This window comes from Aquarana catesbeiana, linkage group LG06, assembly GCF_042186555.1.
Source record: "Aquarana catesbeiana isolate 2022-GZ linkage group LG06, ASM4218655v1, whole genome shotgun sequence".
Taxonomy (NCBI): Eukaryota; Metazoa; Chordata; class Amphibia; order Anura; family Ranidae; genus Aquarana; species Aquarana catesbeiana.
The window spans coordinates 349,075,089-349,363,446 of record NC_133329.1 but is presented as its reverse complement, the minus strand read 5'-3'; the positions used below and the strand labels follow the sequence as shown (position 1 = coordinate 349,363,446).

General features: G+C 40.7%; 1 protein-coding gene across 4 annotated transcripts; it reads right to left on the bottom strand.

Moving 5' to 3' along the window:
* Positions 1–58,666: 58,666 nt before the first annotated feature.
* LOC141147040 (sodium channel protein type 2 subunit alpha-like) lies at positions 58,667–287,813 on the bottom strand. Of its 4 annotated transcripts, none has more exons than XM_073634018.1 (27): positions 287,429–287,813; positions 236,294–236,608; positions 210,710–210,827; positions 190,953–191,043; positions 190,736–190,864; positions 186,511–186,602; positions 185,034–185,297; positions 180,605–180,668; positions 178,455–178,596; positions 176,993–177,199; positions 163,766–164,053; positions 162,056–162,433; positions 156,288–156,420; positions 147,463–147,701; positions 135,008–135,181; positions 130,681–131,040; positions 128,731–129,219; positions 110,854–110,977; positions 107,132–107,286; positions 101,464–101,637; positions 90,992–91,114; positions 81,977–82,261; positions 78,649–78,702; positions 72,473–72,610; positions 67,403–67,507; positions 66,667–66,937; positions 58,667–62,803 (listed from the first exon to the last, which is right to left on the bottom strand). In XM_073634018.1, the coding sequence occupies exons 2-27, from the start codon at positions 236,558–236,560 to the stop codon at positions 61,608–61,610; spliced, it is 6,060 nt and encodes a 2,019-aa protein (XP_073490119.1). In that variant the 5' UTR covers positions 236,561–236,608; positions 287,429–287,813; the 3' UTR covers positions 58,667–61,607. The 4 variants fall into 4 exon arrangements, with proteins under 4 accessions (XP_073490119.1, XP_073490120.1, XP_073490121.1 ...); XM_073634019.1 differs by lacking the exon at positions 186,511–186,602 and adding an exon at positions 186,322–186,413; XM_073634020.1 differs by having other exon boundaries at positions 162,089–162,433; positions 287,429–287,812.
* Positions 287,814–288,358: the final 545 nt, after the last annotated feature.

Below are 288,358 nucleotides of genomic sequence, written 5' to 3'. Positions count from 1 at the left end.
GCTGGAGACATAAACCACATAACAGTTCCAAAGAGGCTCCTGTAGTGATCATTTTGCTGGTTTATGACAGTCACAGTCCTTGTTGTATTTTTAATGTGCTCTATATAGTGACAAATGCAACAGAAGCACTGGGAATACCTAAATGTCGGGAGCACTTAAAGTCCAAGGTGGGTAAGAAGAGATGCTAAATCTATAGCAGGAAGGTAAACATGAAAAAACAATGAATAGAGTGAAAAAAGTGCAGCGCTAGTAATCAAGTATTGAGTATTGACATATCAACATACCGTGATATACAAATATATTGCGATTAGCATATACAAAAACTCTAACACCATCATCTGATTGAGAGTGTCTATAAATAAAGTGCACTGTGCAAATTGTAAATCAACATTGGTAGTATAGTCCCATTGGTGATTAAACATACATTCATTAGTATATATTGAGGGGAAGGAATCAGGAGTGTAGGACTAAAGGAGTCACCACCGTGTGTGCATCCACCACCCAGGGGAGAAGATTAAATATGCTTACGAGAAGGTAGCATCAATCAGGCATGTGATATCAAAGCTCTGGATAGCGAGTGGTGCAGTTCCTCCTCCTTAGCTAAGCCACCTCAGGCAACCTTGGCCCAGCATGTGAGAATATGGATCAGGATGGCAATGTCTCAGATGGTAAAAACAAAACTCCTTCCACCACAGAACTATTTGGTAGATTTATGGTTAACACCATAAAAAACAACAGAAAAACCATATGGTTATGGGTTTAATTAGTATAAAAAGGCTTTACAGAGATTCCAAGATGTATTGCATCAAGTAAAAAATCTCCTCTGTGATCACAAAAGCATAAAATTTAAAAAGGCGCAATGGCATGGAAAGGACTCATCATCCCAACGCGTTTCATCTACAAAGACTTCAACTGGGGTATGAATCTGCATCCATGCACTGCGCAATAACATAACTCAATAATTAATAATGACTAAACAAACCTGTATACAACATAATGACATGTGGCCATATTCAACATGGTATCCGGCGTGTGCTCCAAGCCTCAATGTGGCCACCAATGATGATAGGTGCTAAACCACAGCGAGGCCCGGATAGAGCCAAGCCTCAATGTGACCACCAACAATGATAGGTGCTAAATCATAGCAAGGCTTGGATAAAGCCAAGCTCCAGATATCACTCAACTGCACAGCCACACACAACGCGTGTGTTTCAAGCCTCAATGTGGCCGCCGAAGAGATGATAGCTAAACCACAGCGAGGCCGGATAGAGCCAAGCCTTGATGTGATCACCAACAATGATAGGTGCTAAACCCCAGCGAGGCTTAGATAGAGCCAGACAGATATTCGGCTGGAAAAACACATTCCAAGTTTCACTCTGAACACCACTCTACACAGGCAGATCCTTGGAATGCAAATCGGATTATAATCCGACCTACTTAATGATTATACAGATTAAACCAATAGAATATAAATTAAAATTGAATAGATAAAATTGAACATTTAAATATATTATGTACCAGGTATATAAGCGGAAAATATCAGTATATTATGACAAAAATTAAAATTAAGCGGTATTAATAAAAGCATTAATGTCCCAGTCAACATTCATGCCATATGGCCAATAAGATTTGAGTTCATAAATCCAAAACGTTTCTAGCCATGATACACCTCTAATACTGGGACCCCCCCCTCATGGGGATATATATTTGTCTATAATAAGAAACTGAGTGCCTTTAGGGTGTTTATTATGATGTCGGAGATAATGTTTAGGCACAATGTGATTAGTTATTCCTTTCTTTATATTTGTTTACCTGTGACATTGATAATAACCCTTTACATTGTGAAAAAATATGGGTCTACTGGGAGGTTCAATATCATTGGGAGATATCCTATTCTGTAATGATGGAGCACCACGGTAAGTAACCTTGGCGTTATCCGGAAGGAACTGACCCAAAATCCGGTCAATTTTAAGGACATCCCAATGTTTATTGAGAATGCCCTTAATCTGTTTGTGTTGAATAGAGTACGTAGTAAAGAAAGACCATTTGAATTTGTTAGAAATTCCTTACTGTTGGATGATACTATCTAAATGGTAAGCTTTTTCTATTTTTGAATCAATCATAACTGCGCTATAGCCCTTCTCCACAAATCTCTGTTTAAGAATCTGGGCTTGATGGCAAAAAACAGAAGCATTGGTACAATTACGTTGCAACCTCACCATTTGACTCAGAGGGACAGATTTCAACCATGCATTGTGGTGACAACTGTCTAATGGGATGTATCCATTTCGGTCTGTATGTTTGAAAAAGGTTTTTATTTTCAACTGTTCGTTTATGATTGATATCTCCAAATCTAAGAAATGTATTTTATCTCTACTGGTTTCATAGGATAAGAAATGCCTCTATCGTTGGTATTTAAAAATGACATGAAATCACACAGTGAGTCATGGTCACCATTCCAAAGGAGGAGGATGTCGTCTATATAGCGTGCCCAGAGGACCAATTCTATTCTATCCTGAATCCTCCTCCCACTTGGCCAGAAATAGATTGGCCAAACTAGGGGAAAACTTGGCTCCCATGGCCACTCCTCTTTCTTGTACAAAAAACTTATTATCGAACCAAAAATAGTTATGTTTGGCGGCGAATTCTAAAAGTTCCATGATGAAATCCTGTTGGGCCATGGGTAAACTTTTCAGTCTACTATCACGAACCGCACATATTAGATGAAGCACTTCACCACTTGTGCAACAAAATGTATTGTTTACTTACTCACATGTCACATGTAAAAAACAATATGTTGGACAGACTATACGTCCATTTTCTGTTTGATTAAATGAGCATATAGCAATAATAAAGAAAGGAGTAACTAATCACAGTGTGCCTAAACATTATCTCCGACATCATAATAAATACCCTAAAGGCACTCAGTTTCTTATTATAGCCAAATATATATCCCCATGGAGGAGGGTCCTAGTATTAGAGGTATCACGGTTAGAAATGTTTTGGATTTATGAACTCAAATCTTATTGGCCATATGGCATGAATGTCGACTGGGACATGAATGCTTTTATTAATACCGCTTAATTTTAATTTTTGTCATAATATATTGGTATTTTCCACTTATATGCATTGTACATAATATACTTAAATGTTCAATTTTATCTATTCAATTCTAATTTATATTCTATTGGTTTAATCTTTATAATCATTAACTAGGTTGGATTATAATCTGATTTGCGTTCCAAGGATCTGCCTGTGTGGAGTGGTGTTCAGAGTGAGGCTTGGAATGTGTTTTTCCAGCCGAATATCTATCTGGCTCTATCCAGGCTACTCTGTAGTTTTGCACCTATCATCCTTGGTGGCCACATTGAGGCTTGGAACATACGCCGTATATCAAGTTGTGTGTGACTGTGCAGTTAGGTGACATCTGGAGCTTGGCTATATCCAAGCCTTTCTGTGGTTTAGCACCTATCATTGTTGGTGGTCACATTGAGGCTTGCCTCTATCCGGGCCTCACTGTGGTTTAGCACCTATCATCATTGGTGGCCACATTGAGGCTTGGAACACACGCCGTATACCATGTTGTGTGTGACTGTACAGTTACGTGACATCTGGAGTTTGGCTCTATCCAAGCCTCGCTGTGGTTTAGCACCTATCATTGTCAGTGGTCACATTGAGGCTTGGCTCTATCTGGGCCTCACTGCGGTTTAGCACCTATAATCATTGGTGGTCACATTGAGGTTTGGAACACACGCCAGAGATACCATGTTGAATATGGCTACATGTCATTATGTTGTATAATGGTTTGTTTAATTATTATTGATTATTGAGTGTATATTATTGTGCAGTGCATGGATGTGGACTCATACCCTAGTCAAAGTCTTTGTTGATGAAACACAGCTGGTTTGATGAGTTCTATCTATGCCATTGTGCCTTTTTTAATTTTATGCTTTTGTGATCACAGAAGAGATGTTTTACTTGATGCAATACATCTTGGAATCTATGTAAAGCCTTTTTATTCTAAATAAACCCGTAACCATACTGTTTTTCACTATGTGGAGGCTTTCTGTTGTTTTTTATCAATGCTGTTAACCATAAACCTACTGAACGGTTCTGTGGTGGAAGGAGGTTTTTTTTTACCATCAGGGACATTGCCACCCTGATCCACATTCTCACATGCCGGGTCAAGGTTGCCTGAGGTGGCTCAGCTGAGGAGGAGGAATTGCACCACTCGCTATCCAGAGCTTTGATATCACATGCCTGATTGATGCTACCTTCTGGTAAGCGTATTTAATCTTCTCCTCTCGGTGGTGGATGCACACACAGCGATGACTCCTTTAGTCCTACACTCCTGGATTCCTTCCCATCAATATATGCTAATGAATTAATGTTTTAATCACCAATGGGACTATACTACCAATGTTAATTTACAATTGGCACAGTGCACTTTATTTAGAAACACTATCAATCAGATGATTGTGTTAGAGTTTTTTGTACATGCTAATCACAATTTATTTTGTAGATCACGGTATGTTGATATGTCAATACTCAAGCGCTGCACTGTTTTCACTCTATTCATTTACACAATTTTTGTTAATTTTTGTTTTGCTGGCTGCTATTGTTTATTTATGTGTATAGCGCAGTATTTTTATATTAATTCCTTAAAAAAACAATGGGTTGACAGACATCGGATCCCACCTAAAACTAAGATACTTTTTTTTTGAGTAAGCAGACCTTATCTGTAATGGCCCTTACACACGATCAGAAAACTGTATGAAAAATACCACTTTCAAAGTGATCGTACGATAATCTAAACCGCTAGTACACGGCTTTCAAGAGCCATTCACGACAGTTCATCCGATATTATCCGATGGGACAAGTATGAAACCACTGTGGAAGTCTGTGAGAAAAACCAACACTTTTGGGTGTGTTGATCTCCTGGGTCCCCACAGCTCTTCTTGGTTCCTCCTGCTAACCTCTGGTTCACCACTGTCTCCTGCAAAAGTGTCAATTTCCCAGTGGACTTCAGTCGAGCATTCTGGAACTGAGCAATGGATATTTACACCCTTCTTTTGCAAGGTATTTGCTTTGGCAGATTTAAAATTGTTGACAGCTGTTTCTGATGTGATGAACACATTTTTAAGTGCTATGTTATTCATATTTGTGTTATTGTATTAAATACAAAGATATGTCCATCACTTCTACTTGACTATTTACCTGAATAAAATTCCCTTTCAGGAAATGCTTTATTTATAACGAGTCAGCAAACGCATTGTAATAAGGAGCACTAAATCACAACCATTGTTCAGCACTGCAAAGCAGTAAGCAGTGTACTTAACAGAGTCCATGTACATTTAGAAACAAACTGTACACAGAGACAAGGGTTTAAAAAAAAATAACATGCATTCATTAATTTTTTTTTAAATCAGTTGAAATCTTTGTCATATATATATATATATATATATATATATATATATATATATATATATATCAAATTAAAAGACCATACATCCTCTTTGCAACAGATTACCACACAAGTGATTACCAAAAGAAGGCACCTATGCTACAAGAATGATGTCTGGACTTTAGGTAAAAAACAACTACAGGGAAAACTAAAAGTCCTTAAGTCCTCGAATGGAGACACAGATGGTGTTTATGGTGTTTTGGTAATTATCATATTTTTATCTATAATCTTGTCATTCTGAGTCTGGACGTGGCCATTGCATATGGAGTAAACATACTTTATAGATTTATTACAAGGTAGATAAGGTTGTCATCATAATACATTAAATGCATATACAGAAATGCCAAGCTGATTGGTAATGACTGGGATGTGTGATACATGCTTAAAGGTTACAGATGTAAATACATGGTTATTAAAGACATCTTAAAACTCAATGCGTTTCGTGAGCTACCACTCACTTCTTCAGGAGTGGATGCATTTTTACCATTTTTACTCCTTGTCCTCACCTACTACGTCACTGCAGTATTTTGTCACATTATATCTAGACACATATACATATATTTGTTACAGTAATCACTTTTGATGACAGATACGGATGGACACATTCTTATTCCACATATGCTATGTCTAGCCTGTATGTGCTCCTTCGTAGGTTTCTCCTGGTTTCGCTCCTACAGCTCCCAGGCCAGATGTACCTGGCTGACACCAGATGGAAATGTTGCTATGGTATTCTGGCTCAGCTGATTTGTAAGTATGGGGTCCCTTACAGGGTCCCTTTTGCTCTGTAAGACAATGTTTACCAATTAAAATCATGAATCACATTCTAAAGTTGATGTTCTATTTTATAGATATGTTTTATGCGCATCTACTCCTGAAGAAGTGAGCCGTAGCTCACAAAACGTGTTGGTTTTTAAGGTGCCTTTTATAACCATGTATTTACATCTGTAACCTTTAAGCATGTATCATACATCTCAGTCATTACCAATCGGCTTGGCATTTCTGTACATGCATTCGATGTATTATGATGACAGCCTTATCTACCTTTTACTAAATCTATAAAGTATGTTTACTTTATATGCAATGGCCACATGTGTTCACCTCATTTAAAGTACCAGGGCTTTTTATGTTTTGTTTGTATATCTATTATGGAGGTGTGTCACTGGGGGCAGCACCAGACCACTTATATTAATTTATTTAATTTTCGTAGTGCTGTTTATATAAATTTCTAAGTCCATATTAAAGTTTGAATACTCATTTTTTACATTATCATTTGGGGTCGCATTTAATACCTATTTTTCCTTGGGGTACTTTCTCCCAACTCTTTTGTATATTGTTTTTACATTGCTTGACCCTTGAGTAGGGTATCTGGTAACCCCACAAGTGAGTATACTAGAACTTGTATACATCTTGCAATCCATCACTACACACCCAGAAATAGCTTTTTCTTGGCCTTTTGTTCCCTTTTTGCCTTTTTTTTTCTTGCTTATCCGTAGTAACTATATCTCAGAACATTTTTAGAAGAGTATGAAGGATGAATGTGAGGCAATTATGACCCTACAAAGGTACCATCCCATATAAAACAATTACCGAATGATAACAAAAATGGGGTGGAACCCTTGCAGGGTCTAATAAATACACATACCAAATAGGCTTAAAAAATAACTAATAATAATAATATTTCTCAGAAAAGTGATAGACATTAGACTGCTGTTTGATATCTGCTATTCCTAATGGATCATAAGGGGGTCAATCTGCTTTTCAGGTTAACTTTGAATGCAAGTGATGTTCTTGGAGGACTTCCATTGAGGAAAAATCCTACTGTGGTATAGTCTGGTATTCCCCCAGCAATGTTCTAAGAGCATCTTGGTGCTGCTGATCATGATAACCTACAAGAGTGTATTCTTATGGCCCTTTTAGGGAAAAATACTGTACATTTTTGGAGTTTGAATCGTTTTATCACTTCTGATCCCCATCAATTGTTAGTGATCTTCTTCATAGTTCTGTCCACTCAGGGGTTGTGTAGGCGAACGAGTCCACTTGTAGGAAAATTGTGGTCTGTGTAATAAATCGAGGCCCTGCTCACTTGTTCCATAGCAATAATGCACGCTTTACCGCATTGAACATAAATGCATTAATGCATATTATGTGCATTAATGTGCTACAGTGCCATTCATTTTCATTTCATTTTCAGCCACAAATGTGGGAAATGAACCTTTAATTGCCATTTTAATCTGTGTGTGCCACCTTCTGTGTCTGTACCAAGTCTAAACATTCCAGGGTATGTAAACTTTTTATCAGGGCCATTTGGGTGATTTCTGTTATCATTATGATTTTAAAAAATCCAAAAAAACGATGCGATAATAAATCGCTTCATGTGATTGCTATCCTCAAATAAATGACAGTTTTTTGGCGTGATCAGTCATAGTTTCAATATTAATACCAACATTTCACAATTTTTGCCAGGGTATGCAAACTTTTGAGCATGACTGTATATCCAGGTTTTAGATCAACATATGCTCTAATCCAGACTATGTCTTTTTCAGGGAAGGCCTTCAATATTCAGCAGGACAATGTTAACTGCCTACTGCATCTATGACAAAAGCATGGCTTCGTAGTAGAAGAGCCCATGTACTTAACTGGCCTGCCTTCAGTCCAGACCTTTCACCAATTGAAAAATGAAATGAAAAATACGACAAAAAACAAAATATGACAAAGAAGACCCAGGATTGTTGAGCAGTTAGAGTTCTTTACCAGGCAAGAATGGGACAACATTCCTCTTCTAAAACTGGTCTCCTCAGTTTCTAGACTCTTACAGTGTTGTTTAAAGTAGCGGAGATGCCACACCGTGGTAAACGTTGCCCTGTCTCAACTTTTTTGAGAGGTGTTGCTGCCATCAATTTCAAAATTAAATTTTTTTTTCTTAAAATGATACATTTTCTCAGTTTAAACATGTGATATGTTTTCTAATTTCTATTGTGAATAAAATATAGCTTTATGAGCTTTACATTCTGCTTTTATGTAGATTTTACACAGCGTCCCAACCTTTTTGGAACTGGGGTTTATTATGTTTTATTATTAGTTCATTATGTATAACACAATGTATAGAATGGAGAATTCAGCAGTATGTGTCATAGAGCCCCTTATATTATTGGTCAGCAGGAGGAAAAATTGGCCAATGTCTGTGGTCAATGGAGGGAAAAAAATGGATGAGAGAGGGGTAGAGAAGGAAGCGCCACCTGAGTGTAGTATTAACAAATGATGTTTAATGACACCAGGTAAAAACACACTTACAGGATAAAAACATATAAAAGGCTCATCTGTATAGGTATGTGGTCCTCGGTGTTCCCTCTGATCCTGTGGTGGTGACGCTGCAGAGATGCTGGGCTGCAGAAGGTGGATTACCAGCCGGGAGCTCCTTCTGTGGCCATCAGGAAGAGACTAGGGGCCGGCGTGGAGCGCACGTGGAGCGTGCATGACGTCACAGGTCGTCCGTCTGCTTACGGGTACGGTATCCAGGGGAGGGATCATCCAGGGAGGAGGGCTAGCAGGGAGGTTGAGAGAAGGTTACGCGCTCAGAGCCACTGCTCCTTCAATAGGCCTATTGAAGGAGCAGTGGCTCCGAGCGCGTAGCCTCCACGCCGGCCCCTAGTCTCTTCTTGATGGCCACAGAAGGAGCTCCCGGCTGGTAATCCACCTCCTGCAGCCCAGCATCCCTGCAGCGTCACCACCACAAGATCAGAGGGAACACCGAGGACCACATACCTATACAGATGAGCCTTTTATAAGTTTTTATCCTGTAAGTGTGTTTTTACCTGGTGTCATTAAACATCATTTGTTAATACTACACTCAGGTGGTGCTTCCTTCTCTACCCCTCTCTCACCCATCACAGAGCCAGCTCTCTGAGGACAGCAGCCGCCTAGCCTACCAGCCTACTTTTACCATTACATTATCGGTTACCACTTAACACTTGAACTTCCAGCCTGTTCCCTATGGACTAAGTTGCTCAGCCCTTTATATCTCCTGTCCTGTATATGGATTGTGTGTTTGTGCTTACAGTTACCAATACTCTGGAAAAAAATAGATGTCATAAAAGCAGAAAAGCAAAAAAATGCCTGGCATTGATAGTCAGGGGAGAACAAATGTCTGACGTCAGTGGTCAGGGGGACCACTGACACAGGTGTGTTGGTGAACAGGAGGAAGGAAAATTCCCGGTATCAGTGGTAAGTGGAAGATAAAAATCTTTGACATTGGTAAATAGTGCGAGGAAGAAAATGCTCGGCATTGTTGATCAATCGGGAGAAGAGAATGCCCCAGTGGGGGGGAGAGGAAGCATTGGGGCTCAGTCAGGGAAGAGGAGGGACACTAATGCTCTGTGGGGGAGAAAGAGGGCCACCCCATACTCTATGGGGGGAGAGAGGGCACTGATGCTCTGCGGAGAGAGAGGGTGGCACTGGAGCTTGGTGAGGTTAAGATGCAGGTCATTGGTGTTCAGTGAATGGTTTGTCTGTTGAAGCTCTGTTTGCGACGTTGCTGCCTCCCTCTACCCTCTGCAGAGGTTCACTCCCTCCAATACAGTGTTTCAGCACCCAGCCATCGGGTAGAACACAACCCAGATCCATGGGCCGATAGGACTGTTGGGAGGTATGCGTCAATTATTCAAAAGTATAAAAAGCAAATTCCTGTTCATTTTGATTACTCAGTCATGTGCAACTGGTTTTCACATGATTGGATAATTGCAGTGAAAATTCTTGCAATTTTTTTATATGAAGATTTTGAACTCCTTTAATATTTGCCTCAATATACTTTTGCAGCAGACAACACGGAAGATTGTGCATCCATGCTATGCAACGCTCTCTTTTTACTAATTGTTTTAAGTGTCCATAAAGGCCATATTTTATTCATATGCAAAGGCACATTTTCAGCCTTAGTTTGAAAAATAAATGTAGATATTTGCAACTACTGTTGACTACTAGGTAATCTGTGTTATTTTGGCATGGTTACCTATGACACTTTTTGCCACTTAAGATGATTACCAAAACATCGTCTCTCAAGCAAGAGATATAAACAAAGATTTAAACAAAGAAGAATCTCCATGTTCTGTATGTAATATCAATAATGGAATAAATGAGTTTCTGAACATTTTTTTTTTAATCTAAAAAAGCCACAAGGCATTTGGATGTGGCATGAGGAGTCTGCTAAATTGGCGCATTCCCAGGGGGCAGCTGTAATGCAATATGTTGTCTCGTGTGTAGGTTCATATGACCAATAAAAGGCTGCTAGACTTTCACTGCCTGGCTCTCTCCTTTGGATTTTAGAAAGCATTTTATAGATCACATATGACATTAGTAATCAGGGATGGGCTTGGTTTAAAAACAAAAGAGAAATCACCAGTCATATAATATCAGGCTATTTTTTCTATATCTAATTTATATACATTGAAAATGGAATACACAAGCTACAGAAAATAACGAATTTACCACGTTACAGATGACATTATTATTATTGCAGTAAAAAAAATATATATATACAATATATACTATATAGAGTGTGTGTATGTATGTACAATATGTATATATATATATATATGTATATATATATACATATATATATATATATATATATATATATATATATATATATATATATACAGTATCTCACAAAAGTGAGTACACCACTCTCATTTTTGACAACACTGAAGAAATGACACTTTGCTACAATGTAAATTAGTGAGTGTACAGCTTGTATAACAGTGTAAATTTGCTGTCCTCTCAAAATAAATCAACACACCGCCATTAATGTCTAAACCGCTGGAAACAAAAGTGAGTACACCCCTAAGTGAAAATGTCCAAATTGGGCCCAATTAGCCATTTTCCCTCCCCGGTGTCATGTGACTCGATAGTGTTACAAGGTCTCAGGTGTGAATGGGGAGCAGGTGTGTTAAATTTGGTGTTATCGCTCTCACTCTCTCATACTGGTCACTGGAAGTTCAACATGGCACCTCATGGCAAAGAACTCTCTGAGGATCTGAAAAAAATAATTGTTGCTCTACATAAGGATGGCCTAGGCTATAGGAAGATTGCCAAAACCCTGAAACTGAGCTGCAACGCGGCGATCAAGACCATACAGCGGTTTAACAGGACAGAAGAAGTTGAGTGCACGTGCTCAGCATCATATCCAGAGGTTGTCTTTGGGAAATAGATGTATGAGTGCTGCCGGCATTGCTGCAGTGGTTGAATGGGTGGGGGGTCAGCCTGTCAGTGCTCAGACCATACGTTCATTGAGGGAACCATGAATGCCAACATGTACTGTGACATACTGAAGCAGAGCGTGATAACCTCCCTTCGGAGACTGGGCCGCAGGGCAGTATTCCAACATGATAACGACCCCAAGCAGACCTCCAAGAGAACCGCTGCCTTGCTAAAGAAGCTGAGGGTAAAGGTGATGGGCTGGCCAAGCATGTCTCCAGACCTAAACCCTATTGAGCATCTGTGGGGCATCCTCAAACAGAGGGTAGAGGAGCGCAAGATCTCTAACATTCACAGCTCTGTGATGTCATCATGGAGGAGTGGAAGAGGACTCCAGTGGCAACCTGTGAAGCTCTGGTGAATTCAAGAGGGTTAAAGCAGTGCTGGAAAATAATGGTGGCCACACAAAATATTGACACTTTGGGCCCAATTTGGACATTTTCACTTAGGGGTGTACTCACTTTTGTTGCCAGCGGTTTAGAAATTAATGGCGTGGTGTGTTGAGTTATTTTGAGGGGACAGCAAATTTACACTGCTATACAAGCTGTACACTCACTACTTTACATTGTAGCAAAGTGTAATTTCTTCAGTGTTGCCACATGAAAAGATATAATAAAATATTTACAAAAATGTGAGGCGTGTACTAAATTTGTGAGATACTGTAGGTGTTGATTTACCAAAGGCAAAAAGATTGTGCACTTTGCAAAGTGTAGTTGCACTCTACAAGTGCAGTTTCTCCAGAACTTAGTAAATGAGGTAAGGCTTAGCTTTGCAAAGAATACCCAAACACATGTAAGGAAAAAAAGTGCACAGTCTATTTGCCTTTAGTAAATCAACCTCATAGAGTGAGCTATAGGTGTTAATTTACTAAAGGCAACTAGACTGTTCACTCTGCAAGTGCGGTTGCTCCAGAGCTTAGTAAATGAGCAGAAACTGCTGACTTACATCATCCATTCACGCGCAAGCAAAAATATTTTTTTTAATTTTCCTTGCATGTGACTGGGTACTCTTTGTGTAGTGAAGCTTTACCTCATTTACTAAGCTCTAGTGCAACTGCACTTGCAAAGTGCACACTCTATTTGCCTTTAGTAAATCAACCCCATAGAGCTCCAATGCAGACTACAACTCAGGCACCTATTTTTTCAGTTTCCCTTCACATCTACTTCACGGGAACTATATATCGTGCAGTGATTTTTAGTATGCAGTATTGCATATTGTATCTACTTTTACTCTAATATTCATAAATGCTTTGCCAACACTTTCTAAAGCTGCTTGCTAATGGGAGGGCGTGTCTTTACTACCTAATCAGGCTCAATAAGCAAACCTGTAACTACAGAATCCATTTAGCATCTTTAAAAAGAAACTCACCAAGGAGCAATCTCCTATTGCGAGGGATGCCTGTAAGTTGGCTTTAAGCTCTCAGCAGATTTTGGGGAAAAGCAATGAGATTAGATGATCAGAAGGTGGGATATTTGGGCACCACCGCACACAAAGTACTGTTGCCATAGATACAAAAAGAGACTTGTAGTTTTGGGACAGTTTTATTAAATAATTTAGACTAAGATTCAAAGGCATTTTTTACTAGTATTAAGAGTACCTGTATTGAGAAAATAAAATGCTAAGCTGGTCTAAATGCAGGGAAGAATGCGTCAAAATGTGTCAAATCATACTTTCATTGTTAGAATAATCTTTCTGACAGCTTTGCCTGAATATTCTGAAACTCCAACTTTCAGAATGACAGTGCTCTGGCCAGGTGATGGGCTTCTCAGGTATAAGTGGGTGAGCAAAGTGGGGGGCTTATTCCCACACTTTCCATAGCCCAGAAATTGGGGCATTACATTATTAAAGGGTTAGTTCACCTTAACCAAAAAGCTACCAATGCAGATAAGGGGCATCTGTAGATAACAAAAAACAAATTGTGCAGTTCTGACTGAGACTAGGATCACATCTACTTCATTTGAATGGGCTACCTTGTTCTGCGAAATGCAGGAAAGAAGTCACTGCACTACTTTGGAAATCGTAGCCCACAAGATTTCTCGCATGTAGCCCTCACATAGCCCGCACAAAAATCGTAGCCCGCACTAGTACAGTGTGGTTCCCAGTGTGGGTGCGATTTTGAGTGTGGGCGGTGGGCCATTAGGATTAATGGCACCCGCCCGGGGGTCCAGTGGTGCACTGTGTGGGTGGTTGCAGATGCGGGAATTTGTGTGGGTCCCGCAGCGGCACCACTCGCACAGGTGTGAACCTAGCCTAAAGGTGAATAATGCCCTTGCTATAAGTGTAGGCCATTTACATACAGTTGTGCTAAGTTTATATACCCTGGCAGAATTTATGATTTCTTGGCCATTTTTCAAAGAATATGAATGATAACACAAAAACTTTTCTATCACTCATCTTTAGTGTTTGGCTAAAGCCATTTATTATCAATCCGCTGTGTTTACTCTTTTTAAATCATATTTACAACAGAAACTACCCAATTGACCCTGATCAAAAGTTTACATACCCCAGTTCCTAATACTGTGCATTGCCTCCTTTAACATCAATGACAGCTTGAAGTCTTTTGTGGTATTTGTGGATGAGGCTCTTTATCTTCTCAGATGGTAAAGCTGCCCATTCCTTCTGGCAAAAAGCCTCCAGTTCCCTTTAAATTCTTGGGCTGTCTTGCATGAACTGCACAATTTGAGATCTCCCCAGAGTGGCTCAATGATATTGAGGTCAGGAGACTGAGATGGCCACTCTAGAACCTTCACTTTATCCTGCTGTAGCCAATGACAGGTCGACTTGGCCTTGTATTTTGGATCATTATCATGTTGGAATGTCCAAGTACGTCCCATGCGCAGCTTCCTGGCTGATGAATGCAAATATTCCTCCAGTATTTTTTGATAACATACTTCATTCATCTTGCCAACAATTTTGAAGGAATTCCTGTGCCTTTGTAGCTCACACATCCCCAAAACATCAGCGATCCACCTCCGTACCTTTCATCATAGGCCTTGTTGAGGCCTCTCCAAATGTAGAGTTTATGGTTGTGGCCAAAAAGCTCAATTTAGGTCTCATCACTCCAAATTACTTTGTGACAGAGAAGGTTTGAGGCTTGTCTCTGTGCTGTTTGGCGTATTGTAAGCAGGATACTTTGTGGCATTTGTGTAGTAATGGCTTTCTTCTGGCAACTCGACCATGCAGGCCATCTTTCTTCAAGTGCCTCCTTATTGTGCATCTTGAAACAGGCACACCACATGTTTTCAGAGAGTCTTGTATTTCACCTGAAGTTATTTGTGGGTTTTTCTTTGCATCCCAAACAATTTTCCTGGCAGTTGTGGCTCAAATTTTAGTTGGTCTACTTGACCGTGGTTTGGTTTCAACAGAAACCCTCATTTTCCACTTCTTGATTAGAGTTTGAACACTGCTGATTGGCATTCTCAATTCCTTCGATATCTTTTTATATCCCTTTCCTGTTTTATACAGTTCAACTACCTTTTCCCACAGATCCTTTGACAATTCTTTTGCTTTCCCCATGACTCAGAATCCAGAAACATCAGTGCAGCACTGGATGAAATATTCAAGGTACTGTCAGGAGTCCAGAAACGCATTGAACTTTTATATACACACACTAATTACAAGCAAACAGATCACAGGTGAAGATGATTACCTTTAATAGCCATTCAAACCCCTATGTGTCAACTTGTGTCCATGTTATCAGGCCAAAACCACCAGGGTATGTAAACTTTTGAGGTAGTTTCTGTTGCCATTATTATTTAATTATAATATTATTTATTATTTATTATTTAAAATGAGTAAACACAGTTGATTGATGATAAATGGCTTAAGCCAAACACTAACCATGAGTGAAAGAAATGTTTTCATTGAAAAATGGCCAAGAAATCATAAATTCTGCCAGGGTATGTAAACTTATGAGCACAACTGTAACTCTTTAAGCCTGACTGGAATACACCCAGGACATTGCTAGGACATTGCTAAGTGAAGTCTAGTTGTTATTGCTCACCTCACCTATAAAGTGGTTCTAAAGCCTTAAGGTTTTTCACCTTAATGCATAGAATGCATTAAGGTGAAAAACCTTCTCTGCTGCAGCTGCCCAGACCCCCCCTTTTCTTAATTATACCACGATACCTCATGGTTCCGGATATTCAACCTATGGAACGCAAGCGGCGATTCTAGGTAGCGCTTGCTTCCCCATGTTGTTTGGAGAGTACGAGAGCATGTGAGCTCCCTCTCCTGTTTTTAAACTTTTTATCAATTCGTAAAGTATATTCCTTGGATAATAAAATAATCAAACGGAGTTACGCTATGTGGACTACCCTTATTTCTGTTCCGTGAAATACATCATGAGGATGCCCAATTGGGAACCCCATTAAAACGGGAGCCAGTGGAGTTTTTTCTTCCGTACTTGTGGGTGGATGACCCTGAATCATACCGCTGGGAGCTGGAAAGACACAGGCATGTTGGGATCAACATTTATGCTCACACCCCTGCAGGGGTAGGGCACTCCGGTGAGTGTAATCACATAGGGGAATACTGCTACATCCCTGCATCTTTTTCACCTGTGTCCCATTGTATAACGAGGATTCCAAATATTTCGGATGGAACATTACGTCACCTCTATGGACTTTTTTACTAGATCAACACATCATATACGTGTTTAAATTAATATACAGCAGGCTTATGAAATTATACTATTGCTGTTTTCAAGTGCACACTCATTTTTATTGCACATTTATTTTGCACTGCACATTAATTAATTAATGAATTTTTTACACATATCCATATAACCTTGCACTTGTCACTTTAGACCCTTATTATATAAGATTCATTTACACGAGTATCATCAGTACACGTCACTTTAGTCTTTCTGTGTATGCTTTGTGGGTTCTCCCACTCACATTTTTGGGTACAGTGACTGTGTTCCCACCATATGTATATTGGTTTATAATTTCTTTTGCACAATATTAGCACTTGCCACTTTATATTTATAACAAGAGAATTTATTGTACTGAGATACCTTTATCATTTCTTTTGCACAGGTTGAGCACCTGTCACTTTTGTGTTTGGGTATAGTGATCGAATTCCCATCATACGTACATTGGTTACAGTTTTTTGCACAGAAACAGCATTGGTCACTTTATATTTTTTACAGTTATTGTACTGATACACTTCCAGTACCTGTTTACACAGATATAGCACCTGCCACTTTTACACATATCATTGTATTGATACCCCCCCCCCCCTTTTCCTTACCTGAGCTCATCTGATCCAGCGATATGCACGAGTGCAGCCGCTCCCGCCGCTGTCTCTCTCCTCATTGGTCAGATTGATAGCAGCAGGAGCAATTGGCTCCCATTGCTGTCAATCAAATCTGATGACACAGGAGCGGGGGGCCAAATCCCGCTGTCTATGCCAATAGACGCAGCAGTGGGACTTGGGAGCGAGCACGCACGGGTGCCACCAGGGAAAGCATAAGGCAAGGTCCATAAAGACATGGATGAGCGAGTTTGGGGTGGAAGAACTTGACTGGCCTGCACAGAGTCCTGACCTCAACCCAATAGAACACCTTTGAGATGAATTAAAGTGGAGACTGTGAGCCAGGCCTTCTTGTCCACATCAGTGCCTCACCTCACAAATGTGCTTCTGGAAGAATGGTCAAACATTCCCATAGACACGCTCCTAAACCTTGTGGACAGCCTTCCCAGAAGAGTTGAAGCTGTCATAGCTGCAAAGGGTGGGCCAACTCGATATTAAACCCTACAGACTAATGCCCTGTACACACGATCGGACATTGATCGGACATTCCGACAACAAAAATCCATCGGATTTTTTCAGACGGATTTTGGGCCAGACTTGTCTTACATACACACGGTCGCACAAAGTTCTGAACGCGGTGACGTAAAACACGTACGTCGGGACCATAAACGGGGCAGTAGCCAATAGCTTTCGTCTCTTAATTTATTCTGAGCGTGCGTGGCACTTTGTGCGTCGGATTTATGTACACACAATCGGAATTTAAGCGATCGGATTTTGTTGTCGGAAAATTTTATAGCATGCTCTCAAACTTTGTGTGTCGGAAATTCCGACGGAAAAAGTCAGATGGAGCCCACATATGATCGGAATTTCCGACAACACAATCCGATCGCACTTTTTCCATCAGAAAATCCGACCATGTGTACAGGGCATAAGACTGGGATGCCATTAAAGTTAATTTGCGTGTAAAGGCAGGCATCCCAATACTTTTGGTAATATTGCGTATGTAGACAGGAAGTGGCTGCAAAGATATTAGCAGCACTGAGATACAACAAAGCATGAAAAAGTTGAAAATGTATTATACAAAAAAAAAAAAAGGGAAAAAAGTCAGTGGTTTATGATATACAGTACTTCAACAAAGTAAATGTCATTCAGTTAACATCTAGATTACAACAAAAAAAAAAAAGACAAGGCTTCTTTAAATAAGTGCTTATCGGCATTATACAAAGCACAGCGCTGTCTCCTACAGAATATACAGTGAGCTCTGTGCTGGAGTGCTTTATGAATCATAAATGATGTGCCTTTTACAGCTTCCATCAGACTGCACTGAATAGAGAATGTGGTTTCTCTGCAAGATTTCCTGCCCTTCAGAGAGGCTGTAATATGCCGCAGCTCTCTACAACTGGGCAGCTGCAGAAGAATTTTTTTTTCTAAGGTGGATTTTGTCATTCCTGGACCATATTGTCAAACTATCCACACTGTGCTGTATCAATGTGATTCAGAGTAACACATTAAGCACAAAGCTTAGTTTTTTATTTTTTGCCAATCTAATCTTCCTGTATATTACACCATCCCCCCACTGAAACAATTCAAGTACAGAGACTTGACACAGCAGTCATTACGTATTCATTTTCTGCAGAATAACTGCGTCAGGATATTTCTCTCAGCACTACACTGTGTAACTGAAAAATCACTATTATTTAAAGGTATACTCCGCTTTCAATAAAAATCAATGTAATGTGCAATGTTTTGTTACTAAAACTGGAGAGTGCAAAATCCGGTGCAGCTGTGCATGGAAGCCAATCAGCTTTTATCTTCAGCTTGTTCAATTAAAGTGGTACTAATCCCACAACAGTAAAATCAGCCTATAATATGCGGTAAAGCATGTTTGTTATTTATACACACCGTAGAACCTAAGGGGTTAATCATCTGCATTGTGTAAAAAGGCTGTTTGATCCTTTCTTCTCGGATCCTCCCCTTCTTCCACTGTCCCCAATCTATCTGCTGATAGAACAGAGCCTTGGGGGCAAGCTGCACATATTCAGTTTGGTGTGTATTGCTAGATTATTTTTTTGGGGGGAGGGTGCATGTGATCAGCACAGGGCCAATCAGCACTGTCAAGACACAGGGTCAGGGGTCCTGCAGCCTCATAGGACAATCAGGTGAGAATGAAAACTCCTCCTACAAACTTTAACCAGACACTGATAGAAGTCACAAGACTGCTATATACTGCTGATGAGAAAAGGTATTTAGCAGTTTATATGTACTAAAATAATTGCATTTCCATGTTCTGTGCACTGTGGGACACCAAATATAGTGAATGCAGGGTCCTGGATTTAGTAACACATTAAGCTTTGACAATTAAACCTGGAAGCTGATTGTTTTTGTGCACAGATGCACCAGATTTTGCATTCACCAGTTTTAGTAAATGAACCCTGTAATGTTGCACAAGAAATTTAGTATAGCAATATTATGAAAAGTACCTTTTTAGATTAAATTGATGCCAACAATAACTTTCTTTAGGGCTCAATCACACGGGTGTAACTATTTTATAACATAAACATAAACACAGGGCCTTGGTGGAAGAAACTGACAGCAAGATCCTGCATTTTTATTTGCAACACTTACTTGCATCCAGCGGTAAAGCATACATGGACCCTTTTGTCCAATAACAGTTTTAACCACTTCCGGACCGCCCGCCGTCGTTTTACGTCGCTAATTTGAAGAGGAATACCGTTGTTATGGTAGCAGCTAGCTACCAGTATCCTCTTCAAGAGTGGGCCCGCTTCAAGATAAAAGTGGTCTCTGCGGCGGATTCGCAGCGAGATCACGTTTATCAGCGGCGGGAGGGGGCCCTCCCCTTCCGCCACTCTGGAGCCGTCAGTAACAGCCGAGGTAATCAGATCCTCTCCCTAGCCTGACATGGAGACGAGTGAGGGGAAGATGGCCCCCACCTGTCTTCATATCATTGCAGGGCGGAAGCGACGTCAAAACATCACTTCCGCCCAATGCTCTTAAAGGGACTTTTTTTTTTAATTGCATTTTAGTGAAAATATGAGATCTGAGGTCTTTTTGACCCCAGATCTCATATTTAAGAGGTCCTGTCATGCATTTTCTATTACAAGTAATTATTTTTTAAAAGAACAGTGTAAAAATCAAAAATAAAAGGTAAAATAAATAAGAAAAAATTATTTTTTTTAAACGCGCCTTGTCCTGCCGAGCTCGCGTGCAGAATCGAATGCATACGTGAGCAGCGCCCGCATATGAAAAAACGGTGTTCAAACCACACGTGTGAGATTTCGCCGTGATAGTTAGAGCGAGAGCAATAATTCTAGCCCTAGACTTCCTCCATAGATCAAAACATGCAACCTGTAGAATTTTTTAAACGTCGCCTATGGAGATTTTTAAGGGTAAATGTTTGTCGCCATTCCACGAGCGGATGCAACTTTGAAGCGTGACATGTTGGGTATCAATTTACTCGACGTAACATTATCTTTCACAATATAAAAAAAATGGGCTAACTTTACTGTTGTCTTATTTTTTAATTTAAAAAAGTGAATTTTTTCCCAAAAAAGTGGGCTTGTAAGACCGCTGTGCAAACACGGTGTGACAAAGTGTTGCAACGACCGCCATTTTATTCTCTAGGGTGTTAGAAAAAAATATATATAATGTTTGGGGATTCTAAGTAATTTTCTTGCAAAAAAAACAGTTTTTAACTTGTAAACACCAAATCTCAGAAAGAGGCTCGGTCCTTAGGTGGTTAATAATGGGTAGTCATTGTATTGCTGAGTAAACACTATTGATAGGCCCCTGGTGCCTAGAATCTTTGCTTGCTATGATGCAGATGACTCCTGTGGATTAGCACCGTTCGTTGCTAGGATGCAGGTGGTTCCATTTTCCTATTGTCCAAGGTTGCTAGGACACAGGCAGTTCTTGACCCCTAGCATCTTTGGTTGCTATGATGCAGGTGGCTTCTGCTGCTGTTTTGCTTGCGTCTATCTAGCAAGGTTACTCTGTGGTATAAGCAAGGAAGCTGAGATTTCTGCAGTGTGTAAATGTGCTTTACTATACAAAGATGCTGTACATACAAAAACTATTACAATATTAGGAATACAATACAAGACTGACAGATATCTATAACAAGCAAAATGCCTATCAAATGAACAGCCTATAGTCTATATCAGTACAAATACACTTAAAAGTTACTTATCTTCTGTTACTGTATGTTCGTGATCTCCATTGCCAACAATGCTTCTTGGACACCAGGCAGTGTTCTTGTATCACGAGTGGCGGCTTCTGATCTTCAAAGCATGATGGTGTGTGTGTGTCCCTGTCTCTACTCACCCCTTTTATGTGTCAGGCTGTTTACCATAGTTACCAAACGACAGAAAACATATCTGTTTACTGTAGCTGTAGAAACAATGGACTGTTGCAAACTGTCAATTGAATACAAAAATGGTATCTACATACCATTGTCTAATCACCTGACAGTAATCTAACAGTCATTCTTTCAGTTTGAGAGCTGAAAGAACCTCAGACAAGTCTTGTTTACTGTAGCTATAGAGACAATAGCCTGTTAATTGAACTGTCAATTGAATACAACAATGATATTTACCCCCATTGTATAAAACAGCATTTGTTTGAGAAATCTACTCAAGCCAAAAAACTGACAATATCTCTATGACCAACCACTATTGTGTAATGTTATGTCCCATGTATCCTAAGTCTGATTAATAAAAAAAAAATGATATTGTAACAAACGCAATACATTCCGCCCTAGATTTTTTTTTTTCCCTTTCAGACTCCATACAGAAAATCACTTCATTATTATGAAAAACTCATTTTAAACATTAATTTTCCTTGAATGCAACACAAAGTTCATTAGAAAGTCCATTCTAAAGTTCTTTAGAAACAAGTCCATGCTTGTAATACATCAAAGGCCTTGCTCTCCGCAGCTCTTGCGATCTTCCGTCATTCTTTGCATCATGTAACCACTTTTTTCACTCTTGGTTTCTATGTCATGGGAAGCAGTAACATGGTATCTGTTAAGCCCTGTTCTTTCGGGAATCTTACATAAATACAGAACTCTGCACTCCAGCTGTGGAATCTGTGCCCCAGGCCCTACCATCCTCTCATATGGTGTGCTTTTGGCTACTAATACGGCTACAATCAAATCAAGGCTATTGGCTTAGAATTTAACAACATGACTGCCTGTGTGAGGACCCAATCCCACCCCCTTAGTGTATGTGTGGGTGTAAGTTTGTGTATATGGTCCTTCAATAGCTCGTTGTATCTTTCAATCAAACCAGCTGCCTGTGGATGGTATGGGATGTGGCACAACCAGTACACTCCACTGCTGTATTGTTGATCCAGTGAAGTGTGAGCCGTTATCACTTTGGACTTGTTTGGGACAACCATAAGCAACGACAAGTTTCTGGAGCAGTTGAAGCGTTGCGGCTTGATCTGCACGTTTGCAAGGATGAACAAACATAAGTCCTGAATAGGTGTCCACTGCAGTGCAACAATATCTCAGTCCATTATTTCCCCGGGGCAGGGGACCGATGAAATCGATCTGCCAGATCTCTGCAGGCCTCTCACCCCTCTTATTCGACCTGGTGGAGTACTTTTGCAATGGCCATTGTCGCACTTCTCCACACACTGTACAGTTCCCTATTACAGTCTTTATCATGTCCATGGATATAGGCAATCCTCTCTGCTTTGCCCATTCATATGTTGCTTTCTGCCCCAAATGTCCAGATTGCTTGTGGGTCCAGTTGGCCAAGTTCATCATGACAGGATCAATTGGCACAACTGCCTTCACTTTGGCAATTTCATCTGAAACTCTGTTATAGTTCTCAAAGTCTGGGACTAGGGGCACATGTGCATCAACATGCCCCACTTTTATGGTGCGGGAGTGAGCTTCCTTCCAGATGTAGTCCAGAATTCCTTGCCTCCCCACACCACCTTTCCATGAATCATCCATTCATTGGACTTCCACGTGGGCATCCAAGTTGTCAGTCCTTTAAAAACTGCCCAGCTGTCAGTGTAGATAGTGACATGGGAAGAAGGATCATCCTGAAGAGTCATCACCACAGCTTTCAATTCTGTATACTGACTGGACCCTCCAATTCCGGTCTCCTACAGGACTGTGTCTGTACTTGGGTTGTAAGCTGCTGCTGTCCATTTACGTCCAGACGAGGTGACTATGGCTGAACCATCAGTGAACCACGCTGACTCCTTCATGTCTTCTGACAGAGACTCAAAGGGTGGAGCCTCTTGAATGGGGGATGACTGCAGCACAGGAATTTCTTCTTCTGGCCGGGTGCTGGTAAAAGTGACAAGCCCAGCCAACTGTTTTGAAATGTCTCTAACATCCCCAGCTGCAATACCCCCTCTTTCTTGAAGGTACCACTTCCATTTCATCAGTGTCTGGTTCTGGGCTACAGCTGCCCTAGTGGTCAGTCCATTATCTCTCACCCATCCTGCTATTGGCAATGCAGTATGGATGGTGACTGTGTCCTTTCCTTTAATGGTCTCTACATGTTGAAGTGCTGTGTAGGCCCCAAACAGGTACTTCTCGAGGGGCGTGTATCTCTTCTGTGCCCCTGTCAGTTGTTTGGACCAAAATCCAATGGGTATTGCTCTCAGTCCTTTCTTTTCATTTGGCTGCCGCAGACTCCAAGATATGGTACCATTCTGCTCCACTACATCCAGCTGAAATGGTACTCCTTGTCTCACAGGTCCTAATCCCTGATGCTGCAAAATAGCTTCTTTAGCAGCCAGGAATGCAGTCTGCTGCTCTGAACCCCATGAGAACTCAGTCTTTTTTCTGGTGACATTATATATAGGCCTCAGAATCAGTCCAAGATGTGGGATGAACGATCTCCAGAACCCCACAACTCCAATGAACTTCTGTGCCTCCTTTTTGGTAGTAGGGGGCGACAGCACCTGGATAGTTTGCACAACTGTCTCTGGAATTTTCCTCTGCGGCCCAGTCCACATCACTCCCAGGAATTTCACTTCTGTGGCAGGTCCTTGGACTTTGTCTCTGTTGATAGCCCACCCTCTGTTCTCCAAGTGCTCTATCAGCAGGTGCAGTGCTTCAGTTACATCTTCTTTTGTCCCAGAGATCATGATGTCATCAATGTAGTAAAACACAGTGACTTTCAAATTCAGGGTACTTAAATCTCGGGCAATCAGTCAATGACAAATCGTTGGAGAATGAACATAGTCTTCAGGAAGCATGGTGAAAGTGTACTGGCGGCCGTCCCACACCATAGCAAACTGGTCTTGACACTCTGGGTCTATCAAAATTGAAAAGAAAGCATTAGCCAGGTCTATCACAGCATGATATTCTCCTGCATCTTTAGCAATTTTTTCAACAATTGAGATCATATCTGGTACAGTTGACTTCAATGGAGGTGCCACTTTGTTTAGACCTCTGTAATCCACAGTCATGCTATATGTCCCATCGGGTTTCTTTACTGAGAACACCGGAGACGAGAAAGGACTTACAGCAGGTCTAAGGATCCCTACTCTCAAATATTCTTGAATGGTCTCCCCAATTTCTTTGTGGCCTCCAGGAAGTCTGTACTGCTTGAGACAGACTGGCTTTTCTGGTGGAGGAATGTAGACAGGGGTCCATTTCGCATGACCTCTGACCACAGCCTTCACCGCCCTAACCAGATACGCTTTATCAGGATACCCGAATGTGAATGTACCTCTTTCAGTCTGAATTGACTGACCTTGAAGTACATCCATCCCAAGAGTATTTTCGGGTAACTCTGATACCAAAAGATTTGTCATAAATCCTGATCCCTTGCCAATAGCCAATTTCACCCGTATCTTAACTGCTGGTGTAGTTTGCCCTCCCAAACCTTCTACATAATCACCTAAATCCATTACATGTGTAGGAGAAGATGACCTCCCCCACCATACAGTGACAGGTGCATATGGGCGTCAGTCTCCTGCTGTCACTGCCCTCACGGCTATTACAGGAGACTCACCTTCCCTTCATAAAGGATAAGGAACCTCCCAATACCCTTTTCTGATTCTCTCTAACTCCTCCCCAGGATAAAGGGATTTGGGTTTGTGTTCAATTTTAGTACTTGGTTTGGGGCTAACAGGAGGGGTCTGTTCTGTTTTCTCTAAGTCCAGGCTGATGTTATCTTCACTAGGAGTAGTGTTTCTAACCCTGACAGTTTTCCCTACTAAATGTTTCCACCTCTTCAGAATTTCTGCAGTAGAAATGCCATCTATCTCATCTTTAGGTACTCCTGCCTTTAATAGGTCCACCCACATTTGTTTCCTAGAAATAACTAGCCTGGTTTTCTCTTCACCTCCTGTCATCTTTACCCCATTCCCCTTCTTCTCTGTTCTTTTCTGCTTGTATTCTTCCTGTCTGGCCTTGACCTTATCTACTGCCCTGACAGGTTTTGTTTTAGTCTTCTCTAGCTCCCCCAACTGGCTTAAAAGGGTTGTGGCTTCATGAATCTTGCTGTTTAATCCCAGGCCTCCCAACAAGGACAATAATGGAGCCCTGAGATTAAATGGCGCAGACTTCATCAGCTTAGAGCGCAGAACAGACGTAAAGGGTTCCATATCTGGACCCATCCATTCTGGAAACGTATTTAATCCGGTTATACAACCCATCTCACGTAACCTGGAAATACCCTCTCCTATTGCTCTCCATGAGTAGGTATTTTCCAGGTCAGTAGGACTAGCGTATACTCGGACTATTCCATCTCTCACGAGGTCTAACAGTGAAAAATTCACGCTAAACTCTCTGGCTTTTCGCATTGCCTGACGCAATTGTGGATCATGGGTTAACACTCCCATAGTCACTGTTTCCTTACCTGACAAAACAACACCGTCCATCCCTTCATCCCATAAACGTAGGAGCCAGGTCAATAGGGGCTCCCCAGACCTTTGTTTGTATTTTTTTTGCCAGCTCATGGAGTTCAGTTTGTGTAAACTCCCATACTTCTTCAAATTTAACATCTCTGGGGTTGCAATTAGGGTTGTCCCGATACCACTTTTTTAGGACCGAGTACAAGTACCGATACTTTTTTTCAAGTACTCGCCGATACCGATTACCGATACTTTTTTTTTAATGTCACGTGACAGTGCTTGCTTTTTTTTTTTGATGGGGGGGGGGGGTTGAACGTTGTATGTGTATATCTGCTGTATTCATTTTTCACTTCCTCCTCCCTGGCCATGGCCCATCGCATCATTTCCTGTTTGCAATGCCTTCTGGGAAGGGGCGGCAACTTCCTCTGACACTGCCGTTGCTATGGAAACCTAACCTGAAACCTATTACACTGCTTGTGCTGCACTGAGCATGTGCGAGATCTGCAAGGATGAGATCCAGGAAGAAATACAGTCTGCTTTAGATGCCCACACTTAAGATGGCCACGGCCTGCTGTAAGTTTATAAAATAACAAACTACTGCTATAAAATAACAAAACAGACCTTTACTAGAATACATTAAGCTTGTGTATTATAGGGGTATTTTTATTTAAAAAGTATAATTTTTTTTAACACCACTTTAAGTTTTTATGTTTATATGCGTCCTACATAAATAACGCTAAAATTTAGGGCTTCCCCCCACTCCCCCCTCTTTTTTTTCTTTTTCTTCTTTTTTCCCCCACCTCTGTCCTCTCTCTCCCCCTTCTTCTCACCTCTCACCCACTTTCTATCTTTCTCTTTCACCAAACAATTTAAAAAAGAAAATACAAACCCTTGCATACACCACATATGTCCCTCCTATCATGCCACCCACATATCCTACCTACTGTAAACACCTCCCCTTGATGAGATCTGCCCCATTAAACTCATCCACACTCACCTATATCTCAAGGGCAACTAAATGTGATCTATACCATCTCATCCCATCAAATAAGGCATTAACACTGAATCACATAAGTTAATATTACCAAACATTGCATTTTAGTAAAGGATCACCCACCCCACTTATCTCAGGCTATGCATTGTTAATTGACTCCCCTCTGTAATTTTACTTTGTTTCACCATCTTTGTTCAACAACTCTTTGAACTAGTTGTATGTTATTCTTCCACTTAAATAAATAAAACTTTTATGGAAAAGAAAAAAAGAGATACAAAAAAAAAGTAGGGCTTGTTTGTGCCCCTGAATGCAAAGCAACATTATGGCCCTGGATGTAGCTGTCTGAATGGGTCCATAGACTTATATGCTGCCGCATGCAGATGCTTAAAAAATTGTATGCTATATGCATACATTTTTAATACCCGTGTGAATGAGCCTACTGTCAATAAATAAATAAACAAATGTCTCTTCTTTGCAGTGCCATGTTGAACTTCCAGTGACCAGTATAAGAGAATGAGTTGTTGAAAACACCAAATTTAACACACCTGCTCCCCATTCACACTTGAGACCTTGTAACACTAACGAGTCACATGACACTGGGGAGGGAAAATGGCTAATTGGGCCCAATTTGGACATTTTGACTTAGGGGTGTACTCACTTTTGTTGCCAGTGGTTTAGATATTATTGGCTGTGTGTTGAGTTATTTTGAGGTGACAGCAAATTTACACTGTTATACAAGCTGTACACTCACTACATTTACAATGTAGCAAAGTGTCATTTCTTCAGTGTTGTCACATGAAAAGATATAATAAAATATTTACAAAAATGTGAGGGGTGTACTCACTTTTGTGAAATACTGTATAACGAAAGGCCTTTAACACCAATACCTCCAATTAGGCCCTGTGGCACAGTTCAGTTGCAGGGACCCCTGATGAGTTGACTTGCAAGGCGTAACACAATCCAGCTTGAGAGGACGAACGCTGATGCATCTATGGAGCGGTGGCTTCCTGGGGACGCTTGTACAGACAAATACACTGATGGCAAATCAGGCCTATCTAGCCTATCTCTTGGTCCCTACCCTCACTATAGGCTATCAATGCGACTGGACCGCTACGTATCTAAATGGCCGTCGGAAGCCTAGCCTGTCGCTACCGTTCCCTAGGCCAATACTAGCTAGGAACCCCCCCAGACCAAAAAGGGACACTGTTGCTTTAAATAATGAAGTGATAGATATACACTTCATACACTTCAACACAAACCAGTCACTTGAGGTTATAATCAAATGAGCTTTGCTCTCATACACTTGAGAATAGCCCAAGTATATTGCAGTATGCAAATAGAACGTTTCGGTGAATCAGAGAAGCCTATAACAGATATCTCTGATTTGCATACAGTGCTCACACAGGAGTGACAATAATATAACAAACAGTCAGCTACACGGTGCAGCTGGATGGATAGATGGATGGATACAGCACAAAATCAGCCTGCAGCACCTCCTGGCTTGCACATAATGTGTCTGGCCACTCTCTCTCCCTTAACTTCCTGTAAGACATTCACATATATAGCCTTGAGGGGCTTCCTGACCTTTTAAGCAAGGGCAGGAAATAACCTCTTAACAGGAAGAATCCGTTTGTAATCAAGAACCCTATGGTTATAACCAGGCATGAATGTAAACAACCTCACAAAGAGTACAAAAGAAGACTTCCCTACACACTCCCCCTGGTGAAACCTTTACATCCTGTCAAAGACAACATAACATATATATGTAGCATCCCAACAAAGAAACAATGTTGATCCTCTCTCCATAACAATGGTTTGCTGAGGGAGAAGGCAAGTTCATAAACCATTCCAGGTGAAGCAAAAACTGGTAGCATTTTAACCAAATTAGAAAATACTCCTACCCAAACATGATACAAGTGAGGCTGAGTAATGAATCTGGGATTCCCCAAACTATCATAAGTCAAGATGGGTGGTGGATGCCTAGCTCGTTCTCCTCTTTGTACTTCTCTCTGAGGTAAAGCTGTGTTCCAAGGCCCTGAACTAGGACTGAGTCATGGGAAGTATTGGTACTGGTTGTGGTCAGAACTAGGCCCCTGACTGACACAAATTCTGGAGATTCTGGAGACCCAGGATCCAGCATCTCCCGGGAAGGAGAAAGCGTGTCGGTGCTGGCAACATCAGGGGTCGCATTCCACTCACTCTCACTGAGACCAATCAGCAAGCAGAAGTGATGTGCTGCAACCTCTGGCAACCTATTGCAATCACTGCCTGATCTGCTGCAGTAAACTCTAGTCTAGCTGCTATTTATTGTACATCCCAGAGCAGTTGAAGAGCGAAATTGCATATGGGGGGAAGCCCAAGAAAATGGGCCAATTGGAGCCTTATAAGTGGATCCTGAATGCAGGCTCTGAATATAGTGGCACTACAGCACCAAACATTCTCAGTTCAAATACATTCAAAAGTCATATGTTTATACAAAGATAATTTATAAATAAATAAAATATAAATATATGAATTTTGAATGTATTTGAACATGCTCGGAAGTTTTTCTGGGGGGATGCAAGTAGCTAGTCTTGCCTAGGGTGCAAAATAATCTAGCACTGGCCCTGGGTGGGGGAGTATGATGTAGTCAGTGCTGGTGCAAGGATTTTTGACACCCTAGGCGAATCTTCATTTTGCGCCCCCCTTGGCTCCACCCCTGACTCCACCCCCTTTGGCCTGCCCATGTATACGGTGGGAGTGGCGATCTGACATCACGCAGCACATTTTAACACAGAAAAAAAGAATGCATATCAACATTGATAGGTTACAGCAGTACACAGTGTGAAGAGAAGAGCTCCCAGGACTACAGATCCCAGCATGTAAGACAAAGACAATTCCATAGCTCAACTTACCAACCAGTCTGCTGACCAACCAAATTAGCCTGTCTAACCGTCTGTTAAAAGCAGGGGTTTAGTTAGCACACATTTGCAAACGCATGTGAAAGCTGCAAGGCCTCGTCAAGGCACTCTGTATTACTTGCAGTCCTAACACTAAATTTATAAGTGTCTCCACAGTGGAAGCACATGCATTGAATGGATAGGTGTGGGACAGGTGAGCCTGGAGGCCGCCCTAGCCCCCTTAAAGGGACAGGACACACACTGGACACCCAGCAATAGCAGCAAAGGCGTCCAGTGTGTCCCCGACCCAAATATACAAACGGTAACAAGACACTGGTCACCGCCCATACCCATAACTGGCCTTCACAGTAAGGAGCACATGGAGGGCATATACATGTAAGACAAAGACAATTCCATAGCTCAACTTACCAACCAGTCTGCTGACCAACCAAAACTATGACATTGTCAGCCATGGTCACCCCAAGATGGTGCTGGAAATGAATGGAAGGAAAGTTCCCAGCTGTCATGTACTGTACAGGGAGGGGGAGGCTCACCTTGTCCCATTCCTCAGCAGCCTGGTACAACCCCGCGTCCTCCTGCTCCGCCCTATCCCCCTTTCTCCCGTCTCTGCCAAAACAGACCACCTCCACCTGGAATGGCTAGCACAGCCGTGGAGGCATCCGAGGACTAGCGACGTGTGAGGGGCTCGCCTCTGTCTAATTCCGCACAGCGTTGCCACCTGGTGGTGTAGAAGGAGGGAGACACAGAGGGTGCAGTGATAGTGAGGGAGTTCTATCATAAAACAGTGCAATGACTAAACATACCGTACATTACAATGTGCTAGAAAGCGTTGGGTACTGCCGCTGTGCGAGACATTGCTGTGTCAGGCAGCCCACTTTCACTGAGCCTGCACTCGGTGCGGGTTGCACCACACTACCGCACGGTGCCCCCTATCGATATGTGCTCTAGGCTGGCGCCTACCTTCGCCTATTGGTAGCAACAGCCCTGGATGTAGTGTTGTGGGGGAGGTGCTAGGAGAGGGAGCCTGCAGCTGTCACCTGTGCCCTTTCCCCAAGCATAGTGCCCAGGTCATGTGACCCTCCCCCCCCTTGCCTTGGCCCTGCTTCCAGTCATATGCTCTATTGATTTACTGAACATCCTTACCCTGTCCATAGATCTCCTGCACTGTATGTACAATGGAAATTTGGCGGAACACCGCATGCCACTGTGACACATTTCCACCATATAAGTCAGTCTCTGTTCACATCTGCACGTTCCAGTAATGCACACAGAAATGCACATTTCCATGCAATCCTTGAACATGCAAAAATATGTGCCTCGCGCTTGTAGTGCCATTTATTGTAAATGTTGCCCCAAACGTGAGACGCCAATACAACAAATGTGGTAAAATGAGTGGGATATAAAACAAACTGAAACACGCCATGAGCAATGAAAAACTAGACTCATGCAGGTTGACATGTTAATTGCCACCATCCCTATTATATAGGAAATACAAAATACCTCAAGAATGGGATTTTTAACGAAATTTTGGAAATGGAGATTGTATATATATTCATAAAAAGGTTGAACATTTATTGGTACAATTTAAACATGATAAAAAACATTTTTCCAAGGAAGAAACCCAAGCCAAAAACACACATGTACAAGTATCATAATACAGGTAATATCACAAATGGCATCACCCCATTACACATAAAATACCATCCATGGAGTAAATGAATGATGATGAGTAGTGGGAATATCTAACGCGTTTCGATATATGTATGCAAAATAAAATCTTCTTCAGGGACTGATGCCACTTCTGAAAGTGCAGAGTAAAGTATGAATACAAGTTGAAATCATCATAGATAAATATGGGACATAAAAACATTTTAAATATTTTCAAGATACAAAACTTACAGGATTTGTAAGCACTGGATATTCCCACTACTCATCATCATTCATTTACTCCATGGGTGGTATTTTATGTGTAGTGGGGTGATGCCATTTGTGATTTTATCTGTATTATGATACATGTACATGTGTGTTTTTGTTTTTTCCTTGGGTTTCTTCCTTGGAAAACTGTTTATATCATGTTTAAATTGTACCAATAATTTTTCAATCTTTTTTTGAATATATATACAATCTCCATTTCCATAATTGCCTTAAAAATCCCATTCTTGAGGTATTTCGTATTTCCCATGCCATGAGCTACTTTGCCACGCTTGTCTCGCATAGGGTAGCGCACTGAAATCAATGGGCTGCTCTGTGCTTGTTGGGTAAAAAAAGACAAAATGGGTGTTTGCCATCCAGGTTTATGTCAGAGGTGTGACTGGGGCCTTCATCATTTCACAAACTATGGAATGCTTGGAGACCAGAAATCAGCAATTAGCACATGTGCAAAATGAAAAAAAAAAAAGTCCAACAGTGAAAGGGTTAATATGACCCTCAAAATGACTATCTGAGCGCTCACCCCTCCCCCCTTTAGCAGTGGCAGTTGGTCGGGTCTGCAGACACTACACCCCCTCATAGCCCCATGTGTAATATGCTGCACCCTTTTTTAGTCCCCAGCATCCTCCGCATACCAGCTAAAAGATAAAATAGAACTAAAGACAATTTTTTTTTTTCATTTACAATAAAGTAAGGAAGGGCTATAACCTCTGTCAGGTTTTCTTTGCCATCTGTGTCCCCATTGAGGGGATTTCCTTTCACTTCCTTTCCCATAGCCAAAATAGAAGTGAGAGAAATCCCTCAAAGTGACATAATACCTGGGTGTCACCAGATTTCCCCTTTAATTCCTCTTCTGGTGACAACCCAAAATCTGGAATTTTCTTTCACGTTTGGTGGTAATGGTAAAGATGAAAAACAGAGAGGATGACTCACTCTAAAGGAGGCATAGACAGCGATATAAACCCAACAGGAGTTCTACTCCCTCTCCACTTCAGCCAACACTAACAATAAGAAAATTTTCCTGTATTTATAATTGAACATAAGGGTGAGAAATGGAAAAAAATCATTTGTGTGTGTAAGGGGGGGGGGGGGGGGATGTTACTTGGTTTGACAGTTAAAGGGTTGAAACAAATGAACAATATAGTTTGGTAGTGAAAGGGTTAAATATCATTCACAATAACCGTCACTTCAAGAAAAACCCCTAGAACCATATCCCTATTAGATCTGTATACTGAGCCTACAGGCTGAATTCACAAAGCTCACAAAGAAGGCTCCTTTAAGAAAAATTGTCTGTTATTTTAATAATTTTTCAATAATTGCATTTATAAAGCCAAAAAAAATTACATTTTCCCTGCAAGCTGCCTTTATTTTGCTCAGCAACAGCTGGGGTGCCAGTGTATATGAGGAGGCCACAATGTAGTGCACTGGGAAGATTAAAGATTTTTTGGATACATTCTGGTGTCACTTTGACTTTGGATAGAAGTAACGGGTGCGTAACAATTGGTCTTTGGGTGTTGGGCGCCTTCCCACCGTAACCCTAAGCAAAAATTGGCCTTTCTATAAAAAATTGCAATGATATGCACCTGTCAAGCAGGTGCAGAAAAATTGGTCTTTGGGTGTTAATTGTGCCCATGAAACTTATACCAAAACATTCTTCCAGATGAAATGATTGAACGCTGTCAAAGCTAGGCAGCCTCGAAGTCCTGCAGAGATTCCACATCTAGTGCCTAGCACCACTATTTACTTTTAACCGATGTTTGGTAGATGTTGTTTTATTATACTGCTAAAAATACTTGTTGCTGGCTTCCAGTTATGGAATTTTAGTGGGTCGGCATAACTGCCAGGCAACCAGCGTTTTTATACAAAGGCCAACAACAGTTGTTCCTGTGTCACTGTCATGATGGGTTTATTTATTGTCCCTGGCACTGGAGCTTTGAACTTTTTTCTTTATAATTTGATGTTGTATAAAGAAAAATATATGACATGTAGGTAAAGATGCTAAATCCAATTCCTCTTTCTTTATTGCAGATGAAGGCGAGATTTACTGCTGCCACAGTGAGCAGGATTTAAAGGGATTTTCACATTCAGACTTCAGAAGCGTGTGTCGCCCACATTCAGACTCCACAAGAGTGTGTCGCCCACGTTCAGATTCCAGCAGAGTGTGTCAACCACTTTCAGACTCCAGAAGCGTGTGACGCTCACGTTCAGACTACAGGAAAATGTTTCGCCCACACTCAGACTCCAGAAGAGTGTGTTGCCCACACACAGACTCCAGAAGAGTGTGCCACCCACACTCCGACTCCAGAAGAGTGTGTCACCCACGTTCAGACTCCAGAAGAGTGTGTTGCCCACATTCAGACTCCAGAAGAGTGTGTCGCTCACATTCATACTCCAGAAGAGTGTGTCACCCACATTCAGACTCCAGAAGAGTGCGTCGCCAACACATTCAGACTCCAGAAGAGATTGTCGACCACGTTCAGACTCCAGAAAAGGGTGTCGCCCACGTTCAGACTCCAGAAAAGGGTGTCGCCCACGTTTAGACTCCAGAAGAGTGTGTCGCCCACGTTCAGACTCCAGAAGAGTGTGTCGCCCACGTTCAGACTCCAGAAGAGTGTGTCGCCCACGTTCAGACTCCAGAAGAGTGTGATGCTCACGTTGAGACTCCAGCAGAGTGTGAGGCCCATGTGCAAACTCCAATAGAGTGTGATGTGCACATTGGGACTGTACCAGACATTGAGACTCCACCAAAATGCCAGGGGAACCATGGGATCATCTCCTCCGGTAAAGATGGGGCAAGGTTACAAGAAAGGATAAGCAGATACTGGTGGTAGGGGATTCAACTATTAGAGGGACAGAGAGGGCAATTTGTCACAAAGACTGTGAACTCCGAAAAGTATGTTGTTTACCAGGCGCTCTGGTTCGGGACATTGCAGATCGGATGGAAAGATTGTTGCGTGGGGCTGTGGAGGACCCAGCTGTCTTGGTACATATTGGTACCCATGACAAAGTTAGAGGAAGATGGAGCATCCTACAAAATTATTTCAGGGACTTAGGGGCTATGTTGAAGAAAAGGACCTCCAAGGCAGTATTTTCAGAAATACTGCCTGTACCTCAAGCCACAACAGAAAGGCAGCAGGAGCTTAGGGAGCTTAACAAGTGGCTGAAGAACTGGTGCAGAGAAGAGGAGTTTGGCTTTATGGAGGACTGGTCTGACTTTGCGGTCGGTTACCGGCTCTATAGCAGGGATAGACTGCACTTAAATATAATGGGCCGTTCAGGCTCCAGAAGGGTGGGCCGTTCAGGCTCTAGCACGATGGGCCATTCAGGCTCCAGCACGAAGGGCCATTCAGGCTCCAGAAGGGTGGTCCATTCAGGCTCCAGCATGATGGGCGGTTCAGGCTGCAGAAGGGTGGGCCGTTCAGGCTCCAGTAGGGTGGGCTGTTCAGGCTCCAGCCCTACTGAAACTCACTAATGACCTACTAACGGTTAAAACCAATGGCCACTACTCCATACTCATACTACTGAACCTCTCTGCAGCCTTTGATACTGTTGACCATCCCCTCCTTCTCAAAAACTCCACTTTCTTGCCGTTCAAGACTCTGTTCTCTTCTGGCCTCGGACCACTTCTCTTCTCCATTTACACCTCCTTCCTGGTCTGTTAGTAAACTCTTATGGCTTCCAGTACCACCTCTATGCTGATGACACACAAATCTATATCATTACTACTCACCTCACTCCTCTCGCATTACCAGCTTACTAACTGACATATTAACATGGATGTCACACCACTTCCTCAAACTCATTCTTTCTAAAACTGAGCTCATAATTTTTTCTCTAGCCCATACCCCTCCCCCTGACTTCTCCATCAAGATCAATAATACAGCAAAATCCATTTTCCTAAATACATACATATACTATCCACTACCCTCCTGCCTCCCTCCCTACCCTCCCACTAATCCTCTCTTCTACAATCAGTATGGTATAGTCAGAGGCTTTCTAGATCTTTTCAAATTCAGGTATCGGGCCAACAGTATCCATCCATGCTTTCCATAGTTTCTCAAATCTAATTCCATCACCCTTTCTTATGTAGGCTATTTTCCCCCTTATTATTGTATTAATGACCCTTCTTGCCCACTCTATTACAGAGGGCAGAACAGGTTTTATCAACTTCCTGGTAATCTCTTTCCTAGCCTGATATAAGCATCTAAGAATTGCAATACGTGTAGATGCTCATTTTGTTCCAGATACCCCAATATACACAGTATTGGATCCATCTGTAGACCCAATCCAAATATAACATTTCTTTTTCGCAACACTCCTTTCCAATATCTATACAGTTTGGGACACCTCCAGAGCATATGAATCAAATCCCCTGTTGTAGCTCTACAACTAGGGCAAAATGCATCTGGACTTCTCCCAAACCATGCTCATCTCCAGGACTTCTCCAGAGCCTCTCCCATCCTCTGGAACTCACTTCCCCAATCTGTCCGGTTATCTCCTACTCTGTCCACTGAAAACTCATCTCTTCAAGGAGGCTTAATTTGCCTTCAGCTAACAACTGAATCTTCTACTTTCCTCATCAGTTCATCCCTCACACTTACTACCTTTTGTTACACCAGCCCTTCCTTATTAGATTGTAAGCTTGCAGGGCACTCCTAACCCCCTTGTATTGAATTATATTGTGCTGTACTGTCTGCCTTTATATTGTAAAGCGCTGCGAAAACTGTTGGCGCTATATAAATCCTGTATAATAATAATAAAACACATTAACACAACACTCTAAAGCTGGGTACACATGATCCAAATATTGGCTGGTTCAGCAGAAACCGGCAGACGTTTGGACAGTGTGCAAAGCTGCCATCTGACAGAAGACGGTCTCATGACCGGCTTCTGTCAAACAGATTGCTGGAAAATCAGCATCTAACCAGCAGCTGATCAGCGCTTGCAACCGATGGCTGTGAGTATTGATCACTGTGTTCTTGTGGGGGGGGGGGCAAGGAGGCCAGTCCCCTGCAGTCCCTCTGTTCAGCCCGCTGGCTGTGTGTGTGTACCCAGCTTAAGTCTGCTCACCTCTCAAATTAAGGCTGGGTGCACAGGGGAGATTTTTGCTATGGTGATCATCACTTGTGACTGACCTGTGAGCAATCTCTAGAAATCACTGCATATAGTATGTGGTAGCAATCATTCACACATATTTGAAGCACTGTGCTACTATTTATGATATTGCTACTGTGCTACTACATGCTACATTGTTCCCAATGTGCATCGATCAGAAGTGCACTTCCGTAGGAAGATTACACAAAGTGACACATAGTACAGCTTGGCCAAAAGTTTTGCGAATGACACAAATCTAAATTTTTACAAAGTCTGCTGCCTCAGGTTTTATGATGGCATTTTGCATATACTCCAGAATGTTATGAAGAGTGATCAGATGAATTGCAATTGATTGCAAAGTCCCCCTTTGGCATGAAAATTAACTTAATCCAATAAAAAAAAAACATTTCCACTGCATTTGTGAAGAAGGCTTCAGGGCACCCAAGAAAGTACAGCAAGCACCAGGACTGTCTCCTACAGTTCATTGCGGGATCGGGCACCACCAGTGTAGAGCTTGCTTAGGAATGGCAGCAGGCAGGTGTGAGTACATCTGCACACACACAGTGAGGTGAAGACTTTTGGAGGATGGCCTGGTGTCACGAAAGGAAGCATATAAGCCACTTATCTACAGGTAAAATATCAGGGATGGACTAATATTCTGCAAAAAGTATAGGGATTGGACTGCTTAGAACTGGGGTAAAGTAATTTTCTCTGATAAATCCCCTTGCTGATTGTTTGGGGCATCCTGAAAAAACCTTGTCCAGAGAAGAAAAGGTGAGCGCTACCATCAGTCCTGTGTCATGCCAACAGTAAAGCATCCTGAGAACATTCATGTGTGGGGTTGCTTCTCAGTCAAGGGAGTGGCTCAGAAGCACTCACAATTTTGCCTAAGGACACAGCCATAAATAAAGAATGGTACAAAAACATCCTCCGAGAGCAACTTCTCCCAACCATTCAAGAACAGTTTGGTGACGAACAATGCCTTTTCCAGCATGATGGAGCACCTTGCCAGAATGACAAAGGTGATAACTAAGTGGCTTGGGGAACAAAATATGTACATTTTGGGTCCATGGCCAAGAAACTCCCCAGACCTTAATCCCATTAAGAACTTGTGGTCAGTCCTACAGAGACGGGTGAACAAAAAGAAAAACACAAATTCTGAAAAACTCCAAGCACTGATTATGCAAGAATGGGCTGCCATCAGTCAGGATGTGGCCCAGAAGTTGGTTGACAGCATGCCAGGGCGAATTGCAGAGGTCTTGAAAAAGAAGGCTCAACACTGCAAAATATTGACTCTGCATAAACTTAATGTAATTGTCAATAAAAGTCTTTGACACTTAGGAAATGTCTGTAATTATACTTCAGAATTCAATAGTAACATCTGACAAAAAGATCTAAAAACACTGAAGCAACAGACTTTGTGAAAATTAATATTTGTGTCATTCTTTAAACTTTTGGCCACAGCTGTACAGAGAGGATGGGAAAATGAGTAAAAAAAAAATTGATCCAGTTTTTCTAACAGGGCTTTATAGAACATTATAACATTTCTTTTTATGAGAGTTTAGTTCTACTTTAAAGGAGACCTCCAAGCTTTAAAAATGTTTAAATGGGGATCAGGTAAGTATAATTATATTTAACATACCTCTGCCTTGATCCAGAGTTTAGGATGCATCTGGTCTTAGCGCTCTTCATTATTCCTCAGATTATGCAGGAGTCTTATTGTATTTTGCAGATAACTAGAAGACTGCAGAAAAGTGCACTCAGAGCCTGATTACATGGTGCATTGTAGTAATGCATGCATCACAGTCCACTTTAACTGAGTGTTGAGGAGTAATGTGTTGCTACTGCCATTTCCATTTGAATGGGCTCCAATGTAGGAAAAAATGCTCATGCTCCATCCTTTTTTTTTCCACTGAAATGCACAGTTTCAGTGCAATGTGGTGCCCTGCACTGTGCTGCATAGCAGATGGGTTCTGTAGATGTACTGGGGTGCCAGTCAAAGAAAGTGAATGTTTTTGAAGTAAAATTTTGTCAGAATTTAGATTAAAAAAAAACACAACCTCCTAATGTGATACATGCTCTTTAAAAAACTGTTATGAGGGAAATACAGGATCTGGCATTGCTGATCTCTGGCTGCCTGTCTATCATCCTGATCCTCTGACTTCAGATTTGTCTGAGTCACTGATATGGACCACTGTAGCAGAACCAAACCTGCTTACCCAAATTTAACTTTTTCATTTTTGAGTAAACAACAGTAATGTGAAACATACAATACATCAACACTTGAAAATATAAGATGAACATTATGGATTTTAACTGCAACATTGCTGTCAGTTACTCCATTTTTCTTATGTAATAAATCATTTACTGCTTTTCAATAGGTCAGAGTAGCTAAATGGATTACATTAATGACTAGACGCTTGCCTTAACACTCGTCCCCAGGGAACAACATTCAGGTCAGAGCAAGAGCAATAATGCACTCAATTAAAAGTATCCCTGAATAAGCAATATTCTCCCTTTGTCTTAAACAGGGTGGAGCAGGGATAACATACAGAGGATCTGGAATCTGCGATAAGCTTAGCATTCTGATTTGACCTGCAATTATTTACAAAATCTAGGGCCTAAATTAGATTTTTATTGCACTGTTTATCACTAATCCTGTACTTGGAGTAGAAAAAAGGAAATGTATGATGACAGTATACTAATGTATTACTTAAGCCAGTCATAAATTATTCGAATCTCGATTGGTTCAGCAGGGACCAGCTGAGATTTGAACCATCTATGGGCAGGCTGATTGTACCCAAGTCGATCCATCAACCAACTTGGGTACAACCAGCATGTTAGATTTTTACATGTGATTATTGCCATTGGTTATAGCCGCTAGCAATAATCACTGAGAATTCCCATCGGGGAAGGCTCCTCGTGCCCCCCACCAGGAGACACAATAGCTCCGCAGGAGTTATTCCCCCATCAATACTGACTATGTTTGATGGGGGAATCAAGGTACTTTCTTTCCTGCAACCACAAATCTCATCATCTATGGCCAGCCTATATGTCAGTACCTGCTTTTGGAAAAAAGTGAGTGGCAAACACAAGCAAGAAGAGGTCAATGACTTGGCCTTGCTGGCTTTGGGCCTTAGTGACCTCTTTTTTGCCCTACCCTGAAGATAGGGATACATATACTATACGTTAACTTAAAGAAACACTGTCAGTTTGCCAATGCAGGACAAAAGTCCACCCCCCCAAAACCTTCTTTTATTAACCTTTCAGGTGCTCCCCACTGCTCCTTTCTCCATTGCAGTTAGTGAAACTACCTGGTGCTTTCAATATGTGCGAGCATGTGACCTTGTCCCAAGTCACAGTGCCTGGTCCTGCAGCCAATTAATAAGCCCAAGTAATGTCACATGACCATGGCAATCACGTTACGGCTCCCCCTGGTAGCGAAAACAGATGATTTCAGTGCTGGCTGCAACGGAGGAAGTAGCAGTGAGGGGGCACAGACAAGGTGAGTATATATGGTGATGGGGCCCTTTGGAGAGATGGAGTCACTTTGCTTTTATCCTCTATGGAGGGAAAAGCAGTGGTATATCTTTAATCTCCTTTTCTCTTGAAATATGCAATTTTATTCTTCGTATTCTCTCTTTTTTAAGGAACTTTGTGGAGATAGAATTATGGGCACTGCCATTACAGAAAGGATTTTCAACTTGAAAGCTGCACAACAGTCATCCAGATGCTTTAGTATTTAGTCAAGCAATGACTTGGAACAAGTATGCTGGGCAGGAGTTTGCTGGTGCCACAATTGTCCCAGGTCTATCACAGCTCCCAAATGTCCCTGATTTCTAGGGACTGTCCCTGATTTGGAACAAAGTCCCTCTGTCCCTCTTTTCTCCTTATTTGTCCCTCATTTTGGTCTGATCTATATAGTTGTATATAAAATGCACTATTTATCTTTCTAATAGTGTTTTACAGTGCTAAACTTTTCATCCTAATTCTAAATTTTGGTATTTGTAAATTTCAAAAGCCAGTATAAAGGAATAGTAGTGGTAAAAAGTGGTAGTAGTAGTAAAAAAAAGCACTTGTGGGTATGGCAGGGGGTGTGTCCTATTCCTACTTACTTTTGCTAATAGGTGTGCCTCATTCCTAAAAAGTTTGAGGTATGAATCAGTAGTTGGTAAAGGCAGAATCTGTTTAAGAACCCCCAAAAACCTTCATCTTGGAAAACATGCTAACAATAGCAGCTTTCGGATTTCTGCCCTTGCAGGGTCAAATGAAAGGGAATTTATTACAAGGATCCTTACCTTACTGATGCTTTTACTGTAGAGGCCTTATTTGACCTTTGGACCACATACTAGTTCCACATTAGCCATATTGCACAGAACTAACTTGTAGTTGAGGGGTAGCTTTGTCTCCCTAGGACAGGAAGTGTAATAGGACTACCACAGAATACCTCTCTCTTCCCTCTTCTCTGAAACATAGAGAGGAGGTATTCTGTAGTTTACCAAGAGAAACATGCAAGGATCATAACAATGCTTGAGATTTTAATGCATCAAAGGCACTGTGTTGAATCACTACAGAAAACGATTAGCTCTCTGGATTTCTGGCAGGTATATTTTGCACTTATTCAACAGATTTAACAAAACATTTTCAATGTTATATATTTGTTAGACCACAAGAGAGCAAATAAGAGACGTTCCTTGTTGGGTATTACATTACATGTTACCCTTTTTTTCTAAGTGATAAGTAATAATATCATGGCTTTAAAAAAGCTGGTGCCGAAGAAAAAAACTGTCTCAAGGTGTTGAAGCGGACCTTCACCCTCCTAGTGAATGTTCCTCCACCTCCCCCCTTGGCAGCAGTGATATCGGGTTAATTCTTTTTGTTTACTTACTGTTTTTTCTGGCTTCAAATGCTCGCCCCACCCCCCAACATCCGGAATTCACCTAGGCGAATGATGCAGCGCCCCCGGTGCTTCCTGGGATGCATGACATGCAGTTCCATTCAGTAAGGAGGAGGGGGTGGGCCTAGAAGAGCCGGCAGTTGTCACAGGCAACATGCAGGCGCCGGACCCGTGTAGCGGCTGCAGAAAGGAGCAGTAGCTCAAGGCTGGATCCACTGGCTAGGTGAGTATCCTTAATGTATCACACAGTATCAGGTAAGCAGGCTGAAATTCCTCCTTATGCACCACCTCTGCAGTAGGCTACATACACTTATATATAGCTTGATGTTATTTGTAGTGGATGACTTTCCCTCTCAATCACTGCAGTTGTAAAACAAGAATAAAAATATATATTCTATTTTTGTAGTATTTACGTAAAAGCAATTTTTCATGTAACATTCACATTTTTGCATGCTTACTGTTCCTTATTTTCATATCTGTTTTTATATACAGTCAACATAGGTGTACATTTTCTTTTTAGTGTGGGGGAGGGCAAATGTCAGCCCTCCACCTGTTGTAGAACTAGGTAAGTCCTATCATGTCTCTGGAAGTCATGCTTGTGGCTGTCCGAGTCTTGCAAATAGAGATGGGCTGAACGGCCCCCTGTTCAGTTTGCACCAGAACGCTCAAACATCGCAAAATTTCGGAAACGAACGACAAACCCCACTGAAGTCTCTGGGACCCGAACAGGAAAAAGTTCCCATTTGGAAGGCTTATATGCAAGTTATTGGCCATAAAAAGGGTATGGGGGCCCAGGTACCATTGCAAAAAAAAAACTTTTAAAAAGTATTTTTTTTAAAGAAGCAGTGATTTTAATTATGCTTAAAGTGAAACAATAAAAATAAAAATAAAAAATTCAGTTAAATATAGTGCCTGGGGGGTCCCCTTAGTCTGCCTGTAAAGTGGCACATCTGTACCCTGTATAGAATCTGCTGCAGCAAAACTGACATTTATAAAGAAAAAAAATTACATTTGAATAGATTTTCCCTGCAAGCTTTCTTTGTTTAGTAAACAACGTCTTGGGGAGCCAGTCTGTATAATAAGGCCTAATGTACACAGGACTCTGAGACAACCTCTTCTGAATGATTTTTTTGAGAGCTTGAAACCGGCGTTTAAAAACACCATTTAGCATCGTTTGCATGCCATGTTTAGCAGCGTTTTTAGCCGCGTTCGCGTCTAGGAGCGTTTATTTTAGATAACATCATAAGACCCTCCCAAAGCACAAAAAAAATGTATTATTTAACTATTTCAGCCATTCTGTGAGACGAGAGTGAGTAGCAGCAGCTGAGAGAACAGCAGTATACTTGTATCTGCCTCAGTTTCGGTGCTTTTTCTATGGATCCCATAATGAGCATATGTGAGGAAATGCTCCTGACGTTGCTATTGATGAGGCTGGAAAGACGTCGGAAATTGCGTGCAAGGACCAGAGTTTATTGCTACTGGACTCATCCATTGATTGCGCAGCTCATGTCTGTAGGATATTTTTCCAACATGTATGTACAGCTAGTGGTGTATTGGATTGGATCATGGGCTCATTAGGGGTATATAAATGGTCTATGAAGCATTTCAAGCAATTACAAGTTTTTAAAATATTTTTTTAGTGCTTTTTCATCACTTGCTATCATTTTTAAGTTTTGTAATGTACAAAAAATAGGGCACCTTTAAAAATGCTTCTAAACGAAAATAGGGCTAAATGCCGATACCGCGCTTAGCCACGTTTAGACTCATTTGGCGTCGGAAACGTCAGAAACTTCGGCGTCTGAACTCATTTTTTGCCTTCAAAGAAAAGCCTCTAAAAGCAACTGCCTAAAAATGACATTAAACGAACCTGTGTACATGTACACATAAGATAACATTGGATGAGTTCAGGGGCAGCTGAAAAAAGCATCCAACTGCCTCTGAACGTTTGTTTACCAGCAGCAGTGTACATGAGGCCTAAGGCCACAATTTAGTGCACTCGGAACAAGCTTAGAGATTTTTTGGATAAATTTTGGTGTTTTTTTGGCAGACTTTGGATAAAAATAACAAAGTTTTGGACCACAGTGAGCAAGCCTTATGTGAAGAAGCCAAATTATAGTACATTCAGGCCAGGATTAACAATTTTTTTTGGATAAAGTTTGGTGTCTCTTTTGCAGACTTTGAATAGAAGTAACAGGTGTGGAAAAATTGAACTTTGGGTGTTGTTGGTGCCTTCATCCCGTAACCCTATAGAGGTAGTCTTGATGAAAGCAAGAATTGGCCTTGCTGTAAAAAATTTTAATTTGATGCCCCTGTCAAACTGTTGCAGAAAAATTGGTCTTTGGGTGTTGTTAGTGCCATCACCCTGTAACCTTGTAGAGGTAGTCTTGATGAAAGCAAGAATTGGCCTTGCTGTAAAAAATTTGTATTTGAAAACCCTGTCAAACAGTTGCAGAAAAAATGGTCTTTGGGTGTTGTTAGTGCCATCACCCTGTATCCTTCTAAAGGTAATCTTGATGAAAGCAAGAATTGGCCTGGCTTTAAAAAAATAGAATTTTACACCCCTGTCAAACAGTTGTGGAAAAATTGGTCCTTGGGTGTTGTTAGTGGCATCTCCTTCTCGAGGTAGTATTGATGAAAGCAAGAATTGGCCTTGCTGTAAAAAATGAAAATTTGATGCACCTGTCAAACAGGTGCAGAAACATTGCTCCTTGGGTGTTAATTGTGCCCATGAAACCTATACCAAAATAATACTTCAAGATAAAATCAACATCCACAAAGCTAGGCAGCCTAGACAGTCTTGCAGAGATTTGCAAACCCAATACTACTTAATCAGGACTGATTAATTTTTACAAATGTCAGCCGGTCAACGGAGTATGTGGACAGACGCACTCTTTTATCTGTCACAAAACCTCCAGCAGCACTGAATGCCCATTCAGAAAGCACGCTGGATGCAGGGCAGCCCAGCAGCTCAATTACATACTGTGCAAGTTCTGGCCAGTGGTCTATTCCTATGACCCAGAAACACAGTGGATCGTCAACTGGAAAGCTCTCCATGTCTGTTTTCGCCCCTAGATAATCTCCCACCATATATTGCAGACGCTGATAATAGGATGTTGAAGCTGACACCCCTGGGCGCCGTGGACTAAACAAATATTGAAATACATGACTGAGGCGGCCCCCTTTTCCACCGCTTGTCCTTTGACCAACAGAAGCCTCAAAACTAGCTTTTCCATTAGACTGTAACCTACGAGAGTCTAAAAACATTTTTCATAAACTCCTCTTTAAGGTGTCCTCAAGATATTTCATCTTCTGCTCCTTCTGTGGGGACGGGATGAGTTCCGAGACTTTACCCTTATAATGGTGGTCAAGGAGGGTTGCAAACCAATAATGATCCTTATCCTTGATGCCATGAATTCTCAGGTCCTTTTGCAGGCTTTGAAGAATAAGGGGGTCCGTACACAGCAAGTTTGCAAGTTTGCGGAGGCATGAGAAGCAGAGTCCTCAGGGTCACTGAGGATTACAGTATCTGGAACTGCCTCCTCCCAGCCACGTACTACTCAAGGTTTCTGGGGACTGAAAACCATCTCTTAAGATGTGATGTATGTCTTCTTCTGCTTCACTGCTTCCAAAACTTCCATAAACCTCCTCCTCCCTCTCCTTTTGTGTTCTGTGGCGTCACAAGAATGGTGTCTGCATAAAGCGGGCCTTGAAAAGAAAGTCCTCCTCTTCCTTCCACTGCTCTGCCTCGAGTGCCCTGTCCATAATGCCACTCAGAGTCTGCTCCAGCAGGAACACAACAGGGATTGTGTCACTAATGCACGCATTGTCATTTCTCACCATCCTTGTCGCCTCCACAAATGGTGACAGTACAGTGCATGCATCCTTTATCAGCAACCATTGGGTGGGGTAAAGAAGCCGAGCCGCCCTGAGCCTTTGGTTGTGCCATACTCACACAGGTAGTGGTTGATGGTCCTCTGCTGCATGTGCAGCCCCTGCAGCATTGATAAAGTTGAGTTCCACGTGGTGGGCATGTCACAAATAAGGCAGTTTACGGGTAAGTTGTATAAGAAAAATGGGAAAAGGTCCCCCGAGCGGGGTTTTTAGGCAGCTAGCCATAGATATGAACAAGGCATTAAATAAAATATTAAAGTGCTTTATTGAAGGGTAATGAATGAATGTAACAACATATAAATATAAATTGGGAGCTCCAGTGGGAAAATACCCATACCAAATACATATAATAGCAAACATAGGTTATACACAGCATATGATAAGGCTATTGCATAACAATCCTGACGCGTTTCGACCCATGAATTTTGGGGTCTCTTCAGAGGATGAGTTTGCTACAGAAAAAAGAAAAATTTATAACAGTATGTCCAGCTTATTTAAAAGAATTACAGCATAGGCAAGTTTGTTTAGCAACACTTTGCACATAATTACCACTGAGTTTGGATGTACCCCTCGATCAGAGCCTCCCCACACAGATACATCTGATCATCAATGCTTTGTCAGACCCCATAGAATAATATTTTACTTATATTTAATTTTGATTTATGTGCACACCAGCTCTGGATGCCGTAGACTTAGATACTTGGCAATATCATGCACTTTTTCCTCAAATTCACACATCACACATACACTCTTTTTTGTTTTGTGTTGGTTTTTATTTTATTCATTTATTTATTTATTTTTTGTTTCTCTGCTGTTCAAACACTCACTTGCATCATTTTCATGCACATTCTTTTTTTCACATAGACTTAGATACTTGGCAATATCATGCACTTTTTCCTCAAATTCACACATTACACATACACTCATTTGTTTTTTTTTTTGTTTTTTTTTTTTTTTTTTTCTGTTTTAAACACTCACTCGCATCATTTTCATGCACATTCCTGTTTTCACACATATTTTACATGTCATTATTCACTGTGCACATCCTTCACTTCTCTTCCTATCACTGCCATTGTCAGCATTTAAGGACAAGGTCATCCCTAACATATTCTATATTAGTTATACCAATATAGTCACTTTACTCATTTTATTATCCTTCACATGATCAATTCAAGCTGTAATAGATTATTACAACACTTTCTGACCGCCCAACAGTTAAATCTAACTACTAACCTATATGGGTATATTCAGGAGCTAACGCTCTGACAATTTTCGTAGGTTCCGGCCCCACCCCCCAGTGGTGTGTTGGTGGGGGGGCAATTATACGTGTGACTCCTTGCAAGCCATATCAAGTGGATTCCTGTTCCCCCTTCTTCCTGGGGTGCTGCTACGTGCGGGCACACTGGATGGTCTGGCTGCTGTGTGGGGAGGCTCTGATCGAGGGGTACATCCAAACTCAGTGGTAATTATGTGCAAAGTGTTGCTAAACAAACTTGCCTATGCTGTAATTCTTTTAAATAAGCTGGACATACTGTTATAAATTTTTCTTTTTTCTGTAGCAAACTCATCCTCTGAAGAGACCCCAAAATTCATGGGTCGAAACGCGTCAGGATTGTTATGCAATAGCCTTATCATATGCTGTGTATAACCTATGTTTGCTATTATATGTATTTGGTATGGGTATTTTCCCACTGGAGCTCCCAATTTATATTTATATGTTGTTACATTCATTCATTACCCTTCAATAAAGCACTTTAATATTTTATTTAATGCCTTGTTCATATCTATGGCTAGCTGCCTAAAAACCCCGCTCGGGGGACCTTTTCCCATTTTTCTTGTCCATATTGGGGTGAGCAGCATTGACTCCTTAATGTGTCTTCCCTCTTTGCTACGGGTAAGTTGTATTACCTCTGAATTTCAGCCAAAAAAACACTGACTGTGTATGACCACCTTAAATGGCTACAGACTCTTCTGACCTGCTTTAGAAGATCTTGCAAACCTGGGTACATGTTTAAGAAACACTGCACCGCCAAATTGAGGACATGTGCATGGTACATGTGTCAACTTTCCCTGTCAAATGGCAGACAGAAGGTTATTGCCATTATCATACAACACCATCCCTGGCTCAAGCTTCCATGGCATGAACCACCTCTGGGCCTGCCTCTGTAGAGCTGAAAGAATCCTGTCCCCTAGACAGACCAGTTAAAGCCCTGCTTGGCATCTTTTAGCCTAAGTCCTTGAACGCCTAGAGGGTACTGGTGGTTCATAGGACAATCCAGCAGAGGAGGAGGGGGTGGAGTTTACAGATCTCGCACCATCACCACCAGCTGTATGGAGACGTGGCGGAAAAACAAGCTCCAGCACTGTCCTGCATCCTTCCTATTTGCAGGCAGAGTTGCCCAGTGTGCTATGAACTAAATAAATATATATAACGCCTTGTCAAGCATCTGGTACCCAAATGGCTGATGTTGCCACGTTTGATCTGCTTGTGACACAAATTTCAAATTGCAACAGTGCTATCGGCTGCACATGTGCTAAAAAAGGGCCACACAGCTGAGCTGTGGGAAGTGGACTGGGAGATAACAGCTCCACAATCGGATGGAATAAGGTGGCTGCTCTCCACTATTCCATGATGCCTGCCTCTGGAGGACATCCTGCCTTGTTGGGGTTGTTTCTCCCCCTCACTTTCCTCCTCTGCTCTATCCGGCACCCAAGTTGTGTCAATTACCTCATCATCAGCATCCCCTCCATCCTCATCACCACCAGAGCCAACTTGGCAATATGCTGCGGCTGGGGAAACATGAGTGCCAATTTGTTGTTTACCAGTGTTTACCTCTACCTCAGAATCAACATCTGAATCAAGTAATGTCTGTGCATCCTCAAGCAGCAAGTGGCTGATGCTGTGTTCAAATAATTCAGCTGACTCCTCCATGCATGATGCTGGGGCTATGGCAGGAGTAGTTGTGCACAAGGAGCCAAAATAAGCCTCTCTAGCAGCTACAGTGGACTGCGCACTAATGCCAGCTTGAAGGGTCATAGAGGATGAGGGAGATGAGGATGGATAAGTAAGCCAGTCCATCACCTCCTCTGCATGCTGTGGCTGAAAAGCATGGGCAACATCACTAAACAGAGACAAAGGTGTCCTGCTTGAGGATGGAAGGCATCCACCTTTGCCTGTGGACACAGATGCTCATAGTGGCATGGGAACAACTGCCTCTCTTTGTTGGCCTCCTAGACATGATGGGGGCTTATTAGCCAAAAGTTATAGATACAGGGATATGTATAATTGGATACACTTTTCAATGAAAAGTGGTGCTTGGTGCATAAAATTGAGGACTGACGCTGACAGAAATGTAAAAACTATAAAAAAAGGGGGAACGCCACTTCTCAGTCAGAAAAACTGTGGCTGACAATTAAAAAAAAGGGAGCAGGCAAGGGACCAAAAAATAAAAATAAAAAAACATCAGAAACCCCCCAAAAAAAGGGTATACAGCACTGTACACGGCACTAAATATAATGTAACGCTGTGTTAAACAATGCACTACACTAACAAACTACACCGACACACTATTCTCAAACACTATACTAGCACTGCCACTGAACTAACACTCTACACTCAGTCAAATGTTATTTTAACATCTTTAAGGTCATCACAGAGGACAAGGGGGCACTCTTTACGTCTAGAGGAAAAGCGATTTCATCTCCAAATATGAAAAGGTTTTTTCACAATAAGAACTGTAAAAATGTGGAATAGTCTGCCTTAAGAGCTGGTTCTGGCCAGCTCAGTAGATTGTTTTAAGAAAGACCTGGATTCTTTTCTAAATGCATATAATATAACTGGATACTAATATTTATAGGTAAAGTTGATCCAGGGAATATTCGATTGCCTCTTGGGGGATCAGGAAGGATTTTTTCCCCTGCTGGAGCAAATTGGATCATGCTTTATTATGCCGCGTACACATGATCGGAAATGCTGCCAGAAAAAGACCGATGTAAGCTTTTGGTCGGAAAATGCAACCGCGTGTATGCTCCATCGGACTTTTGCTGGTGGAATGCCAGCCAGCAAAAGATTGAGAGCATGTTCTCTATTTTTTGGTCGGAAAAAGTTCCTATCCGCAAAAAATCACGCATGCTCGGAAACAATTTGACGCATGCTTGGAAGCATTGGACTTCATTTTCTCGGCTCGTCGTAGTGTTGTACGTCACTGCATTCTTGACAGTTGAAAGTTCAGAGAACTTTTGTGTGACCGTGTGTATGCAAGGCAAGCTTGAGCGGAATTCCGTCGGAAAAACCATCCAAGTTTTTTCTGATGGAAATTCCGCTCGTGTGTACGTGGCATTAGGGTTTTTTGCCTTCCTCTGGCTCAACTGTGGGTATAGGATTGTATATATAGGATTGTATATGTGTGTGTATATATATATATATATATATATATATATATATATATATACACATACAGTGTATATAATTTGTTTTTGTTTTTCCTTTTATTGGTTGAACTGGATGGACTTGTGTCTTTTTCAGCCAGACTAACTATGTAACTATGTTATGTAAAGCTGTTAAACACTGCACTACACTAACATACTATTCCCACACACCATACTAACAATAAACACTCTGCACTCAAGATATGTGAACAGTTCACCATAAGTGAACACTGAACACACTAACTGCTAGGAGCAACACAAGCCCTACTCTATCTCCACTCCAACATACTACAAGAGCTGGCTATGGGAAGTTAGCTTTTATACTTGTGGGGTGGGACCAGGGCCATCTTTAATATTGATTGGCCACTGGGAAAACATTTTCTTGGGCCCTCCCCCTTCCATGTAATTTTGCTCTCCACCTGCTCTGAGACATACAATAAATAGCAGCTAGACTCAGTTCACTGAATCAAATCAGGCAGCAATTGAGATTGATCACCAGAGGTTACAGTGTATTATTACCACTCACTGACTGGCTGCTAGAGGTTACAGCACACATTATGGCTCACTGATTATTTGCTAGAGGTTACAGCACACGACTTCTGCTTGTTGATTGATTGCTAGAGATTACGGTACTATTATCAATACTGCTCACTGATTGGTTTCTAGAGGTTACTGGACATCCTTACCACTCATTCATTGGTTGCTAGATGTTACTGCACATCCTTACCAGTCAATGATTGGTTGTAAGAGGTTAGCGCACATCATTACTGCTTACTGATTGGTTGCTAAAGGATAGAGCACATCATCTCCTCACTGCCCGTACCCCATGGACTGGGGAGGTGAGGGGGCCCATCAGTAGACAGAAAACTGCTAGGGATCCTAGGACTCCTAAGAGCAGTGGCAATGATGGGGGAGGGGGGTGTGTGATCAGTGGCAATGCTGGGGGGTTGATGGGATTAGTGGCAGTGGTGGGGGGATGGCATTAGTTAGGAGGCAGTACACTCTGGCAAATTCTGAATCATGTAGAGCAAAGCTGGAAATCTTTGGCAAGTATATAGTGGGGGATTCTACACTGACCACCAATGCGAGGGGGGATTTGCACTGACCACCATGCAACAGGGGATTTTACGCCACCCACCAATATAAATAAGGATTTCTAGACTGACACCAATGTAATAGGAGCATTTACACCAACCACAAGTGTAAGGGGGAATTTACAATGACCTCCATGTAAGGGTGAATTTACACTGACTACCATTGTACTGACCACCAATGCAAGGTGACATGTCTACACTGACCACCAATGTAAAGGGGGATTTACACTGACCACCAGTGTAAGGGCAATTCTGCACTCACCACCAATGTAAAGGGAAATGTGCACTGATCACCAATGTAATGAAGAATGTACAGACAACCAATGTAAGGGGGACCTTCACACTGGCCACTAGTGTGAATGAAAGGATTGTACACCAAGCCCCAATGTAATGAGAAGATTTACACTGACCACCAATGTAACTAAAACATTTAGCCTGCCTTCAAATTTTTTGTGTCAGGAACGCATGCAGAATTGCTTTCCTGACACGACAGAAACATGCTACCCTTTAGCAGATACACAGTAGTGCCATTAATTGTTAATTACACCCTCTTGCATCTGCTTAGATGTGTGTATTCACATCCACCAAAATTCACAGTGCTGTGGCACCATGTTATTTTGAAAAAGGGTTCCATCTCCAATTTGCTAACCTTTGCAGAACAGGCTGAGGTTGGGCTTAATGTCCACAGTTGTAGGCTGGACTTTCAAGCATGCCCCTTCACCTCCCCAGTGGGCAGCATTCAGCAGAAGTGATGGTGATTATGACCTCAGGGGGTATGATATACATATGAATGCCACCTCTACTTACACATCAATGTTGCAGGCTGTGGCTATTTACATATTAATGCCGCCACTATTTACATATCAATGCCGGTTATTTACATGTAAACACAGGGTCTGCAGGTGAGTCACCTGTACATGACAATAGGGCAGAACTGGGCAGCATTAGTAACTGAGACAAGGGAAATTCAACTGGGATAGTTGGCAAGTATGAGGCAGCTGCTTTGGGCCCCACAACAATGATGGGGCCCAGGGCAGCTGCTCCTTTTGCCCTGCCTTAAAGATGGCCCTGGATGGGACTATGAGCACTGAGCTGTGATTGTAGAAAGTAATCATCACTTTATCCAATCAGGGTTCTGACAGTGCTGATTGGCAAAGCCTTGCACCTAACCAGCTGTCAGGTTCATCTAATTAGGGCCCTAGAATGCACTGTGGAGTGTGCAGTGCCTTGTGGGGCGAGAGAAGAGAGCAAGATCCCTGGTGCCGCACGTCCATGGTGGTATTAGAGAGACAACTTCAACCTGGGCTCTCGCCAGGCCGCACCCCAAGCAATTCACTCCACCTCCCGGAGCTTAGTCATGGGAAGCTACCTGCAAATTCAGATGTTCACTGAATGGTCCAACAGACAAAATTCAGGCTGAACTTATGCTTGGCTTGAACTGTATGCCTATCTCTATATATAAACTCTTCATATTTTAGAGAGGGCTGTCAGCATGCTTGCTAAACAACTGCTAGGATAAAATATATGCCGCATACAGAATGTGCTAATCGGACAAACTGAAGAAGAATGGCAAAGCTAGGTCTGAAGTTAACATAAGGTACACTAGCCCTGCAGAAACATATACTTGACTTTTCCCTGTAAAGTTACTAGACACGTATTTGTCCCCATCAGTAGAAACAACATATTTGTACAATACTGTCACTTTATTCTAGGCCAGGTCATAAATAGTAAAACAAGTATTTTGTTCCGAGTAAGGCTTCTTGCACATGGAAGTAAGAAACGCCACAGTTTTTACTGATCTGAATATAGATGTATTGTTGTCTATGGAAAAATGCACACAGCTGTGTAAAGATCAGTTAAACAGCGATGAGTACAGAGCCGTAAAACAAAAATAGAAAATGTTACGATTGAGTGCAGTAATTTATGTGCGTATACAGTACTGTGCAAAAGTTTTAGGCAGGTGTGCAAAAATGCTGTCATTTAAGAATGTTTTCAGAAATAGAAGTTTTAATATATTTTTTTTATCAATTAACAAAATGGAAAGTAAATGAACAGAAGAGAAATCCAAATCAAATCAATATGTGGTGTGACCACTCTTTGTCTTCGAACCAGCATCAATTATTCTAGGTTCACTTGCACACAGTGTTTGAAGGAACTTAGCAAGATGTTCAGCAAGATGTTCCAAATATCTTGGAGAACTAACCACAGATCTTCTGTGGATGTAGGCTGCCTCAAATCCTTCTGTCTCTTCATGTAATCCTAGACAGACTCGATGATGTGCAGATCAGGGCTCTGTGGGGGCCAAACCATCACTTCCAGAACTTCTTTTTCTTCTTTACACTGAAGATAGTTCTTAACAACATTGGCTGTATGTTTGGGGTTGTTGTCCTGCTGCAGAATACATTTGGGGCCAATCATATGCCTCCCTGATGGTATGGAATGATGGATAAGCATCTGCCTGTATTTCTCAGCATTGAGGACACCACTGATCCTGACCAAATCTCCAACTCTATTTGCAGAAATGCAGCCCAAAACTTGCAAGGAACAGCCACCACCATGCTTCACTGTTGCCTGCAGACACTCATTATCGTACCGCTCTCCAGCCCTTTGTGAACAAACGGCCTCCTGTTAGAGCTAATATTTCAAATTTTGACTCATCAGTCCAGAGCACCTGCTGCCATTTTTCTGCACCCCAGTTCCTACATTTTGAGTCGCTTAGCCTTGTTTCCATGTCGGAGAAATTAATTTTGGTCACAATTCTTCCATGAAGACCACTTCTGGCCAGACTTCTCTGGACAGTAGATGGGTGTACCTGGGCCCCACTTGTTTCCGCCAGTTCTGTGCTGATGGCACTGCTGGACATCTTCTGATATTGAAGGGAAGTAAGCATGATGTGTCCCACGACTGCTACATTATGTTTCCTAGGCTGACCACCGCATCTGTGGTCCTCAACGTTTCCCGATCAATGATGTCCTCATTTCTGAGAAATACAGGCAGATACTTGTTCATCATGTAATACCAGGGAGACATGTAATTGGCCTCTAATTTATTGTGCAGCAGGACAATGACCCCAAACATACAGCCAATGTCATTAAGAACTGTCTTCAGCGTAAGGAAGGAGTTCTGGAAGTGTCTGTCTGGGATTGCATGAAGAGACAGAAGGATTTGAGGCAGCCTACATCCACAGAAAATCAGTGGTTAGTTCTCCAAGATGTTTGGAGCAACCTACTTGCTGAGTTCCTTCAAAAACTGTGTGCACGTGTACCTAGAAGACTTGATGCTGGTTTGAAGCCAAAGAGTAGTCACACCAAACATTGATTTGATTTAGATATTTCTTCTGTTTGCTCATTTTGCATTTTGTAAACTGCTAAAAATAAACAATTAAAATATACAGTATGTTTTAGAAAGCATTCTTAATTTACAACATTTCTTCACACCTGCCTAAAAATTTGCACAGTACTGTACATGCGAATATTGCAGCACTGGCAATGAAGAGGAATTTTACACTTGTATATGCCTACATTTACACGCCTTTACACACATTTATGCTTTACAGAACATAATTTCTGCCAACAATCTTAAAAAGTCCTCATTCACACGGCTGTGAACATTTCACTGATGTTATTACACGTGTTTCTAGGAGAAAAGTTTCTGCTTAATGACCAGTAAAATACTTGCCTAAAGATGTGTTTAAATGCATAAAGACACATATGTGTACATAAAGGAGCAGGGAAAGTGGGATTATCACGGTGCAAAAAACAAATTAGAACACAATTACTATAAAATTGTATTTTTATTAGTATAGAAGTCTAAAAAGTATATATAATTAATACATATACATTATAAACAAATAGATCAAACATAATACACTGTACAATTTTAGATATTGACCGACACCAAGGATGTTGAAAGGTGATCGATAGTCAATTCATCCCAATTAGTTTCGCCAATACATTGGCTTCATCAGGGGGGTAAACAAATAATACAAAGAAGTAAAAACACTGAAGAGAAAGACAAAAGGAAATACATTAATGATAAAGCCCAAACATCATAACATAATTCAAGCAAGCAATCATGCTACAAAGGAATCACAATTTTGTCCAACCAAGACCCCCAGCCCCCCATTCCCCACATCAAAGACATACCGTGCCAGACTCCCAGGACACAGAGTAAGCACCACCAAGCAGCCGGGGACAGTAGTCGAACTCAGCCCTGTAATTGGCTACAGGGGGCCCAGAAGGGTGCCTAGAAAAGCTAAAGATTGACATGTTGGTGATTGTACTTAACTAAGATTATTTATTGATTAATCAATAAATAATCTTAGTTAAGTACAATCACCAATATGTCAATCTTTAGCTTTTCTAGGCACCCTTCTGGGCCCCCTGTAGCCAATTACAGGGTTGAGTTCGACTACTGTCCCCGGCTGCTTGGTGGTGCTTACTCTGTGTCCTGGGAGTCTGGCACGGTATGTCTTTGATGTGGGGAGGGGGGGCTGAGGGTCTTGGTTGGACAAAATTGTGATTCCTTTGCAGCATGATTGCTCGCTTGAATTACCATATGTTATGACGTTTGGGCTTTATCATTAATGTATTTCCTTTTGTCTTTCTCTTCAGTGTTTTTACTTCTTTGTATTATTTGTTTACCCCCCTGATGAAGCCAATCAATTGGTGAAACTAATTGGGATGAATTGACTTTCGATCAACTTTCAACATCCTTGGTGTCGGTCAATATTTAAAATTGTACAGTGTATTTTGTTTGATCTATTTGTTTATAATGTATATGTATTAATTATATATACTTTTTAGACTTCTATACTAATAAAAATACAATTTTATAGTAATTGTGTTCTAATTTGTTTTTGGCACCGTGATAATCCCACTTTCCCTGCTCCTTCATATACTATTTCTCAGGGATGACATGCCGTATCTATTAGGACATTCCACCTACCACCCATTAAATATGTGTACATAATTTGTTTTTATGATTCTTTATTTTTCCACTTAATTTACACGCTTATAAACGTATATACATGCGTTTTTGCGCATAAGCAGATTTTCGAATTCTGAGTAAAGCACTGTTACCATGTATTCTTATAAAGCAGGCAGAACATTCTACATTTTTACTGAGCAAATATAGCTGCCCCCAAACAGCTCTGTGTTCTTTTAGAGTTCATGCTGCTTAGTCACAATTTTCTGAGGGTTTATTTTTTTGTTTGTACATGGCCCACCCCAAAAGGACTTTTTATTTTATTTCTTAAACTATAGTGAGTCTTCTCCATTTGGAATCCCCTGCACCCCTTTTTGTTATAATTAATTTGATACATTTTACACAAATATCCTGAGGTGGATAACAGAGGATCACAATGTAAATAAAATGAAGACAGTTTATACAATATGAGGCTTGGTTCTGTCCTTCTAACTTTCCTAGGTATTGACCAACAATGCTATTTTGTTAAATACAGCTCTGTTCCCATGTACATATGATACAGTTTATACACATATTTTTTAAAAACATTAGCATACCAATAAGATTATTACTCTTGTCACCTATACATATATTTTATATAAAATTTCAAACAAACCCAATTGAAGTTTCAAGAATAAATATCTACAGTAAAACCTTGAATTGCGAGCATAATTTGTACCGCAAATGTGCTTGTAATCCAAAGCACTTGTATATCAAAGCAAATTTCCCCATAAGAAATAATGGAAACTCAGATGATTAATTCCACAACCATTTATTCATAAGTCCTTCAGTTTATAGTTCATATAAAAAGATTATAGCAATATGATAGGTTGTGTAACCTTAAAATGTCCATCCACAAATGGCAGCCTCCACAAGGGGATTAGAAGCAAAATCCAGCAGGAGCTACAGAGTTTAAAAGAGAAGAGAGGTGCCTCTAATGTAGCAATCTGGTTACATTTAATAAAGGTACAACATTTAGCAACTCACATGGTTGATGATGATTAAAAGAGGCACATCTAACTATGCAAGCATCGTCACTACCTCCCCGAGTTAGGTAAAACAGTCCACATAGACCGTCCTTCCCTCTCATCACCGTCAGTATGCAATCGTGACCAGGAAGACTACCCTGCAGTAGAGTGATCTGAAAGTGAGGCTTGTACCGCTCGTGGAAGGGAAGACTTTGATGGCAGTGCAGACGACGGTTTATGTGGACAGCTTTACCCCAGATGTCTGCATATTTAGATACGCCTGTTTTAATCATCAACCTTGTGAGTTGCTAAATGTTGTACCTTCATTAACTGTAACCATATTGCTACACTTATGCCCCGTACACACGGTCGGATTTTCCAACGGAAAATGTGTGATAGGACCTTGTTGTCGGAAATTCTGACCGTGTGTAGGCTCCATCACACATTTTCCTTTGGATTTTCCGACACACAAAGTTTGATAGCAGGATATAAAATTTTCCGACAACAAAATCCGTTGTCGGAAATTCCGATCGTGTGTACACAAATCCGACGGACAAAGTGCCACGCATGCTCAGAATAAATAAAGAGATGAAAGCTATTGGCCACTGCCCCGTTTATAGTCCCGACATACGTGTTTTACGTCACCGCGTTTAGAACGATCGGATTTTCCGACAACTTTGTGTGACCTTGTGTATGCAAGACAAGTTTGAGCCAACATCCGTCGGAAAAAATCCTAGGATTTTGTTGTCGGAATATCCGAACAAAGTCCGACCGTGTGTACGGGGCATTAGAGGAGCCTCTCTTCTCTTTTATACCCAGTTGTGACATGACGCTACTTATATCAAGACATCGCTTGTTTATCAAGTTAAAATTTAATACAAAAAATTTAGCTTGTCTTGTAAAAGATTCGCAGACCAAGTTACTCTCAATCAAGGTTTTACTGTATTTCAATTGGTGCGGCATAAAAACTATGATTTTTAAATGTCTTAATGTTATCTTTTTTTTTTAACCGAGACCCATTACCATTCCAAACCCCTCTCTCCTAGGCAGCAGGCTGCAGAAAAGTACCACTAGTACTAGTCTCTCTGCAATATGACCTGGCCTTTGCACACCTACAGTGCTAGAATTGGCAAAGCTCACACATTTTACCGATTGCCATGGTCATAACTCTGACTCAGACCTCGGCAAAGAGACTGCTGCTCACACACAGAGAGCACCAGCACTTCTCTGCAGCATGCTGCCTAGGGGACAGAAGTTGTGACCAGTGTTGGGGCTCTGTTATAAAGAAGATAATAGTAAGACATTTAAACATTATAGTTTTTTTGCCTAAACTGGCCTTTGAAAGTGATTACAGACATGAGTTAATGACCTGTTTATTTCTGAAAGACTTATCACAAGCAGATATACTGTTATTGACCAAGTGTGACAATTAACACATTTTGCAGACATCCCCAGTATCAGTATTGCAGGAATGATGGTGGTTTTAGAGAGAAATTCACCTCACCCATCTGACCACCCCTTCCACTAACATAAGTCATCTATGGGTTTTCTTCCACAGTTGAAAGGTACCCAATGCCATTGCTCAGTCTAACTCAAGCTAATCGAAACTGACCAGGTTAGGTTTACTTTAATTTGCACTCGTATGAAAAATCCACAGACTGAAACCGAAAAACACAGACCCGGAAGACAAATATACAATACAAAATGTAATCTTTATTCTTTTGGCTTGTTTGTAATGTAGTTAGCTGTAACTTTAGGTAATAGCATTTTCCTGCATGCAGTTCACAGTACACTACAAGTCATTATTCCTGGAAAGCAAAAGAGTCTACATTGAATGTCATCGTGTGTCCAAAACAGAACTGAAGGTAACATGGTGTCGTAAGCAAAGTCATGTTCTTTTGGAGAAATGAAGCATGTGGATCCCACACATTGGCTAAACATTCCAGTGCAGCATGAATTAACAATAGTAGAATGAGTAATTCAGTTAGACTATAGAAACAAAAAGTAAACTATACTTAAGTCTAATCTGCGTTTTGCCAGCTTTGGATAAACTGCATTTCCTAGAAGGTTTTAATCAGGATTTTTAAACTGACAGCACATTCCAAAATTTGCAGCTTAAAGAGCACCTGTTAGCTGCACAAAATTGCCATTATTATCCAGCACAAAGTCAATCCATTAAAAATTAGAGGCACAGTGGAGGTAGCCATTTTGAGCTGAGGTAATATTCAAAGGAATGCGATCAATAACGTTTCTATAAGCCCTTCATGTAACTGAGGCTTTAACTGCTTCAGTTATGGTGTTTTATCCAATAATTAACAGTTAGCATTCCAGTGGATATTGCCTCAGCTCTGGATAACCCAGAAAGTGCCTGTGATTTTTCTGGTTTTTGGTGAATACAGAGCAACTTTCTAATGACTTTTACATCATTGTTGCTTAATTTTAAAGACAAACACCTTGGTACTGGGGCTACTTGTTGGTCGGCATTCAGGCCCCACATTCCATTAAGATCTCAAGCCCACAAATTACCATGAGCCAATTATGTACCGATTTTGGCCCATAAATGTCCATGTACAGAGTTAGATGCCTTATCACCGCTGTTAGAGCAGCAGGTTGCCTAAACCATATGCAAATCAACCAAAAATACAACTATATTTAACCTTTCCAGCCATCACTTTATGAAAGAACTTGTTGCTCAAGTATGCGGAGTACCCTGGTGCTAAAAAGGTTAAATCCCTGATGCAGGCATATCTCGCAGTTTCTGCATATTTAACCTGGTGTTTTCTAAAGTACATCTTCAATATAAACATTTTTCTTGTGCGAGCTGTGGTCCCCAATTTCACACATTTACTTTCACATTCAGCATGTGCACCAAAAGAAAACTCCCAAAAATTATAATAAAATAGCAAAATTTACAACTCTCATTTTTTTATTTGCAAAGCTCTCCAATTTAATAGTGCTAAGTGTGGGCGAGTACGAAAAGTGACCACAACATTAACCCCTGAAGTTTAGTTCATTTTTTTCTTCTCTTCTCTTATGTACAAAATGCTGAAAAATAAAGCTAAATGAATATTTACAGTATTTATAGAATCAGTTTGTTAAAAACTCTTGTGTCCTTGAATGCAGTTTGCAACATTTCCAATTTTTTGTCTAGATCAATACAAAACGCTTTTAACAAAAGCAAAAATAACAGAATGCAAAAAAAAAAAAAAAAACACAAAAATAGAAACAAAAATAAGATGGAACACAAAAGAAAAGCTGCAAACTATTGCCTAACCAGTTCGAACTACAGAGCAGCAGCGAAGAGGTTAACAAAGAAATCAGACCTCACTGAACAATTTGTCTTATTTAACCAACGACGTATGGCTTTCCATAATATACTGCTGGACGGTGGGGAAATAAAACATCATAAGCAGCCCAGGCAATATGAACATGCACCTGTGATAGCGTCCAAACTATTTATATTGGTACAGAATATTTTTTTTTCTATTATTTTCCAGAAGCTTGCAAACTACACATAATGTGGTACATATTTGATGCAATAAATACTGTGCCCAAATCATTATTTCCTTGCTCAAACATCCACCACGTAGTAAAGGAGCTATTTACATACTGTAACACAGGCAATTCCATTGGCTTGTACAAAGTAAACCTTGCTGACAAGCTGAAGATGGCCAAACAATAATGCAGGATAAAGCCTAAAAAATGGATTTTGGTCAACCTGTGCAGTCAAATAAATAAATTTCACTCAAACCAAGTTGTAAATGTAATTAATTCCTTCAGGCACCAAAACTTTACCAATTTCTTGCATAAAAATGATCCTATCTTCCCCGTGACATGGGGGTTAAATTGGGGCAAAACAGGCACCTTTCAACTTTATGTGACACTGCATGAACAGTTAAGCACCTCAACAAATAGTGTCACATAATGGTCATTTTTTTTAAGATCTATGTTTTTTTTTTTTTTTTCATTTTTTTCCCCCATGCATGACCTATGAGCCTGGCATGCGTTCATGCAATCACTTTTCTTCATATATGTTATGGAGAAAGATATTGAAGAACACCTGGTTCCCATACCTTTGAAGTCGTTATTATCAGCTCCTTCCCAACATAAAACCCATTTACAAAAATAGTCGCATATAATTGTAGAGAACCTATGAATTCAAAAAAAGGATGAATCCATAAACATAGAACTTGTAAACATATGGCAATTATGGCAGTTGAAATGCAAACAGTGGATACAAGTACTTTACTAAAGTGTTCAACACACAAAAAAAAACAATAGGTTTGTATCCCACAAAATGGTCCCCATTCCGCACAGTCTGAGTAGCCATTTTGACTATCCTCTTCAGCAGTGTCAGCTGGGAAATCAACCCCTTTACTTCCTAAGTGGCCAGCAAAACATCCCTGGGCGATGCATTGCAAGCCTCTATAGCAGTGAAGTGGTTAAAACAGTAACCTCCAGTCAAGGGCATTGAGCGTCTTTGTAGTCCATTCCTGACAGGGGGTCACTGTCGTACAGTAGGCACTGACCATAAGTACATAATTTTAAGAACTGTCAGTTTGGCATAATTCTCTGAAAGGAGTCCTGCTGACATAAATAATGTTCACAGGCTGTAAACATTTTGCCACAAAAGGTTACTTCTTACGCTCCCTGATATCTTTTGCCCTGTCTTCTTTCTCTGTTTTATCTTTTTCATGTTTCTCTTTGTCTGGTTTTGTAACACTGTCATAAGATGGGGGAGACGTTGTCGAGGGTGTTATGTCTACTTTGTCTGTTGTAGAGTTCCCATTGAGTCGATCACTCAGTACGTCCTTTCGTGTTATTAGACTGTCTCCATCTTTGTCTTTAGCATTATGGTACAGAAAGGAAGCACGATTTATGGTTTTCCTTAACATGTAACTTCGAAAGGCGCGCTGGATCACAACAGCAGACAGTTCCTCTTGTTTTCTACGTAATGTAGAAGTGATTGGTTCATAGGAGACCTTTGAAGGGTTGGAAGCCATGAAACGCTCCTCCATTGGTTGACGAAGATTATCCATTTCGTCTCCTTCTCCCAACACTCGCTTTGTAAAAGCAAATAGGATGTCAAGGCAGTGAATTCTGTCACCACTTACCATGGGAAGATCCATTGCAATAAGCTGTACATTGTTTGGTTTTGGCATACGAAGAGGTGGATCTAGAGCATCGGCAAAGTCAGTCAACTTATTGTATTGAATGAACTGTGATGCATCTGAATCAAACTTTTCCCAGACTTCATAGAACATTTCAAAGTCATCCTCTCCAAGAGGTTCTGCACTTTCCTCTGTTGCAACACCAAAGTTCTCTAAAATTACAGCGATATACATGTTTACCACCACTAAAAAGGATATGATGATATAACTTACAAAGAAGAAAATCCCAACAGAGGGGTTACCACAATCCCCTCTTACGGAACTTCCAGGATGTTCTACAGTTGGATCACAGTCTGGGTATTTACTGTTGAGAATAGGTGCTAACAAGCCGTCCCACCCAGCTGATGTTGTAATCATGAATAAACAAATCATACTGTTGCCAAAGGTTTCAAAATTGTACATGTCATCAATGCCACTTTCCTTCTTGACATATGCAAAGTTGGACATTCCAAAGATAGCATAAATGAACATCACAAGGAAAAGTAGCAATCCTATGTTAAACAAAGCAGGAAGTGACATCATCAAAGCAAACAGCAAAGTACGAATGCCTTTTGCTCCTTTGATGAGACGCAGGATACGTCCTATTCTGGCAAGTCTTATTACTCTGAACAAGGTTGGTGATACAAAGTATTTTTCAATCAGATCAGCAAGGAACATACCTATGGGAAAAAGGAGGAAAAGCAAAAATAAGCATACATACAATATATTAAACAAACATATGACTTCAATAAAAATTTGCAGTGTTGGAAGGCTACACTAGAAAGTGTCAGAATTCATTAAAGTAGATCTAATCTAAATCAATTTAAACTTTACCTGTTAGATGAAGGCAGCTTGATGCTGTAGAAATCTGTGCGGGGATGTCCTTTTCCTGCTGCTGAACCTCCAGTGCTGCAGGGGTTAAAGTAGAACTATAGACACAACTTTTTTTTTCATTTCAGAAAGAGTAGGGGAGGGTTATAACCATCTGTGTCCCATTGCAGAGATTTCTCTTCACTTCTTGTCCCATAGCCAAACAGGAAGTGAGAGCAAATCCCTGCAAATTAAGGGAATTCCTTGGGGAACTCCAAGTCACCAGAACAGGTGTCCCTTGTGGAATATTTCCCCTCTATTACTTTTCTGGGGACAACCCAAAATGTGGGATCTTCTCTTACTTTTACTTTCAATGATAATGGTAAACAGGACAAATGGAGAGGGTGAATCTCCCTAGCGGGGACACAGACAGCCATAAAAACCTGACAGGGGCTCTAATCCCTCTTCACTCTATCCAAAACTAAAAAAAGTTTTGCCTTTAGTTATACTTTAATAGCTTCAGGCCACCTGTGAAAGTGCTGTAAAAAAGTTCACGACAAGGACCTGCCCCCTCATTCATTGAGAAATGTTCTTTCATTGCTCTTACCACCTGGAACGTGACCTGTGAATGAAGGAGAGAGTCATTAGACTCTCTCCTATTCACACATCAGGTTGCAGGCAACGAAAGCCACAAAACAATGTTTACCACTGGGGGGACATCTGGAACTTTTTCAAAGCAGCTTCACAGAAAACCGGAAGCTATTAAAACCTGCACCACTGGAGGTTCAGTAGCAGGAAGAGGATGGGGCAACCCTGCAGAGAAGATTCCTCCAGGATCCAGCTGCATTTACGATGTGGGACATCCTTCATTACAGGTAAGTAAGCTCACTAAAGCTATTTTTGTTATTAAACTTCAGCTTTAACACAATAATTTCAAAAGTTGTTTTCAATCACTTTACATCTGCAGTTTGCAACAAAGGAAAACCTGGTGATTCTGTCATGAAGGTGATTCTGTCACTTCCTGTTCTGGGGTGAATACGGTCTCCCATTTGCTCTCCTGTGTTGTCACCCTGTCACAGATACAACTACAAGAGTCTAAAGGTGGTTATTTCAGCACATTGCCTAGAGATGATTCACTATAATCACTACCAGGATGCAGGTTCAGAGCAATGATGTGCAGACAACGCTAAAGTGAGTGCATGTAGACAGAAAGGGACTGAAAAAAAGCTTTTGGAAAGTAGCAGCAGTACTTAGATGCAAAAGAAATGATCAAAAGGGGAAAATAGTATTTTACGACAATACAAAACAATAAATATGGTAATTGTTTACGATACAAAGTGCTTTAGCAAACAATGTGTCATTTAGTCTATTAACTACTATGGGAACTCATTAGTGAATGTCTTTCCCCTGAGGTGTGTGTGAGAATTTAAAGTGGAGGTTCACACAAAAATTGAACCTCTGCTTTTTGGAACCCTCTCCCCCTCCGATGTCACATTTGGCACTTTTCAGGGGGGAGGGGGTGTAAGATACCTGTCTAATACAGGTATTTGCACCCACTTCCGGGCGTAGACTCCCACGGAAGTCTAAGCCACTTCCCGTCCCCCCGAACTGTCCCCACGCTGTCTGCTGGGACACACACACTGATTGCACAGCGTGACTCACGCATGCGGAGCAGGGAACTGGGAAGTAAAGCCGCAAGGCTTCATTTCCTGATTCCCTCACAGAAGATGGCGGCGGCGACACCTGAGAGCCAAGCGACAGTTCGGCCTCGGGTGCCGACATCGCTGGACCCTGGACAGGTAAGTGTCCTTATTTTTAAAAGTCAGCAGCTGCAGTATTTGTAGCTGCTGACATATAATTTTTTTTTTCGCGGGACTCCCTCTTTAAGCCATTGTTGGCTATATCTCAATGGCAAGATTTGCTGACAGCGAAAATCAGACACATCTTTGGAACCTTCCATGACCTTGTGTACAAGTACTGTTATTTTATATTCCTTTAAGCAAAGTGTATCATATGTTGGATGACTCGTGATGTTTGTTTCAATTTACATATAATGATATTTAATAATACATGCAATAATAACTATTAATGCAGGAAATTGATAAAGTTTTCTAGTGTTTTTGTTGTCTACACTTTGGTAACATATCATCATCTTTGCAGAAATTCTTTCAAAACAGTCACTTAATAAATTGGATACGTTAAGGAAACTTACTTCGCTATAGTTATGCTACATTATATGTTCAGTTATACACTCTAAGGCTGGGTTCACACTATGTGTGGCACAGGGCACAGCAGGGAGTCCGGTGAGCCCCCATTCATCGCTTCAGGTCTGAATTAGGTCTGAATTTTTGCCTGAATTCGGACCAGAAATGGAGCCAAAGACACACAAGACCATTCTGCTGTGCGCTCCGCGGCTGCCCCGGAGATGTGTGAACCAGCTCCATTGAGAGTCGGTCACACTCTCCTGTCATGTGCATTGGATGTGGGGAAACCCAGCCTAAGCACCTTTATTTAGAGTTCAGAACTTTCAAAGTTCCCTGAAAAGAACCATGTCTTTTTATTCTGCTGATTACATTTTAAACTGTGAACCCAACCACTAAAATCTCATGTTAGCTTTTGTAATGTTAAAAAAGAAGTATGGGAATTGGGTCTTTTTTTTAGAATCATACTTACCTAGGTGGATGCAGCCTCGGTCTAACAATGAGAACCGAGCGATCAAACACCGGTTCTCACAGCTTCATGAGCAGAGAGCTGGTAACTGTCAGTCACCAGCCCCCCCCCCCATGCTCACTGGAGCGCTGGGCTGTGGAGGGGGCAGGAGCGGCTGGCTCAGGCTCTCAGCGGCTTGCTGAGAGGCTGAGCTGGGTGCCAGTCCAGGCATGTGGACAGATCCTGACCATATGATCGTGATCTTTCCCGAGCCTGGACTGGCTCTGTGACGTCAGCCAACAACGAGCTTTGTACTTCTTCTTTAATGTAAGTTTGCAATATTTTAAAATCTGAAGCTTTAAAATAACACATGGTAACCATGTCATGAAGGTCCTTGTTCAGGCACTGTTATAGGGTGACAATGCTCTGTCCCAGTCTTCCAATTGTACTTCTGCATTGTTACCCTGTTGCATGGGCTTTCAGTGAAGACTACAAATAACTATTTTAACACACATTATGCAGGTATGGTCTACTATTGTCACTATCAAGAAACCTGCCCTGGGAAATGCCATACATTGAACTGTATACTTATTTGAGTGAATGTATATGGACAAGAATTGGCTGCAAAGAGACTGCAGAAAATTTGCAGCACTGAAAATACAGCTAAGAATAGTAAAACATTTAACTTAATTAAAATATGGCAATTGTTTGTGATACAAAATGCTTTAGCAAACTATATATCATTCATTTAGGTTTTACTTGTATTGTTGGAAAACAATGAATTGCAGTTGTCATATTCCTGCCTTAACTAAAAAATATTTTTATATACTTGGTAAAACATATTTTGCATCATCATCTTCAGTCTATATTTTGATAATCTGCATCATATTTCATAATGGCGAAGAAGTAGGAGGCATTGGTCCTTTTTGGTCTGTCCAGAAGAGCTCTTCTGTTAGGTAATTCTTGGAAGAGCTCCAGCACAAGCCTTCCAGAGGGCAACTATCCAAGAGGCCCTCACCATCTCCTCTATCCTCCTTTAACTTCTAGAATTCATGATCTCCCTTCTAGTTATTTATATACCTACCTACTATAGAGAGAATGACAACCACAAAATCAAATATATTCCATCCCATTGTGAAGTAGTAATGTCGTAAGGAAATAAGCTTGAGTACGCATTCTCCGGTGAAGAGCACAATGAAGACTGCATTAACCCAGTACAAGATATTTTCCATTTCTTTGCTCTGGTCGTCTGTCTCTATCATCATTGTTACCATGTTCAAGCAAATTAAAACCATAATGGTGATGTCAAATGGTTGCATGGACACAAAATCAAAGACAGCACCTTGGATTTTATTCTGAAATACACAAAACAAGAAATTACTTTATATCGTAGTTATTTATTTTGTAATTTTAGTTTTAAAAAAAGATGTTGCAAACACTTATTTTCCAATGTGCACCGTGAGTTCACATGCAACCCTTCAGTACTTGTTGTATGTCACTTGTACCTGAACTGTAAAGCGGGCTGTAATGTCATTGATTTCTGCAGTCTCCTATAACGTGCCCTCAACCACACCTGTAGCATGTCCATAATGTCTGACCATCTCCTGTAGTATGTCTCTGACAGTTTATTTTAGCATTACATGTAATATATAATATGTGCATCCCCCTGGTGGTATCATAGGCAAGCCCCCTACACCTTCTAAGCTGAGCACCACTGTTGTAGACTCGTAGACTCTGAGACATTTTATCTATGTGCAGTTCATCTTCTTAATACCACTTGCCTTCTAGTAAGCCTTTCATAAAATGGTAAAATTACTCACATGCGGCCTAGGGACAGGCTTTTGTGGCTTTTTGGAACCTAGTTTTTTCATGGCATTGTAATATTTCTTTTGTTCTTCTGTCATGAAGATATCTTGACCTCCAAATTATAGGAAAAAAACATAAAAATGGTTATGACAAAGCAACCATGTTTATGACAGAATTAAAATGTACTTTATGTAAACCCAAAAGCTCCTGTTTGATATATGCACCCTGTTACCCTAATAGCTTTATGATTTTTTTTTTTTTCTCCAGCTTTATTAATAAATTAACTCTAAACATTCAGGCCTGGTCATTTTCTTTTTCAGAGTGACAATGCTCACACACTGCCATACAATGCAGCAGTCTCACTCTTTATATGCACTCCTGCTGTGCCTGCAAGCTTGTTTAACTTACAGGAGAAGGAGTTTAACTTTAGAATCGGGAGTCATGTTAAAAGTAACCAGCCGCTCACCGCTTCAGCCAGTTCACAGAGATCCACAGAGAAGGCAGTTGTGTAAACACTAACAAAATCAAAGATTATATTTACTTGTAATTTATTTCTTAATTGTGTTTATACCTTGGCTGCATTCATTTTTTTTTTTTTTTGGGTATTGGGTTTACATCTGCTTTAAAGTAAACTTGCTCTTGAAAAAATATAGAAGGAAACTAGTAGCATTCATCTTTACAAGATCCAGATTGGCAGTGGCTAGATCCTGGAAGGCGCCCACGATCCCCTTTCACTTGGTGAAAACGAAGTTGTCATGGATCATGATCAATGAATGCCTTTTGGCAATATTGCTGGATAAGCAAGCCATCTTTGATAAAGTCTGGGAACATTGGATTAAATATTTATCCGAGCCTTATGAGATATCTGTACATTGTAATGCCTAGATAGTCAGGGGTGCACATCCCTCTTTCTCTTATCCTCTTCTCTCTTTCCTTCCCTTTCTTCCCTTTTTTACTGGCTTTTTTTCCTCTCCTTGTTTTCTCTTTGAGCAAGCAGTGAACTACACATTATCTGAAGCATTGTGGGGGCTTAGATTCTAATTACAACTTGGATCCCTTGTTTGGCTTCTTTGCCCTTATTTATCTCATGTCACATAACTTTAATGATATTAGCCACCTGGTCACGTGGTTGTGGTTCACTTCTCTCCCTTCTCAAAGAGCCCAGGGAGCGTCAGGGAACCTAGAATAGGTCAACTCTTTTGTTATTTGTTTTCTGTCTCCTGTTTATTATGTTACAGCTCATAGAGCGAAGCAATATCACAGGTATAGTTGTTTGAATATGTCATTATATTTATACTTCTCATACTTTGATGTATTTTCCGGTATGCTGTAATACCTGTCCAATGTGAAAAATATCTTGTTTCCGAATTTGATATGTAAACTCTCAATAAAAATTATTGGACAAGAAAAAATATAGAAGCTTTTACCCATAGTGTTCAGTGAGCTCTACTGTAGGTGGAGCTGAACTACCGTTTTTGTCTGTAAGAACTACTGGACTGCCTGTAACATTGCTTCGTGTCTGCACTACTAGCTAAAATCATCAGTATTCCGACATCAAAAGAAAAGTATGATTTTTCTTTTTTTTGTATATTCATACTTACCTAGGTGGATACGGCATCAGACCAATGCTGCATCTGTCCCCCAGCGCCTCTGCATTGAGAACCGAGCCACGGAATATCGCCGATGTGTCAGTCAGTATCTCTCCTCTCTGCTCCTCCACACTCATTGGAGCGCTGAGCTGTGGAGGGGCGGAGAGCGGCCGTCTCAGCGGCTCACTGAGACTGCCATCAGTCAAGGCAGCTGGCGGACCCAGACGCTATTGCGCTAATAATAGCGCCTGCAAACCGACCTGAAACAGCCGCTGCTGTCTCTCCAGTGTGAAAGCCCCGAGGGCTTTCACACTAGAGCGGTGCACTAGCAGGACGGGAGAAAAAGTCCTGCTAGCAGCATCTTCGGAGTGGTGAAGGAGCAGAGTATACACCGCTCCTGCCCATTGAAATCAGTGGAACAGCGCGGCTATACCGCCGGCAAAGCGCCTCTGCAGAGGCGATTTGCGGTGGTTTTTAAACCCTTTCTAGGCCACTAGCGGGAGGTAAAACCGCCCCGCTAGCGGCCGAATACCGACGGTAAAGTGCCGCTTACAAAATATGCACTGTCACTATACTGACACTGGCAGGGAAGGGGTTAACATCAGGGGCGATCAAAGGTTAAATGTGTGCCTGACCAGTGCTTTACTACTGTGGGGGAGGTGCTTGTACTAGAAGAAGGCATGGATCAGTGCCCCTGCTTAGCAAAGACATAGGATCCATGTCTTCTGTCTTCTTGTTTACATAGGCAGACCGCCGTTCTGTCAGTGCACCGAAGCATTGGCGGGTGCTGGCGGACATCAAGTCCGCCGTACCTGCCAATCACCTCCTGCTGTGTCTAATCACAGAGGGAGCAGGGCACCGGCAGCGCGCACCCCAGACACGGAAGTGCAGGATCATATACTGGGTACGTGATCCTGCGCAGGAGAGCCGCCTTGCCGCCGTATATATACAGTATACGGTTGGCAAGTGGTTAAGCTTTGGCAATAAAACCTGGAAGCTGATTGGTTTCTATGCAAAAGTGAGCCTGATTTTCTACACTGTCCAGTTTTAGCTGGCAGTGGAGTTGAAGTGAAGTTAAAAAATCCCAATCTACATGTTCCAGGTTAGTGACTCAGAAGCAAGTGAATCTATTGGAGCAGCCAGGACAGCTACATTTTTCATGATGGCTGCATGCATGTTTCTCTCAGTACAGGTATTCTCAGAATACTATGGGACCAGGTAATCTAGAGATCAGCTCCTTTTATAAACAGTAAGGCATGTGGGTGATTTTTGACGCAAGCATCAAAAATTTTACTTTGTAAATGTTACAGAGGATATAAAGTGATGAATATCCTACCCAGCAGGGACTAAAGCTGGATACACACTATACAGCTTTAGTTGTTTCAATTTCCTTTAGATTCACCTTCAACTATGTAGTGGAAGGGCCTGCCTGGTTGCATACAAATTTAAAGTGTTTAGGTTTGACCTCATATTATATGGTTTTGGTAAGGCTACATGCCCACGGACCTTTTTACAGCCACTTTTATGAGAGTTTTTTGCAGCTTAAAAATGCCTCTCCATGTTAACCTATGGCCACATGCCCACCTTGGCCTTTTTGAGCTGTAAATGGCATAGACGTTTTTAAGCTGCAAAAAAAAAAAAAAAACAGGACCAGTGCGTTCTGAGGCTCCAGTGCTAGAGCTGTAAAAATGACAGATGCTGGTAAAAGGTGTTAAACACAATTTAACGAGGCTTAACGCTGTATACACAGCTTTATGCCTCGTCCAGCGTTCCTCTGTCTCTATTCAAAATCAATGGTTCCCTATGGGAGCACATTGATTTGAATAGAAGTTGCACCAGAAGTCGGATCCAGATGATCTGACTTGCGGTGCCATTTCTGTGCTGAAAATCTTGAAGGGGAACCTCGACAAAATTTTGCGTGAGGTTCCCCCAAGATCCATACCAGACCCTTATTCGAGCACATAGCTTGGCAAGTCAGGGGACGAGCGAGCACCTCCCCTCCTGGACAATACCAGGCAATATGCCTTCAACATGGGGGGGTTAGTGCTTTGGGGCAAGGGGGGCCCCTACGCCTCCCACCGCAAAGCACCTTGCCCCCATGTTGATGAGGACAAGGGCCTCTTCCTGACAACCCTTGCCCGGTGGTTGCCGGGGTCTGCGGATGGGGATTTATCGTGATCTGCCCCTACCCATTCACCTAAATAAAAAAAAGTGTCAAATATAAACACACTACACAAGTTCTTCTCCCTCTTCTGGTGACATGTTCTCTCCTCTCCGGTCCTTCTCCCCTCTCCGGTTCGTCTCCTCCTCCGCTATCTTCTTCTCTTTTGCTCGGTCTTCTCCCTCTGTTCTTCTTCCGATGTTGACTCGACGCGATTTCCCGGTGTAATGCTGGTCCGTCGTGTGCAATGACATATTGACATGGGGTGGGGCCACCCGGTGACGTAAGTTAGAGGCCACGCTTCTTGTTATGTCATAACCACATCATGCCCTGGGTGTCATAACCCCATAAGAACCGGAGAGGGGAGAAGGACTGGAGAGGAGAGAACATGTCGCCAGAAGAGGGAGAAGAGCCGGAGCTGCTTTAATAAAATACTTTAAAAACCTGTGTAGTGTGTTTATTTCTGACACTTTTTTATTTAGGTCAATGGGTAGGGGTACGATGTACCCCATACTCATTCACCTAGGGTGGGGGCCATGATCTGGGGGGGCCCTTGTTAAAGGGGGCTTCCAGATCACGATAAGTCCCCGACCGCAGACCCCAACAACCAAGGGTTGTCGGGAAGAGGCCCTTGTCCTCATCAACATGGGGACAAGGGGACAAGGTGCTTTGGGGTGGGGGGGGCGCAGGGGGTCCCCCCTGCCCCGAAGCACTAACCCCCCATGTTGAGGGCATATGGCCTGGTATGGTCCGGGGGGGGGCTCATCCCCCCCTTTCCTGACCTGCTGGGCGGCATGCTCGGATAAGGGTCTGGTATGGATCTTGGGGGGAACCTAACGCAAAATTTTGTCGGGGTTCCCCTTCAAGATTCTCAGAACACAAGTCGCACCGCAATTCGGATCATCTTGATCCGACTTATGGTGCGACTTCTATTCAAATCAATGGGCTCCCATAGGGAACCATTGATTTTGAACAGAGCCAGAGAAACGTATCTGAAAGCTAGCGTGGCTAAACACGCATTGACGCCAATGAAGAATGCAAAAAAAACATGGCATCGGTACTAGCTTTGCAGCTCGTTTTTTAAAACGTCCGTGGGCATGTAGCCCAAATCTAAATAAAAAATAAAAGAAAATGTATATACTGTATCCAGCTTTAGACAACAGTTAATAAGAAAAACAAAACAAAAAACAACAGAGGCCATTAGCTCTATGTTTGGAAAATAAAAACATATAAAATATTTTTATTCTACAATTTAGCAAAAATATCATTTTATATGGATTTTTGACAACAGAAACAATATTTTTTTTTGCATTTAGTAAACATGTAATACTTATCTTCTTTTTCTGCTGATTAAAGTTATCAATGATGACACCAATGAAAAGATTAAGTGTGAAAAAGGATCCAAATATGATGAAAATGACGAAATAAAGGTACATGTATAGATTGTCTTCATATTTTGGTTGCTCGTCTACCTGGAAGTGAATAAAGTCTTATTCAGTAAAAAAATAAAAAATAAAATTGTCAAATACATACATTATATACACAGATCAGCCATAACATTATGACCACCCACCTAATATTGAGTATGGCCCCCTTTTGCTAAAACAGCCCTGACCCATTGAGGCATGGACGCCAAAGTAACATTCACATGAATGGCAGGACCCAAGGTTTCCCAGCAAAATATTGCCCAAAGCATCACACTGCCTCTGCCAACTTGCCTTCGTAGACCACACATGCACCCGGCCATCCACTTGATGTAAAAGAAAATGTAATTTATCAGACCAGGCAATCTTCTTCCATTGTTCCGTAGTCCAGTTCTGATGTTCAAGTGACCATTGTAGGCACAGGTCACTACGGGCTTCAGAACCCCATACACAACAAACTGTGATGCCCATTTATTTTTCTGCTTTCACCACATCAACTTTATGGACAACATGTTCACTTGCTGCCTAATATATCCCACTAATTTTCAGATGCTATTGTAACAAGATATTCTCTTTATCTGTCAGTGGTCATAATGTTAGGGTTGATCAGTAGTTATGTGTTGTCCTCTTGCACGTTTGTACATCTGAATTCATATGAAATGCTTTTTAGTGCACTGTTACATAAATACCAAGGAATGCTGGGAAGTAGACTTGTGAGAAGAATGATTGCTGATGTAACATGTTACATGACAAGCAGACCAGGATTTGTAGTGGAACTGTGCTGTCTAAGCAGTATGGTGTTCTCCGAATGCCAAATCAAATCAACAGCATTGAGCCAATAGATGCTTGCAAGTTTGTACAACTGATTTCCGATGGAAAACTTTTCAGTACTTTGTTGTTACATAAACAATAAGGAATCCAGGGACTAGATTCCCTATAATACAGGCAGATGTGCTGGCAAAAGCATACAAGCTATAACTAGCATTCTAGCTAAGAGATGTGAGCTTTGGAAAGTTAATTTGCACTAAATGTTGCTCTTGAATAAAGCTATTAGTCAAATGGTTTTAACATTGTCTTGCAAACACCTCCTGGAGCTCTTGAAAGACCCCAAAACCTCCAGCTACTGGTAAAGTGAGTCCATAAATTTCCTTCAAATAGTGTTGCTCATACCCTTATTCGCAGTCCTCAAATCCAAAACTCAAACCTAGTCTAGATTACCCCTGGGAGTGATGGGAAGAATAAATTTAATAAAAATGATCCTCCTTCCAAAAATGTTGTACATGGTTTGGCACGCCCCTCTTTACATCTCCCTAAAAACCTTTAACCGCTTCAATACCGAGCCTATTCTGGCACTTCTCTCCTTCAAAAAAATCATCATTTTTTTGCTAGAAAATTACTCAGAACCCCCAAACATTATATAATGTTTTTTTTAGCAGACACCCTAGGGAATAAAATGGAGGTCATTGCAACTTTTTATCTCACACGGTATTTACGCAATAATTTTTCAAATGCCTTTTTTTTGGAAAAAAAATGGTTTCATGAATTAAAAAATAACAAAACAGTAAAGTTAACCCAATTTTTTTGTATAATGTGAAAGATGATGTTACGCCGAGTAAATAGATACCTAACATGTCACGCTTTAAAATTGCGCACAATCATGGAATGGCGCCAAACTTCATTACTTAAAAATCTCCATAGGCGACGCTTAAAAATGTTTTACAGGTTACCAATTTAGAGTTAGAGAGGAGGTCTAGTGCTAGAATTGTTGCACATGCTCTAACGCATGCGGCAATACCTCACATGTGTGGTTTGAGCGGCGTTTACATATGTGGGCAGGCCGTACGTGTGCGTTTGCTTCTGAGTGCGAGCTACCGGGGACAGGGGCATTTTAAATTTATTTATTTACTTATTTATTTGTTTATTTATTATATTTTTAATTTTTACACTTTTTTTAACTTTTTTTTTGTAAACATCCCTTGTAATAGGAATCTATGTGACAGGTCCTCTTTATGGAGAGATGTGGGGTCAATAATAATACCCCACATTTCTCCTCCAGGCTGGAAAGCATGAGATTGGGAAAAAAAAATCTCATTCTGACAGCCGCGATCGCGGCTTTATTTCATAACGTCGCGCCCAGGCCTCCGACGGTCAAAGAGATGACTGGTGACCACCAATAGTCGATTCTTTCTCCGGGCACCCGATGGCATGGGAGATCCCGGAGAAGCACCGGATGGCGGCGGGAGGGGGGGACATCCCCTCCCGACGCCTATAAGAACAATCAAGCAGCGGAACTGCCGCTATGATCATTCTTATCGTGCACAGAATCGCTGGCTTCAAAGAATGATATCTGAATGATGCATCTAGCTGCAGGCATCATTCAGATATCACCCCACAAAGAAGAGGACATCATTTGACTATAGCCGGGTGGAAGCAATCTTAAACTCATTTGTCTGGGGACATAGTAGACATAAATTAGCCTGGCATGTACTAAAAAATCTCACATCTGAGGGAGGATGTGCCCTCCCAGACATACAAGACTACTACTTAGCCTCACAACTTTCACACATGTATTATTTTAACACGACAGAGACACAGCGCTATAGGTCTCTGGTATGTGATAAACCAGGCCACCCACTATTTACCCCTATCCAAGTGATTCTTAGAAAGGGACCAAATAGTAATAGATCCCCTAGATATAATATGGGGATGCTCTCGCACCATCAGAAGGTATGGGATATCGCCCTAAGAAAACAGAACATTATGTGTCTGGCTATTCTGTACTTTGTTATTCTTTCAATATGAACATTGAAATTTAGAAAACAGAACATGACTCAGCTCCACTCTCACACCCCACTATGGCACAATAATCATATGCCAGAACTGGATACTGTCCCAGACCCAGCATTGTGGGCTTCGTATGGTATAATATACCTGTTCCAAGTCGTGTCAGAATCCGGGCCTAAGACCTTTCAAACACTTAAAGAGGAATTCTCGCTTCCGACCCACTTACTGTTTAGATATCTACAATTTAGGTATGCAGTGCGGAGACAGCTCTCAAATCGTGCAGTCACACTAGACACCACCTGTCCTAAATACTATTTTGGGGGCAGACGCTTCCAAACTTATAACCAACATATACTATACGCTTAGAATCCAAAGGGAAAATGCAGTTATTTGGACAGCTAAAATTGCATGGGAAAATGATGTGGGAACCATAGATGATTCTGCCTGGGTAGAAATATTGGAAGGGGTCAAGACCGCATCCCCTAAACTTTCAGATAGACACAACTATATATTGTACATCATGCATACTTAACACCGCTGAAACTAGCTAAGTTTCAAGCCATGCGAAGTCCGCTATGCCCCTTGTGTACACTGGCCCCCGGGTTATTTTATCATCTGATATGGGACTGCCCTAACATACAAACCTACTGGATGCAGATAGTTTGCTTCCTTCATAACAACATGGGCTCCCCAGTGGTCCTAGACCCAAAGCTATGTCTACTGGGCTTATTGCCTGACACTGATGTTGACAAATACCAAGCTATATTTATAAAAAGAGGAAAAAGGAAATGAACAATACCCTTCCATATAGAAAAATGATCTATACCCATAGAGGATGCACACAAAAATACTCTAGAGTGTGGGATAGATGGCTGGAGGATGGCGAAACACGTACCTAACCGACCCACACAAAAGTGTGGAAATAAAACAATGATACTGATATTGTACAGGCAGTTTATTAATCACATGCTATGTAAGATACTGTATACTTATGTTGATTGTACCTATGTTTACTATGTTTACATCTCAATAAACATGAAGAACGAGTATAGCCTCAGATAGATCAATAAATATACAAAACAAAAATCAATGCCATCATCCCGATTGAATAAGCATTCTCTCCTCTCCTCCTCTCTTTCCTTCTCCCTATGCCCTTTCTTCTCTCCCCTCCCCCCCGTTCCCCCCCTACTTTTCCCCTCCCCCCCTCCCCCTTCCTCCCTCATATTTTTCCAGTCCCCCCCTTCCCCTTTTCCATCCTAAGTCCTTCCTCCTCCCCTTTTTCCTTTCTCCCTCCTTCCTTCCCCTGCCTTCCCCTACAATTTTTCCTTTCCTTCCCTCCTCCTTCCTATCCCTCCCCTCCCTCCTTCCTTTCCCTTCCCATTCTTTTCCCTTCCCTAGCTCCTGCTGTTTTTCCCTCCCCTCCCCCTTGTCTCCCCTCCTCTTTCCTCCCTCTTTCCCCCTCCTCTTCTCTTCCCCTCCCCCCTTTCCCTCTCCTCTCCTCCTTTCTCATTTTACTTTCTGTCACTCCTCCAATTTTTCCTTTTCCCATCATTTCACCCGGGTGAGCACTCCCCTACTCCTTTTGTTTATTAGTATTTACATTTTGGTCATTACCTATTTAATCAGAACCTGTCCACAATCCCCCGTGTCCATCGTGGGGGGATCTGTATGGGGTCCCATCTTCTCCACTGAATACGTCTGAGTTGGTGAGCCAGTTTTCTACAGTGTTATTATTTTGTATTGTGCTCTTTATCCCCTTTTGCTGTGTTATTTTTAATCTTGTCTAAACTCAAAATTATTAATTTTAGACCTATCCCTCCTGAAGAAGCGGTTCTAACCGCGAAACCGGTTCTAACCGCGAAACCGGTTGAGGAAACAATTCTATATACCCCTCTGTACAAGAAACTTTACGGTTTTTCCGTCATTGTTTATGTCCGATGTGGTGTATGTAACTGATTTTATTATGTTTCATATATGCACTATTTTGTAACAATGATTTGCAATGTTTGTGATTATTAAAGTTTATATATTTTTTACTTATCCCTCTCCTTACTTTTGTGCCATTAACTAATGCCGAGATAGTCCCAAATTTCATATCATGGGGTATTTGCGCGGTTAGGCAGGTAACAGCACCTGCTTCCACGCCTTCACCTCTTGTTCTTCCACGCTTACATCTCAATAGAGTTGGTTTTTCCCAATTAAAAAAAGAAGGGTTGCTCATCCTGAGACTTTATTTTTTTTTTTTTATATTGCCGAGAGTATGTAGTGGTTTTGTGGTATTGTGGGTGCATCTTTTTTATTTTTAATTTTTTTTTTTGGTACCTATTAACATTATTTTCTGTGCAGTCCAGTGTGCGCTAGGCTTTGTTGTTTAGTATCATGTACATACCAGCTTTGGATATATACAGGATCTGTAAGGACTGACAATGGGATAAAAGGGTAAATTGTGCAATTGCCATGTGAGCGCATTCTGTTTTATATCATGAATTGTGATTGCCTAGATTCCTAAACAGGGTTAAGCCGGGTACACACTCTTGGTTTTGTTGGTTCAACCCCACGGGTTGAACGGAAAAAACCTTCCAGCTCTGGTCATAGCCACTGTACTAACCATGTGAGGTTAGTTCAGCAATCTCTCCTGCTGAGATGTTGTGTTCTGACAGAGGGAACCCCCACCAGAACACACCGATCAGCACTCTCTGCCATTGGCTGTGAGTGCTGATCAGGAGTTTGGCTGGCTTCTGTCAGACAGACCGACATACACACAGGCCGAATGTCAGCTGTTTTTTTTTAACCGGCCGTTGTCTCCCGGCCTGTGTGTAGCCAGCTTTATTCTTTGCAGATTAGACTGATCTACATGCAAACATTTAGCAGCAACAAAGCAATGCATCAATGGTTCTCCTAACTCAATCACCCCTACTTCTTAGCTCGCTTCCAACTCCTTTTTATAGTAGCACAGATCATATGAAGTGGTTTAGTTAAAAAACATGACCCTATAATATGCCTTTACTCTTCATAAACCCATTTAACTTCAAATGCTAAAGGCATACAGGGCATATATTTAAAATGGGCATGGATTTGCTTTGGACTGTAGCAACCTGTGTGACATAAGGATTATAAATAGATCACATGTACTGTTCTTTTTTATTTTTAATGAATCAATAATTCTATAACAGATCTCCTAAGGCTCAACCTATGTAAACTTACCTAGAACAATATAACTATAACTTCTGTATGTTTTAAGTGCATTTTTTACTCAAAGAATATCTAGAGAGTTTTTATATCCCAAATTAAGCAACACCAACCTTTCTAGAATCAACAGCGGCATACATAATGTCCATCCAGCCTTTAAATGTTGCCTGTAAAGTGAAAATAATAGTAGTCATTTTTTAAGTCCGTTATTAGTAAAGAAGTATTCATTATACTAAAACAGCAAAACACAAATAAATTACTACGTTTATTCCTTATATAATAAATACCTTTGCACCTATACTCCTGTGTAAATATATAGCCTTTTTAATTGTCTTTCTGGAAAGATATGATCGCTGCCAAAGTGGTGGACAAAAGTTCAGACTAACCGATTCTCTCTTTTAGTAGAGATCACATGTTCAAATGTCTAGGCTATTAGTCATTTGACTGGCATTGGGTGAAGCTTATAGCATTTTTTTTTAAGTAAAACTTAAAATAGGAAGTTCTGCTCATTCTCCTGCAACCCCAACCCCCCAAAGTTTAACCTCACCATCATTGGAAATTGTTTTTTTTATGGGATACTTATCTCTGAGAGGTACTCCCACTTTTCTCACACCCCCCCCCCCCTTCCTGCCCGCACCTTCTGGGTCTTGCAGTACATCTCGCTGTGGAATGACAGCTGTGAAACAGCAGGAAGTCCCAACCACCCTCCCACGATGAATACCAGCCTGGGCGAAGACAGCACTGGACTCCTGAGTACCTTTATTAAAAAACAGCAACTACAGTATTTGTAGCTGCTAGCTTCTAATTTTTTATAAATGACCAAATTTCTCTTTAACGAAAGGTATTTTCAGCGGTTTTTCTTCACCTCAACAACACTTTTTAGGTGGCTTTAGCTTCTTTAACCCTTTCCCGCCCATCCCTTTGGGTGGACTATTATCGGGTTGGAAAGTTTGTGCAACCATGTGACCACTGTGATTGACTGTCGTGGTGAACATGTGATCAGGCTCCGCCAGTTCCTGCTTATTAGTATAGACTGAAGTTGACTTTAACAGCTTGTTCTGTGTCCTGAGAGTGCACTGTGAATACACAGTCAGCACAGAAACCCCTGCAGCCCATAGACGCATATAGAGAGTCACCGCATATATGTGTTATGTGGGTGGCAAGAAGTTAAAGGTTATGTAAAGGTTCATTTAAAAAACAAAAAAACAAAACAAACATGTCATAGTTACCTCCTCTGTGCAGTTGGTTTTGCACAGAGTGGCCCTGATCCTCCCCTTCTCGAGAGCCTCGTTGGAGAGCCCCTCTCCCTAGGGGCACTCATGCTGCTGCGTCCATTGACACAGACAGCAGGACTCGGCTAGGCCCCTGGCTCCCGTGTCATTGGATTTGATTGACAGCAGCAGGAGCCAATGGCTGCGCTGCTTTCAATCTATCCAAGCAGGACCCAAAACACCGGCTGGAGCTGGTGTGCTTGTCCCCCGTCGCTGTAAAGACCGGGTTCATGTAAGTAAAAGGGGGGCAATGGGGGGCAGCTGCAGCACAGGAGGTTTTACCACCTTATTGCATAGAATGCATTAAGATGAAAAACCTTGAGGGTTTACAACCCCTTTAAGCTAAAAAAGTCTCTGTTAGAATATTGTGTGCCTCAGTTTTCAAGGCCCCTGGGACTTGCTACAGCTTGAATATATGGAAAAAAATATTTTAAAAATGACAAGCTGTAGCAGATATAAATAGATTTGTGTATGTAAATTTTCTTATGATTATTTGCACAGCCATTGGCACACTCTGCCATGTGACAATGCTAGAGCTACTGATAGGGTGTTTAGGCACCCTATCAGTTTGTACATTACATTGTGTGATAGAAGATGGGGACATGCTTAATTTCCACCATTGGGAAGTAGACACACTTCAAGGAGTTCCAGCTGGCACTGAAGGAGTGTATTATGTGATTGACATGAAGACATACATGTTGGATGCATATGTTGTCAGCAGTCTACTAAAGCTTGTAGTTCATTTAACATTTCATTCTCAGTCCTTTGCTTCAGTCTTAGGGACATATCATCCATATCTCACAAACCAATAATACATATTTTCTTGGATATTTTATTAATTTAGATTATAGTTAGTATGTGGATTATATTACATTGATATACCACATCATATTTAAGGATTTTTTTTCTTTATTATAGATGCTGCTGTCTTAATGGTTGATATGGCCGTTATTAAAGAGTTACTAAACCCACAACAGTAAAATCAGTTCATATATGCAGTAAAGCATGCTTGTTATACTCACTGTGGAATCTAAGGGGTTAATCCTCCGCATTATGTAAAAAGGCTGTTTGATCCTATCTTCTCTGATCCTCCCCTTGTTCCACAGCCCCCAACCCATCTCCTGATAGAACAGAGTATTGGGGGCAAGCTGCACATGCTCAGTTTGATGTGTATTGCTAGAAAGTTTTTTTTTTTCTTTGGAGAGTGCATGTGATTAGCACAGGGCCAATCAGCACTCTCCCCCCAGACAGGGGGTGAGGGGTCCTGCAGCCTCATAGGACAATCATGGGAGAATGAAAACTCCTCCCACAAGCTTTAACCAGTGCTCTGCTGGACACTAATAGAAGTCACAAAACTGCTCTAACTGCTAACGAGAAAGAGTATTTAGCCGTTTATATTTACTAAAACTATTGCATTTCCAATTTGTGTGTACTGCGGGAGACAAAATATGCAGGGTCCTGGGTTTAGCAACTCCTTTGCCGCGTACACACGAGCGGCATACTTGGTCCGGCGTACCGGAGTCCATTGGACAATTCGATCATGTGTGGGCTCCAGCGGACTTTTTCTTCTCAAAAGTTTGACGGACTTAGATTTGAAACATGTTTTAAATCTATCCGACGGACTCGAGTCCAGTCGAAAAGTCCGCTCGTCTGTATGCTAGTCCGATGGACAAAAACCGAGGCTAGGACAGCTATTGGCTACTGGCTATGAACGTCCTTGTTTTAGTCCGGTCGTATGTCATCACGTACGAATCCGTTGGACTTTGGTTGATCGTGTGTAGGCAAGTCCGTTCATTCGTAAAGTCCGTCGAAAAGTCCGCCGAGCAAAGTATGCCGTAAAGTCCGGTTGTGTGTACGCGGCATTTAAGTAAGGTGCTGGCAAATGTTTTTGTAGCTAAGAAAATACAAATCATATATAGATGTTTGTAAAGTGCTATAAAATACTCTATATTGCTTGCAAGCAGCAAATATGTTTATTAAACAAATTAACAAATAATACAAAAAAAAATGCTAAACTCATTTTTGTGCATCAAGAACAACTTAAGAGAGATTTACAATTAGTAAAGTGTCACATAAAAACAGATCATAAAAAACACAAAGCCTGTGCAGCATTGGGTGAGTTAAACTGAATTACACAGTAAAATATAACACATTTATATTTATATCTTACCACTTGAAGCAAAGATAGATAACCAAAGCCAACATTATCAAAGTTCACTTTGACGGTTTTCCATCTTGCGCTTTGATTATTGGCTGCTATCAGGGCGTCACACTCTGATTTATTATTGACCACCTCAACATCAAAGTATTCCTCCGATGTGACATTTAGACAGTAGCCATATTTTCCTGCGAACATGTTCACCCCCATAATGCTAAAAATTAGCCAAAATATTAGACAAACCAGCAGCACGTTCATGATGGAAGGTATGGCACCTATGAGGGCATTTACAACCACCTAGTACAAAAATTGAGACGGAGGAAATACATGTTACCAACAGCTTCCACAGTCTTTTGAAAACGTGATAATGAGATGAGCTATGAATGTATATCTAAGATTAAACACATACAAATAAACACTGAAAAGGAGTTTCACAATAATGTAAAAAAATATATAAATCAGAAGAAAGAATACAAAATATAAAAAACGCCTAGATGATTTACATAACTAGAGATTTAACACACATGTTAGAAAAAAAGACAAATTAAAGGGTAATTAAATACATACTGTAAATAAATGTGTTAAATAAACATGCAAACAAACTAAACAAAATAAATGTGACATACATTTTAGATACAAGGGTCATTTGTTAACGCCACACAGTTGGGCAATTTCACTGATCTATTATATGGATGTATGCATTGACAGGAATGTTAAAGGGACTCCCATAGCCAGGTTGTGAAAAAACTTCTTGAATATCGTGCACCTAAATTTCCACCTTGCTGGAAGTTCTCATCTAAGAACAGGGACAAGTCTTTAAAAATATCAACAAAAAATTAGAATATCCAAGAATCTGTTATCTAAATATATACTTGTCCAAGAAACCTCCAATGGGATGGGTAGATCTGTAACTCCCCATTACATGCTAGTTATAGGGCAATTTAGGTTTTTGGCTGCATTGAAACGGACATGACTGCCCCTGTGTATGCAACCTAGTAGCTGAAAAGGCCTGCTATCATCGGAAGCTGCCCAACCTTATACCATAAACCCTTTAATTGAAAGATTTACTTCTCCTATTATATACATACGTAATCATTACACTTTTTTTATAGACTGGTGAGAAAACCCACCTAAAGTGGCTAGAGTAAGAGTGCTAGTTCTACAACTCTCTATTACTGTACATGCTGGCTATAGAGAAGAAATTTAACCTTTCAGCTTTATTAATAGAATTCAATGTTATTTTTAGAGGCCAGAAGTAAGTGTGACCTGTCTTACCCTGTCTCGTCTATTTCCTTACACCACTGTATTTACCGATTTTTCTTTTTCTTTATTATTATTTATTTACCTTTATTACACAGAATTTGGCAGAGGCCGTTTATGCACATAGCATGCATTATATTTTATATAGGGGCTGTCAAGCCCGCTCTGTGGCTGCATTTCCCCCTTGGTCCTTATCTGGAGGCTTCCCGACTCGGTTGAGATTACTCACATCAGACCACCGTCCAATCCTACCTTTGGAGCTAATTCCAACTTATGGGCCGCTCTGTAAGTAGTAAAGATATCACCCTTTCCTTCATCTTTAGGGTAGAATGCATAAGTAGCAGCTATTAAACTTATTAAATATTCAATTACTTTGTAGTTCAACCCATGCATCAAACTCCTGACGATTGGCAACAGGCTGTGAAACACGTTGAGTGTTCATCCGGGGATGCCAAGCCAAGCTTGCTCCAATAACTATAACAAACTATTATGTTCATTGTCTGTATCAATCATGTGAACTATGTATTTATCATTTGTATATAATCGATTTTGTTCTGATTCTCATTTACTGTTTGTCACAAATCATGTCCAGTAATCCATTATTTATTATTAAATGTATTATTATTATATCAACTATGTTGATTTTTTATGATTATATTCTTTATATCATAAATGCTTGATTCTATTGATTAATTATGTTCGCCAGTATTGCTATCATGAATTGCCCCTAGGGGATTGTGACATCCAATGTATTTATATTCTACATATATATTATTATACACATCCACATGCCTCATGTAAAGTCCCAATCCTATCCTCCAATTTTTCTCATCAATGTTATTTTTAGCTTGGTGAAAAAGTTGATTCAAGGGCCAACCACAGGTTGACCAAGGACAAAAAATATTTTTAATAAATGACCCTGTATCAGTTTAATAAATACAGTTCACAAAATAATTAAACAAAACACACAACATAAACAGATGACAGCTGAGAACAAAGAAAGTGTTACGTAATCATGCAGATGTGATTTTTTTTATTGGGAATGAAGAACTCCTAATGCAAGCAATCGCTTCACATGAATCATTCACAAACTGCTGTACTAGTAGCTACTATTGTTGTGCATAAAGCCAGGCACGCAGTAATGATGTATTCACTAAGACTTTTATTCCATTCTCTATATGGAAACATTCTTAACAAATAAAACTCTTTCCATTTAGACAAAATATTTGTTGCATCAATTTCAAACTTCAGTCATAAGCCATAGTATCTGAACTGAATTTGTAAAGTCATTAAAAGGCATATAAATAATTAATTCTAAATTGATGTTGCTGTCCTTAAAATATAGGAATCTGGTCTCATGCTCATATGTAATTTTAATGAGACAACATAAAATTTGGTGAAATGCTATATTGCCAAATAGAAGAGAATATTTATAATATCTAAATGCTATTTTGTATTTTTATAATTAATATTGTTAACTAATTAGATAAACTGTGTTTAATAAGTTAATGCTAAGGTTAATAATATTATATATTTAAAAATATTTCAAATGGACTGTCTACCATGTTGGTGTTAAATACTTACTGTGACATTGCAAGATCTTGTGATATATATTTTATAGAGAGGGAATCATAGAATTCCATGCTTGGATCCTGCTCATAAAACCATCAATCTTAAATTACATAAAATATAACAAAGCCTGAAATGTGTTTAAAATCAGCAGTACATTCAAGTTTTCTCTGTTCCCTTAACATAAATGCAATAAATAAATAAATAAAAACTTAAGATTTCTTTTAAAATACCACATATGCCTCCAGCTATCTGGAGTGCCATTTATCAGCGTTACTTTAGAAAACACACTCGGGCAACCAGTGTGTCTGTGAATGGCTGTGGTCTGAGCTGTCACTGGACAGTTTAGATTACAGTCACAATGTTTAGAGCCCATCAAAGTGGCTTTGTTCCTTGTGATAGCTCTGAACCAATCATAAGTGTAAGCACATTTGAAATATAAACACGAGTGGTGTTTAGAAACATTTGGTCCATTAACAACAGAGGCAGCTCCCCTTCCTCTGTTGTGAATGCACTGAATATTTCCAAGCACGGCGGGGGGGGGGGGGGGGGGGTGTTAGATTGCCACTGGCCTCCAATGATTGTGGGATTGTTTTTTATTCTGGGACCTTAAGGTGTCATTGACCACCAATGATTATTGTTTTTTTTTTTAAGGTTGGGGGGGGGTTTAAAGTGCCACTGACTACCAATGATTCTGGGATCTTATTTCAAAGATAAGAAAATGAAAGGTAGGTTTAAGCAAGCCCAATTTTTGGTATTTTCCTTTGTACACTATAGAATAAAAACCCAGTGGTTATTAAAGTGATACTAGAGGGTTTTTTTTTTTTTTTATTAAAAAAATAACAAACATGTCATACCTATCTCCTCTGTGCAAGGGTTTTGCACAGAGCGGCCCGATCCTCCTCTTCTGGGGTCCCTCAGGGGCGCTCTTGGCTCCAACTCTTCTCGAGTTCCCCCTCGGAAAGCAAAGGGAGCACTCATGCGGGCATGTCCCTGAGTCCTGCTGCTGCGTCCATTGACACAGACAGCATGACTCGGCCCCGTCCCCGTCTCCTGTGTCACTGGATTTGATTGACAGCAGCGGGAGCCAATGGTGGTTCCTGCTGCTATCAATCTATTTAATGAGGACCCGAGACAGCATCTGGAGCTGCTGTGCTTGTTCTCGTCACTGGAAAGACTGGGTACAGGTAGGTAAAAGGGGGGCTCTGGGGGCCTGCAGCAGCACAGAAGGTTTTTCACCTTAATGCATAGATTGCATTAAGGTGAAAAACACTGAGAGTTCTCAGAGACTTCTCTAACCTCTTTAAATACTACCAAAGGAAAGCTCTATCTGTCTCAAAAAATTATAAAAAATAAACTTAGGCAAAGTGTTGCATGATCGAGTAACTGTCAGTCAAATTATGACAGCAATGAAAACTGAAAAAAAAAATAGCTTGGTAATGAAAGGCTAGTACTCAAGTGGTGGTGCATTCTCCAGTAGGCTACATTATATTAAATTCAGTTTACCGCAGTCAAGATTTCTGTAGGACTCGGCAAATCAGTAGAAACCCTTGCATAATTCCTAGTTAAGCTACTTATTATAAACTGAACCACGTTTGTGTGATTGAATGTTACAGTCTATGGAGGAAGTTTTTCAAAATTCCATTGACAGTCTTACAATGTATATCTGGAGGATATTTTACAATATTTAATTTTTTTTTTAATCTAATCTAAATTTAGTCCAGAAACTCATAAAAATATGTTTGCATATGTCCACCAAGATCAATAAAGATGGATAACAAAATAATTGTTAATTTTTTTATATTTAATAGATATATGTATATTTTGAAAGTAACTTAAGTTAAGTAAAAAGAGAAAAGGCTTCCCTGTAAATTATGTTTTTAAATAGTAGATGTTAAAATGAATATGTACTCCACTACAGATAAAAAAATATCATTATTATATATATTGGTTTTAGAATATGTTAATTTTCTTTCTGAAAATTTTTATTTTTTGTGTCAGAAAGTTTTATGTATAGATCATTGATGCTGTTTAGTTGATATTTGCAAGTTTGAAAAATTTGAAAATCAATTGATAATCAACCAGAGGCATCACTGACTCCAATTAATTGTTCCTTTTAAAACCTTAAAGTGGTTGTAAACCCTTACAACACACTTTTTGCTACAGGAAAGCCTATAATAAGGCTTACCTTTAGCTACCCTGGATATCTCCTAAACCTGCACGGTTTAGGAGATATCCCCTGTATTTGCATGTGCTGACATCATTGGCACATGCGCACTGAAGCAAACTGAAGCAATTGCTTCAGTTAGACTGTTCTGTTACTGGCGGTTTCCATGTACATGCGCGGGAGTGACGTCATCGCAGCTCTGGCCAATTACAGAGCCGGAGCCCGTAATACCCGGAAGTAACGATGTCGCGGGCCGGAGCAGTGAACTAGGACTGCTGCGGGGGTTTCGATCTAAGGTAAGTAATACATAATGAGCTAGTATGATATGCATACTAGCTCATTATGCCTTTGTCTTGCAGTTTTTTTTTTTTTTTACTTGCGTTTACAACCACTTTAAGCTGGTCATATACTGTAAGATTTCTCTTGCTCAACCTTGTGGAATGAATGAGAAAAATCTATCAATTTCCCAATTCATGCTAAACAGTGGGGATGAAGGAATCTCCACTGATGGCTACTGTATTCTGACAGCCAGCAGCCAAAGTACCCTAGTGGATGCATCCATTCAAATGCAGCCACTCTCTAGCCAACAATTTTCTACCCACATCCCATGATTTTCATATCAAGGGATGTCAGGCGGGTACAAGTAATTTTTTCTTATTTTCAGTTTATGTATTTTATTAATTTTTTTGTAAATGAAGTGTGGTATTTTTAAGGCTGTTTGATTATCCACATTTATGTAGCACTGAGAAATGACTCAACACTTCACAAAATATACAGAATAATGACTAAAATGTTATTTTTTTTTGTACAGCAGACATTCCTTCACTTTCTTAAACATTTAATGGCACATTGTACAGTAAAACAAAAGCAGAGACACATTCTTTGCAATAAAACAACTGTGTACATTAAAAATATATAGTACTCTAACTGTAATCTTACAAAGTTTAAAAAATATATAAATTAGCATGTATAAAATCAGCGACATTTCTTTATCTGAGGGCATTTTTTATGTTTTTATAACCTAAGTGGTTTATTATTGCATGAAACCATGCAAGAAATTATTTATTTTTATGATATATTCAAATTTACACATGCACATGTTAAAATTTGTAAAATGAGCATTATACTAGTTATATGTAGGACTCAAACTGGTTGAATTGGTTCTATTCACAGGTTTATTTTTATTGGACTTGAAGTTTGAAATGCAATTTTATTCAAGAACAAGCCAGTGAGCATGCATATCTGACAGTTCAACTTTATTTTTCATTTTTAAAGTTGAGTTGTCTTATTTATCCTTAAAATCAAGCAGTGTACCATGCTTACGTGTTTTTTTAACCATTGAATGCATGCATTGAAATATTGTATTTTTGATTAAATCAATGGAGACTCTTGCTGCACATAAAATTTCACCAACAATTACAAAAGTAAAAATGAGAATTAAAACCTTTTCCATTAAATTTCCATTTAGTCTGTGGATTGGTGGTTCATATAATATAGTTTATTTAATTTGAGCAAAATCTATAGCATTTTGTTCCTGAGAATTTTAGCTATAGACTAAGCTCTATGCTGTTATCTGTTTTAAAGCAAAAACTTTAGTTCACGTGCCCTCTCAAAAATTACTGTAAAAATGTAATATTGACTGACACACAAGAAATGTGCAATGTTAGGTATCATAGCATCTGTTCATTGATGTTTAAAGCTAAATGTCCTGTAGTATAGAAAATAGTGATGATGATAACAATAATAATAATAATAATATTAACGATTATCAATATATATAAATTCCTTTTTTAGATTGTAAGCTCTCAAGAGCCCTCCTAACCCTCTTGTCTTGTGGTGTAGTCTTTCTTTGTTTTGTAAAGCACTAAGCAAACTGTACAAATCCTTTTTAATAATGATAACAATTCTGTTAGCTACACTGCTTAGCTATCTTTGTTACATTTACTTTACATAAATATGGAATGAACAGTTTTTGCATTAACTGTTTTCTCTGAAATTATTTATTTAAGGTCTGTTATCATCAAAAATTCTTCATTTTCTCACTTTATATCAACACAATCCAACAACCTACAGAGAATTTTGCCTGTTCACTATTGGCATCCCTTAAAGAATAATTCTAGGCATGGGTACTTTATACATAATTATGTTGGTCCAGCTTGTGCCAATATAACTATGTATATACCATGACTGGTTGATGCCCCTGAAAACTGGAAATCAATGATAGTAGACACATCTACTCCAATGATCTCCACTTGCTTCCAGGCATTGCTAATTTTGATGTCAAATTTCGATTTAGTTTTAGCCATAGTCTTTTGCCTCAAATGCCATTTTAGTTTCAGTCATACTTTAGTCATCTAAATTGTTTTAGTTTTAGTCGTATTTTAGTCGACCAATTTCTAGTACATTTAAATCGACTAAAATCGAATGGGTTTAGTTAAATCGTTATGCATTTTTTAAGCATTTCTATAGAATTGCTAAACTCATGATATACTCCTGGAGTAAAAATCTATAAAATGTTATTATTTCTGGTATTAACGTTTGAACACACATCTGAACAGACACAGATTTAGCCGTTCTCTCATTGGACAAGGTGGAGAGTGTGATTCCACTGTCCCACCTCTCCACCATGTCCATTCATTTTCCCACTCACGTTCCATAGCCTAACATCACCTAACATCTGTTGATGTACTACCAGTTTTTGGGTCCCACACTCTCCTGCAGTTAATGAAGTCCATATTTCAATTAGGACGGTAAAGCTGTGATCATTTCCATCATCCAATCATGTGCAAAGAAAATTCTTCTTTTAATTGCACTACACATGAATAAATATTCAATGTGAATACTCAGCTCGCAACTTCTTATGCAAATCACCACCATGGTCTTTGCAATGTCATTAACTATATGCAAAAGCCACCTGAACGTATCTTTATGTTTTTAAACTTTTCTCTGAACCTATGCTCTTTCCTATTTTGTGTCTTTTAGTCACACAAATAAAATGATCAAAATAATTTAATCCATTGGTAAATGTAACCTTAGTTTTTGTTATTTAAAGCATTCACCTCATACATTAGTTGGGTAATGTACTTGTACATACAATGAAAATGGGTTCCATGCCATCATCATGTTAAATACATTCTTAAAGCACCCTTGTGTGTCAGTCTGCAGATGTGTCCATTAACTTGTATACAAACAGCTCGGTGCATTTAATGGGCAGGTTAATTAAAGCAGATGTGTTTAATTTTTTTAGACAGCGATTCACCACGTATGATATGGCAGCAGATAGTGGTCAGGGAATGCTTATATTTCAGTTTTTATTGCCAATTTCAAATATGTGAACACTGACAGTGCATCCATGCATCAGATGAAAATACATTTATTTTCTAGTAGCCTTAAGTAACAAAAATCAAAGGGTCTATTAAACAGAAAAAAACCAAAATGACCTCTTTTCACTGGGGTTTCCAGTTTGCATTTAGAACAAGTAAATGAAACTGTACGTGTTTGTCACCATTTATGAATATAGCTTAAAAAGGTGTCATGGCATCCATTTGCCAAAAGGCAATTTGGCTATTATTAATAATAGTTGCCCTTAATATTCAAACAATCACATTTCAAAAAAATTAACTTTGGTTGCACCTAGAAGCTACTGTTCATGAAACAATGCAGATCACTACTAGTCCTAATACTATTAGGTGCCAACCATAGTACTGGTAACTCTTGGAATATTGCTAGTGGTATTTACACTAACCTAAATGTATTATAAATGTAACACCACTAAACCTCGCCTAGCTTTACTTTAACTATATAATTTCTGTTGAATAGACTCAAATATTAACAAAAAAAGCTGGTATGTTGTGATAGCATATGGTTTTGCAATGTGTTAAAGCATCCTACCTCATATCTGTTAGTGCTAAACAGTATGTATGAGGTTATTGCAGCATCTCTGCATGGATTTATCATATCGTATGCTTTTTTTCACATGCACGATTCATTTCTATGCATGCATTATCTTAGCGTCTTTTAGGTGGTCTTACCCTCATCCCTTCAAATCGTGACAGGGCCCTCAGAGGTCTCAATGCCCTCAGTGTCCTAAGGGACTTTATGGCCCCTAATTCTGAGTAGCCCAAGGCATTAGCTACTAAGCTAACCAATGACACCTACACAAAGACACAAAAGTAATAATCTCATTGATCTTCCAAATTTTTTACTTAGATATTAAAGAAATGTATGTTTTGTTAAGATACTCCAGGATGTCCAGGTGAACCTAAGAAAAACTGTGAAAAATATTAGAAAGTAATGTTAAACCTGTTGGTAAAGCTGTAAGAAAAATGTTAGTCTTCTTACCCAATTTTTATTAAAGGCCAGCTTGACAAATTGAATGCACCTATTAAAAAAAAGTAGCACTATTTCCCTGTCTGTGTATATTGCTCTTACCCTGATGCCGTCAAATCTTGACAATGCACGTAGAGGTCTCAGTGCTCTTAAGGTCCTTAGAGACTTAATAGCGGCTAGTTGATCATACCCAAGGGCCACCGCCAAAAGAGATATGATAGAAATCTGTTCAGAATTAATGGCATCATTAATCAGGGCCTTAATTCTTATTCTACGGCTTGGCCTTAGAAATCGGGGTGAGGTGATATTGTGTTTTGTAAATAGTAGAGGGTACAATGTAGATCATAATCTACCGGTATATATATATATATATATATATATATATATATATATATATATATATATATATATATATATATAAATATATATATATATATATATATATATATATATATATATATATATATATATATGCATTTGCTTATATCATTTGCTTATATCAAATTTCAATGTAGTGAAAAATAATGCATGTATTTATATTAATGTGCCATTAACTTGAAAAAAGAAACTAAAATTAAGTCATTACATTCTATACAATATTTAGATAATATAATAATAGAGATTAGATTAGATTAGATTAGATAATAAAATAATAGACTAAACTACTTAATGACTTATTATCCATACTAAATTAATCATTTAAAAGGTTTTTATGTAAAAAAAGAATAACTGCTTACTAAATTATCAAGTAAACATATATTAAAATATATTAAATAGTTTATTTTGATTTACAAGTCTAAAACTATTAATATACCATAGATATTTTTCATTTTAATCTAAAAAAGACATGACTCTTATAAAGTGAGGCATGCATTGGAAATATCTCAATAAGAGAAGTGTATGTTGTTTTTACACATTATTCAGAAAAAAAAAATACTGTCATGCCTTTTAAAAAAGGTAATACCTGATAATGAAAATGTATTATTACTAGTGACTACTGGGGAAACTATATTAGTTTTGGTTAGTTTTCCTTACATTTTGATTATATCTATTAATATATTGATATTAATATTTTCAAGATTATAAATTAGTATTTTATATAATTTTCTTTACTTGTTTACAGTCTTTACTTTACAAATAAACATTTATTTCAATGTGCATCCATGATATTTAATTTGCAGAACATACTAGGCTTTCTAATAATGAGGACGATATCACAGATAGTCCACAAGCCAATGAGAAACTCCAATAACACCGGAGTGGAAAGGTGGAAATAACCATCAGAGTTGACACACTGCCACCACCAAGGTAAAGATTGGCCGCTCTCCTCAGACATATGACCCCTGAATGAACAGGAAGGTCTAACAGGCTTGTCCCCCCCAGGGGTAAAAAATGCTCAATGAGGTCCGGTAATGATATCTCCCTTTTTTAGGGAGTGGACATTTTTTGCACTGCACTGATTTATTGCAATGTCATATCTGAGGAGCTGTGAAATCTTTTTCTAGTGTTCAGCTTGCAACTTTTCTTTCAATTTTTTTTTTTTTGTATGCGCTAATTCTTTTCCATTTAAATTTTGAATAATAAGGTCCAGCATTGGCTGCTAACTTGACTGCCTCTTTCTAGCTGATAATCCATATGAGCTAGCATAGGAAAAGGGTGTGTCCCTCCATTTATCTGTGTATGTTTTCTAAAAAAAATTGCAGATGATTCAATGACCCATGCTATTCATAAAAGTAGTAAACCCCTAGCAAAAGAAGTGGAAAGTGTGCTGGAGTACACAACTTGTTAGCTACAAGTGACAAATATGAATTACGGATAAGTGGGAAATAATGGGAAATAAAACTTTAAAAACTTAAAAAAAAAATTGCATTCTGTTTAATAAAGTAATTCTATACATAATACTATACATTCCCTTAAATCACAAAGGCATATGTGTTATTTTCTAAACAAATAAGACAAAGGTTGGCTTATTTTAAAGGGAACATATAGTGTTTCATATACTTTCACGTTATTAATCATGGTCAAAATTACTTTATTTAATGCAGTTAGATAAATATGTATGTGATTAATATTCCCATATATTTACAATTTACATTCAGCAGGTGAAGCTCTGGGTTTCTTTTCATGTGTTTATCAGGCTAAAGCTTAAATTACACATACGCAGCTGAATGAGTTATAAGAGTGACTTATCTATCCCAATAGAATGTTTAAATTATATAGAGAAAGCCTGAAAGTAAACAACTCCTGCTGCATTTGAAAACCCACAATGATCTGTGACGCCAGTGTCAGGGGTGCACCTTGTATTAAATATTTGTTTATAAAATAAAGATTTTATGTAATAGTAGATATAAATCATCTATTTAAAAAAAAATTTCTTCAAAATAATGAAGTACTAAAGTAGCCCCAAAACCACTATAATTTTAGTTCACTATAAGTTTAGTTTATATACATGTTCATATGGACCTAATTGTAATACCCTCTTGGGAAGGGAAAAAATAAAATAAAAATACAAATCAAATGAATGTGTGTTTTCATGTAAATACACTAATTGATTTCTAATGAAAGATTTTTGCTTCACAAATGGAACACAAGGCAGAACAAAAATAATAATGAATAAAATAGATGACATACACAACAATGAAATCACGCTCCAAAGAATCACACCACTCTAACTCCTTTCATTAGAATCATACCGCAAGCAGTGATCGAATGCATTTGTATGAATTAGCCTGGGCAAGCTGATTTATTATTTTGTCTTTTTTTTTCTGATTCAACTAAAATATTTTTTTTTTTCTAAAATTCAAAAACTGTAACTAAATTTTACAAAAGCTTCACTTCGACCAATGCTTGGTACACAGAATGTCATAGGGCAATAATGCAGCTGATTAACATACCCGCTACTGAAAAATTTTAGCACCACTGTTTCCTTTGCAATTGGCACTCAACCTTAAAGTTTCTGATTACCTCCCAGTCTTCTTCATTTGTGCTCTTTAGCCTTGATGAAAAAGTATGTGTTATTATTAGTTTTTGTACTTACCATGTACTGTGGATGTTGCACATGTGGGGAATGCCTGATTTATTTCAGCATTTAAATATTATGAAAATAATAAATAATCATTGTTTCAGTATTTAACAATTGCAGTGGCCATTCAAAAACATAACATATTAATACAATATTAAAGTAATGCAGTTCATTATCATTTCATCAAATATGAAAGACCACAGAACATCATAATTCATCATACTAAAATACCATTATCCATTATGATTACAAATTTCTTAAGTGAATAGATATGTGACCAGTAGTCGTGGTTAGCCAGGGCCAACATAGTTTTAAAGAATGCATATTAAATACAGATTTGTTTATTAACCCATTCATTTGAACATTGAACTTTGATTGGGTTTATTTTGCAGATTACAGAAATCCACAAATGCCACTAAATCTGCTACTTAATTAAGGACACATTGTCTACTTTTTTTAAATTAACATTCATGTTCTTTGTGGACACTTTGGCAAGATTAGTAAAAACATTAAGGGGTTGACTTATAATGCGCAGGAGCTAGTCATGTCCACACACAGGACTGGGACAGCCGCTGTAAACTGAGCAGCACATGCGCAGCTCAGCTTTAATTCCGGAGATCACTGTGATTAGGTAAGTATTTGTATTTTAATGCAGAAGAAACATTGCACGTCTCTTCTGCAATAAAAAGCCTGTTCTCACAGTGAGTTACAGCAGAACTTTATTTCCGCTTTAAAAAAAAGACTAATTTACTTTTTGTGAATTTGAGAAGATGTGTCATTACTGATTTGTTTCTAAAGGTGCACAGAGCAGTTCTCCTGGTTTCACTACCTAGTAAATCACTGACCAAGAACAAGTATGCAGCTAGTGAAGTCAGAAAAGTTTGACCCACCATCCTGTATACCTGTTCCAGGTCTGTGATGACAGACTCAGGGTCTGCATAATCAAAAATAAATTGAAAACGACAATTTCCATGTTCCTTGTCTTACAGGCTCCTTTCTAATGGTGCATTAAAAAAAAAAACCTAAAACCAGTGACGGTTAGAGCTGAATGTAGTTATCAGAGAAGAGAAATGTGCTTAAAACTGTACTGTTTCAGATATGTTTTGGCTTTACTTTTTTATCCCCAAAGGAAAACATTGCGTAAAACATTTTAAAGTGGTTGTAAACACTCATATGTACCCAGTGAAGTGACTAGCATTAGGTGCTACACAGAGTTTAAACAAATCCTCCTACATAAGTTGTAGCTGTGTATCTGCAGGCAATTCTTTTGTAGATCGTTCTGAATGTACATAGAAGTGTGGATTGCTTTTTGGTTCTATCAGTAGGGGTCAGGATTAGAAAAGTGACGGCAGAAAAAAGACAGAGAACTCCATTGAGTTTGCCCATTTTCACACAGCCAACAGCTATGAGCCCTGATTTGAGGAAAAGGACACATCCACGACTGAAAAGCTATTGAAAGCTAATAATACAAGCCCTGATGGGCAAGGAACCTGGTCCAGATGGGCTTATGGCCCTCTATTACAAGAAAGTTTCCAATCTCTTAGCCCTCCCTTTGACATTATATTTCAACGCAATCCAGCAAGCAGGTCCCATAGATTCAGGCTCTAATACAGCTTATATCACCCTACTTCCAAAACCACATAAGGATCCTAGTGATGTAACCAATTATAGACCGATATCACTCATTAATAATGATTTGAAGTTGAATTTGTGCTAACTGCTTGCTATCCCTTGTGGATCACTACATCCATTTGGATCAGGTTGGTTTTCTCCAGCATAGACAGGCAGCTGATACTTTGTGCAGCATTTTGAGATGCCACTCTCTGAAGATTTTCATCTCCAACAAATTCTGAATTGTTTATACTCTCTCCAAAAGTGATGACCTAGCAAATCAAACAGTGTTTGAGAACAAATGTTTACAAGCCACACTGCAACGAGGGTGCATCTCGATGCTGTACAGATTATAGGTTGCCCGTTCTCCAAATTATCCTATTAGTTAGCGTGGGGAAAAGATCTTAATATTAACCCGAAAGAGGTAGATTGGCATACCTGGAATGCATGTATTTATAATGGTGTAATGAATGTAGCATTGGTTGAGGTGGGCTTTAAGGTTTACTCTAGATGGTATTTAGTACCATAACACCTCTCAAAACTGTTTCCATGCTCTTCATCTTTATTCTTTTGGGGTTGTGGACAGATAGGGACACCCCTTCATATCTGGTGGATGTGCCCCAAGCTTAGACGTTTTTGCAGATGTGTCCACTCTTTGATATATTGAATTAAGCAGGTTAGGGACACCTCGGATTGCACTGTTGAACATTTCAGTTGATAACATCCCAAAACATGCACAGACCCTAATTTATTTTATATTTTTAGCGGCCTCAACAGCTTGGAAAAGCCCAGTAGTCAACTTAGCTTTGCTGAAATGCACGTTGACTTGGATCATGCCTAATGAAAAGATTGAGAGCATTTTAAGGGATAAACAGGGACTTTTTGACAAGATAAAGAAGCCTTGGCTTTCTAATTTACAAGTACCGGATGTTTAATAGTGTTTGGATACATGGTCGGTGGGAGGATTTTGGATGGACAAGACTGTCCTCTTCCATCTTTACTTCCTGCCTCTCTTTCTTCTTTTTCTTATTCCTTTCTTCACTTTTTCTTTCTCATTTTCCACGTTTCCTTTTTTTTTCTTCCCAACAATGCTGTATATTGTGTAGCTTAATTAACACACTTATTTGATGGTTGATCACCAGGCATATTGGTTATGCCCTATATGGGGCCTGGTTCCATGACCTGCTGCTCCCACCAGATTACTTTATTCTTCTAGTATGACTCATGTCTATTGCTTTCTCTTTGTATGATGCCTAGGGAAGAGCCCAATTTTTCAAGTCGAATGTAAGTTCGACTCAAACATCGGGTGTTTGCCCGTTCGCCGAATACCGAACATTATAGGGCATTCGCGGGAAATTCGAGTGCCCAAGGAATGCGCCATAATGAAAGGCGGGACCATCAATGCACTGCGAGATCGCAGTGCAATGACGGCTGCTGATTGGCCAAAGCATGCACCTGACCTGCATGCTTTGGCCAATCACAGCTCGCAGGGTGCCTTTGGCCAATCATGGCTCAAGGGGCCAGGGACTCAGGGGAGTCCACGCCCCACACTATGTAAGGCTGCTTACACGACAGCCGTACATAGTTTTATGAATGAGAGCAGCAAAATGTAAAGGAAAAAATGTAATTTAAAACAGACCACATGCCCTCAACATGGGGAGGGCATTTTGGGGTCTCCCCAAAACACCTTGTCCCCATGTTGATGGACCGAGAAAAAAAACAGAAAAACTCAGCTCCTGCAGGCTTTCTGCATTGACAGCTGTTATATAGCCGAGGGTGGGGCCCACCAGTGATGTAAACAGGTGCCCCACCCCCTCTGGAGTTGCGCGACATCAGGCATGTGGCCTGGTATGGTTCAGGAGGGGTTCTCTCTTGTCTGTTGCCCCTTTTCCTGCGGCCTGCCAGCTTGCGCGCTCAGATAAGGGTCTGGTATGGATTTTGGGGGGACCCATACGCCATTTTTTTTCAATTTTGGCTCGGGGTTCCCCTTAAAATCCATACCTGACCTGAAGGGCCTGGCATGGATTGGGGGGGACCCTACACAATTTTTTGTTTAATTTTGGTGCGGGTTCCCCTTAATATTCATACCTGACCTGAAGGGCCTGGTAATGGGCTGGGGCCCATGCCGTTTTTTTCAATGATTTTTATATATATTGCCGGGATCCGACAATTCATTACAGCCGCGAGCAGTTTTAAATGACATTTTTTCCTTCAGAAATATAATTTTGCTGGGATCCGACAAGTCATTACAGCCATGAGCAGTTTTGAATTACATTTTCTTCCTTCAGAAATGTAATTTTGCTGTGGTACTGTTCTAAACATGGGAAAGATGCGCTACTTTACAGGCATACTAGGGACACCTCCCCAGGCATGATATTTAACCTTCTTAGCGGTATTCCCGAGTGTGGCTCGGGGTGAATTTTCCATACCAAGAGAGGTAACCCCGAGCCACACTTGGGGCTGCATCGCAGTATCCAGGGAAAGTTACTTGCCTTGTCCCCAGGATCCTGCGATGTCCCCCTGCTTTGTGCGGCAGCTGTGTCTTCCGCCCGATGCTCTGTATGCCGGGCTCCGTTCCCTGCGAGCTGCCTGATGCACGGGGACGGAGCCCTGCGAAAATTGTGCAAAAAACAGAACACATACAGTACACTGTAATCTTACAGATTACATTACTGTATCAAATTATTTCACCTCCCTTTTGTCCCTAATGCTTTGTCCAGTGCACTGCATACAGTTTTATATTATATATACTGTTCTTTCTGCCTGGAAACTGGAGAATGTCCATAGCAACCAAAAAGTGTCCCTTTACGTCAAAAGCGATTTTAGACCAGCTAAAAAACAGCGATAATAAATTAGAATCACTTGCAGAATTGAGCGATAGTGATTTGTGGGGAAATTCATCATCAGACACTGAAAGTGACGACAGCGACAATTCTGCAACTGAGCACATTTCAGTGTTTTTAAGTTGATTACATTATTGAATACATTTAATTATCATTATATTATTATCTTTCATAATTATTTATAGTTATTTATTATACTATAATTTATGATTTTGTGTTTCCGACTTTATCATATCCAGGATCTCTACTAGACACTTGTTTGGATAGATTTAAGTGAGTTATTCCTAAGAATTACAGGCCTACAATATAAAACGCCAAATTTCCATGCGAAACAACTTTCAGCATAAAAAATCTGACATAATCTTACCGCCCGGGAGGTTACAGGAATATTTCACTTTTATTGTTTCATTTTACGCATTTTTAAAATCACTGCTCCTGAAAAAACTGCAGTTTTTAAAACTTTTTTTGCATTGATACATGTCCCCTGGGGCAGGACCTGGTCTCCAAACACTTTTTATGGCAAAAACTTGCATATAAGACTTTAAAATTATCACTTTTGATTTTTCATGTTCGTGTCCCATAGGCTTTAGTGGTGTTCGCACAAATTTTTTGCCTGTCCACAAGTTCACTGGGGGGTGTTCTGCTCATCCCTAATGATGCCCCTTGCATTACTGCCAGGTTTGGAGTTTTAGGGGATTGTTATACGCTTAATTTTTGTTAATTGGTACTGATCGGACATTCATTTTGTTATGCATACCCATAGCAAATTTGGGTTGCTTTACTCTTCTAGTTTTATCAGTCATATTTTCAAAATGCGATGGATGTATACAATGATATTACAATTTGTTTTGTATCTTGTAAAAAATAATTGAAACAGAAAGGGACATACCCCCTTCACACAGTACGCAAAACAAGACCAGCTGTGGATAACAGTCACGAGCTGAGTGCTGCAGCTCCCTCCCCTGTCACCATTTTAACTCTTGGTGTCGGGAAAAGCTGCTAGAAGTGACTCATGTTCTAGAACTAGGCAGCAGAGAGAAATGACACTCCAGCTTTGGAGACACATACTCAGTATAGAAGGATGTGCTTTTTTCATATTTCATGTCTGAGGTTTACAACCAGTTTAAATTATCTAAATTGTAATGTCTAGAAGACAGTGCCAGTTTAAAATCCCTTATACCTTTCAGACAGTAACTTAAAAACAAAATGTTGCCACCTAACACCCCTGACATAAAGCTAGTTCAAATAATAGACTGAGGTCTTTGGGATACAAATTTACAGTCAAACTAGAAGTTTAATTTTGATAAAAATATGAATATGCTATTAATGTGGCACTAGAAATTGTAAGAAAGAGTGAATATTTAGTCAAACTGATTTTGTTCAAAAGTACACTTAGTTGGCTTGATTTACTAAAGGGAAATAGGCTGTTCACTTTGGAAGGGAATTTCATTTAAGAAGAGAATTTTCCTTTAGCTTAGTGAATGAGATGAAGCTCTGCTGACTTCCACCATCTAATCACGTGCAAGTAAAAATAGTGTTTTTTTCCCCTTGCACATGATTACCTTTTTTTTTTTTTTTTTGCAAAGTGATATTTACCACATTAACTAAGTTAAGGAAAAAATCCCTTGCAAAGTGAACAGCCTATTTCCTTTAGTAAATTAATACTAATACATATTAAAAGAGAAGGATGTTTTTTTTTTCTTGGGGTATTCATACTTACCTAGGTGGAGGCAGCATCTCTCCCCCGCCACCTCTTCACTGAGAACCGAGCCACCGAACATCACCGATGGCTCGGTTCTCTCATATCCCTGAGTGGAGAGATGATGCCTGTCGGTCAGCATCTCTCCTGCCCTGCTCCTCCTTCATTGGAGCGCTGAGCTGTGTAGGGGTGGGGAACGGCTGTCTCAGCCTCTCAGTGGCTCGCTGAGAGGCTGAGACTGCCATCAGTGCAGGCAGCTGGCAGATCCAGACTTCCTAAGTGGGGATGACGTGGTGCCTGGACTGATTCCAGTGACGTTATCGGAGAGCGGACTTCAGAGCGCTCTCTGCTGAAAACAGGTCACAGGTGTGCAAAATGAATTGCACTCCTGAGACCCTTAGGAAAAACCCAGCCTAACAAGCTCAGGCTGGACTTCTCCTTTAATGCTGCATACATCAAATAATATTGTGTGAGTTTCAAGATATGGGATAGTACATTCCACCTTGTAAATTAAATATTGAAGAGCCTACAGATTTTCCCAATTTCTACACTTTATTGGTTATATATATTATTTTTACGGTGAGTGAAAAGCCCACCAAGTTCCTATCACTATATGCACACACCCACACAGGGAAGAATCAGTAAACCTCTATCTATCTATCTATCTATCTATCTATCTATCTATCTATCTATCTATCTATCTATCTATCTATCTATCTATCTATCTATCTATCTATCTAATCTATCTATCTATCTATATCTATATATATATATATATATATATATATATATATATATATATATATATATATATATATATATATATATGTCTGTAGTAATAACACACAGGTGGTTAAGAGTAAGTGAATGTACAGTCTTTACCAGGAGGATCAGCTAGTATTTTTGAACGTTAAATGTTCATTGTTGCTAGCCACCATACATTGAGAATAAATGAATTAAAAGGCAGTTAGGGAAAGAAATACATTCCTAAATACCTACATCGACAATCAGGAAGTCCAGCCAGCACCAGGCATTGGTGAAGTATTTAGCAAATCCATAGGCCACCCATTTCAGAAGCATTTCAAGGATAAAGATGTATGTGAAGACTTTATCGGCATATTCTAGCATGGTTTTAATTGTTTTTCTTTGTTCTATGTAAATGTCTTCAAAAGCCTAAAATTAAAGAAAGTTTAGGGTTTCGAATCAATCATATTAAATATGTTACTGAAATAAAGATGAAAAAAGTTACACTGTACTTATGCAATAATTAAAACACCATAAAAGTGAAAAAAAATGTTACCTAATAGACATGTGCACTGCCGAAAAATTAGTTTTTTCGTTTTTCGGGCCATTCTTTATGATTGCAACTGGTAAATTTGTAAATTCGTAAAATCTAAAATTCGTAAATTCGTAAATTTAAAAAATGCGAAAATCCAAAAATAAGAAAGAATAACTAACTAATAATAACTAACTATTAAATTATAGGTATTGGAATTTTCTTTCATATTTGGCTGTTAGTGAAGTAACAAATACGAATTTATCCGAAGTTACGAATTATCCGAAATAAGGAATGCAGCATCTAAACAAATGGAATGGAACAAATTAATAATAATAAATAATAATAGTATTTTTTTACTATTATTATTGTTATTCAGAATTATTAATTTGTTAATGTTTCATTCGTTTAGATACGGCATTCGTTATTTCGGATAATTCGTAACTTCGGATAAGTTTGTATTCCTTATGTTCACTAACAGCCAAATTTGAAAGGAAATTCCAATACCTATAATTGAATAGTTAGTAATAGTTAAGTTATTAATAGTTAGTTAGTATTTCAGATTTTCGTGTTTTCGGATTTTCAAATTTCCGAATCTTCGAATTTACGAATATTAAAATAAATAAACAATACTTGTTAAACGGGTTTTCGCTAATTCAGATATTTCTGAATTAACGAATTTGTCTAAATTCATTAAAAAACTAATTTGGAACAAAACGAATTGCGCATGTCTATTGCCTAATAAGTTAGTAATAATTGTGTGACTTCACCAGTGAAGATTATGCAGCTTTACTTTAGGAACTATGAGCAAAATCAAAAATTACATTAACACAACAGATTTTAGTTTTTTCATAGTTCTTCCAATAACAAATACTTTTATTAGCTATTGATCCTGCTTGCTGGTAGATCCATTATTTTGCCACTGCCTTTACCAGGGTGACAACATTGTTTCTCCTGCAGTGAAATCCCACTCCAGCATTGTCACCCGATGGACAAGGTAGTCTTAGATGGACATGCAATTTCAAAGGAGGTTTGAAGTACGTGACAAACAAGTAAAAAACTAACTCTAGCTAACACTTTTAAGTAAAAAAAAAAAAAAACACTTTTAAGCTATATATATATATATATATATATATATATATATATATATATTATATATATATATATATATATATATATATATGTATATATATATATATGTATATATATATATGTATATACAGTGGGGACGGAAAGTATTCAGACCCCTTTACAATTTTCACTCTTTGTTATATTGCAGCCATTTGCATCCATTTGCATTTTCACACCTGGATTTGGGGATCCTCTGCCATTCCTCCTTGCAGATCCTTTCCAGTTCTGTCAGGTTGGATGGTAAACGTTGGTGGACAGCCATTTTTAGGTCTCTCCAGAGATTTTCAATTGGGTTTAAGTCAGGGCTCTGGCTGGGCCATTCAAGAACAGTCACAAAGTTGTCATGAAGCCACTCCTTCGTTATTTTAGCTGTGTGCTTAGGGTCATTGTCTTGTTATAAGGTAAACCTTCGGCCCAGTCTGAGGTCCTAAGCACTCTGGAGAAGATTTTCATCCAGGATATCCCTGTACTTGGCCGCATTCATCTTTCCCTCGATTGCAACCAGTCATCCTGTCCCTGCAGCTGAAAAACACCCCTACAGCATGATGCTGCCACCACCATGCTTCACTGTTGGGACAGTATTGGACAGGTGATGAGCAGTGCCTGGTTTTCTCCACACATACAGCTTAGAATTAAGGCCAAAAGGTTCTATCTTGGTCTCATCAGACCAGAGAATCTTATTTCTCACCATCTTGGAGTCCTTCAGGTGTTTTTTTAGCAAACTCCATGCGGGCTTTCATGTGTCTTGCACTGAGGGGAGGCTTCTGTCGGGCCACTCTGCCATAAAGCCCCGATTGGTGGAGGGCTGCAGTGATGGTTGACTTTCTACAACTTTCTCCCATCTCCCGACTGCATCTCTGGAGCTCAGCCACAGTGATCTTTGGGTTCTTCTTTACCTCTCTCACCAAGGCTCTTCTCCCCCGATAGCTCAGTTTGGCCGGACGGCCAGCTCTAGGAAGGGTTCTGGTGGTCCCAAACATCTTCCATTTAAGGATTATGGAGGCCATTGTGCTCTTAGGAACCTTAAGTGCAGCAGAATTTTTTTGTAACCTTGACCAGATCTGTGCCTTGCCACAATTCTGTCTCTTCAGGCAGTTCCTTTGACCTCATGATTCTCATTTGCTCTGACATGCACTGTGAGCTGTAAGGTCTTATATAGACAGGTGTGTGGCTTTCCTAATCAAGTCCAATCAGTATAATCAAACACAGATGGACTCAAATGAAGGTGTAGAACCATCTCAAGGATGATCAGAAGAAATGGACAGCACCTGAGTTAAATATATGAGTGTCACAGCAAAGGGTCTGAATACTTAGGACCATGTGATATTTCAGCTTTTCTTTTTTAATAAATCTGCAAAAATGTCAACAATTCTGTGTTTTTCTGTCAATATGGGGTGCTGTGTGTATATTAATGAGGAAAAAAATGAACTTAAAGTGGAGTTCCACCCACTTTTACAACTCTTCAGCATCCCTCACTAAACTGTGAACTGTAAACAAATTGGATATATTTTTTATTTTTTTTCTCAGCACCTACTGTATATCTGCTGTATTCATTTTTCACTTCCTCCTCCCTGGCCGCGGCCCATCGCATCATCTCCTGTTTGCAATGCCTTCTGGGAAGGGGTGGCAACTTCCTCTGAAACTGCCGTTGCTATGGAAACCTGACCTAAAACCTATTACACTGCTTGTGCTGTACTGAGCATGTGTGAGATCTGCAAGGATGAGATCCAGGAAGAAATACAATCTGGCTTTAGATGCCAACACTTAAGATGGCCACGGCCTGCTGTAAGTTTATAAAATAACAAACTACTGCTATAAACTAACAAAACAGAGATTAGTTTACAGACTAACTTTACTAGAATACATTAAGCTTGTGTATTATAGGGGTATTTTTATTTAAAAAGTATAATTTCGGCTGGAACACCACTTTAAATGATTTTAGCAAATGGCTGCAATATAACAAAAAGTGAAAAATTTAAGGGGGTCTGAATAATTTCCGTCCCCATTGTATATGTAAATAAAATATATTTTCCTATTTACTAGGGCTGTTAACATAAGGAGGACTAGCAGCATGAGATATAAACAATGGAAGCCATGATTTTTGGATTGAGGTAAGTACCTCTGGATATGAGGGGTGGGATATGTTAGGTCAGCTTAAAGGGGCAAACAGGGTAAGTGCGCTTTCTTTGATTTCCAATAGTGAAAGTCTATCTGTAGATTACCCTAGATGCCAGTACATTTATTGGCATTCATCTGAAATTAAAGTGCCACATTATTGTGAATGCTGGAAATTATTGTGGATGCATTGTGGATGCATCTCGTATATCTCTGCGAGCCCTTAGTGGAAGTTCGTTGCATTTGAGAAATCTAGTCTGAACACCAGCCAAGATCATTACAGCAAAATCTTTCCTATCCTGTACAAGTTTGAATTTGTGGAAGAAATGGGAATACCCCAAGCAGAATCTATCTGTGAGTAAAGTGTATGGTTTGGGTGGACTGGCCCAATCTGGCAAATGAGACAATTTCCAACTTTGACAACTCAGGCATTAGGTTAGATGTAGCCCAGTTATTCAACCTTCAAACTAAAAAGAAATCAAGAGTGCATTGGCAGTGTAAAGAAAGATTATAGGATCTTTAATAACACACTGTATGTATAACATAAAAAATGCACTTAGCATTTTCATCTCAACAGTCAGACTATAAAAATAAGACTCTGCTTTTTGTCTGTATACTTGCTACCTTGTTACACCATCCTGCACTTTTATACCCACTACTCTTATAATGCTACCCCCCTCAGAGCCTCATTGTGCTGGCTACCCTACTGGTATATGGTTGCCATGAGCAGACTGAATAAAGTGTTTATGGGTTGCACTGTTAGCTCAAAGGCAGAGGGTGTGGCCCTGGAAACATGTCAGAGAGGATATGCACTGAGGCTCTGACAGGTGTAGCATTGCAAGGTGGAATGAGTATAGCAGGGATATAACAAGGCAGCAAGAGTCTGAATTGAATTGGATGTCTACTGATGAAAATAATGAGCGCATTGCATATGTCACTTGTGAGTATGTTTTTAATGATATATGTATGATTTTTAGCATGCCAATCCACTCTATTTCTTTTTGTTTCTCTTTGCTGATTGGCCCAATCAAGATAGCTGCAAAGTGAAATTGGAGGGGGCTACTTTGAATTACAACTGGATTGGCAGTTGTTAGTATTGGAAAGAAAAAGTATCCTTTGGTGTCTGAGCATTTCTGTAAACCATGTGCTAGTCAACCTTAAAGTGGTGTTCCGGCCAAAATTATACTTTTTAAATAAAAATACCCCTATAATGCACAAGCTTAATGTATTCTAGTAAAGTTAGTCTGTAAACTAAGGTCTGTTTTGTTAGTTTATAGCAGTAGTTTGTTATTTTATAAACTTGCAGCAGGCCGTGGCCATCTTAAGTGTGGGCATCTGAAGCCAGACTGTATTTCTTCCTGGATCTCATCCTTGCAGATCTCGCACATGCTCAGTGCAGCACAAGCAGTGTAATAGGTTTCAGGTAAGGTTTCCATAGCATCGGCAGTGTCAGAGGAAGTTGCCGCCCCCTTCCCAGAAGGCATTGCAAACAGGAAATGATGCGATGGGCCGCGGCCAGGGGGGAGGAAGTGAAAAATGAATACAGCAGATATACAGTAGGTGCTGAGAAAAAAAATAAAAAAATATCCAATTTGTTTACAGTGCACAGTTTAATGAGGGATGCTGAAGAGTTGTAAAAGTGGGTGGAACTCCACTTTAAGGCGGGGTTCACACTAGTGCGAATTGGATGTGGGTTTCTCTGCATCCAATTCGCATGACAGGAGATTATGAGTGGTTCCCAATGGAATCGGTTCACACAACTCTGTGGTGGCTGCAGAGCGAATTGCACAGGAGTCCTGTGCGCTATAGGCCCTGTTTCAGGTCCAGAGTCAGGCAAAAATTAAGACCTGATTAATCCCTGAAACGGAGAACAGGGACGCACCGGACCCCTGCTGTCAGCCGTCTGCAGTGTGAATCCAGCCTTAAACATTCAAAATGTATCCCCTACTCTGTTAAGTTGTGCCTAACTTAATTAGCATTATCTCTTTAAAAGTAGTCATATAGATAATAAGCATTCCCTTTGCTAACCTAAAATGAAGGTTTAACAAATGAGTTTACATTATGTTTTGCAGCTTTGCAAAAGGTTTTACTGATGTTATTTGTACAAGGAAGTAGGTGACATCTTTACAACTGAGAAACACTTACCAAAGCTCCGCTGCTAAGAAGAATCATAAAGATTATGAATGTCTCAAACCAGTTGTGCTCTACTATTCTAAAACATGTTTTTCTTAGGTTCCACCATTGCTTGCCTCTCCCTTCTAGAGTACTGACATCACAAATAGGGAACTTCCTGATACACCCTGTAAATACAATCACAACAGAAATTGTCAACTTTAAAAAATAAAATGAAGTTGGAATTTTTTCGTCATTAGTTATTTTTTCATGATCTTTTGCCTTTACTATGGATACAACCTGGCCCTTTACTAAACTGTTTCAGTGTCATGGGGAACAGCTGCTTGCTATTTGTACTTCACTTCTCACCCATTCTGTCTGGGTTAAGTAAACACTGAAAACAATACATTTCCTCTCCTTCTTTCCTCCTTGTGTTGTCATATGGTTTGTTTCTGAGAAGCCAGTTTTAAAAACCTATAGCCAGGCTCTATAGGGCCATGTATAAAAAAGGGCAGGAGGAGCCATGCAGATGGGAGGAATAATAAAGCAAGGCTCCATCTACATTTAAAGAAAACCTGTTCTTAGAGAAACATAGAGGCGAGTTTCTTGTCTTTCCCAGGGTTCCATACTTCTTGAGTCACTGACACATGCATGTAGTAAGTGAAACCAGAGTAGGTCAGATCTCCTGACCTTCTCACTGACTCTGGGTCAAAGTCATGAAGCAATTATATAAGTGTGTAGGCCAGAAAGCTAACAATTTCAGAAAGATGGATTATCAATAGCAGCCAAAATATATGTTTCCTTTTACAGGTTTTCTTTAAATGCATTGACAGAGCACTGGTATTTGGATATGTGGTTGCTGAAATGTAAATGTTCAAGTAAATATATGGGTTCCCATGGAGCACCTTAAATCCTAGTCCTTAAAGGCCTTGTAAACCCTTGTTTTTTTGTATTAAAATAACAAACATGCCTATACTTACCTGCTCTGTTCAATGGTTTTGCACAGAGCAGCCCTGATCCTCTTCTGGGGTGCCCTGTCGGCACTCCAGGGTTCTCCTCTTCATCGAGTGCCCACATGGAAAGCCACTTTCCCCGGGGGCACCCATGCGGGCTCTCTCCCTGCTCCTGTTGCTGCATCCATCGATACAGACAGCAGTACTCGGCCCTGCTCTCCACTCCTGTGTCACTGGACTTGCTTGACAGCAGCGGGAGCCACTGGCTCCTGCTGTTATCAATTTGTTTAATGAGGAGAGAGACAGCGGCTGGAGCCACTATGCTTGTGCACATCGCTGGAGCGGATCGGGCTCAGGTAAGAAAAAGGGGGGTCTGGGGGGGAGCTGCAGCACAGAAGGTTTTTCACATTATTGCAAGGGTGCTCAACCTGTGGCCCTCCAGCTGTTGTGGAACTACTAGTCCCATGAGGCATTGCAAGGTTGTCAATTAAACAAGTATACAAAAACAGAAAGGAAGGACCAAAAAGGACAAAAACAGAAAGGAATAGCATCCCGCCACCGTGCTGTTGGTGGCTGGGACAAAGGGATCTCCACCAAACACCTTGAACCATCTCCAAAATTCTCCATAACTTTGGGACCACTCACAGCCGCAAAATCTAATGTGATCCAACCATCTTACTGCCTCCGGGTGTGGCTCCATATACCACTCTTCATACAGCCCCTGGATACGGCCAGTCTGGATGATCTGAACCCTGCTACACACCGTAAGTTCCAATTGGAATGAATCAACACACACAAGAACGCATGGGTTTTCAGTGCGGACACCAGTCAAGTGAGGATATCGTGGCTATACGGGACATTGGAGGATTATGAGTCTATCAGCACAAGACGTCTAACGGTGAGCTATCTGTTTACTCCAACACTTAGGAGCTACACAAATTAGAGCTAGTGTCGTTTGATTTCCTTGTGAGACTCTAACTCATCATCTTATAGGCTACGGTTCCCCACAATTACTCGCACTGCTTTGCACACGGTGGGCTGTGAGTTAATACTTTATGAATGATCCCCTTCATGGAACTCTCGTCAAATGACAAGCACAAGGACTATGCAGACAAGTGTTTTGAAAGTAAGCCCATGGATCTGTAGGCTACTATAGCTACATCTGAGTATCTCGGATGATCTCTTTCATACAAGACCAGGGTCCAAGACATATGTTTGCATGTGTGTGTGTGACGAGTGATTGAGTTGTGTGTATTAGGTATGGTGGCCACCAATGTTCCATCTAAGACATCAGTCTTATTTTAATCATGTGTTGGAGGTGGGAATAATCTTTTGTATCAACATTGTTTATAATTTATTTTTTACTTGGGGTTAATCAATAAAGATAATTAACTAGTAACATCGGTCTGTCCTTGTTGAAGAACTGCTTTTGGATTTCTTTTCCGTTTTTTTGATGTCAATTAAACAAGCATGACTCCCAAAGGCAGAAGCATGATGGAGCTTGTAGTTCTGTAACAGCTGGAGGGCCACAGGTTGAGCACCCATGCCTTAATGCATAGATTGCATTAAGTTGAAAAACCTTGAAGCTTTACAACCACTTTAAGCCTCATTAAAGGCATAGTTCACCTTTCCCAAAAAACTGCTTATGCAGATAAGGGCCATCTGTATATAAAAACAAGCTGTGCAGCTTTGACCAATGTTGAATAATGCCCTTGCTTACGTACCATATGAAGTCCACATTGCTAAGGGCAGACTAATGCTACTGTTCACCATTCACCATCACAGGAACAGCTATTTCTCTGATTTAAACGTGCATTTTCTCTCCCATGATGCATTAGCTCTGAGCTCAGTGTTTGAGAGCTCACTCCTGTGTTGGTGAAGGTGAGCAGTAATAGCTGGGCCTTTTCTCAGCAACATCCATAACAACATCCTAGAAGTATCCCAATCCGGCTTCATGAGGTACTGTATATAAAGGGCTTACACCTATAGCAAGGACATTATTGAACTCTGGTCAAAGCTGCACAGTTTGTTTTTATCTACAGACTCCTCTTATTGTATAGACAGTCTTTTGTTAAAGGTCAACTTACCTTTTAGGGTCTCCCCTTTTTTTTAGTCTCTCTCCTTATTAGGCAATAGGGGCTCTGATAAAAGACAGAGAATAATGGTGTAGGGCTTAGTGCTGGGGTGGAATGGAGGAAGTAAATCTTGACTTTGATAAAAGGTGAAGATTGCATGCAGCCTGGGACTAGAATCAAAAGAACTGATTTGAAGACAAACACCAGTACTTACAGGCATCGGGTGCCTGCATCCCAGCACTATTGTTATTCCTGACACTTTTTATGTTACAACTACAAATGGATACAATTTACAGTCAGATTTTTATGTCACCATAATGTCATCCTTTTCTTTTAGGCTTTTGGCATTTACAGGGGCAAGATTTTGAAAAATTAATTTAAAATGGGTTATTAAATGAGAGGATCTCTTAGTAAAAATACATTTTGAAACTGCCATGTGCAAGCTTAGATTTTCCTGCCAGTTTTGTGTTTGATTCAGTTTGTATTTTTTCTTTCAGTGTAACCTCTTTGTGTTTAATGATTTCTTTTTTGTTGTAATTGTGTAAGGCGTACCACAGGGAGAAATATATTAAACTCGCGGAGGGTAATTATTATGGTGCTGAAATACAACTATTGAAACTTTAAATGGCTAATTTAGAGATTAATATTTTTCTGCTGTGAATGAATATATGGAAAACAACAAACGGGAACGTGTAGAGGACAATGTGTCACAGCTTGATAGAAGTACCTTCTGTAAAGCAAGCTTCTGGCTCCATAATTTCCTCCGGCTCCACTAAAGCTGCAGGTTCACCTTCCCCGGCTGGCCTTATGTCAACAGTGCTGCCTTCTGATGAGCTGGAACAGGTCAGTTTCTGCAAGAGAAATGGTTCATCACAGTGGAATACATTATAGACGAGTGAAAATGTATTGCTTAAGTTATGAAAGTACAATATTACTTTTTCACTAGATTATCAAATATTTTTTCTTATTCCAGCTATTCCATCTAACTACATAGTATATATAAAGCCCAAACTTTATAGCTTTGGATTAGCTTTGGATGGAGTGACAAGGTGTTGGAACCCCTGTCAATTTTTATTGCTGTCTTGGTCATTCCTAGAGGGATTCTTTCTTTCTGTATGTCTTAGTGACCACTGGGACAATCAAAATTTTTGCTCTGACACCAGAGTAGGAATAGATGAGAAATCTTCCAATGGGGACACTTGCTGTTATTTGTACATGACAAGAAGTTAAGGGAGATCTCTTGAATGGGAAACAGGTAGCAACCAAAACCTGACAGTTGTTTCAACCATTTACTACTTTATCCAAAATAAAAAAACACTGGTTCAGAGCATATACATATATACATATATATTTATATATATATTTACATTACTTTGTAAGGTTTTAGGCAGGTGTAAAGAAATGCTGTAAAAATTATTTTTTATCAATGAACAAAAAAGTAAAAAGTAAATTTGGTGTGACTACCCATTGGCTTCAAACCAACATCAATTCTTCTAGCTACATACAGTGCTTGTGCACCCAGTTTTTGAAGGACCTCAGCAGGTAGATTGTTCCAAACATCTTGAAGAAATAACCACAGATCTTCTGTGGATGTAGGCTGCCTAAAATCCTTTTGTCTCTTCATATAATCCCAGACAGTCTTGATGTTGAGTTCACCACATCAGTGATGTCAGTGAGAACACCATTGATCCTGACCAAATCTCCAATTCTTTTTGCAGAAATGTAGCCGCAAACTTGCAAGAAACGTCACACAATGCTCCACTGCTGCCTGCAGACATTCATTATGGTACCGTTCTCCAGCCCTTCAGCGAACAAACTGCCTCCTGCTACAGCCAGCTATTTCGTATTTTGACTCATCAGTCCAGAGAACCTGCTGCCATTTTTCTGCACACCATTTCCTATGTTTTCATGCATAGCTGAGTCACTTTGCCTTGTTTCCACGCCAGAGGTATGGCTTTTTGGCCACAAATCTTCCATGAAGACCACTTCTGGCCAGACTTCTCCAGACAGTAGATGGGTGTTCCTGGGTTCTATTGGTTTCCACCAGTTCTGTGCTGATTGTTGAAGTAAGCAAGCATGATGTGTCTTTCATTTGCTGCATTAGGTTTCCTTGATCGATCACGGTCCTCAACATTGCCCAATCAATGGTGTCCTTAATGCTGATAAATACAGGCAGATACTTATCCATTGTACCATACCATCAGGTAGGCATGTGATTGGCCCCAAATATATTCTGCAGCAGGACAACAACTTCAAACTTACAGACAATGTCATTAAGAACTATCTTCAGTGTAAATAAGAACAAGGAGTCCTGGAAGTGATGGTTTGGCCCCCACAGAGCCCTGGTCTCAACATTGTCAAGTCTGTCTGAGATTACAAGAAGAGGACACCTTTGATCCACTGACAGCACTGATGTGGTGAACTCAACATCAAGGCTGTCTGGGTTTATATGAAGAGATAAAATGATTTGAGGCAGCCTACATCCACAGAAGATCTGTGGTTTATTCTCCAAGATGTTTGGAACAACCTACCTGTTGAGTTCCTTCAAAAACTGTGCGCACAAGCACTGTGTGTACCTAGAAGAATTGATGCTGGTTTGAAGCCTAAGGGTGGTCACATCAAATATTAATTTGATTTAGATGTTTCTTCTGTTTGCTCACTTTGCATTTTGTAGATTGATAAAAATAAACAATTAAAATATACATTTTTGAAAGCATTCTTACTTTATAACTGGTCTTGGCTACAATGACTGTTTACATTTTTGTAATAAAAACTTTGCTTGAAATGTAATAACAATATTAATCAGTTCAGAGTCACCTAACTCTGCAAGAATCTAACCTCCTAACATTGCTAGTATCCATCCTGTCCCCCTATAGTATAACAGGTGAACTTTAAAGCATATCAAAACTCAAAACTGTGCTTTCTTATAGAATAAGGAATTGTTCAACACCATTTTTTTCTCCTCTGCTCTGGTAACAGCTCAAAATGTTTAATTCTCTCTCATCTTTAGTATCAATGACAATGACCACTGGGACGAATAGAGAGGGTGAATCTCCTAAGCAGGGACAAAGCAATTAAAATCTGACAGGGGTTCTAATTCCTCCCTACTCTATACAACATTTAAAAAAAATCCTTTAAAATACACTTTAAGCATACAGTTTTATCTGACTAATCTGTGCAACGGATTTTTTTTGCTAAACCACAGTCTAAGCTATTTATCTTTCAGAGTAAAACAATTCAATTAGACAGCATTCTAAGAATAATTGTTTTATTTTTATAACTGCAGACATAAAAACAAAATTGGATTATTGCTAAAGCAGTGCTTGCTATCCTCTGACCCATAATTAGCTTGTAATAGATCTGCATTAACATGTTCAAAAAATGTGCTAATGAAGCTCCAAGGATTTTACACAGACTCAGCTGTAAGGGTAACAAAGTAATCTACTTAAATTTAACCAAACTCTGACACAGACATCACATTTAACTTTAGGCTCAAAAAGATCAGCTAAGTGTACACAGACAATTGAAGAAGGATTTCTTTGCAGAATATGTCTGATTATATGACTACTATTCTGTGTAGAGAGCAAATGACTGCATGAATAGTGAGGCCCTTAGATAACAGGTGGGTTGCAAAACTTATGTCCATCTTCGCAGATGAAAAACAAATAAATGATAACAGCCCAGTACAATAAAACAGCACACTCCATCAATGCTTCATAAGTAGGAATAGGGACATTGCCAAGCTTGTACGAAGTCATAGCATACTGCGCAACAGGGACAATGACAGCAATAAAAATGTGTGTTAAAGCGAAGTTCCACCCAAAAGTGGAACTTCCGCTCATCTGATTCCCCCTCCGGTGCCACAATTGGCACCTTTCAGGGGGAAGGGGGGGTGCAGATACCTGTATTAGACAGGTATCTGCACCCACTTCCGGGAATAGACTCCTGTGGGAGTCACGCCCCCTCCTGCACCCCCCGCTGTCTCCTGGGAAACACACAGGTCCCAGGAGATAGCGGGGACCACTTAGAATGCGCAGCACGACTCGCGCATGCGCAGTAGGGAAACGGAAGTGAAGCCGCAACGCTTCACTTCCTGATTCCCTCACAGAGAATGGCGGCGGCAGCCGCCGAGAGCCGAGCGATTGATCGGCCTCGGCTGCCGGCATCATTGGACTCCAGGACAGGTAAGTGACCATTTATTAAAAATCAGCAGCTGCAGTGTTTGTAGCTGCTGGCTTTTAATATTTTTTTTTCTAGGTGGACACCCTCTTTAAAGAGTCTAATGAGTGATGACCACGCCCCCAGGGACTGTGACGGCATAAGGGGGTGGGGTCACCGCCTATATAAGTCACAGTGGAGCGCCCAAAGTGCATTCCAGCCGGAGAGAGCGTCGTGTCAACATCAGAAGAAGAGAAGAGGGAAGAAGGCAGAAGGCAGCAGACCGGACTCCTCCGCTAGCAAAAGAGAGGCAAAAGAGCAGAAGATAGCGGAGGAGCCCGGCAGAAGACCCAGAGAGCGCGTAGAAGAACCGGAAAGACCCCCGAAGTCAGAAGAAGACCCCCGAAGCCGGAAGAAGACCCCCGAAGCAGGAGGAAGACCCCCGAAGTCGGAAGAAGACCCCCGGAGCTGTCTAATAAATTACTTTAAAAATCTGTGTAGTGTTTTTTTTATTGACACTTTTTCCCTAGGTGAATGGGTAGGGGTACCATGTACCCCATACTCATTCACATAGGGTGGGTGGCCGGGATCTGGGGCCCCCTTATTAAAGGGGTTCCCGGATTCCGATAAGCCCTCCGCCCGCAGACCCTGACAACCAACGGCCAGGGTTGTCGGGAAGAGGCCCTTGTCCTCATCAACATGGGGACAAGGTGCTTTGGGGTGGGGGGGCCGCAGGGCGCTCCCTCCCCCAAAGCACCCACCCCCCCATGTTGAGGGCATGTGGCCTGGTACGGCTCAGGAGGGGGGGGCGCTCGCCCGTCCCCACCCCCTTTCCTGACCGACCGGGCTGCGTGCTCGGATAAGGGTCTGGTATGGATTTTGGGGGGAATCCGAGTCGGATCCCCGTGCTTGTCGCTCATTGGGAAAGGAAAAATCATTTTTCCTTTCCCAATGAGCAGCTCGGCGCTGTTATCCGCAGCTGACACAGTGCACTGCGATTACCTGCGGTTATGTGCGGATAGCTGCGTTAAATCGCTCCTGGACGCAGTCAATTCTATTTTTTCTATCCGCACAGAACCGCATTTATCTAATTCGCAGCTAAACGCAGTGTGTGAATGGGGCCATAGGAAAGCATTGTGTGCTTTTAGCTGCGGATTTACTAATTTTCTACCGCAGCTAAAAGCACACAATGCTTTCCTATGGCCCCATTCACACACTGCGTTTAGCTGCGAATTAGATAAATGCACCATTCTATCCATCCGTGTGAAAGGGGCCTTAAGCTTGTCATACATTGTCATACAATTTTCTTATTTAATTTCCTTTAGATTTAGCTTCAACTATGCAGTGCAAGGGTCTGCCTGATTGCATACAAATTGAAAGTGTTTAGGTTTGACCTCATATTATATGGTTTGGCAATTATGTACAAATCGCACAAGAAAATATAAATAAAAATATAAATTGTACAAGAAAATAATTTAATGTATGGCCAGCCTTACCCTCACAGACCTCTGTATGATGAAAGGTCAGCAAAACAGGAAATCAAAAAAATTGAACAGAGTCCCACTTAGCGGTAAAACCTGACAGGGGTTCTAAACCTTCCCCCTCTTTTCAAAACTATAAAAAAAAAGTTTTGAGTGGACATATACTTTAACTTCCCTGGCGGTATGATTATGTCAGATTTTTGATGCTGAAAGCGGTACACTGTTCTGCATGAAAATTTGGCGTTCTATATTGTAGGCCTGTAATTCTTAGGAATAACTCACTTAAATCTGTCCAAACAAGAGTCTAGTAGACACCCCGGGTATGATAAAGTTTGAAACACAAAATCATAAATTGTAATATAATAAATAACCATGAATAATTATCAAATATAATAATATACTAATAATAAAATGTATTCAATATTGTAATCAACTCAAAAACACAGAAATTTGCTCAGTTGCAGAATTGTCGCTGTCGGCAGTTTCAGTTTCTGATGACGAATTTCACCATGAATCACTATCGCTCAATTGTGCAAGTGATTCTAATGAACTATTACTGTTTTCTAGCTGGTCTAAAACCGCTTTTGACGTAAAAGGGCCATTTTTTAATTGCTATGGACATTTTTCAGTTTCCATGCAGAAAGAACAGTATATATATATTATAAAACTGCATTCAGGGCACTGGACAAAGCACTAGGGCAATGAAATAATTTGATACAGTAATGTAATCTGTAAGATTACAGTGTACTGTAAGTGTTCTGTTTTATGCACTTTTTAAATATCTCGCCGGGCTCCGTCCCTGTGCGTCGCTCAGCTCCCAGGGAAATGGAGCCCGGCATATAGAGCATTGGGCGGAAGACACAGCCGCCGCACACAGCGGGGGGGACATCGCAGGATCCTGGGGACAAGGTAAGTAACCTGTACCAGGATACTGCGAGTGGCTCGGGGTTACCACACTTGGTATGGAAAATTCACCCCGAGCCACACTCGGGAATACCACTAAGAAGGGTAAGCTATTCTGCCTCTGCCTCTAGTGGATGGTCTACTAACCTTAAATTTAGGGTAAACACTGCAATAATAAATTACTGGGGTTAATTTAGTAAAGGAGTAGAGCATGGTAACTTTCAAAGTGAATTTTCACCTAGCTTAGTGAACCAGGGGAAATTGTGCTGACTTCCACCATCCAAACATGTTTAGGTAAAAATCTTGTTTTGTTTTTAATTTTCCTTGCACATGATTGGGTATTCTTCAGAAAGTGAATTTTCACTTTGTTTCACCTTGTTCATTTAGATAAATAAATATGTACCGTATTTACCGGCGTATAACACGCACTTTTTTCCCCTTAAAATCAGGGGAAAATCTCGGGTGCGTGTTATACGCCGATCCCCTGCGATCCCCCGCTGACAGATCTAAAAAATCGCTGACCGCGATTTGAAAATGGCGCCACCGGCGCCGAAATACACAGAGCCGGTCCTCGGCTCTTCTCGGCCACTTTCGGCTTCACTCGACGCCACCCGAACCTAGCCGAGTGTACTCGGCTAGGTTCGGATAGCTCCGGGCGGGACTACGAGTGGAGCCGAAAGTGAACGAGAGCCGCCGAGAAGAGCCGAGGACCGGCTCCGTGTATTTCGGCGCCGACGGCGCCATTTTCAAATCGCGGTCGGCGATTTTGAAGCCCAGGATGGCAGGGGATCACTGGGGAAGGCTGCACTGGGGAAGGCTGCACTGACAAGGCTGCATTAACAAGGCTGCACTGGGGCAAGGCTGCACTGGGGAAGGCTGCACTGACAAGGCTGCATTAACAAGGCTGCACTGGGGAAGGCTGCACTGGGGAAGGCTGCGCTGACAAGGCTGCACTGACAAGGCTGCACTGACAAGGCTGCACGGGGAAGGCTGCACTGGGGAAGGCTGCACTGACAAGGCTGCACGGGGAAGGCTGCACTGACAAGGCTGCACGGGGAAGGCTGCACTGACAAGGCTGCACTGACAAGGCTGCACTGAGAAGGCTGCAATGATGGGCATTTAAATGTAAGTTTTTTTCCCTTCAACTTCTCTCCTAAAAGTTTTTTTTCCTTAAAATTCCCTCCTAAATTGGGGTGCGTGTTATACGCCGGTGCGTGTTATACGCCGATAAATACGGTACTTTGAAAGTCAAAGTGCCACATGCCTTTAGTTTCCAGTCAAGATGTACAAACGTTGTGGTTGATTTACTATAGGAATAGGGATTGTTAACTTTCAAAGTGAATTGTCACATTGCAAGATGAATTTTCGCTTATCTTAGTAAATTATATAAAACAAAGCAAAAATTCACTTTGCAAAAAATACTTGTGTGCAAGGAAAATAAAAAAACAAACAGGATTTTCACTTACATATGATTAATTGATTGAAGTTAGCACAGCTTCACCTTATTCACTAAGTTAACTAAATTTTAATTTAGCAGTGTCAATTTTCACTTAGCGAAGAGAATGAGGTGAAGTTGTGCTGACTCCAATCATCCAATCATTTGGAAAGCAAAAATCTTCTTTTCTTCTTGTATATAATTGGGTATTCTTTGCAAAGTGAATTTTCAATTTTACATAATTTACTGAGAAAATTGAAAAGTAATTCACGAAGAAAAGTAAACATGCTTCTTTACTAAATCAGGATCATTATAATTTACCATGAACAAAAATCACACAGAATTTTAAATTTTTATATCTTTACTGAACAAACAGTTTAAACATTAAAGTAACTGATAGACATGTAAACCTATAGCTTTGAAAAGGTAACTAGAGCCAGTATTCCAGGTGCTGAGTCAGATATCACAACCAATTCAGATGAGGGTTTGATCTACTCCACTGAATTCAAAATTCAACATACCTGGCTAGGGAGAACCTTAAAGATTTCAAATAGCCTCAAAAAAGAGTTGTTAAAGCTCCTTTTCTACACAGTGGGATTGATTTACTAAGACTGGAAAGTGCCAAATCTGGTGCAGCTCTACATAGAAACCAATCAACCTAAAGGCTTTTTGTCAAAGCCTAATTGAACAAGCTGAAGTTAGAAGCTGATTGGTTTCTATGCAGAGCTGCATCAGATTTTGCACTCTCCAGTTTTAGTAAATCAACCCCAGTGCTATGACTGGGAAAAACTACAATACAACGCCAAAACTTGATTCCATCTACGAAGCATGGTGGATGAAGCGCAAATAAATTAAAAAGTGAATCATGAAATTCTGCAGCAGAATTGCCAGGGCATACAGTTGTGCTCAAAGGTTAACATACCATGGCAGAATTGTAAAAAAAAAGAGTAAACACATTTGATTGATAATAAATGGCTTCAGCCAAGCACTAACCATGAGTGAAGGAAATGTTTTTGTGTTATCATTCCTATTCTCTGATAAATGGCCAAGAAATCATAAATTCTGCCAGGGTATGTAAACTTATGAGCACAACTGTATATGCATGGTCTGCAGTGCAAAATAAGTTGGCTCACACATCACGACACAGCATTTCCTGAAACAGTCAACAACAAAGGGTCTCAAAATGAGAAATCAGTCAAATCAATGTTCTAATCTAATTCTTATTGAAATACTTTCAGAATCTGCATTAGTCCATTTAAACAATTATTGCAGGCTAACTTATGCTGATGTCTGATTGGCAACTACACAAAGATTGGTGGTTGAGGTTATTGCCAATAAAGCAAAGGTGAAGTTTTTTTTTATTGGTGACATTGATCATTTAAAATATTTAGTCAAAATATGTACAAAATTCTGTTTTTTCACTTAACCACTTAAGGACCAGCCTCGTTTTGGATTTTAGGTGTTTACATGTTTAAAACAGGTTTTTCTGCTAGAAAATTACTTATAACCCCCAAACATTATATATGGTTTTTCTTCTAACACCCTAGAGAATACAATGGCGGTCATTGCAATACTTTTTTTTGCACCGTATTTGCGCAGCGGTCTTAGAAGCGCACTTTTTTTGGAAAAAATTAACTTTTTTGAATAAAAAAATAAAACAACAGTAAAGTTATCCCAATTATTTTTTATATTGTGAAATATAATGTTACGCCAAGTAAATTGATACCCAACATGTCATGCTTGAAAATTGCGCCCGCTCGTGGAATGGCGTCAAACTTTTACCCTCAAAAATCTCCATAGGCGACGTTTAAAAAATTCTACAGGTTGCATATTTTGCGCTACAGAGGAGGTCTAGGGCTAGAATTATTGCTCTCGCTCTACCGGTCGCTGTGATACCTCACATGTGTGGTTTGACCACCGTTTTCATATGCGGGCACTACTCGCATATGCGTTCGCTTCTGCGCACGAGCTCGTCGGGACAGGGGGTTTTAAAAATTTTTTTTTTTTTTTTTATTATTTATTTTACAATATTTTATTAATTTTTACACTGTTTAAAAAAAAAAATGGTGTCACTTTTATTCCTATTACAAGGAATGTAAACATCCCTTGTAATAGAAAAAAGCATGGCAGGACCTCTTAAATATGAGATCTGGGGTCAAAAAGACCTCAGATCTCATATTTACACTAAAATGCAATAAAAAAAAAAAAAAAGTCATTTAGAAAAATGACATTTGAAAAAATATGCCTTTAAGAGGCGTGGACGGAAGTGACGTTTTGACGTCGCTTCCGCCCAGCAGTGTCATGGAGACGAGTGAGCGCCATCTTGGCCTCACTCGTCTCCAGACACACCAGAGAACAGGACGCGATCGCCTCCGCCGCTACCGACGGCTCCGGTAAGCGGTGGAGGGCACCGGATCGCGGCGGGAGGGGGGGGCCCTCTCCCGCCACCGATAAAAGTGATCTCGCGGCGAATCCGCCGCAGGGACCACTTTTATCTGAAAGCCGGCCGCCGCACGAAAACGGGGATACCGGGGTTATGGCAGCTAGCTGCTGCCATAACAACGATATCCCCGTTCAAACTTAGGACGTACATCGTCGTGCGGCGGTCGGGAAGTGGTTAAAGCGGGGTTCCACCCAAATTTTGAACAATATCTGTATGTATTCTCTTCCTTGCCTAGATGCTGACATGCCGTTTAAAAAAATTTAAATCGCCGTAATTACCTTTTATTTTTCTATTCTTCTTTGCACTTCCTGGTTCTCCCATGGGAGTAGGCGTGTTTCTAGCCTCTCCCGGACTCCCCAGTGTCTCCTGGGAGCTAGTCTCAGGCTTCCCAGGATGCCACTGAGCATGTGCGGGAGCGAGCGGTGAATGCTGGGAGCACAGCATTCACCGCATCCAGGAAATAAATGCTTGTGGGCTTCAAATGCCCACAATGAAGATGGAAACCGCCTGCAGTGAATAATATAAGTTATTCTTTCCGACGAAATCTGACACAGGCGGACATATTACACACAATATGTGAGTATGTAATGCTGAGAAGAAAAGTTTGTGAATGAACTAAAAAAAAAAAAAATGATAGATAGGTGGACCCCCGCTTTAAATGAAAAGAAAAAAATTCAGATCATACTTTGGATGTCATTTATACAGATAGTTTTCTCCTAAAATATTCATAACACCCCCCCCCCCTTCTTTCTCCTAAAAATGTTCATGACAAACCCCCCCCCCCCCCCTTTCTGATCCTTTTTTCTTTATTGCCCTCACTTTCTCTTTTTCTCTCTCCCCTTCTCTCTCTAAAAAACTGACAGCATGTTTGAGGAAGAAACACTGAAAAAGAGTAATGATTTTTGAATGTCAGGGTCATATTTCAGCAGTCCCTGTTTATGCTCATTGGGTTGGGAAGATGAGAACATCACTATTAGCATTCTATATTGTTTTGCATTTAGCCTCAAGCCTAGAGACTCTGAGTATTGATCAAGACCTTAGTGCAGTTGTAGTGTTTCCAGGAAATTGTGTAATGGACATATAGTACACATTGTAATAAATAAATGCATGTTATTAGAATCTAGAAAGTGACCCCTTCCATGTCTAAATCATATAGATGGCCCGAGATGAAAAGAACAGTTGCTGACCATTACTAGATGTGAGCAATGGTCAGATTAACAGATGCTGAAGCATCTTTGCTTCTAATAGGTAGAAGTCACACTATGACCCTCATTTGTGCAACACAAGAATAACAGCAGGATTCTAATTGGCTGCCTAGAACAGCAGACAGGCTCCATTCTTCCATGTTTTTCTAATACGGCCCAATGTATTATGTCGTCATTTCTTAACCAATAATTAGCAGCTGCTATTATTTTGGGTAACTCCTATTATTCTTAGGTGTTACTTCAAATCAGAAATCTGTTCAATGAAGTGATTAGCCTATCTATAATCTTTCAGTAAGATTTATATAAACAGTACTTCTTATCTCTAGTCACCAAAACATCACATTGTTATACCAATAAAAGCTGAAGCTTGGTCCATACATTGATATAGTACCAATAATGGCTGTCTGACATTGCACAAACATGCACATTCACTTATTATGCTATCATAGGATAGTATATTAGCAATCCCTAAGGGTCATTGATATGAAAAAAAAAAAATTCTCATCCGTCAAATGTGGTAAACGTGCCACAAATGTGAGAAACTTCTGAGGAAATTCCGATCATGTGTAGGCTCCATCTGACTTTTACTGTCGGAATTTCCGACACACAAAGTTAGAGAGCAGGATATAAAATTTTCGGTTAAATTCCGATCGTGTGTACACAAATCCGATGCACAAAGTGCCATGCATGCTCAGAATAAATTAAGAGACAAAAGCTATTGGCTACTGCCCGTTTATAGTCCCGACGTACGTGTTTTACGTCACCGCGTTAAGTACGATCGGATTTTCCAACAACTTTGTGTGACCGTGTGTATGCAAGACAAGTTTGGCCCAAAATCCGTCTGAAAAAATCCGACGGATTTTGTGGTCTGAATGTCCGATCAATCTCCGATCGTGTGTACAGGGCATTACATGAAAGCGGAACTTCACTCTCTCAATCAGCATTGAATATTTTTAATTCTTATGCTGCCATCATTAATAAATGGATAGGAAAGTATATCATATGTACTTGTTTTAGACTTTTTTTTATATTTGTTCAATTACTTCCTAGTGTCCAGGCCTAGGCAAATGACCCCAAGAGACATCAGAAGGGGAGGAGGGGTTTTCTCAGTCAAGCACACCCTCCTGCCTACATCCCTGAACTCCGGGCAGATGGATTTAAGGAAGTAAATGCTACACAAATCATCTCCCCTAATTTAAGATGACCGTGGCCAGAAATGCTAAGGGTTTGTTTTTCAAGTGATTTCTCAGCAAAATAAAGCATGACGACGCAACTGGATGGGTGATTTGATTTGAATATTAAAAAGGAATTAAATAGTGTTTTTTTGTTTGTTTGTGGTGTTCACATGCAGTGTAGTTCTGCTTTAATGCAACTTCCATCTCTATAAAAACACTAGTGCTGTTGCCTTTACCTCCAAGCTGCCTTCAGGGGAAGGCGGCATCACCAGTGCCTTTTAGGCAGCTCTTGGTGCTAAAATGTGAAATCTTGCAAGATCTCATTCCCTCTTATATAGAAGCACAATGTTAGAGATCTTATGAGTAACACGAATGAGATTCAGTGCAGACATTATTGGTGGGCTTGCCCCAAAAAGGAGAAAGACGAAACCAGCCTTCAATGCAAACTGGACAGAGTCATAAGATCTCGTAGAACATGAAAACACTGGGGAAGTAGATCATCTAATTTTACTGGTGCTTTAATAGTACAGAAAAGAAATTACAAGTTAGGGTGGGGGCTGAGGTCCACTTTAAAGTGAACATGTGCTTTGCCCACAATAGGCAAAACAACAGGCTTGCTTTAGAAAAATGACCATAATCATTATTTAAAAACACCAAATTTCCGCGCTTAGGAGAAAAGAACTGCAGCCCCCCTAACAAAGAACATCACCTCAGTGAGGTTCAAAGGACAAAGAAAATCTATTTCAGGGGAATTGGCACTGTTCAAAAGTGATACGCGTGATACGAGGCGGGGCATAGGTGGTACGCAATACATCATTTCCGTTCTCTCCGATCTTCCGTTTTTTGCCAGGCCGGCTGTGGAACGCACGCCGTTACCACGCGGATGATATGGAAGTCGGTTACAGTTGGTTAGCGGAGCATTGGAGCTCCTTTGTTTTAATGAATTCAATAAATTCTTTTTACCTATGGATTCACGCTATGAGGCTCATCTTTCATGTATCTATGTGGATGTCTGCCGCTGGGGATTCCTAGAAAGACTTCCGTGGAGAGGGAGAAGATTATGGCACCCACCCGAAGGGCTATCCACCATAAGGGGACACTGCTGCTGGATCTCAGCTAACATGCTTGTTACCCCTGCAGGGGTTAGGTGCTCCGGTGAGTGCGGGCACAAGTGGGAGTTGCGGAGGAAGGCGGGGAACACTGAAGAGTCATTATTATTTTTATTTTTGATCGTATGTATGGATATTATTCACAGACTAAATATTTTTTCAGTGTATAGTCATATACACAGGCACATCTAGTTGGACTTTTTCATCACTATTTTTTATACTACTCAGTGTCAATTTTTTCCAATACATTTTTTTACTTTACTATTTATTCCATTTTTATTATTTACACATTAATTTTTGATATTCACTTGCTTGAAGCATTTTCTTTGGACTAACATGGGGGTACTTTTCATTTATTAAATTAGCCCCTTTAGCTATTTAGCACAACACTTGATATTATTATCTGATGTGGGGATTATCACTGGTATTTATTGTTCATGAATTTTTTATTTTTATATATTTCAGATTTACTTTCTAGCACTTTGCACTTTATTGAGAGTTTTTTAGATTTAATAACACAGAGGGTTCACTTTTTATTTTATTTTTTATTTATTATTTTTTATTTATATATTTTTTATCAATTTTGAACAGCGCCAATTCCCCTGAGATAGATTTTCATAATCATTATTTGCTTTTTCTGGGCTCTCCCACCACCCCAATCCATTCCCCAACTAACCAAGATTTAATGTGATTGTAAAGGAAATAAAAAAATAACAAACATCTCTATACTTACCTGCTCTGTGCAGAGCACCTCCGAACCTACTCTTCTTGGGTCCCCTGCCAGCTCTCCTGGATCCTCCTCTCTGTCCAGCGTCCCCATGGGAAGCCACTTCCCATGGAAACACTCATGCATGCTTGTCTCCGAGCCCACACACAGACTCGCCCCCCCCACTCCCTTGTCACTGGCTTTACTGACAGCACTGGGAGCCAATGGCTCCTGGTGTCCCAGCAAAGCCAGTGAGACCTGGAAGTGAGGGGAGAGAAGAGCTGCAGATGTGCACAGCGCTGGATGTATTGAGGGCTCAGGCAAGCATTGGGGGGGTGAGATATCTTTTGGGGCCTCTGATCTGCTTATCCCTTCTGGGTGTTGCACCTTTCCCTTTCATGCCATTCAGACTCACCTGGACACACAGGCAGTGTCATGTCTCTTGGCGCTAAGGCTCGGTTTCCACTAGTGTGACTTATCATCCGACTTGGGACTACAAAGTCGCATGATAAGTCATACCCCATGATTTCCAATGAGTACCTTTCATATCTGTGCAACTTCAAGTCGCACCAACTTCAAAGTAGTCCCTGCACTACTTTGGCCCGACTTTGATTTCTTGAGGTCCACAGACCTCAAGAATACACAGACAATTGACTCACATCTAAATTGCGGCAAAATTGCCGTAAAAACTTGCAGCAAAATCGCACGACTTTCAGGTCGCAATAGTGGAAACCTAGCCTAAAGGTTTGTGAAAGCTGTGTATAGTATGTGGAGACTGATAAACATTAGACTTGGACGGCCTGTTAGGTACGACTCAGATTGTCAGGGAAATTTAGTATAGAACTGCACCAAGGAGTTAGCAAACAACTATATGAAAAAACAAACAAAAGCAGGGGGAAAAGCTGTTATCCTAATTTGATATAAAATCAAAAGCTATTTAGGAATAAAAGAATGGACATCACTGACCCTTTTGTGCGTCTCAATCAGTGCTCACAAATGCAATATGTGCAATGTAATATTAGCTACCGTAAAACATGAAAAAAAAAATCTATATAAAGTGCCCTGTGCAATCTACACCAAACCAAATCATTGATAAAAAAAATCACAAACTTATACAAAATTCATCAAACACAATATGTGCAAAGTGTGTTAATAAAAAATAATGAAAATTATTATAAAGCTCAAATCCATATACATGAAAGTGCCCTGTGCAATATATAACATGCAAAAAAACAGTGAACATAAATGTAAGAAAATTCATATGTGCCAAATTTCATAATAATAATTTGATCAATAAATTGAAAAGTCCTAAATGCTACCAAAGGTGAAGTGAATTGTTTCAAGTACTTTCTTCAATCTGGAACTTCAGGTGTGTACTCAGAAAACACCCAGTGTAATCCACCATCACAAGTACTAGATGGACTCATCAGAACGGGTTGCTGCTATAAACTATAAACCTCCCTGACAATGGAGAAAGTTTAGATATACCTAGCTTCTACCATAATAATGGATTAGCATATCATTTTGGCTATAATTAGTCTATGTATATACTAATCTTTTGGACATGAGGTTTTCACTCAAGGTCACCTCCACGTTTTTTTATCATATGCTCAGTTTGAATTGCCCAGGAGTGTGGCAGATTGGCTTTAAAAAGCATTAGTCTGACCATGCCCTTATACACAAAAAGGTGCATCACTAAATATAAAGCATGACTGGAAATACTCTAGAAATGATCTAGCAGTTCCCCTGGTCATTTAATTTTCTTCCAAACCAGGATTGTATAACAAGCAAAAATACAGAAATGGAAATAACAGTAACTAGAGATACCAAAAGCCTTTGCAGTTCTAAGCCTCAATATAAAGCAATAGGCAACATTCTAGCATTGCCTATACAACCACAAGAAAATCCACTTTGCACTGATTTACAATCATTACTGCCTTCTTAAGACTTTTTTTCCCTTTTGTTTTTCCATCTCAGTGATGGACTTTATCGACAAAAAGCATTTACACAGTTTTTTTTATTCATTGCATGTAAGGTTAGAAAGCTAGGTTTGTAGATATAGCAGGAAAAGCCAGTTAGGATTTAAAGAAGACACCTTCAAACTTGTTTAGAACATAAGACTCTCTAAAATTGTTGTCCCAATAGTATACTAGCTTAGAATGCATTGCTGCAATTTGGTACCAGTTCTGAAATTACCAAAGTCTATCACAGATTTAAAAACAATATTTTAACAATTTAAAACAAACCTATACTTTGCAAAATAGTAGTCAACATAAAATGTTCAGCAGACACAGCAAGCATCCTGCACTCACCTACTGCCCCAATCTGCTGTCAGAGCACCAGATTTTCCCAACTGATAACTACTATCTATTGCTGACACTGGCCAAACCAGCTGCTGACAAGGCATGTGCTTAGAATCACACTGGAAAAAATAACATTACAGGTCCAGTTCAGTTCTAGTCTATTAACATTGTTGTCAATCAATTCTTAATGGAGGGGGCGGTCTTGGACCCCTGAAATGTGTTGGCTACTTTTGTTCTGTCCTCACTTTTATTGGAATAAACTGGTATCTGGACCTCTTAGCTGCGGTGTGCCCTTGACTTTACGTTTTCGTTATATAGCTGACACTGGGACCTCTAAAGAGCACTAAGAAGTACAAATGTTTCCAATACAAAGATAAAACTGGAAAGAACAGGCACAACAAATGTGTGCATTAAACAAAGTAATCCGTTCTTTAAAAAAAAGATTAAAATGCACTCATAGACTTTTTGGAGGAAAGCATTTTGGAATGCATCAAAGGGCATCAGGCAGCTCTCAGTGGTCAGTGGTGGGACTGCAAATGCAAGCCAGGAACTGTGAGCTGGATCACTGATGATAGAATGGTGGAGGACCAACTGAATGATGGAGAGATGCAGTGGCATCCTCCTGGCTCTTGGGAACACTTTTGACTTGTGAGGTGGTAAGGCTGCTGTGGCAACGTGTTTTGGAGATTTTATTCCCCTTTTCCAATTGTAGTATATAGGCTAGTGGGACTATCTTTATAGAGGTTATTAATAACTGGGACATGGCAGCAGTTAGTAGTTACTTCTGCAAAGACAGTTCAGTCAGCCCATGTACTAGCCTTGGGAAAGGGGAAGAATTCCCCACAATGCTTTCCCACAGCAACCTCACCACCTCACAGCCTGGAAGTTTTGCCAGAAGCCAGCCTCTCGCCAACGTTTGGCAGATGCATCACCATTGTGTCAGCTGTGCTTGAAGGTACAGTTCTTGGCTTGGATTTGCAGCCTCACTACTTGACACCGAGGGCTACTTCATGCCATCCCTATGCTGCAGGCTCTGATATGCACCTTTCTCTTGAAATGTTTGTGAGTGTATTTTACCTGTCTTTTATTACATGGATTACTTTGTGAACAAGATAGTTGCACCCTTTCTTTCTTCTTTGATCTTTGGTCAATTATCAATCAACTATCGATAATAGTTTAGGCTTTTCTGTATCCTCCTAGCAGCAAGTCCTGAAGGACAAGTAATTTTTTTTTAAAATGTTTACAATACATCTGTTGCGTCTATAAACCCATCAGCAGAGCTGGATCATCCACAAGGCAATCTGGGCAGACGCCTGGGACTGGGGATAGTTTATTGGCCAAAATTGTGCATCTGCAAGTCATTTTACAAGTGAGGGTGCACTAGTAGGCAGTAGGTGACTGATGGGGCGGGGGGGGCAAAGCTTCTATATTTCCTAGAGCCCCCTGTTCTCTTTTGATAAGTCTCTGTCCATCAGATGGGTAAAATCTTGTTCAGCCATCAGACTCTTAATGTCCAACAACCATCTGATGCCAACAGCCAACTTCCCTGTGCAGAATGTGCAGAATCTAATTATGATTATTTATGTACTAAAAGACACTCACTGGAATAGTTAAGGATTCTTCAAAACCCTGTAATCACTACATACCAACCAAAATAAAAGTTTGAAAGTCATAAATATAGCTTACCTCTTTGCTTTCTTCAAGGTCAGACTCACTACTAAATTCCTCTGTGTTCAAGTTTTCAAAGTCTGATTCCCCTACAGCTATTGGTACAGTCACTGTGAGGCTTGGGTTATGTATGAATGACATATAGTCACTTTCAATGTCAATATTGTATTTTTCCACACTGCTTCCAATACCACTTGTGGCTGTTGTGCCATTTCCATCCTTCAGGTAGTCAAAATCTTTGCCTATTTCCACTGTGGTGTGGTTGGATATACAGCTGTCTTTTTGGTTCTGCATGTCTTCTAGAGGTTTATTTTCTTCCAGCTCTTTTTTCTTCTTCACAAATGCGTCCTGGATGAACTCCCGTACTTTCCTCTTCACATACGCAATCCCAATGTGCATTCTGGCCACGGCAATTTGTAGATTATTCATTTCATTATCATCATCTGATGCAGAAAGATTGTCTGAGCTAAATGAGCTCAGCAGCAAAGCCAAGAACAGGTTTAACACCTAAGAATGCAATTAAAAGACAAGAGAAAATATGAGTCTACTAGAACATTATTATACACAAACATGAAATGGTCAGTCCACCAAAAACAGATAGGTTAGCTTTTGTTAACTGATCAAGAGTTAAACAACCTGATAGTTTCCTTATGTATCTTCTGAACTTTTTTTATTAGATATCTGCACTAGAGCTCCTGCGTCTGTATACCTACTATGGCGATTATGAGGCATTCTTGCTCTGCACAATTCAACAGGAGGAGATGGAACACACAAAGGGTGGCTGGGAAAAATTCCCAAGTGGGGAGTAGGCATGAGCTTGGGTTCAGTCTGACCTCATGTTTGACCATATCTGGAAGGCAACTGTCAGTGTTTGGCCCATGTGCTGCTAGCGGGGGATTTCCTGCCCTAAAGTTTCACATACACAAAGGGGCAGGAAATTCTTGTGGGATCATTAACCTAATATGGCCACATGGCCATAATAGATCAATTTCATTGGAGATGAACAGGACCAGGAATTATGGCAGAGAGAACTCAACTTGCTGTTGGTATATTGTTAGAAACATATAAAAAGCCAGGGGCTAACTCAGCCCACCAGGCTCTACCTATGACTAAGATATAACTTTAGGTGGGCTAATCCTTTGAATACAATGATGAATATCCCTTTTAGGCCAGGATGAGCACATTTCATTGTCTACATAATCAGACAGGCATCAGCGATTCTGATTACTGTTGTAAATCGTTTCACAAATTCAGTCTGGATCAAGCACTAAATATTGTCTATATAGTATGGTTAGGCTTTACCATACACAATCATGCATTTCTGAATCCAGCAGGGACCCATGGCTCCTTCCTTATTTTGAAACAGTGGTAAATAACCAAAACATGCCAACCCTGTGATCAATAGCCTAAGCCAGATATTTGTTTTTTCCGCCAACCTGCTGCTTAGGACATTGTTTAGTGAAATTTTTTGTGCATTAAAAAAACAGATTCATGGCTGCTTCAGTGCTTGGTCATGCTTGTTTTTTTTTCAGAAATTTAAGCTTGAAATTGCATTAAATGGTTAAGCTCAGAAATGTTTTAACTTCTGTTACTGAAAAAAAATTGTAGAAGACCTGTATAGATTATAGACCCATTTGCACTTTTTTTTTTTTAATAGCAGATATGATTTCCTGCAACAGTTTTGAAAATCTGACCCTGAAAATGCCCTTCATTTTCAGGTTTAAACAAATGGGCCACAAAAATATAGTTAACATCATCTAATAAAGCTGAATCAGAACAACTAATGTGCAGTTGAAATACACATATGTAAACTGTTTCACCTCCAAAAATATTTGGGATTCTGTTTAGCCAATTTTATGATACACAGTACTTCACATGAGGAACCAAGAGTTTTCATTTTTAAACATCCAAACAGAGAATATATATCACTGAGCGGGAACTGTTTTTTATTACATACAAGACACTTACCACTAAATTTCCAATGACCATCACCATCATAAACACCGTTAGGCACATAGATTGTCCAGCCACCTCCATACAGTCCCACATAGTCTCTATCCACTCTCCACACAGTACTCGGAAGACAATCAGGAAGGAATGGAAGAAGTCGTTCATGTGCCAGCGTGGAAGCTCACATGTGTCAGGCGATATTTTACAGACACATTCTTTGTAGCTTTTACCAAAGAGCTGCATGCCGACCACAGCAAAAATAAACACAATAATGGCCAACACCAAGGTCAGGTTTCCCAGAGCTCCCACAGAGTTGCCAATGATCTTGATAAGCATGTTGAGTGTAGGCCATGATTTTGCCAACTTGAAGACTCGGAGCTAAAAAAAATAGGAACATCAGAGATAGGTAAATATTTGTATGTAGCTCCCAACTGTCCCTTTTTAAAACACAATCCTTCTAGTCAGATCTTATCCATAAGCATGCATCACCTGCCCATGGCGTATCATATGTTAGCCAAGAATCAAAAGAGGCACGCACAAACTCAATTACTTCATGTCCTTTTTCTCAGCGAGAACAGGGAAGCAAAGCACCATCACAATCACAACTTTGTGTGAAATAACAGTGCTTCTGAAGGTCTGAAGTGCTTGGGATGTCACTTTGGTAACATATGCCATGCCCATGCTTCCATACTCTCTTCTCATGAGCATCACATCAGGCTGTTAAGGGGTATAATCATGTTTATATGGCCACTCTTAGATATAATGTAGAGATCTCTAAGAATTAGTTTACTATTTAACAAAAATGCTATCACTCTCTGAAACTAAGGCTGGCCATACATTTTTAATTCTCTTGTACAATTTCCCTTTAGATTTACCAAAAACCATATAATATGAGGTCAAAACTAAACAATTTTCAATTGTATCCAATTAGACAGGCCCTTGCACTACATAGTTTAAGGTGAATCTAAAGGAAAATTGTACAAGAAAATGTAAAATGTATGGCCAGCCTAAGACTTTCCCAAGTGTTTACATTTTTTCTGCAAGCTGGTAATTAGGCAGGTTGATCAGAGTATTATGGTTTCTTTGTTAAAAGTTTATTAGCAGAAACATTTGATTGATTATGACATTATATTACACACTGCACAACTGCTGTTTGCGTTTTTATAGTTTTAGAACATTTCATGTTGCTGGAATAAGAGAGGTCAATTTTCCAGGCTATAGTAAATAATAATAATTGCTCTCAGATATTTAATTCATCCTCTATTTCAGTGGTTATCAACCCTGTCCTCAGGGCCCACTAACAGGCCAGTTTTGCAAGATAACTGAAATACATCACAGGTGATATCATTTGCTGCTCAGTGATTGCAGTATTCTAGTCTGTATCTCCCCAAGGTAATACATAAAACCTGGCATGTTAGTCGGCCCTGAGGACAGGGTTGTTGACCACTGCTCTATTTTATCCATGAGAAAAGGGTCAGGGCACTCAACTGCAAAATGATGTTATAAAGCATACCATTTATAAACTAAAAGCATGTCCTTCAATGTAAGTTATTAATCTGGCTGACAGCCATAAATAGAATGAGATGGCTACAATCAATGTGCCTGTATGGCATTCTTATGTGGTCTTTACAAATGAGCAGGGGTGGGTAAATCAATACAGAATTTAGAAGATAAGTGTAACCAAGGAGCACCCTGGCTATTTTAGTAAACAGCTACATACACAGATAAAATCATATAAGGGAGCTGTTTTATCTGCCAGTTTACAGATTTACACATGATCCCCATGACTAAGCTCTGGGAGGCGGAACAAAATACATTGGGACGTGGCCTGGTTGGAGTCCAGGCTGAGGTTGCCACTTTGTTCACCTCCATAGGACCACATGGATGTGCGGCATAAGGGATCACCTCCTTTCCCTCCCTTGAGCCATTGAAGGAGCCAGGATGGGCTCCATACCTCAACAGCACTTAGAAGCAGATGTTGAGGAATTCACACACACACACCCCACATCTACTGAGCCTAAGCGGCACACAAAGATACCATGGGTTACAGATTTACAGTTTAGCCACACCACACAGGCTTGTCTGGCAGGACACGAGAACTGATTTTTCTCTGCTGCTGTTCAGTAACACTTACAGGCCTCCTCTACACCCCAGACCTGTGAATGGACAGTGAAAGGAGAAGCAGCAGAATTATGAGCTTATCGTTATGTTACTCTGTGCACTACTCCTATCAGCATGTTTTTTGCATCCCAGCACTACTGATTGGCTGTCTGTGCTGCTTCTCCCTTCTCCTCCCTAAATTCTGATGTGGACTGCAAGAGGCTGATACCAAGTCAAATTCAGGTACTTGCTCTGCTTGCCTTTAAAAAGATATATTTAAGGATCAATGATCACAGAACTGCATTCATTTTTGTATTATTATATCTGCCTGATGTTCAGCTTTAATAGGCCAGAAGTCACTTCAATGGGTAAACGGCTCAAAATCATAAGGTGTGTGAAGTATCTTCTTAGAGAAACTGGGTAGTGGATGTTGGGATATATAGACACCACTGTAAACTGTAAGAATAATAGAACAACCATGTTGCAATATACAAATAAGCTATCAGCAGCTGAGAGTAAGTTTCTAATTGCCGATGGTGCAGGGATCACTGTTAGATCTGTAAATTTTGTATTTTCTTAAATATTAGTAAATGGTCTTAAAGTAGAACAATCTTTAGAGTGACTCAGTAACTAAAAAAAAAAAAAACTATATGAGAAAAAAACTTTTAATACTCACCTGCACATTGCCTGCACCTCTGATCATCTCTAAACTTGCTCGCTCCCGAGATGAACTAGGGACTGTGGACTATGGGATTTGTAATGTGCATAGCGCAGTGCACATGGTCACAACTAATGTGCAATGCTCATTCCAAAACAATGGAGGTGAGGGGTGGGAGGAGAGAGATTCAGGAGCTCACAGAACACATTACAAGCAGGAAAAGCATTTTGGATAGCCTGAGGGAGGATATAAACCCTGTCAGTTTTTTTTCCACCTGGGTCCCATAGGGAGATATCCTATCACTTTCTGTCCCATAGCAAAAACAGGAAGTGAGAGGAAATCCATCCAAAGTGAGGGAATCGCAGGTTGTCACCAGAGTCACCAAAATAGTGTCCCCATTGGAAGATTTCCTCTCTATTACTGTTTGGGTGTCAACCGAAAATTTGGGATTTTCTTTTACTTTCACCTTCGATGATAGTGGTAAACAGGACAATTAGAGAGCGTGAATCTCCCTAATGGGACACAGACAGCAATAAAAACTGCCAGGTGTTCTAATCCCTCTTCATTATATCCAAAACTGAATAAAAATGTTGCCTGTAGTTACACTTTAAAGAGGTGGTAAAGGCAGAAGGTTTTTTTTATCTTAATGCATTCCATGCATTAAAATGAAAAATCTTATGTGTGCAGCAGCCCCCCTCAGCCCCACTAACACTTTCTTGAGTCCATCTCAATCCAGCGATGTTGCATGAGAGACTCGGCTGTCCGGGACTCTCCCTCCTCATTGACTAAGACAGCAGTGAAGCACCATTGGCTCCCGCTGCTGTCAATCAAAGTCAGTGAGCCAATGAGGCGAGAGCCAAGGCTCTGTGTCTGAATAGACACACAGCAGCGGCTTGACTCGGGTGCCCCCATAGCAAACTGCTTGCTGTGGGGGCACTCAACAGGAGGGAAGGGCCAGGAGCAACGAAAAAGGACCTGGGAAGAGGAGGACCTGGGCTGCTCTGTGCAAAACCACTGAATATAACATGTTTGTTATTTTTAACAAAAAAAAAAAAAAAAACGAGACTTTAGCATCACTTTAAGTAGGGGATGTGTATGGATTATCTTTGGAGAATAACAATATTGTTTAGTGAAAAATGACACTTGATATGCATCAAAAAGGCAGTGGCAGCACTGTCAAATAGCATTACTATCACTTAAAAGAAGACATGGGTTCTTTCTATCAGGCATAGAAAAGAAGCTATATTTATCAATTAGACCAACCTTATTAGTGAGATAAGACAAGAAGGAAGGAGAGCCTGCTTATGTAATTAAAAAAATAAGGCAGCCCCATGTTCATAATTAGTTACAAATTATATAAAATGAATACGAAAAGAGTTTTTAAACTATTACACACTGAATAGATTATTTTACATGATTTTATTTGAAATATGACTATAGGTCCTTTTTAATTTTCACACATAGTATACATACAGGTAACTGATGAAACGTTTTTTTTTTCTATTATTCATAGACTTTACACAAACCATTTTATTATTGAAATGTTTCCTTGTGTTCTCATTACACTTCATTACCATGTATACTCACCAATCTAAAGGACCTCAGTACAGACAATCCTTCCACATCGGACAGACCAAGTTCCATCAAGCTCAGACTGACAATAATACTGTCAAATATATTCCATCCCACTTGGAAATAGTAGTAGGGGTCTAATGCAATGAGTTTGAAGACCATCTCTGCAGTGAAAATACCAGTGAATACCTAAGGAAATGACAATGCACAAAACATGTTAAAGTCCATCTTGTATTCTTGACCATTCAGATGACAACTATGGCCATTCAGAACATGAAAACACCAGAAACTGTAAGGATGTACTGTGTGCTATGTCCATGGGTCAGCTATAACAAGGAAATTCCATGTCTGGGGGTACTAATAAATCCAGCATTGACGTCACAGAATCACATCCTAAATTCCTAAATTATCTCCATAAAAATTTGTAAATCATCACAAAATGTTTAAAAGGGTTCACAAAAGCTTGTGTTTCAAAGGGAAAAAAACAAACATGAGCTGCTGTAGGTAGCAGCTCAATTCCCATTAAACACACAAAACCAGTCATTTGGGTCTTTCTAGAGGTACCATGCGGAGTGACAATCTGTTTAATGATTCATCCCCCCTCCAAAGAACATGAAAGAGAGAATAAACAATGCAGTTGACAACTTCAGCCAAAGTGTGGCTGCTAATTAGATGGCACACAAAGTGCACTGCAGTCTATTAATTTTTCATGGCTGTGGTAGAAAGGGATAACAACACAGTGCAAATTCTGTGCTGGCAGAGGAGGAATTGAAAAATTTGTAGTGGATTATGGCTAATCCGGGAAAGTTATGACATTTATCTGGGTCAGATTCAAAACTACTTAAGGACTTTCTTTAGTGTTTATAGTATTAGCAATGAGACCCAAGGGCTTAAAGAACAACTCTGGCTTAATTGAAAAGTAGGATTTTATTTTGCAATGAAGAGTTGTTAAAATCAATAAATATGACTAATTTAAGGAAAGAACACACTCTAAAAAGGTAAATTAAAAACACAAGCCATTATGTTATTAAAAATAATTCTTCCATTTCCATTTGGGGTTGCTGTGGTTGTCCAAACCTGGCAAAAATGAAAGGGTTGCTGCTTTGCAAACATGGCAACATTCTACATACGCAAGTAATTCACTTTTCCAAGAGTATTTTTCTTATCACAACTATAGGACTAGTCAGGAGATTAGGGCAGGCAGGCCCTCCCCACTTTCTTCAATAGTAGGAAATTAGTGCACTGACCTGTCTCAGTGCCTGCAGAACAGAAGCAGCTAAGGGTCTGCAATAAGATTCTTTGCAATGTATGTATCAGGCTTGAAGACAGAGGCTTTTGTACATAAAAGTGAAGTTTCACTTTAAAACCCAACTATAGATACATTTTGGTTAGAGTGGGAAGGGTTTTAACTCTACCAAATGTCTGGTTCTGTCTTCTTTCCTTTAATAGAGTAAAATAATATGTGGGACAGGACCTGAAACCCTGAGGTATTTTGTGTCTCTCCTTTACATTATAGCATGTTGGTTGGCAGCACAGATTATATAAAGTATAACAAGTAGATATTCTGTTGCAGCATAGCAGGCGACCAATATGCTGGGAAGGAGCCTACATACATTCAAATCTATGTTATATAGATAAGAGATACACTGGGATGAAATGTATGCTTAAGGGCCTGTGCTATGTCAAGGGGCTTTGAGATTGTGCCCATGGCATTCATGAAAGTAAAGAAAGTTAGGACTTTGCCAGGGGGAGTACTGTAATCTGTGTGAGACATAATACAGTACATCTAGAAGTGCACACCTCCCAACATTTTGAGATGAGAATGAGGGACACCTACTTGCAAACATATGTAGGCATAGGAGACGCCCCCCTGACACACCCCCTTAAAGGAGAATTAACCCAAAAAAAGGTTAATTAAATCCACAATGACTTTTTTTTGCCACTCCTATTCCTTTATATTGGCTTTTAACATTTACAAATGCAGCAATTTTGAATTTAGATGAAAAGTTTAGCACTGGGAAACACTTTTTGAAAGATAAAAAGTGCATTTTATATACAACTATATACAACTATATGGATCAGACCAAAATGAGGGACAAATGAGGGGGAAAGAGGGACAGAGGGACATTGCTCCAAATCAGGGACAGTCCCTCGAAATCAGGGACAGTTGGGAGCTATGGAAGTGGTATACTTACACATTACTTTGCATGCATGCCCTGAGCATGAAAAATATATCTCATGCTCACTCCACTTTAATTGGTTAGTGTGTTAATACTTGTTTTTTTGGGCTGAAATCCTGCTTGGTGCATTCTTGCAAATGCAATTTATATTCTCTCCTGTGTTTGTGAGCATTTCCTTCAAAATAATTTCCTGGCGTCTTTACTTTGATTATACTGTGCAGATGAAAAGCTTGCCAATCTAGCTCCGCATCTTGTAAGAAAACCCGAGAGAAGTCCCAATATGACAGCTATCCAAATGATTGACCATTATTCAGCGCTGTCTCGCCTGCACTAGGGAAAGAATTGCAAATAAAAAGAAATACACCTCTAAAGGAAACCTGTCAAACTAGAAACATGGGTACCTTAATCACTGACTTATCTTTAGAGTAATATGTCACCTTGTCCATGCAGAGCAAAGTGATAATGTCCCAATGTCACTTCTTATGCTCACTTTGTCTGTGTTCTATTGTCCCTCCTTCCTTGGCAGCTGGTGAGAATACCAGGCACTTCTGTGTATGGGGGGATCATGTCACCTGCCCACCTGAGCCAGTGCTAAATCTAGCAGCCAAATATTTAAGCCCAAGAACTGCCACATGAGCAAGAAAGTGATGTCCCGACTTCCTCTGGTCTTTGACACTGCCGAATTTAGTGCTATCTGCAGTGCAGTAAGGAGCTATAGAGACTGCAGGAAAGGTAGGAATATGTGGATTGAAGGGTGCCCTTTTCAAAGAAAATTTAATTTTTCAATGCATGGGATTGTGGGATTGTCAACTTTACTCTTCCTTCACTGCATAGCAATGTATAGGCTGACTAGTAAACAATGAGACCCCACTAACCAATGCTTGTTTCTGGTCAGTAAAATAACTCTCACCTTTGTGGCAGGTTCCTGTTAAAGTTCAACAAAACTGGTATGGGAGCTCCTAGTTTGGGAGCTTAGGTTCAAAGGTCTCCCCAACAGAGTTCCCAAGAGGTATAAGGAGCTGTTGGTTGATTTAACATTTCTGCACTCATCAGAAACACAAAATATAGCTGAATCCGTATTTATTATGCCAAAGGGCAATGATGGCTAATTGTTCAAGTGTGCTTAAAGTGATTTTAAATGAGAAAAGGTAAAGTAAAGGGAGATACTGATAGCAGAACTCACACAATATTGTCAAAAGTATTGAGACACCTGCCTTTACACACACAAGAACTTTAATGGCATCCCAGTCTTAGTCTGTAGGGTTCAATATTGGGTTGGCCCACCCTCTGCAGCTATAACAGCTTCTGGGAAGGCTGTCCACAAGGTTTAGGAGTGTGTCTATGGGAATGTTTGTGAAGTCAGGTACTGATGTTGGATGAGAAGACCTGGCTCGCAGTCTCCACTCTAATTCATTCCAAAGGTGTTTTATGGGGTTGAAGTCAGGACTCTGTGCAGGCCAGTCAAGTTCCTCCACCCCAAACTCGCTCATCCATGTCTTTATGGACCTTGCTTTGAGCACTAGTGCGCAGTCATGTTGGACCAGGAAGGGGCCATCCCCAAACTGTTCCCACAAAGTCAAGAGCATGAAATTGTCCAAAATGTCTTGGTATACTGACACCTTAAGAGTGCCCTTCACTGGAACTAAGGGGCCAAGCCCAACCCCTGAAAAACAACCCCACACCATAATCTCTCCTCCACCAAATGATTTGGACCAGTGCACAAAGCAAAGTCTGGCCTGCGCAGAGTCCTAACCTCAACCCGATAGAACACCTTTGGGATGAATTAGAGCTGAGACTGCGAGCCAGGCCTTGCCGTCCAACATCAGTACCTGACCTCACAAATTTTGGAAGAATGGTCAATAATAGAACAGGAATTGTCAATGTGTGTACCAAACCTGGTTCATCTAATCCAATATAACATCCACGAGAAAACCTAGTGCTCAAGGCACGGTGTGACCCCTCTGGATTTTAAAATGCGGACCAGGTATTCATGTAAAAAAAACATTTCAAGAATGGTCAAACATTTCCATAGACACACTCCTAAACCTTGTGGACAGCCTTCCCGGAAGAGTTGAAGCTGTTATAGCTGCAAAGGGTGGGCCAACTCAATATTAAACCCTATGGAATAAGACTGGGATGGCATTAAAGTTCACGTGCGTGTGGTGTCCCAATACTTTAGACATTTTAGTGTATATGCTCTTGCTGTTTATGTCTTTTAATGTCTTTATGTCTCACGGCTGCTCTGTCCGTGTTCAGAGATGTGGGTTCCCTCTGTGCCTGCCAGGATCTATGATGTCCTGTCAAAGTCTCCACTTTGAATACGCTCCTGTTCTGAACTGCAAGCTTATGTGCAGCGACTCCCAGCTCCGCACACACAGGCAGCGTGAAATGTACTGAACCACAGCCAAAGCTGGGGAGCTGCTGTCAATCACTACTGTGGAAGACAAGAAGAGGAATGGTTTTGGATTTGTGTATCTTATATGCCTGTCTGTGCAGTGCTGGGAGCGGCTGTACATAAGCTTATAGTTCAAAACGGCAGCACGCATGAAGAGGAGATGCAATATATCCCGACACAGGGGCACCCATATAGCTGAAGTCAGGCAACGCAGAGCAAGCACATTGGAGAAAATTTTTGCCTGAGGAGCAAGCACAGAAAAGAAAACTGAAAAAGAAAAAAAAGAAAGACAGCAATAGCATGTAAGTTCTCCTATCAGCATCTCATTATCAAATAAGTGACTTTAATAAAACTTGCAAAAACTTTCTTCTACAATCATGAGTATTTTTTTCTAATACAAACAAACACATTCATAAATACTGTAGATAGAGATACTATTATTATTAATATTATTATTATACAGGATTTATGTAGCGCCAACAGTTTGTGCAGCGCTTTTAATGCAAATAGTGTGGAGGATTGCAGAGAACATGGAACACCTTTTTGTAAATGTAAAGTCCTGGGAGGCAGGTGGAAGCACTCTCTTTACTGAATCATACTTGGTAAGCACACACACACCCATAGGAAGCCTGACATATGGTCTGAATGTTTATCTAACCTGCTGGCTTGCCTACAATTGGATTATTTGCATTGTTTGTTTTATATTACAGAGGAAAGGCTCCTTTGGAGTGAATGTGGTGTCCTATAGGGGTGTCCCTTGAATGATGCCTTCCACTAAGCACCTACGGAAACTATTCTAATGCCAAACATATGAGAACCCCTTGCACAAACATACATCTTACCTAGCTAAACTAAATGCTACTTATCAACCTGCAAGGTAAGCGAGTAATATGCCTATGCCCTATACTCTGTTAGCAATTAAAGGCTAAGTATTACATTACATCTGCTTATATATATATATATATATATATATATATACATATCCACTGCTAATACAGTGTCCCCTACTATTTTTTAGTGTACCTATTTCATACCAGTGAAGAATTGGATATATACTGTCCCCCCTTTTTTTCTGGAACCTTATTAGAACTTGTGTAAGTAGAATGTAGTAATAGGGCACATTATTTACCAGCTAAGTCCTTTTGGAGCAATATTTTACACCAACCCTTGCTGTCGTCTGTAGGTGTGCTTTATTTAGTACATTGTATACTACAAGAAGAATAAGCTATGCTTATCTAAAATAAATGTTAGAACCTATAGGCAGGGATAGATTTATATTACCATATGCCCCCCCCCCCCCCCCCTTATTTAATTTGACTGGTCATGCTTTGTTTCACAGTAACAAAATCTCATAACTACTTAAAGCACATAAAGGTTGGGGGAAGAAAGGTTGAAAGGGACATCACACCAAGGGTTGCAGGAAAGAAAATCGATCAACTCCCCAATCAACGCAGTCAGTGTTGATGGGGAAATCCCTCCCGCAGCACAATTGTGTTCTATCGGCTCCCACAATGGAAAAAGAGGCAGACCTTTTATTCCTCTGCCCGTCCCCTGCACAGGCACAGCTGCTGCTCCAAATATGACATCACTGTCGGTGTGGGTGCACAGACGGTGTGAGTTTGGGGACACGCACCCATACCCACGTAGATGTCATCCTAATTTACACAATGGGACTGCCTGCATGCAAATGCATGGACCACCTGGGCATTCCTGTGTGGGTAAACATGGCCCTCACATGGGGTACACACTGATATGCCTCCTTTGAGGCCTCAATTAAAACAATGTTTCAGTTGGTTACTAATATACCTCCCAACTTTTTGAGATAGGAACGAGGGACACCTATTAGCAAACATATGTAGCCATGGGACCCCCTGCCACGCTCTCCTAAAGGAGAATTATACAAAAAAATAAAGATTAGTTAAACCCCAAGTGCTTTTTTTTCCCCATACTATTCCTTTATATTGACTTTTGACATTTACAAATGCTGCAATTTAGAAAGTGGATGAAAGGTTTAGCACTGGAAAACCTATTTAGAAGGATAAGTAGTGCATTTTATACACAACTTTATAGATCAGACCAAAATGAAGGACAAATGAGGCCAAAAGAGAGACAGAGGGACATTGTTCAAAATCAGGGACAGTCCCTCAAAATCAGGGACAGTTGGGAGCTATGTTTACTATGGATTACCTACTGCCAATGCTCTCTATCTTATTTAATGGGTAGCTTATCATGCACAGTTCAAGAAAAGTTGGATGCACGAAAAAAAAAAACTGGAATAGGAAAACACCCTCATTGAATAAGTCTGACCTGCCCTGTCTAGGCCTGTCAGAATAGTGCACAGTGCTATGATCTTTCATAGACTCTCCATTTCAATGCAAATGAGACCTTTGTTAGAAGTGCTGCAAGTGAAAGCGCTCAATAAACACAAGCTTGCACTGCTTCCATTGTGCTGCCTCAGCAGGATGCATTCTGCATAGTCAGAACATTTGCTGACTCCACAGAACACTGAGCCTACGGTGACTGCAGCACTTGCAGCTTGTTACACCAATACGTCAATAAATATTGGTTTTCTTCTTCACCCGAGGATTGTATCACGCAATGCAATTACCCAATGACGAAATAAAAAATAAAAAAAACACCAGCAATCAATTTATATAGTTACTTATTCAAGAACAAATCTATAGTTAGATAAACCATATGCTAGAAATGCCAAGCATAATCTAAATAAGACAACGCCGTATTCTACAACTGCAATATACAGTGGGGAAGGAAAGTTTTCAGACCCCCTTACATTTTTCACTCTTTGTTATATTGCAGCCATTTGCTAAAATAATTTAAAGGGGTTGTAAAGGTATTTTTTTTTTCTTTAAAAATAACAAACATGTTATACTTACCTTCACTGTGCAGCTCGTTCTGCACAGAGTGGCCCCGAACCTGCTTTTCTGGGGTCCCTCGGCGGCTGTCTCAGCTCCTCCCCGCAATAACTAACCACCTTAATGCGAGCTCCCTCGCATGGTGGATAGTTATTGCGGACGCGCTCCCGTGATACAGCCAGCGGCTATAGCCGCTCGCTGTACCACTCGGCCCCGCCCCCCGGCGCGCCGCGTCATTGGATGTGATTGACAGCAGCGCGAGCCAATGGCTGCGCTGCTTTCAATCCATCCACTATAGCCAATCAGCGACCAGGCTGATCAGCTGAATGGAGGTCGGGAACGAGCAGGCGAGTTTTTGAGGTGTCAGGTAAGTAAAACGGGGGGGCTGGGGGTGGCGGTATTATCAAAAGTTTTTTCACCTTAATGCATAGAATGCATTAAGGTGAAAAAAATTATACCTTTACAACCCCTTTAAGTTCATTTTTTTTCCTCATTAAAGTACACACAGCACCCCATATTGACAGAAAAACACAGAATTGTTGACATTTTTGCAGATTTATTAAAAAAGAAAAACTGAAATATCACATGGTCCTAAGTATTCAGACCCTTTGCTGTGACACTCATATATTTAACGCAGGTGCTGTCCATTTCTTCTGATCATCCTTGAGATGGTTCTACGCCTTCATTTGAGTCCAGCTGTGTTTGATTATACTGATTGGACTTGATTAGGAAAGCCACACACCTGTCTATATAAGACCTTACAGCTCACAGTGCATGTCAGAGCAAATGAGAATCATGAGGTCAAAGGAACTGCCTAAAGAGCTCAGAGACAGAATTGTGGCAAGGCACAGATCTGGCCAAGGTTACAAAAAAAATTCTGCTGCACTTAAGGTTCCTAAGAGCACAGTGGCCCCCATAATTCTTAAATGGAAGACGTTTGGGACGACCAGAACCCTTCCTAGAGCTGGCCATCTGGCCAAACTGAGCTATCGGGGGAGAAGAGCCTTGGTGAGAGAGGTAAAGAAGAACCCAAAGATCACTGTGGCTGAGTTCCAGAGATGCAGTCGGGAGATGGGAGAAAGTTGTAGAAAGTCAACCATCACTGCAGCCCTCCACCAGTCAGGGCTTTATGGCAGAGTGGCCCGACGGAAGCCTCTCCTCAGTGCAAGACACATGAAAGCCTGCATGGAGTTTGCTAAAAAAACACCTGAAGGACTCCAAGATAGTGAGAAATAAGATTCTCTGGTCCGATGAGACCAAGATAGAACTTTTTGGCCTTAATTTTTAAGCAGTATGTGTGGAGAAAACCAGGCACTGTTTATCAACTGTCCAATACAGTCCCAACAGTGAAGCATGGTGGTGGCAGCATTATGCTGTGGGGGTATTTTTCAACTGCAGGGAAAGGACGACTGGTTGCAATCGAGGTAAAGATGAATGCGGCCAAGTACAGGGATATCCTGAATGAAAACCTTCTCCAGAGTGCTCAGGACCTCAGACTGGGCCGAAGGTTTACCTTCCAACAAGACAATGACCATAAGCACACAGCTAAAATAACGAAGGAGTGGCTTCACAACAACTCCGTGACTGTTCTTGAATGGCCCAGCCAGAGCCCTGACTTAAACCCAATTGAGCATCTCTGGAGAGACCTAAAAATGGCTGTCCACCAACGTTTACCATCCAACCTGACAGAACTGGAGAGGATCTGCAAGGAGGAATGGCAGAGGATCCCCAAATCCAGGTGTGAAAAACTTGTTGCATCTTTCCCAAAAAGACTCATGGCTGTATTAGATCAAAAGGGTGCTTCTACTAAATACTGAGCAAAGGGTCTAAATACTTAGGACCATGTGATATTTCAGTTTTTCTTTTTTAATAAATCTGCAAAAATGTCAACAATTCTGTGTTTTTCTGTCAATATGGGGTGCTGTGTGTACATTAATGAGGGGAAAAAAATCAACTTAAATGATTTTAGCAAATGGCTGCAACATAACAAAGAGTGAAAATTTTAAGGGGGTCTGAATACTTTCCGTCCCCACTGTACATTATACGTTTTCAGTACTAATCAGAAAATGTTACATGGCTCAATGCCCCTCAGCTGGTGTTTATGTTGGAGGGAGTAATGTTTTTAGGGCTCCTCAATGAATGTGAAAATATGCAGCTGTTTTTGATCATGCACACAGAACATTTTGCAAACTCTCCTAGTAGTCTTTATTCCTGGCAGCAGTATTTTGGAATAAAAAAAGCCTGACGCTCGTAAAAGTGTCTAAATACTCTTACAAGCTTATAGGCATGTTTACAGGCATCAAGAGATTGGGCGTTAATTAATTTAATTGGCCATAATAATAATTTATTCTGCCCATTGAAATGAATTAACATTCAATTGCTAAATGTGCCCAGCATTTAGGTGGGTTTAGACGTGTTTAACAGCACCAAGCGTTTTTTCTGCCAAAACTCTGCTGCTCCTGGACGAAGTGGCAGTGGGGTTTTTTCTGCCTCTAAACTCTCCTGCCATTAAACGCTGCTAAAAGTCTATGTGTGCATGGACACATAGGCTAACATGCAGGGGAGTTTAGGCAGGGTAAAAGAAAAAAAAAAACGCCTGCGGTCCCTAGAAGCAGCTGCAAAAAATGTCCAGTGTGCATGAGGCCTAAGGCCTTGATGGCCTTGGCCGGTCGGCTGCGGGAAAACGCAAAACACTGCACGATTTTGCCACGTTGGCGGTCAGAATGTTCCTATCCTGAAGGCATTCTTTTGCATTCGGGAGAGGGAGGTTGAGGGAGGTTAAAACCCCCCCCCCCAACCACAGCGGCTTCTAAACTCTTGTAAAAGCCTAAGTGTACATAGGCACATAGGATTTATGGAGTTGAGTTTGGGAGCTTTGGCAAAAAAACACCAAAAGCCCCTAAACTCAAGCTGTAGTGTACATGAGCCCTAAAGCTGGCCACACACCAGTGGATTTTTGAACAAATGTTCATATAAATCGTTTGAAAGTACTTCAACATTTCTTTTAAATTTAGATTTTGGAAAAAACATAATTTCCTGAACAAAAACCACATTCACTGTCACAAATTTGTTCAGTCCTAAAACATATTCCATCCTGTTTATTCAAATTTTCTCATCACTGCAATTGAAAATGAACGCCCATTTGACACCTCTAATGAGTAGAAAATTGAGCAAACATTCTTAAAACAAAACATTTCAAACAAAATTCTACGCATGTATGCCCAGATTATATTTTTCCCTTCACTACATGGTAGCCAGAAAGACATGGGCTTAAAGAGGTTGTAAAATCAAATTTTTTATTTTGGTAAAATAAAAAAGATGTTATACTTACCTTCTCTGTGCAAGGGTAATGCATCAGGCAACCCTGAACCTCCTCTTTGGGTGTTCCCTGCCGGCGCTCTCTGCTCCGCATCTTCTCGTGTGTCCCCATAACAAGCCACTTCCTATGGTGTCACACATGCAGGCTCTCTCCAGAGTCACTGCTGTGTGCGTCATTAGACACACATAATGCGGATCAGCCCCACCCCCTGCTTCCTCCTCACAGGATTTGACTGACAGCAGCATGAGCCAATGGCCCACTGCTCTCAGCTATGGGTGACCAACAATTGAAAAAGCAGTGTGTATATAGGTGTTAGAGGAAAGCATTCCATGTATCCCCTTTGTGCAACAGTTTTTTATACTCTTTATACTCTTTATACACTAAAGTGGTTGTAAAGGCAGAAGGTTTTTTTTTTTTTTAAATCTTAATGCATTCAAAACCTTCAGTGTGCAGCAGCCCCCTCAGCCCACCTAATACTTATCTGAGCCCCATCTCTATCCAGCGATGTGCACGAGTGCCTTGGCCATCCAGAACTCTCCCTTCTGATTGGCTGAGGCAAATCAATTAAAGTCAGTTAGCCAATCAGGAGAGAGAGAGGGGGCAGGGACGGGACCGAACCGCGGCTCCGTGTCTACATGGACACATGGAGCTGCGACTCGGCTTGGGTCCCCCCATAGCAAGCTGCTTGCTGTGCGGGCACTCAAGAGGAGGGAGGGGCCAAGAGCACTAAAGAGGGACCAGAGAAGAGAAGAATCGGGGCTGTTCTGTGCAAAACCACTGCAACAGAGCAGGTAAGTATAACATGTTTGTTATTTTTACAGAATAAAAAAACAAGACTTTAGTATCACTTTAAGTATTCATAAGGATGCAGTGCAGAACATATCTACACCACGTAATTATTTAGCCACTTTAAGACCAGGCCTTTTCTGACACTTTTTGCTTACATGTAAAAATCTGTGTTTTTTGCTAAAAAATTCTTAGAACTCCCAAACATTTTATATTTTTTAAAGCAGAGGCTATAGATAACAAAATGGTGGGTGTCACACAGTATTTGCACAGTGATTTTTCAAATGCAATTTGTTTGGAATAATACTCTTTTTTTTTTTTTTTTTTTAATGCATAAAAACACCATATAATACCCAATTGTTTGGTACAATATAAAAGATAATGTTATGCCAAGTAATTAGATACCAAAAATGTCACTCTCCAAAATTGCGGCAAAATACATACATTTTATTTTCTATAGGCGACAATTTAAAAGCCTTTACAGGTTACCACTTTAGAGTTACACAGAAGGTCTGGTGCTAGAATTACTGGCCATAATCTGATGTTCAAGGTGATACCTCACATGTGCGGGGTGAATGCTGTTTGCGCATGCTAGGGACCAAGGCATGCATTCTCTTCTGCGTGTGAGCATGGGGGGAACAAGGGGGCTTTAAATGATTTATTTTTTTACACTGCCACTTTACATTTTTTTAAGCACTTTTATTGTTATCACAGGGAATATAAATATCCCCCGTGATAGCAACAGGCAGTGACAGGTACTCTTTACTGAGACATCTGGGGTCTATTACAAGAAAGTCAACCACCGGTTGATAAAAAAAAACAATACCAGGATGATGCCTGTAGCCACTTGAAGTCGAGCGACATACTGATATGTAACAATAATGATAACAGCAACAATACAAATAATGACAACTTACCAGATTTCCAACATACAGCACATTAGCAAACTCATCAGTTATGGGATGATGCTCCATGGCCATAAACAAGGTGTTTAAAACGATGCAGATGGTGATTGCAAGATCAACAAAGGGGTCCATCACTATAACATTGAGTACATGCTTTATTTTCAACCAGGTGTCACAGCAGTCCCATATCAGGTAGGTGTTGGCAAATTTGTTCCAGCATGGTGGGCATTTTTGCCTGGATTCTTCTAATTCTGTAGAAATAAAATGTTAAATTAGGATTGCAATATTACATCAAACTAATTCACATTACTGTAAGGTCCTATGCACACCATTTAGCCCCAATGCATTAGGCTCTAGCATATAGGTGGCAGTACATGTGCATCATCCAGCCCCACTACCAGCAGCATGTCAAATTCTATTAATCTGGCAGCTCCTGTGGCTGGATGATGAACCGATCAGTACTAATGTTTAGGGCAGTACGTGCACAGGGAAAAATGTTTGGAATACATACTTCTTGCTTCCCAGGCATTCATCTTTGGACACATACTGTCCCTGCTTTCCACAGTACAGCATCTAACTGGCCTAAGACAAGTAAGAAGCACTGTCATCTGGTGGGCGTGGCACATTATATGCAAATACTGACTTTCAGAAAGTCTACATTTGTGTTTTATTTTAGGGAGCTATAGAAAGACTAAGGTAAGAGCAGGAACAAGTTGCACTATACTGTAAGTTGTCAGGTATAATGATGTTCTGGGGTGTTAAGTGGTAACATCTCAGTGCTAATATTGTGAAAAATACAGTCTATAAAAAATCTAATTGAAATTAAAAAAAAAACAAAATAAAATCTGTGCTCCCCACAAACAGTGATCTTCTATTACGGTCTTTCCTCCGGTGATTAATGAACCAACACAACAGGTGAAAAACCTGCTCACCTTAAGCAAGAAACAACAGGCTCATCTCATCTTATAATAAAGGTGTTATACGGGAAGCACTATGTATTAGCCTTTCTAGTACATGTAATCCGTTTGTGGAATGTGAATACATTAGAAAGTGTAAACCAAGTGGGATCTTTGGAGAGAAGAGAGGAGAACATCCCAGTGGATCCAAATGATTAATATACACTATACTGTCAAAAGTATTGGGACACCTCCCTTTACACACACATGAACTTTAATGGCATCCCAGTCTAATGCCCCGTACACACGGTCGGATTTTCCGATGGAAAATGTGTGATAGGACCTTGTTGTCGGAAATTCCGACCGTGTGTAGGCTCCATCACACATTTTCCATCGGATTTTCCGACACACAAAGTTTGAGAGCAGGCTATAAAATTTTCCGACAACAAAATCCGTTGTCGGAATTTCCGAACGTGTGTACACAAATCCGACGCACAAAGTGCCACGCATGCTCAGAATAAATAAAGAGATGAAAGCTATTGGCTACTGCCCCGTTTATAGTCCCGACGTACATGTTTTACGTCACCACGTTCAGGATGATCGGATTTTCCGAAAACTTTGTGTGACCGTGTGTATGCAAGACAAGTTTGAGCCAACATCCGTCGGAAAAAATCCTAGGATTTTGTTGTCGGAATGTCCGATCAATGTCTGACCGTGTGTACGGGGCATTAGTCCATAGGGTTCAATATTAAGTTGGCCCATTCTTTGCAGCTATAACAGCTTCAACTCTTCCCGGAAAGGCTGTCCACAAGGTTTAGGAGTGTGTCTATGGGAATGTTTAACCATTGTTCCAGAAGCGCATTTGTGAGTTCAGGCACTGACGTGCACCTTGCTTTGTGCACTGGTCCAAATCATTTGGTGGAGGGGGGATTATGGTGTGGGGTTGTTTCTCAGGGGTTGGGCTTGGCCCCTTAGTTCCAGTGAAGGTAACTCTTAAGGCGCCAGCTTACCAAGACATTTTGGACAATTTCATGGTCCCTGCTTTGTGGAAAAGTTTGGGGATGATCCCTTCCTGTTCCAACATGACTGCACACCAGTGCACAATGCAAGGTCCATAAAGACACGGATGAGCTAATTTTGGGTTGAGGAACTTGACTGACCTGCACAGAGTCCTGATCTCAACCAGATAGAACACCTTTGGGATGAATTAGAGTGGAGACTGCGAGCCAGGCCTTCTCATCCAACGTCAGTGCCTGACCTCACAAATGAGCTTCTGGAAGAATGGTCAGACATTCCCATAGACACACTCCTAAACCTTGTGGACAGCCTTCCCAGAAGAGCTGAAGCTGTTATAGCTGCAAAGGATGGGCCAACTCAGTATTGAACCCTACAGACTAAGACTGGGATGCCATTAAAGTTCAGGTCCGTATAAAGGCAGGCTTCCCAATAGTTTTGACAATATAGTGTAGATGAGCCTGTTGTTTCTTGCTTGAGATGAGCAGGTTTTTCACCTGGTGTGTGGAGGTGAACTAATCACCGTAGGAAAGAGAGTAATAGAAGATCACCGTTTGTGGGGAGCAATTATTCTATTTTGTTTTATTATTTAAATTTTTTATAGATTGTATTTTTCACAATATTATCCAAATTATTAATTAATGGACTTTCACTATTTTGTCACGTTTTGAATATTATTTAATTGAATTGTACTGCACTGTTTTGTTTTAGTTTTACATTATAGAGAGTGTTGTGAAATCACTGTGGAGTGTTCAGCTAGCAACATTTTGAAGTATCTTTTGGATTGTGATTATTTTATTTTACCAAGTTTGATTAATTGACAATAGACAAAAGGGGGTGACGCTAATTGTGATTGGATATATTTTGACATAATTCCTCAGTGATGCCATGGTAACAGTCAAACAGTTACAGAGGACTAGAGTAGGCCTTAAGCATGACATAAAATATTTATCACTAGTAAAACCAAGCGCAGAGGCTACCTTCTAAATTACTAATGTGCTTTAAGTATAACTCAAAAATGACATTCTAAGACAGCACCTTTGGCTATGAAAGCATTTTTAGCTAACTGCATGTTCTTTACATGGAGAAGATTTGAGTGTCTTGAAGGAACCCTCTATTAACATTTATTGTCATTAGTGATGAGCGAATTGCGGGAAAATTGATTCGCCCAGAGTTCAGCAAATCGATCAAAAAATTTGCACATGAGAATGTAATCCACCACTGCAATTTGCAAAGTTTGTAGGCCAGGGCGCAGAGTGGCAGTCAAAATTTGCCCATTGGACATTTGCCTAAAATCACCTGTTCAAAGTGAATCAGAGGAATTCACAGCAAATTCATCATTGGACGATTCTGAATCTCATCCCTAACTGTTATCTATTTTAGGTTAGGAAGAGGCTAGATGGAGATTAAATCTAGATAATTAGACAATGGACAACATATTTGGGAACATGTAACTATGTACTTCAGTTTAGAAAAAAAAAACGTAAAAGGTATATTAATGTTTAGGAACAGGTAACAAACATAACATTGTAAAGCTGGCCATATACTGTATTATACAATTTTTTTGTATAATATCTGTACAATTTCCTTTCGATTTACCTTTAACTATGCAGTGCAAGGGCCTCCTGATTGGATACAAATTGAAAGTGTTGTTTAAGTTTGACCTCATATTATGTGGTTTTTAGTAAATCTAAAGGAAAATTGTACAAGAAAATGGTATAATGGATGGCCAGCCTAAGATTTTAATGGGGCCATTTAACAATCCCAGTACTAGCCTTGCAAATTAAAAGCCACATTACAAATAACAATAAGGATTACAATCTGAATCCACAGAAAGACTTGTTTGTTATTCCTTGCTCATTGGTTAATTTGTGAATCACAGCCCAGGGTATGACCAAATTTAACACCTTGCAATAGAGAAGATCAAAAATTTTGTTTTTGGGAGCTGTACTGGTATTATAAAAAAAAAGATTTGAATTGAAATTTTAAAATATTAGTTCAAATCTTTTTTATAATGCCACGGCAAACTCATCTGGAAGTTCAGCCCCCCTCCTCTTTTCCCTGCCGTCGGGTCATTCACAAAGTGCGGCGCGCTTCACGCATGCTCAGTAGGTAACCGGCTGTGAAGCCGCAAGGCTTCACTGGTGGTTTCCCTTACCCGAGATGGCAGCGGCAGCACTCGAGAGCTGATTGAAAAATCGGCTTGAGTGAAGACACCCCTGGATTCGTGGACAGGTAAGTGTCCTAATATTAAAAGTCAGCAGCTACAGACAGTATTTGTAGCTACTGATTTTTATTTTTTTCTGGAGCTCCTCTTTAAGACAATATTCACATATGTGCAATGCGGCAGCACACATGCGTGTCCGTGCTTTTTTTTGTGCGTTACCTTGCGTTGTGGTAGGGCAGCCTATTCATTTGTATAGACTGCCTACTACATCTAAATCGCACCATAGAAGTGCATGATCCTTTTATATCACAATGTATTTTGTTCCACGATTTATCACACACTTCAAGTGTTTGTTAACCCAAAAAAAGAAAATACAGATCCTGGTCCTTTAAAGCAGATTAAACAGAACAGAGCTGTGTAATCTGCCCCCCTCCTAAACTGTAAACCCCCTCCTTCCCAGAATCTGCCACTTCCTATATGCCCTCTCTAAACAGACCACAATAACCAGGGCTGCTCAGCCCTGATCACTGTGGTCAAAGTGCGTCTCTCCATCATACGCTGCCTGCTCTGCTCTCCTCTCTCCTCCCTTTACCCCTCCTTCCTGCATGTAAGCGCCCTCTCTGTCTCTGCTTCGCCCTGCCCCCCGCCGCTATTATTGAAAATGAAAAACCTAAAATTGTCACTGCCAGCCTCTCTATTAGAGGCTGGCATACAACACTGTGTAAATCCTTTCTAAAAACGAGCAGTATAAATAGCTATTTAGAGCTGTCTTCAGGCTGGTCACGTGACTCGCGGCCGCTTTACAGCTCCGAGACATTGCTTCTGAGGGAGGAGCTGAGTGGCCACGTGATCTCCCCGGCTGATGTCAGAGGGAGATCACGGTCACTCTTGCAGTAGCCGTGTATCGGAGCTGAAAAGCGTCCGCGAGTCACGTGACCGGCTTGAAGACAACTCTAAATAGCAATTTACACTGCTCGTTTTTAGAAAGGATTTACACAGTGTTGTATGCCAGCCTCTAATAGAGCGGCTGGGAGTTTTAAAAAAAAAGGCTTAACAAACACTTTTAGCAATGGTTGGGGGCCATTAACAATAAATGGCACTGCAAAGTGTCTCCAATAAAGATGCACGTTTTTTGTGTGATATGGAACGCATGCAATTTTGAATGCGTTCCGCATCGCACAAGTGCAAATGAATCCTAAAGGATCTTGTACCTTTCAATAACTATCAACCTCGTCTAATTGGCAGAGGATGGTTTAGGGGTTGGGCAAAGTTGGCCAAGGCATAAATGTCCCCAAATTTTTTTTTTCCAGTTTTAAGAACCCAGACCTCATACTTAAGCTGACTGCTACATTGTAACAATGCTACCTATTCATAGCTGTGCCAGTCTTCTAAACAGCCTTATAGCATGTGCAAAATGTCCTGTCCTAATGACGGACTACACCATTTTGAAATGGACAGTGATTGACATGTTCTGTGATCAATTCAATGGTAAAACCTTCCACTATAATTACATTTTAATAGAAAGACAGGAGGAATTAAAACTTCACTAGACACTATTAACATCAAATGGAGAAATAATGCTGTGACACCTTCTATAGGACATGACAGCATCATGAGGGTCCAGCCCTGACATGCCTACAGGACTCAGAGTCTAGCTCCTCTGTGTCTGGAAGGTGTAAAGACATGTATATGACAGCCTGCTTCCATCAGCAGATATTCCAGAAAGGCAGAATGAAGATGAAGAAAGGCTTCTTAAAAAGGAAGGGAAGTTAAAAAAAAAGTAAATGTAAAGTAAAAAAAAAAAAAATGATAGCAGGTAGTTTTTGTTAGAAAAAACTTTATTAGTATGTTCTAAAAAAATGCTTTATATGTCTGAATTTTATTTTTATAATATTTTTTTTTTATTAGTGTGGTGCATAAGCAATGTAGTGGTCACTGCTGAATAATTCTTGGCATGTTTAAGATCTAATGCTGTGTACACACGGGCGGACTTTTCGACCGGACTGGTCCGACGGAACTAATCCGTCGGACAATCCGACCGTGTGTGGGCTTCATCGGACCTTCAGCTGACTTTTTCTGTCGAAAATCAGACGAACTTTAGATTTGGAACATGTTTCAAATATTTCCGACAGACTCGAGTCCGGTCGAAAAATCCGTACGTCTGTATGCTAGTCCGACGGACAAAAAAGGATGCAAGGGCAGCTATTGGCTACTGGGTATGAACTTCCTTATTCTAGTCCGGTCATACGTCATCACGTTCATCCCGTTCACTTTAGTTCGTTGGTGTGTGGGCAAGTCCGGTCGTCCGAAAGTCCGTCGTAACTCCGTCGAAAGTCCGTCGGAAAGACCGTCGGACGTTTGGTGCTGAAAAGTCCGCCTGTGTGTACACGTCTTAACGCACACTCAACCTAATACCTTAGTGGAACCAAGTGTCGGGATGCAGTACATGCCTTCCCCGGGCTCCACTTTGCTCTGCAGGTTTGGGTAGAACCAGTAATGCCTTTTTCCGTGACCTTTGGCATAGGATTGTGGATGGACCTCTACACCATCAGTTGTGGCCCCAATACTGCCACAGTCTTTAGGATGGTTTTTCATTTGTCATTTTGTCCTTTTTTTAAAAATTGATTTTACTAAGCTGAAAATACACCACTGAATATCCTATTTTTATTGGATTTTAAACAGCAGAAAACAATCTGGACACATTCGTTAGAAGATCTCACAGCTCAAATTCCTGAAATATAGAAGAAGCTGCTGGGCAATGAAGCTGTCCAGTGGCCATGAAAAACTAAGGCTGGCCATACACGGTTTGAATCTCGGCCAGTTCAGCAGGAACCAGCTGAGATTCGAACCATTAATAGACAGGCTGAATGTACCAAGTTGATCGATCGATCAACTTGGGTGCAACCAGCCTACAGGATTCACCAGACTAGGGTTGCCGCTAGCGGCTGCTCACCAGACTAGGGTTGCCACCTTTTCTTCAAGCTAAACCTGAACACTTTAGCAGCGCATTGGCAAAATTATTTTTTGAAGGGGGAATACTGTGGACTCTGATGTAAAGGGGTTTCTGCTCACCAAACCTCCTACTTACATCAGAGTTCCCAGCATTTCCGATTAAATTAGGTTTCCTAAAGCCCCCCTTACATCAGAGTCCACAGGGCTCCCCTTACATCTGAGTCCCCATTACCTTAGTCTACTCACTTGATCGGAGGTAGAAGAAAGAAGGGAGGGAGGGGGGGACTTCAGTCACAGACATTGGATGGTGAGCTTACTCGAGGATGGAGGCACAGGCATCAACATTTTTCATCCATGTATGAAATGTTTCTGAGCTTCAAATTTCCAGCCCACACATCCTTTTATTCAGGCACAGAAAGCCAGGGATTGGGGTGTGGGTGGGCAGACAGAGGGGTAGGGGCTGTCCATGTATGGGGGTGGGGCTGTGTGCACACCTGTGCACTCGGCCAGGGGAGTTGCTAGGTGCCAAAAAGACCAGAGGCTTCAGCCCAAAGTCTAAGGCCGGCACTGGGGGGTGGGGGGGGTGGGGCGGGAGATTTTTTGTCTGGGCGGTGGGGTTGTGCAGCGGGGGGGAAGCTCACTTGCTGCCTGGCTTACCAGTGCTCATCAATGCTGATCACTAAACTCACCTGGCTGACACACTGACCTAACTGACAAACATACACTGACCTACCTGCGTGACACACTGACCTACCTACCTGACATACACTGACCTACCTACCTGACATACACTGACCTACCTACCTGACATACACTGACCTACCTGACATACACTGACCTACCTGACATACACTGACCTATATACACTGACGGTAGTGACACACACTGACCTACCTGACCAGGAAACTTCATGTGTCCTGCAGCAGCAGCTCAGCCGGGGTGTGCGGTGCGAGCCCATCATCACAGCAGGCAGCCGGAGGAGAGCCGAGCGGAGATCTCACGCGGCAGCCGCATTGCAATTCCCCCCTTCTGGAGCCTGCAGCGCCTATGATGGACATCACACGTCCCGCAGTCCCACCATTAGACCAGTGGGACATCCATCAGTGCTGCAGGCTCCAGAAGGCGGGACCTGCTATGTGACTCGGCGGTGCTCGGGATAAGATTGGCTCCCGCTCGGCGGCGCTCGGGGCTATTAATAGAACGGTGCCCACTCGAGACACGGGGCTTTTTGGGGACCCACTCGGGGCTTCAGCCATGGTGAGCCCCCCACTGCCGACGCCACTGCACTCGGCGGTTGTGGTACTTGGGGAGTCACAGTCCATTCTGAATATTGTGTCCGGGTTTCAGGCAATCTGAAACCCAGACACACAATTCACAACCCGGACTGTCCAGGTGGCAACCCTACACCAGACACTGCAGCTGTCATGAAGGCCGGGATATAGCTGGAACTATTGTAGACTCCCCATATTAGGTTCATACCCCCCACCCAACACACGCCTACAAAACAAATTCTTCCAGAATCATATTTACCCTTCTGAAATAAATATACAGTATAAATTGTGTTGCCTGAGAAAGGATTTGTAAACCTAAATAGCTTGTCTTGTAATCGAGTCACACTGCCAGACAGCATAGCCAGTCCTTGACTCTCTGAAGACTACACTATTGCATACAGCCTAATCAAGGAGCAGCCCCTGCCTGTGTTTGGACAGTGAACAAAACTAATAAATTAATGAGACCCCCCCCACGGCACCCTCCCACTCCTGTTCATATATGTATTATATATATGTGGTATAGAAAAAAAAACTTACCTTCCATTGTGTTGGTCAGATTGCTGGCTATACTCAAAGCCCTTTGTCTCAGGATTGGATCTTCCAAAAAATCCATAGAAACGTGATAGGAACTTAACCTCCTCTTCCTCATCTCATGTTCTGTGTTGGTACCCTATAAACAAAAATAAAAGTTAATAAGCTGCATTTGGAATCAGACATTTCCTAAAATTATTCTGGCAGCAACATGCAACATGCGGCATGTGTAGCTATCATCAGTTTAGGATAATACGGATTTGTTTTTATTTGGCCTTCATATTCAGCAGCTGCATGGCCTACCACATGCAATAGCAGTTCTCTTCTACCTATAATGCAGCAAAAGGCAGCCAATAACAAAATAAAAGTTGGCATGCCACTGCCATCTGCAAAAACTTTGCAATCTGTACTTGCTCATTATGTCTTAAGCGTATTTTCAGTCCACCATTTTATGGACTGAAGTACTGTATGAACAATGCAGGAAATGACTTGCTTTCTTCTAAGAAGTATTGACTCATTCCACAAAATGGCTGCCTTTGTGTAGGTCACATGTGCACTTTAATCACATTTAGCACTAAAAGCCCGTATTGACCAAACATAAATATAGTACTGGTCTACTCAATTGGGACACTTTTTTCTAGTCTTTGGTAGGTCAAACCCAGCCACTGATGCCCTATATCTCTTGGAGCTATAGGATGTTTTAATTGATTTATTACATTTTTCATTATTTTATATAATAGCAAATGCTGTGTGAGACTGTAATGCTGAAGCAACAAGAGTCCCAAGTCTCCAAATTGGGGAAAGTGCAGGTGAAAACTACATAGGAAAGAGTTAAAAGAAGCCAGTAGCTGAATTCCACAGCTTCTACCAAAATTACATTTTTTGGTAGCTTAATACTTTAAATATAATGATAAAAGAAGAGAGGGCGCACCAGCCTAGTGCATTGTTCCAATAGTCTTTTATTGTTAAGAAAAGTAAGCAAGTGAGTACTTACAAACACAGAAGTAAGCAAAGCTCATCAAAATGGTACACTTGTTCAGGCCACTCCGTATGGTCCTGGAGCTTGGGAGGACAGGACTTCACCTGGATCCAACCATCTCACACGTTTGAGGTTTTGGCTCTGAGGAAGAGGGATTACCCTCAAAATACATAAGCTGGTTGGATCCAGATGTCCTCCCAAGCTCCAGGAGCGTATGCAGTGGCCTTAACAAGTGTACCATTTTGATGGGCTTTGCTTACTTCTCTGTTTGTATGTAGTCGATTGCTTACTTTTACTAACCATGAAAGGCTATTGGTATAATGCACTAGGCTGGTGCATCCTCTCTTCTTTATCTTTTTTCCAGTACTTCGTTGGGACTTTCCCCAGTCCTGAGAGGGCTGCAAGGCGTGGGGCGTACACTTCTACAACCGGAAAGTGGACGTGTTTTAAGATTTTGTGCTAGACTCCAACATTATTGAGCATGAGGTGTTTTGCTGTGTTGACTTCAAATATAATGCCTGACTCCGCCTTTATAAAAGTGCAGCAATTTTTTTTTTCATCTTGTATTCTTACGTGTTGCAAGCTTTTAAAAAAAAAAAATTGATCCCAATGAAAAGTTTAGCTTTTTGTCTTTTTACTGTAGAATTCTGACACAGCTGAATCTTTGGAATACAACCCTTTAATTGTCTTTTAAAAGTTCCTCTTATGCCGCGTACACACGGTCGGACTTTTCGTCTACAAAAGTCCGACAGCCTGTCCGAAAGACTTCCGGCGGACTTTCGGCGGACTTGCAGCAGACTTTCTAATGAACGGACTTGCCTACACACGACCACACAAAAGTCCGACGGATTCGTACGTGATGACGTACACCGGACTAAAATAAGGAAGTTCATAGCCAGTAGCCAATAGCTGCCCTAGCATGGGTTTTTGTCCGTCGGACTAGCACACAGACGAGCGGATTTCGGGGTCCGTCGTAGTTACGACGTAAAGATTTGAAGCATGTTTCAAATCTAAAGTCCATCGGATTTGAGGCTGAAAAAGTCTGCTGAAAGTCCGGAGAAGCCCACACACGATCGGATTACCAGCCAGCTTTAGTCCGTCGGCGTCCGTTGGACTTTTGTAGACGAAAAGTCCGACCGTGTGTACGCGGCATTACAGTTCTGTCTATAGTTCATCCAACAAAATATGGAACATTCCCCAAGGAATATGTATTAAATAATAAATGCTGCACTATCACCAATAGTTTATCTGTGAGTGATAATCAATGTCTGTAGTCTGATGTTAAAGTGGTTGTAAACCACAGCTGTTGTAAAAAAAAAAAAAAAAACTGCAATGCAATGGCATAATGTGCTAGTATGCATTGCATACTAGCACATTATGAAATACCCACGTTGAAACAAAGCCCTTCAGCGCTGTACTGTCACAGCTAAGAGGGCTGACATCTTCCCACAGTCTTTCTTCCGGGTTCAAGCGCTCTGACTATGTGAACCACATCACTCCTGCACATGCACACGGGAGCCCTCGGTTGCGCCACAAAGCTCTGAAGGTCCGGCAAGGTATACCGGACCTTTAGAGCGCATGCGCTCGTGGCGTAACTGGCTGCATCCAGGGTGAATATCTCCTAGACCAGTGTTTCTCAACTCCAGTCCTCAAGGCGCACCAACAGGTCATGTTTTCAGGCTATCCATTATTTTGCACAGGTGATTTGATTAGTTTCACTGCCTTAGTAATTACCACAGCCATTTCATCTGAGGGAAATCCTGAAAACATGACCTGTTGGGGCGCCTTGAGGACTGGAGTTGAGAAACAAGTTTAGGAGATATTAATTTTACCTACAGATAAGCCTTATAATAGGCTTACCTGTAGGTAAAAATTACCAAGCGGGGTTTACTACTGCTTTAAGAGTATGTTTGAGTTGGAAAGATGATTATTTCACTTGCCATATCAAATTTGTAATCTAGGTAGAATTGTACTTATAAATGAACTTGTGGCCAAGCTATGAACATTCATGTATTTAAATATTATTAACAAGTAGTAAATTAACTTTTACACAAATTCTCACTGATCTCTGTATCAGCACTCACTATGGAGCAAATAATGCTTAATGTTTGCAGCAGAAACCCTAAAGTGCTAAGAGAAGCAGGGTGAGCTAAGCTGCTGAAAATTACTTTAGTGATTCTGTTGTAAAATTCAAAGTTGAATCACTCCACAATGTCTGCAGGTACTGAGGTTGGTGAGAGATTGTTTTAAAACCCATTTGCTGCTTGTTTAAGTTGAACTTAAGTGTTAAATCAACAAACTATGAGCAGGCAGGCTATTTTCATTCAGGAGGGATATGCTTTGTCTCTTCTGCAATAAAATAATCTAACCTACCCATTTGCAGTCTTCTTTACAATGTGCAGCTCAGGGTACATTCTTAGGATGGTGACTGCGTACCAGGAGAAAATAACTCCTGTGCGTGTAAAAGAGTTAGGTCATCTTGCATTGGCCAATCAAAACAGCCAATGAGGCCATAGGAATATGCATTGGTAAGAGACCTTGTGTACGTCTGATCATTGGAGTGGAGGTAAATACTTGCAGCCTTAGTTCCACTTTAAGAATATGTAAGAATATGTAAACACTTGAATGCCCATAGCCCAGTCACAGGTTCATTGTAAGTGATATTCATTAAAAATTAGGGCAAAATAAAATGTTCTAACTGTAAAAACCTGCATAAATTATTTATTAAAAAAAAACTTTAACAGCTTTAATACCCAAACCAGGTTTTTACAGACAGACACACAGGAGAGATACAATACAGGCTCAACTACAAGTACAATTTTAAACACCATTCAAAGCTGAAATCCATATATGGAATTTTTTTTAGCATAGTTACATTGGTCCAGCTTGAACCAATGTAAGTATGCATATAGCATACTTGTCAAATCCTTATGGTCACAGCTACTGTAGTAATCATCGCTGTCTTCTGCGGCTGTCCTGCTGCAAAGTGAACACAGGGGTTCACTTGGCATTTTTCTCAACTAATGCAAAGTGTTCACTGATTAGACGAGATGGAGATCGTGTTGTCAATCAGAGAAAGCCTTTCATTAATTAGGAAAAATTTGAGGTGTTCTGTGAATGGCACCCAGAAGTCGGAGGCCAACAGCGATCATTGTAGTAAGGGTGTCTACTAGAGTGAATCCCCACTTCTGTAGCAGTCCCACAGGTATGGCATATGTATACTTACATAAGTCCACGCTGGATCAGTGTAATTGTGCAAAAAAATCCATACCTTGTTGGCTGGAAACCACATTTTAGTTTAATAAAATCACTAAGCCATGATCAAGATGGGGTTAAAACTCCTGTGCTGTTGAGCCTCGAAGCACTTAACCTTTCTGATATGTGTGTTGAAAAGGAAACAATCTGGCTATAAATATGGGAACTCCGACTGAAATCTTGTAGGTGGAGCTCTGACGTGCAGTTTAAAAAAAAAACAGGAAATGATCTGTAAATCAATGATCTACCACTTGATCAATATGGTCCCAAAAAGTAAAACAATTCTAATGATACCAATGTGGAGCTTACATCAGCAAATAAATCAGCAATGAAGTCACCTATATATTTAAGCTGATGGGTTTCTTTAACAACTTCACCTCCGGAAGGTTTACCCCCCTTCCTAACCAGGCCATTTTTTTGCGATACAGCACTGTGTTACTTTAACTAACAATTGAGCAGTCATGTGACGCTGTACCCAAATAAAATTTATGTCCTTTTTTCCCACTAACAGAGCTTTCTTTTGGTGGTAATTGATCACCTCTGTGTTTTTTCTTTTTGTTTTTTCTTTGCACTAGAAACAAAGAACATCAATTATGAAAAAACAACAATATTTTGTACTTTCTGCTACAAAACACATCCAATAAAAAAAAATGTAAAAAAATTTCAGGCACATTTTCAGGTGTGTCAGATGAATGGCCCACTGTGGAACCTTCCACCACCCCTTGTGTGATGTAGAGATCAGCAGAGAAAACCACAGAACACAGCAAGGGGCACCGGCATCTCACTCTGCTAGAAGTGTTGAATGCAGACTTGTAGAGGATCCTTGAGCAAACTCAACTGACTAAAACCTGTCTTAGATGGCTTTGATGAAAGCTGCTAGTCTTTTTCAAGTTTGTGCACTGCAATGCAGCTTGTTGAGCTGTAACCCGCTGCACATAATGTAAAGAGGGCCTGACTGTGTTTTATTTTTGCGTTTTATTCTTTCCTTTTTTTGCATAATGATCATTATTTGTGTACTGTGGCTTTAACTTTTTTTTTTTTTGAAAAAACTAAATAATGAGGCTAATGAGTGGTTGTTTACTGGCACAAAAATAGGTCTAGGATAGTGCATAGGATGACAGCATACATCTGTAACCCGCAGGAACCATTTAAAGCCCATTGCACCCTTAAAAGCCACCAACAAATTTCTTAATTTTTCCTTCCCCATTTACTTCAATACCTTTGCCAAAATGGGAGCATTTTGCTGAAATCTCCTGATTTTCTCTGAAAGTTTATGGAAATGTAAACTCATCCCTATTTATGTACCTCTTTAAAACATTTGTTGAGCTTCAAATATATACTCTGCAATACCATACCTTGTTAGTTAAAAATAGTATTAGTGGAGTTTATAGGCTAAGTTATAGTAGACTGTGCTGTTAGTATATTATAGGCATTGCGAAAAAGCAGTCACATTCAAAGCTCGACCAACCAATAATGAAGTGTTCCTGAGGGAAGCACTCAATAAAGGCTACCATGCCTAAACTATTTGAAACTTCCTTACATTGTCATCAGAAGCTGGTTTATCTATTATCACCTCTGGCAGAAGTAGTCCAGCAGGCGATGTTGGTGATGGCCCACCCAGCAGAGAGACCACTCCGTTGCAATCCACTGTGCTGTGCATTTTCCCATTCGCTGGCATCACCGGCAGGGTTCTTGAAGCCTTGCTGGCTTGGCTGATATTGCTGTTCCGCCTCTCTCCATGTCTGCGAGGTACAAATAAAGAGCCTCTCCTGCTCTCATTGTCCTCAAAAGTGCTGTGTTCATCATCCGCAAAGTCATTCTCTGATCCCACATCCTTCCCACGGCCTCGAAAACTGAATAGGCTGGTTCTACTGTTCCGCCTTGGTGAAAATAGAACCTCCTGGACATCGAGCAGGGACTGTTAAATGAAAGGCAAATAGTGTAAGCTATATTTAGGCAAGGTGATGAGTAGAAGAAGGTTAGCAGTCAGCTAGAAAATACTGTACCACAATAGTTAAAGAAACATAGTAGACAGGCCACACCGACTCACATGCTGACTTTTGCCAAACACAGTGCTGTTTAAACCAGACCATGCAGTACAATGCAAGGTCCCCTTATACTGTCTGGGCCCCTCCCCCAGATCTGTAACTGGTAGGTGTAAAGGGTACCTGAACAGAAAAATGTTAGCTTTATACTTCCCTCTGTTTTCCGTATCGCTGGATTCCTGGGGAATGCAGTGGAGGTCAAATCTCGCAAGAAGACAATCCAGTCCACTGCAAAAACATCTTCTCATGAGATTTCAGCTGCTCTGTAATCTCCAGGATCTAGCTGGCGGGTGTGTGACAATACCCTTGCCTAGGCGCTATGGGCAGATAAGTATAAAATCAAACTTTTTTCTTTGGAGGTACATTTTACATTTAATCAATGTAGGTCATTTTTACAGGAGGAAGAGGCCTGCAGAGTATAAATAAATCTTGCATTTTATTGCAAGGTCCAATTTTAAACACAAGCACTCAAAACGCAAATACAGCAAAAACTGTGTTAGCCTTGCCTTGTCTGTAATGCAAATGCATCTCAATATGACTTGCTGCACTCATAGAAATGCAGTGCAGAAAAATGGCACCTCTACACTACATCACTGAAGTGATTGGGAATCTGTTATCCTGAGTTTGCTGTGCATTTCACAGGCACATCAGGCAGTCAAAAACTACGTCCATCTAAATGATCTCTTATTCTCCCTATTATCTGTGACAACAGGACATTGAAGATGACATAAACCTTAACTGGATGACACCTATGCCTAATACACATGGTGAGAATATCTGATGAATGATCTTTGTTTTTTGGGTTTTTTTTTTGCATGCTAGTCTCATATCCAAAATCAATAGGTTACTAAAGTTATGAAAATCCCCGTAAGACAGAATACAACTTCGGAAGTGATGTAATATATTGTATTGTATTTCAATGTATGCTTTCGTTTCCGAGCATGTGTGGTCTTGGTCACATATTTTTTTGTTCAAATACTATACTAATTACACAAAAAATATTTGTTCTGTGATCGTATGAGAAAATTTTTCGTGCTTGTCCCTTCAGATAATTATGCATGAACTGTCGTGATCGGCTCTCGAAAGCTGTGTACTAACAAATAGATTATCAGACTATCTCTCCAAATGCGTTTTTTTAGACCAATAGTCTCATCATGTGTACGGCCTTTAGTTTGGAAAAACTGTGATAAGAGCTGCCATAGTACCTGGTGGGGGGAGGATTTCTTATCATAAGGCAACCGCATTCCCTCTAAGGGGAAACGGAACTTTTTCAGACTGTTCTCTGATGTTGACTTGCGGAATTTCTCATCATCGCACTTCTCTTCACCCTGTTCTTTTTGTTTCCGTTTCTTTCTTCTGTTTCTTCTTTCCTTGGCACTTTTAGAGCTTAGCATGGATGTTAGAGATGAACTCTCTGACAGGCCTCCATAACCTGTCCCTCCACTTATCTCTCTGGATCCAATAGCTGCTTCGTGTGCTGCCAGTGCTGCTGCCTGTAAGAAGATTAAGATAGTCACACAACAACCAAAAAAGAAGACTTTTTATGTATTAAAAAAACACTATTGTTATTTTCTAATCTTCTTTACAAAAAATACTGTAACAAGTAAAAAGGTGGTACTGAATAACAGATATATACCCATATTTGGTTAATAAATTTGAATTGAGAAAAATGTGGAACGCTCACAATACGTAATAGCTCACGTAATAGCATTTACATGGCTCAAATATGACTTCTAAAAGTATGATTTATAGCTTGCACTCTTATCCTTCAATAATTGCAAAACATAAAATTAAACCATTGTATAATAATAAAATGTTTACCATCGAGGCCACATTTTCCAATTTTCCAAATGTAAGGGGAAGACCAGGGTAATAAAAAAAAAAAGAAAAAAAGAAAAGGAAAAATTGAAGTAGCGTCCCCCAGAGCAAGTCAACCATACATGGCTACCAAGAAAAAAATAAAATAAAAAAATCTGTATCTTTGTCTATTGTCCCGAAGTATCTGACCCTGGGAAACGACTAGGTATGACTTTCAAGGACGGTGTGCCAGTATCTGTTCACTCATAGAGGATAGGAGTGAAGGGGAATCAAGAAATTCCATCTACGGGGACCAGGCTTCCCTAAACTTAGCGTGATTTTCACTCGCTATAGCTACCATCTGTTCCATACGAATAGTATTGTTCACTTCCACTACCCAATCCCTTATTGTTGGTATTACTGGGGATTTTTACAGTGACTGGAGATCTATCAACAAGAATATGACTATTCCCTGTTTGATGGATTCAATCGATCCCAGGATCATGGGGAGGAGAGCAACCTCAGGAGTCTCAGGCCATACCCTTAATCAAATGGCTGAGCTTGAATATAGCCAACCAAAATGGTGCTATTGATGGGCATGACCACCACACATGTAGATGTGTACCTCTTGAGTTGACTCACCACATCTCCAACATTGATCTGATATAGCCGAGTTGATCTTGTTTAATAAAGTCGGGCAGCGATACCATTTAGTTAAGATTTTGTAATTTCATTCCTGTGAGTGGGAGGCTGGAGTAGATTTAAATGTAATAATAAATGCTTAATCCCAGTCCTCCAAGGCCAATCTGTTGCCTAATTCTCATTCCCAGTCCCGAATATAAAAAGGACGATCGGGAAATGCGTGAAACAGTAGAGTGCCATATATTGTAGATAGAACATGCAGACATTTTGAGTCAGAAAGGCATAGCTCCTCAAACAGAGTCAGATATTTAGCCTTATTCAATAAAAAATTTATTGATTAACAGCTGATTCCTAAAGGTTACTGCACTTTGTAAACTTGGTAGACACTAACCTGGTATAAGCATGCAAATCAGTAAAGTTATAGGGCAGTGATAATTCCTAATTTGCATACGTGATTTACAAAGTACTTAAGACTTTTGTTTAGTATAAAGGTCAAATAACTAGGATTTTCAAAAAGAGTGGATGGCAATGGCAAATTCTACACTTCCTCACTATAGAATGCCTTTAAAAAATGCTAGAACTTTAGCCAAGAAGCAGGAGAAGATACCATATAAGCATTTCCTATTCAAAGTTCAGGTTCAAAAATCTTTCCCCAATCTACAAAAGAAAGTGTTTGTATCACCTTCCCTGTTCTCATTGTAAAGTTTTGTCCTTATTTGCTGTCCCATGACACATAAGTAAGGGAGAGGTGGGATATAATAATAAATCCCAACAATGGATCTAACTTTTCTTAGCTCTGCAATGCAAAGCTTCCAAGTTCACATAGTGCTTTGCCTTAAAAGTGGTCAGAGAGCTTATGCATAACTCGCATATCAGGGGCATTTTAAATGCAATTGCCATCCAAAGTGATTTTCCTGTTTTGGACAGTTGTTGGCAAGTCTTTTGGGAACTTCTGGCTCGCTCCAACAGTTTTAGCCACTGCAAAGTCAACAGATGTGTTACATCCCCTGGATGAACTTTCCACAAAGCAGAATACACAAAAAATAGAGCAGACACTGTTGGAGAAAAAAAACTCACCACTTGGGGGGCAGGAGGCGGAGCCTAGCAGAGCAGACATGCATTGTTAGAGCTCCACACCGCTGAGGAGAGAAGAGAAGGACAAAGCGGAGCCTGCAGGCTCAAAAGGTATCCATTTGAACCTTTTTGCCCCAGGGAACAAACTGTGAAAGTTTGGACAGGAAATATGGTACTGGGAGGAAACCGTGGCAGAAATAAAAATCACCTCACAAAGAGCTCACAGGCACTCACTGCAGCTGAAGCAGCTCCAGTCACCTCACAAGATACAGCATCAGGGCGCTCTCACAGACAGAAAATGTCACAGCAAGACTCTCCATTTGAGTCAGATACAGAACAAATCCTCTCACAAACTTCTCCACAAGCCTCCTCAGTATCCCCAGTAATATTATTACAATTTGAAAAGATGCTTCATAAGGCTTTAAAACAAACCTCAGACCAAATAACAAAAAGCCTAACCAAAGAAATAAGAGAGCTGGGAAACCGCACCGCAGCCTTAGAAATAAAAATGGATGAAATTGAAATTACAACCCAAGAAAATATAACAGAATTGGAACAATTAAAAAAAGAGAATTTAATACTTCAAACTAAGCTCGAAGATTACGAAAATAGAGCCAGACGTTCAAACTTGCGCATAAGGGGAATACCTGAAACTGTGACAGACCTGCAATCTACTATTACTGCTCTATTACAAGAACTAAAGCCAGATATCCCTATTGAACGTTTAGAACTGGACAGAGTACACAGAGCCCTCACAGCCAAAAAGAAAGATGGACCCCCACGTGATATAATCACAAAATTTCATTATTACAGAACGAAAGAACAAATACTAATTGCTGCAAGAGAAAAAAAGGAACTTAATTTTCAAGGACACAATTATCAAATTTTTGCTGACCTATCCCAACTTACTATTACTAAAAGACGATCCATGAAACCCCAACTAATGGAACTGCAACGCCACAACATTATGTATCAATGGGGCTTCCCCTTTTCAGTCAGATTTAACTACCAAGGTACAATTTACAGAAGCAGATCAGCAGATGAACTACAACAAACCCTTTTAAAATTAAATCTGACAGAACCCACAAGCAGCAACACTCCCACACGTAGAAGAATGGCATCATCTCCACCTTCAGGCAGCACCCAGAAAATTTCAGAACAAAATGGGAATCATCATTCTCACAAAAGAGGCCGTTATGCCACATCATCCATGGACCAAGAAGATTCAATGGACTGACATCCTAATTCCTGATATCTCTTCATTTATTATACTAAGAGATGGTTCTCTATAAAAAACCTATATTTATAACTGAATGTAACTGCATTCTGATAGTCACACACTGTGTGGGATCATGTTACATTCCAGTTATATTTCTTATTACTTCTGATTCATATAGCCTTAGAATATATAAGTGAAATAAGGAAATTCTTGTTCAGTTATATATTATCAGGTAATAACAATAGATTTATTACTTTTTAGGACAAATATGTTTAATAACCCAGAAGTAATGGAAGCTTTTTCTTTCTTTTCTTAAAACAAATATATACTAGTACTATATATATACTATATACTAGTTCCTAGAATTATGTTTTTGTTTATTCTAATCTGAAGCAATACAACCTCAATTTTATGAGTTAACATTTCTAAACAGTTGCATATGAATAAAATATGTAATTGTTTACTCTAAAAGGGTTAAAATCCCAAAATATTTCAAACTATCTTCATCAATACCAATGTTATTAACAGTACCTTTCTAACTGAATTATTTAGCCTAGGGCAAGACTAACCATATACAACCACCCTGGAATAAATAATTTCAACAAAAACTATATTCTGCACTCCAATTAATGAAACATCATTTTGATGTCTTTTGACATAGCACTTCTCTCCTGTAAGCGGAAGATCCGTGTACCCCCATTAGCCCTCCTCATTCTCCCAACCATATTATGTGGGAGTGTGACGAAGGCACTTATTCCCCTGAGAGAGATATTTATTCTCTTTCACGGGTAAATTGTGATTACTTGCAAAAAATAATTTATACAATGTATCATCTAATCTCATATGTTTTTTGTTTACTCTTTACTCCAGAATTCACTGGTTTCTTTTCTATCTATTCATCTCTTCAGTCCACACAGGTTGATCTGCGCAGTCAGCTCTGCATAACAAAAAGTAAGTCAAAACTATTTGATCTGTTGCCATGGCACCACTGAATATACTTTCCCTGAATGTTCAGGGAATAAATGTCCCTCAAAAAAGGACCAAAGCCTTCCGTACTTTCCATAACAAGAAGGCTCACATAGTATGCCTCCAAGAAACACACTTCACCAAAGATTCTACTCCAAAATATATTTCTCCTTTTTATCAACAAATTTACACGGCTTCTGCCTGTACCAAGCAAAGGGGAACTCTAATTGCATTTCACCGATCCACACCATTCACCTTATCATCAGAAATTAAAGACCCAGAAGGTAGATACCTGATACTCATGGGTTATATAATGGATACAGCAATCACGGTGATTTCCTACTACGCTCCTAACAAACAACCTACACCATTCCTCTCACATATATTACAAGTGATTAATACACACAAAATAGGAACAGTGATAATGTGTGGGGATTCGAACCAGGTCCTCCTCCCATTTCTAGATAAATCACCTTTTACACCATCCAAAATAACCTCTAGATTACCTTTTTCTCAACTTCTTTCCAAATACAATCTGGTAGATTCATGGAGAGAAAGTAACCCAATGAAAAAGAAATTCACTTATTTCTCGCACCCTCATCAAACCTTCACCAGAATAGATCATATTTTTCTAACAATAGGAATGATACCAGAAATTATTGCATCAGATATAATTCCGATTCCGTGGTCTGACCATAATGCAGTATACACTACTATAGCCTCAGCCATACCAAAAGCGCATGACCCAACGTGGTACTTACCGGACATATTGCTCAAACACCCACTACATCAGATGGCCATTGAACAAGCTTTAAAGGAATACATATCAATTAATAATACAACAGACATCTCCCCAATAACACTGTGGGAAGCTCATAAGCCTGTCTTGCGTGGTACAATACAAAGACAAATGGCACTATTTAAACGGGAACGCAAAAATCTAGCAAAAAAACTAGAACTCAATTTTAATGCAGCCTACATATCATTTCAAGATAATCCATCTCAGAGTACAAAATCTCATCTGGAAAAATCTAGATTGGAATACGATCTATTTCTCACTGAGTCAGTTGATAAATCCCTCAAACGCTCCAAACACAATTTCTACATGAATACAAACAAACCAGGTACATATTTGGCTCGGGCATTAAATTCAACTAACAAATCTTTCAAACCAATACGTTTGAAATTATCAAAAAATGTTTACACTTGTAATCCAGTTAAAATAGTCCATAAATTTCACTCACATCTCGCAACTTTATACAAGACAAACAATGAATTTAATCCTACAGAGGCTGAATCCTTCTTCTCACAAATAACCTTACCTGAGTTATCTCAGAATCAAAAAAGCAGTTTGGATGAGCCTATAACTGTAGATGAAGTTGCTAACGCCATAAAAGACCTAAAACTTAACAAAAGACCAGGCCCAGACGGCTACTCGGCTTTATACTATAAAACATTCTCAGAAATACTCTCTCCCATTCTCACTGAAACTTTTAACAAACTTCTAGATGGACATTCTTTTCGGCAAGAAACACTAATGGCAATTGTTTGTATGATCCCAAAACCCCTTTCTGATGATACTTCCTGTGTGAATTATCGGCCTATCTCTCTGTTAAACCTTGATATTAAATTATTAGCAAAAATAATAGCAAAACGCCTCAATAGCATTATAGGAAAATTAATACATAGAGATCAAGTAGGCTTCATGCCAAAAAGACAGGCAGGCGATAATATACGCAGGGCAGTGTTATTGGCACATATTGCTAAAAAACGGAAAATCCCTTTATGTTTTCTATCTCTCGATATTAAGAGGGCATTTGACACAGTATCCTGGCAATATATGCAATATTCATTACAAAAATGGGGTTTTGGACCCCACTTTTTAACATGGATCAAAGCATTATATAATAAACCCAAAGCCTATATAAAATATGCTGGATACAAATCTGAAGCCTTTAATATCGAAAGAGGTACCCGACAGGGTTGCCCATTATCTCCCTTATTATTTGCCCTTATACTCGAACCCATGGCCCAATACATCAGAACAAACCAAACTATAATTGGCATTGAAGTAGGAGGTATTACACACAAATTATGTATATTTGCAGACGATATATTACTTTTTCTATCATCACCACAGGTCTCTGGTCCTAACTTAATACCAGCTCTTGATGGATTTGCAGCCCTATCCGGCCTTATGATTAATCCTAAGAAATGCCTAGTGCTTAATATTTCACTCACAAACATGGAATTGATCCCGGCTAGGGCTGCACTCCCATTCACATGGGCAGAAAAATCAATCCCATATCTTGGAATTCATTTAACAGCATCTCATTCTGACTTATTCTCAACCAATTATCCTCCTGTATTAAGACAGATCACAAATCTAATAAAACAATGGTCGCAACTTCCTTTATCCTGGATAGGGAAGATTAATGCAATCAAAATGACTATTCTACCCAAATTGCTTTATCTATTCAGAGTCCTCCCTATTCCAATTCCTTCCTATTTTTTGAGAATAGTACAAAAAAGAGCAACTTCGTTTATATGGGGCTCTTCTAAACCACGTATACTTATACACACACTACATCTTCCCAAAAATAAAGGAGGCCTGGGATACCCTAATTTTACTAACTACTACAGAGCAGCACATTTGGCCAGTCTGTCCAAATACCATGCAAAACAGGAAATCCCATTATGGGTATTTATAGAAGCTTCAGAAAATGACCCTCTATTAATATCAAATTTATTATGGCTTGATCCTAAAGACCGCTTTAAAATTCATAATCCCATAACTAAACACTTCTTATCTCTCTGGGATAAACTAAAAACCAAATATCAGTTACAATCTCCACACAATCCTCTCCTTTCTTTTATCAGAAATCCGGCCTTTTATCCGGCATGGATCTACCCAAATTCTTTTAAAGCTTGGACAACATCAGGCATTCAGACACTAAATGATTTCATAGCATCTAAATCATTCCTTTCATTCCCATCGCTTAGAGAAAAATATGATCTACCAAACTCTGAGATATTTAGATATCTCCATATCAAAAATTTCTATACACCATTCCTAAAGGGGGATACACCATTATCCCAATTATCCATTTTTGAATCAATCTGTACAAAAGATCCATTTGCTAAAGGTACAATTTCATCACTTTATGATCAATTATATGGAGTAGCAAATCTTAATAGACCCTCTTACGTTCAGAGGTGGGAGGAGGACCTGGGACGAACTTTAGAAGACACGGACTGGTCTAACATATGGCTCACATCTAAGTCATCTTCACCCAACATCTTAGCACTGGAGACAAATTATAAAGTCCTAACTCGCTGGTACCTTGTACCCGCTAGAGTGGCAAAATATTCACCTAATACCTCAGCTCTTTGTTTTCGAGGATGCCCAGAAATAGGCACATATTTACACATATGGTGGACGTGCCCAGTAATCCAAACCTTCTGGAAGGAAGTCTTCGTGATTGCATCTAAAATATTTAAAAAAATAATACAACCAGATCCATATTTAACTTTACTTAATCTAAAACCGGAATGGTTAACACTCTCTCAATTCAAACTTATGATCCAACTAATAACGGCTGCAAAACAAACAGTGGCCAAGGCATGGAAATCTCCTACATTGGTACTAGCAGAAACAATTCACAGAATGAATAATACAATGTCCCATGCTAAGATGGTAGCCATCGATCAAAATCAAATTCCAAAATTTGAAAAACTTTGGCATCCTTGGATAAAACAACAGTTCCTGTCAAACTTCAATGACTCTGTCCTGTTGCCATGGCAACAGATTAAATGACTTACAGAGACACCCATTCTAAGGCTTCAAAGAGAACTAAAAAGAATAATAAACTGACGAGCAGGACAACCTTGTGGACCATACCTCTACCTTTCAACCCTTTTTCTTCTTTCTCTTTCCTTTTCTCCACCTTACGATTAAAGCTCATTATCAGAATTTATTTGACCTATATACACTCTACTTGTAAACAATATGTATAGTAGGTATAAATCATTTAAATACCTACAAAAGTAACTAAGGAAATGATATATATCTTTAATTTAGGTTTACGTGAACCCAATGTTTAATATTTGAAATTTCATGATATTTACCTATATAAACCCTACTGTAAAACAATAAGCTTACTTTATAGATCCTTGTAAACTTACTTTATGTATCTTTATAACATTGTATACTCAATAAACTTCTTTTGACAAGGAAAAAACTCACCACTTAAATTTCTAGCAGATGTAAAAAGCTAGAGCGCGATGAAACCCACCATTGAGCAGAGGGTTTTACTGTATGTAGCTGGCCTTTAAAATTGCCATGGGTCTAGACTATGGACATTAAAGCTGAACTCTGAGCACAGAAACATTCATTTAATCATATTCCTCAATAGCTTCAAAGGATATACACTATAATACCAAAGGTTTTGGGACACCTGCTTTTACACGCACATGAACTTTAATGACATCCCAAACTTATTCCGTAGGGTTCAATATTGAGTTGCCCCACGCTTTGCAGCTATAACAGCTTTAACTCTTCTGGGAAGGCTGTCCACAAGGTTTAGGAATGTCTATGGGAATGTTCATCCCAAAAATGTTCTATTGGGTTGATAGCCAGTCAAGTTCCTCCACCCCAAGCCTGCTCATCCATATCTTTATGGATCGTGTGCTTTGTGCACTGGCCAAAATTATTTGGTGGAGGGGGATTATGGTGTGGGGTTGTTGTTCATGGGTTGGGCTTGGCCCCTTAGTTCCAGTGAAGGGAATTCTTATTACGTCAGCATACCAATACATTTTGGACAATTGCATGCTCCCAACTTTGTGGGAACAGTTTGGGGATGGCCCCCTCCTGTTCCAACATCACTGCGCACAAGTGCACAAAGCAAGGTCCATGGATGAGCGAGTTTGAGGTGGAGGAACTTGACTGGCCTGCACAGAGTCCTGACCTCAACACGATAGAACACCTTTGGGATGAATTAGAGTGGAGACTGTGACCCAGGCCTTCTCATCAAACATCAGGGCCTGACCTCACAAATGTGCTTCTGGAAGAATGGTCAAACATTCCCATAGCCACATTCCTAAACCTTGTGGACAGCCTTCCTGGAAGAGTTAAAGCTGTTTTAGCTACAAAGGGTGGGCCAAATCAATATTGAACCCTATGGACTAAGGCTGGGATGCCATTAAGGTTCCTGTGCGTGTAAAGGCAGGCATCCCAATACTTTTGGTAATATAGTGTATAACCACCTTGTGTTCAGCAAAAGCCTTTGCAAAACCAGATATGACCTTGCAACAGTAGCAGTGACGTCATTACTGTGTAGTGCATAGCCTCTTCTGACAGCAGAGCTGTGGGAGAGGCTCAGCAGGCTCCACCCACTACAGGCTGCCTGCAAAACCACTGGAAACAGCGGAGACAAGACCAGTTACCTTGCACAAGGAGAGAGAGCAGCAGTGACCGGTCTTTATTGCAAAAAGTTTCAAACTATATTACTGCACAGATCTGAAAAAGTACACAAAGTACAGCAAGATGCAAGTAAGAATACACATGCCTCTTGTATTTAGAAAATATTATCCTGGAGTTCAGCTTTAAGGTATTCACATATTCCAAGCGGCAAGAGAGATTTAAAACAAACCATCACTGACATTTATAGCTGCTTATACTTTTAAGTATTTCATTCTCAGAGATCACAGCAGAGACTCTATAATCAGTTTTAGTTGGTTGGTCAGCACCTGCTTTTGGTTTGCATTAGATGGCTAGCCTTCTGCCAACTCAGGGTTTAAATAGAAATTGAGGAGAGATGCATTGTGAGTTCAGTACTTCTGTCGGGATAATTGAAGATTTGTTTCTGCACAGTGTCTGCAGCTACAGTGGTTTATGATAGCTTCTTCAGATAATTTAAATATTTTAAGGTACACAGTGTGGGCAATCATGCACTTTAATATAATTACATTTTCACAAATACGACTTAATACACAGCAACTGCAAGTATGTTTTTGCAATTGCAACTATGTTTAGAAAAAAAACAACTGCAAGTATGTTCTTTTTCTAAACCTCCATATCTTGTGGCTTTTCTACAATGCATTGTATCTGATACTTTATATATTTATTTATTTATTTAGAAAATGACTCTAAATTAACCTTTTTGTTCCCCGAATGCAGAAATCAATCAAGCATTAGAGGGACATTATCGTAAGCATTACTTATGGAGAGATCAATACATTATTTTTAGTTCTCTTTCTACAGACTAAAACAAGGCTGCCCTCATATCAGAGCAGTGATGCTCTGTACTAACCATAAACTTTATTAAAGTCAAGAAAGTGGCAGTGATTTCTTGATGAGTATGCCACTGCTGATTTTATGATAAGGGTGAAAAGGAGCTTGAACTGTGTTGATAGCCAAAAACTACAAGTCTGACTCAGCAGGGGGTATTTTGGACCTCTGCAGGGGGGCCACTGCTTTCACGCAGTGAGCAAGGACCCTTCTCTGCACCAATTTGGCAGGAGAAAGGCTTATCTACAGGTTGCTTCTCAAAAATTATGATACTTTGAGTGCCTTTCATTTTAATGCAATTGGAATTAATTTAGCTGAATTAAAGGAGACATACAGCCAAAGCTTGTTTGGCTGTCCTTTTCCTGTGGATCACAGGGGTGCAGGTAGTTCTGCACTCCTGAGACCCATTTTCAGCAAACAGTGGGCTGAAGCCCGCTGTCGGCTGACATCACAGAGTCAGTCCAGACTCTGGCAAGATCGCAACAATGAGGTTGGGATCCGCCCACATGCCTGGACCGGCAACTGGGAGTCGGAGCTGACCGCCCCACCCCTTCCACAGTCCAGCACTCCAGTGGGGGGGGGGGCAGAGCAGACAGTGGTGACTGACAATCAGCAGCTCTCTGCTCACGGAGCTGTGAGAACCGAGTGATCAGCGGTGTTAGATCGCTCGGTTCTCAGTGTTAGAGGTGACGAGGGACAGATGCAGCATCGGACCGATGCATCCACCTAGGTAAGTATGATTCTTAAAAAAAATCCCCATACATCTCTTTTGAAGTCATTTTTTTGATAATAAGATGCTGATGGGAGGACTAATGCCGTGTACACACGGCCAGACTTTTCGACCAAACTTGTCCGACGGAACAAATTCGTCGGACAATTCGACCGTGTGTGGGCTTCATCGGACCTGCAGCTGACCTTTTCTGTCGAAAATGTGACGGACTTTAGATTTAGAACATGTTTCAAATCTTTCCGATGGACTTGAGTCCAGTCGAAAAATCCGTTCGTCTGTATGCTAGTCCGACGGACGAAAACCGACGCTAGGGCAGCTATTGGCTACTGGCTATGAACTTCCTTATTCTAGTCCAGTCGTACGTTATAACGGTCGAATCCGTTGGACTTTGGTGTGATTGTGTGTAGACAAGTCCGATTCGACGGTCATCCGTCGAAAAGTCCGACATGATTCAGTCCGTCGAAAGTCCGGTCGTGTGTACACAGCATTACACGCTCTTACTGTTTTTCTTTTTTTAGAGCCAGGGGGGACAGATGCAGCATCGGACCGATGCTGCATCCACCTAGGTAAGTATGAAAAAAAAAAAAAAACATACTTCTCTTTTAAACTGAAGATTCAATTGGGCTTTAAAGTTGAACTACCCAAAATATTTTCATTTGTATATGGAGAAAAGCTTTGCTCACTTTTGTGACTGATTGAGAAAGTGGCTCTTCAGCTTAACTTCTGTGGGCACTGGTGTGTTCATTATACAGATTATTCCCAAAAAAGGATGTATGGCACAGAAATGCTATACCATTTCTGGCATATGAAACTTCCCATAGGAATTCTTGGGGGATTTGCAGGAACCAGAAAAATAAGTAGCCCAGTTTACACATGAATGCAGCCTTATGTCACTCAAAATTAAAATAAATTGTCTTGAGTTATGTACGGGGGTTCTACAAAAAGTTTCTGCACTTTTTTTTAGACCCCTTGTATATTACATAATGATCTGGTACTGAACAATGAGCACAACAACCTAAGCACCATGCATCTGAATCTATCCTTTAGTGCAACAAGGCTCATTGGATATGGATATGGTAGCATCAGGCTACATGTTCCGAAATTTAAAAGGGTAACTCCAATTTTTGTGGGGGAAAAAAAGCAAATAAAGAAAAAATAATATAGCGCAAATAATTGTGACACTAATCATATTGTAATTGAATGTTATTAGAAAATACCTTTCCTTTTCAATCTGAAGCTCTGTAATTTTCTGAGAATGCATTACAATATGGCTACCTGGGGTTGTTCTGTACACAGAATGTGCACTGACCACTCCCCAGAAACATAATTTCCTGCTTGTGTGATTGGCTCACCAATTTTCTCAGAAATCTGCACTAAGATACAAGTCAGATTTCAGGCATCCCCTGCAACAAAAATGTCATTTTTGGAAAGATACTTTCAATAGGAGCCCGTCTAAAGGGATGCAGGCCCAGCAGATTTCCCCATTAGTGCCCTGCTGCTGCCACACCTGACCAGTAATTATAAAACCACTCCCCAGACCCACTCAGAACAGAGGCAGAGACAAACACACATGGATTTCTTCAGAATAACAAAAGGTAGGAATCTGCAACAAAGTTTGTTATACTCCTTGCAATGTACATAGATCACCCAGAGGGGAATGTTTTTTTCTCAACAAAAGTGGAGTTACACTTTAACAGAATGTTGCGGAATTTTACCTGAATGTCCTCTTGATGCTTTCTTAGCTGCTCCATCATTTGCTGGAATTCGGCTTCTTTCTGCTCAGCTTCTTCTAATGTTGCCTGGTTCTGTTCATCATAAGCCATGGCCACCACAGCCAGAATCAGATTTATAAGATAGAAGGAGCCCAAGAAGATCACCAGAACAAAAAAGATCATGTAGGTCTTGCCAGCAGCTCGCAGGGTCTAGATCAAAAAAAGAAGAAAAAAAAACCTTCAGTTTTTTATATCCCTCCCTTTCACCCTCCTCTCCCAACTCTATACAACTACCACTATCGAAAGGTACACCCCACATAAGTTGTGAGTCATAGCTTACACAGGGCTATGGACACCTACAGTATGTAACAGTGCGGACTGGCCAATCCTTGTCACCTAGATGTGCCACATGTTCCTCCATACCCATAATTACTTGGTGTTTCCTTTGACTTTGGATGCTGAACAGAGTAGCAGAGAAGAAAGCAATGGTAAGAATAACCTATGAGGAAAAGGGGGACTAATGCTCAGTTTACATTACTGCAGGTCAGGAATGCACACAAAATTGCATGCATTCCTGAACCACAGGCAAACGTGCTGCTCTTTAACCCTGAGGTGTCATTAATTCTTAATGGCACCCCCATGCATCAGTACCCGCATCTCGTTTTCGTGCTCCAACCACATGTTGCCACAGCACCATACGATTCAAATGCAGCATGATTTTAAAAAAGAGATTTTAAAAAAGGGACAGGGACGTCTTTCCCTGTGTTTTACGGGTAGAGCAGCCCATTGAAATGAATGGGCTGCCTATACATAGCACGCAGGTCGCAACAGTATGAACCTAGACTAAAGTGTACACTTGCCTTGCCCTGAATGGGCTTCATAATGAATCACTATATTAGAAATAGACCTATAAATGTTAGTTTGTTTACAGAGAAAGCTTAGATTTTCTTCCCACGTCACAGTCGGAGATGTTTTGTAGCTTAGTTTCAAAGGCTGATAATAGACTGTACTGCTAATGAATGACAATAAGGTTTCATTCAACAGGTTCCTGTTAAATATATTTACCGCCTGGATAATATTGGCTTACATAATATTAAACTCCCTCTCAAATAGTTTATTTCAGAAGAATATATTATGTGCATTAGAAAGTGAAATGTTATGAAAAGGAAACCTGTGAGGAGGGAATATACAACCTTCAATTGTTAATCCCTTTTCTGAAAATGCTAGTTGCCTAGCTGTCTTGGTGACCCTTTTGCTTCATTACCTTCTGACATCACATACTTCACCTTCTACATGCTTGTTTCAGGCATGTGATTCATATAGTATTGAAAATAGAGATATTATACAGAGTATTGAATATAGAGATGGCCAGGTAACTGGCATTTTCAGAAAATGGTTAGTACCCAAACCCTCACTCTTCTGACGGGGCTGATAAAACAAGTGATACAAATTATTTGTTTCTTACCAGCATATAAAGGTTCTCCCAGAAGTCCTGAGTCATCAATCGAAACAGGGACAGGAAGGCCCAGCTGAAGGTATCAAAGCTGGTGTAGCCATAGTTAGGATTCCTTCCAGTTTTTAAACATACATATCCTTTTGGGCATTGGCTAAATAAATAAATTAATAAATATATGAATGAACGTGGAAAATCATGCCTAAAGGTATACACAGACAAGTTGCTAGGATGCGCTAGTCTGCATGTGTAGACACACTTGTTTGTTATCACTACTTTTAGTGTAGTACACACTACCACAGTAAACCTGTGGCAATAGCTCTAGAATGCTGTATGTCTCATTTGGGTCAGTCAATTTGAGTTTAATAGGGTGCGAGGATAGTCATAAGCAGTGGTGGCCCGTCCATTAGGGGCGCACGGGTGCTGCACCCCTCCTATCCATGCGTCCGGCCCCTTAATCTACAATTTTTTGGGGGGTTTTTTTAAGCATGTAATTAGAGCCAGAGGCTCTAAGAGGCTTCAAAAAAGGGTGGGCTCGGGGCGCAGAGCACTGCGCCCTGAGCCCACCCAGTTGTGTGTCAAAAGCGAATGAATATTCGCTATTGTCACACTGATCCTGCACCCGGCCAATCAGGAAGGGGGTCACCCGTTTCGATAAAAGGACAAGCGATTCTATTGGACACCTAGGAGGAGGAGGAGGGAGGAGACGCATGGCAGAAGCTGCCGTGATGCAGAGAAGGAGGCGCAATGGAACTCGCTGCCCATCCATGACCTAGATGGGGTAAGTGAGGGGCTGGATGACCGACCGCCTGTAAAAAGGGGGGGGTCAGGTTTAGGTGACCCGACTGACAGCGTGCGTGGGTGGGGGGGCTGCCGCCGACCAGGGGGGTGGTTGTTTACCGCCCGCCCCAAAAAAGAAAATGCCAGTCATAAGAGATGCAAGTTATCTCAAAGTTATCTCAAAAATTATCCACAGAGATCAAAATATGGGTGACCAAAACACACAAACAGACTGGCACTTTGGGAACATATTTTACTAGCTAGTTTGCACATATCCTTAAATTAATTTAACCTAAATATTCCTTATACCCCCACTTGTGATCACTACCTGTAGGTGGAGTTGATATCGCTGGGTCTTCTCCTGGGAACATTGATGAGCCCAATTCTAGTGGAAATTCACTCCTACCCAGTGCAAGTGTATCTAGCAATGAGATTTGGGAAACTCAGCTTTCCCAGGATCTCAGAACACAGCCCAGTGACTTTACTCTTTGCCATGGCATGCTCTCAGGAAGCTAAAATGTAAGGTAAGTATTTTTTTTTTTTTCTGCTAACGATCCTTAACTGTGCTTTTATCATAAGTGGTGGAGCTCAACAAGATAAGTGGAGCTAGAATTTTAATGCAAGGTATGCTTTAAGGGCCATTTAGACCTGCCTGCTCTTTTGCATTGCATTAATGCACACGCACGATCACATGTGATGTCACACATTAAAATGTATTGTGTCACGTTACATGCTTTAAGTAGGCTGCCAATGCACAAGAACTGTCAAAAAAATGGCTGATTGCCAAAAATGGCCAATGGCTGAGAGAGCAGACTGGAGTGTTCTGGTAGAGGGGCTGTCCCCGTCAGAACACAATAGCACAGCAGGGAAGATGGCTGTACTAACATCAGATTGTTAGTTCAGCGGCTCCGACCTGTGTGTGTATGAGGATTTAGGGAGAGATGAGTCCCTACTCTCAGTTCATCGCATTACCAACATGAGGGAATGCAGTCCCCTTATGCACTACAAATATGCCTGGATGAAACTCAAGCAGGTGGTGCTCTGCACCATGTATGCATCACATAGCTTAATTTTTATTTCTGTCTATTTTTTTTTTCAATCTTTGTGTAGTTTAGACCTACTGTATGTTGATCCTAATATGTCTGAATTCACTTTGACTGACTCACTGCCTCTGCTGGAAGTCTGATCCAACCATTCACTACTGTTTTGGGAAATACTGTAAAACTTTTTAAAATTTGTTTTGAACTTTTCTATTGTTAGTATAAGGTTCACCTTTGGGGACTACTTATTTGAACAATTAAATTTGAAAACAAACACATAAAATGACAGTCATAACCTTTTATACAATTATTGTCATGAAAGTGTGATCATATTTTGCTTACCCTGAATCTGAGCTGTTGCCACACAGAAGGGCATCCCTCTGGCCAGGCAGAAAATAGAAATTTTCTGTTAGAGAGAAAAGGCACATTTTAACTTTTAAGCTTAACATACCACACATCTCCTGTGTGTAAACTAATGTTGAAATATTGTTTAGGAACTCCTAGGCTTGGTAAATAAGAGCTCAGGATTTTACACATCTCTGATCTATTAAAACGCTACTCAATCTCTTGTAGGATTTTATTATACAGCTCTATCCCAGATAGCAAGCAATTGTGGTGCAAGTTTGAAAATTACTTTTTAAGCTATCGCTAGGCTTGCCAGGCTTCACAGGTTTGTGGCACAATTGCAGCAAGTCCGCATTGCATGACGCCAGATCAACTTTCTTTGCAAACATTCTGCAAGTCTGCAGCAAGATCTGGTTCATTGATGTTGTGCAATAGTCATCCCACCACAGGGGTCACTGTGGCTGAATTTTCATGCTGTAGACTTGCAGAGCTCTTGCTGTAGACTCACCACTGCAACTTTGCTCTTGCTAGAGACTTGCCATGCAAATTTACTACAAATTGGAAAAGTGTCAACTAGAACTTGTGCTTTAAGTGCTCTGCAAGTGTACAACTTGCCAGTGAAAATGTGTTCTGGCCTCCCCCTCCAAAAATGAAAAGTCAGCTGCTACACATACGGTAGCTGCTGACTTTTAATATTAGGACACTTACCTGTGCTGGAATCCAGCGATGTCGGCACCACAGCCAATGTTTCCATCGTCAGTCAGGTGCTGCCACCGCCATTGCCGGTAAAGGGAACCTGGCGGCAAAGCCTTGCGGCTTAGGCTTCACGCCCGGGTCCCTACTGCAGATGCGCAAAGCTCGCTGCACTTTCTTACTGGCGCCGGCAGCAGGAGAAGGAGGAGGGCGGAGGAGGGGGCCGAACTTCTGACGTACCTCGCCACGGCGAGGTCTGACGGACGTGGGGACAGGGTACCTGTCAAAAACAGGTACCTGCTCCCCCCGGAGGGTGCCAAATGTGGCACTGGAAGGGGGAGAAGACAGATAAGCAGAAGTTCCACTTTTGGGTGAAACTCTGATTTAACAGACTTACAATTCAGCACAGCCACAAATTTGTGAAAAGTTATCCTTGCTATCTGGGATGAGTACCATGTACAGTATGCCAATCTGCATTTTTGCCATCTGTGTCCCACTTGGGACAATTCTATTCATTCTCTGTTTTATACACCCCAAAAAAATGAGGGAAACACTTTCTCAACAGTTGCCAATTAGATAACTGTTCCCAATGGAAGATTTCCCCTCTGATCATGTTCTGGTGACACATGTTTTGATTTCCCATCACTTTTTGTCCCAGTGACAATGGTCACCAGAACAAATAGGGTGACACTTCACAGCAGGGATATAGACTGCAATAAAACATGATAGGCGTGTTACACTCTCTAAAACTAAAACAAAACAAAAAAGGAAAAAAAAGTTTTGTTTTTGGATTCACTTTAAAAAGTGTGCAATCATCTTCTATGTGCTCACTAAGGAATTAACATGAGCATCTCCCAGTCTGATCTTTTTGGCTTGACCAAGTGAAATTCTAATGTCTTTGGTGTTTTCAGCCTACTGGGGATGCGATCAGTCAGAAAGGTTAGATAACCTCCAAAACAACATACTCAAAGAGGCGTTGGGAGCTTGCACATGTAGTCAGATGAAGGAAAACTTCAAACAAGCGCAATAGCTCTGATGAGGAAGCTCTCACACAGCAAGGTGTCCCTCAACAGGAAATACAGAAAGGAGAGCCAGACCAACAGCGGATGAAAAAGTCCAAATTCATTTTAATTATTGGTTTAATTGTTTTTATGACCTTTTTATATTATGTTTTTGAGAACAACTAAAATGTTCTTGGCCTCAGTCATCCAGTTTTTTTCTCTTGGTCCTTTCTGTATTTCTAAAGTTTGATAACCTGTTAGATTAGCTATTGTTTCCCCATGGATAAAGCCATTCTGGGGGTGTCATCCTGCAGCTACCTTCTTGGTCAAGCCAAGCTTATAAGTCTATAAGGTCCCAGTTCTGTCTCTGTCACCACTTGGATCAATACAGCACATCTGAATACCACCTAAAGTGTATGCATAGCTTTAGAGCAGGATAGACACAGCAAAAAAACATAAAGAAAGAACAGAACACACTCTTCAAATAATAATTACATTTACTACACTTCTCTGAGATAAATATATAATAATTACTCAATCTATACCGTATCTTAATCCCCTTTATTATGTCCTACTTAATAGGAAGGTTCAGTTTTTTAGAGTGTTATTTTAAGGTGCTGTGTGTATTTGTGATCTGCTTAGTCTAAATTATGATCCTATCAATGTGTAGTAACAGTTTAGAAACATAAATGTGGTTGCACTTTACTGCTCTTCTTTATGCAAGTTTATTAGTTTGCCCAGAATAATCACAAACAGACTTTTATGTAGTTAAATTATCTTGTCTTCATTTAATCCAGTTATGTATTAAATTCAAGCATCTTTTTATATATTTTCACATACTGCTTGCATTTATACTTGAATCCATCTTGCAAATAGCCTCCTTTACTTGTCTGCACAGCAGCACTAAGACCGAGAGAAGGAGGAGCAGCACTGTAAGCCAATTATAGAAAGATGGACTAAGCTTCATCGAAACTTTGACAATAAAAACACTGCTGTTTTTGATCTTCCTCCTCTGCAAGACCCATGAGTGCCTCTAAATGGTTTTGGATATATATATCTATATATAGAAATATAGATATCTATATATAGATATATACACAATATACTACCAAAAGTATTGGGACACCTGCCTTTACACCCACATGAACTTTAATGGCATCCCAGTCTTAGTCTGTAGGGTTCAATATTGAGTTTGCAGCTATAACAGATTTAACTCTTCTGGGAAGGCTGTCCATAAGGTTTAGGAGTGCGTCTATGGGAGTGTTTGACCATTCTTCCAGAAGCGCATTTGTGAGGTCAGGCACTGATGTTGGCTCGCACTCTCCACTCTAATTTATCCCAAAGGTGTTCTATGGGGTTGAGGTCAGGACTCGGTACAGGCCAGTCAAGTTCCTCCACCCCAAACTCGCTCATCGATGTCTTTATGGATCTTGCTTTGTGCACTGGTGCACAGTCATGTTGGAAAAGAAAGGGGCCATCCCCAAACTGTTCCCACAAAGTTTGAAGCATGAAATTGTCCAACATATCTTGGTATGCTGACACCTTAAGAGTTCCCTTCACTGGAACTAAGGGGCCAACCCCTGAAAATCAACCCCACACCATAATCCCCCCTCCACCAAATGATTTGGACCAGTGCACAAAGCACATTAGACATGGATGAGTGAGTTTGGGGTGGAGGAACTTGACTGGCCTGCACAGAGTCCTGACCTCAACCCGATAGAACACCTTTGGGATAAATTAGAGTGGAGAGTGCAAGCCAGGCCCTCTCGTCCAACATCAGTGCCTGACCTCACAAATGCACTTCTGGAAGAATGGTCAAACATTCCCATAGACACACGCCTAAACCTTATGGACAGCCTTCCCAGAAGAGTTGAAGCTGTTGATAGCTGCAAAGGGTGGCCCAGTTCAATATTGAACCCTACAAACCAACACTGGGATGCCATTAAAGTTCCTGTGCGTGTAAAGGCAGGCATCCCAATACTTTTGGTAATATAGTGTAGATGAGCCTGTTGTTTCTTGCTTGAGGTGAGTAGGTTTTTCACCTGGAGGAAAGAGAATAATAGAAGATCACTGTTTGTGGGGAGCACAGATTTTATGTTTTATTTTTTATTTCAATTAGATTTTTTATAGACCGTATTTTTTATAGACTGTATTTTTCACAATATTATCCAAATTTTTATTTTATATATATATGGTATATATTGCATATTACTGAGATCCATCTATTTAAAGAGAATGAATGTACAAAGCAAGAGATTATTTTACTAACCCAACTCCTGACCCACTTATATTCATGCTTCTCATAACCCTCTTCTGCTCCTTTCGATGCAGTGCTCTATATGATGAAATAGTCAAGGCTCAGCACCCAATCACCAAGCTCAAAAAATTACAAGAGGGAATGAGTGACATCCTAAACCTTGTGTAAGCTTCAATAAACTTTTTGTTAGCTTCAATAGTATGAGTGGAGTGGTGAGCTAGCAAAAGACCCAACTGGCAAAGTGGCAGGCATTTTTGGTATCTTCTAAATTGATTACAGTTGTTACTAATAATACATTTATTTTAAATGTATCTACAATGTATCTACAGTGATACTTTTCCATGCCTGCTTACATGGAAAACAGATTATCCTGCTGAATAATCTTAGCCAATTGCTCAAGTTCCTTCAGTATAATCTGGCCAGTTCTAGCTGTAGATATAAAATATTTTATACAGGTGTTGACATGCAAACTTACTTTCATTTAGGATGTATTCTTCTCTGTCAAATGGATTTAAAGTTATGTTGATATAGGAGCCATTCATGCCATAGGAGGCATTAAAGTAGGAGGTAATATTTGGTTCATATACTGGGGGCCACCGTACACATTTATTCCGTAGGTGTCCCATGAAAAGCTGAAGTCCTATTAGTGCAAACACACTCAGACAAAACACTGTGAGAATCATGACATCCGAAAGCTTCTTAACCGACTGAATCAGGGCACCCACAATGGTCTTCAGGCCTAAAAAAACAGGCAAGTGGTTATTGTAGGCCAATAGACCACAGCAGGAAATATGTGCCCTATAGAAGTATTGAAATTCCATGCATCAGCCTAAATAAAGTTTGATGTTCGTGAAATTGTGAGCTATGATGGGTGTTTAGCAAGGGTGAAGATGAAAGTATTAATGGAGGTTACTTGAAGAAAAGTGAGTGATAATGGATGCTGAAGAATTTTATAAGAAATAAAGAATTATGCTTGTTTTGTAAGAAAACAAGACACCTTGAGTTTCATGCTACGGGTGAAATCTAACATATGCATTCATTCCTGCAGCCTAGACAGTACATCTTCTGACAATTTTATAACATACTCAACATTTTGCAAAATTACAATTCATAAAGATTGTTATGATCGTATATTATAAAACTGTGCCCAAGTTTTAGATGCCAATATTTTTCACTGTTTTTCTCAAATAATATTTCCCATGCAATGCCCATGTTTTCAGGAATGTACTTTTTCAAAATTCTTTTTTTTTTTTACTTTTAACTTCTTTTCTTTATTTCTTTTCTTTTTTTTTTTTTTTTTTTTTTTATTTGATTTTTTTTTAAAGAAAGAAACAGCAATGATGGTTTTTCAAATTGAGCATGTAATCATAACACATAGCATTGTTGGGGATGTAGAGTACATTTCATGAATTAAACAATCATAAAGACATTCACATATAGGGTTAGTTGGATGGGAAACAGAAAAGAAAACGAAACAAACATCACACAGGCTGGGTATTTATTGCGATGTCCCATGCAAGAATTTTGTTAAACTCCAAGGCTGATTTAAAAAATAAAAATGAAAGAAAAAATGAAAAGCTTCAAAATGGTTAAAAGCACAAAATCGTTTGGAAATCAGGCATTTGCCAAGTGATTTGTGCTTTTGAACTCATCAATTGTGCTTTCTTGCATTGCAATGGCAAGCAACGAGGCTTTGGGCTCAAAGTGAGATCAAAGATGAGCAAAAAAGTGAAATCAGCCTACGTGTTTAACCTGTCTCTCACCTGGAATGACTGAAATTGTTTTCAATGCTCGGAGAACTCTGAATGTTCTCAATGCTGAGACATTGCCCAGGTCCACAAACTCTGTGACATATCTGTAATAGGGGAGTTCACACACAAACACAATGACAGACACAAAGAAACAGTTGGATGTACAAAGGGGCCTAACACCTCACACCAATTACTTCTTACCTGGAATTACAGAAATAGTTTTCAAAGCTCTTAATACTCTGAAAGTTCGAAGAGCTGAAACATTGCCTAGGTTTACAAATTCTGTTACATACCTGTAGGATTAAATCAGAGTTATTCAGGATATCTAAAAAGGTCTTTCATTTAAGACCTTTTTTTGGTGCTTAATTCAAAACCACGAATCACTAATTTATAGAGAGAGATGGATTTAAAACCGTGGTGGTGTGGTCAAAGTCAAGCTACAGTTTTTGAAAGCCAATTGGGAAAATATTTTGCTGGGACTACAATAGTCCTAGCATATAAGCCATGATGACACACAAGTGTATATATATTAAATAAGTGCTAAGTTCAGTGGGGCAATAGGGGCAATGGGGGTTTCTGTATTGTCAACTCTGCCAACTCCATGAAGGATGGGCATAACATATATGGGCCTCAGGGAACTCTGCTAACTGACAGAAGTGGAACTAGCTGAGACTAAGCAGTCCACAGCATCTATTATACTAAATTGCATCCAGTTTTGTATGCATCTGGCCAACTGACAAGTGCCAGAATGGACCATCTGCAATTCAAAGCCTAGGCTGGAGCATTAAGGTGGGACAAGTCTTTGATTACAATAATGACCTTTAAAAGCCTAGTATTTTTCTTGTTTGATACTGATTTTAAATAATTGATTCATCTGGAGCATTTAATTATATTCCTTTTTGTTTTTAATGAGCACAATCTTTTATTTATGCGTATCTATGGATTAAGAGCTTGATATTTGCTTTAACTAGTCAGAAAAACTGCAATTTTTCAAACATCAAATATCTATATAATATATAACTAAACAAACTTTTTTCTATATACGATATACAGAACATTCATTAGAATACAGTATCCATGCATCTTAAAATGAATATACAAACTAGAGACTTTCTAAACATTCTTTTTGTAAATATTTAATAGTTTAAAATGTACAGTATATATCTCTGTCTGTTTTTCAGTTGTATGTTAATATGGGGTTTTGTCTAATGTAGCTATAGTGACATACACTATGATATAAAAGATAGCTGACAAGTTAAAAAAAATTGCAAGTCATTTCATCTATGAAAAAAATAGCTGGGTCTGCATTCTCTGGCATTGCTACGGTATAAAAAAATTGAATGTAATTGAATTGCAGCAATCCTGCTGTAATCAATAAAGGTATTAAGAGTCAAACTATGATAGGAAGGTGACCAGAAGTGATGGGCATATGTGTCGTTAATCATTCTCTGAACAGTGGTATAGATTAACACACATAGGTCCTTTGCAGAATATAGCCAAGAACCCGGAAAATTCAACTATAGACCCACATCAACCTCTTAACACCAGTATCTCCCCCTGTAGTAGACAAGCCCAGCCTATTACCTCCTTTATCAAAAATTCTCAACCCTCATCCACACCTAAGACCCTCTATCCTCCTGTAACCTTCCTCCCCCTCCAGTATGCACAGTATGCCCCATCTCCTTTCTGAAAAAGGAACTAGATGAACACTTGATCAAGCTGATATAATGAAATAATGTTACTTGACCTTGGAATGCAATAATGAGGTCTTTACTTATTTAAAATTAGGTGTGCAAATGTTTCAAATGATCTATGATGTATAAATTATATAGCCAGTTCAAAGCGAAAAATGGCATCCGTCTCATCAGTTGGTCTTATATATAAAAATTGGAGTTAAGGATACTGGAGCAAAAGTTGCCCTTTGCATCTACAAAAAGTCGAATTTATACATTTTGCAGCATAAATTTCAGGCCAAATTGTCTTCTTGGATTCAATAGCGGGGTTGGTCGGGCAGGTTTTTTACTAGTAAGAGGTCTTGATAATGCCATAACATTCTTGAGTTCATGAATTGTTACTAAAATATCAACAGATGATTTTATTTATGGCATGAAACACACATGTGCCTTTATGCTCACTTTTATACCTGTGACATCAAGACAAGAAATTAGCAGAAATAGTTTACTGAGACAGAAATGCACTAATAGGAAGAAGAACCCCACACAGTTTCTAAGCTTTACCCCTTCTACTGAAAATATATTTTTGCAATCAGTTTGTTGGGGATAATTTATCTCTCTTCCTGTCCCTCCCACTCCTTTTCCCAACAACAGGAAGTAAGGGGAAAATTTCCCAATAGGAAAACAGACAGAGATTTTAAACTATTCTCACGCTATCTAAAACAGAAAATACATTTTGGCTTGAGTTGGGTTACTTGCAGTTATATTCCTTCCAGTGGAAAAGCACAGCTGCAAAGATGTTCTTCTAAAACTTTGTGAAAGTTATTCACATTCTAAATACTAACTTTTTTTACTTAGTAACTGCTCCAGTCTAACACTGTCTTGTCATGAAAACAAGTTTTCATATCAGTTTCAGTAATAATGAATGAATATTAGAACATACGTCTCAGAGAGTATAAATCTTACACATTACGCATGCATAGAAAACTAGAGATCTATTTATGTCTGTCTTTGATGTCACTTTGAACTATTTATCATTTCTTTGTTCACCTGTTGCTGTAAAATATTATTTATAAATCAAAGAACCAGTCAAAGTAAAATGCCAGAACCAGTCAAAGGAGTAAGCTAAAGTGTGAAAAAACATGAATAATATTGAGATTAATATTTGAAGAATCTTGAGATTCTAGTCAGTAATCTCAGGACTAAATATATTTGGATATATGTGACTGTGAGGAAAGTTTCTTCGCTTCGTACAATTAACTTATACTTGAGAGATCATACTGGAGGTTCAGCCTGTTCTTAGGTTTTTCCATAATAAAAAAGGCTGATAATACAAAATGCTAGGATGCACTCAACAGCACATAAGTAAATACAATGAAGTCTAAAAATCTCATTCTTATCAAAGTATTAAAATGCATACATTCATATTTGTGAATGTCATGAGTGACCTTTGTTTAAGGCATCTGTCGATTTAAGGTTTAGTTATATTTTAAAGAACACTTTTTCAGCCTTATCACTTTTTACATAACTTTTCAGCAAAACAACACTATTAGAGTGGATAGTGTTTCTTAGGGCAAGTGTTCTGCATTGATAAAGCGAATATGTGTCCAGTCAATGGAAATATAAGTGTTTACATATTTCAACAAGTAATCAAAGAGTTTTCAAAAACAAGCCCTCAATGACCTCTGTAGCTGCCTGTACTGTGGGACAATTCATCCTCAAACGTATAACAGAGGCACTGAAATCACAGATCATCTTCCCTTATTACCCCTGGCATCCTGCCAGACTTCACATGTAAACAAATAGAAGGTGCTGTAAGGTGTTCAGAAATAAGGGGCAACTGAAAGCCTCTGTTGTGATCTTTGAGGATTAATTACTCCACATTGCCTACAGCTACAGATATCAGTAAGGGCTTGTTTTAAAATGCATTTACTGTGTGTTTAAGAATATGTAAATACTTAAATGTCCATTGCCTTGTCACAGATTCACTTTAAGCATTGCTGCTAACATCATGATTGTATATCCTATTTACCAGATATAAGCATATTACCAAGCAGCTGTTAAGAGCTTAGGTTGCAGCATTTTGGTATATCTTATAGTGATGTTTTGTGATTAAATTGAATGCCAGACAATTTTTATAGTAATAGATACAATGAAGAAAGGTTAGGACTTGTGTAAAGTTTTATTGCAGACTGTGTCTCCGATGGGAAAATTTTCACTCACTTCCTGTGATTTTATGGGTGTCAGAACAGGAAGAATCTTTTCAATGGAGACACATTTTTAGCAGAGTAGAGATTTTCCCATCCATCCTATCAAAGTGACAGGTGTCAAACAGGATAGGAAGAGAAGGGAAATCTCCACAGTGGGGACACATACACTTTTAAAACCCAAGAGAGGTTCTAACTCTCTCCATGCTATCCAAAACTGAAAAAAAAAATACTTTGGCTGGAACTGCAATTTTGCAACATTGGTGCCTTTGAAATATAACTCTTTTACAACCTAACTGCCTAGAAGTACTATGCATACAGACATATAAAAGAAGTGGAGGTTTTAAGTGTTACACTTCCAAAATGCACTAAGAGCATCATTACTGAAAAATACTAAATGTGGTATCTACTGATCTCACTTCCTCTTTAGCAGCATTACATCTGCACCTAATTTACATTTCTGCTTTAACAAATTGAACTCTACTTCTTTTCAGCTGTATGTTAAGGTAATAAACTTGAAATAAATAAAACATATTGAATACTTACGCCATGACAATGACACTGAAGTCCAGCCAGTTCCATGGATCCCGCAGGAAAGTGAAACCTTCTAAGCAAAATCCTCTTGCCAGAATTTTTATTAGAGATTCAAAGGTATAAATTCCAGTGAAAGTGTATCTAAAGTCACAATATGGAGAATGACTCACATTGGGTTGTAATGGCACAGCTGTGGTAAGGATTTGGTGTAGGTCGGTGTACTACTTACTCTACATTCTTGGTCCATTCTGGGGGATTACTCATGGTCATGAACACACAGTTGGTCAAAATAGTGCACATAATGAGCATGCTGAATAACGTAAGATGTAGTTAAGGAACATACCGTTCAGAGGTACAAATAGTCTACAGATGTATGTATGCAAAAAGCAACCAGCTACAGGCAAGGAATCTAGGTAGCAACCGCCTTGGTGTGTGCCGCAGGATCAAAATTTTGCCCGGCTGTAAAAGCACAATGCAAATAATGAAGGTCCACATCAATACAATTCTAATGTTTCCCTTTTGATTTTAACAAACCCCCTTTATGAAATTGTGATGACCTTCCCTGTCTTTTTAGTGTACAGACATACCTAAAGTGAATCTGTGGCCAGCCTATTGGCATTCAAGTATTTACATTTTCTTTATTAGCAGTAAATGGGATGAAATCCTTTTTCTCAGCAGCTCAGCCCCCTCTGTTCCCCCTCCCAGCAGCCTTCCAGATGTGAACACAAACCACGACCTCTGAACGGGGGAGACAAGCTGCTGGAATGACTTCAGTGTTTTATTCTGTGAACTGCTCTAAAGTGTCTGTAGTTACAGAAGTCAGTGAGGACTTGTTGTCAATCAAATTTAATGTAATTTTGTTAAGCATATGTAAACTTTTGAATATCCATATAATGACCACAAGTTCACTTTAAAGTGGATATTTCACAAAGAAATTTTAGAAGAGACTTATAAAAGTAGCCTAACCACTAACATTTTGGACTCATTTTGAAGCAATGAAGATGAATATATTTAGATTTACCACAAGTAAAATCTTTGCCCTGGATCTAATATGCTGCCTATAAATCAGGAAACGGCAGCTTCTATCAGCATTTTCTGAGCCAAGCATTTGGCTCCCATATTGAATTACATTTTTTGTTGCTCTCAATCTTTTTGCCATGCTTGGAAGCATTTAGCTAACCAGAGAAATAAGAAAGTCATCAGAACTGAAGACATGATTTCACAACCCAACCTTCTCTGCTATGTGATCTCTGAAGACCATTCCAAAGATTTCCTTTCTTGATGGCCAATGTGAAGCAAGGTGAAATCCTCCACAATGGGAGGATCAAAAACATTAATATCTCCAAAGCATTTTTAACCATTCCCCACTCTACCAAAAACACAAAAACATTTCAGTTGTTCTTTAACCTGCATGCAACCCCTAAACTAAACAACTAACCTGAACGGAGCACTAAGTTATCTTAGGAGCAAAAATAAGAAAAGAAAGACAATATCATACAATAAAGACTTGGTGTCTATTTACTACCGTATGTGCCAAATTATTGCCGTTGAACAAAAACCTGTAAAAAAGGGCAAACCCGTATACTTTCCTGTGTGAACATTCTTTTTATATTTAGTAAATCAGCCCCATTTAATCTTTAACGCTTAATTAAAGACTGGCAGACTAAAGGATGCACTTACTCATTTTCTCTAATTTTATCAGCCAGAGAAGGCCTCCCCATGGGATTTCACGTGCGATGCAAAGCATGATGGGAGTTTACTAGGAAGTATTATTTTAATTTAATGTCATTTCATTTTTATTTTAAAAAATAAGCTGAATGATGTTTCATTCTATACCTATGTCACAAAAAAAGATAACGGTATGTTTTAACTGCATTAAAAATGTTGTACTAAAAAATTAATGTAACAATGTTGTAATGAATCTAAATGAACTTAAAGTGATTGTAAACCTCAGACATGAAAAATGAACAAAGCCCATCCCTCTATGGTGTGTAGTAACCTAAATCCACAGCACTGAGTCTGGTTGCTCTCTGATCTCTCCTCTCTCTGCTTTCTGCATGAATCGCTCCTAACAGATTAAGCCGACACCACAGCCTCTCGGGAGACGGCTTGCACCCCCTTCCCCTGCAGCACCCAGCATATGACTCAGCTTTGTTTCTCTGAGCCTGTGAATGGGGTGTGTCACTTTCCTCCAATCAGTTCTTAGATCACACTTAGCTTTGTGCTATAGCTCTGCAGTGTGTGTGTGTGTGATGTTGCTGCTGAGGAAAAGCCTTTCATCTGTGTGTTGTAGAAGGCTGTACAGGACAGATGGCTGCAGATAAACAGGTACAACGTATGCAGGAGTATTTTTTTTTCATCTCTGTGTCTGAGGCTAGTCATCTCACTCAGTGGTTTACAACCACTTTAAGTGATTTTTATATATTTGTCTAGAACTCCTTGAAGTTCATGTATACCCAAAAACCTTTGTTTTTGGTTTTGCATGGAAAATGAGTATAATTAAAACCCCTATCAATTTATCTTTTGCTCTCTGTGTCCCGATGGGGAGATCTTCCTTAACTTTGTGTCCTGGAGAAGCACCAGGAGGTGAAAGGAAATCTCTCTAAATTTAGAGGAATTCCTCTCTAAGACAACTGTCCCAATTGGGGACAAACCGGTGTTCCAATTGGAAAAATGTTCCCCCACAGTTTGTTCTGATGAGAACTACTGTATAATGTTTTTGATTCTACCTAACAAGAACACAGACAGAAATAAAAACCTGACAGTGATCTTTCTTTACTCTATACAAACAAAACAAAAATTAATACATACACTTTAATTATATCCTTAAGTTAACAGTAAGTACAGAAACATAAATGTAACAATATAAAAAAATAACATAAAGAGAAATCATAAAAAAAGATTAAAAAAAAATATGATAAAAAACATAAAACACACTCTCCACTTTGCTTTTGCGTCTGTGGTGATCTAGGAACGCATTTTCATATCTTTTGGGATTGCCATATAGCAAAAAATTATTGGAAAGAAATATTCCTAATGCTCTCTAAATTATTAAAGAAAACTATCATCCCAGATGCGACAATTGCGCTTCTAAATTTAAAGCCTATCCAAATCTCCTATACACAATTTAAACTCCTTCTACAAATTACCACAGCCGCAAAACAGACCATCGCCAAAGCGTGGAAGTCCTCATCATTAATGCTTCCTGAAACTACGAATAGAATACATCAGGCCATGATCCTCTTGAAAACAGATGCCATATCCAAGGATAACATACCTAAATTTGAGAAAATTTGGAGTCCTCAGGTGACCCACTTTCTTTCTCCTAATTTTGACACTTCTTTACTAAGACCTTGGTAACTATATGACTTTGTTTTGAATAACTGATAAAAAGATACTATGTACATATTGTTACTAAGAAATCCCCGGAAACCTCTATTAATCCAGACTTTTTTTTTTCTTCTTATCTTTACTTTCCTTTAATTCTTTTCTTTTCTCCTTATTCTATCCTGTCTTCTCCTATTTATTTCTACATAACGAAATGGTAGCGAAACATTCACTTTTATAATGTTCAATTATAATACAATAATAGATAGTAAGCTCTAATGTCCTATTATAAATAACTAAATCTCATAGTAATTAATATTATTTCTTTATTACATATTACTCAAAGTTAAAAGTTTAACAACTTTTTCATTTTTTGTTGCTCTTGATTATATAATTGTTAAAATTGAATGTAACACCTTAGTCTTTCTAAAACATATAGCCTATTTAAGTCTTTCATTGCTTGTAACTACAAGAAATACTAAGATCTGATATGTAAATTCAACTAATGCTACCATTTATTGTAATCAATATTTTGTTAATTGTACCGATGTTTATATTTTCAAAATCAATAAACAAATTTGACAAGAAAAAACATAAAACACAACAGCTGATGATAAATAGTATTCATCGGTGGGATGGCCATGATTCAGATAACTAACTTGATGGCTATTGATGGGGTAAAGAAGGCTTTTTCTCCCCACTGTAGAAATTAATTGGCAGCTTTCATACTAAGGTTCTCTTTTGCCATTTCCAGGATCAACAAAACAAGGTAATACACAATGACCTTTTTGGAGTTTGATCCTTTGCAACCTTAGTTACTGTATTATAAAAAAAAAAAAAAAAAAAAACAACTAGCACAAAACACAGAAGTTTAGTTTATCAAAGCAAGAAAGCGGGGAAATTCAAAAACTACCCTAGAAGTAGGCCACCACCCCCTCCCCCCAAGGGAAAAATGCATATTTTTGGCTATGAGAACGTTACAAATATTTTTAATTACTTTGTCCCTTGACCCCACAGGCTTCTCCTCTTCAAGCAACCCGTCCCTGAAGTTGATTCTCTGCAATGGTCCATGTGTCTGTCACAATGGTAGGGTTATTTACTAAAACGGGAGCGTTCAAAATCTGCTGCAGCTCTGCATAAAAACCAGTCAGCTTCCAGCTTTTATAATCAAAAGTGTAACTGAACAAGCTGAAATTAGAAGCTGATTGGCCATCATGCACAGCTGCCCCAGATCCTGAGTGCACCAGTTTTAACCGCTTGCCGACCAGCCGCCGTCATTATACTGCGGCAGGTCGGCGCGAGCCGTCGTAACTATACGTCAGCCCCTTTAAGCGGGATAGCAGGCGTACGCGCGCCCGCTGCACTCGGGGGGTGCCGCTTCTCGTGGCCGACGGTGGCGATGACCGCGATGGCGACTCGTGGCGATGGCCTCGAGCGATGGCGGGCACGAGAGGCAGAACAGGGACGTGTGTGTGTGAGTTCCTAATAGCTAGGAACCATGATCTGTCATTTCCTTTAGGTCAGTCCCCTCCCCCTACAGTTAGAAACACACACAGGGAACATAGTTAACCCCTTGATCGCCCCCTAGTGTTAACCCCTTCCCTGCCAGTGACATTTTTACATTAATCAGTGCATTTTTATAGCACTGATCACTGTATAAATGGTAATGGTCGCAAAAATTGTCAAAAGTGTCCAATGAGTCTGCCATAATGTCGCAGTCCCAATAAAAATTGCAGATTGCCACCATTACTAGTAAAAAAAAATAATAATAAAAATGCTATAAATCTATCCCCTATTTTGTAGACGCTATAACTTTTGCGCAAACCAATCGCTTATTGCGTTTTTTTTTTTTTTTTTTTACCAAAAAATATGTACAGTAGAAGAATACATATCGGCCTAAGCTGAGAAAAAATGAGCTTTTTTTAAAAAAAATGGGGATATTTATTATAGCAAAAAGTACAAAATATTGGGGGTTATTTACTAAAGGAAAACCCACTTTGCACTGCAAGTGCACTTGGAAGTAAAGTCGCCGTAGATCCGAGGGGGACATGCAAGGAAAATAAAAAACAGCATTTTAGCTTGCACATTATGGAATGATAAAATCAGCAGAGCTTCCCCTCATTTCATATCTACCCCTTAGATTTAGAGCAACTGCACTTTCAAGTGCACTTGCAGTGCAAAGTGGATTTTCCTTTAGTAAACTGCAGAGGTGATCAAATACCACCAAAAGAAAGCTCTACTTGTGGGAAAAAAAGGATGTCAATTTTGTTTGGGTACAGCATCGCACGACCGCGCAATTGCCAATTTAAAGCGACGCAGTGCCAAATCGCAAAAAATGGCCCATCATTCAGCAGCCAAATCTTCTGGGGCTGAAGTGGTTAATAAATCTACCCCACCCTGACTGCATAAAGTACAATGCGGGACCAGAGGTCCAGTATTTTAGGGATGCAAATACAAACCCACCCAGCACATCAGAGGGAAGAGGAGAGCACCAGAGGAGCAACAAAAATGAGCCCTGCAGTTTTTTTTTGGGGGGGGGGGGCGTGCAAAGGTTTTTTTTTTTATTTCCCCAGATTTCAGCTTTAAAAAAAAAACAGGATGTTAGACGGAATCTTGACTTGAACCTGATTTACATTCTGATGGCTATATCAGATCATTTTGTATATTGATATCATGTTCCCTTGGCCTAACACAGGAAGGAGATACATTTGCATGCGGAATTATTTGTTGACCTTGGAAAAAATATTTTATGCAAATAGAAAGACTTATTATAAGTGCAGATGGCAGAGTTAGAAGATTAGAGTGCAGGTAGAGTTGTATGCTGTTAGCTACTGAAAGAGAATATTAAAGGCAAACTCCTTCTAAAGGTGATATTACGCTGGATTCCTACAGGCGGATCTGTCAATCTTGGGCACAGTGAGGCATATCACATTTGCCTGAGTTCACCAAAGTCTGCTGTAATTCAATACATATTTTCCTCCTCATTTAGCTGTGTAGCTATGGGAGATATCAAACCGCAGCACAAGCAAAAAGCATAAAAATAGAACACTGTAGACTTTATTTCAGCATATGAATTAGGTCGCTTATAGGTTGTCAAACTAGTTTAAAAAAGCGGCTTCCTCTTTAATACTGACCTTCATTAACTGTCACAGCAATACTGTCATTAATATTTAATAATAATTCATAATGCATCTCTCTTTAATTCTACAGAATTGAATTCTTCAGTTATTATTCATTCGGTATTACCGTCATTATTATAAATACCTTTCCCACATTATATGGAGATTTAGGGGGTCATTATTATGAAGTTTGCCCTTAGTGGTGTTAAATCTAGTGGTGCACCAAAAGAAACATTTTGGTGCTGAAACTGAAATAAAAAATTCAGGATGCACTTGGCTGAAACCAACCGTAGTTGACAATTTTAAAAATATATAATTTTTTTCTATAGATAATTGTATTATATTTAATCAATATTATATTATATTCAACTTTTTTAAATATTATCATGAATTTAAATTGAATATGAATTTATTGTCGGCCATTATTAGCACCTTTTTTGAAGTGGCGTTAAAAATCCTGCTTGCTGCATTTTTGGTGCATATTTGGCAAACCACACCAAAAACGACCCCCCCCCCATTGAAATGCATTGAAAACGCAGCAAGACCGCATAAAAAAATGCACCCGTGTTGGGTTTTTGATGCATTTTTTTGAGTCACATGACCTATGAAAAACACACCATAAGCAAGGTAAAATCCCGACATAATCGCAGGCGTTTTTGGCAGCCATTATAGCCACAGCTGAAAACCATATTTTTGGCTGATAATTTTCGGCAGTCGAAATTTCGGTCCATTACTAGTTGATTCCAAAACCAAAAATGTAATGTATTGCAGCTTACCAATCATTAGAGGTGATGGCTGCATCAGTTTTTTTTTTTTTTTTAGGCTTTTTCTCCCTTTATTTCACCTGGTGGTCCAGCCAATAGCACGCTTCCTTAGAGTGTCTTCACTCTGGATGAAGTAGTAAAGCAGAGACCTTTAGACCCCTTTCACACTGAGGTGCTTTGCAGGCGCTATAGCGTTAAAAATTACGCCTGCAAAGCGCCCTGAAATAGCGGCTCCATTCACACTGGAGCGGTGCTCTGGCAGGGCATCAGAAAAAGTCCTGCCAGCAGCTTCTTTGGAGCACATTAGGAGCGGTGAACTCACCGCCCCTAAAGTGCCCCTGCCCATTGAAAACAATGGGCATCGCCGCCGAACCGCCGCCAAAGCGCCGCTGTGGCAGCGCTTTGGGGGTGGTTTTAACCATTTTTTGGCCGCAAGTGGGAGGTCAAAGAGTCCTGCTAGCGGCCGAATAGAGCAGCAAAAACAACGGTAAACCGGCGGCAAAAATAGCGGCGTTTTACCGCCGACGCTCGGGGCGGCTCAGTGTGAAAGGGCTCTTGAACAGCAGCATTGTCAGTCTGGGAGGAATGAAGTGCTAGACTAGCAGATTTAGACTTGACTAACTGAAGCCAAACTCAACCTAACACTTTATGATAAGTTACAGCAAACAGTTTGTTTTCTTTTGAGGTAAAAGGTTTTACATAAATGAATAAAATCTGATGATTGTAAGCACCCCTGCCAGTGTTAAATGGTTTATTTCAACCCTTTAACTGTTACTTTGCCTGGGCAGCTTGGTCTGTTAAAGTAAGCAGAAAAGTAACAGACCTACTGGCTGGATCAGCAGGTGAAATACAGGAAAAAAACAAAAAAGAAAAATAATACAGCCATCACATCCAAGAATAAGTGAGCTGCAATTCAATGCAGTTTAGTTTTGGGGTTTATTGCTGCTTTAAATACTTAAATCCGCTATCTTTATATTGTGTACTTGTTCTATGAGTTACATTTATAAATCTCTACTGGTTTTGGTTTTACACTCTTCATAAATACAGAGAGCACTTGAAATATGATGATTATTGTGGAAAAACAACTGGAATAACAGCATATCAAAGTTCACCAATGATTAAAAAAAACAGCAAATGACAGTGTCATATTTTAAAAATTGATTTTCATTAAAGGAATACTAAACCCCCTTTTTCAGAAGTGGTGGTCCACACATACCTATTATGTGTAGTCTTCTTCTTCTGAAAGGTCCCTTTTTTCCTGTAACCAGATATCCCTGGCTCCCTGTTTGCAGGGGTCTCTCTAGCTAGCTGTGGGCTAAGGAGACACCTGTGTGTGCTTCCTCCCTTAGCCAAGCTGTGTGCATCCATAGACACAAACAGCACTGGCAAGGCACGCCTATGCCCCCTCCTACCAGCAGTTTGACTAATGGCAGCATAAACCTAGTGCTTTGTTGCCATCAATGTCCGCCGTGGATCCCAGAAGTTTGGGGAACAATGGATCAGATAGGAAGTAAGTGTACTAGTAGTCAAAAATGTAGCCTTTAGAGCTGCTATGCCCATCTCTCCCCTCTTCCTGCCCAATCACAGAAGCCTTTGTATTATGTGAACTCATTCACAAAATACAAAGGCTTCTGTGAATGGGCAGCAAAGGGGAGGAGCGGACATAGCTGCGGTGTGTGCTTTTCTCCTTTCACAGCACAGAGTGTCCCCTCTGGGGAGTGCCATAAACCTGTCTGATGTACATAATAGAAATTAGTCCAGGAGGTGACATGCACCTTGTTGGACTTAACTCAGTATGCTTGCACTTTTTACAAAGTTGCTGAATTTCTACAGCTCAGCTTAAACGTATATCTAAAGCCAAAGCATTGGTTAAAACCCTTGACATTTTTTTTTTCTGGTGTCTGTGTGGAGAGGTTTTGCTGTACTTTCTTTGTCCAGATACAACAGGAAGTAAGAAGAACTCTCTCCTAATTTAAGGAATTCTCTCTTAGCCTCCAAGGTAACAAGTGTCCGCTTTACAAGATTTACCCTCCATTGCTGACCCAGTGACAACTCGTAATTTTAAACTTACTCTTACTTTAAGTCCTCGGGGCTGTTTTAATAAAACTGTAGAGTGCAACATCTGGTGCAGCTCTGCATAGAAACCAATCAGCTTCCAGGTTTTATTTCCAAAGCTAAATTGACCAAGCTGAAGTTAGAAGCTGCACCAGATTCTGAGTGCTCCAGTTTTAGTAAACATCCCCCCTAGTAACAAAGTCATCAGGAAATATAGAGAGGCTGAATTTGCGGTATGATTATGTCAGATTTTTTATGCTGAAAGCGGTACAATTGTTTTGCATGGAAATTTGGCGTTTTATATTGTAGGCCTGTAATTCTTAGGAATAACTCACTTAAATCTGTCCAAACAAGAGTCTAGTAGACATCCCGGGTATGATAAAGTTTGAAAAACGAAATCATAAATTATAATATAATAAATAACTATAAATAATTATCAAAAATAATAATATAATAATAATAAAATGTATTCAATAATGTAATCAACTCAAAAAATACTGAAATGTGCTCAGTTGCAGAATTGTCGCTGTCGTCACTTTCAGTGTCTGATGACGGATTTCCCCACAAATCACTATCGCTCAATTCTGCGAGTGATTCTAATTCACTATCGCTGTTTTCTAGCTGGTCTAAAACCACTTTTGATGTAAAGGGACACTTTTTGGTTGCTATGGACAATCTCAAGTTTCCAGGCAGAAAGAACAGTATATATAATATAAAACTGCATGCAGGGCACTGGACAAAGCATTAGGGACAAAAGGGAGGTGAAATGATTTGATACAGTAATGTAATCTGTAAGATTACAGTGTACTGTATGTGTTCTGTGTTTTGCACTTTTTAAATTTACCGCGGGGCTCCGTCCCTGTGCGTCGCGCCACTTGCAGGGAACGGAGCCTGGCATACAGAGCATCGAGCGGAAGACACAGCCGCCGCACACAGCGGGGGGACATGGCAGGATCCTGGGGACAATGTAGGTTACTTTCCCTGGATACTGTGATGCAGCCCTGAGTGGGGCTCGAGGTTACCGCACTTGGTGTGGAAAATTCACCCCGAGCCACACTCGGGAATACCGCTAATGCCCTGTACACACGGTCGGACATTGATCGGACATTCCGACAACAAAATCCATGGATTTTTTCCGACGGATGTTGGCTCAAACTTGTCTTGCATACACACGGTCGCACAAAGTTGTCGGAAAATACGATCGTTCTGAACGCGGTGAGGTAAAACACGTACGTCAGGACTATAAACGGGTCAGTAGCCAATAGCTTTCATCTCTTAATTTATTCCGAGCATGCGTGGTACTTTGTACGTCGGATTGGTGTACACACGATTGGAATATTTTGTTATCGGAAAATTTTATAGCAAGCTCTCAAACTTTGTGTGTCGGAAATTCCTATGGAAAATGTGTGATGGAGCCCACACACGGTCGGAATTTCTGACAACAAGGTCCTATCACACATTTTCCATCGGAAAATCCTATTGTGTGTACAGGGCATAAGAAGGGTAAGGTGGCTGTAAACACCAAAATATAATCAGGGAAGTGACTGTCCTCAGGTGGTACACAGAGATGAAACAAATCCTCCTTCATAAGTTTTACCTGTTTATCTGCAGCCACCTCTCCTCTACAACCTCCTAACCTCCATATTACACAGCATTTTTAAACTTTAGCAGGTGAGGGCAGGGATCTGACATTGCACACTGCAGAGCATATAGAAGCATTCTGAGTGTAATCTGAGAACTGAGTGGAGGGAAGGGACACACCCCCCTCCACTCAATCTCATAAAGAAACATGCACAGCTGAGACTTTCAATCGCTTGCTGTGTGCTGGAACTTCCCCCCTCCATTCCCCTGGAATCCCTTGGAGTCGGCAAATGGTGTCAGACTTGTGAGGGTAGCAAAGGAACGAGGCAGCAGACATATTTCACTCTAAGTGCTTTAGACTGAGGCAAGTACACGCTATAGTGATCCAAATTTATGAATAGCATGTTCAGCATGGCCATTTGAAAGACAGTGATGGGGTACATTTGATCAATCAGTACTATGTATGATATATAGATAAACAGATAACCATTCTACATCATTTAAATTAAAGGGGGTCTCCTTTTAAATTAGCATCACATTACGGCGGCACATTAGATCTCCCCTGTAATGTACAACCTAAATATAAAAATAACAACATTACCCCTAAATTACTTCCCAGAAGCTCCCACCTGACAATGGATGGAGATATAATGGCTGCATATGATGCGATCCTTTGTCATACAGGCGCCATGCAAAATCTAATCATGGATCTAATTGATGGTGGAAAGTGCACTCAGCACTCCTATGTATTTATAGGTCCTATTATTAGCAGCATTGTAGCTCAGAATCACAATGCGGTTTTATGTAGAGCAGGTAAACAAGGAGAATACCTCGCTGAGCTCCGAATTATTAGAGCAGCCAGACCACTCACTGACCTGTGCTAGGTCACTAAAGGAGGAAGAAAGCTTCTCAGCAGATTAAATAAATATCTTAATGAATATTTTGCTTTACTTTGATTACGGTATAAAACAATAACAAACCCGTCATTAAAGTACTGTATATATATGTATATAAAAATAAAAGGCAAAACATTTGTGTATATATATTTGTGTGTGTATATATCTATATATAGATATATAGATATATACACTATATTGTCAAAATTATTGGGACACTTGCCTTTACACGCACATGAATTTTAATGGCATCCCAGTCATAGTCCGTAGGGTTTAATATTGAGTTGGCCCATCCTTTGCAGCTATAACACCTTCAACTCTTCTGGGAAGTCTGTCCACAAGGTTTAGGAGTGTGTTTATGGGAATGTTTGACCATTCTTCCAGAAGTGCATTTGTGAGGTCAGGCACTGATGTGGACGAGAGCCTAGCTCGCAGTTTCCGCTCTAATTCATCCCAAAGGTGTTCTATTGGGTTGAGGTCAGGACTCTGTGCAGGCCAGTCAAGTTTCTTCCACCCCAAACGCTCTCATTCATGTCCTTATGGATCTTCCTTTGTGCACTGATCCAAATCATTTGGTGGAGGGGGGTTATAGTGTGGGGTTGTTTTTCAGGGGTTCAGGGGTTAGGTTTGGCCCCTTAGTTCCAGTGAAGGGAACTTTTAAGGCCTCAGCATACAGAGACATTTTGGACAGTTTCATGTTCCCAAATTTGTGTGAACAGTTTGGGGATGGCCCCTTCCTGTTCCAACATGACTGTGCCCCCATACACAATGAAAGGTCCATAAAGACATGGATGAACGAGTTTGGGGTGGAGGAACTTGACTGGCCTGCACAGAGTCCTGACCTCAACCCGATAGAACACCTTTGGAATTAATTAGAGTGGAGACTGTGAGCCAGGCCTTCTCCTCCAACATCAGTGCCTGACCTCACAAATGTGCTTCTGGAAGAATGGTCAAACATTCCCATAGACACACTCCTAAACCTTGTGGACAGCCTTCCCAGAAGAGTTGAAGCTGTTATAGCTGCAAAGGGTGGGCCAACTCAATATTGAACCCTACGGACTATGATTGGGATGCCATTAAAGTTCATGTGTGTGTAAAGGCAGGTGTCCCAATACATTTGACAAATATCTATCTATCTATCTATCTATCTATCTATCTATCTATCTATCTATCTATCTATCTATCTATCTATCTATCTATCTATCTAGATATAGATATAGATATATATATACATATATACATAGGGATATATATATATATATATATATATACACACACACACACTGTGTGTATATGTGTATATATATATATATATATATATATATATATATATATATATATTTAAAAAACACATAAACATCTTCTTTTTATTTCCTTTCTTTCTTTTTTTTTTTTGTAGCCTCCCTGGCGGTATTCCCGAGTGTGGCTCGGGGTTAAAATTCAGGACCATTAGCGGTAACCCCGAGCCACCTTACTTACCTTGTCCCCGGGATCCTGCGATGTCCCCCGCAGTGTCCGCGGGCTGTGTCCTGTTCCGAAGCCTCTCTGTGCCAGGCTCCGTTCCCTGCGAGCGTCGCGACGCACGGGGGCGGAGCCTGGCGGCAAATTCAAAAAAATGTAAAAAGCATAACACATACAGTACTGTAATCTTACAGATTACAGTACTGTATGAAATCATTTCACATCCCATTTGTCCCCAGTGCTCTGGCCCATGCCCTGCATGCAGTTTTATATGATATATACTGTTCTTTCTGCCTGGAAACTGGAGATTGTCCATAGCAACCAAAAAGTGTCCCTTTACATCAAAAATGGCTTTAGACCAGCTAGAAAACAGCGATAGTAAATTAGAACACTTGCAGAATTGAGCGATAGTGAATCGTGTGGAAATTTATTTTATTACTATTTATTTTTATTTTTTTTTAATTATTATTTTTTTTTTTATTATATTATAATTTATGTTTTTGTGTTTCAAACTTTATCATACCCGGGATATCTACTAGACTCTTGTTTGGACAGATTTAAGTGTGTTATTGTTAAGAATTACAGGCCTACAATATAAAACGCCAAATTTCCATGCAAAATAATTGTACCGCTTTTAGCACCTAAAATCAGAAAGAATCATACCGCCAGGGAGGTTAAATAAGTCATCAGATAATCTCTTTTCTCAGTTCCACAAGGGGCTTAGAAAACTAGGGGTGAAGAAACAGCAGTACACTGATCTTCCCAGTGGGTGGCTGTGCAGGGGGGGGCGTGTAAACACAATTCTGATCATTGGAGGATAGGCAGGCTGTTCTCCCAGCACAGCCAGAAAACTCACCATGCTGGGGTGGATAGGCCTCATGCCTAGCACAGTCAGTTTGAAATAGAAAAGCAAGGGGACTGGCAATATCACCAGGTATTTTACATAAAGGAAGAAATACAAAGAGAACAGGATACTTTTTAACAGTACATGACACAACAGACACATTCGGGAATATGAAATGTTGGGGTAACATATTCTTTAAAGCAGACCTTTCCCCTTGAACAGAAAATCCCCTGGTGCTCGCAGCTCTGTCTGCTGATGTAAAAACAACCTAAAGTCCTATAGTTATTACAAGATGTATAGTGGTTTGTACCTGTTTCCATGAGGCAGCGGTGACTTAACCTGAGCCTCACAGGTGCCCCCTGGGAAGGCTGCGTCACCAGTGCTTTCCAAGAGATCTCATAAATTGGGAGATTTTGCAAGATCTCAGGGAAAGGTTCTTCACTGATCTAGGGCAGTTTTTATTGTTTATATGTCACCATGGTTTAGGCAATGTGCTGAATTAATGACACTCACGTTGCTAACACCATGACAACACATCAACAATAATGAACTGCACCACATCTTGTACAGTGCATGAGAAAGATCTGGCACAGACATCATCAGTGGTAAGTGCACTTAATTCCTTAAAGTGGTTGTAAACCTCAGACATAAAATATGAACAAAGCATATCCCTCTATAGTGTGGCATTTCTGCCTGCTGCTTCATTCCTCTGCTATCAGCATTAATCACTTGTGAGAAGATTTCCTGACACCAACAAAAAAGAGGTGACAGGGGAGGCAGCTCCAGCCCAGATAGGAAGCAATTGTGCTGCGAGTTTGAAAATGACTTGCTAAACTATTGCTAGACTTGCCAGGCTTCACAAGTTTGTTGCACAATTGCAGCGAGTCCACATTGCATGACTCCAGATCAACTTTCTTTGCAAACCTTCTGCAAGTCTGCTGTAAGTTCTGGTTCAATTATGTTGTGCAATAGTCCTCCCACCACAGGGGTCACTGTGGCTGAATGTTGTAGACTTGCAGAGCTCTTGTTGTAGACTCACCACTGCAACTTTGCTCTTGCTAGAGACTTGCCACGCAATTTTGCTACAAATTGGAAAAGTGTCAACTAGAACTTGAGCTTTAAGTGCTCTGCAAGTCTACAACTTGCCTATGAAAATGTGCAGCAAGTTACAACGCTTACAATTTAACACTACCACAAATTTGTGGCAAGTTATCGTTGCTATCTGGGAGCTGACTGACAGCCTCAGCTGAGTTCTTGTGCGCTGTGTTAAAGGGGGGAGGGGTCCTTACCTTCCAATCAGCTCTCAGAACTTTCCTCACTGAGCTCTGCAGAGTGTAACTTCAGCTCTCCGTCCCGTTTTTCTCTGAATGCTCCACTGGCTACAGTCTGGGCCCCCTAAAGTCTGAAGGGCAGATAACTGGCCCTTTGTTTTGAAGGTGTGTATACCCCTGTTCTAGTCTAGCGGGATGTGAACCCAGTAAACCAAAGAGCTGTAAACGGATTAAATGGGCACCGCTCTAATATACAAATCTCTGAACACGTCAACTCTTTTTTCACTTTGGAGAGCATTTTTATTCAACCCCTGGCAAAAAGTATGGAGTCACTATGCTTGGAAAATGTTCATTAAATTGTTTAATTGTGTAAAAAAAAAAAAATTATCACAGCCATGCCTCAAAACTAATTTCATTTAACATTCCATCCTTCTGGCTTTAACCACTTCAATACAAGGCATTTTCACCCCCTTCCTGCCCAGGCCAATTTTCAGTTTTCAGTGCAGTAACATTTTGAGTGACAATTGCGCGGTCATGCAACACTGTACCCAAACAGAATTTTTATTATTTTTTCCCCACAAATAGAGCTTTCTTTTGGTGGTATTTGATCACTTCTGCGGTTTTTATTTTTTGTGCTATAAACAAAAGAAAGCGACAAGTTTGAAAAAAAAACAATATTTTTTACTCTTTGCTATAATAAATATCCAATTTTTAAAAAAAACAAAAACAATTTTTTCCTCAGTTTAGGCCAATATGTATTCTTCTATATATTTTTGGTAGAAAAAAATTGCAATAAGCGTATATTGATTGGTTTGTGCAAAAGTTATAGTGCCTACAAATAGGGGATAGATTTATGCCATTTTTATTAATATTTTTTTTTACTAGTAATGGCGGAGATCTGCGATTTTTATCCTGACTGCGACATTGCAGCAGACACATCGGACACTTTTGACAATATTTTACGACCACTGACAGTTATACAGCGATCAGTGCTACAAAAATGCACTGATTACTGTATAAATGTCACTGGCAGGGAAGGGGTTAACACTAGGGGGCGATCAAGGGGTTAAATGTGTTACCTAGGGAGTGATTCTAACTATAGGGGGAGGGGACTGCCTGGGTAAGGAGACTGATCGGTTTTCCTATATACTAGGAACACACGATCAATCTCCTCTCCCCTGACAGGACGTGGATCTATGTGTTTACACACACAGATCCACGGTCCGGCTCTGTAATGAGCAATCGCGATTGTCCGGCGGACATCACGGCAGCCAGGCACGCGCATCGGCTCCTCGGTGACGCGGCTGGCGGTGCACATGCGCCCCCTATACCGCCGGGAAGCCGAGGACTTCATATCATGCCCGCCCAGGATGGGAGATCCCATCTGCGGACGCCATATGACAATGGGCGGGTAGGGAAGTGGTTAAGAAACAGTTAAAAAAATGAAAAAAACTGTAGTCAGTTGCAACTGTTTTTGCAGATCAAGCAGAGGAAAGAAATATGGAATCACTCAATGCTGAGGAAAATATAATGGAACCGCCATGTACTTTGTAGTTCTAAAACAAACATCTGCATCAGATTACATCCTGAAATATCAAATGATGTCATCATCACCAAACATCAAATGATGGAATCAGAAAGTATCCAAAATCTCAATATAAACTTGTGCATTTATTGAAGATTTAACCACTTCAACCCCGGAAGGATTTACCCCCTTAATGACCTTAAAGCCATTTATTGCCATACGGCACTGCGTCGCTTTAACTGACAATTGGGTGGTCGTGTAACGTTGTACCCAAATAAAACAGATGTCCATTTCTTCCCACAAATAGAGCTTTCTTTTGGTGGTATTTGATCACCTCTGCGCTATTTATTTTTTGCGCTATAAACAAAAGAAATGACAATTTAAAAAAAAAAACAATATTTTTTACTTTCTGCTATATTAGATATTCAAACGAAAAATATAAAAAAAAACAAATGTATTCATCAGTTTAGGCCGATATGTATTCAGCTACATATTTTTGGTTAAAAAATCGCAATAAGCGTATATTGATTGGTTTGCACAAAAGTTATCTCGTCTACAAAATAGGGGATAGATTTATGGACTTTTTTTTTTTTAATGTTTTTTAATGACCCCAAGTGACACTTTTTGGAGACAAATGACATTATTACAGTGATCAGTGCTAAAAAAAATGCACTGATCAATGTATAAATGATACTGGTAGGGAAGGGGTTAACGTTAGGGGCAATCAAGGGGTTAACTGTGTTCCCTGGGTGTGCTCTAACTGTGTGGGAGCTGGGCTCACTCGGACAACACAGAGATCGCCGTTCATCATCACTAGGAACAGCATATCTCCATGTTGTCCCCTGTCAGAACGGGGATCCGCCTTGTTTACATAGGCAGATCCCCGTTATGTCTCTCTGTGCAGCGATCACAGGTGGCCAGCGGACTCTATGTCATTGAGTCAGCTGGAAACCACGAGCGCGTTCCCGTGGGCCCACAGTATCTATTACATGAAACGACGTACAGGTAAGTCATTTCGTCAATAGAGCCACCCTCCCATAGTATATGTGCGGTGGGCGGTCTTAAAGTGGTTAATGACTGTCATCTCCCCCCCGTACCTTTACCTGACATGCAATCCCATATCATCAATGATTGTGGAAATTTGCATGTTTTCTTCAGGCAGTCGTCTCCATACATCTCATTGGAACGGCACCAAATAAGTTCCAGCATCATCACCCTGCCCAATGTAGATTGGTGAGTCCACTGTAACCTTGTTTTTTTTTCTGTTTAGGTGTTAATGATGGTTTTTCGTTAGTACAAATCAAATAGGAAGGTTGTTAAAGGGAAGCATACTGGTAGACCAAGGAAGACATCAAAGTGTCAAGTTAGAAAACTTAAAGCAATATGCCTTGAAAACAGAAAATGTACAACAAAACAAATGAGGAACAAATGGTCAGAAACTGGAGTCAATGTCTGAGACCGAACTGTAGGACATCGCCTAAAGGAAATGAGATTTACATACAAAAAAGCCAAATGAAAACTATCGTTAACACCCAAACAGAAAAATAACAAGGTTACAGCGGGCTAAAGAAAACCAATCATGGACTGTGGATGACTGGATGGAAATTCAGCGGTGAATCACCAATCAGCATTGGGCAGGGTGATGATGCTGGAACTTTTGTTAGGTGCCATTCCAATGAGATGTATGAAGACGACTGCCTGAAGAAAACATGCAAATTTCCACAATCATTGATGATATGGGATTGCATGTCAGGTAAAGATACGGGAGGGGGGGGAATGACAGTCATTAAATCTTCAATAAATGCAAACGTTTATATTGAGATTTTGGATACTTTTCTTATTCCATCCATTGAAAGGATGTTTGGTGATGATGACATCATTTTTCAGGATGTAATCTGATGCAGATGTTTGTTTTAGAACTGAAAAGTACATGGTGATTCCATAATATTTTCCTCAAAATTGAGTGATTCCATATTTTTTTCCTCTGCTTGATCTGCAAAAACAGTTGCAACTGACTAGACTTTTCTTTCTTTTTTAATTTTTTTTTAAGTGTTTATTAAAGCCAAGAGGTTGGAATGTTAAATAAAAATACTGACCACTATGCTGGCCTCTGGGCACTATTCTCCGTCCTTGGAGGGTTCCCCCAGTTCAACCCCGGGGGAGACATCATGCCTTGTGCCCTCACCTTTCTTGGCTGATACCGGACTTGGCCTTGAGGTTGTTAGTAAGTATCCCAATCTATCTCCACCTTGTTGGTGATTCTCCTCCCCCCCCCTTATTCTAAGGGTACTATCATTAATTCCTGTTTTTTCTTTCCTAGCATATTACTTCATAACACTCCTGATGAATGGCTGTAATGCCAGGAAAGGCGTAGAGTGCCACTAGATGCCAACAGTTACTTGTTTTTATTACATTTGTCTTTCAATCGATTTATTATACCATGTATATTTGCCATGTCTACTTTTCATTTGTATTGCATGCTATGAGCAGCATATTTAGTGTAAGTCTGGCACCTACCTTTCTATTTGATACAAAATATCTGATATGTATTCTAGATTGTAATAAATAAATCATGTACTGTACTTTCATTTTTATGTTGTCACTTTCTCTCAACATGGCGTACCCTCATTTAAAGTCTCACAAAATTCCTCCTTTTTATCTACTAAATCAGGGATGGAGGCCGCCATGTGTTTCATATAGTGTGTGTCAGGTCACGTCCATTTACTGTATGTTGAATGGAAATAGTTTTAAGGCATGTCTGTAATTTTTTTTTTTTTTTTACACAAACATTGAATGAATATTTTCCAAAAGTGGTGATTCCATACTTTTTTGCCAGGGGTTGAATAAAGATGCTCTGCAAAGTGAAAAAGAGTTGACGTGTTCAGAGATTTGTATAATAGAGCGGTGCCCATTTAATCAGTTGTATAATCTAGGATGCCTCATTAAAGTGAGATAGAGATTCACTACTGACAAGCAAAAAAAAATAAAAAGGGCCAATAAACTTAAAACCAATATTCCATTTCATGCAAATACAAGTATAAAACACTCACTGGCTTCTTATCATTTTCAGGGTCTCTGTAAACAAGAATTCTGCCCCTGAAACATGTATTCCATTGTCAGACTCTATACCAGAAAAGGATATGAATGTACCAAAATCTTTATTGATATTTTTCTAATGGGGTTAAAGGGAGTTAAAATGTACAAGGCAGACGTGGCACTGAAGCGGAAGATTGTCTTCCCTCTATTCAATACTATAAATGTCTGGAAGGGAAAAAAAATAAAGATTCATTAGTAATAGTACAACATAGAAAGCATTATAGTTCCATTAAAATAAATACCGGTAACACCTTATTTAATAAAGCAGAACAGAATATGTAAAGTACAATCACATTAACAAACGCCTAGTAATCATCTTCCATTATTCTGATTATACTAACCTCTAATATCTAAATACCCAGATTTTATATATATATATATATATATATATATACACATACACACACTACAATAACAAAAGTATTGGGACACCTGCCTTTAGACACACTTGAACTTTAATGGCATCCCAGTCTTAGTCCGTAGGGTTCAATATTGAGTTGGCCCACCCTTTGCAGCTATAACTCTTCTGGGAAGGTTGTCCACAAGGTTTAGGAGTGTGTCTATGGGAATGTTTGACCATTCTTCCAGAAGCACATTTGTGAGGTCAGGTACTGATGTTGGATGAGAAGGCCTGGCTCATAGTCTCCTCTTTAATTGATCCCAAAGGTGTTCTATCAGGTTGAGGTCAGGACAGGCCAGTCAAGTTCCTCCATCCCAAACTCGCTCATCCATGTCTTTATGGACCTTTCTTTATGCACGGATCCAAATCATTTGGTGGAGGGGTATTATGGTGTGGGGTTGTTTTTCAGGGGTTGGGCTTGGCCCCTTAGTTCCAGTGAAGGGAACACTTAAGGCGTCAGCATACCAAGACATTTTGGACAATTTCATGCTACCAACTTTGTGGGAACAGTTTGGGGATGGCCCCTTCCTGTTTCAACATGACTGCGCACCAGTGCACAAAGAAAGGTCAATAAAGACATGGATGAGCGAGTTTGGGGTAGAGGAACTTGACTGGCCTGCACAGAGTCCTGCCCTCAACCCAACTGAACACCTTTGGGATGAATCCCAAAAGAGTTGAAGCTGTTATAGGTGCAACGGGTGGGCCAACTCAATAGTGAACCCTACAGACTAAGACTGGAATGCCATTAAAGTGCATGTGTGTGTAAAGACAGGTGTCCCAATACTTTTGGTAATATAGTGTATATGAGAGCTGTTTTACCTTTCAAATGATTTGTATTTCTGTCCAACCAGTCCTGAGATTTATGAGATTTACCTATCCTTGCCACACAGCACAGTCCTGTGTAGCTAGGGGAGGGACATCATCTTTTACTGCTGCAGTGTCACTTTCACTTACAGGTCCCCTCCCCAACCCTACTCTGTGACTGGACAGTACAAGGGGAATCTGCAGCCTGCTGTGGTCAACTCTGTTCCTATGAGCATGCTCTTTGCGCTGCAGCACACTCAACTGGCTACTGTTCTTGTGCTGTTTCTCCTTCAAGTCAAATTTAGATACTTATACTGCATGCATTAAAACAAATACATTTTTAAAACGCATTAATGAATACAAAGCTGTGTTCATATGTGTCTTTTATATCCCTCTGGAGTTCAGCCTTAAAGTTTTTTTTAAACTATTGCAGTTAAACTAAATAAAACTTTTTCGGCTTAAAGTGGTATTAAACCCAAAACCAAAAAGGTAATATATATCGCAGCTTACCAATCATTAGATGTGGTGGCTGCACCAGTTTTCTTTTCTTAGGCTTTTTTCCCTCTGTTTTCACCTGGTGATCTGGCCAGTAACACACCTCCTGTATTAGCGTGCCCCCACTCTGGATGAAGGAGCACAGGGGGCACCTTTGGACAGCAGCATTGTCAGTCTGGGGGGAGGAGAGTGTTAGATGTACTAGCAGATTTAAATACACTAACAAACTGAAGCAAAACTCCAGTTAATACTTTATAAGCAGTCACAGCAGTTTCCTTTTGGAAAAAGGTTTTACATAAAAAAATATAAGCTGATCATTGTAAGCACCCCTGCTAGTGTTAAATGGTTGATCTCATCTCTGTAACTGCTACATCTGCTGTACAATGTGTTCTTTTGAAAAACAACAGACTTACTGGTTGGATCACAAGATGAAAATAGAAGAAAGAAAGCCTAAAAAAAGAAAAGTAATGCGGTCATCTCATTTAAAAAAAAAAATGGTAAGCTGCAACATCATAAATATTTGCTTTTGGGTTTAATACCACTTTAATGCAGAATGCTGACTGGATGACACTTTTATCGCCATTGTGTTATTATGAGCTCTAGCTCAGTAATAAAAGGTTATAGTGATTTTCAGAAGCTATTTTAGCACTTAAATACAAATCAAGTTTACATTTAGAAATTTTGAGAGCGTCCTCTGTCTTGCTGACTGTAGCTACAAGAGACATTTGTGGTCATGTCTCCATAAATAGCAGATGACAAAGCAATTTTCTGGAAGTGATTGCCAAATGAAACCTCAGGTCTTCAAAACATTTACATACTGTGCCAGGGATACAGTATTTTATCCAGATCTAGTCTGGAGAACCTTTTATCTGTAGAAACCGCTATGGATTAAACAAGGACTATCATAATACAGCCACCCAAACATACAAACAGATCTTAAGACCAATACAGAAATAATATGACTAGTTCAAAGACTTCATCATGAGACATGTCTACATGGCTCCTATCTGACCCTCTTTCCCTCTTTGGAAGGATCTTCCCTTTTTAGATTTCAATTCCTCTGTCCTTCTTTTCTCTTCCATTTTTCATGTTTCTCTCTTTGTTTAATGCAGGGCTCACCAAACTACGGCCTGTGGGCCAAATCAGGTCTGCTGCAAGATTGTATCCAACCCTCTGAAGTAAGATAGACTCTGATGAGGACTCTGATGGGTACTCTGAGTCTACAGAGTACTCAACTTTGACAGAGTACAAACTTCTACCAGGTACTTTCCAGTGAGCTCTCCAGACCCAAAGAAAACCTTCTAGACCAGAATTTGTGAATAGCCCCCCCCCCCCCCCAGCTAAGCTCCACCTGGGTTCTTGAAGACTTCTGAACAGCACCTCCAGCAGCCTGCCCTCAGGGGCAGAGCCCACCAGACAGGGGTTCTCCTCCTTGCAGGACTGGACCTAAGCTATCCCTCCTTCTGCTCCAGGCCCCTATTTATGGACTCTCCAGCCACCTACTGGATACATCTTCCCAGGGATTGGCTGAATCCCCATGAATATCCAGGCTGCCTCTCTATTCTTCCCCCCACTATGATTCTAAAATCCTCTAGAATGCAGCAAAAAGAAATCAGATCAGAGCCCACCAGACAGGGGAACTCTAATGGGGACCCTGATGTGAGGGGGTGCTCTGATGGACTCAAGTTTATTTGGAGTTTCTTTGCTTCGTTCTACTTTTTTTTATATTGTTGTTCTAAATCATATCATGCTGATTACAAAAGTAATAAAAATCCAAGTAAAATGTATTCATTCATTCAATTTTTATTAGTTAATGTATAAAACAGATTTTTTTTTCAGCCTGCAAATATTTGTAAAATTTGAATGTCAAAAAGTTTGGAAATCCCTGGTCTAAAGTATACAGCTCTACAAAGATTACACAGCCCAACAAAAAAAAAATCTTTTTTCTTGTTGCTTTGCTTTTTAGACCTGTTCTTGGGATTATTTGGGGTGCTGATTCAGAAAATTGCATTTCTTAGACTGCATCAGCTCAAGTTTCATAGATATGATGTCACTCGTCCTGCCGGCCGCAATGACGCCACACATAAGGGAGGAGCTTGCGTGTGAAGTCATCACGGCCAGCGGGACAGGTGACACCACGGCCGGCTTGTTTTTAGCACTGCTTGTGATTCTCAACCTTATCGTAAGTGTATCTTGTATTTTTTAATAAACCAGCTTTACTGTTTTACGCTATGAGGCTTCTCCCTGTTTACTTTTCACACATGCCTACATGGTGAGTAGCTTTTCCTTAAAGATGTTTAAGCTCATTGACATCAGCAAGAGTGCCATAACTGGAGTACCTTCTCATTGAACCATCCATTATGGGGATTGAGTGCAGGCTTATTTGATCTCTGTAATCGAGATCCATGCCGTCTGGTAAGAGGCTGCTTTTTTTATTTGAAAGAGCACTTTTAGAACACCGGAGCACCTTTAAAGTGGAAACTGGTCCTTGAGCACTGAGCACTTTATTATTTTGGCACATTCATATTGGACTTTATGTCCACTGATTAAAATAATTTGATGGACTTTATAATTTGAACACATATTGATGGATAATACTTGATATTGTTTGATCATATTCATTATATTGCACTTGCACTTTATTTATATGTACACCATTTTTTGAGTGTTTTTTTTTTTATCAGTGGTTCCCCTTAGTAAATCAACCCCTTAGTCTTTTGATTTGTCTTTTGATTAAAATGGCATTTTAGTTTTAGTCGTATTTTAGTCATCTGAATTGTTTTCGTTTTATTGGTATTTTAGTCAACTAAAATAGTGTTAATTTAGTCGACGAAATTACCACTGATCGGAAACATTGGATTCTAAAGTGTAAGTTATATTCTGTATTATAGTTATGATCATATAGGAGGTGTGTGTGTATAGCCAGTCATAATATTTCATTTTTCCAGATCAAGCACTGTAGAGTTATGGCTACTTCACGACGGTGCTGCCTAAATCATCCCAACATATTTTTCTATATTCATATCCTGATTTTTGATGGGCAACCAGAGTGAAGGGTTTAATGGCATTTATGCTGTATCTCAAAAACTAGAAGTGATAAGGTAAAATTGGTGTCATTTTTAGAATCAGCGGGTTAAATATATGCAAGAACAAGTCTAACATTTGAGGCACCAAAATGTGTGTTGGCCTGTGTTGTTTAAATGTGTGCTTGCGGTCAAAATTCAAAACCTAAAGCCCCATACACATGGACCAATTGTCGGGAGACATCGACCGGTTAAAAAAAAAAATAAAAAATCCGACATTTGGCCCGTTTGTATGCCACCCTATCTGACAGAACACGGACATTTGGCTGGCTTCTGTCGGACAAGCATGGTGGAAAACCAACAGCCGACCGACTCCTGATCAGCGCTCTCAGCCAATGGCGGACAGCCCTGATCAGAATGTTCTGGTGGGGGGCCGTCCCCCTGTCAGAACACGACAGCTCAGCAGGGGAGATTAATATACTAACTTTCCGACCAGAGCTGACAGTTTTTGTTCATTCAACGAGCTGGGTTGAATGAAAAAAAAAAACTCATAGTGTGTGCCAGGCTTTACATATAGCAGAGCTTGCCCATACAAGCACACTGTTCCTTTTAATTCTTTGTTAATGTTTTTATCATTACCAGACGATACCTGGCTATTCTGCCAGAAATAGAGGCTACACCAAATGTCCTTCTATGGGTTGACAACGCTGTCGCTGCTGCACTGAAGTGGTAAACCACTTTGTCAGGCCTTTGTGTAAACTCCATGGCTGGTGTACAGGGTAATGTGCCTATATTACCTACCTCTGCTCAGCTCTCTAATGGCAGTGCTCATGGGAAGTAAAGTTATGTGACTGCTGCATGTCAAGGCGGAGCAGGAAGTACCTATGACATACACCAATGCATGATAATTTGAAGGCACTTTTCACACTGATAAGAAATGCTGGAGGAAAGCACAAATGGAATTGCACCTGTATTTATGGTAACATAACCATGTTGATATGGCTTAATGTTTGGCTTGCTTTGGGACGCCTAAGCAAATAAGGACCCTTTCATTGTTTTAAATGGGTGAAAAAGAGCTCCGAGGAAACTAGCGTTGATTGGCTAGTGAAACATGTCAGCGTGACGTCAACACGTCGGAAGGGGGATTGCCTGTTTGCTGCACATGTGAAGCAGAAAGATGGTAGAGGAACGACAGCTTCTAATCCAATGACTGGAATCAACAAACCTGCATGAACGGCACTTTATATACAGCGGAAACCTCAAGGCATCAGGACATCAGCTCACTCTGAGCATGTTCCAATCTGGATCGATGGGTAGAGGTACAGGGAAGTGACCGGGATATATGACATGGTGTCTTGAACTAAATCTATTTACACAGTTGTGTTTGTTCCTGTCCCCAGTTTTCTGCCTCCCCATCTGATGGCCTTTGGAGATGTATCCATACTGTTAAAGTGACTCTATGCCTAAGTCTGTTCCGTCTGAATATTTCAGCTTCAATATAATTACCTCTCTGCTTCACCAGGTGTAATCTGTCTAGCTACTCAAATCCAAAAAGGGACTGATAACCATCTGCTTGTGGACAGTAAAACGATACCCTGTGTCCTTTTGAGTATATGACAGTAACAAACTTACCAACCCGTCCAATACCACCAACCCGTCCAATACCACCAACCCGTCCAATACCACCAACCCGTCCAATACAACCCATATCTATATGGGCTTTTTTGGATTCACTATTTTTTGTCTACAAGTAAGCTGCTCTGTAACTACATCAGTATTTAAATTTTGGCTCTTGAGAACTGAGCTTCATATCACTAGATATGCAATTACGGGTGCTAATGTTTGACTAAAGTGATTGTTTCAACGTGGGTATTGTGAATGTGTGTGTGAATGATATGCGCAGCTGCGATTCCCCTTCTTTTTAACATATGACAACATTGTCCTATTTTTAAACTACCTGTGAGGTAAATCACTAGTCTTTTTTCATTCATTTGTTGTGTGGTTTTTCAATTTAATAAAACTTTTTGAATCAATCACCGTGTCCTAGCAGTGATCCTCTTGAGAGAACTATATTCTCTCTTTTTTGTTATATGCGTTTTAGGGTCGCTAGGACTGCGTCTTAATGGTTATACCATTTAGATGAAAGATTGATAAATTAATATTTTTTTCTTATTACTGCAATTGATAATTAACGGTTTGGTCCAGGCAATCAATTTGTATTTTTTATGTGCTGCAGAAGTTAATAGCTCAGGGAACACTCTGGGTTGGGTGCTAAAGATCTCTGTCCCAGCAGTGCTTGGCAGATGGCACTTGTCAGCAGTACACTGCATGCTGGGGTGTTTCCTGCAATGCAGAGGGGGAAACCAGGCATAAATAAAAGTGACATTTATAGAATGAGAAAGAACTGAACTAGAGGGAAAGATCCATTTACTCTCTACTTGTGTAAAATGTATTGTGACACCAGGAATCCTTTTGTTAATCATCCGCAGCTGCCAAACTGGTGAACAGAGAGAGGGAGGGACAGAGCAGAAGCTTCATGAATACTTTTTTTTCTAGCAGAAAACATCAGTCCTACAGACACAAGTCTCCAACAGGAAGAAAAGAATAAGAACATAATCTCTGTGCGTTGTGTCTCTTACTCTCTCTGCTCAGCTGACCACTGCGGATTTCTAATAAAAGGATTGCTGGTGTCATAATAAATCTCAACATGAGAAAAGGGAGCTTTCCCTCTTTGTGTTCATTCTTCATGTTAGTGATTAGTCATTTACATTGGATACCAATATAACAGAAGAATTGACACTGACAACCAAATTAACAGGATCATTTACACTCGCCACCAATGTAACAGGGGAATTTACACTGGCCACCAATGTAACAGGGGAATTTACACTGACCACCATAGTAACATGGGAATTTACACTGATCACCAATGTAACAGGGAAATTTACACTGACCACCATAGTAACATGGGAATTTACACTGATCACCAATGTAACAGGGAAATTTACACTGACCACCATAGTAACATGGGAATTTACACTGACCACCAATGTAACAGGGCAATTTACACTGACCAGCAGTGTAACAGGGCAATTTACACTGACCACCAATGAAACAAAGAAATTCACACTGACCAGAAATGTAAAAGGGGAATCTACTCTGACAGCCAACATAACAGAGGAATTTGCATTGGCCACCCATGGGGACATTTTTCACTGATCACCAATTTAACAGTGGAATATATACTTACCACCAAAGAATAAATTTAAACTGACTACCGATATAATGGGGAGGGGGGGATTCAAAATGACTACCAATGTAACTGAGAAATTGACACTGACCATCAATGTAACAGGGCAATTTAACCGCTTGCCGACCAGCCGCCGTCATTATACTGCGGCAGGTCGGCACGTACCTGCGAGCCGTCGTAGCTGTACGTCGGCCCTTTAAACAGCTACAGCAAGCGCGCACGCACCTGCTGCACAACCAGGGAACTGATGACCGCCGGACATGCGCAATCGCGGGCACAAGAGCCAGAACAGGGATGTGTGTGTGTAAACACACACACACATCCCTGTTCTGTCAGGGGAGACAAGACAGATCGTGTGTTCCTACTAAGTAGGAACAACGATATGTCTCCTCCCCCAGTCAGTCACATAACATAGTCACATCACATAGTTGGAAACACTCCCTAGGACACACATTTACCCCTTGATCACCCCCTAGTGTTAACCTCTTCCCTGCCAGTGACATTTACGCAGTAATCAGTGGCTATTTATAGCACTGAACGCTGTATAAATGTCAATGGTCCCAAAATAGTGTCAAAAGTGTCCGACCTGTCCGCCACAATGTCGCAGTCACTATAAAAATTGCAGATCGCCGCCATTACTAGTAAAAAAAAAATAACTATAACTTTTACGCAAACCAATCAATAAATATGTAGAAGAATACATATCGGCCTAAATTGAGGAAGAAAATTCTTTATTTACATTTTTTGGATATTTATCATATTTATCATAACAAAAAGTATAAAATATTGGGTTTTTTTTTCAAAATTGTTGCTCTTTTTTGTCTTATAGAGCAAAAAATAAAAAACGTAATCAAATACCACCAAAAGGAAAGCTCTATTAGTGGGAAAAAAATATAAATTTTGTTTGGATACAACGTCGCACAACCGCGTAATCATTTAAAGCAATGCAGTGCCGTTTCACAAAAAATGGCCTGGTCATTAAGGGGGAAATTCTTCCGGTCCTTAACTGGTTAAGCTGACAACTAATATTACAGAGGATATGTACACTGACCACTAATGTAACAGAGGAATTTATACTGACTGCTAATGTAATGGGGAATTTACACTGACTACTAATGTAATGGGGGAATTTGCACTAATCACCGATGTAACAAAGGAATTTACACTAACCATCAATGTAATGGGGAAATTGACACTGACCATCAATGTAACATGGGAATTTACACTGACCTCCAATGTAATTGTTTAATTTACAATGACCTCAGTGTAAGAGGGGGATTTGAACTAACCACAAATGGATTGGAGGAATTTACACTGGTCTCCAATGTAACAGTTGCATTTACGACCACAAACATAATCTGTAGTATTGGCAAAATACTCCTACACTGATTTCACAGTAGTGTCAGTTGTATCTGCGTTCTCTTTTTATGAGCATGGTAGTGCAGGAATTGCACTATTTTACCATGTTTATTTTTATGCATTAGTTTCGCGTGTTAAAGCATGCCTGATTAGCCATGCTTAGTTTTGGTCCTTTCTGTAATTTGCTATCAGTAAATAATGTGCTGCGTCAGTAGATTTTTCAAGTTTTCTTAGTAAAAATTGTATTAGATTGTAAACTCCTATGGGTAGTGCCCTTTTAACCCTTTAGTATTTTATTGTATTGTAACTATACTAATAATTTTTTAAAAAGTCATGGGGGAAGGGATGCCCCCTCCCTGATTCTCATATACTTCCATGTTAATGCAAAACCTGTTTGAAGCAAACAAAATCCCGCTGACCCATGCCCTGTTTGTAATTATTGTTAGTAAAAAGCCAGTGGTAAGCAGCAGCAAAGAGGAAGCTGGAGATGGGACTTTATTGATTCTGGGTTGAAAACCATCACCAGATTACTGCCTTGAAAACCTTTGCTTCCCATTTACTAAAATACTTTCTTACAATGGCAAGCACTAACATATTTTTTCAAAGTGGGTTAATTGCTTTCTGCTCTACAGTTAATAAAGTGTATTGTTTAAGAATAATTAACTGCTAATTATTTTTCATTAAATGCAAAGACCAATGAAGATCAAGTGATTACGTCCTTGACTGAAATATAGCACCAACATATTCCGCAGTGGTTTACCAAACACAGGGACACTCACTATAGTCAGGCTGTGGAGGTTATAGTCTAATGTTTCTACAAAAGTTAGGCGGACCCAGATAAGCCCTCAAATTAGGATCAGTATGTGTAAAAGCCAATTAAACTACCACCATGTTTTTCTTGTGGCTATGTAGTGCACCCCTGAAGGAGCCACTGGTGTTAAATGATTCCTTTCCCAAAAATGAGTGTTCATACCGCATTATCTTCATTCCATTGGCTTGAACAGATCAGTCTAGGGGTGTCTTTTCTTTTTATTTTTTTAAGAAATCCACTTAGATAGGGTGAAAGAAGCATGGGATACCCCAGAATTCGCTGAACTTAAGGACTCTTCTCTTCACCCTGGTCTACACAAAAAGTCCCACACAACTCTCTGCTGCCTAAAATGTGCCTATGACTTTCTTTAAAGATCTGAGAATGGCACACAATCACTAAGGCACAGCAATTAGGTAATTTACTCACAATGCATCAGGATCATTGGCTGCCTCCTTCTGATATCCACTGGGTACTCTTTAGTGAGGATAACATAGGGGTTACTAAAACTGGAGACTGCAAAATCTGGTGCAGCTGTGCATGGTAGCCAATCAGCTTCTAACTTCAGCTTGTTCAATCAGGCTCTGACAAAAAAAAAAACTGGAAGCTGATTGCTGATGGTTTCTATGCAGAACTGCATCAGATGTTAATTTTAGTAAATCAACCCTATATACTCACACCACAGGACACCTGGACACTCTTCCCCCAAACTTCTACCAGGTACTCTCCAGTGAGCTCCCCAGGCCCAAAGAAAACCTTCTAGACCAGAATTTGTGAATAGCCCCCCTTCCCCAGGCTAAGCTCCACCTGGGTTCTTGATGACTTTTGAACAGCACCTCCAGCAGCCTGCCCTCAGGGACAGAGCCCACCAGACAGGGGTTCTCCTCCTTGCAGGAGTGGACCAAAGCTATATCTCCTTCTGTTCCAGGCCCCTATTTATGGGCTCTCCAGCCACCTACTGGACACATCTTCCCAGGGATTGGCTGTATCCCCATGAATATTCAGGCTGCCTCTCTATTCTTCCCCCCACTATGATTCTAGAATACTCTAGAATGCAGCAAAAATAAATCAGATCAGCAGCCTGTGAGACACTGAGCAGACTAAAGCTATCTATTTCTTCTCCACTACAGAGGAGCTAAACTAAATTTACCTGGCAATCTACCAGTGGCGGTGCTTCAATAAGGGTGCATGGGTGCTGCCCCCCTCGCTCCTGCCACCCCCTCTATGACCAATGGATAGATTCATGTATTGCATAAATCTATCCATGGCCGCCACTGCCACCGCCTATTCAGGCGCCCGACCCCTTTTTGGGCTCCCGGTGCCTGAATTACAGTGGCGGGGGGGTTTTGAAGCACCTGATTAGAGGCATAGGATCTAATAGGCGTAAAAAAAGGTGCACTGCGAGCGCCAGGTATGTTAGAAAAGCGAATTAATATTTGCTTTCCTAACACTGAACCGCCTCTCTGCCAATCAGGTGCTTGGGTCTGTTACCCGTCACCTGATTGGCTGAAACGCCAGGCGCTGTTATTGGATGCCTATCAGGTGTCCAATCACCTATAGGAGAGGATGGAGCAGAGGACAGAAGAAGACGTGGAGGTCATGGTGGAGCATGTCCATGGAGGAGCATGGAGGACACCGCTCGCCGCCGTCACCCACTGCCCCACTAAAGCAGGGTAAGTGCCGTGCAGATGGCGGGTGAGCGGGTGGGGGGGTCACAATGGGAACATTCGATGGGCACAGTGGCAGCATTCAATGGGCACATTAGGAGCATTTGATGGGCACAATGGGAGCATTCGATGAGCACAGTGGCAGCATTCGATGGGCACAGTGGGAACATTTAATGGGCACAGTGGCAGCATTTGATGGGCACAGTGGCAGCATTTGATGGCACCGTGGCAGCATTTGATGGCACAGTGGCTCCGTTTGAAGGGAACAGTGGCGGCAATTGATGGGAACAGTGGCGGCAATTGATGAGCATAGTGGCGGCAATTGATGGGCACAGTGGCGGCATTTGATGGGGAGATTGGCTGCGTTTAATGGCACAGTGGCTGCGTTTGATGGGCACAGTGGCTGCATTTGGTGGGAACAGTGGCTGCGTTTAACGGGCACAGTGGGGATGCAATTGATGGGTTTTTTTTTCAGAATTTTTCAGTTTATTTGCACGCCCTGATAAAAATTTAGCACCAGCCGCCACTGCAATTTACACTAGCTAGGAGGATGCTACAATTAGAAACTGGAGTCCCTGAAGAACAACGTCTAAATAGAACAACGTCTAATGACAAGCTTCACTTGTCATAGGCAAACACACACAGGTCCCTTAGTTCCATTCCTTTTACCATGATTTTATCAAGCATTACTTAGACATCTTGCCACTGTAGGCACATGTAATTAATGATATCCTTTTGTAAAAGATCCAGCCATTTAAGTTATATTATGATTTTTAAGAAAACAAAAAAAAATTATGTATGGCAGAGCTAGACTTCTATTTAACAGTCCACCAAAAAGGGGGCTGGTGGCATGTTGTTTGACCCAAAGAATCTAATGACTTCTCTCAATAAACTATGCAACCCCATTACCCCCCAGGTTATTTTGCTGGATTTATCTATGGTTTATCTAAGGCCAAGATGACTACAGATAAGATGCAGTGAATGTACTGAAATTCACTCAAATATTTAAGGGAAAACTTAATGTCGGGTTAATTTCCATTTACATATTTTTAAAACAATGTATCCTGTCTTCCTAGGCCACGCTCTCTTGTCCTTCCTGCAGCCTGCCAGGTTGCGTGCCTGGATAAGGGTCTGCTATGGATTTTGAAGGGGACCCCTACACCATTTAAAAAAAAAAATTGGTGCAGGGTTCCCCTTAATATCCATGCCGGACCTCAAGGGCCTGGTATGGAATTTGGGGGGACCCCCACGCAATTTTTAAAAACAAATTTTTGTTCAGGGTTCCCCTTAATATTCATATCAGACCCAAAGGGCCTGGTAATGGACTGGGGGGGATCCCATGATGTTTTTTTCAATGACTTTTATCTGTATTGCCGGGACCCGACAATTCATTATAGCCGCTAGTAGTTTTAAATGACTTTTTTTCCTTTAGAAATCTCATTTTGTGCAGGGACTGTTCTAAACACGGGAAAAATGTGCCACTTTACAGGCATACTATAGACACTCCCCAGATACAAAATTTAAAGGAATATTTCATTTTTATTGTTTCTCTTTAAGCATTATTAAAATCACTGCTCCCGAAAAAACGGACGTTTTTAAAACTTTTTTTTTGCATTGATACATGTTCCCTGGGGCAGGACCCGGGTCCCCAAACACTTTTTATGACAATAACTTGCATATTAAGCCTTAAAATTAGCACTTTTGATTTTTCAAAAGAATTTTTTGCCTGTTCGCATGTTCTGCTGTGAACCGAACTGGGGGGGTGTTCGGCTCATCCCTAAATACAAACTTGACAAAGGTTCTAACCCAGCAATTCTAAACTAAGGTTCCATGGAACCCTAAGGTTCCTACAGAGATTGCTAGAGGTTTCTTTAGCTGTGGCTGATTGGCCTTTCATCATGATGGTGCCTGGATAGATCCATGTCAAAATGCACTTGTCTGAGCCAGCGACTTCACAACATTGACCTGTGACCTCTATAAGTTGGCCATTCTTTCTACTAACCAGCAACATAGGGGGCATCCTTCCTACTAATAACTAACATAAGTGGCATTCTTCCTACTGCTTCTGATTAATTAACCTTAGCAGAGGTTCCCTGAGACTTGAAAATTAAAGTGGTTGTAAACCTCTGACATGAAAAATAAACTAACCATATCTTATTATGGTGTATACTTTCCTCAATCCAAAGCTTAGTGTGATTTCTGTCTGCTGAACACCACTGCTATCTACATGAGTAAATTTGACAGGTTGTGTCGACTTGAAGAAATCGAGAGGGCCTCATGCACACCTCATGCCTGCAACTGACAGTTTCAGCTGCGCATGTTTCCTTATGATCTGTGTAGAGGGTGGTATGTCTATTCGATCCACTCAGGTCTCAGATTACACTCAGCTCCACTCTTTGAGCTGTGCAGGGTGTGACACCTGATCTTCACCCCCTGCCTTCTGAAGCTCAAAAACACTATGTAAATTCTGCACATTGAACAGATACAGAGGAGAGAAGGCTGCAGATAAACAGGTACGACTTAAGTGGGAGGATTTGTTTCATCTCTGTGCACCTCTTGAGGCTAGTTGCTAAGGGTTTACAACCACTTTAATTGTTCCTCTGTGGTAAAAAAGGTTGACAAAGCTGGCCATATATTGATTGAAATTTGGCCGGTTCAGCAGAGACCTGACACATTTTGACATTATGGGCAGGCTGGGTTTACAGAAGTTGACCTACCGATCAAATGTAAACCAGCCTGTCAAATTTTTGACCAGCTATAGGCTATAGCTGGCAGTGCTGATCAGTGTATTCTCACGAAGGGGAAGTCTCCCCACTGTCAGAATACAATAGCTCAGTGTCGAGGTTTCCCCCATCCACGGCAAATGTGTGGATCAGGGGAATCAAGTGATAATTTTGCTCAAACAGCGGGTGCTTAACCTTTCTCAACTTTTAATTTCACCTCACTTTAAGACAGTGACAATGGTCAGGAAGATAAATAGCACGTTGACTCTACCTAGCGGGGATACAGATAGCAATAACAACTAGACAGGGTTTACAGCTCTTACACACTCTATTCAAAGTTAAAACAAATTGCTTTTACGCTTTATGAACCCTGCAACCCACAGAATAGAAAATCCATATTAACAAGTGAAAACTCCAACACCAAACTCTTTAAGAATGATCATGTCCTTATTATAACTGTAATCGTACTACAGTTATCATTATTATTGTACAAAAAACTCTTACAAATAATCATTTCTCTACAGCTAAATTACTATTATAAGCTGTACTTCTCACTGTGACAAAGTGCAATAGTATAACCACAAATTACAGATATGTATCTGTTTACTCTCTGGTACTAAGGTTTAACATTTCAGGTTATGTAAAATGATTTATTGAAAACAGCCATATTTAAAGTGAAAAAGCAATCGTTTAGAGTCAATACGTTTTTTTAAATTTTTTTTGTTTTTTTTTTTAGTTTATACTTAATTACATTACATTTTTGTTTTTAAAGTGTATGTTTTATAAAAGATTTGTTTTACAAACAATGACACTGATGTCACTAAATCTTATGTGATTTTTCTAAAGAGAGAGAGAACATCAGATGCTGTTTGCTTTCAGATGGTGCCTCCAAGTCTATAGGGAACCATACATAGTGGGTATAACTGACCCATTAGGAGGGAGATATCATTATGGGTGAGGTCTGAATGGCTAAGTCATGTTTGAACGGCTCTCTTTTTTTAGCTATATATTTATAATTTAAGGCTACTGAGCTTTGTAAGCAACATGCTTGATCAATTAACCTGGTAAACGGATGTTAAATGTAAAATGTTAAAGGGAGCCTAGCACTCCAATTGCTGGCAAAAAATGGAAAATATAAAATTTTAGCAGTTTTTCACCTGGCTAAAAAATAGGAATGATTTTTAGGATGTTTCTTTTAAAGTTCTGAATATAATAAAAAACAATACAAAAACACAATGGGATTAATTTACTAAAAGCAAATAGGCTGTTCACTTTGCAAGCAAATTTTTCCTTAAAGGGGTTTTAAAGTCAGAAGTTTTTTTTTTATCTTAATGCATTCTATGCATTAGGATAAAAAGCCTTCTGTGTGCAGCAGCCACCCTAGCACCCCCTAATACTTACCCGGGCCCCATCTCAGTCCAGCGATGTCCACGATTGTCTCGGTCATCCGAGACTCTCTCCTGATTAGTTAAGACACAGCAGTTGCGCCATTGGCTCCCACTGCTGTCAATCAAAGTCAGTCAGCCAATCAGGAGCGAGAGGGGGCAGGCCGCAGCTCTGTGTCTGAACAGACACAGGGAGCTGTGACTCCGCTTGGATGCCACCATAGCAAGCTGCTTGCTGTGGGGGCACTCAACAGGAGGGAGGTGCCAAGAGCACCGAAGCGGGACCCAAGAAGAGGAAGATCAGGGCTGCTCTGTGCAAATCCACTGCACAGAGCAGGTAGGTATAACACATTTGTTATTTTTATTGGAAAAAAAAATAGACTTTTGTAAACACTTTTGCATTCACAAATTAAGTGAAAATTCACTTTGCAAAGCATACCCAATGAAATGGAAGGAGAAGAGAAAACACAATTTTTGTTTGCACATGATTGGATGATGGAAGTCAGCAGAGTTTCACCTCATTCGCTAATCTAAGGGAAAATTCCTTTGCAGAGTGAATAGCCTTTATGCTTTTTAGTAAATCGACACCAATATAACCCTTAAGAGGCATTCAATTCTAAGTGCATGGTTTTTAGGTAGTTAAAGCTTCTATTCATCTGCTCTCCTACATATTGACATTTTACAAAACCTAGCCATTTCCGCCACACCTACAATAATGCCACCCCTCCCTATGGGTCAGCTTGGCAACCATTTACTAACACATTCCTAGTTATTAAACACAGAAACAAGAGTACCCCTGATACATTGGGACTTTATGGGCAAATACACAATATTGGAACAAATAAAATATACAAATATAAAGTTTATTAATATACAAATAGAGATAAAAACATTGGTGCATACATCACCATAGAGTTTAATATGACAAAACGTAGTACAAATATGACCCAAAAAGGATTGGGTAATGCGTAATTGCGTAGTACACAATTCTCTTCTCGTTATGCCCAACGTGTTTCGGAAACAAATATAAATCCCTTCTTCAGGGGAATTTGTAAGAGAAGATCACAGATTTTGAGCACTCTATAACAGAACATAACATAAATGTTATGTTCTGTTGTAGAGTGCTCAAAATCACGTTGGGCATAACGAGAAGAGAATTGTGCACAACATTACGCAATCCTTTTTGGGTCATATTTGTACTACGTTTTGTCATATTAAACTCTATGGTGATGTATGCACCAATGTTTTTATCTCTATTTGTATATTAATAAACTTTATATTTGTATATATTTTTTTGTTCTAATATTGTGTATTTGCCCATAAAGTCCTAATGTACAGGGGGTACTCTTGTTTCTGTGTTCCATACCATAGGGATGTTGGCAATAATTAAGGTCTTACAATGGTGGCTGCATTTATCTAATTCCTAGATATTAAAGCCTCATACACACTATTGCCCTGTACACACGGTCGGATTTTCTGACAGAAAATGTGTGATAGGACCTTGTTGTCGGAAATTCCGACTGTGTGTAGGCTCCATCACACATTTTCCATCGGAATTTCCGACACACAAAGTTTGAGAGTTTGCTATCAAATTTTCCGACAACAAAATCCGTTGTCGGAAATTCTGATCGTGTGTGCACAAATCCGACACACAAAGTGCCACGCATGCTCAGAATGAATTAAGAGACGAAAGCTATTTACTAGTGCCCTGTTTATAGTCCCGACGTACATGTCACAAGTCACCGCGTTCAGAACGATCGGGTTTTCCGACAACTTTGTGTGACCGTGTGTATGCAAGACAAGTTTTAGCCAACATCCGTCGGAAAAAATCCTAGGATTTTGTTGTCGGAATGTCTGATCAATGTCCGACCGTGTGTACAGGGCATAAGAGTTTTTTTACCTTTAAACCAGCAGCCTGACAGCTCCAGTCTCCCCTGCTGAGCTGTTGTGTTCTGACAGGGGGATGCCCCCCGCCAGAACACTCCGACCAGCACTCTCAGCCATTGGCTGAGAGTGCTGATCGGGAGTTGGTCGGCTGCTGGTTTTCCAGCACGCTTGCCTGACATAAGCCGGTTGTTTGAGCCAGCTGCCTTACCCTTGGGCCGAATGTCAGCCGGTTATTATGTGTGTGGGGCTTTAGACAAATGTTAGAACATGGGTTTTATTCATATTTTACTGTTAGTTATATTAGACAAATGCAATAGGAATAAAAATGGGGAAGGTACCCTTAAACAATTAAATGAAAAGGTAATATTGTTAAGGCTACATTACCACCACAGAAGTTTAATGCTGGGTTCACACCTCTGACAGCCGACAGTATGTCCCTGTTCTCTGTTTCAGGGATGAATCAGGGCTGAATTTTTGCCTGAATTCGGCCCTGAAATGGAGCCAAAGACGCACAGCGTTCCTGTGCAAGCCGCTCTGGAGCTGCAACGGAGATATGTGAACCGGCTCCATAGAGAAACCCACATCCAAATCGCATAGGTGTGAACCCAGCCTGTCATTTTTTTCTGTTTCTGTTTTTTTCTCATTTTTTCAGGTGTATTCAGGCTTGAGTGTTTTTGTTTTGGCCAGTGGAAATCTAGTAACTAGGAGGAAGAGATGATTGTTTAGGCTGGAAAAACATACTTTTTTAATCATTTTCATGCACTCTTATTGAAGTTTATGAGGCCACAAATGCCCCATTCTGCTTTGAAAGTAGCTCATGTACCTTTTTCAGACACTGAGCTACAGGCAGAGGAGGCTCCAGGCTTTGTGAGGCCTTAGGTGAAACTTACACATGAGGCCGCACTCATGCCCATAATGGAAAAAAAAATTCAAGCAATAAAAATGGCTACAGAAAGATGCACGGATCTAGCACACAGTTCATCAGCACCGCTTCCAGGGCACCCTCCTCACCCATCAGACATATGCAGCCAATAAAACATCTGGACCAGCAAGGTAGCAACCTACCCCTCTATGAATTTCCCATGCCTTGGGAGGAAGGAGAGTGGGGGGATCCCAGCACAGTGCAGAGAGAGAGGGAGGAGGGAGGGAGGCAGAGAGAAGGGGATAAAGAGAGGGGGGAGGGAGAGGGGGAGAGAGGGGGGGGAGAGAGGGAGGGAAAGAAGGAGGGGGAAGAGAGAGGGGGAGGGGGGAGAGAAGGGAAGAGAAGAGGAGAGAGAGGGGGGAGGGGAGAGAGGAGAGAGGGGGGAGAGAGAGGGGGAAAGAGAGAGAGGGGGGAGAGAGAGAGGGAGGGAGAGAGAGAGGGGGGAGAGAAGGGGAGAGAGAGAGAAGAGAGAGGGAGAGAGAGAGAGAGAGAGAGAGAGGGGGGTGGGAAGAGAGGGAGTGAGTGGTGGGAAGGGGTGAGTGGGGGTGAGAGAGACTGGGGGTGACACAGAGGAGGGAGGTGAGAAAGAGAGGGGGTGAGGGAGAAAGGGTTGTGGAAGAGAGGGGTGGTGCGAGAGAGAAAGAGACGAGGAGTGAGAGAAAGGAGGGTGACATGAAGAGGGAGGGGGAGAGAGGGGGGAGAGAGAGGGGAGAGAGATAGGAAGAGGTAAGAAAGAGGGGGGGTTAGAGAGATCCCTAGCCCTGTCCCTGTCTGCAGACCCTCCTGTGCTCCATGTACCAGTCTGTGAGAGCACTGGGCAGAAGCAGGGGAGGGGGAGCAAAGAACAGGGAGGAGCTGGAGAGCACTGGGGGGGTAAAGGAGGCAGAGAGTACTGGGGGGGGCAAAGAGCAGGGAGGAGCTGGAGATCACTGGGGGCGTGGGGGCAGAAAGCACTGGGGAATGTGGAGAGCACTGGTGAAGGAGCCAGGGAGCACAAGGAGGGACCAGAGAGCATGGAAGAAAGCCAGGGAGCACAAGGAGGGGCCGGAGAGCATGGGGCGGAGCCAGGGAGCACAAGGAGGGGGCAGAGAGCATGGGGGGACGGGAGAAGTTAGATAGGAGGAGCGGTGGGCGCCTGTATATAGAGGAAGTGATTTTTCCATTTTCCTCCATGCAGCCGCTGAATGCTCACTTCTCCTCTCCCTCCTGCAGATATTCAGCGGCTGCAGGAGGAATATGGAAAGATAAATTCCTCTATATGCAGCCGTCCACTGCTCCTCCTATCCAGGCACACAGGGAGACTGCACGGGCACTCACTCTGGTCGGCCAGGCGGCATCAGGAGATTGGAGGCAGAGTTCTTTCATTTTCAGTCACTGGGCAGCTCAGCTGGAGGCAGGTGCGGAGAGGTTGGGTGAGCGGTGCAGGCTGACAAAGCAAGCCCTGCTGCGGTTGAGACTCCCACATGGACATACCACCCGCAAAAACGCCTTGTAGAGATGGCACATGGAGCCGAGTGCTGTCATCCGTCTGCTGCCACCACCTAGAGGCCTCTACTGTCCCGCTCCCTGACTGGGATGCAGCCGCTCCGTGCTGGGCTGGCTTTTCCTCAGAGAGTACCCGATTTGTCAGTCAGCCCCTGGGCCACAAGGGGGTCCCAGGGGGGTAGGATGAGCCGCCAGCGTCAACATCAGTGATTGAGCACAAGCAATTAGGTGGCCGCGAGTCCTCTTTGAGTTCGAGGTCTAATTAGGGCCACCTAATTTGCCTAATTAGAGAGCTTCTTCTGGCTAGAGGTTTCTCCTGAGCACTCAAACTATGGCCCCTTTTACACAGATGTTTAATTCTTCTTCTATATAGAGCAGTGGATGTAAACGGATGCACCCGTCAACTTCCAATCCGATCCCTTCCATCCAGCGGATCGGATGGCAGTTGGGTGTAAACGGATCGGCCGCCCATAGAGAAGAGCGGTCTGTGTCTGTGTCCAATCTGCATAAGCGGAGCAGACACATAGCTGTCATCCGCCTGCTCAGCGGGGATCAGCCGACAGATCCCCTGCTGAGCAAGAGGGTCACAGCCACAGTCCGCCCCATGTGAAAGGGACCATACTGTATGCGAACAGGCACAATTTAAAAGCATGAGATTTTGGTTGTTGGGCATTTTGGAGCTTTAGGCTTCAATCTACATATTCTACGGTATGAATCAGGGCTACAAGCTGTTCTAATTTAACTACTTTAAGGCTTAATATACACGGGACGTTTTAAAACCTCTCCTAAACGATTTAACTTGACAGATAGTAACCGACATTTTAAAAACATTTAAAAAAGCGTTTAAAAGTGTTTTTTTTTTTTTTCAAATACTCAAAAATGTATCTCCATTTAAAACGCCTTTAAACCAAATGCGGCTGGGTGCGAGTTACTGCATTTATACGCGTTTACAAGCTGTTACAGTCATTTGGCGTTTCAAATGCCTCTGAACATCTGTCTCGAACGCATTTTTTTGCTTTCCAAAAAATGCTTAAACTCAACTGCCTAGAAACGACTATAAAAGACCCTGTGTACGTGTACTGATAAGATGACAGAGGAGAGTTCAGGGGCAGCTAAAAAAAATGCCCAACTGCTCCTAAACATTTGTTTACCAGCAGCAGTGATGTACAGATGACTCACATGTGTTCCCGACACACACAAATGTGAACGCAGGCTAAATGTCTCAGTTACATTGGTGGTCAGTGTAAATCTTCTCATTACATTGGGGCTTGGTGTAGAATCCTTTCATTTACACTAGTGACCAGTGTAAAGGCCCCCCTTACATTGGTGGTCAGTGTAAATCCCTCTTTACATTGGTGGTCACTGTGAATGCTCCTATTACATTAGGGGTCAGTGTAAATCCCCATTACATTGGTGGCCTGTGTGGAAACTCCTCTTTATATTGGTAATTGTTAAAAAAAATCCAAACTTGCATTTTTGGTCAGTTTTAAATCCTCCCTTACATTGGTGGTCCATGTAGAAGCCCCCTTTTTTTTCCTTACATTGGTGGTGAGTGTAAATCCCCCTTACATTGACGGCCAGTGTATAAATCCCCCTTTATTGGCTGTTGTTGTAAAATCCCCCGTTACATTGGTTGTCAGTGTAAATTCTTCATTACATTGGTGATCAGTGTACATTTCCCTTTACATTGGTTGTCAATGCAGAATTGTCCTTATACTGGTGGTCAGTGTAAATCCCCCTTTACATTGGTGATCAGTGTAAATCCCCCCTAACATTGGTGGTCGGTGTAGAAGTGTCACCTTACATTGGTGGTCAGTACAAATCTCCTCAACAATGGTTGTCAGTGCAAATTCCTCTTACATGGAGGTCATTGTATATTCCCCCTTACACTGGTAGTTGGTGTAAATGCTTTAATTACATTGGTGTCAGTGTAGAAATCCCTTTTTCCTATTGGTGGGTGGTGTAAAATCCCCCGTTACATGGTGGTCAATGCAAAATCCCCCTCACATTGATGGTCAGTGTAAATCCCCCCTCACATGGGTGGTCATTGTAAATTCCCCATTACATTGGTAGAATCCTCCACTATATACTCGCCAAAGATCTCGAGCTTTGCTCTACAAGATTCAGAATTTGCCACAGTGTATTGCCTCTTAACTAATCCCTTCCCCCCCCACCACTGTTACTGATCCCATCAATCCCCCAGTGTTTTGGGGAAAAATTCACTTATTTAAAGCATAGGTGTGAACGTAGGGATATAGGGTTTGTCCTGTTTTGGCAGTCACCATGTGGTGACAGGTTTTTTCTAATCAATATTACATGTATCTGTTGCAAAGTTTCTTACCTAGAAAGGGGGGGGGGGGTTACTAAAACTGGAGAGTGCAAAATCTGGTGTAGCTCTGCATATATTCCAGGCTTTATTGTCAAAGATTAACTGAACAAGTTGAAGTTACAAGCTGATTGCCTACCATGCATAGCTGCACCAGATTCTGATTGTACCACTTTTAGTAAATCTCCCCCCTTAGACACTGTCTTGCAATTGGCAGTAGCAGAGTCAGCCTCCTGTACAAGCTCCTTCAGTTGGCTGTTGGGCAGCATATCTGATAAGAAAGCCAACAGCTGACTGACGGAGCTCTCATAGCAGGATGAAAACACTGCAAAGGTTTTAAGGAAGGAGTGTTGGGCCAGTTTTGAAGTGTATCTCTAGATCTCTAGATAATAGATAATAAGTTTTATCCTCTCTCTTTCTTTATTTTATTTGTTTGCTGTTGATGTTTGATTGGGGAAATTGTCCTTCATTTCTCTTCAAGGAAAGGCATACCTCCCAACTTTTTGAGATGGGAATGAGGGACATCTATTAGCAAAAGTAGAATTATGTATAAAAAAAAAATGTGCTTTTTTCTTTTTACCACTACTATTCCTTTATATTGGCTTTTGACTTTTATAAAGGCAGAAAAGTAGGAAGTGGATGAGAGGTTTGACACTGGGAAACACCTTTTGAATGATAAATAGTGCATTTAATATACAACTATAAACATCAGACAAAAATGAGGGGAAAAAAATGGGGGAAAGAGGGACAGAGGGACTCTGTTCCAAATTAGGGACAGTCCCTCGAAATCAGGGACGGTTGGAATCTGTGGAAAGGGGAAAGTCGCCAGAACAGGTATCCCTATTAGGGTTTTTCTGTTAACCCCCAATTTTGGTAAAATCTTGGATTTCCTCTCACTTTCTTCTCACACAATGGTCACCAGGACAAGCACAGACGGTGCATGCCCTAGGTGGAACCATAGACAGCAATACAGACCTGACAAGGGTCTCAAGTCTTCCCGACTTTATTTAAAACTAAGAAAATGTTTTCACTAAAGAACTTTAAGGCTTCGTGTACACTACAGCTTCTAAACTTGACTTTAGGAGCTTTTGGTGTTTTTTTGCCAAAGCAACTCCATAAAAGCCTATGTGTCCATGTTTAGGAGCTGCTGCAGATAGGGGAGCTTCAACCTTCCTCTCTTGAATGCAAAAGAATCACATTCAGGATAGGAATGTTTTGGTTGCCGGCTAGTAATCAAAGTAGGCTATGTGTACATGAAGCCTAAAGCCCTGTAAACACGGACCAAATGCCAGGTGACATTGGATGGTTCAATAAAAAATGACTGACATTCGGCCCATGTGCATGGCACCTGGTCCAACAGAAGCCGGTCGTTTGGTCGGCTTCTGTCAGACGAGCATTCTGAAAAAACAGCAGCCGTTCGGCTCCCAACCAGCACTCTCACCAATGCCTGAGGGCGCTGATCTGAGTGTTGGGATCATCCTCAGAACACAACAGCTCAACAGGGGAGATCAATGGTAATTGGGAATACACAGCCCTGGCATCTCTACAACACACCACACACATCTATGCAAATTATAGGAATTATGCCAAATCCATTGGAGCAATAACATGTATAAACTGTGTATATATTTTAATTGACATTAATGCAGTATTAAACCCAAAACCAAAAATGTGAGCTTGCCAGTGCTTAGATGTGGTGGCTGCATCAGTTTTCTTTTCTTAGGCTTTTTCCCTTTGTTTTCACCTGGTGATCTAGCCAGTATCACATCCCTTGTATTAGAGTGCCCCCACTCTGCATGAAGGAGAGCTGGGGGCACCTTTAGACAGCAGCATTGTCAGTCTGGGGGGAGGGGAGTATTAGATTGACTGGCAGATTTAAATGCACTACCAAATTGAAGCCAAACTCTAGCTAATACTTTATAAGCAGTCACAAGAAACATTTTTTTTCCTTTTAAGATAAAGGTTTCATATAAATAAACGCTGGTCATTGTAAGCATCCCTGCAAGCATTACATGGTTTGTCTCATCTCTGCAATGGATACATTCTGCTGGGGAGTGTGTTCTTTTGAAAAACAACGGATTTACTGGCTGGATCACCAGATGAAAATAGAAGAAAGAAAGCGTAAAAAAAGAAAATGAATGCAGGCATCACAACCAAGGATTGGTAAGCTGCAATATAATAAATCTTTGATTTTGGGTTTAATACCACTTTAAAGTATAGAAAGAGTATGGAATAAAATAATGCAAATTGTATTACAGAGTTGTTTATTAGCTTTATAATAATTTTAAACATACTTTTTAAATTTTGAAAAGTATTGTGCCCTGCATATCATATCAGTTCCCTGCTCTACGTCTGTTTTGTGCAAAAGCAGCACAACCACAGGTGCATTTCTTGATGCAGGAATGTACCGTGCTTAAATAGGACTACGCGTTCTCTGCTCACCAGAACTGCCACTGTCAGTGGTGTCCTTCACTATGCCTACAGTAAAGAATTTCATAATTTTCTGAACACATTTTGGCTTCAAACTGGAATTCTGGGAAATTCTCTAAATACACTGGAGTACATACTGTATATGTGAACTGCTATAAGGCATTAGTAATTATCCTTAGTTTTGTGATTTGCACACCTCTATATAAGCAGGAAAATGACCTTGTCAGCAGACCATACATTATTGATGCTGCGATGCTAATTCACAGCCAGTGGCCAGAATGGTGGTGAAAATTGGACACAGGAAGCTACCGGTAGTGCTGTTTGGCAGTTGTGTGTAAATCACAAAATTCTCCAAACAGATATACAAATCTTTTGGCAGGGAAAACAGTTCTAAACGAAAAACGTATCTTTACATACATCCTGCTTCCTAAACCAATAAAACCAGATAACAGCTTATGCCACAGCTCTTAAGAAAGATACAAAAACCTCCAAGGAAACATTAAAGTAGCATAAAGTATAAAGAATTATCTAAAAATGTAAAGTGCCTACAAACAATTTTACCATCCTAGTAGGGTTATATTACCACTCTTATAAAAGGCTAAAAAACTCTTTAACATGTCAGTTTTTTAGATAATGTTGAAGCAGTAATGACCATCAAGTCACATACCCTTTTGTTGCTGTAATAGGGGTCGAGGTCCTCCATTGGTTCTGTGACCATTTCGGGTGGTAGGTCTCCATATATAAAAGGCAAGCCTTTGCCTGCTTCCAAGTCCGAGTTTGGCTTGGGCCCATTTTCGTCATCGTCATCTCTGCGGTCCTTTGCTGGTTTTTTGGCTTTTTCGTCTGCAAAGCGCTTCTCGATAGCAACAAGAGATTCTCTGGTGAGGAGGCGAAGGCTGTCAGGTCCTGGTGGGGGTAAAAGTGGCTGTTCCATCTTCTCATCCTGCAGTAATTCCCATTCAGCCTCTCACACATGAAGGTGCTGTAGAAACAATTGAGATATATCCATTTTAAATGTCTTATCTATATGAATATATTTATAGTTCATACATTATTTTAAGGTTTTATGTTCACTTCCGCAATTTGTTTTTGTTAGACATTTTTTCTTCAGTCAAATAGTGGTTATTGTACTAGCACTTTCTTACTCAAAAAATGGGAGTTAGGAGAGATATTTCCATTAGTAGTTAATCAGATACCAGCTGTTACTTTGCTAGAGCAAATATCCTTTTATGTCTCTTGGAGATGCCAGTGGCAACATTTTTCTTCAGTGGAGCCAATGGAGGTCCGAAGAGATACAAGGCCGGGAAAATAGTTCAAGATGGAAGCAAGCACGCAAAATGTAATTGGTATTTTAATTTATGTACATTTTGGTGACACACGCACATTCTAATAGCGTATATCTGCACCTATTCTGACACCTAATTCCCAAGATATCTGCAGTGCCAAGTTAATTTTTATTCTCTTCCTCTCTCTCTCTCAATATATATGTTTTATGTTACACCCATATTTAGTATGTGAAATAAAATATGGTCAGACTTGCATTTCTGGAGTTCAGCTTAAAAAGAAATTAAAAAAAAAAAGAAAAAAGATGTAAACCTAAATTTCAAGTAAATTATGCAGGAAATTTGCTAAAACTGGTGCACTCAGAATCTGGTGCAGCTGTGCATGGTAGCCAATTAGCTTCTAACTTCAGCTTAATATATAGAGACAGGTCTTGATTAAATGCTTGCCGACCGCCCCATGTACATTTGCTGCGGGGCGGCGGCTCCTATACGTAGAATTACGTACAGGTACGTGATTCTGCTCTTCCGGGTCTGGGGCGCGCAGGCCGCCGGCGACCTGCTTTTGCTGTGATTGGACACAGCGGGAGCCAATCAGAGGGTCTGGCGGACATGATGTCTGCTGTTACCCGCCGATCATTCAAGGCACAGGCAGAACGATGATCTGCCTATGTAAACAAGGCAGATCGCCATTCTGTGACAAGGGAAGGCAGTGATCTTGTGTTTCTGAGCAGAAACACGGATCTCTGCCTTCCCACAGTACAAGTACCCCCCCCACACAGTTACAAAGCACTCCCTAGGAACACATTTAACCCTTTGATCCCCCCTGATGTCAACCCCTTCCCTGCCTGTCATTAGTACAGTAACAGTGCATATTTTTTAGCACTGATCACTATATTAGTGTCACTGGTCCCCCAAAAGTGTCAGTTAGTGTCTGATTTGTCCGCCGCTATATCGCAGTCCTGCTATAAGTCGTTGTAATATCGTCACCATTACTAGTAAATAAAAAAAAAAGTACATCGAAATTCCAAAAATCTATCCCATCGTTTGTAGACGCTATAACTTTTGTGCAAACCAATCAATATACGCTTATTGGGATTTTGTTTACCAAAAATATGTAGCAGAATACATATTGGTCTAAATTTTTGAAGAAATTTTATTTTTTTTATTTGATGTGTTTTATAGCAGAAAGAAAAAAACTATTGTTTTTTTTCTTCAAAGTTGCCTTTTTTTGTTTATAGCGCAAAAAATAAAAACCACGGAGATGATCAAGAACCACCAAAAGAAAGCTCTATTTGTGGGAAAAAAAGGACATACATTTTATTTGGGTACAGAGCCACACGACCACACAATTGTCAGTTAAATTAACGCAGTGCCATATCGCAAAAAATGGCCTGGTCATGAAGGGGAGTAAACCTTCCAGAGCTGAAGTGGTTAATATGGCACCACATCCATATCAAGATTTAAACAAAATAAACAATAAGGTAAAGGACTTTAAAGGTTGCCATGAATAACTCCATTAGCGAAAGACTACAACTGTATAAATTTAAACAAAAATGTATTTCATATCAAAATAAAAACCATAAAAACATGTACAAATTGCATAGGGTTATCCTGCCTACATTTCCCAAATGGCTAAGTATAGCACTCTGTGTGCAGAATAAACCTGTACCGGGTGGCCCAATCAACTTATTAAAAGAATGAGTGAAGTCCTTTACCTTATTGTTTCTTTTGTTCTAAATTAAGCTTGTTCAATTAAGCTTTGACAAAAAACCTGGAAGCTGATTGGTTTCTATGCAGAACTGCACCAAATCTTGCACGCTCCAGTTTTAGTAAATCAAACCCTATGTGTCTGTTTCTTTCTTTTTTTTTTTTTTTTTAAATATAGTCCCTCTACTGAATAATAATAGTGCCCTGCAGCTGTTTAAATCAGTATACCACAGCATTGAAGGTCCAATTTTGGATTGCCTTGGGATGTCTGCAATGAATAGTTGATACTATATTCACAAAGGTTATCGCAGCTTGAAAATTGGAGTGAAACACTGCTTTTTCTGGTAGTCAGAACATTAAAAACAAAAAGCAGGCATTTGTAAAATGCTGCAGTCCTCAAGTTAGCACTGATACAATCAAATTTCTTTCTGTTGTGCCTGTTTTCTGTGTACCATATGACCTGGAATGAAAGAATAGCATTCACACATCAAACATTCATACAAATGTGCAATGCTCATGTCCATATAGGAAACAGATATTTGGCACTGCATGTTATTTCAAACTGCAGCATATTGATCTATCATAATAAGCTAATGCACATAGCAATATCCTATGGGATGACGGGAAGTTGCCTTTGCAATAGAAAACTTAATCTGTGCACAGTATATTTTATTGTAAATATACTATATGGTCAAAAGTGAACACCCATCCATGTTATTGACTTTAGGTGTTTCTAGTTATGAGTACTGTTAAAGCTGCAGCATGCAATTAGACAACTGAGAGCCTCTGACTTGTGGCAACCGTTTAGAGAAAGCCCTTTTCTGTTCAATTGTGACTGTGACACTGTGCACAAAGCTAGCTCCGTAAAGAGAGAGAACTGGAGTGGCCTGCACAGAGGCATGACATCAAACCTACTGAACATCTTTGGGTTGAATTGCGAGCCAGGTTTTCCCATTCAAAATAAATACCTATTTGTCTCAATTGGCACGCACTCCCAAAGACACAATCTTCTGGAAATCTTTCCAAGTAGAGTGAAGACTGTTATAGCTGAAAAGTGGGGAGCAACTCGATATTGATGTCCATGGATTTGGCATGAAATATCCATCAAGTTCATATTGGTGTGATGGTCAGGTGTACACAAACTTTGGTCATATAGTTTGCCTTCAGCTCTGAAAAGCTCCTGAAATATATTAGGTGCTAACTGTGTATATGTACACAGGGTATAATGGTATTATGAAAAAATGAAAATTATCTACACATGCCATTGCCAACTCAATTATTAGATCTAAAGATAGAGGCATCTGAATAAATATAATTACTTTTTCTTCAGAAGTTGAGATTGCTCTGATCCCCTTCAACTTGATGAGCCTCCCTATGATTCCTTATATGTGATGAGTTCTTTATTGAGCCAAGCAGCAGTGAGTTCAAACCAAGGTAGATTTAAAAAGGTAAAATGTACACATTTTGACATGTTTTTTTTGCTGACGTTAAACTTTGGTTTATGGATATTTTCATCATGTTCTCAACAGAGATGAGTGAACTTCTGAAAGGATTGATCAGTTGTAGTCTGTCTGAGCATTTTATTATTTGTGACCCTTTGACTATGAAATTCAGGAACCAAAAGTCCTGTTGAGGTCAATGGGGATCCAAGCCAATCTCCAACAGCATACGTATTACAGAGCAACCATTGATGCAAAATTGTGCAGAATGGTTTAGGAAGCTCCTGGAAGCCCTGCCTGATAAGAGGACGGGGGCCAAAAACAGCTTGAGGTACTTCTCTGTAAAACTTCTACCAGGGATAGTAAGATAGAATGGCAGGAAATGTTGACACTGGCAGTCAAGCTAAGGGTGTCTAGGCAATAGCAGAAGCATATATGTCTAGTGTCTAGGCAATAGCAGAAGCATGGGAATCCCATCTGCCAAAAATAACACTAAAATTTGGATTTGGATAGAGACATCTGAATTTATAAAACTATAACCTAATGCTCAGTTTGAATTGTCTAGGTTTGTGACAAGTTTCCCAAAAATTCTATTACAGGTGGTCACAGGATGGCACCAACTGGATTGTTATATCTCCTGGGGTCTTCACTGGCAAGACCTTCCCAGATGAATTACAGTCTCTGCCTTTTACCACTCTGGAGGCTTACTCTTCCTGCTGAAGTGTCCATGATGTAAACCAGGGATATCCAATTAGCGGACCTCAAGCTGTTGCAGAACTACAAGTCCCATGAGGCATTGCAAGACTCTGACAGCCACAAGGCAGAGGCATGATGGGAGTTGTAGTTTTGCAACAGCTAGAGGTCCGCCAATTGCATATGCCTGATGTAAACTAAGCATTAAAAATCTAATAAGTAAAATAAGTCCTGTACAATGGTCGCAACACATGGGAGGACTTTGGAACTTTTATTTAGAGATGTTCCCATAATCCTTAGTTAAAAGTATAAAGGGAATTTAAACCTGTGGTGACCACTTAGAACAGAAATAGAGACACTGGAGACACTGACCCTATAATGTAGCAAAGTGATTCCACATTCCTTAAGAACCCAATGCCTGAAGACATTTGAGGAGTTTTTGATACTCTAACTTTTCTCTGAACATTCATCTTCCAACTGATAGGACAAAGGGCACAGGAAATACAATATATTCTAGAACACATTCTGAAGAATGATCTGAAGATTCTAAAATGAGCACACATAGAAAGGTGTCTGCTAGCTTCTCTAACTGCATAACAGCAGGAGACTTTATATCTTGTTATAGAACAGAGAGCACAGATACAGCATCCAATGGATTTTTTTTAACAGTTTAATGAATGTAACTGGGAAATAAAATCTTTGTTAGCTGCTTAAATCAAAGCATCCGAACAAAGGCTAGTTGTAGTAGGCTTTAGTACAGCATGTGGTTACAGATCTATAAGGAAAAATGTAAAAATAAGACATGGTGTTGATACTGTCAACCATGCATTCACTGTACATTTCATTCATGCTGCTACACAATAGAACTAAGTGCTAATTCACACCAGCAGCTGCGTTAAACACATGGCCGTTGGTGTGCGCTAGGAGGAACAGTGCCAATGCGTCAATATGGGTCTATTGTACTTTTATTGTGCACATTTTTTTGAAATGCCATAAAGTGACCTTTCATTAAGTTCTATTGGCATGCCATACTTTTTTAGTGCGCACTACCGTGGGGTGGTGATATGTACTGGCATGATGGGAAACAAGGCTGTTTGCCCGGCTTTGTTTTGCTTTGGGAAAGCGCTGGGCAAGGCTACCCAGTGTAGTCCCAACAAACCTGGTGTGAACAAGCCCTAAAAGTCAGTATGGTACTCACTTTCTTTGTTTCCCTCTTCCTCTCTCTTTTTCCAGCTCACCTAATTGCATTTTATGCAAGACTCTCCCCATGTGGCAGGCTTTTTAGGGCAGTTCTCATAATGTCAAGGCTCATCATTTTTACCAGTTTACATAGTCTACTCATTACTCTAAATGCAACCTTTTGAGCTGGTGAGGGAGAACTATAGAAATTTTCCATGGTGCCCCAGAGTTTACAGGTACGACCCTGACAACACTTAATCTTACACATTGGAGAGTTCGGAGATACAAAGACAGCTGCCATGAGGGACATTGCTAGAAGAGATGTAGTTGGTGATGAGTCTGACAGTGAAGCTTGTCTACTAGGAATAGTGTATGGTAGGATATGATAGATGACTGGAAACAAGATGGTGGGTTGTATCTAGGCAGAGCTTTCCAGGACAACAGAGGTCACTGGTGAAGCTGTGGTGTAGATGAACATTCATACCATTCTGACTACTCTTAAGAAAATAGGTTAAGGACAGAAGTAGAGCAACAGTGACTGGATTTAAAAAAGGGAAAAATTGACGGTATTTCTGCAAAGCTGCAGGCAATATGGCTTACAAAATAAGTATATCTGCCATTCCATTGTATTTAGCTTATAGCAACCATTTAACTATTAGTTGGCATTTTTTGGGTTGTAGTGGACACTTAATAGCTGTATTCTTGTTGGTAGTTAGAGTGAATGCAGTTGTTACTTGCATAGGGTCACTACATTCAAAACTAATATTTGAGATTTTGGTACAAAATCCAGTAACAATTCCTCTGTCCTTAACGTCCTGGGCTTACACATCAGCTGCAGCCATATAGTCTACTAAGTCTTTGGATTTTTATTTATATTATACTATTGAAAATGCAACAGAGGGAACAGAAACACTCAACACATTCCACATTCTGTAAGTATTAAAGTGGTTGTAAACTCAAAGAAATATTGTCACCAGCCCCTCTGTTCTATTAAGCCATACTACACTGTGTACATGTTTGTATAAAATTGTGCCTCTGAATACCTTATTACAGTTTGTTTCTGGCCGGTCACATGACCTCCAGCCGCTCTCCTCCCTCTTGATCCAAGCGCTACAGCGGGAGGGGCCAAGAACCCCCCTCTGATGTCAGCTGGGAGGTCATGTGACTGCTGTGCCGTCTGCTCAGCCTCTCCTGCTGTAACCCTTAGATCGGGGGAGGAGAGCAGCCGGACATCACGTGAATGGCCAGAAACGAACTGAAAAAAGGTATTTAGAAGCATCATTTTATACAAACATGTACACAGTGTAGTATGGCTTGATAGAACAGAGGGGCTGGCAGTAATCTTTCTTTACCTTTACTGCCAGCTACTAAAAGCGGCAGGAGGGGAAGGGTGGGGGGGCGGAGGAGATGGCTCACACACAGGAGCTGACAGACAGGGAGGGGAAGAAGGGGCAGCCAGCAGCAGGATAACAGAGGCACGTAACCTGACCATGGTAGTCATGGCTCTGCAGCCATGATTACCGTGGTCAGCACACTAAGGGGAACACAGGAACAGGCAGCATCAACCAGGTTTTTTACAGCAAAGAAAGGGACAGATTAGACAGCACAGGTACTGTGCTTTTTAACCTGCTATAAGGTAACGGGATCTCTTTTTTTTAGGGTTACAACTTCTGTAAGCCAGGGACAATAATAAAGTGGAAACCAAAGGACTTCTACAGAAAAATTACTGGGCTGACTGATAATTGAGTGGTACTAGAAAAAACATGTACCAACAGAAGGCGTGCCAGACCAAATGATAGAAGAGTCCAAATTGATTTATTGGTTTGCAGTAAAACCCAGTCAACGCATTTCGGGGCAGAGAAAACACTCCCCATTCATCAGGGCTTCGGTTAATATCAGATGCTTGAATGGACTCAAGATAGTAATTTCCTTTGCAAATATATGTAAGGATGTTGATTGCTGAACCAGGAGTGTTACTAGCCAGGAGCATCTTTGTGAACAGCAGATTATTCTTGTGTAACAAAAACAGGGACTATAGCCATGTGGAAGCCAATGGACTTATACAGATATATTACTATCAGTGCACTGACCCTTTAACAATTATATGGTTACGTATGCATTTAGTCAGGTTGAAAAAAAACCCCCATCTAGGTCAACCAATTGAAAAAACCTAAATACATTGAAAAACTCCATGAACAGAACCCTATGCCTAGAGCTGATCCAGAGAAAGACAAAAACACCTTTATAAAGCATAATCCAATATGTTCCAACCGGGGAAAAAATATCCTTCCTAATCCCCCAATGCAATCGAATATTCCTTGGATTAACAATCTCTGCTGTTCTTACTTATAAATGGTAATAACCAGTTAAATTCTGTGCATTTAGGAATGCACCCAGCTTTTTCGTTTTAACAATCAACTAAGCTGGCTAGAACTAATTTAATGGGAGTCTATTCCACATTTTTACAGCTCTCACTGTAAAACACCTTTAAGTATGCAAAGAGTGTCCCCTTGTCACTTGTAATGATCTTAAAGTTAATAACTTTGCACTAAGTTCACTATTTGGATCATTTATGTAATTATACACCATGATCATATTCTCCCTTAAACTCCTCCTCTCATGTGCTTTTATTATACAGTATTTAGGACTCCATCATGAGATGGGGCAATTACATATGCCAATACACACGTAGATGTGAATACATGTGGGTGGTAGTAAAAACCACAATCTACTGAGAGCAAGTAAATGACTCCATGAGTGGTAGAAATATATAAGTGCAAAACATAAAAACTCAAATAAAAAGAAGTTGGACCAGCCCGGATCGGAGACAACATTCCTGACAGCTGCTGGGGAGATCTTCTCATTACACGGTCCCTGCAGAGGGCAAAAATCTGCATGCCTGATAGACCCTGCCAAGGAGGGGATCCAACACGGAGGGTAAGAGTCCACCTTTATCACTTTCTCACTTATTGGAGTCACCGTCAGTGGATTTGCACCATCCTGCACATCTCTCTCCTTTGTCAATCCACTCATAGGGGGATTAGTTGCTGCTGAGCTGTATAGTGGATGGAAGCTTTTTTTTTCACTGATGAACTTTTTATGTTTGAACCCATGGACTGAGTTTGTTTGATTTTCAGATTTTCACGCTATTAATATCATTGTACTTCACATGTACACATTTTTTGTTTTTTCTTTTTATTTGAGTTTTTATGTTTTGCACTTATATATTTCTACCACTCATGGAGTCATTTACTTGCTCTCAGTAGATTGTGGTTTTTACTACCACCCACATGTATTCACATCTATGTGTGTATTTTCATATAATTAGCGCACTTTATTTATTTTTTATTTTTCATGGTATACACAGATATTGGTGTATTTTGTGTGCAGCTTTTACCTTTGACCTTTTTTGCTCTGCAGCGCAGTTTTTCTTTTTCTTTTTGAATTACATATGCCAGCCATAACAATTATAGTAACATTCTTTTGGAATAGTCTTTTTTTATTCATTGTGAATTTGGCTTAACCAATCAGGTTGGCTAAATGTTTACTATAAAGCAGTGGCGGCCCGTAATGCAGGGCCACCGACCCCCCTACTCTAGGGGGCACCGGATGCATGGATTTCAATGGCTCTAATAGGCTTCAAAAAAGTATGGGCTTGGGGCGCAGAGCCCACCCATTTGTGTGACAATAGCGAATGAATATTCGCTATTGTCACACTGATTCTCCTCCTGGCCAAATCAGGAAGTGGGTCATGGGACCCATTTCCCGATTGGCTGAAAAGAGAAGTGATCCTATTGGCCTAAGTGGAGGAGGGAGGAGATGCACTGCCACCGTGAGGAGATGCAGAAGAAGCTGCCGCCCGTCGCCCAGAGGGACGCGCTGCCCGCGCCATTGATGGGGTAAGAGTGGGGCCGATTGACCGACCGGGGGGCTGTGGGTGCATTGTTTGCCCCCCCCCCCCCAAAAAAAAAAAAAAGACACCAGCCGCCACTGTTATAATAGCTGATCACCAAGTTTTATGTTTGCAACTCTCCACAGGGACACATTGGAGTCAGTCCAATATAGAGAATATATGCACTATACTGCACAAAAATCTAATTTTACATTAGGAAAATCAGACCAGTGACATCTCATCATTATCTTTAGAAGTAACCAATTTTTTTGTTAACAAGCCCAGTATATATATCTACAGTATATTAATATATTAATGGCTCATTAATATATGAATTAGAAAAACTGCCATGAGGCAAGTTCCACATTCTGAAAAGTTGATTCTAAGTTTGGATTTCGGGAAAATATTTAAAAGCTGAAAGGGATCAGATTGACAGCCGTGATATGCGTAGGTACGTATCTTCATCCAGAGACATTTGAAAACTGATGACAGACATGCACTTATGAAAACATTATGTGAAAAAAGCCTTGGAACATTATCTTTCACTACTAATGTTTTGTTACAATTGAAAATGACCTTGACATATCAAAAGCATTTTTCATTCTCTGCCAGTTATGAAACATGATTCCGCCCATTATAGCTTTGGGCCAAGATAATGAGAAATGATTTGAACTGTTATGCACAGTAATAGAGAATAGTTATTGTAATGCCGCGTACACGCGACCGGACTTTCCGGCAGAAAAGGTCCGCGTAATCATTCCATCGGACATCCTGAACGTGTGTGGGCTTCATCGGACTTTTTCTTTCGAAAATTCTGACAGACCTAGAAATAGAACATGTTTTAAATCTTTCCGACGGAATGAATTCCTATTAATTCCTATCAGGAAAACCGTTCGTCTGTAGGCTATTCTGACGGACCAAAAACGATGCAAGAGCAGCTATTGGCTACTGGCTATTGAACGTCCTTTTTCTAGTCCCGTCGTACTTCATCGCGTTCTAAACTATCGGACTTTGGTGTGATTGTGTGTAGGAAAGTCCTTTTCAGCGGAACTCCGTCAAAAAAAAACAGAGTTCATTCCGACGGAAAAACTGGTCGCGCGTACGTGGCATTACTTATAGCAACGCAGCCCCTCCGACAGCTCAGATAAGCCAGGTTCTAATTGTCAGATAGGATAACAATTTAATACATTTTCACATCTAAATTTGCGTTCACTTGTAAAAAGAATTCGGCAGGAAAAAGAAATACAGAGTGTATATTTTTTGGACAATATTTTGGAGCGTTTTTAAACAAAAATGGTATATTCAGCACTGAACATTGACTTTTCACAGACACAGTCTATAGTCAAGAATCACTGTATAGAGTATTTAGGAACCATCTAAGTGTGACTTGAGACTGACAATGGTGCCAACATCCCAGTAGTAATGGATATCAATCAAAAAAATCTGTAGTGGGTGTATGGAAACTTTAAGGCACCAACACAATTATAGTAAAAAATATATTTTATGTTTGTGGATCCCTGTGACCGGCCATACCATGGGACGGACTCTGCTGCAAAAAATTTCTGTGTCCCTGTTGACCCTTTGATTCCTGTATGCTTCCATGCCCATCCCTCTTGGATCTGACCATTCCTGGAGTGCAAAGGCTGGGCAGCTTTTAGACTTGTATAGGCTGACAAGAAGAAGAAACTTAAAATGCATTGCACCTACACTATATTACTAAAAGTATTGAGATGCCTGCCTTTACATGCACGTGACCTTTAACCTCCCTGGCGGTATGATTATTTCAGATTTTTGATGCTGAAAGCGGTACAATTATTTTGCATGGAAATTTGGTGTTTTATATTGTAGGCTTGTAATTCTTAGGAATAACTCACTTAAATCTGTCCAAACAAGAGTCTAGTAGACATCCCGGGTATGATAAAGTTTAAAAAACAAAATCATAAATTATAATATAATAAATAACTATAAATAATTATAACGAATAATATAATAATGATAATAATAATAATAATAATAATAATAATAAAAATGATTCAATAATTGAATCAAATCAAAAACACTGAAATTTGCTCAGTTGCAGAATTGTTGCTGTCATTACTTTCAGTGTCTGATGACGGATTTCCCCACAAATCACTATCGCTCAATTCTGCAAGTGATTCTAATGTATTATCGCTGTTTTCTAGCTGGTCTAAAAGCACTTTTGACGTAAATGGACATTTTTTGGTTGCTATGGACAATCTCCAGTTTCCTGGCAGAAAGAATAGTATTTATAATATAAAACTGCATGCAGGATACTGGACAGACCACTAGGGACAAAGGGGATGTGTAATTATTTGATACAGTACTGTAATCTGTAAGATTACAGTATACTGTATCTATACTATGCTTTTTACTTTTTGCGCAACGCTTGCAGGGAACGGAGCTCGGCACTGTGAATCGAGCGAGACACGGCAGCTCGCAGATCACAGCGGGGAGACATCGCAGGATCCTGGGGACAAGGTAAGTAACCTCTACATGGATCCTGCAATGCGATCCCGAGTCTGGCTTGGGGTTACCGCTTTTGGTTCTAAAATTCCACCCTGAGCCAGACTCGGGAATACCGCCAGGGAGGTAATGACATCCCAGTCTTAGTCCGTAGGGTTAAATATTGAGTTGGCCCACCCTTTGCAGCTATAACAGCTTCTACCCTTCTGGGAAGGCTGTCCACAAGGTTTGGGAGTGTCTATGGGAATGTTTGACCATTCTTCCAGAAGCACATTTGTGAGGTCAGGCACTGATGTTGGACAAGAAGGCCTGGCTCGCAGTCTGTGCTCTAATTCATCCCAAAGGTGTCCTATCGGGTTGAGGTCAGGACTCTGTGCAGGACAGTCAAGTTCCACCAACCCAAACTCGCTCATCCATGTCTTTATACACCTAGCTTTGTGCACTGGTGCACAGTCATGTTGGAACAGGAAGGGGTCATCCCCAAACTGTTCCCACAAAGTTGGGAACATGAAATTGTCCAAAATGTCTTGGTATGCTGACGCCTTAAGAGTTCCCTTCACTGAAACTAAGGGGCCAAGCCCAACCCCTGAAGAACAACCCCACACCATAATCCCCTTTACACCAAATGATTTAGACCAGTACACAAAGCAAGTTCCATAAAGACATGGATGAGCGAGTTTGGGGAAGAAGAACTTGACTGGCCTGCACAACCCAATAGAACAAATTTTGGATGAATTAGAGCGGAGACTGTGAGCCAGGTCTTCTCGTCCAACATCAGTGCCTCATCTCACAAATGTGCTTCTGGAAGAATGGTCAAACATTCCCATAGACACACTGCTAAACCTTGTGGACAGCCTTCCCAGAAGAGTTGAAGCTGTTGAAGCTGCAAAGGGTGGGCCAACTCAATATTGAACCCTACAGACTAATGCTGGCCATACACTATACGAAAAATCTGTTGAAAAATCGTTCGTATAGACACTTGGTTCGTTTTTCGGCAAGTTAATGGGCACAAATCGATAATCGTTTGTGACGTTTTTGTGGGAAAAAAACGAACGGGAAGTTTGGAAAATTTCTGCCGAACGTACGATAAATTGCAAGGTTAATGTGTTTCCCGTCCGAACTGTCTGCACTAGGTATATGTAAAAAAACGAACAAAAAATTATTTATTCATGTCCACTGAACAATTTATCGGTCATTACATGATGGCACGATCGTTTGCGGTCACGGTCGAACGTTCGTTTTTCGAAAATGTATTCGGCCGATTTTCTGTATAGTGTATGGCCAGCATAAGACTGGGATGCCATTAAAGTCAGGTGTAAAGCCATTAAAGGCAGGTGTCCCAATACTTTTGGTAATATAGTGTATATATTAATTTCTGACGCTCCATATTTGTTACAGTTTAACTGTTGACAAGTTAGCTATGATAAGATATTGAAACCAGCACATTTATAGCTATGAGAGGATGATTGTATTGCTATACATGCAGCCTATGTGTTTAATTGTATTTTAACATTGTTACAATTAAAATTTGTTTTTTACCATATGTTCTAAATGTACTGGTGCTAAAAAGTCTGATTGACCCACTAAAGATTTTTTTGTTTAGTATACAGTGTATAGTAAGGTTACAAATTTGATTTTAGTGTAATTAAAATGTATTTAAAGCCTGTTTAATTGTCAGGTTATAATTACTGCCTGTGTCCCAATCGTGGGGATTCTCACTCTGTTTGTCCCAGTGACCATTGTCTTTGAGACAGAAAGGGAAATACAAAATTTTACAATAATCACCAGAACCCCCGCGATGACTGGAATCAGGACGTTTGTTCTGTGGTGACAACCGTCTAAGAGGGGAATTCCCCCACTTTAGAAAGAGTTCCTCTCACATCTTGTTGTATCTCTAGAACAGGAAGTTAAATTGGCTGAGACATAGCACTGGCGCCATTGGCTGCCGCTGCTGTCAATCAAAGTCACCTAGCCAATCAGGGCAGAGAGGGGGCAGGGCTGGGTCGGGGTTCCATGTCTGAATGGACACAGGGAGTTGTGACTCGGCTCGGGGGCCCCCATAGCAAGCTGCTTGCTGTGGGGACACCCAACAGGAGGGAGGGGCCAGGAGCGCTGAAGAGAGACCTGAGAAGAGGAGGATCTGGGCTGCTCTGTGCAAAACCACTGCACAAAGGAGGTAAGTATAACATGTTTGTTATTTTTATAGGAAAAATAATGAGACTTTACAATCACTTTAAGGGAAATCTCCCCAATGGACCACAGGTAGCAAAAAATAAACAAAGTCTTAACCCTTACCTACTGTATTCAGGACTAAAAAGACAGGTTGTGGCTGTACATAAACTTTAAACCCTCAGTAGATACAACATTAAAGCTGAACTCCGGGCTCTACCTTACACACTTTAAGAGAGAAAAACAGCAAAGAGTCAATATGGGGAATCACGCACCCTTAGCTGGGATGAGGCCCTTTTAAGTTTAAAGTGATTGTAAGGGTTCGTTTTTTTTTTTTTTTTTTAAATAACAACCATGTCATACTTACCTCCACTGTGCAGCTTGTTTTGCACAGAGTGGCTCCGATCCTCAACTTCTTGGGTCCCCCGGCGGCTCCTCCCCACATCAGATAACCCCCTAGGAGAAGCGATCTCCCGAGGGGGTTACATTGCAGGATGCATTAAGGTGAAAAAACATGCGGGTTTACAACCCCTTTACAGGCTCAATGGCACTGCTGACCTTCTAACCCCCTCCCATTTCCCCTTAGATTCTCCCTTTTATTGCCCCATTCTTCATACAACACTGGGAATTAAAGGGAAATTATAATTGGCTATTATGTCTAGGATGTATTCTGCTACATATTTTTGGTAAAAGAAAATATCCCAATAAGCGAATATTGATTGGTTTGTGCTAAGGTTATAGCGTCTACAAACTATGGGATATATACTGGAATTCTTATTTATTTTTTTACTAGTAATGGCGGCGATCAGCAACTTATAGCGGGATTGTGATATTGTGACAAACATTCTAACACTAATACTAACTGACACTTTTTGGGAATCAGTGAAGTTATTAATTAGTGCTAAAAATATGCTGTGTCACTGTACTAATGACACTGGCTGGAAAGGGGATAAACATCAAGGGCAAACAAAGGGTTAACTGTGTGCCTAGCCAGTGTTTATGTGTGCTTTGTATGGTGCTTTCACTAGGGGAAGTAATAAATTTTATTTCCTGCTTTGCGAGGAAAGATAATCTATTACTTCCTCAGTGACAGGACAGGGCCCTACCTTGTTTACATAGGCAGGGCTGTGTCCTGTGTAAATTCATGACGATCGCCGGGTGCTCGCCAGGTGCTGGAGGTAATCCAATAGCCAGCACCTGGTGATTGACATCTGCTTTGTTTAACCTGTTGCCGCCTTGTAACCTTGTTCTGGGCCGCCGTCGTATGAAGGCAGCCCATTCACACAGGGCATGCACACGATCGCGGGTGCGCAGCCCTGCACTGTCGGTGACGCCGTGTCCCCGAGACACAGCGCGTCACCAACAGGGGTGAACAGCCATTGGGCTGATCACAAATGGGTATTCCCCGCTTTAGACCGTGCATGCGCTCGATCCCGGAGCGCGCAGCACGGTCATGTCGTGGCGTCGTGTTCCCAGGGGTAAACAAGGGTAAACAGCCAATGGCTGGCGGCTGTTTACCATGTGATTGGCTGTGATCCATTCATAGCCAATCATTAAATGTAAACATAAACTGATTACTAGCTGTTACCGGCTCTTCTCTCCTCACACACCGTCTCCAGTGTGAGGAGAGAAGAGCCAGGAGCAGTGAGATACCAATCTATGTGTGTATTGCAGTGTACTGCACCAACAGCACAAAAAAGAGAACCTGTCACATCGAATTACAGCTGTCACCCAACAGTCACCACATCAGTCACCACATCAGTGCTTATAAAACTGCACCTGTCACCCATCAGTGACCATCGCCAGTGACCGTCATCAGAGACTGTCATCAGTGATCGTCACCCATCACCTGTCACTCACCAGTGATCGTCACCTGTCACCCACCAGTGACCGTCACACATCACCTGTCACCCACCAGTGACCGTCACCCGTCACCCACCAGTGACCGTCACCTGTCACCCACCAGTGACCGTCACACGTCACCTGTCACCCACCAGTGACTGTCATCCATCACCTGTCACCTATCAGTGACCATCACCCATCACCTGTCACCCATCAGTGACCGTCACCTGTCACCCATCACCTGTCGCCCATCAGTGACCATCGCCAGTGACCGTCATCAGAGACTGTCATCGGTGATCGTCACCCATCACCTGTCACTCACCAGTGATCGTCACCCGTCACCTGTCACCCACCAGTGACCGTCACACATCACCTGTCACCCACCAGTGACCGTCACCCATCACCTGTCACCCACCAGTGACCATCACCTGTCACCCACCAGTGACCGTCACACGTCACCTGTTACCCACCAGTGACCGTCATCCATCACCTGTCACCTATCAGTGACCGTCACCCATCACCTGTCACCCATCAGTGACCGTCACCTGTCACCCATCACCTGTCGCCCATCAGTGACCGGCATTTGTCACCCGTCGCACAGCCCATCAGAAAAAATGTCCAAAAGATTCTATACAAGTGAGGAGGCATTCCAGATCCTCTCCATGACTGATGAGAGCAGCGGGGAGTTCTCATCAGATTCAAATGCCAATGAATGTGAATTAAATTCAACATTTGAACCAATCGATAGTAGTGGATTGGCAAATGAATCAGAGGAAGAATGGATCCCTCCTAAAAGAGCACGGTGCTCTGGAAACCAGGCAGCCACCAGCAATATACCCCAGGATCAAATTCCCAGGCCCAGTACCAGAGCTGCCGCCAGCGATAGATGCCAAAACCAAAGGCCCACTACCAGCGCTTCCGCCAGCAAAAGGCCACAAGAAATGCCCAGGCCCAGTACCAGCACTGCCGCAGCATCACGCCCAAATGCAAGCACAGGAACTTCAAATCCCCCAACTACCCGCACTGGAGTGCCACCCCCCCCCAAGAGCCAGGGCCGCTACACTTCTTCTAGCTGGTCTTGCCAACCCAACATGGCTGCTTTCCGACTCAGGATCAACAAGAATTCCCCCTTTCACCGCACAGCCAGGTGTGCAGGCCAATACCCAAATTTTTTCTGAAATTTATTGCTTTTATTTATTTGTGCCTGACACTTTGCTGCAACTCATCATGGACCAGACCAATTTATATGCCCAGCAGCATATTGCCAACAACTCCCAATCATCAAACGCCCATCCATTTGAGTGGAAGGATTTGACTCTGGAGAAGTTCAAATTGTTTATGGGCCTCACCATAAACATGGGGCTTACAAAAAAATTAAGGACATGCCTATTGGTCCACCAACCCCATCCGCCACATGCCCATTTATTCTTCCTTAACCACCTCAATACTGGGCATTTTCGCCCCCTTCCTGCCCAAGCCATTTTTCAGCTTTCAGCGCTGTCGCACTTTGAATGACAATTGCGCGGTCATACCACACTGTACCCAAATGAAATTGTTATCATTTTTTCCCCACAAATAGAGCTTTCTTTTAGTGGTATTTGATCACCTCTGCGGTTTTTATTTTTTGCGCTATAAACAAAAGAAGAGTGACAAGTTTTTAAAAGAACACAATAACTTTTACCTTTTGCGATAATAAATATCCAATTTTTTTTTCTTTAAAACAAATTTTTTCTCAGTTTAGGCCGATATGTATTCTTGTACATATTTTTGGTAAAAAAAAATCGCAATAAGCGTATATAGATTGGTTTGCGCAAAAGTTATAGCGTCTACAAAATAGGGGATAGTTTTATACCATTTTTATTTTTTAAAATTTTTTTACTGGTAATGGCGGCGATCTGCGATTTTTATCATGACTGCGATATTGCGGCGGACACATCGGACACTTTTGACACATATTTGGGACCATTCACATTTATACAGCGATCCGTGCTATAAAAATGCATTGATTACTGTATAAATGTGACAGGCAGTGAAGGGGTTAACACTAGGTGGTGATCGAGGGGTTAACTGTGTTGCTAGGGAGTGATTCTAACTGTAGGGGGCGGGGACTCACTAGGGGAGGAAACCGATCGGTGTTCCGCTGTACTGGGAACACATCATCGGTCTCCTCTCCTCTGACAGGACCGTGGATCTGTGTGTTTACACACACAGATCCATGGTCCTGCTGTGTTACCGGTAATCGCGGGTGCCCGGCGGACATCGCGGCCGCCGGGCACGCGCACCGGGTGCCTAGTGACCCTGGTGGCCTAGGAAAGCGAGGACGTCATATGACGTCCGCCCGCAACTAGAGCTGCGCCGCCTGGCCGTCAATTGACGGCCGGCGGTCGGCAAGCAGTTAATGTCCAGGTCTCGATACGAGATGATAATGCGCTTTCTTCATTTCAGTGAGAACACCCAGTGCCCTCCCCGCAATCACCCAAATTGCGATAAATTATATAAAATTCTGTTTTTTTGACTATGCCTCTGCCAACCGTTTGGACTGCTTCCACGTGAACTGACCCTGGCCTGTTTTATCAACTAGGCTTCTGCCTACTGCTTGGACTGCTTCTATGTGAACTGACCCTGGCCTGTTTTATCAACTAGGCTTCTGCCCACTGCTTGGACTGCTTCCACGTGAACTGACCCTGGCCTGTTTTATCAACTACACTTCTGCCTACTGCTTGGACAGCTTCCATGTGAACTGACCCTGGCCTGTTTTAGCAACTACGCTTCTGACAACCGTTTGGACTGCTTCCACGTGAACTGACCCTGGCCTGTTTTATCAACTACACTTCTGCCTACTGCTTGGACTGCTTCCATGTGAACTGACCCTGGCCTGTTTTATCAACTACGCTTCTGCCCACCGCTTGGACTGCTTGCACGTGAACTGACCCTGGCCTGTTTTATGGGCTATGCTTTTGCCTACCGCTTGGACTGATCTGTTACCCCACTACTGTAGTAAAACTGACCCTGGCCTGTTTTATCAACTACGCTTCTGCCCACCGCTTGGACTGCTTCCACGTGAACTGACCCTGGCCTGTTTTATCAACTACGCTTCTGCCTACTGCTTGGACTGCTTCCATGTGAACTGACCCTGGCCTGTTTTATCAACTACACTTCTGCCCACTGCTTGGACTTCTTGCACGTGAACGGAACCTGTTTTATGGACTATGCTTTTGCCTACCGCTTGGACTGATCTGTTACCCCACTACTGTAGTACACAGGGGTCTCACATGTGAGGGGTTACAGAAATGTTTTTTCACATGGAGAAAACTATTTTTTTGGTTGTCTCCGGATTTCGTAAGTTCCAGATTAGGGTCTGGAGTCCGGAGGCTTCATAGAGATTTGGGTGGGTCAAAGCCTCTACCCCTGTGCCCCTGTGCACAGGTCTTACCTGATTGCGGCTCTCAGCTTGCTGCTGACTTACTGCCACCATCCCCCTGCCTACAGCATAACCTGACCACACCTCTGCCTGCTACCTGGACTATGGAAATAATTAGCTGTAGCAAGAAGCAGTATGTTTATGAAGGGCTGGAGAGCAGTACAATAATGAGTGCAGGCAGGTAACGGTGTACCAGAACCAATATTATGGCTGTGCTGGCTGTCTCTGCCTGGACAATTTCTATGGACAACGCCTGAAGGTGCTACTTCAATGGTGGGCCTCTGTATGTGGTCAGGCTGTGTAAAAGTCTAACACATGTGGTATTGCCATACTGAGGAGGAGTAGCAGAATATATTTTGGGGTGTCAGTTTTGCTATGTACATGCTATATGTTGGAAATATCTTAAAAATGGACAACTTTGTGGAAAAAAAAATGAGTTTTCATTTTTTTTCCACATTTTCCAAAAACTTCTGGAAAAAAAATGAACCATTCAAAAGACTCATTATGCCTCATAGATTATACATTGGGGTGTCTGCTTTCCAAAATGGGGTCATTTTGTGGGCGTTTCCATTGTCCTGGTGCTCCAGGGCCTTCAAAAGTGTAATAGGTGGTGGAGAAATGAGATGTGTAATTTATGCTTGTAGAACGCCTTAAGGTGCTACTTCACTGGTGGGCCTCTGTATGTGGCCAGGCAGTGTAAAAGTCTCACACATGTGGTATCGCCATACTCAGGAAGAGTAGCAAAATGTATTTTGGGGTGTCCTTTTTTCTATGTACATGCTATGTGTTAGAAATATCTTAAAAATGGACAACTTTGTGGAAAAAAAATGAGTTTTCATTTTTTCTCCACATTTTCCAAAAACTTCTGGAAAAAAATGAACCGTTCAAAAGACTCATTATGCCTCATAGATTATACGTTGGGGTGTCTGCTTTGTAAAATGGGGTCATTTTGTGGGTATTTGTACTTTCCTGGCTTGTTAGTGTCTCAATAAATGAGATAAGTCTTCAGTACATCAGGTGTGATCAGGTGTGATCAATTTTCAATGATTGGCACCATAGCTTGTAGACTCTATAACTTTCACAAAGACCAAATAATATACACTAATTAGGGTTATTTTTACCAAAGATATGTAGCCGTATAAATTTTAGCCAAAATTTATGAAGAAATATTACTAATTTGCAAAATTTTATGAAAGAAACAAAGAAAAGGCATTTTTTCACAAAATTTTCAGTCTTTTTTTATTTATAGCACAAAAAATAAAAAAAACACTAGTGATTAAATGCCACCAAAAGAAAGCTCTATTCGTGTGGAAAAAAAGGATGCAAATTTCATTTGGGTACAGTGTTGCATGACTGAGTAATTGTCATTCAAAGTGTGAGAGCGCTGAAAGCTGAAAATTGGTCTGGACAGGAAGGGGGTGAAAGTGCCCTGTAGGCAAGTGGTTAATCACAGCACAGCAGGGTCGCGCATGGGTGTTAGATCACATTCTAGATATACAGTGGCAAGGCAGCTTGGCTAACTAGGTTATGCGATCAGCAAGCGGTTAAAGCAGCAGCGCAGTGGCTAATGCAGCGTACACACGAGCGGATTTTCCGTCAGTAAAATCTTGGATGGTTTTTCTGACGGAATTCCGCTCAAGCTTGGCTTGCATACACACAAAAGTTCGCTGTACTTTCGACTGTCAAGAACGCGGTGACGTACAACACTACAACGAGCCGAGAAAATGAAGTTCAACGTTTCCGAGCATGCGTCGAATTGTTTCCGAGCATGCGTAGGAATTTTGCACGTCGAAATTGCTACAGACGATCAGAATTTCCAATCGGAACTTTTTCCGACCAAAAAAATTGGGAACATGCTCTCAATCTTTTGCTGGCTGGAATTCGGCCAGCAAAAGTCCGATGGAGCATACACACGGTCGCATTTTCCGACCAAAAGCTCTCATTGCTCTTTTGCTGGCCGAATGAGCTTACACCTGGCAGCACTAGGGTCATCGGTTCAAATCATTACCACAGCACTACTGCATGGAGTTTACATGTTCTCCCTGTGCCTGTGTGGGTTTCTTCCCACACGCCAAAGACATGCTGGTAGGTTAACCACTTGCCGACCAGCTGCCGCAGTTGTACGGCTGGGTAACGTCGCTTCTTCCTGTCGCCCCCGAGCCGATGCGAGTGCCCGGCGGTCACGATAACTGTAAACACACAAATTCCGGTTCTCTGAGGGGAGAACAGACAGATCATCTGTTCATACAGAGTATGAACAGCGATCGGTCATCTCCCCTGCACAGTCCCCTCCCCCCTTCAGTTAGAACATGTACTAGGGAACACATTAACCCCTTGATCACCCCCTAGTGTTAACCCCTTCACTTCCAGTGACATTTTTACAGTAATCAATGCATTTTTATAGCACTGATCGCTGTATTAATGCCAATGGCCCCAAAAATGTGTCAAAATTGTCCGACGTGTCCGCCATAATGTCGCAGCCCCGATAAAAATTGCAGATCGCCGCTAGTAAACTAGTAAACTAGTTACTAGTAAAAAAAAAAAAATAAATAATACCATAAAACTATCCCCTATTTTGTAGACACTATAACTTTTGCGCAAACCAATCAATATACGCTTATTGCGATTTTTTTTACCAAAAATATGTAGAAGAATACATATCGGCCTAAACTGAGGAAAAAAATTGTTTTTTGATATATTTTTGGGGATATTTATTATAGCAAAAAGTTGTAATACTTTTATTGTTTATAGCCAAAAAATAAAAAATGCAGAGGTGATCAAATACCACCAAAAGAAAGCTCTATATGTGGGGAAACAAGGACGTCCATTTTCTTTGGGTGCAACGTCTCACAACCGCGCAACTGTCAGTTAAATCGACGCAGTGCCGAATCGCATAAAGTGTTCTGGTCAGGAAGGGGGTAAAATCTTCTGGGGCTGAAGCAGTTAATTGGCTCCTGTCTAAATTGGCCCCAGTATGTGTATGTACACATGTGAGTTAGGGACCTTAGACTGTAAGCTCCTTGAGGGTAGGGACTGATGTGAATGTACAATATATTTGTAAAGCACTTGATAAATTTAAGTAACTGTAATAAATAAATAAACTCTCTCAATCAGCATTATTATTATGCTGATTATTATATTGCAACTATTTTTAATTTTTTTTATGCTATTAGATTTAGTAATTAGATAGGAAAGTATATTATTTTATATATATTTTTTATTACGTATTTCATCAGTTGCTTCCTGGTTTCTGGCCTTGGTCAAAATAATGTTGTACATGCCAGGAATCTTCTTGGGCATTTTTTTCCTGTCATCTGAAGGAGGGGAAATTGGGCTTTCCCTGCCTGACTGCCTGAGCTAAGGGCAAATTAATTCCAAAAATGCTACATGAATCATCTGCCCTTATTTAAGATGACCATGGCTAGGAAGAGTGTTTTTCAAAGTGATTTCTCAAAAATAAAGCATAGAGACATGGATGGATGCGTGAGTTTGCTTTGAATATTAAAAATGAATTAAATAGTGTTTTCAGTTTGTAATGCTCATTTGCAGTTTACTTCCACTTTAACCGCTTTCAGACTGCCCACCTTACATATACTGCGGCAGGGCGGCCCAGCTGCGCAAAATCACGTACTTGAATTTGTGCATGAGGTGTAGGGGGCGCCGGAGTGCCGCTCTCACTGTGATTGGACACAGTGGGAGCCAATTAACGGGTCTGACGGCCGCGATAGCCGCCACGACCCGCCGATCGTTCACAGGAGACACGTGTGCAAACAAGGCACCCCGCTGATTTGTCAATGATGAAAAGAGAGATCTTCTGTTTTCCCCCAGTGTAACACTCCCCCCCCCCCACAGTTAGAAAGCACCTCCCTAGGACACAGGGAAATTGCCCCCTAGTGTTAGCCCCTTCCCTGCCAGAGTCATTTATACAGGGATCAGTGAATTTTTTTAGTACTGATCACTGTATGGGTGTCAGTGGTCCTCAAAAAGTGTCACTTAGGGTCAGATTTGTCCGCCACAATGTCGCAGTCCCGCTAAAAATTGCTGGTCGCCGCCATTACTAGTAAAAAAAAAAAAAATCAAACCCATAGTTTATAGACGTGATAACTTTTGCGCAAACCAATCAATAAATGCTTATTGGGATTTTCTTAACCAAAATAATGGTAATAAGAATACATATTGACCTAAACTGATGAAGAAATTAGATTTTTAAAATTTTTTTATTGGGAACGTTTATAGCAAAAAGTGAGGAATATTGTTTTTTATTCAAAATTGTTGCTCTTTTTTTGTTTATAGCGCAAAAAAATAAAAACCACAGAAGTTATCAAATACCACCAAAAGAAAGCTCTATTTGTGGGAAAAAAAGAATATCAATTTTGTTTGGGTACAACGTCGCCCGACCGCACAATTGTCAGTTAAAGCAACGCAGTGCCGCATCGCAAAAAATGGCCTGGTCAGGAAGGGGATAAAACCTTCCGGGGCTGAAGTGGTTAAAGAGCTACCAGATGCATTTCTGGTGGCTTTCAATCCTGGCTATCAATGACAGCTGTGGACCTCTCTAACGATCGGGAACCAATTAGAGGATTCCTGATCATGTGATCTCTATGAAGGAAGGTTTAAATGTGGGTGTGGTGCCGTTCAGAAGGAAATTTGGAATATATTGGCCTGTGGTATATGTGAGGCTCAATAGTGCAATAATATGCTCAATCGTGGGTGAAAACGACATTTTTTCTGAAAAAATGCAAATATGCCCTAACTTAAAGCGGAGTTCCACACAAAAATGGAACTTCCGCTTTTCGGAACCCTCCCCCCCTCCGGTGTCACATTTGGCACCTTTCAGGGGGGAGGGGGGTGCAGATACCTGTCTAAGACAGGTATTTGCACCCACTTCCGGCATAGACTCCCATGGGAGTCTATGCCTCTTCCCGTCCCCACCGCGCTGTCTGCTGGGAACACACAGCTCCCAGGAGAGAGCGGGGACCACTTGGGACGCGCAGCGCGACTCGCGCATGCGCAGTAGGGAACCGGGAAGTGAAGCCGCAACGCTTCACTTCCTGATTCCCTCACCTAGAATGGCGGCGACAGCTGCTGAGAACCGAGCGGGTTCTCGGCGTCCCCTGCCGACATCGCTGGACCCCGGGACAGGTAAGTGGCCATGTATTAAAAGTCAGCAGCTGCAGTATTTGTAGCTGCTGGCTTTTAATATTTTTTTTTTTTGGCGGTGTGGGTGAACCCCCGCTTTAAAACAAAGTGAAAATTAAAATACCAAATAAAAGTAGATGAGGTAAATTTGTGCTTCCAGGCTCCCGTAGATGTCCAATGACGAAACGCGTAGGACGTGGCCTAATCCTAAATTGCAGTACCTCCCAGGAAAACTAGGATTACTCTGACGGTTCCACTGAGATCTTTTTCTTGCTTTACATGAGCTACTAATTTGTGAGTACCGCTCTGTCATTTTTTACAATAAAACCTTTTAAACGGTATTATGGTATGGATATCCCTTCTCTTTTTTGGTAAACACCAATCCGATCCTGAGACTGCCGGTTATTGCTGCACAGTAGCACAGACTGTGACTGCCTAATACCCCCGCAGGGGTTAAGGAAGCTGGTGAGTGTGCGCACATTAAGAGCACAGGATTTTAAACACTGTCACCAAGAAAAAGGATTGGAAGATTGCTTTTGAACACATCTGCACTTTGAAATAACCAAGCCAGTAGCACTTTCTTGTCACGAATGCACTTTATCTGGACTTTATAATAACATTACTGTTTATCAAGCCATTGGCACCTGTGCACTTTTGGGCCATCCACACCTCCCTTGTCCCTCCACCTGCTCACTCTCTCTCTCCATTTTTTAGGGGGGTTTTGGATACAATTAGCTATTTTTAAGAATTACCCTGCCAAATAATGGCTTCAGTCACTTAAGCTTCTGTTACTTAATTTATTATTTAACAGGTTGTGAAAAATTGCATTTCATTATTACTACTGTTTAGCACAACATTAGAGCTGTTTGCTCTGTGAAAACCAAACCTGATATTATTTCATTCTGTGGCATTCTATGATGCCATCTGCTGTTGTTTAACAAAGCATACTGCTCGGTTGTTGCTAAGAATGTTACAACTGTGTGTAGAAAGTTGTAGGATCATCAAAGTCTTATTATTAACCACTTGACCTCCAGAAGATTGTATCCACTTCAGGCCATTTTCTGCTATTCAGCACTACGCTATTTTAACTGGAAATTGTGCAGTCACTGTACTCAAATTAAATTTATATATTTTTTCCACAAATAGAGCTTTCTTTGGTGGCATTTGATCACCACTGGGTTTTTTATTTTTTATTATATAAACGAAAAAAGACCTAAAATTTTGAAAAAAAAAATATTTTTTACTTTCTGCTATAAAACATGTCCAATAAATATTTTTTAAAAATCAAATTTCTTCATAAATTCATAAATTTAGGCCAAAATGTATTCTGCTACATATTTTTGGTAAAATAAATTCCAATAACTGTAAAATAATTGGTTTACGCGAAAGTTATAGAGTGTACAAATGATGGAATATATATTAGAATTTTTAAGGGTTTTTTTTTTTTTTATACTAGTAAAGCTGGTGATCAGTGACTTATAGTGGGACTATAATTGTGTGGCATGCAATCTGACACTAACTAACTCACTAACTTGCACTTTGTTGCAACTGGCTAACTGACACTGACATCTCCAGTGACTAATACAGTGCTAATAATATACACTGACACTGTACTGACACTGGCTGGGAAGGGGTTAACATCTGGGACAATCAAAGGGTTAACTGTGTGCCTAATAAGTTTAAAATTTTTACTGTGTGGTGCTTTTACTAAGGGATGTGCCAGTTTTTATTTCCTGCTTTGCTCCGTGTTGTTTACCTACACAGAACTCTCTCCTGTCACTCGCTCTGCCGATCAGCGGGTCCCAGCCATAAATCCTTGGCGCCCCCTACCTGGAAATGCCAAACCATGTATATACGTGATTCTGCACAGCCGGCCCGCACTGCAGCAGTAAAACTACAGTGTGCGGTCAGCAACTGGTTAAAGGAGAAGTATGGCCAAAGCTTTTTTAGCCATACTTCTATAGATCACAGGAGTGCAGTTTGTTCTGCACTGCTGTGACCCATTTTCAGCTGACAGTGGGCTAAAGCCTGCTGTCAGCTGATGTCACTGAGTTGGTCCAAGTATAGGAAAGTTTCCAAACATCTGCGATCTGACCAGTGAGTACTGGAGGGCTGGAGGGCAGAGCAGAGAGTCGCTGACTGCGGGCGGACATGTGCAGCATCGGATTGATGCTGCATCCAACTACGTTAGTAGAATTGTTTTTTACAATCTCAAACTTTTCTTTTAAATAGCTACTGCTGGCAGGTCACAAAATCAGAGAAATGTTAAAACTGGTGAAGTGTATCTAAAATAATAATAGTTTTTAAAAATGGACAGAATTGGGAAGGGTAAAACCCTTTGTCCTGTGGCTCTTGTCATCAGTTGAGTTGAAAAAGGGACAATGTACAATGTTCTGTTGTCACCAGAACAATAACTGGGAGGAAATCTTTTAAAGGAGACACCTAGAAGAAGGGATTTCACTCACTTTTGAGAGATTTTTCTTTATTTCCTGTTTTACAGACACAGCAGAAAGTTAGATTTTTGTTTAGGTTTTCTAATGGGACACAGGAAAAAACTAAAATTTTTCTTCCTCCAGACATGACGAGTCCCCATCCTCAAGAAGGTACATGTACAGTTATGCCAATGAACATCTAAATGATTCAGAGAGCGATTGGGAGAAAGTGCTGTGGTCAGATGAGACCAAAATTGAGCTCTTCGGCTTTAACTTCAAATGCCGTGTTTGGAGGAAGAAAAATGCTGACCATGACCCTAAGAACACCATCCCTATAATCAAGCACAGAGGTGGAAACATTATACTTTGGGGCTGTTTCTATGCTAACTGTACAGGCCAACTTTGCCGTATTGAGGGGCCAATGGACGGGGCCATGTATTGTAAAATCATGGATGAAAACCTTCTTCCCTCAGCCAGGACACTGAAGATGGGTGGTGGATGGGTCTTCCAGCATGACAATGGCCCAAAACATAACCCCAAGGCAACAAAGGAGTGGCTCAAGAAGAAGCACATTAAGGTCATGGACTGGCCTAGTCAGTCTCCAGACCTTAATCCTATAGAAAATGTATGGAGGGAGCTGAAACTTTGAGTTGTAAAGGAACAACCAAGAAACCTTAAGGATTTAGAGAAGATCTGTAAAGAGTGGACCAAAATCCCTCCTGAGATGTGTGCAAACCTGGTCACCAACTACAAGATACGTCTTACCTCTGTGCTTGCCAACAAGGGTTTCTCCACCAACTACTAAGTCATGTTTTGCTTGGGGATCAAATACTTATTTTACTCACTGAACTGAAACTTCATTTCTAGCATTTGTTTTGTGTTTTTTATGAATTTTTGGTTGATATTCTGTCATTTAAAATAGACCTATTATAAAAATTATAGACCCTTAATTTCTTTGTAAGTGGGCAAACTTACAAAATCTGCAGAGGATCGATTAGTTATTTTCCTCACTGTATGTGTTTTTTTAACCCCCTGGAGCTGGCGCCTCCTGGGCATTTAACCACTTGCCGACCGCCGCACGCCGATGTACGTGCAAACTTTGCGGGCGGATATCGTTGTTATGGCAGCAGCTAGCTGCCCAGTATCTACGTTTTCGTGCGGCAGTTGGCTTTCTGATAAAAGTGGTACCTGCGGCGGATTCGCCGCAAGATCACTTTTATCGGTGACGGGAGAGGGCCCTCCTCCCGCCGCGATCCGGTGCCCTCCACCGCTTACCGGAGCCGTCGGTAGCGGTGGAGGCGATCGCGTCTGTCCTATAGCTGTGCCTGGAGACAAATGAGGCTAAGATGGCGCCCACTCATCTCCATGACACTGCTGGCTCCATGACACTTTCGCCCACGCCTCTTAAAGGCATATTTTTTCAATGTCATTTTTTTAAATGACTTTTTTTTTTTTTTTATTGCATTTTAGTGTAAATATGAGATCTGAGGTCTTTTTGACCCCAGATCTCATATTTAAGAGGACCTGTCATGCTTTTTTCTATTACAAGGGATGTTTACATTCCCTGTAATAGGAATAAAAGTGACACAATTTTTTTTTTTTTTTTTTAAACGGTGTAAAAATAAATAAAATAATGTAAAATAAATAATAAAAATAAATGTAAAAAAAAAAACAAAAAACCCCCGTCCCGACGAGCTCGCGCGCAGAAGCGAACGCATACGCGAATAGCGCCCGCATATGAAAACAGTGGTCAAACCACACATGTGAGGTATCGCCACGACCGGTAGAGCGAGAGCAATAATTCTAGCCCTAGACCTCCTCTGTAATGCAAAACATGCAACCTGTAGAATTTTTTAAATGTCGCCTATGGAGATTTTTGAGGGTAAAAGTTTGACACCATTCCACGAGCGGGCGCAATTTTGAAGCGTGACATGTTGGGTATCAATTTACTTGCCATAACATTATATTTCACAATATAAAAAAAATTGGGCTAACTTTACTATTGTCTTATTTTTTTATTCAAAAAATTGAATTTTTTCCCAAAAAAGTGCACTTATAAGACCGCTGCGCAAATACAGTGCAAAAAAAAGTATTGCAATGACCGCCATTTTATTCTCTAGGATGTTAGAAAAAAAAACATATATAATGTTTAGGGATTCTAAGTAATTTTCTAGCAAAAAAAACTGTTTTAAACATGTAAACACCTAAAATCCAAAACGAGGCTGGTCCTTAAGTGGTTAAGAGGCTTAGGATGCCGGGAAGTGGAGCAGGGTTTATGATAATGTGACCACCGTGATAGGTTTTCACATGATCGGAAAGCTCCCAATAGCAAGCAGCGATTGGGAGCTTTACGTTAGCCGCCGGTAACTGTGGCGGGAGTGCGTAGAACGTGCACTCTCACCACAGCTGTATTTGTACTAATGCATGCAAATATGCGGCTGCTCAGCCCCAAGGCCCGCCTGCTGAGAGGCCGCATATTTGCGCATGGCCGGCACCAAGAGGTTAACAAGCAGTAGAAGACCTTTAAAACATGCCCTCATTGACCTCAAAGCTGCTTGTACTGTGAAGAAATTCATCCTTAAAACTAAAAACAGAGACCCTGAAGTTGCGTTTTAGTCAGTTTCCAACAGCTTACAGTACCTGAATAAACCATTTGTCTATGTGTCCCTAGCCAGCAGGGGCTGCATGTAGGAAGCCCATTCAAGCATATGAGGCAGCAGCAAAAGCACAGACACAACCACTCATTCCAATGTGACAGGTGGGCAGGTGTTTGTCAGTACTCCCAAATGCACACTGCCTGCGTTCTGTGCACACTGATGTTCACCTGCACGTCCATCACATAAGGACGAGCTGCTGTGTCCATGCAGCAGTCCTCATAGACTTGAATGGGCTGCCTGCACATAGAATCTGGCCATGAGGTATGCATACACAAATGGCTTGTTCACCATATATAGGCCTCAGTGCCTTTGTAAACAAGGTCTTGAGATCAATTTCTCGTCAATGTCTTCAGCTACAGAGGTCAATTGGTGCTTGCAATGTGCTTTCGTTGAATATGTAAATACTTTAATGGGCATAGTCTAGACACAGGTGCACTTTAAAGTGGTTGTAAACCTGTGACACGAAAAATGAGCACAGCATATCTTTCCATAGTGTGTACTAGCCTCAGTCCAAAGCAGTGTGATTTCTGTCTGCTGCCTGGTTTCTCTGCTATTTGCATGAGTCATTTCTGACAGCTAATGCTGATACCAAGGGATGGAGTGGGACAGGGAAGGGGCCCTTAAGCACACAGCCTGTGGTTGACAGCCTCAACTGTGCCCCTATGAGATTGTGTGAAGGGGGTGTGCCTGTTCCTTCTACTCAGGTTACAGTAAGCTCCTTTCCATGTGCTCTGCAGTGTGTCACATCAGATCCCCACGCCCTGCCTGCTAAAGCTTAGAGTTGATGTGTGAGTATGTTGAAGTCTTTTGTGGAGTTAAGGAGTTAGTATGGTATTCCAAACCACTCATTCTATAGGTATCTTCAAATTAGACATGCTTTGAAGGCCCATTTCAAAACACAAACAGTGGAATGGTGTAAAGGCCCTCTTCTTCAAAAAATAGTGAAGTCAGGAACCTCGAAAGGTTTGATCTCTTAGCTATATGAACAGATACGTAGTAAAGCCATCACCGGGGAAAAGTTGGCCACAAACAAAAGTAGATGGGAAGAGGATTTGGAGGCAATAATAACAGAAGAGCAGTGGAGGAGGATATTAGAACAAAGTCCCCTGGTGTCAGTTTCCCCCTCACAGAAAATGTTGCAGTTATTCCCGCTACATGGAGCTCACTACACCCCAAAGAATCTATTTCAGTTTGGCTACCGGGAGGACGCCAAATGCCCAAGGTGTCACGAGACAGGGGACTTGATAAACATGATGTGGAGATGCCCAAAGCTTTTTAGGTATTGGGCAGGGATACTAGATGTTATCAACAGAACCTTTGGGATTAGGTTGGAGTTGGTAGGTATTGTATGTTTGCTGGGAAAAATGGAGGAAACCGTAGGGTCCGTAAATATTAAAACGGTAGTACTAAGGTGTTTATTTCAAGCACGAAAGATAATTGCCCAGAATTGGCAATCAGCAAGGCCTCCGACACTTGAAGAATGGGTCAAGGTGATGGATATAACTGTATAGAAGGAAAAAGTGGTGTTTACCAGACGAGGGAACTTTGATAGATTTTTAAAGTTGTGGAAGCCATGTCTAGATAAAATGGGTTGCCCACCACAAAGGAAGCCACAAGGTTAACAGAGTAGAGGTAAGGGAAGGCCAGAACAGTAGTAGGAGACGAGTTTAAAGACCAGGCGGATCTGACTGGGAAGATGAGGGGGGGGGTGGCGGAGTGGACGGGGGGGGGGGGGGAGGATTGAGAGAAAGAGGAGAAAAACATATATAATACATTTACAACATAAATAAACATGGTGTGTGGATAATAATGTCTATATCGCAACACACAAGGGGTTGAGGGGGGTAGGGAGGGAGAGGGGACGGGGTATAAAGCATACAGCACAAACAGAGGTGTTAAGGTGGAGGTATAGTTAGAACTTTTCTCAGGGGAAGGCCTCTTTCACACGGGGCAGATCAGTCATGATCCGCCCCGTGAACATCCGCTTGCTCAGCGGGGATAGCTCCGCCGATCCCCGCTGAGCAGGAAGATGACAGGTGCATCGCTGCACACTGTGCAGCGACGGACCTGTCAGAGCGCCGCTCTCCCCTATGGGGGGATCGGATGATGACGGTCCGTAGTGTCCGTCGTCATCCGATCCGATCCGAAAACGGAGGAAAAAGTAGGTTTTTCCTCCGTTACACTTTTCGGATCGGAGCGGGTCGGATGTCAGCGGACATGTCACCGCTGACATCCGACGCTCCATAGGGATGACTGTATGTCCGTTTTTCATCCGAAAACGGATGGATGAAAAACGGACATACGGATCATCCGTGTGAAAGAGGCCTAAGTGGATTAATAGGAATTGTGTTTAAGATAAGTTAGTACAAAATTTTATAAGTTTGCTACAATGCACGGCAATGTAAATTTGACTATGCCACAGATTTATGACTTTGGGTCTCTTTGTTTTCGTTTCTTTGTGTATGTATATTTAAAAAACCATAATAAAAAAATTTATTGAATTAAAAAAAAGAGTTGATGTGTAAAATGTGTGGTTCAGGAGGCTGTAGAGAAGAGGGGGCTGCAGATAAAGAGGTACAACTTATGTAGGAGTACTTGTTTCATCTCTGTGTATCATCTGAGGCTAGTCGCTGCACTGGGTATATGTAAGGGTTTACAAACACTTCAAAGTATAACTAAAGGCAAACTATTTATACGTTTTGGATAGAGTAGAGAGGGATTAGAATACCTGTCAGGTTTTTGTTTCTGCCTGTGCCTGTTAGGAAGATTCACCTTTTCTATAAGGCCCCTTAAACACTTGTACAACCTTAAAGTCGTGTGACTTTGACGCGACTTGAAGCAATGTCTGTGTAATCTTGAGGTCTATGGACCTCAAGTTGCATCAACGTCAGATCAAAGTAGTGCAAGGACTACTGTAAAGTCGTACAGATATGAACAGTAGTCATTGGAAATCATGCGGTACGACTTGTCATTCCACTTTGCAGTGCCAAGTCGCAGGTCAAGTTGCGCAAATGAAAAAGGGGCCTAAGTCCTCTTTACTGTCACAACCGAGAGTGAAGGTAATAGAAAAACCACAATTTTGAGTTGCCACCAGAACAGAAAATGAGGGACAATATTCCAATGGAATTAGTTCTGGTGACCCTGGTGACAACCAGGGATTGTCACACTTACGGTTCTTCCTGTTCTTCTTACTTCCGGTTTTGGCTATGGGACAGGAAGTGATAAGGAAATCTCATCAATAAGGACACAAATGGCAAAATAACTACTTTAAGGGTTTGGATGACTGTTTTTCTCTTGGTTTCAAAACCTTTGAGACATAGACAAGACGTAGAGGGCAAATAGGGACAGAATCTCATATCACCAGAACTGTTTTGGACAAGTGACTCAGAAAGCCAAGCAGCTAGCATTTCTAGGAGGCCGTCTCATCAGAAATTTCCTTAAATCATTAACAAACACTTCTTACCAATAATGCTTTCTGCCTCAGTAATAGAACTCCTTCAAACTTCTTTCTGCCTTAACCAATTCAGCTCCAGAAGCTTTACCCCCCTTCATGAGCAGGCCATTTTTTGTGATACGGTACTGCGTTACTTTAACTGACAATTGCACAGTCGTGCCACACTGTACCTAAACAAAAGTTATGTCCTTTTTTTCCCCACAAATAGGCCCCTTTCACACTGAGGCGGTATTGCGCTAAAAATACCGCCTGCAAACCGCCCCTAAACAGCCTCCGCTGTTTGTTCAGTGTGAAAGCCCGAGGGCTTTCACACTGAAGCGGTGTGCTGGCAGGACGGTGAAAAAAGTCCTGCAAACCGCTTCTTTGGAGCGGTGAAGGAGCGGTGTATTCACCGCTCCTTCACCGCTCCTGCCCATTAAAATCAATGGGACAGCGCGGCTATACCGCGGCAATACCGCGGCTATAGCTGCGCTGTACGAGGGATTTTAACCCTTTTTCGGCCGCCAGCGGGGGTTAAAACCACACCGCTAGCGGCCGAATACCGCTGCAAGAACGACAGTACAGCAGCGCTAAAAATAGCGATGTTGTACCGCCGACGCCCCCACCGCCCCAGTGTGAAAGGGGCCTTAGAGCTTTCTTTTGGTGGTATTTGATCACCTCTGCAGTTTTAATTTTTTGCGCTTTAAACAAAAAAAGACCGACAATTTTGAAAAAACAAACAATATTTTTTACTTTCTACTATAAAACTTATCCAATTAAAAAAAAGGAAAAAAAATCCCAATAAGCATATATTGATTGGTTTGTGCAAAAGTTATATATAAAAGCGTTTACAAACTATAGGATTTTTTTAAATTTAATGGTGGTGATCAGCAACTTATAGCGGGACTGCGATATTGCGGTGGACAGTCAGGACACTAACTGACACTTTTTGGGAACCAGTGACATTAATACAGTGATCATTGCTAAAAAAAATATGTACTGTCACTGTACTAATGACACTGGCAGGGAAGGAGTTAACATGAGGGGCGATCAAAGGGTTAAATGTGTGCCTGACCAGTGCTTTACTATTATGGTGGGGGGTTCGTGTACTAGAAAAAGGCCTGGATCGGTGCCCCTGCTGCTTGGGTACGCACCCAAGGCCCAGAAGTGCAGGATCACAAATCCTCAGTTTAGGCCAATATGTATTCTTCTACATATTTATGGTAAAAAAAAATCGCGAAAAGCGTATATTGATTGGTTTGCGTAAAAGTTATCGCATCTACAAAATAGGGGATGGATTTATGGCATTTTTATTATAAATTTTTTTTTTAGTAGTAATGGCGGCGATCTGCGATTTTTATCGTGACTGTGACATTGCGGCAGGCAGAGCAGACACTTTTGACACTATTTTGGGACCATTGGCATTTATACAGCAATCACTGCTATAAAAATGCACTGATTACTGTGTAAATGTCACTGGCAGGGAAGGGGTTATACACTAGGGGGCGATCAAGGGGTTAAGTGTGTTACTTCAGTTTTTTCTAACTGTAGGGGGATGGGCTCACTAGAATAAGACAAAGGTCACTGCTCCCATTCACTGGGAGCAGTAGATCCCTGTCATGTTGCTAGGCAGAACAGGGAAATGCCTTGTTTACATAGGCATCTCCCCGTTCTGCCTCTCTGTGCCACGATCGCGGGTCACCAGCGGACATCGAGTCCGCGGGACCCGCGGGCAAACGCCCGCTAGCCGCCGATGACAGAGTGAAGTACGGGTACGTTGTTTTGCGCACCCGTGCTACTTTGGCTCAAGCCGGTCGGCAAGTGGTTAAGGACCACCCCACGTACATATACTGCATACATATACATATACATATACTGCAGCAGGGCGGCCCTTAAGCACAAAATCACATACCTGTACATGATTCCTCGGATCAGCTTTGATTGGACTGATTGGACACAGCAGGAGCCAATCAGCAGGTCCGGCGGGCGCAATGGCTACCGGCCACCCATGATCGTACACAGGAGAGGCAGAACAGCGGTCTGCCTATGTAAACAAGGAACACAGATCTCTCTCTTCCTCCAGTCCGTCCATCTCCCACACAGTTAGAAAGCATTCCCTGGGAACACACTTAACCCTTTGATTGCCCCTGATGTTAACCCCTTCCCTGCCAATGTCATTTATGTGCATTTTTTTGGCACTGATCACTGTATTGGTGTCGCTGGTCCCCAAAAAGTGTCACTTAGTGTCAGATTTGTTTGCCGCAATGTCACAGCCCCACTAAAAATCGCTAAAGCTGCCATTACTAGTAAAAACAACAACAACAAAAAAAAAGTCCATAAATCTATCCCATAGTTTGCAGAACCTATAACTTTTGCGCAAACCAATTAATTTACGCTTTTTTGGGGATTTTTTTTTTTTTACCAAAAATATGTAGCAGAATACATATTGGCCTAAACTGATGAAGAAATTTGGTTTTTAAAATTTTTTTATAGGATATGTTTTATAACAGAAAGTAAAAAATATAGTTTTTTTTTCAAAATTGTCACTCTTTTATTGTTTCTAGCACAAAAAAAAAAAAAAAAAAACCCGCAGAGGTGATCAAATACCACCAAAAGAAAGCTCTGTTTGTGGGGAAAAAAAGGAGATCAATTTTATTTGGATACAACATCGCACGACCGCGCAATAGTCAGTTAAAGCAATGCAGTGCCGTATCGCAAAAAATGGCTTGGTCAGGAAGGGAGTAAAACCTTCTGGAGCTGAAGTGGTTAACCTCTTGCCAACCAGGAGCCGCAGTTATACTGTGGCAGGTTGGCTCAGCTGCGCGAATCGCCACAGGTGTACGTGGGTTCGTGCATGAGGTTCTATGGGCGCGCCCATTGGCCAGCAGGGGAGCCAATCAGCGCGTCCGGGTGGACTTGATGTCCGCCGGCCAGCCGCGATCGTTCCCCGCAGAGACAGAACAGGGATCTGCCTGTGTAAACAAGGCAGATCTCCGTTCTGCAGGAGGAGGAATCTGTGTGTTGTCCCAGGCAGCCCATCCCCCCCACACAGTTATAAACACACTTAGGGAACACATTTAACCCCTTGATCACCCCTGATGTTAACCCCTTCCCTGCCAGTGACATTAGTACAATATCAGTGCATATTTTTAGCACTGATCACTGTAATAATGTCACTGGTTCCCAAAAAAGTGTCAAAAATGTCAGCTAGGTGTCCGATCTGTCCGCCGCAATGTCACAGTCCTGCTAAGAATCGCTGATCACACCATTACTAGTAAAAAAACAAAAAAAAATTCCATAAATCTTTTCCCTATTTTGTAGACACTATAACTTTTGCACAAACCAATCAATCTACGCTTATTGTTTTTTTTTTACCAAAAACATGTAGCAGAGTACACATTGACCTAAATTAATGAAGAAATGTTTTATAGCAGAAAGTAAAAAATATTGTTTTTTTTTCAAAATTGTCAATCTATTTTTTGTTTATAGCAAAAAAAAGTAAAAAACGCAGAGGTGATCAAATACCAGCAAAAGAAAGCTCTATTTGTGGGTAAAAGACGAAATTTTTTTTTATTTGGGTACAACGTCGCACGACCTCACAATTGTCAGTTAAAGTAACGCAGTGCCGTATCGCAATTAATGGCCTGGTCAGGGGGTAAAACCTTCCGGAGCTAAAGTGGTTAATGTTAGATTCTTCACATGACCGCAGTCTCCGCCTGGTCCCAGGCATTGTGTATGGTGTATACCCTGTGTGTATGGTGAAAGTGGCCCCGCCTACAAGCCTGTGACTGGCCAGTGAAGGAGAAGTAGAAGATTACTGAGACTCTGTGATTGGTTAATCTCTCTGTTGCTCTGTATTCTCCTCCTATCAACATGCTCTTTGCACTGCAGCACAACTGATGGTCTTATAGCACTGCTTCTCCCTTCCCTAGTCTCATAGCTCTCATCTGTCCCTGATTTCAAGGGTCTGTCCCTGATTTGGAGCAATGTCCCTCCGTTCCTCATACCTCCTCATTTGTCCCTCATTTTGGTCTGATCTATATAATTGTATATAAAATGCACTTTTTATCTTTCAAAAAGTGTTTCCCAGTGCTAAACCTTTCATCTAAATTCAAAATTGCTGCATTTGTAAATGTTAAAAGCCAACATAAAGGAATAGGAGTGGCAAAAAAAAAAAAAAAAATCCTTGTGGATTTAATTAACCTTTTTTTTGGTTAATTCTCCTTTAAGGGGGTGTGTCAGGGGGGCGTGTCCTATGCCTACATACATTTGCAAGTAGGTGTCCCTCATTCCCATCTCAAAATGTTGCTAGTCTGAGCTAAACTGTACAGGTATTGTAAGCAGCTTATAACTGATACCTGATTCAGGTACATACAGATCTTGCATTAAAAAATAAATAAGGACGTATTAATGAATGCATTCATTTGAATTCTTTATATCTGCATGGAGTTCAACTTTTGTAAAAACAATGTTGGCCCCGCAAAACTTATATTGAGTGTTGTTTGTAGTGTACTCTGTATTCTGAGTTTGTGATCTGATATAGAGATCATATCTCCCAACATTTTGAGATGGGAATGAGGGACACCTACTAACAAAGGTATGTAGGCATAGGACACGCCCCCTGCCACACCCCCTTAAAGGAGAATTAACCAAAAAAAAAAGGTTAATTAAATCCACAAGGACTTTTTTTACCACTACTATTCCTTCATATTGGCTTTTAAAATGTACAAATGCAGCAATTTAGAAATTGGATGAAAGGTTTAGCACTGGGAAACACTTTTTGAAAGATAAAAAGTGCATTTTATATACTATATGGATCAGACTAAAATGAGGGACAAATGATGGGGGAAGAGGGACAGAGGGACATTGCTCCAAATCAGGGACAGTCCCTCGAAATCAGGGACAGTTGGGAGCTATGTAGAGATGTGTCTCTGAATTTGTTTAAATGTCTCATCGTCATGTTTGACCAAATCCTATCCATAATATTGTCACTCCTTCACTATCACACACATTTTCTTGCACATGAGGAATGGATCTTGATATCACCATATTGCCTTCTCAGAAAAGGGATATCTCTTTGCTTTGCCCTTGTCCTCTCAGCAGTGTACAATCACAATGGGACCGGTGAGGGTGATGCGAGTTTGGCTTCTCTTTTTTCCGCTGACATTCACTTGAATCTCGTCTATCCCATGACGCAGCTTGCTGTGACTCAATGCTGCTTTGGAGACAGCTTGTCTCATTGTTACCACCGTTATGAAAATAAAACCACTTTCATCTCACAAATGGAAATGACATTCTAAGAGTGAGCTCCAACAATTACTTATGTCGCTATTTTAAGATTTCTAATTGTCTAATATTAAAATCCAATACGATACCCATCATCAGTTCAAGAATGACCTTCCTTTTTTTATCAGAAGACATTGGTTAGGCAAATATCCAGTGTGTTTGTTTTCTTTATATTGTTACTCTTTAACCACTTCAATACCAGGCACTTCCACCCCTTCCTGCCCAGGACAATTTTCAGCTTTCAGCGCTGTCGCACTTTGAATGACGGGCGTGCAACACTGTACACAAAGTTTTTATCATTTCCTTCCCACAAATAGAGCTTTCTTTTGGTGGTATTTGATCACCACTGGGGTTTTTATGTTTTGCTAAACAAACTAAAAAAAACAAAATTTTTGCAAAAAAAAAAAAAGTTTTTCTTTGTTTCTGTTACAAAATGTTGTTTTCTCCTTCATTGACAAGCACTGATGAGGATGCAATGATGGGCACTGATGAGTTGGCACTGATAAGGTGGCACTGATGGGCAGGCCAGGCACTAATATGTAGAATTGATGGGCACCGATAGGCAGCACTGATATGCAGCACTGATGGGCACTGATAAGTGGCACTGATGGCCACTGATAGGCGGCACTGATGGGCACTAGTAGGCGGCACTGATTGGCACTGACAGGCGGCACTGATGGGCACTAATAGATGGCACTGATGGGCAGCACTGATGATGAGGTACTGACAGTCATTACTGATGGGCACTGACTGGCATCTGTGAAGGGCACTGACAGGCGTTATTGATGGGTGCTGATTGGCACTTTGGTGGGCACTGACTGGCAGCCGATGGTCAATGATTGGCAGATGTGGTGGGCACCTCTGATGGGGGCTGAGCTGATAATCAATGCACTGATTATCAGTGCAGACCCCCCCTCCCTCTGACAGGAGAGCCGCCGATCATCTCTCCTGTCAGTGCGAACTGAGGAAAGCCATTTACTGTCACTTCTTGGTTACACGCTGTGATCAGCTGTGATTAGTCACAGCTGATCACGTGGTAAAGAGCCTACGTCATAGGCTCTTTACCACAATCTGAGTTGCGGCGTGTCAGACTGACACACCACACCACCGATCACCGCTCTGCGTGCCCTCCGCAGGGGAGCGATCGCTGCTTATCCTGCTGGACGTCATATGACATCCAGTCAGGATAACTTAACCACTTTGCGCACGTCATTCTGTTATATGGTGGGCAGGAAGTGGTTAAAGTGGATGTAAACCTGATTTATGAAATTTGACCTAAGCACATATATCTGCAGTGTTTTCTTATCTTTCTCCAAAGCACTAAGTCCTTGATCAGACACTAAGGCTGGGTTCACACTTGTGCGATCACAGTCATGCGATGTCTGTGTGATGCAAATTCAGCCATACAAACTGTATGGCTGGAATTGCATCGCATTCACACAAAAATGGTGCAGGTCACTCTTTTTGGTCTGCACTAGAATCGGATCGCATTGGATGTTCACACCTATGTGATCCAATTCCTGCAACATTTGACAATTCACACTGCGATTTGCGAACTGACCTGGAGGTTTCATTAACTTTACATTGACACCCCCAGCGGTATGCAGATGTCAGTGTAAACCAGTGTGCGATTCGGGTGCGATGCGGGAACCGGCACTAAATCGCAGGGTTTCCCGCATCGCACCAGTGTGAACCGGGATTCAGTTTCACAGCTTTGTAAAGCTGTGAATCTGAGATTCACCAAACAATCATTGCGGGTGAATCTTCCAGGTATGTGTGTTTTAAATGACAGTGGTTGATCCACCACCAGTGAGTGTTTGGTGAAAGGCACATTTGCTACTATATAAATATGCCCCAGGGATTGGTTTACTAAAGCAGGAGAAACTGATCAAGCAGTAAAATGTATGTTCATTTTACACTTAGTAATTAGGGTGAAGATGTTTACTCAAGGATCCAGATATATACATGTTCAAGGAAAAAAAAATCAAAACGAAACAGGATTTTCCATGTTTCCATGCACATGTTTGGATGATTGAAGTGAAAAGTGAACATTTTGTCAACACTCTACTATGTTAGTAAATTGACTCCTAATAGTATTTGATAAATTCTCCTTTGCACTAAAGTATTACCCATGACCACACTCAAATGTTGGCATAGTCCACATTATACTATGGGCCAGATCTAGGCTGTTGTAATTTGACCTGGTGGCCATTCCAATTGGAAGCAGTTATTTTTTGTTCTTGAGATCTCCATTAGACAAGAGGAAGGCTGGTGCTAATAACTTCAGATCCTTGTAAGGTACAGTATCTCACAAAAATGAGTACACCCCTCACATTTTTGTAAATATTTTATTCTATCTTTTCATGTGACAACACTGAAGAATTGACACTTTGCTACAATGTAAAGTAGTGAGTGTACAGCTTGTATCACAGTGTAAATTTGCTGTCCCCTCAAAATAACTCAACACACAGCCATTAATGTCTAAACTGCTGGCAACAAAAGTGAGTACACCCCTAAGTGAAAATATCCAAATTGGGCCCAAAGTTTCAATATTTTGTGTGACCATCATTATTTTCCAGCACTGCCTTACCCCTCTTGGGCATGGAGTTCACTAGAGCTTCACAGGTTGCCACTGGAGTCCTCTTCCACTCCTCCATGATGACATCACGGACTGGTGCATGTTAGAGACCTTGCGCTCCTCCACCTTCCGTTTGAGGATGCCCCAAAGATGCTTAATAGGGTTTAGGTCTGGAGATATGCTTGGCCAGTCCATCACCTTTACCCTCAGCTTCTTTAGCAAGGCAGTGGTCGTCTTGGAGATGTGTTTGTTGTCGTTATCATGTTGGAATACTGCCCTGCAGCCCAGTCTCCGAAGGGAGGGGATCATGCTCTGCTTCAGTATGTCACAGTACATGTTGGCATTCATGGCTCCCTCAAAAAAAACTGTAGCTCCCCAGTGTCGACAGCACTCATGCAGCCCCAGACCATGATACTCCCACCACCATGCTTGACTGTAGGCAAACCACACTTGTCTTTGTACTCCTCACATGGTTGCCGCTACACACGCTTGACCACCTAAGTTTATTTTGGTCTCATCAGACAACAGGACATGGTTCCATTAACCCATGTCTTTAGTCTGCTCGTCTTCAGCAAACTGTTTGCGGGCTTTCTTGTGCATCATCTTTAGAAGAGGCTTCCTCCTGGGATGACAGCCATGCAGACCAATTTGATTCAGTGTGCGACGTATGGTCTGAGCACTTGCAGACTGACCCCCCCCACCCCTTCAACCTCTGCAGCAATGCTGGCAGCACTCATACGTCTATTTCCCAAAGGCAACCTCTGGATATGAAGCTGAGCATGTGCACTCAACTTTTTTGGTCAAGCATGGCGAGGCCTGTTCTGAGTGGAACCTGTCCTGTTAAACCGCTGTATGGTCTTGGCCACCATGCTGCAGCTCAGTTTCAGGGTCTTGGCTATCTTCTTATAGCCTAGGTCATCTTTATGTAGAGCAACAATTCTTTTTTTCAGATTCTAAAAGAGTTCTTTGCCATGAGGTGCCATGTTGAACTTCCAGTGACCAGTATGAGAGAGTGAGAGCGATAACACCAAATTTAACACACATTCACACCTGAGACCTTGTAGCACTAACGAGTCACATGACACCGGGGAGGGAAAATGGCTAATTGGGCCCAATGTGGACATTTTCACTTAGGGGTGAACTCACTTTTGTTGCCAGCGGTTTAGACATTAATGGCTGTGTGTTGAGTTATTTTAAGGGGACAGCAAATTTATACTGTTATACAAGCTGTACACTCACTACTTTACATTGTAGCAAAGTGTAATTTCTTCAGTGTTGTCACATGAAAAGATAGAAGAAAATATTTACAAAAATGTGAGGGGTCTACTCACTTTTGTGAGATACTGTAAGTGCAGGTTTAGTGTAAATTGTTATGTAACAGGTTAGGTTAAGGTTTGGGGCTACATCAAAGACTTACAGCATTTGGAGATTTCATACTGTGTAATTGTGAATTCGTACATCTCACCTTGGTTTTTGTACTTGTTTAACCACTTCCCACCCGGCCGGTTCAATTATCCTAACTGGACACTGACAAATGGCAACGATGGGTATCACTGTAAAGGGATCACTGGCAGGCATTACTGATGGGGGGCTGCGCTGATAATCAATCAGCGCAGACCCCTCCCCCTGTCAGGAGAGCAGCTGATCGGCTTTCCTCTACTTGCGCCTGTCAGACGCAAGTGAGGAAAAGCCGATAAACGTCTCTTCCTGTTTACATAGTGATTAACTGTGATTGGACACAGCTGATCACATGGTAAAGAGTCTCCGCCAGAGACTCTTTACCGAAATCGGTGTTGTGGTGTGTCAGACATACAAGAAACAGGAAGTGGGCTGTATAAGGTATTTACTGTCAGCAAACATTTTTTTACTATCCAAAGTTAAAACAACAAGGGCAGAGGATTTAATAGATGGAAAGATGAAAAAATGATTGAAGGTCCACTTTAATAAAAACAAACCACCCGACCCCCCCCAGGTGGAAACAGACCACCTGAACCTCCCCCCTCTACAGTGGGTAGTACTCACACAGTCAGGCTCTTATCGGCAATTCAGAGAAGAGAGATCGCTCCGATGCTCCGATGAGGACGGATCTCCCCGTGCATCCTCCCCGCCCCCTGGTGCCGGCCAATACGATTGCTTCTCCTCATGGCCAATCGGGTCTTAAGGATCTTAAGGATCCCCTCTCTGATTGGCTGGGAGGAGAAGCAGGAAGACAATAGTGAATATTAATTTGCTATTATCACACAACTGGGTGGACTCAGGCGCAGTGTTCTGTGCCCCAAGCCCACCCTTTTTTTTTAAGCCAATTAGAGCCTCGGGCTCTATTCATGTGCTTAAAAAAAACCCATTGGAATCCATGCGTCCGGTGCCCTGCATGTAGATTAGGGGCCAGGCGCATGGATTAGGGGGGTGGTGTTACTGTTGCTTTTCTATCATCTCCAACTAGTCTACCCATTCTCCTCTGACCTCTGACATCAACAAGGCATTTTCGTCCTTACAGCTACCGCTCACTGGATACTTTCTCTTTTTCTGACCATTTTCTGTAAACCCTGGTGATTGTGTGTGAAAATCCCAGTAGATCGGCAGTTTTTGAAATACTCAGACCAGCCTGTCTGGCACCAACAACCATGCCATGTTCACTAAAATCCCCTTTCTTCTCCATTCTGATGTTCAATTCAAAAGTTGTCTTCACCACGTCTAGATGCCTAAATGCATTGAGTTGCTGCCATGTGATTGGCTGATTAACAATTTGTGTTACCTAGCAATTGAACAGGTGTACCTAATAAAGTGGTCGGTGAGTGTATAAAAATATCCAAAATTGTATTCAGTCAATTAAATTGAACATTAAAAACAAAATGTTCATTGCACATGTTAATAACATTGCTCAATCACTTTGCATAGAATAGAAAAGGTTTAAAACCCCTGCAGGTTATTTTTTGCAGTCGCTGTCATGTTCAGGAGATTGCCCTTCACTTCCTGTTCTAGAGACGTAACAGAAAATGAGAGGAAATCCCTGTAAAACAAGGGGAACTACACCTTTTTACAGTTGTCAGAGGAACAGGTGTCCCCAATAACAGTAATTAGCATAACGCATATACTGTTAGTGTTTTAGTCTATTTGAATTTGCCCCAGTCAGCACAAACCTACCAATATCAGTTACTGTTGGTGTAATGGGTAGGAAGTTAACGTTGTTTTACAGAACTTCTACAAACTTCTTCCATTTATGCAAACTACATTACATAGCCAAAAGTTTGTGAACCCTTGACTCACACCTATATGATATTCTGACATCCCATTTAAAAATCATGGACATTAATATGGAGTTGACCATCTTCCAGGTATAAGTCTCAACTTTTCTGGCGAGGCTTTCCACAAGATTTCGGGGAGTGAATTTATACCTATTAAGCCAATAATGTATTTGTAAGGTCAGGTATTGATATTGGCAGAGGAGATCTGGCTTGTAAAGAATATTTACAGTATTCGTACAGTACATTATTCATCTCAAATGTGTTTAGTAGGGTTCAGATCAGAGCCACTCAAGTTTATCTGCACCAAACTTGTCAAACCAATTCTTTATTTAAATGGCTTTCGGAACCTGAATTCCATAATTTGGAGGGGTGCCCAAATATATTTGACAATATGATGTAGTTTGAGCTTGTTCTCAGGTCTATGTTCCTCCAAGGTAATTTTTTAGGTATCTGTCTATGATGGGAGGATTTTTCAAACCTCGGACTAGTCATCGAAATACCGGAAAGCACAGGATTTCCTAGCTTGAGGTGACAGCATTGTATATATGACATTTTGCTCCTCACTCTTCTCTGTAATAGAGCAAACATAACTTCCTATTATTGGGCCATTTTTGGTCACCCTACCAGGCAATAAGAATAACAGAAATACAAACCTGACATGATATTTTTTCTTACTTGGGTTTTCGCTTATAAATATACCTAAGTCTTCTTATCTACTGAGGCAAAGCCAAGTAACACATCTACGGTTCAGCAGGTGTTTGCTCCTGTCATCTATGTTCCCCACATTCCCAATAAACCCCTGAAGGTTTTCTCATTGCTTTCTGAACCTAATGCCGCGTACACACGGTCGGACTTTTCGTCTACAAAAGTCCAACGGACGCCGACGGACTAAAGCTGGCTGGTAATCCGATCGTGTGTGGGCTTCTCCGGACTTTCAGCAGACTTTTTCAGCCTCAAATCCGACGGACTTTAGATTTGAAACATGCTTCAAATCTTTACGTCGTAACTACGACGGACCCCGAAATCCGCTCGTCTGTGTGCTAGTCCGACGGACAAAAACCCATGCTAGGGCAGCTATTGGCTACTGGCTATGAACTTCCTTATTTTAGTCCGGTGTACGTCATCACGTACGAATCCGTCGGACTTTTGTGTGGTCGTGTGTAGGCAAGTCCGTTCGTTAGAAAGTCTGCTGCAAGTCCGCCGAAAGTCCGCCGGAAGTCTGTCGGACAGGCTGTCGGACTTTTGTAGACGAAAAGTCCGACCGTGTGTACGCGGCATAAGAATTTACATAGAACTAGACATGTCCCTTGCTCCTTATCTGACAGTGCTCAGGCCTGAATATAGGTTGCTCATACTCTACCAACAGTACTATGAGCTGCAGGGGGAAGGGGTGATTCTGCATGAACGATCATAATCAAAAGTTTGGATTTTGCAGAGAAGTCCAATGGCATATTGGAGAGGTGGGAAAGGTTGTTGTCTGCTGTATAAAAGCTGCATTACTTGGCTTTGTCAGAAAAAAATACAAATTTCCCTAAAGATTAAATACACGGTGCACTCATTGGTGGCACAGATTTCTCCAGTGAGCACAAAAGTAAAATGAAAATTAGAGTTCCATGACATCTGCTTATTACATATACAGTAAAAGCTTGGATTGCCAGCATAATTTGTTCCAGAAACATGCTTGTAATACAAAGCACTTGTATATCAAAGCAAATTTCCCCATAAGAAATAATGGAAACTCAAATGATTTGTTCCACAACCATTTATTCATAGGTCCTTCAGTTTATAGTCCACATAAAAAGATTATAGCAATGTGACCAGGTGGTGTAACCATAAAATGTCCATCCACAAATGGAAGCCTCTACAAGGGGATTAGAAGCAAAATCCAGTAGGAGCTACAGAGTATAAAAGAGAAGAGAGGGGCCTCTAAGTGTAGCAATATGTTGCTAAATGTTGTACCTTCATTAAATGTACCCATATTGCTGCACTTAGAGGTGCCTCTCTTCTCTTTAATACCCAGTTGTGACGTGACACTACTTGTATATCAAGACATCAGTTGTACATCAAGTGAAAATTTATTTAAAACTTTTGCTTGTCTTTCAAAACGCTCTCAATCCAATTTACTCTCAAACCAAGGTTTTACTGTAATACATAACATATACAAAAATGTTTTGTGGAACAAATACATAATGAATGATAAATTATATTTCCATAAAGAACATCTACTCCTGTGTCAATTTCTGAGCCACAGACTCTCAGGATCATGAGCCCAGTAAAGGTTCCTCTGCTGATCCTGCTGCCAGACTGATGAGTCTCGATATCTGGTCCATTCAAGCCTATGGGAACACAGTTCACAGGCGTGGCAATCCCTGAACAGATTTTTTTTGAAGGGATGTAAACACCGGAGAAGGCCACAGTATTGGAATAGTGGTAGATAAACAACGGAGGGGTAATTAATGCAGTGTAGCTTAGGAGGAAATGGTAGAGTAGATTTAGGTAATGTTAGGTAAGATAAAGGTAAGGCTGTCCTTTAAATTATCCTCACCCATTCAATGTAATAATATCTCAATCAATCTTTGAAGGCAAAAAGTTAAGTAAATGGACATATATCTGGCTGTAAAACATATAACACATAATGGGCTATTTATATATTACGGCAGCTGTCCACTTCTATGGTACTGAATAGGTACTGGAAGTAGAATGTGCATCTCAGCAAGTCTAGTCAAAATATATATATATAAATATATATATATATATATATATATATATATAAATCATAAAATACTTTTAATTGTGTAATATATATATATATATATATATATATATATATATATATATATATATATATATAAATAAAACCAAAACTATTGGGACACCTGCCTTTACACGCACATGAACTTTAATGGCATCCCAGTCTTAGTCCATAGGGTTCAATATTGAGTTGGCCCACCCTTTGCAGCTATAACAGCTTCAACTCCTCTGGGAATGCTGTCCACAAGGATTAGGAGTGTGTCTATGGGAAAGTTTGACCATTCTTCCAGAAGCGCATTTGTGAGGTCAGGCACTGATGTGGACAAGAAGGCCTGGCTCCCAGTCTCCACTCTAATTCATCCCAAAGGTGTTCGATCGGGTTGAGGTCAGGACTGTGCAAGCCAGTCAAGTTCCTCCACCCCAAACTCGCTCATCCATGTCTTTATGGACCTTGATTGTACACTGGTACGTAGTCATGTTGGAACAGGAAGGGGCCAACCCCAAACTGTTCCCACAAAGTTGGGAGCATGAAATTTTCCAAAATGTCTTGGTATGCTTATGCCTTAAGAGCTCCCTTCACTGGAACTAAGGGGCCAAGCCCAACCTCTGAAAAACAACCCCACACCATAATCCCCCTCCACCAAATGATTTGGACCAGTGCACAAAGTAAGGTCCATAAAGACATGGATGAGCGAGTTTGGGGTTGAGGAACTTGACTGGCCTGCACAGTCCAGAATAGTTGAAGCTCTTATTGCTGTAAAGGGTGGACCAACTCAATACTGAACCCTATGGACTAAGACTGGGATGCCATTAAAGTTAATGTGCGTGTAAAGGCAGGTGTCCCAATACTATTGACAATATAGTGTGTGTACCCAAGAGTATCTATAGACACAAGTCAACTCTTCGGGGGGCTGCTCAGCTTCAATCAGCTATACCTAAATGAAAAAAACTTACTGTAGTACCCAAGGGGAATAACATAAAATATACAAATATCAACCCTACATTGGGTTTAGCTGTGAATGCTAATGTGCGTTATATTATACAGTATGGAAGGGTGGCTTTGCATTACCATTCCAACCAAGGTACATTTAAGATATATTATATATATATATATATATATATATATATATATATATATATATATGTATATATATAAAATCATAAAATACTTTTAATTGTGTTTTATATATATATATATATATATATATATATATATATATATATACACATGGATATAATGTAGTGGTTCTGAAAGGTTTTTTTTTTGGCCTCTTCTGATGCAACACACTGGTATGCATTACTGACCAATCAGACAGTATTTTAGCTGGACATATCTTATTGGGTCAAGTGTGCGATTTCACTATATTGATCATGCGGGGGAGCACAGAGAGTAAGCTGATTGTGGAGTGGGGGGGGGGGGGGGGGTATTGGAAATAGTACAATGCACAATACACAAGGGCTTTTGACCGTTCCTCTAAGATGCATGATATCTTCAGATGATCAATGTTTTCTTCTAACAAATACATCTACTGCTTACTATATGACCCCACTGATTATAACACCTTATGTCTGCTTAAATAACAGACGGCTATAGTCTTAACCTGTTCAGTCGGGGTCCTGATGGCCGGCGCCTGTGTGCTACAAAACATGGTCAGATTGTCAAATGATGACGTTGGAGTCATTTTCAATATGTTAAAATCTAAGCACTTTTATGGGATGAATCATCAGCCCAACAACAAACTGTCTTTGGAAATGTAAAAATGTTGGTAATTATGAATTCTTTTTTTTGAGGCCTACAAGCCTCCATGGTCATGATTACCAATGGATATCACATATATGTAATTTTGCTATAAATAACTGCATATGTTTTCTTTTATCTGGGTTAGATATATTTAATGCTTTATTTTTTAGGAGGCTCTTTGCTCAAGTTCCTTCTTTTTCAAGATGGTTCCTCTAACCATATACAATAACACAGACACAACCATAGGTAGACCATATCACGTAATACCATTCAGCCTTGCAACAGTTTTGTCTAAATCTCCCAAAAAAAAAAAAAAAAATGATTGCAAGTCTTGTCAGGCTTTCTAGACAAATTGCACCAAATATAAGTGAAAGTCAGCAGTTTTGGCTTTCAGTCTATAAACAACGTCAATACGACAAGGTCATTATACAAATCGTCTTCCATACGCCGGCTCCATAAAAGCCACACAACACAGCCCTAGTTGAGACCTCATATCATGCTAAAGGATTCTGACAGGAACTACTGTATAATTAATGACCTTTTCAAAGCAAGTGACCATGTTATGATGAGTCAGGTGAATTGGATAATGTAGACAACTGCAGCAAAAAAAAAAAAAAAAAATCCTTTTCTACAGCCAACACAAATCTTCCCTTTGTTCTGCAAGATAATGAAAAGATCCCATATAAAGACACAAACAAACTAATGTGCCCTTTGATGTTGCGGAAACAAAACAGCAGGGCCCTTAATCTACAGCAAAACCCAAGATACGGTGAAACACATCAGAGATTCGAGGGAGGAACGCTGCGATCGCTTAATCTTAAAATAAACATAATACCGTGCACATTGGAATAAAATCCAAAGCCAAATGTCATTTCAATGGCACATAAAAAAGAAATAGAAAAAAGCTTTGTAATTTCAAAGGAAATAGAAGTCTTTGATTAGGAATATTTTTCAGCAGACAGATTCTGTGTTCACAGAGGTTCACTCCATTGCAGGCCCACTCTGAGGCTGATCTAGGCTGCACATTTCTGGGAGGAATGTAAATCTGGTGGGACCTGATGTCTGGATTCAGATGGTACACTAGCCCATACATTTTGGAAAATGCGCAAAGGAGATCAATGGTGTCACGCTAGTTACAATATGCAGCATTCTGCGAGTTTGTGAGACGACACAGTGCCATCTAATGGTATAAAAACATGTTGACACGACAGGCATTAACAAGACATGTTAATGGACCGCATCCCGATGAGCCCTTTGAATTTTCCTGAGCTAAGGTGTTCCAGCTGGGCACAGAAGCGTATTAATTTACCTGCATTTCCTGCATAAATCATAATTAGATCTAGTCTACATCAGCAAAAATACTTCTTAAATACATCTACTATCATTTTTTTTCCTATGTATCTTTAAGAATTTTAATTATAGATTTTTTTTTTAGAATTTTGGCAATTAGCATTAAATCACAAGCTGTAAATAAAATATACAGCTTACATTAACCTTTATTTTCTTAAATTCTCTTTACAAAGGCACATTCTTTCATTTGTAAACTTTGCCCCAATGTATTCATATTTTTTTATTTATTTATTTACAAACAGATAAAAGATAAAGAAATCAATAAAATAACAAAATAAGCTGTATAGAGTTGTATTTTCCTAATAAAGGCCTCACTGACCTATCAATGAGCCCTTCAAAATATCATTACACGTTTAAATCAGATGACAACTTCATCAAGTTCCTATTGCCTTTCAGATTTAAATGACCCCCTAAAATAAAAGAAATAAATAAAAAAAAATGAATGTTGTAATATAAAGTACTCAGGCAGAGCAGATGACTATTTGGAGTCTACCTGCCTTCTTTGGCATTTGCGGTATTTCAAGGTGCTTGATGCAATCAGCTAAAATTCCAGTAGATAATACTAGATCAGGTAATAAGGAATCTTGAGATCCTACAAGGTGAGCTCCATTGACTATCCATATCTGGTTGAGCTGTGTTAACCTCTGCAATGTTGTCTCCAGCCCTGTCCTGGGGCTTCTCCGACAAATACTGCCCTGCTATTGCAAAAACATATGACCTCCACATATGCAAAAAACTTCCTAAGAGGCTCCAGATTAAAGAGAATCTCCAGTTTGCTTTCATCCTTCATGCAGATGCCTTCACAGCACCCTCTAAATGTGCCACCTTAGGCCAGTAAGTCAAAGTAGAGTGAAAATATAGCAATACCAGGCAATTTTTTTTTTTTTTTTTTACTGTGTCAGCTACAGATCAGACATAGGGGAAAAAAAAAAGCTATACATGCAATATTGCAAATTCTGCCTTGTCACATCTACAGCAAGTGCAATGTGCTGCACCCAATGCGGAGAATGCTGCAATGTGCAATCATTATTAATAAATCAGCTAGGCTTACCAAGGAGGATAGAGAATGCTGCAGGCTTACCTGATGTAGGAGAAAGTCTGCAAACCATGTCAGCAGAGGGAACCTGCACCAAGAATAATCAGAATGGAATGGAGCTCCTTGTACAAGATGCTGAGATCCCTAAGCCACAAAAGCTGACAAAGCATTTGCCCTTAATCCATTATGACTGAAAAAGACCGTGAAGCTCCTTCACAACCCCTCTTCATTTCTTCCCCTTGCTTCCTGCTCTGAGCATCACTCTACAGTGGCTAATATATACCAGGAAAAGGCTTACAGAGGCATACACAGGCTGCAAAGCAAACGTGGACACCAGCCCCATCTGCTGGACAAACGGCTAAGTGCAGCATGCAGTTATCACCATACCGTTACAATGTTTCTTTTTTTTCTTTTTCTTTTTTTTTTTTTTTTATTCCTGCAAAGGCTTTGCCGCATGACTGACAAGATCGTGATGTTGAATACTTTACTGTATATGCATTCATTTGTGACAGAACATTTAATGTTGGGAAATGGGAGGGGAGAGGGGTACACTGACAGCAGATGGGTGCTCTTTGAAGATCTGCCTTATCTACTGATTTAAAGGGACTGCTTCCATTTTTGCTAAGGATGCATTTTGTGATGCAGTCAAGCATGGGACTTAGTTCGATTTGTCTTTGCAATGATAAATCTTTACAGGGAGAGATTGCAGAGGTGAAAGTATTGGTAACTGGCAGACTGCTATACTGTTTATAAACATTGTGCCAGGAACTGGATGGCACCCAGCAGGGTGTGGGCAATGGGTTTTTGAATGGATGATGTCACAATGGGCTGTACTCTTCTGGTAGTAGGTACAGACACTTTCAATGAGTGTAAGAAGTCTTTTGTGTTAGCCTTAGAAAATACTTTTAGGCAGCAAAGACCCATGATTGCCATCCTTCCCAGTGTTCCCAGGACTTTGCAAGGTTTAAAGTGGTA

Bases quoted from the DNA above. Each gene is read 5' to 3' on its own strand.
- LOC141147040 (XM_073634018.1), bottom strand. From the start codon at position 236,560: ATGGAACAGCCACTTTTACCCCCACCAGGACCTGACAGCCTTCGCCTC. The intron at 191,044-210,709 runs CATATCCTTTTC...AACTACATCTTA, and splicing joins AATAAAGATTTTGGTACATT to CGTTATTCAGCATGCTCATT. The intron at 72,611-78,648 runs GTTGGTGTTGCT...ATTCACTTCCAG, and splicing joins CCGCTGTTGATTCTAGAAAG to GTAGACGAGCAACCAAAATA.